The 243,793-nt window shown below is 39.6% G+C and overlaps 2 protein-coding genes across 2 annotated transcripts; one reads left to right on the top strand and one right to left on the bottom strand.

Annotated features, from left to right (window-relative positions):
• Positions 1 to 267: 267 nt before the first annotated feature.
• On the bottom strand, positions 268 to 191,529 carry ACYP2 (acylphosphatase 2). Its single transcript, XM_053588960.1, has 4 exons — positions 191,271 to 191,529; positions 165,691 to 165,707; positions 163,810 to 163,919; positions 268 to 847 (listed from the first exon to the last, which is right to left on the bottom strand). The coding sequence occupies exons 1-4, from the start codon at positions 191,410 to 191,412 to the stop codon at positions 733 to 735; spliced, it is 384 nt and encodes a 127-aa protein (XP_053444935.1). The 5' UTR covers positions 191,413 to 191,529; the 3' UTR covers positions 268 to 732.
• Positions 191,530 to 203,399: 11,870 nt separating this feature from the next.
• Positions 203,400 to 204,677, top strand: LOC128584090 (glyceraldehyde-3-phosphate dehydrogenase-like). The gene has a single exon (XM_053588959.1). It carries the CDS (start codon positions 203,446 to 203,448, stop codon positions 204,466 to 204,468), a length of 1,023 nt encoding a protein of 340 aa, XP_053444934.1. The 5' UTR covers positions 203,400 to 203,445; the 3' UTR covers positions 204,469 to 204,677.
• The last annotated feature ends 39,116 nt before the right edge of the window (positions 204,678 to 243,793 follow it).

Genomic DNA, 243,793 nt, shown 5'->3' with positions numbered 1-243,793 from the left:
CCAACCTTCCCGTTTAAATACTCTATGGCTTATTTATCGTTTACAAGTGAAGATCTCCAAATGATAGGCCAAGTTTAGGGGGTAGTATTGTATGAGTTAGACTCTCCATTCAGGTTAACAAGACATTTATTGTGGGTGGTGGTTGATAAAAATCTTGCTGCACTGAAATTATGAGTTCTTGTTAGCCGCTATCACTCGGCCTGCATGTTCACTATACAAAATCATATGGTTTATAGAAGGCATTAAGCTCCAACCAAAAGTACCGTATCATGTTAACTCTTTATTGATATTATTATTACTGATCATCGCATACATTTGCTTCTAACCACTGGTTCTTTTTAAAGGCAAATTACTCAACTTTAACAAAAATTATTCAGAAGATTTTATAATTCAATACAGACAATAATATCTAAAAATAATTTTTATATAGTTAACTTTATTTATGTCCCAAATAACATATATGCTACATTGTTCAGTGAAATTAAAGACTCCATGAGACAAGTTTAAATGGAATATTCATATTAAACATTTTGTAATGACATTTTTTATCTGATAATACTGTTTTTGTTAAAAACATGGTTGAATGAAATAATTTGTCAGATATTTTTAGTAACATAGTTTTGTAGCTTTAGAACTGGAAGTTCCCCTTTTTCACTCTATTATTCTCATCTATAGACCTAAAAACATATGGTATCTGCTATGCAGTGTAAGCATTACAGTGTTTCTCTTCTATTAGTATCGAATACTAAAATTAGAGTATTCAAGTTTAGAGATGATTTTTTCATTAGAAAAGTTTGTGCGGTCAATGCGAGAACTAGGACTCCCAATCTTGCACAGCCAGGACTTCCTACAAAAGAATAAATAAATAAAATTAGCATATAAAGTATATGCAGATCAGCTAAAATGACCCTACAATAGGTAATAATGAGAATTTATTAACTTTTGCTTCTAATGTGAAATATAAATTTGTTTACATTATATATCATTCTAAGACTGCCACAGAATATATATAATTTATGTATAATTAAATATAGGCAAAGAAAAGCTAATAACAAATTAAACACAGTTAATTCCTGATGATTAAATATTAAAGTTATTCCCTCCTCTTAAGACTCTCCCAAGGTCACTATTACCTAGTTTTTTTTTCCTACTTTTTTTTTTCTTTTTTTGAAACAGAGTCTCACTGTTGCCCAGGCAAACAGTGCCATAGAGTGCCATAACATCAGCCTAGCTCACAGCAATCTCAAATGCCTGGGTTCAAGTGATCCTCCTGCCCCAGCCTCCTTTTTTTTTTTTTTTTTTTTTTTTTTTTTTTTTGTAGAGACAGAGTCTCACTGTACCGCCCTCGGGTAGAGTGCCGTGGCGTCACACGGCTCACAGCAACCTCTAACTCTTGGGCTTACGTGATTCTCTTGCCTCAGCCTCCCGAGCAGCTGGGACTACAGGCGCCTGCCACAACGCCCGGCTATTTTTTGGTTGCAGTTTGGCCGGAGCTGGGTTTGAACCCGCCACCCTCGGCATATGGGGCCGGCGCCCTACTCACTGAGCCACAGGCGCCGCCCCTGCCCCAGCCTCCTAAGGAGGACTTATAGGTGCCCACCACAATGCCCAGCTAATTTTCTATTTTTAGTATTGATGGGGTCTCTGTGTTGCTCAGGCTGGTCTGGAACTACCAAGCTCAACGAATCCTCCCACTGTGGCCTCCCAGAGTGCTAGGATTATGGGCGTAAACCACCCCATCCGGTCATTATTACCTAGCTCTCATACTCAATTTTTTTTTTCTTTTTTTTTTTGCCGGGGCCAGGTTTGAACCTGCCACCTCTGGTATATGGGGCCAGCGCCCCACTCCTTTGAGCCACAGGCACCGCCCTCAAACAAAAATATTTTTACAGAGAGGCTAGTAATAAAAACAATTAACCATTGCTTTCTCATTACCCAGTATGTGGTAGATGTTTTATTTGTGTGTATACACACACACACACACACACACACAGAGCAAGGAAAGAGAGAGAATAAATGAAAGAATAAGGCATAAACATGATTTTCCAAAAAACATTAAAATAAAACCATATGAACATTTTATCCAATATATATATATTTTATCCATATATATTAGCAAAATAAGTGCATTGAAAGATGTTAAATGTTTTGAAAATATTTTTCTGCTTATATTTAGTGCAATGGATTCTTAATTTGTTATAACATCCAGGTATCTAATTTTTGCATTTGGGTGCTTACCTGAGACGATTCCTATATAACTAAGGGCTATTGTGTATTACTTAGACCTCAGATAATACTGTTAAAGATTTTCCAGAATCTTTCTATTAATTAGTCAGGATGATAGATTTAGTGTTTCTACAGGTTAATCAAACAAGGCTGTTTTATACAAATTCTGGCTGTTATCCCAGTTGCTGTGAAGAAATATCCTATGAGTTTTCTCATATCCCTGAAGTTATTTCAGGTTGTGAAGCCAGAGCTGTATACAGCTGAGCAATGTGATATGTAACAGTTGTAATAACCTTGGAGTAAAATATTTTCTAGGCTAAAGTTTTCAGATTAGCTGAAAATTATTCTTCATTGGGCTAGAGAAGAATTTCAATGATTCAAATTGTCATTGTCCTTTTTAACCCTTTCTTTGGTTCTTATCTGGGACAGTATTACTGGGTGAGGTTAATTTTGACTTCTTTAAGTCATGTAGTTAAAATCTTAAAAATGGGCTGGGCGCCTGTAGCTCACGGGCTAGGGTGCCAGCCACATACATGGTGGGTGGCAGGTTCGAACCTGGCCTGGACCTGCCTGCCAAACAACAATGACAACTATAACAAATAAAAATAGCTGGGTGTTGTGGTGGGTGCCTGTAGTCTCAGCTACTTGAGAGGTGGAGGGAAGAGAATCATGTAAGCCTAAGAGTTTGAAGTTACTGTGAACTGTGATGCCACAGCACTCTACTGAGGGTGCCATAGTGAGATTGTATCAAAAAAAAAAATCCTAAAAATGGAAATTTTGTGTTGAAGGATAAATCTCGGTTTCTATGAAAAGGAGCCGATGGCTTCAATTTTACTAGCTGAATCCCTTTGACGTCTTCTGGAAAATAAAAGCCACGAATAATAATGAACGCTGACATTTACTGAGCTTTAACTATTTGTTCAGCACTAGGCCAAGTTCCTTACATGTATAATTTCCTTCACTCCATAAATGGACCTTGTAAGTCCTAGTTTACTGTTACTCCAAGGTTACCGATGAGAAGAGAGAAACATAAAAGTAACTTGCCCAGGGTGTTTAGCAGTGGTACTGGTGAGAAGGAGTCCAATTCTGAGTATATTTTGAAGATACAGTAAGATCTGTGGACAGATTGGATGTGGGTGTGAGAAAGGAGTGAAAGATGACACCAGAGTTTTTGGTTTGAGTATCTAATTGCATTTCAGTAAATGACAACTTCATCCAAAGACTGTGAGAGGAGCAGATTTGGGGGAAGAAAACATTACATCTGAGATGTCTATTAGACATCCAAGTGAGATGTGGACGCAGTCGGATCTCTAAGTCTAGCAAGAGGAAATAAAATTAGGAATTTGTCAGCATAGACGATATTGAAAGCCCTAAGCTTGGCTGGGATCATCAAAAAAGATGAATATAGATAGAAAAGAAGTTGAACGTTAAGTGCTAAGGAAGCAGAGGAAGAACCAGCAAAAGAGAAGAACACATCCCGTGAGGTACGAGAAAAACTAGTGTCCAGGGAGCTGAATGAAGCCCTCAGGGAGCAGAGGGGCTCCACCAGGCCACTGATGCTGGCAGGTCAAGTGCGATGAGACCTGAAAATTGACCATTGAGCTTAGCAATGTGGAGGTTACTGGTGATGTTGGCAAGAGCAGTTTTAGTGGTATGAAAGCTGTATTTGTGTGGATTCAAGAGCACAAGAAGAGGGGAATTGAAATCAATAAATCCAAAACTAGGACTAGTCAGCACAGGAACTGTGATGTCTATCCCACCTGAGCTGATCAGTCAGCGTATTGATCTAGCTGAAAGACTGACTACCTCCCTATGTCTGGGCCTCAACACCACCAGGAACTTCTTCACCAGCCAAACACATGTCCAAGGAGGAAACTCTGCCCCTGGTGGGGAGATGGTCATGGTGTTGGGAGATCAAGCTCTGTGTCGCCTGTGGGGAGGATGGTCACTGTGTGTTATGGCTCCACATGTTCCACCATGTCTGGCCTGCCTTCTCACCTAGGAGTGTTCCGTTCGCCTGCCCTGAGATGCCACTTTCATGTGCCATTCTTGCTGTTAGCCCTTGATAGGTGCTGCTCAGATTTAGAGATAGCAAAACTAAGAGTTCTCTGAGTGAAAAAATACCTTCTTGTGAAATTTTGCGACTAGTTATGTCTAATTAAAATGTATATGTGCAACCATATATATATCATCATGTGAGGTATGACAATGAAGTTGGTGAACTTATCCTAGAAACAGGGCTTTGAAGGGTGGACTGGACACTGGTGTCAGGGCACAGCTTCCCAAGGGGAGTATGCTGAAGGGGACCATAGTGATATTCAGCAATGAGGGATGGAGCGCTTTTTCTAGGATGAGTACACAAACTTCATTGTTCAACCTTGTAATAAAACAGTATCAATTCAATAAATATATAAGCACTTTGTGCAAGTCTTATTCTAGATATTGGAGGGCATACACAGATTTAAAATGGAGTTCCTTCCCTTAGTCTCTTAGCATCTTAATAGAGCAGTTTGTAAAATAACAAAACTGACCATAAGGCAGCATGTGATAGGCAATGTGATTTATATAAAGGGAGAGAGGAATTGGGAGGGGATTAACTCTGGTCCAGGTACTCGGAGACAGCTCAGTGGCAATGGCACTTTCGCTAAATTTTAAAGAAAATATTTTTTTTTCAAATATTAGAAAATTAATCATGAGAGAAAACCAAGAAGCATTGGGAAAATGTTGATAATGTTAACTAATTAAAACATTGGCTGGGCACAGTGGCTCACACCTGTAATCCTAGCATTTTGGGAGGCTGATTCAAGAGGATCACTTGAGTTTGAGACCAGCCTGAGCAAAATAGCAAGACCCTATCTCTACAAAAAACAAAACAAAACACACACACCACCAAAATTGGCCAGGAATTTGTCAGCATAGACGATATTGAAAGCCCTAAGCTTGGCTGGGATCACCACCAGGTGTGGTGGTGCATGCCTGTAGTCCCAGCTACTCGGGAGGCTGAGGCAGGAGGATTGCTTGAACTCAGGAGTCTGAGGTTACAGTGAACTATTATCATGCCCTTGCTCTCATGCCTCAGCAACAAAGTTAGACTAAACAGGCAGGGCAGAGCTGCCCATCTGCCGGCAATGCAGTGTGCATCTTAGACCTCTGTCCTGCAAGCAAGGTCCAAACTGGATCAACAGGTATTGATCTCTCACTCCACTGGTTTCTCGATAAGGACAATCCATATTAAAGGGGCAGATTTAATAATTCACTGTTAAGTGATGTTTCCTGAAGTAAGTGATGGAGTGCAAGACTCCCCACCCCTAGTCTGTAACAGACTTTTCTTTTGCCCTGCTACTGAGCTGTGGTCTTAGGTTTCTAGGATAAGCTGAATAAACCACTTCATCAGGAGCCTCTGATGTTGGTATCTTATCTTTTCTCATGGGCTGGTCATGAGAAATTCTCATTTTCTAGGCGGCACCTGTGGCTCAGTGAGTTGGGTGCTGGCCCCATATACTGAGGATGGTGGGTTCAAACCTGGCCCCAGCCAAACTGCAACAAAAAAAAATAGCTGGGCATTGTGATGAGTGCCTATAGTCCCAGCTACTCAGGAGGCTGAAGCAAGAGAATCACCTAAGCCCAAACACTGGTGGTTGCTGTAAGCTGTGATGCCATAGCACTCTACCGAGGGCAACAAAGTGAAACTCTATCTCTTTAAAAAAAAAAAAAAAGAAAGAAAAAAAGAAATACCCCTTTTCCTGGCTACAGGGCATGAGTCTGGCTATTCATGTTCTGAGAATCTGGGAAGAAGCTTAAGGACTCCACATTTCAGTGCCTTGCACTGAATCCCTGTTTTCATCCCTATATCTTTTTCTCAGCTGTGCCTATAAGACTCTCTCCAGAGGGTCTGAAACTCTGGCTTCTGCCTGGGATGAGCAGGGTATCGCTGTACAGGCTGGCACGAAGGAATAACTGCTTACTTTAAACAGGTCTGGAACCAGTCTCTCACTCGTAGCCTCACCTTCTATGCTCGCTTCCAGGGACCTAAGCCTTAGGGGGTCGCCACTGTGTTAACTGGGCCAGTTCTTGGCTCTCCCACTGCAGGCTCACAAGTCAGGTCTGTGTCACCACCTGCTCAGCTGCTTTCTAGTTCCCAAAGCTGCATCACTGTAGCTTCTCTCCCCGTGGATGTTTAAACCTTAAAAAAAAAACTTTCGTTGTATTCAAGTGGTGTTTAGGAGAGAGCAGAGGTAAATGTGTTCAAAATGTAGCATCTTTAACTGAAAGTATGGCTTTATCTTCTATATTTAAGTCTTTAATACAGCTGAAATTATGTGATTGCATTATATGAAAAAGATGTCTTAATTTTGAATGGTTAGACATTTTTTCCATTTACTGAATAACATCCTTTTCTACAGATTTCAACATTATTATATACTAATTTAGGTACATGTCTGGGCCTACTTTTGGACATTCTGTGTGGTTTCCTTGATACCTTTGATCAACCCCTAAATTAGTAACAGACAATTTTAATTACTATAGCTTTAGAATATATTTTAATGTCCAATTGTCCTTATATTCCCATCTTTTTTAATTTTTAAGTGCCCTTGTTTTTCATATATTCTGTAGAGTTTAATAATTCTCTTCAAATCTTTCACATTCTTTTTTAGTCTAAAAATAATCTTGTCATCAATAGCAAACATGTTTTCTATTTTTGTTCAAGTTTTTAAGTTCCTCACTAAAATTTTATAGAGAACATAACCATAAATTTATCTTTTATTTCAGGTTAACATATGATTAGATTACATTGTTTGCATTTGTTCAGTAAAGTCCAAGTTGTAGTTGAGCCCTTTACCCAGGTGGTGTGCCATATACCACTACATTGTACATATCAGGCGAGAGCTTACAATCTCCACCCCCCCACCTTTTTTTTTTTTTTTTTTTGAGGCAGTGTCTTACTTTGTTGCCTCAGAGTGCCATGGCGTCATAGCTCATGGCAACCTCCAACTTTTGGGCTTAAGCAATCCTCTTGCCTCAGCCTCCCAAGTAACTGGGACTACAGGTACCTGCTTCAATGCCCAGCTATAATTTTTCTATTTTTAGTAGAGAAGGGTCTTGCTCTTGCTCAGGCTGGTCTTGAACTCAAGCAGTCCACCTTTTCTATTTTTAGTAGAGAAGGGTCTTGCTCTTGCTCAGGCTGGTCTTGAACTCAAGCAGTCTCCCAGAGTGCTAGGATTACAGGCATCAGCCACCGTGCCTGGCCCCATCCCCCCTTCTTGAATTTAAATGTTTTTCTCTCGTGTGGGTAATTGTTCATCTACTAGTTATCTGTTGAGTACATTGGATACTTGCTTTTCCATTCTTGTGATACTTTAGGAGGATGTTTTCCAAATCCTTCCAGGTTAATACAAAAGACATAAAGTCTCCATCTTTTTTTATGGCTGAACAGTATTCTATGGTATACATATGCCACAGTTTATTTATCCATTCATGGGTTAATGGGCACTTGGGTTGTTTCTACATCTTTGTGATTGTGAATTGAGCTGTGATAAACATTCGAGTGCAAATGTCCTTATGGTAAAATTTCTTTTCTTCTAGGTTGATACCTAGTAATGGGATTGCAGGATCAAATGGAAGGTCTACTTTTAGCTCTTTGAGAATTCTCCATACTTCTTTCCAAAGCAGCTGCATTAGTGTGCAATCCCACCAGCAGTGTAAAAGGTGTTCCCTTCTCTCCATATCCACACCAGCATCTGTAGCTTTGGGACTTTGTGATGTGGGCTGCTCTCATTGGAGTTAGGTGATATCTCAAAGAAGTTTTGATTTGCATTTCTCTGATTAGGGATGATAAATACTTTTTCAAGTGTTTCTTGGCCATTTGTCATCTTCAGAGAAGGTTCTGTTTATGTCTCTTGCCCACTGATAAATGGGTTGGTTTGTTCTTTGATTAGTTGGAGTTCTCAGTAGATTCTGGTTATTAGCCCTTTGTCAGATTTATAACATGCATCTTTTCCCATTGTTTGCTTATTGTGTCCTTAACTATGCAGAAGTTTTTTTTAGTTTGATCAGGTCCCATTTATTTACTTTTGGCCTCATCTTCATCAAATCTTTCCCCAGCCTGGTATCATCAAGAGCTTTTCCCACATTTTCTTATAGAGGTTTTAATCATGTGTCTTAGATGTAAATCTCTTGTACAGTGAGAGTCAATTTTTGTAAATAGTGAGAACTGGGGGTCCAGTTTCAGTCTTTTACACATGGCTATCCAGTTCTCCCAACACCATTTATTAAATAGGGATTATTTTCCCCAGTGTATGCTTTTGTTTGGTTGACAATCAGATGACGATATTAGGCTGGTTTCATCTCTAAGTTCTCTATTCTGTTCCACAGATCTGTCTCTATATTTGTAATCTGGAAGCATCACATTACTAGACTTCAGATTTGTTTTTATTTCTTAGAATTACATGGGCTATTTGGAGTTTTTTCTAAATGCTATTTGAAAAGAACCACTTTTTTCCAATGTTGGTGATTTAATGGGTATTGCATTAAATTTGTAGATTGCCTTGGGTAATATGAACATTTTAATGTTCTTCCATTTGTTAACATCTGCTGCTGTTTGTTTTCTCAGGGTTTCCTAGCCCTTTCTGTAGGGATCCTTCCCACCTTTGTTAGGTATATTCCAAGGTTTTTATTTCATTTTCTTTAAAGCTATTCTGAAGGGAATTATCTTTGATTTGATTCTCAGCTTGACTATCGTTTGTATATATGAAGAGTACTGATTTGTGGACATTGATTTTCATATCCTGAGACTTTACTGTATTTCTTGATCACTTCCAGGAGTCTAATGGTTGAGTCCCTGTTGTTTTCTAAGTATAAGATCATATCATCAGCAAAGAACAAAAGTTTGATCTCCTCTGTCCCCATTTTGGTGACCTTCATAGTCTTTTCTTGCCTGACTGCATTTGCTAGGACTTCCAACACTATGTTGAATTGTTGAATAGTAGTGGTGGTAATAGTGGACATCCTTGTCTGGTTCTAGTTGTAAATGGAGATGCTTTCAGTTTTGTTCCATTCAATATGATACTGGCTGGTTTGTTGTGGATGGCACCTATCAGGTAAAGAAATGTGCCATCTATCTTCAATTTCTTTTGTTGCTATTTTGAACAAAATGCCCTTTTTTTTTTTTTTTTTTTGTAGAGACAGAGTCTCACTTTATCACCCTCGGTAGAGTGCCATGGCGTCACAGCTCACAGCAACCTCCAACTCCTGGGTTTAGGAGATTCTCTTGCCTCAGCCTCCTGAGTAGCTGAGACTACAGGCACCTGTCATGATGCCCGGCTATTTTTTGTTGCAGTTTGAACCCGCCACCCTCAGTATATGGGGCCACAGCCTACCCACTGAGCCACAGGTGCCGCCTTGAACAAAATGCTTTTTAATCATTAATATTTTTAAACTGGTATATAGGAAAAGTAGTGATCTCTTATATTGTAATCAGATGACTTACTGAATTTCCTTAGCAGAATACTACTAGATTCTTTTCTTTGGGTTTTCTAGTTAAACTACCAAGTATTTTTTTCTGAATTCATTTTGTTAGTTGATTTTTATCACATAGAGTTATTTCCAACTGCTTTTTAATTTAGGCAACCAGCTGGAGTTTGGCTACTTACTTGCCTTTTGGGGAATTGCCCCAGTAACTGTGCAGAGAAAGAAAATTCTATAAACAATGTTCACCCAGCTGAGAGGTCACCACAACCATAATGCACCACTCTGGTTCCATCATATTTTACCTATTCTTTTAGTAGACTAAATATGGTTGGATAGATGGATGAATTATATTTTCTTGGAACAGACCGAAGTCTAACATTTCTGCTGTAAATCTGAATCTGTTTTGTGTGCATATATCTTTCAAGTATTTTTTTTTTTTTTTTTTTGAGACAAAGTCTCACTTTGTCACCCTCAGTAGAGTACTGTAGTGTCATAGCTCACAGCAACCTCAAATTCTTAGGCTCAAGCAATGCTCTTGGCTCAGCCTCCTGAGTAGCTTGGATCACAGGTGCCCACCACAACTCCTGGCTATTTTTAGAGACCAGGTCTTATACTTGTGGGCTCAGGCAATCCACCTGCCTCAGCCTCTCAGAATGCTAAGATTACAGGGGTCAGCCACTGCGCCTGGCCTCGTTCAAGTATTTCTATTTAAGAAAGATGACCCACTAATAAACTTCAAAAAACAAAAAAATAAGAAGGCTCGACTAGTAAAAACAAAAGAATAAATACATGAATTCAAAAATTCTATTTACATGTTACTTGACAATCATGCATTTTCCCCTTCATCCTAATAGATTTTCCATGCCTTATGTACAGGTTTGGAAAATATTTTTGTAATGGTCTGTTGTATTTGTTTACCAAACCTTTGACAATTATAAATATGTAAGCAGTGATTTCATTATGGTCGTGCTTTTTACATAGGATTATACATAGTTGTGAAAACAACTTTTTAGTGAAATGACAATGCTCTTACATGTATTTCTCAAGTTTCCTTCAGGCCACTTTTGCATTAAAAATAAAACACAGTGCTGATAAATTGTTCCTTGGTCATTTAACATTTATTTGTTTAATAAATTAACTGTGCCATATTTTGCTTTTTGTCCCTAGTCAGGCTGTCACTAATATTGGTCCCCTCAGGGTTTCTACAGCGTTCTAAATCTTTGGTGCAGATGGCACATATTTAGCCATCAAATACAGTAAGTGCCTCCCATTTATGGCCAGCTGTGGCTTTCTAAAATGCACTTAGGTTTTTGCCCTCCCAGGGCCCTTCTCTGACTGTTCCCCCCTGCCGCACCCCCAGTCTGTGTTGTGCAGCAGGACAATGATCACTTCTGTAATGGGTATATTTGCATAATTGCATATTCATTGTGTGCTTCTTCCACATTAGAATGCAAATTCTAAGAAGGCAGGGTCAGTCTTACTATTAGATTCCCAACATCTGGCATGATGCCTTGGTAATCATAAAAAATAAATATCAACGATCAAGACCACCCCCAAAGAAATATTTATTGAATGAATGTATCTTTGTCCCCTGTATGTCCTCTTTAGGTCTACTGCTTTCACAGATGGGAGAAGGGTCTCAGGCAGAGGTCCTCAAACTTTTTAAACAGGGGGCCAATTCACTGTCCCTCAGACGGTTGGAGGGCTGGACTATAGTTTAAAAAAAAAAACTATGAGCAAATTCCTATGCACACTGCACATATCTTAAAAACGGGAACAAATACAATCACACCGCCTCATGTGGCCCACGGGCCATAGTTTGAGGACCCCTGGAAAAGAACACGGAGTGTGACCTTTTAAGTCTTTGATTTTATCTCATATAAAACAAACCCTCACTTGTCTTTAATACTCTTTGCAAGTTAAAGAAATACAGTAGAATCTTTGTATGTTGACCAGTTTGTTATAGTCCCTTGTATAGTCAACTTACAGAGATGATCAGCATAAGGGACTAGGCCTCAGTACATGGGGTGTATATCTGGGGTGATGTAATTTGTCAATGCAAATTACATCAATTAAAGAGGTGGTCAATGAAGGGAGGTAGTCACTATGGAGGTTCTAGTTGCTTTTATTACAGAAAATGGTAAAATCTCTTACTCCTGGTAATCCCACTATGAAATGACATAAGCATGACTATATTCATCTTCTTAAAGGACATTAGAGTAAATGGGTCCGACCTAACAACCTGATTATAGGTGGGTATGCCAAGTTCACTTGTGGAATGGGTTCACTGAATTTTGCCAGCCCCCAAGTTTTACTGTATTTTGTGTGACTGTGAGTTTATTCATTATGTAAATAAGGTAACTGGCTTCACCCAGAGTTCAGGGTGATTCTTAGACACCACAGGAAGGCCAAGTCCGCCCTATGACAAGTCACGTGCCATGTATTCCATCTAGTCAAGTACACAGTTGCATATGCTCAGTTATATTGTATAAAAATCCTTAGACACTTAGTATGTTAAAGATGTACACCTACTATTATATTTATTGTATGTATTCAGGATTTTCAAGCTTTTCTATGAAGAATCTCTTCTTCTAGCATAAGAAGCTTTTCTCGGAAGCAAGGTAATGGCCGGGTGTGTGCGTGCAGCTGCAGACACGACTCCACCCAGACCACTGGCTCCCCTAGCTGCTCCTCGAGCACCTCTGGGGAATTCCAAGGGCTCTAATGATGTCCCTTTGAAAACTGCCTTCTTCACCTATCCCTAAGCAAGAATATGGGTGAGTGGAATGTAGGAAGACTCCATTATGAGTAGAAATGAAAATCAACGCAGGACGGTCTTTTCTACACCTACAATCCAAGTGAGTCAGTGCTTCTTACACAGTATCCTCAGGTCATATAAAAAATTCCATTTAACTAATATCCCTGCCTGAAACAGAAATGAAATTAAAGCGCTAGAAAGCCAACACTATCAATAATTCATAGTAGTTCTATTTCCTGGAACTAAAGTGGGCCAGCATTACCCTTCCAGAGATCTGTGCAGCACCACTATAAAACATAGACCACAGCAAGAAAGCAGACAAAGACAGCTAGTGAATTAAAAGCTAATGTGCATGTTGGAAAGTATTGAATTGTCTGCCCATTTCAAGCTTTTAAACCAGCATTAATAATGGAAAGATGGTATATAACATTTTTGCTATTATCCTTTCTTTAACAAGTTTCCTTATTTGGTTACATATAGGCAAATAATATCATAGACTCCTTTTATTATCAAAAACATTTTTAATAGTATTTTAATATAGTGCCTAAAATGTCAGATATGTAGCCTATGTTTAGGGAAGAGCTCAGTGATTATTCAAGGAATATGGGGTGCATCCATAATTCACCCGAGACCAGATTCTTCCTCTTTAAGATGGAGAGAACGTATGTAAATCATTTAATGCAACGACCGGCCATTAATAACTTATTATAGCATAATGGTTCTCTGCCTTTGCCGAAGATAGCAGCAGCCTGTTTAGCAAACTCTGTGACCCTCAGAGTCACACCCTTCTAGTGCAACTCCACCAGTGAGACTTCTTGCTCTTGGCAGAGGAGCTTCTCTGATGCAGTGGGAAATTCACTCGGCCTCCTTAGCTGCATGAGAGTCTATGTCCAGGACTCTAAGAACCAGACAATTGAATCAAAGGGCCTGGGAGCAGAGAAGACAAAACAAATGAAGGCGTGGCTATAACCTCCAGCTTCTTACATATGTGTGTAATCAGAAATGCTGAAATCAACTTGCTAACAGATGCAAAACTGGGTAAAATTCTATAGGGCAGCACTGTCCAATAGGAATGTAATACAAGCCTCATAGCTAATTTAAAATTTTCTAGGAGTCACATTTAAAAAAAGTAAAAAGGACTTGGCACTTGTAGCTCAAGCAGCCAGGGCACCAGCCACAAATGCCAGGGTTGGTGGGTTCGAGCCCAGCCTGGGCCTGCAAACAACAATGACAACTACAACCAAAAAACAACCTGGCATTGTGGCAGGTGCTTGTAGTCACAGCTATTTGGGAGGCTGAGGCAAGACAATTGCTTAAACCCAAGTGTTTGAGGTTGCTAGGAGCTATGACGCCACAGCACTCTACCAAGGGCAACCTAGTGAGTCTCTGTCTCAAAAAAAAAAAAAAGGTAAAAAGAATAGATAAAATTGATAGTATATTTTATTTAATCCAAGTATAACCACAATATAATTTCAAGATATAATCAATGTAAGCAATACATTAAATGATATGTTTATGTACTTTATCTTAGTATTTTCAATCTGGTGTGTATTTTATACTTACAAGACAATTCAAATGTGCCATGTTGGAAATGCTCACATAACCACATACTTATTAGTTCTTAGACAGTCTGGCTTTTGGGCAATTAAAAATAATGTTTGGGTTATCTATCCTTCAGGGCCAAAATTGTATATCTACCAGAAAAGAAAATTTGCTTTGCTATGGACAAGAATTTCATACCTTGGTGCAAGTAAATTTCTACCTTACGGAAAAATAGCTTAGACAGTAGGAAATCAAAGTTTCCACTAGCTAATACCCAGAAATTCTTTGAAAGACACTCCCTGATCTCTATTACCCAATTCCATGCCTTATACAACTTTTTCTGATAGGCCTGTTAGGGGAACTCCTGGCAATTAGGAGTCTGCCACTGAAATCACTGCATTTACGAACCCATTACCACCTTCGTCCAGGTGTCAGAAGTCACCACCAGAACCACTGACTCCAGGGTCCTGTTCACTAGATCCTTACAACAGCTAAATGTATGCCTCAGGCATTGCTGTCTCTCTTGACCACACTCAGTTCCAAATTCAAATTTCTCGCAAGTACCTATGATTAACAATGACAAAATCACATTGGAAACCTTACTGTAAGGCAGTGGAAACAGCTCTGCCGTGTACGGGAGAACCAGAAGTTCAGAACAGAGGCTGACAGAGGCTGACGGAGCCAATACCTCGTGTCTACCATTGCTATTATGCAGCCAGCGAAAACTTCATCAAATTCCACCCTATGGGATTCAGGAATGTAAGAAAGATTTTAAGAAGAAGAGAGCAGTTAGTAAAATAAGAACTGAAAAGTGCTTTGGGGACCTCAGTAAGATCATCTTCAGGGAAGTGGTGGAGGTGGAAGTGAATTAATGGAGACAGCAAGAACAGATTAATCTTCTGAGCTGTCTGTGAAGGAGAGACGCCAGAGGAACTTCCTACCTCTTTAAGGTTCTGTTCTTGGCAATTCAAGCCTGCCTAGATTCTGAAGTCAATGCCTTCCAGTATTTACGAGCGCCTTGTCTCAGAAGAGCAATATCTGAGGAAAATCATCTTAAGGAGACACAGTCCAGGATGTTCTCTGTTCCAGATAAGTTAGAATCTCTTCCTCTGTGGAGCCAAATGAAAAATAAGTTGGCCAGACACCCCTGTACTTTCACCCCTTACCCTGACCTCTCCACCTCCCCTCCAAAATGCTCAGAAATAAACTGAATTTGAGAATGGGAGACGACTGACCTTAGCTGGTAGATAGAGGGCTATTAGATCATTTAGAGCCAAACACGACCCACCCATAGCAGAGGTCATTATTTTTAGACATTGTTTAAGCCTTGCTCCTGGCTCTATTTTAAATCCCACTCTTGTTTGTAATCCCTTTTCACTTTTAAGCAATGTTCTCTCATTTTACATATCCTTACAAATGATTTTAAATTCTGCTGGGAACAAAGTGAGGTATAGACATAGAAGGCTGGGGTTCTTCTCCCCCCTTGCTGCTACTGTTTTCTTTGATTTTATAATGGAAATTGTGGGTGGAGGTGCATATTTTGCTATTAATAGATACCTTTTCCATGAAAGTGAGGCATGTAACATTCTGTGGTCATAAGAACATGTCTCCCAGGCAGCTGTTTCTGGGCTGTCATCTTGGCCATGGCCATGGACTTGGCAACTGAGAGCGCTCAGCCCAGGGCAGCAAGGGCTGGGTTACTGCTGAGTAGCAGCCACCCACAAGCCACAACCTCCTTGCAGACAGATGTGTGCACAGCTTTTGAGAGAAATTCATGAAACATTTCCCTATAGTCCCTTTGAAAATGATATGTGCACAATAGAATTAAAAGAAGAGTTCAAAGGTAGAATAGAAAGGTAGCTAATGACACAAGAACTGCTGGAAAAACAGATTTGCTGGATGGAAAAACATTAAATTTTAATGGAAAGAAGACTGACAGTTCTTTAAAGATATTGTCTGTGACAGAACATACTTCACTTAGTCTTATTTTCTCCTAGGAAAGTATTTTGTCTTTAAATCCAAGTATCTGACTCAGTTTACAGGAAGACTCATGATAGGTTAAGAATTATGTAGTAGTTTCAGTTCATAAGTGGTCACTTGTAAATGGTACTTTCATATTAATTAAAATACTCTCAGTATTTTTTCAGCACTAAATGCTCACAAGCTTTAGTTTGTCATGGGGATAGAGATAGTCTTAAGAAATATTTTCCATTTTGTACTCATCAAAAATTGCTAGCTTTTTAATATTTTACAAAAATATAGAACAAAATAGAAAGTGGGGGAAAATACGTATCTTCCTCATATTAATTTTTTGCAGATTGTGAAACAAAGTCATTGCCAAATCCCAATAAACATGTTTCTTTCTAAATTTTAAAAACTGAGTGTAGTGTTGTCACCCTAGTAACAAAAAATTTAAATAGTCTGGGCCAGTTGGATGACTTAAATCTGCTGTACTTTTCATTAAAAATATAATTTATTAACAGCTCGATGAGTCTTAGACAAATAAAAAGACATCAGCAGTGTATCCAAGCTGCCATCTAGTCAGTGGGAGGTGACAAAGAGGAAGGAAGGAAGGAATAGAGATCAGAAGGGAGGAGAGAAAATAAAGATTTAATGGAAGAGGTAGAGAGATGTGTAATGACCCTTCTCTAAGGTAAAATGCTACACAAGTTTAATATTGCACTCTAAAGTATTGCTTGATTTACCTGACATTAACAAAGTGATCAAAGAATATCTAGTAACCAGAATCAAACCGCAACTTAAATATTACATCTCCTTTTGAATTTTAAGCCATTCATATAGTAGATAGCTGTTATTCTTATTTTTTTTTTTTAGACAGTCTCACACTGTCACCCTGGGTAGAGTGCCATGGCATCACAGCTCACAGCAACTTCAAACTCCTGGGCTCAAGTAATTCTCTTGCCTTAGCCTCCCGAGTAGCTAGGACTATAGGCGCCCACCACAATGCCCAGGTAGTTTTTTAGAGACAGGATCTCGCTCTGGCTCATGTTGGTCCTGAGCTCTAGCAATTTACCTGCGTTGGCCTCCCAGGGTGCTAAGATTATAGGAGTGAGCCATTGTACTGGGCTTCTAAATGGCTTTTAGACAAGGTGGTTCTAATTAAGTATATAAATCTAAACTCATCAGAGTGACATTTGCATTTCTATACAATTGAAAGTCTGGGGTCTTGGAAGTTACAACTCTGAAACTAAAGCCAGAAAATGGGTCCTGCTATGGTAGGAACTGGATTCCCCGTTGTTGGGTCTACAGAGTGTGGTTTGGACCTGGCTGTCATCCAGACAAGTCATCCTTAATGTTTGGGAGCGTCTACTAATTACGCACTGTTTCCTCCTGCAGCTAAACCTACATCAAAGAAAGAAATTATCTAGCAGCTTCCTGTAGAATCCTTTTAGGCATCATTGCAGTGGTAGAATTGCCAAAGGTTTTCAGTGGGTTTTGAAATAGATCTTAAAAGTGTTCTCTGAAATGATCAGGTTTAAAAGAACAAAAGCTTGCTAACTAAATTCATAGGAGATCAATTTATAAGCTAGAATACCATGCATCATTTATATTAGGTGCTGTGTTTGGCAATAAATCAGCCATTTATACAAGAATTTTCCTGTTGAAGAAGTGTACTCACAAAACAGAAGTACATTGGATTGTTCTTTCTCTAGATGAAATTTGGCTTAGAAACTATTTAATGATAGTACCCTCTTCCTTAGGAAGCAAAGGAAAAATGGTAATATGGATCACCTTTTAAAAAACATACCATCTACTGACTTTCATTTAACACAACATTGCTTCACACATGTTAATGAGGCTGTAGTTTTTTTACAGTTACATTGTTCTTGTCCTACTGATGCTCTTGGTCACCTTCATTATACAGAAACACATTCCAGTGTGTTCCTATTTCTAGGGTAGAGTGAAGGGATAACCTATCATTTATTGTACTATATTTACAAATCACATCTCAAGGCAGTTTCTTTTGAAAGAAGTGGTTTTGTTTGCTTCAATTTTGGAAGGCAATATTTGATATTTTTACTAGATTCAGGAAGGGAAAGGGGAAAGAGAGCCCTTTCTAACCAGCCCTTACAAGAGTAGCAGGCGACTGCAAGAATGCCACCTTTCTGCAGAGAATCAGTCCCACAGGGAATAAACAGAAGTGTCATAATGTTCTCCAAGACAAGGGAGCAGTATATAAAGTCAATATGCTTATTAGGGCAGGCGCAGTAGTGTGGCCTGTAATCCCAGCTACTCAGGAGGTTGAGGCAGGGGAATTGCTTGGGGCTAGGAGTTTAATGACTACTTGGGCTACATAGTGAGACCCTGTCTCTAAAACTTTAAAAAAATATACTAGGGAATGTTTCCATTACCATAGTTGCTGTTCAAACTCCCGTCAAACCTAGAGGCTTCCAACTTTCTGCAATTTGGGAAGAGCTCAATAGGGAAAGCTCATCTTTGCCACACAATGTCAAGAGCACCTCTAAGTCTGAGGACTGGAATAACTGGACTTATTCCCGTGTCTGGCAAGTGTTGCAGGGAAACTTGTAATCAACTGTGTTCTGGAAAAGCTGGGGCCTCTCCAGCATGGTAGCTTCAGAGTAGTCAGGCTTTTATGTCTGTGTTGCCTTAGGGATCCAAAGGCACATGTCCAATAGAGAGTAAGAGCCAGGCAGAAGCTATATTGCTTGCATAACTTAGTCTTGGGGTACTCGGTGTCAACTCTACCCACATTCTATTAGCTAGAAGCCATACATCACTAAGACTGGCCCATGTTCAAGGGGAGGGGAATTAGACTCCACCTGCTGTGATCTGAATGTGTTCCTCAACATTCACATGTTGAAATTTAATTGCCAGTGTGATCATATTAAGAGGTGTAGGGCCTTGGGGAGCTAATTAAGTCATGAGTGGATAGCCCTCATAGATGTATGATTAGCACCTTAGGATAGAAGGGGTAGTCTGTTCCTTCTGCCATTTGAAGAAGAACATTGCCTCCTCCATAGGAAAGAGTGTTACAAGTGCCATCCTGGAAGCAGAGACCCTGCTTTCACCAGACACTGAACGTGCCAGTGCATTGATCTTGGATAGCCAAGCCTCCAAAACTGTGGGTAATTTAAAAATAAATAAATTTCTTAGTCTATGGTATTTTGGTAGTATTTTAGTCCATTTGTGCTTCTCTATCTTTAGTGAGGGGAAGGTCAAAAATTTGGGGGACATGTTTTAAAATCAGGATAATTTTATACAGTTAAAGAATACTGTGGCAGTATATCATTTACTCATCCATCCATTCAAAAATACTTATGGAGGGCGGCGCCTGTGGCTCAAACGGGTAGGGCGCCAGCCCCATATGCCGGAGGTGGCGGGTTCAAACCCAGCCCCGGCCAAAAAAAAAAAAAAAAATTACTTACGGAGATTTTACCATATATTAAATAAACATCACTTTTAAACACTTAAAAAAGATTCTAGATATTGCAGTTTGAGACAACTCACATTTGGGCACCATTTTATACGAGAAGGTTGTATTTTATTTTAGCCCTGTCTTTGAAAGTGTTCAAAGCAGCACAAGATAACAAATCATGACAAGTCATCCATTTGGAAGAATATAATCTAAATACCATAAAATGATTTTTGTTAGAACTCATTAAAAAACCCAAGAAAATGGAAGTATAAATCCTTATACAATACATATCCTAGAAAAATTACTTGAACATATTAGTACATGTATAAAAGTAAATCATCTTTTCTACTAATTTTATACTCTTAGTGAATGATGTATGTATGAGAAAGGAGGATCAATCCTCTGATAAACAAAAGGTAAAACATGAAAGACACAGATGAGTGTGAGGCACAGTAATAGTAGCTTGCATAAGGTAGTTTAGACAGTCCCTGACTCATGATGGTTCAACTTAATTTTTCAACTCTAATGATGTAAAAGTGATGGACATTTAGTATAAATCTTACTTCAAATTTTGATCTTTTCCTGGGCTAGCAATCTGCAGAATGATACCCATGATGCTGGGCAGTAGCAGTGAGTCACAGTTCCCAGTCAGCCACGCCATCAGAGGGGTGAACAACTGACACTCTACAGTGACTGTGTTGCTAGGTGATTTTGCTCAACTGGAGGGTAACATAAGTGTTTAACATAGGCTGTGCTCTGGTGTAAGGCAGGTTAGGTGTATTATTATAAATGCATTTTTTTTTTTTTTTGAGACAGTGTTATTAAGTCGCCCTCGGTAGAGTGCTGTGGCATCACAGCTCACAGCAACCTCAAACTCTTGGGCTTAAGCTATTCTCCTTGCCTCCTGAGTAGCTGGGACTACAGATGCCTGCCACCACACCTGGCTATTTTTTTTGTTGTGGTTGTCATTGTTGTTTAGCAGGCCCGGGCTGGGCTCAACGAACCCACCAGCCTCGGTGTATGTGGCCAGTGCCCTATTCACTCAGCTATGGGCACTGAGCCTACATGCATTTTTGACTTATATTTTCAACTTATAATGAGCTTATTGGGACATAACCCCATTGTAAGTTGAGTATCTGCATTTCTCTATTACATAAAGGAAGCCTGGAAGTGGGTCATCCAGGACTGATGTGACAACTCCATGACCCAGGAGACCTGTCCAGCTCACCACTCAGCTATTTCTAGGATGTTGTCCTCTATCCTCATCACCCAATATAGACACTGATGCTCCAACCAATCATCACATCTGTAGTCCAGGCAGCAGACCAGAGGAAGGGCAAAGAAGAGGAAAAAGATGTGTGCCACAGTATTTTAAAAAGGTTTTCTAGCAGCTGCCACACTATACTTCTGATTGCATCTCATTGGCCAGAACTCAACTACAAAAGAGGTTGGAAAGTGGACTCAATGGAGGCTTTATTCTGAGTGGCTATGTGCCCAGTAAAATCACTTGTATTACAATAAAAGGGGAGGATGGTTATTGGAGGGTAGCGAGCACTCTTAGCCATATGGGGAAAACTGAGTATTCTGGTTTGAATACATTAAGAATGAGATTCCTGGGTGGCGCCTGTGGCTCAAAGGAGTTGGCACTGGCCCCATATGCCAGAGATGGCAGGTTCAAACCCAGCCCTGGCCAGAAATTGCAAAAAAAGAAAAAAAAAAAATGAGATTTCTCGTAGACACCCATGTAAACAAGAGTATATATAAGCCTGAAATTTAGGGGAGAGATTAAAACTGAGTTTATAAATTAGGAACTCATTGGCTCATAGATGATATTTATAATGCCATAGGGCTAGACAGCCATACATGGCAAATAAATGGAGATAGAAGAGAACTGGTCAGCAAGAGATGCATCCAGCAAAAGGCTGAGAAGACACAGCAAGTGAGGCAGGAGGAAGGCCAGATCATGGTGTCCTAGGAGCCCAGTGCTATGGTCTGAATGTTTGTACCTCCTGAAATTCATATGTTGAAACCTAATCCCTAGTGTGGTAGTATTATAGTGGCAGGACTTTTGAGGTAATTAGGTCATGAGGGTGGAACCTCAGGAATGAAATTAGTGCCCTTATAAAAGAGAGCCCAAGGGTCCTCTTTTCTGCTGCATGAAGGTGCAGCTAGAAGGTGCAATCTTTGCAGCAGAGAGTGAACCATCACATATCTGCTAGCACCTTCATCTTGAACTTCCCAGCCTCCAGACCTATGAGCCGTACATTTATGCTGTTTATAAATTATCTACTCTAAGGCATTTTGTTATAGCAGCCCAAACAAACTATGATGCCCAGCAAAGAAAGTGTTTCAAGGAGGCGGTTTCAACAGTCTCATGGGCTGCTGAGTAATACGAAGCCTAAGAACATATAAAAAGCAGGCTGGGTGGGCCTGCTGGGAGGAAGTGAGGAGAAAATAGGAGGGTACGCAAGTAGAAACAGTCCCTATAAACAGGTGAGCTATAAGGGGCAGTGGCTGGAGAAGAATGTGGGATCTGGATTTAGAAAACAATTGTAGGTAGTAGAGCGCACCTCTATGTTTACAGAAGCAAACCAGGACCCAGTGCTCAACTGGAGTGATGAGAGAGGGGACGAAAAGAGAGATACGGAGACACCCAGAGTTCAGAGAAGAGAATGAGGTAACTAACAGTTAAGAATTAGACCCTGAGAAAGTACTAGGTGGTACCAGCAGTATCAAACACTGGGTTTGACTGGTCGTGGCTGTCTTGGGCTTTGTGTTGAGGACACAGGTGAAAACTTATCCAGGCTCAGTGGAGAGAAAGTGTGGTGATCAGTGATATGCTCAATCCATGGGATGATATGAAAGTTTTGAGACAGTCTGTGTTAGAGTCCATTATTTCACTTCCAGAAACACAATCGGCAGAGTCTTTTCTTACTCCTGCAGTTTCAACTTGCTTAGCTTATTGGTGTTGGTGGCAGGGCTTTGTCTCCATCCTCACGGATATGTTTCTTGATTTTTATGTATCTCAAAACTTTCATAATGACCCATGTATTCTGACCTGAGTCACTTATGTAGCCTGCTTTGACTTATAAGCATGTGGATGCTTTTTATTTATCCAGTTTTACTTTTAAATCATGTAGTTTTTTTTTTTTTTTTAAGGCAGAGTCTCACTTTGTCACTCTCGGTAGAGTGCTAGGGCGTCACAGCTCACAGCAACCTCAAACTCTTGGGCTTAAGTGATTCTCTTGCCTCAGCCTCCCAAGTAGCTGGGACTACAGGTGCCTGCCACAATGCCCAGCTATTTTTTTGTTGCAATTGTCATTGTTGTTTAGCTGGACTGAGTTGGAACCCACCTGCCTGGGTGTATGTGGCTGATGCCCTAACCACTGAGCAACCGGCACCGAGCCAATCATGTAGTTTAATGAAGTTTAAATCACATTTTAAGTACTGTTGTAATCTTTTCCACTTAATGATATGAAGATAGTTTTTATGTCAATAGATCAATATTTATAATATCATTTTAATAATAAATGCCTCTCGAGCCTTTCATTGTAAAGGTGGAGAGACCCATTGTACTTACTCAGCTTTCTATTGTTGGAAATTCAGATTGTTCCAATTGTTAAAATATACTTAAATGTTTACTTGTTAACTTCCTCTTACGAGATTACACCTACCATATGACTTGGAAGGCCCCATGAAGTCATGATTTAAAAGCAAGGGCTGTTGAGTCAGAGTCAGACCTGGGGATTCCAATGACTGCTACTCTAGTTCCTAGGGGTGCAGCCCATGGGCAAGTTAATCTTTGTGTCTCAGTGTCATCTTCTGTAAAGCACAGCTCTAATATTTCTACCTTACAGGAGTATGGTGACGACGCAAGAAATTAATGTAAGTAGTGCACACTCTACCTGCAGCCTAGAAAGCAAACAATAAATGTCAGCTCATGCAACGGAGGGAGGCTCATGTTTACCCACCTCTGGCCTTAGTGCCTAGCCCGGGGGCTGATCTGGAGAAGGTGCTCAATGAATTGCTTGTTGAATGAGTGATTTATTGCATAAGATCTTTGAAAACATTATTAAAAGATTATAATCCTAGTCAAAAAGACAGAACTAAATTGTACGTCATTAATCAGAATCTTGAATCAAAATATTCAAACCTAACCTAGAAATTGTACATAATAATTGGGATAAATTTCATCTTTTTCAGTCATTTGTTTAAAAGGATAAAACCCACAAGGTATCACACATCAACACATTGAAAATACCACTGTGCAAATTATAAAACATTTCAAATTAACCATACTGTCATCTTAAATCTGTGAATGTTAGAAACAGTCACATGTTTATTAATTAAAACAGCAATACTTGCTCATGGCAGAAATCCCAACAGGATAGAAGCACAGGAAGCAGAAAGTGAAACCTCCCAGCCCCGCTCTCAGAGGTTGCCATTTGTTGAAGGTGCGCCTTTCACATCTTTCCTGGGTGTGTGCAAACACCCAGGCATAGGCATAGCTCCGTGTGAGCTCACCCCGACAGAGGATCATCATCATTCAATCCTAAGTCACACTGCTCTCCTTTCACATTAAAGAAAAAAAACAAAACTACGCAATTTCCATCGGAAAAGATGGTCACGGATCTGCTGTTCTTATTCACCTTCATTTCCAGTGATTGGGCGTGGGTGGCTCAGTGTAATTGGTTAATCACTTTAATGTTTTTGTTCTATTAATAAAGAGCAAGTATTCAGCTCTTTTTTTTGGTAAGCATTTATAGCAATATATGGAGAAAAATGTGATCTGAACTAAGATCATGGCAGGCAGAACTGTGTTCCAGGTCGGAATTAATTTCCAAGATCATGATATTTGACCTTCACAGTGATGTGCCTACGGCAGAGCACAGTGAAGTGTGGGGCGAGGGGAGGACGCTGAGGAGGAGTGAGAGGTAGGTTGGAAATTGTCTGAAAATGGGAAAGCAGATTTTTAGTTTCCCATCATCCCTGATGGCAGGATTTATTGGTCACTTATTGTTTTATTTATTTTGTTTAAAGTCTCCAATCCCTAACCCCAACAGACATGAAAGTATAAGTCTTCAGATTTAAAACTGTATTTGTTGAAGGATTTGGAGAACTCATATATTCTTTGGAGTTGTTTTTTTTTTTTTTACTGGAGGTAGCAGGTTTAATATATATATTATTTAGTCAAATACACATAGATCTTTGGAGGTTTTAATGTACTAGTTAAATGTCTGAGGCAAAAATACTTAAATTAACATATGTTTTGTTACCAAGAGAACTAGGGTCTCCTGAGTAATAAAGGGACTTGAAACAAATAGCGGCAATCACTTCAGCTCTTTTGTGATAGGACATAGGATATAAATAAGTAAATGTGAAATGAAAAAATTGAAACAGTAATGAAGCTTGCTAATTGTGTTTCTCACTTCTAATTCATTCATACTAAAGAAGAAAAGTATTAGCTGGTTGGGCATAATTACTATTTTTATAACTTATTCAAATAGATTCAATCGAATTTGTGTAGTGGGGAAAAAGTAGAACTTGGTAAAGCCTTTTCCCTAATCAGCTAGGTTCTATGCTGCTGCAATCCAAAATGATCTCCTTCCTGGCTTTCTCACCTGAACTTATGATAATAATCTCCTTTACGAGAATAAGGTTTTGATTTGGGCTTTTAAATTTTACTTTGTAATACCAGAGTCTAGAATTTCCACATTACAAAAAAATGGAGCACAAGGGTTTACCAGACTCTAGCTCTGGTGATTTCTGTCACATGATATTTTTGCTACTCTGGTTCCGAGGAGATAGATAGTCTTACTCAACTGATGTTTTGCTTAGTCACCAACACCAGGCCATCCTTACCTGTCCTGGGCATCTTAGCTTGCACCTCTCACCTATGGACTAAGACATCTGTATCCATAACATTCGCTGCCTGTGCCTTTGTCTTGCTATGGCAGCACCAATTTGCTTTCTACACAGTACTTAATTAGATAATGTATCAAGTAGATACATTATCTGGCATTCAAGGCATCAGAATATATACCAGTGTCAGAAAAAGTAAATTGAAACTTGACTTCTGAGCTGTAATGATAAGGCTAATTATAACCAGATTCTAAGTCACCTCTAAGATTGAGACGAATCAGGTGTTGAGTCAAGATAATAAACTGAAGCTGATAATACAGAGAGTAATCTACTTTTGAATAGGGCTTTGCTATTTTCAAAATGTTTTTATGTTATTTCAATCTCCAACATCTAAGGTATTATTTACATGTGCAAAGGAAGAGGCTGGGGTCATGGAGGTGAAGTCCTCTCCCTCTTGGCGATGTCTCCCTTTCCACTGGACTTTAGGGCACATTCCCTCTCTGATCTTGACACTTGGTAGTTCTTTTCACAGAATTCATAAATCAATGATGCTAACCACTCTGTAGAATATAAAGCCCACTTTCCAGTTGCCATCTCATTTCTCTCTCAATTAAGTTTCTTAAAGAGTAATATTTATTCAATGTCTCTTCCTTTTCACTAAAGACATACATATACATTTCTGCCACCTTGACATTTCTCCTCCTCTCTGCCCTAGGACATCTCAGTGGGAGTTCCTCTTATTTTGTTCAATCTTTTTGTGATTTCTACCTTAATCCCTGGATCTCTTAATTTCTATCTACTCTCTGAATGATTTTATCTAAATGGCTTGGCCTTGTTTATGAGCGCCTTAAAATGTGTATATTAGTTGGGCACTTGGAAGTTTATTGTTCTACTTTGAGTTGTATTTGAGTATTTTTTTAGAGTGTTCAATAGATAAAAACATCACAGTAGATGATAAATGATGTATTATTACATAAGGGAAAATCTTAATAAAACAACATGAAATAATGTTGCCTAATCATAGAAAGCTTTGTGCCTATGACTATCTAGCATATGAATTATAAAACAAATTTCATTATTGAAATCATTTTACTAATTTAATATGCATGTTAAAGGATTTATATGCACATACTTATAAATGGGTTAAATATCTCTGGAAAAAATAAGTGGAAACTACTAAAAGCACCTGTCTTCCATGAGGGAGAATGGATATTTGGAGGAAAAGGAAGAAGGGACAGTTACTTGTCTCTGAATATGCTATTGTTTCTTTTCAATTTTCATGTATCTTACATGTGTTGCCTTAGTATTCTAAATACATGAATAGAGCATGCACTTTGACTCAAATTCTGCCCCTAAAATTCTATCCTACAGTAATAACTGATGTAGGTGAAGATTTTGCCTCAATAACATTCTTTACAGCATGGTATGTAACAGACGAATATTTCAAGCAAGTTAAATATCCAACGATTAGGAATTGCTGAAATAAGTTATGTTACTTCTGTATAAAGGAATAATAGCCACTACAATTAGGAAGATAAACTTTTACTAAAATATAAAGATGTTGGGTGTTTTCTAAAAGCAAGTTGCAAGTAGTATGACTCCCATGGACAGGAAGGAAAATATTAGATGTACATCAAAGTGATAATAGTGGTTATCTCCTGAAACATGGATGGCTTCCCCCCTCTTTATTTGCTTATTTTCAAATTTCTCCAGTAAATATGTATCAATTTAAAATTAGCAAAAGATTAAGAAAATGTTTGAAGAAATGCCTCAGGGAATGAAAACAATTTTCAATCTGAACACAAAGAAATGAGCAAAGTCAGTATAATAAATGCTGGAACTTTATTGACAAATAATGTCTCTAGCTGAGAGGTAATGACATCCAGATTTAAAAGCCATTGGCTATTTTACCTATGGTATCAAGTCTATTTAAGGGGTTTAGGGACTCCATCATGGTGATGCAGAGGGTGATTATTTCTCCAGTGTGTAAATAAGTTTTATAACATTGAAAACTGTTAGACTAACATATGCAGGGTGTGTAATTAACAAAGAAGAATGGTGTCTGGATTACCTGAACTAACAACATGGAGACATCAGACATTGTGAACGGGAGATTCTTATGAAATAAAATTGGTTATTGGGGCCACAGCTGGACAGAAAAAGATCTTGCACAGCTTGCTAAGGATTTGGACCTTTTCTGGAAAGACCTGGATAGAGTTGTATTTTGGGATTAAAAACTCAGAGCTTCCCATGAATAATGATTAGAAGGGTGAAAATTAAAGACAGGGAGTATACCTGGGACATTTATAATTGTAATATCTTCAAAGGAATTTCTCCCAACAAGGATAGAAAGGATGGCGGCATAGCTATTTAAGTTTCAGCTTCAATTTTTTCCCAGAAAAGGATGTATGATATATAAATGTAAATATAGAATCCTTAACCATTACTTTGTAAGTTAGTATAATATATATATTTATTCAGGGATAAGTTTAATGGTGTATTTTATTAAATATTAAATAAGTATAAATTATATTAGAACTTATCAACTATCAGGCAAATCTAGCAAGGCTTGGATACTCATCATAAAACAATACATGCTGACATTCTAAATTCACCTAAATGTAATTCAATTAATACATTAGCATCTATAATCCTTACTCATTTCTCTGTGCCCGATATTCTTTAGAAAGGGAATTCTTTCTAGTATATAGATATAAATAAGCAATATATACACACACACACACAAAACAAGTGAGAGACTTAGGAAGCATATACCTGGGGGTGCAGAAACAAAGCATTAGAATATTTCCCCATTCCTAAATTATTTCATGTTTTAAAAATATTTTAACTCATGATCTAATACCAGAAGCTATAAATAGTCAAGCAGAATTATTCTCCTTTCAAAATTAATAACTATTGAAAATGTACATAGAGATTTTCACCTCTGCCCACTAGTCCAATGACCGATCCTCAGTTTCCTGTGGTTGGGAGTAAGACAGTGAGACTCAGGACAGAGAGAGATCCAAACAGTCAACCGTACTTGAAAGGTGTCCCTGGATTTAGGTTCACATAGTTTGGTTCTTTTAGAAATTATAGTTGAATTCATGCAATTTAAGGATTCATATGAAATCTAACAAATTAAAAAAGAGCAGCCTAATAACAGTCATCCTGTAAAGCTGTATCATTTTAACTACAGATCCAAATGAATTTTATTGGAGTTTTTTTTTTTTTTTGGAGACAGGGTCTTGCTCTGTTGTCTACACTGGAGTGCAGTGGTGCAAACACAGCTCACTGCAACCTCCAACACCTGGGCTCAAAGGAACCTCCTGCTTTGGCCTTGGAAGTAGCTGGGACTCCAGATGTGCACCATTACACCTAATTTTTTATAAAGACAGTCTTGCTATATTGCCTAGGCTACTCTCAAACTGCTGGCTTCCCAAAGTGCTGGGCTTACCCGACCCTCCACACATGGCCTATCGAAGCATTTTTAAGACCAAAGTTAGCTGGGTTCAGTGGCTCACACCTATAATCCCAGCACTTTGGGAGGCCAAGGTAGGAAGATCCCCTGAGTATGATGTTTGAGAGCAGCCTGGGCAACATAGTGAGACCTCAGCTCTATAAAAAAGAGATCTCTTTTGGAAAGATCATCTCTTAGAGATCTCTTTTTAGAGAGATCATTCCTCTAAAAAAAAATAATAATAATAATTTAGCCAGGCACGGTGGCTTGTAGATCTGGCTATTTGGGAAGCTAAAGCAGGAGTGCTGTGTGAGCCCAGGAGTTCAGGGCTGCAGTGAGCTGTGACCATGCCAGTGTATTCTAGCTTGAGGAACAGAGGGAGAACATGTCTAAAAAAAAAAAAAAAGGCAAAGAAACTCAAGGTTATTTAGGTGAGAAGTTTCTTTTTTTTTTGTTTTTTTTTTTTTTTTTAACTTTCAAATAATACTAGGAAGCCTGAAAGAATCAGGGTGTAGAGAATACAGGACCAGCTCAGTTCAGGTTACCATGGCATTTTCCATAAGTGAGCTCTGTACCTTCTTTGGCAACCAAAAATAACACTGAAAAATATAAAATGATCCACACTATGAATATGTTATCACTCAAATTTAATTAGGGTGATGTTCTCCTTTTCCTGTATTGGGACAAGAAAGTTAACCCTTATTATAAAGCAGTAAACAAATTTTTGAAAGAAAAGACATTTCTTTGTGACTTTATTGCCTGTTTGCCATGAACTAACTGGATATATTTTTCAATTTCGTTAAATGGTATCAAAATCACCATCCTCTCATGTGTGGTAGCAAAAACCTGCAGCTGCCATTACCTCATTCTCTCTTGTATCCATGTTAGAGAAACTTTTCTCAGCTTATGTAATGTTTTCCCTTTTCCTGCAAATACCATGGCGCCTAAGAAACGGTTTGATTCTTTATAGCTCTCCCCCTATGATTCCTTTTCTATAAAAACTTGGTAAAACTTTTTGATATTCTAAGGGTAAGCAATTTTCAACAAAAAATGTTTTAATTTCCCCAGATTTTCCTTTTAGATTCAGAGAACAATTTTATTTCAATGTAATGCTGGTTTTCGTGAAGCTCAAGAAGCAAAACCAGACATTTGTGAATGCTGCAGATTCCTGTTTTTAATTCCAAAAATTAATGTTGTAATTATTGGTAGTGCGGGTCTTCCCCCTTTGGCTGAAGATGAGATAGAGGCCAGGAAATGGGGTATCGTCTCTGAATTTTAACTGATGACTTTAATGAGATCTTACGTTAAAAACCAGCAATTACAAAATCCATAGATTCTATGCCTCCTGGGGACTGTGTGCCTTTGTTTGGTTTTTAGTTTGGGTTTTTTTTTTTTTTTTTTCATTAAAAAGAACACTATTAGATAATGCACTGTACCATATCTTCCAAGGGTGCAGTAAACATTGTATGTTTAAGTTAAAGACAGGAAGGTAAGACTTAATATCTTTCTTACTGCATGCCAAACAGATGCTATGTCATGCATACCATAGTCTAGTCATTTATTCAAAGTTGGGTTTGGATGAGCTCTAGTTTATTAAATTTGAATAGTCACTTTTGTCATATCACTGCTCTAACAGTAAGACAAAGATAAAAAAAAAAAATCCAAACAGATTGGTTAGAGAAGTGTACCTACCATAGTTCCTGCTTTGGTCCTTCCTAAGTTCCTGCTTTCCTAACCCCGACTCTTTGAAAAGAGTTTGAAAAGAAGCTGACCCTGTACTAAGTGTCTCCTTGTGAATGGCTCAGAACAAATGCAGTATTTATAAAAGATTCCACAATTGAAATGTGAAAAGATGAGATTTTTTAGAACCCACAGGAACTTGTGTTCAAGCATTAAAACATGAAGATAATTTAGTTTCATTCATTCACTCTGTGTCAACAAATACTGAACACCTGTTGTGTGCAAAGCAGTGTAAGCACCTGAAAAGTGTAGCTTCTGTCTTTGAGGAATTTGCAATCCTGAAGAAAAGACAAGAGGTGTATAATACACATTCAAGAGCAGAGTTGGCCTGTCAAAGGAGGATCACCTTATCTAACTCTTCCATATTCAGATGAGAAAATTACAGCTCAGAGAGGTGAAGTGACCTAAACCAGGTTGATGGCATAGACATCAGTGGTAGAATGAACAGATAACCAATTATGGCTCAAGCCACTTACTCCATTATTCACGATTTATGAGCCCTTACACAAACTCCTTAACCTGCTGAGCTAGGCTAGACTTTGGAGGATTGACTGGGTAGAAATGCAGCTGGAAACATAAACATGGACCACCTCTAGGACTGCTTTCACTTAGATTTACTGTCACCCAAACAAGAATGCCAAGCATATGCATAAGATAAGCATGCCAGTCAGCTACTTCAGCCTTTGGAGATCCTTTCTGGTTCTTCCTTGACCCCTGGACCAAAGTTTAAGGTCAATGCAGCCCTAAGGAGTAATAAACCTCCCAGGCCACAGAAGCCCACGGCCACATACCTACAGCTTTCCAAATGCAAACCGCCATAGTTAGTACCTCAGGGTTCCATTTATTGCTTCTTTGTGCCTAGAACGTGCAGCCCATCCCTGCTAAAACTTCAGTTTCCTCAGCCTAATTTATATATATATTTTTAAATCATAGCTGTGTACATTAATGTGATCATGGGCTACCATACCCTGGTTTCATAGACCGTTTGACACATTTTCATCACACTGGTTAACATAGCCTTCCTGGCATTTTCTTAGTTATTAAGACATTTACATTCTACATTTACAATAAGTTTCATATATACCCTTGTAAGATGCACCGCAGGTGTAATCCCACCAATCACCCTCTCTCCCCTCCCTTTGCCCCTTCCCCCTATTCTTAGGTTGTAACTGGGTTATAGCTTTCATGTGAAAGCCATAAATTAGTTTGATAGTAGGGCTGAGTACATTGGATACTTTTTCTTCCATTCTTGAGACACCTTACTAAGAAGAATATGTTCCAGCTCCATCCATGTAAACATGAAAGAGGTAAAGTCTCCATCTTTAAGGCTGCATAATATTCCATGGTGTACATATACCACAATTTATTAATCCATTCATGGATTGATGTGAGCCCTAATATTTAATAAATGTATACTTTGTAGGTATACAGTTGGGTATACATTGGGTAAGATGGCCAATGTGAAGGACCTGGCCTGGTGCCCCAGCCATGGAGCAAGAAAAAGTGCTTCATCAATGGCTCCCTCAGCTGAGGAGCTTAAAGAAGGATGCAACTTTCCTCACTTTCCAGTCTAGTGCTATAATACTAATAATTAAAGCAATGTGAAACATATAGAAAGAAATCTAAAGTTAGGAGAAATTACTGAGTAATTGCCTAATTATATTTTAATAATTGCCAGTATAACATTAAACACAAAACAAAAAGTGATTTAGATCAGCTCTTATACCACACTTATCAGAGTAAGAATCTTAGTGGATTAAAGAGTTAAATATTTCCTTTAATTTTCACAAAGCTAAAAGAAAAAAATATTTATGAAATATTTAGGGAGCTAGTATTTTTTTTTTTTTTTTTTTTTTTTGTAGAGACAGAGTCTCACTTTATTGCCCTCGGTAGAGTGCCGTGGCCTCACACAGCTCACAGCAACCTCCAACTCATGGGCTTAAGCGATTCTCTTGCCTCAGCCTCCTGAGTAGCTGGGACTACAAGTGCCTGCCACAACGCCCGGCTATTTTTTGTTTTTTTTGCAGTTTGGCCGGGGCTGGGCTTGAACCCGCCACCCTCGGTATGTGGGGCCGGCGCCCTACCGACTGAGCCACAGGTGCCGCCCATGGGAGCTAGTATTTTTAAAAAGCTAATGGCAACAATGGAAATTACAAAGGAAAAATAGCAAAATCATCAAGAAAAATGACTAACATAGAAAACAATGATTGCAACATACAAGAGAAACATGATTGGGAAACAATGAGATAAAAAGGAAGTTAATGCACATATATAACAGAATTGATTCAAAGCTTCGAAAATATTAAAACTTCCAGCAATAAATCATCAGAGGTTATAAACATAATCACATATGAAGAATGTCAAATTAGATGTTTAAAGTTCTTAGAAAGATATTTATAACAAAAAAAATAACAAAATACTACAAACAAAATGCCCAATATAAATTAGTTTATCAACTAAACAGACTGTTACATAGTCCTTAGAATTATAATTGTGAGGGACACAATTATAATGGCTTTTATCTAACAAATGCAATCAGTGTAACATAATTCTTTGTACCCTCAATGAATCCCAAACAATAAAAAAAATTATAATTGTGGGTTGGCACAGTGGCTCACACCTGTAATCCTAGAACTCTGGGAGTCTGAGGCAGGTGGATTTCTTGAGCTTAGGAGTTTGAGACCAGCCTGAGCAAGAGCAAAACTCTCATCACTACTAAAGATAGAAAAACTACCTAGGTGTCATGGCACATGCCTATAGTCCCAGCTACATGGGAGGCTGAGGCAAAAGGATTATTCAAGCTCATGAGTTTGAGGTTGCTATGAGCTATGTCACTCCAACCCAGTGTGACAGAGTAAGACTATGTCTCAGAAACCAAAGAGAAAGGAAAAAAAAGAATTAGAATGTGACAACGAACCCAATAATAATTTCACTTATTGTGCATATGATAGGCTGAGAAAAATGACAAAAATGAAAATTGCTATGACATAGAACAGTGAAGCAACAGCTTTTGTTCAATAAATAAAATTTGTGTGAAACAGCTATACTTCGTTGTTGAATGTTACAGATTTTAACATCTTTGTATTTTTCAATATATTGATGACAGCAAAAAGTGAAACAGAAGAAATCAGGAACATGTGGTATTGGTGTCATGTGGTAAATGACTCTGTTTCCTGGAGTTAATATCTTTCACTATTCCAGAGCCTTGCAGAGAACACTCACATTTCCCAAAGGCCCTGGAGAAGGGCAGAACACACTAGAAAGTTATCCTAAGTGTGCGGTTATTGCCACACCTTTGTCCACGATGCCTCATTCTAGGATGTCAGGGTCATCTATCTTCTCCTTCCTATAGGTTTATTTTTACCATAAGGGTTAAGTGTTTGCCTGGATTTAGACAAACGTCTTCATCTAGATCAAGTGAATTTATTTCTTTTATATAATTCCTAATATATTTCAATTTCTTCTTCACCAGCCTTTGCCTTCTCCTTTACTGCTTCCTACTTAAAAGGTACAGTTTAGGAGGTTTCAAATCTGGCTCAGTGTGTGATCTTGGGCAAATTATTAATACTCACTTGTAAGCTTAAGATACCTTTATAAGATGGAGATAATAACACTTCATGGGGGATCGGAGCAAGATGGCGGCCGAGTAACAACTTCCTTGCATCTGGGCACCGTGAGTCTGGGGAGATAGGACTCCAGGCACCTCTGGCTGGTGGGATCTGCCTATCATCACCCCTGTGAGGATACAGGGAGTCAGCGAGAGACTTCTGGACCCCAAGGAGAGGACTAAAACAGGGGAAAAACGGCCCGAGAACTTAAAGAGCAAGAGGAAGTGAAAGGAAAATTAGGGCAAGGAAACAGATAAAAGAAATCACTCATGAGGAAGAATCAGCAGAAAACTCCAGGCAACATGAAGAACCGGTCCAGAACAACCCTGCCAAGGGACCATGAGGTAGCTTTTGCAGAGGATTCCACCTATAAAGAAATGTTAGGAATGACAGAAAGGGAATTTAGAATACACATGTTGAAAACAATGAAAAAAATGATGGAAACAATGAAGGAAACTGCTAATAAAGTGGAAAATAACCAAAAGGAAATCCAAAAACAAAATCAAATAAGAGATGAACGATATGAAGAATATAAAAAGGATATAGCAGAGCTGAAGGAACTGAAGCAGTCAATTAGGGAACTTAAAGATGCAATGGAAAGTATCAGCAACAGGTTAGACCATGCAGAAGAAAGAATTTCAGAGGTAGAAGACAAAGTTCTTGAGATAACTCAGATAGTAAAAGAGGCAGAAAAGAAGAGAGAGAAAGCAGAACGTTCACTGTCAGAACTATGGGACTTTATGAAGCGTTCCAACATACGACTTATAGGAATTCCAGAAGGGGAAGAAGAATGCCCCAGAGGAATGGAAGCCATACTAGAGAATATTATAAAAGAAAATTTCCCAAATATCACCAAAGATTCTGACACACTGCTTTCAGAGGGATATCGGACCCCAGGTCGCCTCAACTCTAACCGAGCTTCTCCAAGACACATTGTGATGAACCTGTCCAAAGTCAAGACAAAAGAAAACATTCTGCAAGCTGCCAGGAGTAAGCGCCAGTTGACCTACAGGGGCAAATCCATCAGAGTTACCGCAGACTTCTCTAATGAAACTTTCCAAGCAAGAAGACAATGGTCATCTACCTTCAATCTACTTAAACAGAACAATTTCCAGCCCAGAATTCTGTACCCTGCTAAGCTAAGCTTAAAAATTGACGGAGAAATAAAATCATTTACGGATATACAAATATTGAAGAAATTCGCCACAACAAGACCAGCTCTACAGGAAATACTTCAACCTGTTCTGCACACTGACCACCACAATGGATCAGCAGCAAAGTAAGAACTCAGAAATTAAAGGACAGAACCTAACATCCACACTGATGCAAAAGATAAAACTCAGCAATGGACTCTCACAAAATAAGATGAATAGAATACTACCACACTTATCAATTATCTCAATAAATGTTAATGGCTTGAATTCCCCACTGAAGAGACATAGATTGGCTGACTGGATTAAAAAACACAAGCCATCCATTTGTTGTCTGCAAGAAACACACCTGGCTTCAAAAGACAAATTAAAGCTCTGAGTCAAGGGTTGGAAGACAATTTTTCAGGCAAACACTTCATGGGGTTATTATAAGATTAAAATGGAAAGAGATAATCCATGTAATGTGCTCAGTGTGGTACCCACTTAAAACATTGTAAACTCTCAAATAAGGACATGAATATGTCACTTGAAATGCTTTTCAAAAATTTTGACTATTAAGAAAAACTCATCACTTTAAAATGGTTCTTCCACTTCTTTCAACCCACTTGGTTGAACATTATAAGAGAGTTATGCTTTTTTTATTTTTTATTGCTGGGAATTCATTGAGGGTACAATAAGCCAGGTTACACTGATTGCTTTTGTTAGGTAAAGTCTCTCTTCCAATCATGTCTTGCCCCCAGAAGGTGTGGCACACACCAAGGCCCCACCCCTCTCCCTCCTTCCCTCTCTCTGCTTTTCCACCCCCGCTTGACCTTAATTGTCATTAATTGTCCTCATATCAAAATTGAGTACACAGGATTCATGCTTCTCCATTCTTGTGATGCTTTACTAAGAATATTTTGCTGTTCTGAATTTACCTATTTAAAGATACCTCAAATCTTTTATAGGATGGAATCATGTAAAAATAAGTCACACAAATTTCCTTAATCACAGCACCTAAGTGAAAAATTTCATTTGCTCAAATTAGAGAGAAGACAAAGAAGAAAATGCATGTATTCAATCCCAGCTTTATGACTTTAATAGTCCAACAACCTCATTTCTAGTACTGAAGACTGTGAATGATCCAAACCACACTGTAGAACTATTTGATATAGTTCATACTTAAATTTTTTGAAAATGAAAATGAATCTCAGTTGAAAAGTTCAGGTAGGGAGGAAGGGGCATTTTTAAAGGAATTAAATATTTTGGGTTCATGTTCAAAGCAACTGTAGGTAGTAGAAACTCAAGGCTTTTCATATTGTGTCTAAGGCAGTGACACCAACCAGGTTATAGGTTTTGTGTATATGCATTTTTTTAAACTTGAAATGGGGAAGTGTAATATGAGCATTACTTGGATTTTATTTGAATTTATTTGAATTTCAACAGCTACCAACAGATGTGCTTAGCATGAATAGGCCCCAATTCCCAAATAGCACAGTATTTCAAATCTATTTTAGATTCTGAAATGAGAGCTGATTCCAGGAAGACAGCTCTGAACCTTTCTCCCAGCTGCAGAAATAACTCCCCTTGTTGCCCCTCTGACCTACACCAAGGGAAGCAGCTTGAAAAGATGTTCTTTTGCCAACAATCATTTTACCATTGCAACCCACAAATGGAAAAATAAACTGTTGGCTCCTCTTCAGAAAACCTATTCTTATATCCCCCAGAACCAGGTAGATAAATAAAGGAAGTCATAGAGTTCTTTTAATTCCTGTCTCATTTTCCAAAATGATCTTGATGTTTTTGTTTCCTCAGGGAGAACTATTCATGGTGCTTATAAAATGGAGTTATCTACCAACAGTTAGTCACTATTAATCTTCCCTCAAATCATTTCATTCATCCAGGGAAACTTTAGGTCAACCCTTCCCCCAGACCCCTAATTCCTTAGGACTTTGCTCAACTGGCTGTAATTCCCACTCACCTGAACCAATCCCCTCTCCTTCTGCAGGCTCCCACCCCTTACTTTAGAATGTACAAGCCAAAGGGTTTTGAAAGTACAAATCTCTCACTTGAATTTTTACCTAGGTATTGCCATGTCTTTTTTCTTCTCTTCACACCCAAGACTGCCAAGCTGATGAATCTAGCAAATCAAATGAAAACTCTGCTGTCAGATATGATATCTTCACTGGGGACCTCTTTGTAACAGGCAGTGTAGTAGGCCTTCAAAAAACATTTTCTTGATTAAAAAAATGCATGAGTGATGTGTATTCATCATAAGAAGGCAAAAAATACAGAAATAGATAAAGACAGCATCAGTTCTCCCTTCACCCACCAGCTCCACATCTTGTCACATTTACCTCCAGTGGTAGAATTATTCACTCTATTTTGCAAAGGAAAAACTGAACTTAAGAAAGGCTTAGAAAGTCCCAGTAAAGTTTCAAAGGAAGAGCTTTGGGGTTGGATTGCCTGGGTGAATTTCTTGGCTTTGCCATTTGCTATGTATTCACCGGCAAATTAGTATTTCTGCACCCGAGTTTTCTTATCTGTTAACCAGGGCTGATGATAAGACCTAGTTCACAGGGTTGTGGTGAGGATCCAACGTGCCCAAATGTGAATTTGTTGGAATAATCCCAATTGTGGTAAACATTTTTTTAAATGTGTTGGTAGATCTTGCTTGCTTATATTTTATTCAGTATTTTTCTATCAAATTCACAAGACTAAAAAGTCATTTAGTTATAGCCTCTGAGTTCTAGTATGTAAAATTTCCATTATTATTATTATTTAGTAGATGTTCTAGAAATCACTTCTCTTCTTGACCCAAGAGTTGGTTATTTATATCAGCTATTACAGAACCACACTATTTCTACTTTTTTGCAGTAAGCTGAGATTTTTGATATAAGTTCCAATGGGCACATGAAAAGAAAGACTATTCTGTTTTCAGACGTGGAATCACACACAGCAAACGCAATGACAGCTAATAACATGTATTCATGTAATACTTTGTCAGCTTTGCTGCTACCATCCTTGGCCGATGAGGGTTAGGGGTCTCTGTTAGTACCACACGCTAACCAATTGTGCCACTGGAGCACTAGGGGGTTAGGGGTCTTTCCCCACTGATTCTGCCCCAGTCTGGGAAGCTCCTGAGTTCTGATTGTGGCTCTCATTCATTCCCAGCCTAGAGATGGCTTTATAACTTTTGCTTCTTCCCAGCCAGTCTCTGAGTTATAGTTGGGACTGCTATGTCTTTTCCTCACTGCAAGAGTCGAGGGCAGCTCAGAGTACCAACTCAGGCTCTCTAGTCCATCAGACTGGGCTGCAGCTTGATCCCTGCTCTGGCCACGTCTGGTGTGCAGGGACACAGTTCATGGTGGACCTTTCCTGTGGGAAATGGGGCAAAGCTCTGTGCTCTCAGCTTTGTCTCAGTCCATCCTTAGGTGCCCTCTCTGATTTAATCCAAAGAAGAAAAGTCAGGTGATGTGTGTCTCCTGACTCCATCATCTTCCCATTGTCCTTTAGGGCTAGAAGAGAGGAGGCATCCCATTTTATTCTATCTTGAGGGACTTGATTTTCTCTTATTCTTCAACTTTAACATAGTGAATCACTTGGGGGATCTTGTTAAAATGCCCATCCACAGAAAAACTGATCTTTAACAAAGTTGACAAAAACATATGCTGGGAAAGGGACACCCTTTTCAATAAATAGTGCTGAGAAAATTGGATTTTCGTATGCAGAAGAATAAAACTGGACCCCTACCTCTCACCATATGTAAAAATCAACTCAAGATGGAGTAAAATCCTAAGGCTATTAAAATACTAGAAGAAAATCACAGTGGCCCTTGGTCTCAGTGGGGTCTCAGTGGTTCTCAACCTTCCTAACGCTGCTACCCTTTAATATACAGTTCCTCATGTTGTGGTGACCCCCAACCATTATATTATTTTTAAAGTAGCAAAGAAAATAGTTTTATGGTTGGGGGTCACCACAACATAAGGAACTGGATTAAAGGGTCATGGCATTAGGAAGGTTGAGAACCACTGGAAGAAAGAATTCAGGATTAAGACCTCAAAAGCATAAGCAATAAAAACAAAAATGGACAATTGGGACTTAATTACACTGAAAATCTTCTATACAGCAAAAGAAATAATCAACAGAGTGGCCAGACAACCTGCAGAATGGGAGAAAATATTTTCACACTATGCATCCAACAGGGGACTAATATCTAGAATTTATAAGGAACTCAAGTCAACAACAAAAAACAAGTGATATCATTAAAAAGTGGACAAAGGACACAAACATTTTTCAAGAGAAGAAATACAAATGGCTAACAAGCATAGAAGAACTGCTCAACATCACTAATCATGAAAGAAATGCAAATTAAAATGAGATATCTTACACCAGTTACAATTATTATTAAAAAATAGATGTTGGTGATGCTATAAGAGAAAAAGGAATGTTTATTTATATGCTGTTGGTGGGAATGTAAATTAGTAAAAACTCTATGGAGAACAATATGGAGATTTCTCAAAGAACTGAAAATAGGACCAGTATTCCATCCAGCAATCCCCACTACTGGGTATCTACCCAAAAGAAAAGAAGTCATTTTGTAAAAAAAGATGCCTGCACTACGTTTATCATAGCACTATTCACAATAGCAAAGATACGGAATCAACCTGTGTCCATCTACAGATAACTGGATAAAGAAAATGTGGAATGTGTATATATACCCTATTCAGCCCCCCAAAAAGAATGAAATCATGTCTTTTGCAGCCATACAGATGGAACCAAAGGCCATTATCTTAAGTGAAAAGTGGGTAGAAATCTGTAAGGCTGGGGCAAAGGAAGCATACGTTGATAAGAATGAATTTTTAAGCTTTTGTTTGATTTAATTTTATGAAGTAATTTACAAGATAATTAAAAGTGGATAGCAAGGCCAGGAAGGAATAAGTGGCTAAGGGAGAAAGGAACATTTGGGGAAAGTATGTCCGCAGGGAGACCATGATGTGTATTGGGAGCCCCCAAAAGTCTGTTGAAAATCACAGCCAAGACTTCAGAGTAAAAGGCAAAAACATCTTAGTGAGGCCTGACTTTGTCCCTACAGAGACTTTGTATAAAGGTCTCTGCAGGCTAATGAACAGCTGCAACGTGCATTGGGGACAGTGCTAGCAGCTGGTTCTCTAAGGGGAAAATGCCCTTTCTCCCCCCATGCCATGGGTGTGGCATCAGCCTGTCTGCCCCTCAAGGACCTGGAGGTCTAAGCCCCTCCTGTGGAATCCGTGGGCGTGTGGTCAAAACTGCCACTGCTTTCACATCCTACTTCAAAGCCTGGTTCCTTATTCAACCTCATTCCATTTCTTTAGTTGACAATTAAAGCAGAATGAAATAGCAAGGATCCTAAAAGTCGGTAGCTTAGCTGAAATTGCAAATGCCAGAAGAATGACAGCCTAGGGAAGAAGGTTTTGCCCTTTTTATGATTATTCATGTGATTGAGCTGAATGACAATATATACAATAAATATGAAGTGAACCTACAGTTCAGGGCCTTCACTGTCTCTTGCTAAGTGATGATGATCTCCTGGGCCGTTCTTTTTAAATCTTTCTCTGTCTCTATTATCTTTATTTCTTAATTCTCTCGTCGCCACCAAGCATTGGGGATACCCAGGAGTTGTGTAGAGGCTGGACACCTACAGTGAAACAACTCAGAAACAAAGTCAAATACTGCATGTTCTCACTGATAAATGGGAGCTAAAGAATGTGTGCACACATGTAGAGTGTGGAATGACAGACACTGGAGACTAAAAAGGGTGGGAGCGTGGGGCAGGGGTTAAAGGATGAGAAATTACTTGATGGGTATATTGCACATTATTCAAGTGACAGTTGTACTAAAAGCCCGGACTTTACCTAATCTATCCATGGAACAAAATGGCACTTGTACTCTTTAAATTTATGCAAGTAAAAATATAGCCTCTTATTCAGGAGGAAAAGGCCTGAGATTCTGCTTTTCTAACAACCTTCCAGGTGAGGCTGATGCTGGTCTGTGGACCACACTCTGAGTAGGAAGCTCTATGGTGTGGAGTCCACATCAGGCTCTTCTTCTGAGAGGCGTCCTCCCAACTCTGAGGAGGGCCAGAGTGATCCACCTGGGTCTAATCTTGGAGAGACACCACCCCAACTTTGAGGACGGCCAGAGGCACCAGTGAAAAACAATCATGAGACGAAATCAAAGGAAATACTCTGGCAATATGAATAATCAGAGTAGATCAACTCCCCCAAGGATCAATGGGGCAGACACAGCACAAGATCCCAGGCACAAACAAATAGCTGAGATGTCAGAAATCGAATTCAGAATCTGGATGGCAAATAAGATCAAATTATAATTCCAAGTAGTAACCCAAAAGATGGCTCAAGAATTCAACCAATTCAAAGACCAAATGACCAAAGATTTTTGACACATTGACACAAGAAGTTGCAGCCCTCAAAGATCTGAGAAACACAGTAGAATACCTCAGTAACAAAATGGAGCAAGCAGAAGAAAGGATTTCTGACATTGAAGACAAAGCTTTTGAACGCTCCCAAACTCTCAGAGAGAAGGAGAAATGGAGGGCAAAAACTGATCACTCTCTCAGAGAGCTCTAGGACAATTCGAAGAAAACCAATATTCCCCTTATAGGGATCCCGGAAAGTGATGAAGTGGCTTCACAAGGCACAGAGTCTCTTCTCCATGAGATTATGAATGAGAACTTTACAGGCATGCCAAAAGATTCTGAAATTCAGATAGCAGACAGTTTTAGAACTCCAGCATGACTCAACCCGAATAAGACATCTCCCAGACACATCATAATCAATTTTACCAAAGTTCATATGAAGGAGAAAATTTTGAAAGCAGCTAGACAAAAGAAAACCATGACCTACAAGGGGAAAAATATTAGAATAACTGCAGAACTCTCTGCTGAAACCTTTCAAGCTAGAAGAGGATGCTCGTCGACTTTTAATCTCCTAAAATAAAATAACTTTAAATCCAGGATCCTGTACCCAGCTAAACTGAGTTTCATTTATGATGGAGAAATTAAATATTTTAACGACATTCACATGTTGAAGAAATTTGCCAAAAGTAAACCCACCCAGAAAACTTTGATCAAATTCCAACTTCCAGAGTCACAAAAGGATTATGTCCACTGGACTCTCGAAGGGCTTATCAATATTCTCAATTAATGTGAATGGTTTAAATTGTCCTCTAAAGAGGCACAGGTTGGCTGACTGGATACAAAAACTCAAGCCAGATATCTGCTGCATACAAGAATCACAACTTACATTAAAAGACAAATTTAGTCATCAATACTAAATGGAAATGGAAGGCAAATGGAAAGCAGAAAAAAGCAGGCGTTGCAATCCTATTCGCAGATGCAATAGTCTTTAAACCAACCAAAATAAGGAAGGATAAGGATAGACACTTCATATTTGTTAAAGGTAATACTCAATATGATGAGATCTCAATTATTAATATTTATGCACCCAACCAGAACACACCTCAATTTATAAGAGAAACTCTAACAGACATGAACAACTTGATTTCCTCCAGTTCCATAGTAGTTGGAGATTTTAACACCCCTTTAGCAGTGCTGGATAGATCCTCCAAAAAGAAGCTAAGCAAAGAAATCTTAGATTTAAACTTAACCATTCAACATATGGACTTAACAGACATCTACAGAACATTTCATCCCAACAAAACTGAATACAAATTCTTCTCATCAGCCCACAACACATATTCCAAAACTGACCACATCCTGAGCCACAAATCTAACCTCAGCAAATTTACAGAAATAGAAATTATCCCTTGCATCTTCTCAGACCATCATGGAATAAAAGTTGAACTCAATAACAGCAGGAATCTGCATACCCATACAAGAACATGGAAGCTAAATAACCTTATTTTGAAGGATAGATGTGTTATAAACGAGATTAAGAAGGAAATCACCAAATTTTTGGAGCAAAACAACAATGAAGACATGAACTATCAGAACCTCTGGGATACTGCAAAGTCAGTCTTAAGAGGGAAATTTATAGCACTGCAAGCCTTCCTCAAGAAAACGGAAAGACAGGAAGTTAATAACTTAATGGGACATCTCAAGCAACTGGAGAAGGAAGAACATTCCAACCCCAAACCCAGCAGAAGAAAAGAAATAACCAAAATCAGAGCAGAATTAAATGAAATTGAAAACTAAAGAATTATACAACAGATCAATCAATCCAAAAGTTGGTTTTTTGAAAAGGTTAATAAAATAGATAAACCTTTGGCCAACTTAACCAGGAAAAAAAGAGTAAAATCCCTAATTTCATCAATCAGAAATGGTAAAGATAAAATAACAACAGACCCCTCAGAAATTAAAAAAAATCCTTAACGAATATTACAAGAAACTTTACTCTCAGAAATATGAAAATCTGAAAGAAATCGACCAATACCTGGAAGTACGCCACCTACCAAGACTTAGCCAGAATGAAGTGGAAATGTTGAACAGGCCTATATCAAGATCTGAAATAGCATCAACTATACAAAATCTCGCTAAAAAGAAAAGCCCAGGACCAGATGGCTTTATGTCAGAATTCTACCAAAACTTTAAAGAAGAACTAGTATCTATATTACTAAACCTCTTCCAAAATATAGAAAAAGAAGGAATACGACCCAACACATTCTACAAAGCAAAAATCACCTTGATCCCTAAACCAGGGAAAGACCCATCAAGAAAAGAAAATTATAGACCAATATCACTAATGAATATTGATGCAAAAATACTCAATAAGATCCTAACAAACAGAATCCAGCAACAGATCACAAAAATTATATACCATGACCAAGTGGGATGTATCCCAGGCTCTCAAGGCTGGTTCAATATATGTAAATCTAAATGTAATTCAGTACATAAACAAACTAAAAAATAAAGACCTTATGATTCTCTTAATTGATGCAGAAAAAGCTTTTGATAATATCCAGTATCCCTTCATGATCAGAACACTTAAGATAATTGGTATAGAAGGGACATTTCTTAAACTAATAGAGGCCATCTACAGCAAACCCACAGCCAATATCGTATTGAATGGAGTTAAATCGAACTCATTTCCACTTAGATCAGGAACCAGGCAAGGTTGCCCATTGTCTCCATTGCTCTTTAACATTGTAATGAAGTTTTAGCCATTGCAATCAGGGAAGAAAAGGCAATCAAGGGTATCCACATAGGGTCAGAAGAGATCAAACTTTCACTCTTAACAGATGACATGATCGTATATTTGGAAAACACTAGGGATTCTACTATAAAACTTTTAGACGTGATCAAGGAATACAGCAATGTCTCAGGCTACAAAATCAACACCCATAAATCTGTAGCCTGTATATATACCAACAACAGCCAAGCCGAAAAAACAGTCAAGGACTCTACTCCTTTCACAGTAGTGCCAAAGAAGATGAAATATTTGGGAGTTTATCTAACAAAGGACGTGAAAGATCTCTATAAAGAGAACTATGAAAATTTAAGAAAAGAAATAGCCAAAGATGTTAACAAATGGAAAAGCATACCATGCTCATGGCTGGAAAGAATCAACATTGTTAAAATGTCTATACTACCCAAAGCAATGTATAATTTTAATGCAATTGCTATCAAAGCTCCATTGTCATATTTTAAAGATCTAGAAAAAATACTTTGTTTTATATGGAATCAGAAAAAACCTCGAATAGCCAAAACATTACTCAGAAATAAAAACAAAGCAGGAGGAATAACGCTAACAGACCTGACACTGTACTATAAATCGATAGTGATCAAAACAGCATGGTACTGGCACAAAAACAGAGAAGTAGATGTCTGGAACAGAATAGAGAACCAAGAGATGAATCCAGCTACTATTTGATCTTTGACAAGCCAATTAAAAACATTCAGTGGGGAAAAGATTCCCTATTTAGCAAATGGTGCTGGGTGAACTGGCTGGCGATCTGTAAAAGACTGAAACTGGGCCCACACTTTCACCCTGAACAAAGATTGACTCTCACTGGATAAAAGATTTAAACTTAAGACATGAAACTATAAAAATACTTGAAGAAAGTTCAGGGAAAACTCTTGAAGGAATCGGCCTGGGTGAATATTTTATGAGGAGTACTCCCCAGGCAAATGAAGCAGTATCAAAAATACGTTACTTGGACCTGATCAAACTAAAAAGCTTCTGCACAGCCAAGAACATAGTAAGCAAAGCAAGCAGACAGCCCTCAGAATGGGAGAAAATGTTTGTGGGTTATACCTCTGATAAAGTTTTAATAACCAGAATCCACAGAGAACTCAAATGTATTAGCAAGAAAAGAACAAGTGATCCCATTTCAGGGTGGGCAAAGGACTTGAAGGGAAACTTCTCTAAAGAAGACCGATGCACCATCTACAGACACATGAAATCAAGCTCATCATCCTTAATCATCAGAGAAATGCAAATCAAAACTACTTTGAGATATCACCTAACCCCAGTAAGAATAGCCCACATAACAAAATCCCAAAACCAGAGATGTTGGCATGGATGCTGAGAAAAGGGCACACTTCTACACTGCTGGTGGGAATGCATACTAATATGTTCCTTTTGGAAGGATGTTTGGAGAATACTTAGACATCTAAAAATAGACCTGCCATTTGATCCTATAATTCCTTTACTAGGTTTATACCCAGAAGACCAAAAATCACAATCTAACAAAGACATCTGTACCAGAATGTTGGAGCCCAATTCATAATTGCTAAGTCATGGAAGAAGCCCAAGTGCCCATTGCCCCACAAATGGACTAGCAAATTGTGGTACATGTATACCATGGAATATTATGCAGCCTTAAAGAAAGATGGAGACTTTACCTCTTTCATGTTTACATGGATGGAGCTGGAACATATTCTTCTTAGCAAAGTTTCTCAAGAATGGAAGAAAAAGTATCCAATGTACTCAGTTCTAATATAAAGCTAATTTATAGCTTTCATATGAAGGCTATAACCCAACTATAGCACAGGAATATGGGGAAAGGGCCAAGGGTGGGGAAGGGAGTGGGGAGTTAGGATGGAGGGAGGGTAATAGATGGGGGTCACACCTACAGTGCATCTTAGAATGGGTACAGGGGAAACTCACTAAATGCAGAATACAAATGTCTACATACAATAACTAAGAAAATGCCATGAAGGCTACGTTGAACAGTTTGATGAGAATATTTCAGATTGTATATGAAACCAGCACATTTTACCCCTTGATTGCACAAATGTACACAGCCGTGATTTAACAATAAAAAAAAAAAAAAGCTTAAGCATTTGCCCAAAGTCACAACAGGTCACACTCTGGGTTATTCCCCTCCTCCTTACTATTTCTTTTCATCTAGCCCATCCATTGTCAAAAGGAGAGCATGATGCTTATCTTTTTTTCCTGCATATTCAATGAATAGTAGAGATATTACATTCTAACCCTTTTTACTATACAAATTTTCATACATATATTGAAATATGTCCTGTTTAGAGGTAGATTAGGTTGCAAATTAAACTTTATCAACCTAATTACTGTCCCATGCATATTCTAGATTATTGAAAAATCTTTGGAGTAAGATTTATTTATGTGATACAGAAAGTATTGGATTAAACACCTACATTATTCTACCTAGCTAACATTTTCTATATTTTCTTTCCTTTCCCTACTCCCTCCTAGTCTCTCTCTCTCCATAATTTAATTGTTGTTTTGGGTGTTGTAGTTGAACTTTGTGATGGTTAGGTTGCATTTGCTTGAATTAACACCTAACCCCTAAATACTGCATGTTTCTCCTGAGAATAAGGATGTCGTTTTGTATAACCATAATGCTATTATCATACCAAGAAAATTCATATTATTAAAAAAAAAAAAACACCTAATATCAAGTCCATATTCAAATTTCTTCCACTGTCCCAAGAATATCTTTTATAGCTTCCACAGACCAGGATCATATATGTTTTTAAAACATTTCCCCATCTTAATTTATACTTAGATTTTTGAAAGGGCATTGAGATTTCTACTTTATCCTAAATAATTAGCAGTTTTTTCAAAGACTGAAAAATTGTTTCTCATAATTTTTAAAGGTCATGATATAATATGCCTCGACCCATCTCCAGACCAACAGACCCTCTCCCACGTCCTTCATCCCTTACTTAGTGGCACTGTCTGCCTGGCTCCTGCCCTTTCTGGTTTATCTCCTCTACAGCAGGATCCATGCCTGTTTCCTTCATCATCAAACATCCGTCACCTCTCTACCACATAGAAATTGTTCAATAAACATGCATTTGCTGCTTTTCCTGTGCTCACTATTTGAATTTCATGCTAGAACCTGGCTTTCTGCTTTTGACTAGTGATAATACCTTTTCTTAGTATTCTGGCATTTCCATGTTTAGTGTGTGTTTAACAAAATTCTGGCATTTTTATTTGTACTATCATTACTCAATACTCTAAAATTAAACTCCTGAATTGTCATCTTGAACTATATGCAAAGAATTATATGCTATATTAAAATTTGAAAATAACAAAGGAGCACCACACTTATATGGAAACATTTTCTCTGCCTCCACACTCCTCAAAAGCAAAAAGAAAACGATTGACAGCCCGAACCTAACACATAAATAAATCTTATTCCTACTTCAAAGATCTTTCAATATTGTAGAATATGAGCGGGACAGTAATTAGGCTGATAAAGCTGAATCCGTAACCTAATCTACCTCCAAACTGGATAAATTTTAAAAAAAGATGAAGATAAACTAGAAATTATTTATTTGAAAGGAAAACTACAGTTTGCCACTCATAAAAATGTTGCTGTTTCTAAAATGGAAATGATCAAAAAGAGGGATTATTTAAAAATGACAAGTCAGAAGAAAATACTAGTAATTAGAGCAAAACTGTTCATCATTCTGCCACTAGCACAGAGTCTGAAAGAGCTTTTGTAGCAGATGGAAAAAACTGCTGGAAAAAATGATCTTATGGTTAATATCAATGTACTTTATTTTTTAAGATCCTACTTTTTTTAAAAAAAGATCCAATATTTCACTTTCAATTTTCCATGAAAAGTATTCCACTTTCATTTTACATGTTTTAGTCCATAGTTTTAAATTTTTGCATTTCAAAAGTATTATTTAGTTTTATTCTTTTACTTTGGGAATTTGGGACACTTTTGAAATAGCAGTCTTATGTAAAGACTGGTGTTTTGGCACTAACACAAACACTGCAATGGTGGTTGGATCACTTTGCTCCTGCATTGAATTCACTATGGGACCCTTGTAGCCAGGACACACATCCAGTCACATACCTGAGGCTCTGCCTAGCCCTGGTTGATCTGGGTTACCTCTGTGGTAACACGCACCTAAAAGGGATCCTGAGTGGCTAAGTGGGCTTAAATTGAAAATAGAGCCAAGCAGCTATTTGCTGACTAGAGGTTACTCACATATTCTGAGTTCCCTGAAAACCCCACACATCTGTTCAACTCTGGGACTTCCAGAGCTCAACCAATCAGAACTCAGCTACCTCAACCAATCAGGTCTCAGTTATAACAACCAATCAGAACCAAGCAAGTTTGAATCCTTTATTCGCATAAATGGACCTGATTGGGAATCTGGGCAAGAACTTTTACTATAAAAGCCTAGTCCTCCCTTTGTTCTCTGGGATACCTTTCTTTTACGGTACAGGCTTCTTCTCGATTTGCAAACTGTTCTTTGGACAGAAGCCTTTTTTCTCCAAATTCTTTTTGTTCATACCTTCTATCTGGCCCTAAAACTCTGGAGCCAGTCTGCCAGGTCAGGACTCTACACAGACCTTTTAGCGTCTTAAGAGTTTCACGAGGCACGATAATGTATATTTGCTTTCCATGAGCACTGTATTAGTAGAAGATGAATAATTCATAATTATTAACTCTCCCAGGATAAATCATTAGCCATGTCCTGGTAACTAAAAACATTTTTTCCTTACTTGAGTATATTTATGTGCTATTTCTTTTTTTTTTTTCTTTTTTTTCTCCCCACCCCATTATGTGCTATTTCTAAGAAGCAATAGAGACGACTGCAACCTCTTTTTGATCCTTCCCTTTGCAAACACAGTTTGACAGACTTTCTACGGGAAAAGAGGAAATTGACAAAAGTGTGCCATCTCCCTTGTTTATCAACATTCTTTTGAGTCATAAATAACATATGTTTTGAGACCCTCAGCTTTCTAAGCTGCGTGGCCTAATGCTAAAAACAATAGTTCTTCATGTTCTGTTCAATCACTATACAAACAAGGTTGTTTAAAGAATTTAAGAGTGAGGGATCACTTTCAAAACAAGAACTGCAAAATAATATCTGAGGAGTCAAAGGAAAATAGACTATACAATACACAGGCTGTCTTCATTCATCTTATAGTATTAAGTTTACCTTTTAAAACATACTTTTTCTGTTTCCCAGAGAATGTGAGCAATTTACAATTCTATGATTTGCAGATTTGTGGCTAAACTGTACTCTTGTCAAGGAAGCCATCTTTCTGTTTTTTTGAGACAGAATCTGGCTATGTCGCCGTGGGTAGAGTACCATGGTGTCACAGCAACCTCAAACTCTTGGGCTTAAGTGATTCTCTTGCCTCAGCCTCCCAAGTAGCTGGGACTACAGGTGCCCACCACAATGCCCGACTATTTTTTTGTTGCAGTTGGCGTTGTTTAGCAGGCCCTGGGCCGGGCTGTAACTCTCCAGCCTTGGTGTATGTGGCTGGTGCCCTACTCACTGAGCTACAGGCACTGAGCCAAGAAGCCATCTTTCTTTCCTCCCTTAATCGTTCTTTGTTTTTTTTTTCCCCTTTCCGTTTTCTCCTTCTATTTTTCTTTCCCTTTCTCTCCACATCTCCGTTTCTGCCTCTAGTTGACTAGACATCATTCTTCTCTCTTTAAAAAAATATTTACAGCCAAAATATTTCAGGCCTCAAAGTTGTATTTTATTCTTTTCGGTAGTTTCTAGTCCATAACCTAGGACACAAGCAGCACGGAACCCCAAAAGAAAATATTTCACACAGAACTCAAGGAGTATCATTGCTCATCTTCCAATTTAAAAAAATATCCACTCCCTATTTTTAATCAACTAATATATATTCACCCTTCTTCTAGGCACTCTGAAGGAGAGAAAATAGTATATTACAGCTGTGACATTAAGATAAATGAAATTCTGGGCGGCGCCAATGGCTCAGTCGGTAAGGCGCCAGCCCCATATACCGAGGGTGGCAGGTTCAAACCCGGCCCCGGCTGAACTGTAACCAAAAAATAGCCGGGCGTTGTGGCGGGCGCCTGTAGTCCCAGCTACTCGGGAGGCTGAGGCAAGAGAATCGCTTAAGCCCAGGAGTTGGAGGTTGCTGTGAGCTGTGTGAGGCCACGGCACTCTACCAAGGGCCATAAAGTGAGACTCTGTCTCTACAAAAAAAATTCAGGTACTTAACCCCATTACTGTTCAATACTCTGGGTTTTCCAGTTCATTGATCAGACCACCTTTCACTGACCTCATTTCTGTATGTCCTTTGTTCCTCTAGCTTAAATTCTAAGGTCAATTACTTCAATCATTCTTTTGCCCTTCTTGCTTCATCTCTAAATCCAACTCTGTTTATTCCTGCTGCACTTGTAAGCTGAACATGGCTGGAGAAAAATTCGCAACCATGCTCATGAGCCTCACTTAAAATTCATGACCTTACTGTTGTCTGACAATTACACCCGAGGTCACAGTCCAGTCACTCTTATACTCTCCAGACTATTTCATACCTTCTTCTCAGTCCTCAGACTCTCACTTGCCCCATCCTCATGTTCATTTGCCAATCTTACTTTCCATTTCACTGAGAACATTAAAGCAACTAGAAGAGAACTTCATAGTTCTCACCCTCACTTCCACCCACCCACCAGCTACTACTGGTGAGCTTCTCATGCTCTTAGATAAAGCCAACTCCTTCTCTTCCACTTGGGCACCAGATGTCATCTCTTCTCATCTACTCAAGGACACCCCTCCAATAATTCTCCTACATCATTTGTTTTTGTTTCCTATTGGATTATTCACATCAACACGTGCACACACTTCTCTCATTTTAAAAATGTTTCCTTTGACTCACTTCCCCACCATCCTTTATCCCATTTCTTTGAAGCAAAATTTCTTAAAAGATTTATGTATGCATGCTGTTTTTACTTTCTCCTTTCCCATTTTCTCTTAAACTTATTCCAACCAAGCTGTTGCCCCACCACTTCACCAAAACTGTTTTTGTCAAGCTGTTACTCCATTTCTTTGTTTCCCTTTGAAGCAAAATTCCTTAAAAGAATTGTCGGTTTTTACTGTCTCCAATTTCCTTCCTCTCATTCTCTTTGAAACTTACCACTCCACTGAAAGCACTTTTTAAAGTCACCAGTGACTCTTTTGTTGTAAAATCCAATGATTAATCCACAGATCTCATTTTACTTGACCTACCAGCACCATCTGAAAGGGTGAACACCTTCCAGAACATGTCCGGCTTCCAGCATATTGCATTCTCTTGGCTTCCCTCCTACCTCACTGGTCTTTCCTCAGTCTCTTTTGCTAATTCTTCTTCTTCTTGACCTTGTAGTTTTGGAGGCCATAGAGCTCAGTTCATTACTCTCTTGGTGATCTCATCTAGCCTTTTGGATGAAAATACCATGAAGCTAATTATCCCAAAGTGTATATCCCTGCCTCAGACCTCTCATGAGCTCTAAACTTATAATGCCCAGTTGACGTCTTGGTCTGTTTTCCTTTGCTATAAAGGAATACCTAACACTAGATAATTTATAAAGAAAGGGGGTTTATTTAGCTCCTGGCTCCTGCATTGATCCAGCATCTACTTTTGGTGAGGGCTCAAGGGAGTTTCCAATCAAGCTGGAAGGTAAAGGGTGAGGCGGCATATCACATGGTAAGAGAAGGAGCAAGAGTGAGAGGAAAAGGTGCCAGATTCTCTTAAACAACCACCTCTGTCATGAACTAACAGAGTGAGAACTCAACTCATTATCATGGGGAGAGCACCAAGTCATTCATAAGGATCCACCTCCACAAGGTAAACACCTCCACGAGGCTCCACCCCCAACACTGGGGATCAAATTTCTGCATGAGATTTGGAAGGGACAGATATCCAAACTATACCACTTGGCATCTCAACCCTGTTGTTCAACAATCATCTCAAACTTAATATGTTCAAAAGCAAACCTCTGATTTTCCTTCAACGATCTGCCCTATTACAATCTTCTTCATTCCTGCATCTCTTAACTCCATCCTTCCATTTGCTCAGGTCAAAATCCTTGGAGCCAATCCCTGACTTCTTTCTTTTTTACCCCATGTTATGGTTTGGATATGGCTTGAACCTACAAAATACATGTTAAAATTTAATTGCCAATGTAGCAGTATTGGGAGGTGGGACTTTTAAGAGGTGATTAAATCATTAAGATAGATTAATATCTTTCTTGCAAGATTAGGTTAGTTCTTGACAGAATGGATTAGTTCTTGAGAGAGTAGGTTGTTATAAAGCAGATCAGTCTCCTCTGTCTCTTCTCTTTCACACATGCTCAGTTGGCCTACAGCTTTTGTACCAATCTGCTTCATAGCATAGGATCTTGGACTTCCCACCTTCCAGAACTGTGAGCTATACTTCATTTCTTTACAAATAACCCAGATTCAGGTACTCCATTGTAGCAACAGAAAACAAACTAAGATACTATGATACCCTAAGGTTACCCAAACTAAGATACTTTAAGATTCATCATGAAATCATGCTGGCTTTACCATCACACTCTATCCACCTCCATTGCTATCACTTGGTACAAGATTGCAATCACCTAGATTGCTGTAACAGGTCTCCCTAACTCTACCATTGCTCCTACACAGTCTATTTTTCACCCAAGAGCCAGAGTAATCCATCTAAAATTTAAGTCAGATTTTGTCTTTGCTCAAAGTCCTATAGGGTTTCGCATTTCACCAAGAACAAAAGGCAAATTTCTTAACAGTGTCATGTAAGTTCGCACTTAATCTAGCCTCCTCATTCCCTCTGCTCCAGCCACATTGGCCTCTTTGTTGTTTCTTAAACACCCCAGGAATGTCCCTTTCTCAGGGCCTCTGCTTAACTTGTCTCTCTTCCCAGACTGTTAGTCTCCAAGATTTCCACTTAGCTAACTCCCTCAACTTCTTTAAATCTTTGCCAAAATCTCATCTTTTCATTGAGATATCCTCTGACCATCCTATTTAATACTATAATCTGATCCCCCCCCCCAACTTTCAATCCCTTTACTCTATTGGCTTTTTCCCACAGCACTTACAGCTTTCTGATATACTACATTGTTTACTTGTTATTGTTATCATTTATTGTCTTCCTCATCCACTAAAATGCAAACTGCAAGAGGGAAGAAATCTTTGTTCTGTTCACTGATATACTACTCTAAAGGTATATGAGATTGTGCCAGGCACACACCAGGAACACAATAAATATGTGTTGAATATTTAATAAATATAAAAGATGTATTATGTGTTCCTTGAAGGTTTGGTAGTATTTGTCTCAAAATCATTTGAACCTCATGCTATTTTTGTGGAATGATTTTGTTTTCAATTCCCTCATCCAATTTATTTATTATTTCTAGGTTTGTTTAGGTTTTTCTATTCCACTTCAGTCAGTGTTGATGAATTCATTTCTATGAATTCAAATATTTCATCTAAGTTTGAAAATGTATTGACATAAAGCTTTTTAACATGCTTTCTTATATTTCTTTAAATCACTACTGTAACTAGATTTTTCATTCCCGACATTGTTTATTCATTCTCTCTCCTTTAATTATCAGTCTTTGGTTGATAATCTACATTGTCTTTCATAAATTTCTATTTATCATTACCTTTACTTTCTTTGGCCTAATCTTTTGGTCTTTTATATAGTATTCAAGTTATGTTTTGTGATGAGTGATACAGCACTTGCCAATATTTCCAGTTTCTTTTTCCTTCCAGGCTCACTAGAGAATCATATCTCCCTGTCTCTGTAAAGTTAGGCAAGGTCCACTGACTAGCTCTGGCAATGACATACGTCACTTTTGATGGAAGCATTTAAAAACCTTTGAATAGGGAAAGAATAAACAGAGCTGCATCAATTAGATATTTCCACGGATAAAGTCAATTTCAGATGGCTAGCAGATATAAACTTGAAAGAGCCTGGAGAAACAAGATTTCTTAAACAAGGTACACAAAGCACTAAGCTAAAGGAGAAAATGATAAATTGGAATATATTCAGATTAAAAACTTTTGTTCCTCAAAAGACACCGTTAAGATAGTGAAGAAGTGACTGACAGAGTGGTACAAGATATTTGTGATATATACATCTGAAAAAAGACTAGTTACCTAGTGTGTATACAGGATCCCTACAAGTCATTATGGAAAAGATAGAACACCCGATAGAAAACTAGGGAGAAGACTTGGATGCTGCACACAAAAGAGGATATCCAAATGACACACACACGATAAAAGGTTCTCAATTCATCAGACATTGGCTAAATTTCAGTCACATGTGATACAATCACACACGCACCAATACGTCTAAAATAAGATGAACCAGCCCAGCGACAAACCTCATGAGATTGAAGGGGAGACAACATGAGACTAAGGGGAGAGAGAATGTGAGGATGTTGTGAGACCAATGGGCAACGGAGGAGCTTCGTGGGACTGGGGGGGGGGGGATGTCGCGAGACTGAGCAGGGTGCGCAAACAGTGCGTGTGAGACGGCAACTGTGAGGAAAGCAAACACGTTACCGCTGTTCGTCTGCCCACTACCAACAGGGGTGTCCTAGGTGGGGTCGACAGGACCCCTCTCCCCCAAACCTGCGGCCACACTACTCCTGACTGACCAGGAAGATCCACGCTCACACTAGTGCCCAAAGCCCTGAGAAGAGGGCCAGGCCACTCAGGTAATGGCAGAGACGGGTGAAGGCCCCTTGGAGCCTGTCGCGCTCTCACCACCCCAGTTTCCAGAAGAGGAGGTGGGTACACCCCGGGACCCCGCAGACTGTTGCCATACTCTCCGGATCCTAGTCAATGGGGATCACTGTCACCAAGCCACCAAAGTGGGACAGGAAGTGGCTTCTGCCTTCGTGACGACTGACGGCAGCCTCAAAAATGGCTTCCAGGATGGGGAGAGGCGAGACCGAGGTGGGGAGAAGACTCCAGAAACTTGTGACTCAGGGAGGTCAAGGCCTGAGGTGATGGCCAAGGCCAATGCCTCGGAGACGGGGAAATGTGCCATGCCCTCAGTGGCAGTGGATGTGAAGCCAGTAGGTGGAGAAATTAAAGTGGTGGGAGAAATTAAAGCGGTGGAAGAAAACAGAGGGGTAGATGAGGTGAAAGAGGTGGCAGAACCCCAGCCCCGGAATGTGGACCTAGTTATGAACCCGCTGGAGGCCATCCAGCTGGAACTGGACCAAGTGAATGCTCAGGCCAACAGGGCCTTCCTCCAGCTGGAGCGCAAGTTTGGGCGGATGCGTCAGTACTACCTGGAGCAGAGAAACTACATCATTCAGAATATCCCGGGTTTCTGGTTCAATGCTATCCGCAACCACCCACAGCTCTCTCCCATGATTAGAGGCCAAGATGCCGAGATGCTAAGGTACATAACCAATTTGGAGGTGAAGGAGCTCAGACGCCCTAAGATGGGCTGCAAGTTCAAGTTCTTCTTTCGAAGAAACCCCTACTTCAGAAACAAGGTGCTCGTCAAGGAGTATGAAGCGAGAGTCTCTGGCCAAGTGATGTCTCTTTCAACTCCCATCCTATGGCGCGACGGCTATGAACCCCATTCCTTCATCAGGAGGAACCAAGATGTCGTCTGTAGCTTTTTCATGTGGTTTTCAGACCACAGCCTGCCAGAGTACGACAGGATTGCCGAGATCATCAAAGAGGACCTGTGGCCAAATCCACTGCAGTACTACTTGTCTCGGGAAGGGGCGCATAGAATTGGACATCTCCAGATAAGGGAGCCAGTGGAGATCCCCAGGCCCTTCGGGTTTCAGTCTGGTTAACCCTTGCGCTTGGAACTACCCCCACACGAGGTTCCCGACCCTCTGGGGACAGCAACAATGAGTATGCCTTTTACTTTGTGCTGACTTTTCTGTACCTCCTTTCCTCTAAACTTTCTATCTCTCACCTCAATGTTAAGACCTTCGTGGCCACGCTACTCCACTCCCAGACGGTCTTTATGCTATGCTGCATTAATATCACATGCTGCCTGCTATTAGTCACACCTTTCTAAGCCAAGCAAATGATGGTGTGCTGTAGAGGGCACTGTTTCTATGTGCAGTATTTGGACCCTGTTTGTTCCCAGGGCCTCTGATATGGCTCCTACCACCTGGATTTCTAGCTGTGTCTAAGAGCTTATTCTTCTAACCCTGCTCTGCATCCAGCAGTACAGGCACAGAGCAATTTCCGGGCCTTTTCAGAGTCAAGGGCCGGAAGCAGCAGGCCACTTGGTCTATGTGATTTATGTGACTCCATTGCTTTTCCCACTGGTCTGGTCCTCTATTGCTGCTTGTTAGGGGCCATGCCCACCCATTAGGCGGCTGCCTGCTGGATGAACCTATTCCAGACTATTGTCGGCACCACTTTCTGGTTTCTGGCAAACAAGGATCTCCAGAAGTGGTAGTGGACCCAGGTTTTCTGCCAGCTTTACATAAAAGACCTCTTGATTCCTTACCACCACCACACTTACCATTATCACCCACAAACCCTCCTGTCAGGCAGGTAGCCTATTGTCAGGACAAGGGCATTGATGGTGTTTATGCCAAGTAGCAGGCTTTCTCAGCTGCAACCAGGGAATTCACACAAAATCTCTGTACCTTTAATTTGCCTTCTTTCCTGATCCTGAATGTAATTAAATGCCAGGGCGGATGTCTGCTTTCTCTTCTCTCATTTCTTCTCTCCCTCTTAAAAAAAAATCCTAGAAACATTGCAACTGCGGGCTTTTTAGATTAACTTGCTCTCATCATTTGCAAAAGCAAAGTTCTTCTGTAAAATAGACTGCCAGAGCTTTTACTGCCCACTTTGCTCTCTTCCCAGCACCTCACCCCACTTTAGCAGTGCCTAGGGGCTTTAGGAGCTAGAAGGAATGAAAGGTGACTTCTAGTTCAGAGGGGGTGCAGAACTGAAGATTGTGATGGGTGCCCTAAGCAAGGAAATGCGAACAAAAGGGCAGAGGTGAGGCAGAAATGAGCCAGGGGAAAACTGGGCCTAGAAGTAAGACTAGGTTGGCTGAGAGCTTGTGAGGAAGGGGTACTTATTGTTAGTGATGATGGGAGGAAAAGTATCTTTCTCAAGATTGGGATGGAAGAATTAAAGGTGGTCGGAGTGTTAAATATGTTTCCCAGAGAAGCATCCTTTGAAGCAGAACAAACAATAGGCCTTTAGTTTAGTTTAGTTTTTTTTTTTATGTAGCCTTATTTAGGTGGAAGATAAATACTGTGCCCTTACCTTCGATAGTATTTAGTAAAATATTTCTCTGTTTCTGCTTCCTAAGAAGATAGAGCTGTACAAGTTTTCTTTTGCTTTTAATTAGGAACATTTGGAAGGTTAGGAATCTTTTCTTACATTATAGAAACTTATGTGAAATTCATATTCAGCCTGTTCTTGTTTCTGTTAAAACCATATCATTTAAAATTTTTTATTTGAATAATTTGGTCTCGTCAGACCCTGAAGACTTTGGAAATTGTTGTGTTTGTGGACTAAAAAAGAAAACTACGAAAAATTTGTGGCTCTGATTGTCTTACTTGATAATTTGCCCTAGTAACAACTTAGTAATTGATGTGTCTCTTTTCCTAAACATCAAAAATACTTGTGTGTTGTTCTGTGAAGTTGGAAGTATACCTTTGGTGTATTTTTCTTTCATTATGTGAATGAGTGAGGATAAAGTAAAAGCAGGTCACTCTGAGAAAATGAAACAAAAAGGATGGAAAATAACAAGGGTTCAAAAGTACACAAACCAGAAGGCTCATAGGCTGCTGGTGAGAGTAGCTTGGTACCAATACTTTAGAACATTGTTTGATGGTATCTATCTGAACACTCTGATCCAATTTTGGGAATATACCCAATAGAAGTTTATACATACATTTACCCAAAGACATCCCTAAAAGTGTTTATAACAGCACAAGTGTAATAGCTGACATTGAGAGTTGCCTCAATGTCCATCTATGGTAGAAAAAATAAGTTTTAAAATATTTACAAATGGAATGAGAAATAAAGAACCGAATGAATCTCACAAATAATGTTGAATGTAAGAAGCCAGACACAAAAAGGTACATTCTATAAAAGTGTGAAGGTACCTTCACACTTTTACACGTATGAAGTGTAAAAGCAAGTAAAACTGTAGTAGTAGAAGTCAGAGTAGTGGTTACTACCAAGAGCAGTGAAGGGTCTGCGATTCAGCTTCTTTGTAAGCTAACAAGTTGGCCTTCTTTGAATTCTAGGTCAGAGGCAAAGGACCTTACAACTCAATAGAGTGTCAGTATTTGCACTAGTTCTGAGGTTTTTTTCTAAGTTCCCCAAGTTCTGATTCTCATAAGCCAACATAAAGAAAGCCAAGTGACACCTGTGCACACAGTGGATTGTAGGATAGGAAAGGAACTCTGAGTTTAGGGAATCTGAATCTCTTACAATGGGCAGTTAGCATGCTGGCCACCTTTGCTTTGGAGGGAAACATTATACTGAATAGTAAGTAAAACCATCTTCTATTGTGTAAGAGCCGAAATCTAATTTTTAAGACTAAGCAAATCTGCCCTTTATTCTGATGGGGGACGCCGTCTTTTAAGACTGTTCTGAACACTGCTAGTCAGTACCTCTGCTCTCAAGATGTGCAGATACATGAGAGGCACATGGAGAACTATTTACAGGTACTTAACTCTGGGGTGGTACCTAATTACAAGAAGGAATATGAGGATGGTAGATCTTGAAGGGCTAGTGATGTTTTGTCTAAATCTGGGTGCTGGACAAGTGGGTGTATTAATTTGTGAAACTTTATTGAGTGGTATACTCAGGAAACACTTTTCTATGTGTTTATTATACTTTAATAAAATAAGCTTAAGAAAAAGCTTAAGAAAAAACTAAGCAAAGAAAAATCAAAACTAAAAAACCCTTTATTTTTCTGGAACCTCTTTGCTAGAGTGTGGCAATTTAAAATTACGTTTCAGATCTTTTGGGGTAGGCTGTAAATCCCCATATGAGAATTCTAATATCATTTATTGTGCTATATTCAAATGGCTAAAATACATTTTCTATGTATTCAGAAACGTTCGATTATCTAGACATGGGCCATCAACTTTTAGTATTTACAGTGCTCTGCTAGTTTTATTGGCTGATCTTTATCAGAGTTTTTCAGTTATAAACAGTTCACTAATAATGGCTTGGTTCTTCCAGCCAAATAAATCATAAAATCCATACATTATTTACTTCTGTAATTAAGCAAGGATGATACTGTTCTGAAGAAAGGCTCCATCGTACACTTGGTTTTTAAGATGGTCTATATTTCAAAGCTTCATTTCTTTTCAGGCCTCCCTCTTTATGGATAAGTATTTTATTTGATAATTTAAGAGGTAACAATTTCCAACAATACTTTTGGCACGGCCATAGAAGACTAATGTATTAATAGCAACAACATCTATAGAACTATAATGAAATCATTTGGTTTGGCTTATTTGCACAAAATCTTTTTACTTCTTTATACAACAAGGTATTTTGGGAATAAGGCTAATTCAGCCTTTAAAATGAGGTAATTTTTTTACATGAAGGATATAACATTTCATAATGTATAATACTAGCTTACTACCTCTGAAACAAAGTAGATTTAACTATGCTTCTTACAACTTTTACAATCAATCCATATCACACAACATAATTTTAAATGGCATCCATATGGAAGGCTTGCTCTGTATTTCCCAAAGGCAAAATTTCTTTGCTATTGGTAATTATAAGCACATGAGATAGAAGATATTTGATTTATGTAAAGGGGTCAGAGTTCAAATTTAGTTTTACCAAAGTAGATAAGAATGAGAAAGGTGGTAGATATTATTTTTCACATTTAGCATTCAACTGAAATGTATAGTATAAAATAGAAAATGCATTGAGCTATAAGTTGGGGTATATAGGTTCTAGGGGGTTAATGTTATAACTTAGATATTAACTTGAACAAACCACTTAATCCTAAGGACATAGTGTGCCTCAGCTTTTTAATAACAGGTTTGAAACATTTCTTTTAAATCTGAGTAATCACATACCCCTCAGAGCTCCCCTCTGGTTTTCTTTCTTTGTACTCTTCCTGAGTGACCTCACCACTGGTAGAGCTTACGCCATCACCTTTGAGATAGGGACTTTTAAACTGGAATATCCAGATTGGAGTCTGACATATCCATTTGTACAATGTTTCCAAAGTTGCTCCCTTTATTTTCATATCTGTTTTTACATCAATATCTCTTATCTATATTACTGGAAATCTTGAGACTGCCCTTCCGGAAGCTTACCTCTCGTTTCCCATCAGTCACACTATTGACAAAGTAATCAGGTCCCTTTTGCTCAAATATCCTTGTCAATGCACCACTGCCCACACAAAAAAATCCAACCACCCTAGAATTATAACAAGCCCCTGCCTACCATTCTTGCCAGGGTCTACTCAGAGGGAACTCCTTACCATTCTTCAAGTAGCCCATGTATCATTCTATCTCTATGCCTTACCTCATGATGTTCTCTCTCCTGGGGTTCTCCTGCCCACTTTATTACCTATGGAAATCTGACTTTTTTTTTTTTTTTTGAGAGTCTCATTGTGTCACCCTCGGTAGACTGCCATAGCGTCACAGCTCACAACAAGCTCAAACTCTTAGGCTTAAGAGATTCTCTTGCCTCAGCCTCCCAAGTAGCTGGGACTACAGATGCCTGCCACAATTTTACCTGGCTATTTTTGTTGTTGTTGTTGTCCTTGTTGTTTAGCTGACCCTGGCTGGGTTCCAACCTGCCAGCCCCAGTGTATGTGGTCTGCACCCTAACCACTGAGCACAGGCACTGAGCCAACATTCCTTCTAAATTCAACTCAAATGCCATCTTCTCTAAGTCTCTAAAACCTCCTTCTTATAGTATATCCTTTGTAGCATTTATTTCATACAATTTTTATTGAAATTAGTTCTTTATATATGTTAGTAGTTTGTAGCTTTGTCACTCAATTTTAAGTTAAGGGCCAAGCTCATGTTTTATTAGTTTCTTTCCTTCTGCAATGAGTAAGACATAGTCCCTGTTCTCAAACAGCCTAAAGTCTAGCATAGGAGACAATGTACAGTGTGTGAAATGGTAAAATAAGTGCAAGTGTAGGGTACTTAGGACCACAGAAGAGTGACATTTCCCCTGAGAGTTAGGTGTATCAGAGAATGTTCTATAAGAAGTGGCTTCTAAGTTCCTTTATAGACACCATACTAGAGTATAAGTTCCAAACTAGACTATAAGCTTCTTCCAAGTAGGGAGCCATCTTTTCATCTATGTTTCTCTAAGACATGATATTGTATCTAGCACAAAATAGACACTCCAAAATTAATGAGTATATAAATAAAAGATGACTAAGTCTTTTTTTTTTTTTTTATTGTTGGGGATTCATTGAGGGTACAATAAACCAGATTACATTGATTGCATTTGTTAGGCAAAGTCCCTCTTGCAATCTCGTAAGTCTTTTTTTTTTTTTTTTTTAGCTCTAACGGTATAGAGTAGGAATCATATTAGTCTTTTGTGATAACTTTTCTGTTATACTTGTCATATGATCAAATAATTGGATAATGAAAACCTAATCAAAAAGTTAGTACTTTTAGCTTTGAGGTTAATTGACATGCCTGCCCAAATAATTTCTAAGAAAGAGAGGCTTCAGTCAAATCCTATGTTAGCTCTAACAGAAAGAAGGCAGTATGGATAACTGAGCTGTTTTGTAATCATAGGCCCAAATCAAATCAAACTGTGGCATTTACTCTTTATTCTCTAAATTAATATAGTAGTTAAATAGAAACAACTATTGTTAAGGCCTATTGTTAAGGGCTGTAATAATATAAGATACAACTTATATTACTAAGATAAGTACTTATAACATTCTACTGCTGGTTAAAATCACCTTGCTAAAAGCACCATCAAAGCTGAAGGATGTTTTGAGGTGTCCAGTGGTTCCAAGGAGCTCTTCTCTTTAATTTGAGATATAACCAACAGCATTTGGAAGACAATGCATTTTGTCCAGGAAGAACAAATAGCAAAGAGGTCTTTTTGGGTGGGGAAGGGATTATGTCACTGTCTAGAAATCTCTTTTGATAAACTTGGCTCCTTTGCAGTGGCCTGCTGGAGGAAGAATACACAGTTAAGCAACATATGTGAGGTCATGGAAATGGAAAGAGAAGGATAAAATGGGAAAATCTCAAGGAGAGAGCACAATGGAAGAGAAAAACAGTCACAAGGAAATTTTCGATGTTAGTCTAGCATGCCCCAAAGAACATTGGTATGAGACCTAAAACACAGTGTTCCACTTTGTCTTATAATCTAATTTTGAGAATTGGGCAGGGGGATTGCAACTTCCCTGTGCTTGGAATTTTTACTCATGATAGGAGGGAGGTAAGGTCCTAAGTTTCTTTCCTTTTAGAGCTTTGATCCTATCACAGCAGGGAGGCTGCAGGTACACAGCTCAGGGCTTTATTATAATTTAGAAACAAGGTTAAACTCAACAAAGTAGAAATAGATGAATACATTCTTAACTTGATAAAAGACCTTGATCCCGAAGGCCACCATGTATACTGGGATAATGCTAGAAGTATTTCTACTTAAGTCAGGAATAAAGAAGGATGCTTAACTGTTTCCTAAACACGACTGGATATTAAACAATACAATTAATAGGAGAAAGAAGGTAGAGGCATAAAAATTTAGAGAAGGCAATAAAACTATTATAACTTGTGATCAATATGGAAAACCTATGATGTTCAACTGAAAATTACAAGAAAATTTGATAGAGTAGCAGGATACGGAATATGCAAGTATTAATAGATTTCATATGTACAAACACAATAGTTAGAATATGAAAGAGAAGAATACTTATACAACAGTAAAAGAAGAGATATCTATGAAAAAACCTTTAGAAATGTGCTAGATGTATGAACAAAATTTTAAAGCATTTCTGAAAGACACAAAGAAAGACTTATACAAAGGGAAAGGCATAGCCAAGTTCTTAGATAGGAAGACGCAATCTCATAAGGTTGTCAGTTGTTCCTAAGCCAGTTTAGAAATTTATTATAATTACAAGGCCAAAAATCAGGGAAGGGTAGGAGTAGAGAGAGAATTAGACAAGCAAATTCTAAAGTATATATTAAACAATAAACAACAAATAGACCAAGGGAACAGAATAGAAAACCCAGGAATTAATCCACATATCTACGACCAACTTATTATTTGGGGGGGGGGGCATCTTAAAGGAGTGCATTAATAACCAACTGATTTTTGACAAAGGTGACAAGAATATTAATTGAGAAAAGGATAGCCTCTCACATAAATGGTGCCAGGAAAACTAGATGTCTGCAGAAGAATGAAACTAGACCCTCACTTCTCACCCTGTACAAAAATAAACTTAAAATGAATTTTAAAAGACCTGAATGTAAGACCAGAAACCATGAAACTACTAGAGAAAATACAGGGGAAACCCTTTGGGACAATGGTCTGGGAAAATACTTTATGAATAAGACCTTAAACTCCTAGGCAACAGAAGCAAAAAATAAACAAATGGGACTATATCATATTGAACAGCTTTTACACAGCAAAGGAAACAACAGAGTGAAAAGACAAACTACATGATGGGAGAAAATTTTACAAACTATTCATTTGATGGGATTAACATGTGGAATATACAAGGAACTCAAACATATCAGAAAAATCTGATTAAAAAATGAGCAAATGATCTGAACAGGCGTTTCTCAAAAGAAGAGATACAAATGACCAACAGATATACGAAAAAATAATCAACATCACTAATCGTCAGAGAAATACGAATCAAAACTATAATGAGATATCGTCTCACTCCAGTGATGATGGCTATTAGGATGGCTATTATCAAAAACACAAAAAACAGCAAATGCTGGCAAGGTTGCAGAGAAAAGGGAACTCTAATACACGGTCGGTAGAAATATAAACTAGTACAGTCACGATGGAGAACAGTATGGAGATTTCTCAAAAAACCTACAAATATAATTACTATATAATCCAGCCATCCTACTACTGGGCATTTATCCAAAGAAAGAAAATCAGTGTATCAAAGAGATAAATGCAGCCCCTATATGTATTATAGCAGCATTTCACAACAGCCAAGTTATGGAATCAACCCAAGTGTGTAATAGCAGATGAACAGATGAAGAAAATGTGACACACACACACAGGAATATTACTCAGCTGTAAAAAAAGAATGAAATCCTGTGGTTCAATTGCAACATGTATGGAACTAGAGGACTTTATGTTAATTGAAATAAGCCAGAAACAGAAAATTAAACATTTCATGATCCCACTCATATGCAAAAGGTTAAAAAGATGGTGTCATAGAAGTAAAAAGTAGAATGGGATAGTAGAGGATGCAAATGGTAGGAGGAAGGGCAGTTAGGGAGAGATTTGTTAAGGGGTACACAATTCCAGCTAGGTAGGAAGAATAAGTTCTAGTGTTTTATAGCACTATAAGATGACTATAGGAAACAAGAATGTTTATTTTCAAATAACAAGAGAGGCTATTGAATGTTCCTAACATAAAAAAATAATATCTGAGATGTCAGATAATGCTAATTTCTCTGATCTGATCACCATACGTCGTAAACATCCTATGAACCCTATAAATAATTATGTCAAAATATAAAATAAAAATTACACAAAAAACTACTAAATAAACAAAACAAAAATTTCAAGGAAACCTCCAAAAAAGAGCAAAAATGAGGGGAATTATTCCTAGAACTTTTTATAAAATAAAAAGTTCCAAAAAATTAAAAGTGTGCTCCTCACACACACAAAAATAGACAAATGAGTCAATGGAACAGAACAGGAGGTCTAGAAATAGACCCTAATGCATAGAGATTTTGATAATGAGGGCACTGGAAATCAGCGGGGAAAAGAGGGACAGCTCAAAATGTCTTAAAAAAAAAAACAAAACATTTTTAATAAAATTAAGTGCTATCCATGCCTTATGCTCTACACCAGGTAAATTCCAAAAGAGTAAATATTTAAATTGAAAAATGAAATAAAAACACTAGAAGAAGGCCAGGTACAATGGCTCATGACTGTAATCCTAGTACTCTGGGAGGCTAAGGACAGAGGATAGCTTGATCTCAGGACTTCAAGTCCAGCCAGAGCAACAGCAAGACTTTGCCTCTACTACAAATAGAAAAATTAGGAAGGCATTGTGGTGAGTGCTGTAGTCCTAACTACTCCAGGAACTAAGGCAGGAGGGTCACTTGAACTCACAAGTTTGAGGTTGCTATGAGCAAGGCTGATGCCACAGCGCTCTAGCCTGGGCAACAGAGTGAGACTCTGTCTCAAAAAAATAAAACAAAAAACTCTAGAAGAAAATAGGAGAGGCGTCTTTATTAACTTGGAGTGAGAAAACCTTTCCATTTTAAAATCTGAAGTCATGAAGGATATTCTATTAATCAAGCCTGGTTGTTTGTTGCCACCCTGGTAACAAAATTGTGACCGCTGAGACTGCAGTGACTATGCTGGGAAAGTCATGTCTGTAGTGCTGCACATGGGTCTGAACAGATTAACTCGAATATTATGAATATGGCAAACCCACCATTACTTTCACCAAGTATGCAATACAGTCATGGCGTCTGCACTTTTATTAGGCATTTTATAAATACATGGCTAATTTCTCCCATATGCTATTATTTCATCTGAAAAGTTTTCATACTCTTAACAGCAACACATCTGATGAATAAATCTGGTACTCTTGAAATATGACTTATCCCTTGCAGAACTTTATTAGATCATTCAAGAGAAGGATATGGTTACCTCTGCTTCTCTTGCCAGAGACAAATCTCTGCCTCACAGAGGAAAATAAAAATTAAACTACAGAACATTTTTTGCAGTCTCTTCCACTATTTGACTTCAGATAAAAACAACACGACAACATCAGGTCTCAATCAAGGAAGTTTGGGGGAAAGCTCAGGGTAGTGTGTCTTGAATCTTTTCAGTAAATTTTCTAAGGTAAGCGTACCTATTGAGCACCTGAGTACGTACTTCAATACGTTTTGTTAGTAGAAGGTTTCCTTTTTGGATTTAATATCACACTTAAGCAAACTGGAAATTTTAGAATAATCCAAGAACACAGTGTGTTCAAAGGTTGCTATTTCCATGGAATTTGGATAAGGGTCTGCAGGCATATATTATAGTTTACGATGATATACCTAAAAGATTAATTGAACAAAGTGTAACCTACTTTGTACCTGCAATGAATCCCAAATAATAAAGACTAATTGAACTTATAATAATTGAATTGACTTACTTAGAAAATGTTTTTCATGATTTGTTATTCATAAGCATTTGGGGAGGGGGCAGGGGTGTTCCGTTTTGGTACTCTTGGCTCTAAGGCTGAAAAGAAGACATTCTTTGGATCATGTCAATGGTACTTGCTCTCCAGCTAGCCAAAGGAAGAGACAGGAGTACGAATAAAGGCTGCCAAATTACACGCTAAGACTTCACGAGAAAAATAAAATGGTACAAAACTTCTTAGCTCAATGAGAACAGAGGTTCATCTCCCACCCCCCACCAGCTTAAATGTGTTCTTTCTAAAATTACTAAAGTAAATATGGGTCATATGTCAAAAGTGAAAGAGACTTTATTTCGCAGCTTAGACAAGAAAAACAGTCACAGTCAGACTGTTAGGTAATAGAAGCCCAAGGTCTAGGCCTCAGGTTTCCAGACTCCTATATCGCTATGCTGCTCACCCAGTCTGCTGGAGAGCTACTCACCTCACCAGGGAGGCACTCGTCTAAAATGTACCCTTTGTAATAGAAGTCTCAGTCTTAGAAATTTTAATTCAGTGCAGGTATGATGGTAATTCTACAAGGCAAAGTTCTGAGGAGCAATAAAAACAAGAAATCTAAAGTTGAATAAGAATGTATTGATTTCTTAGGTGTGGTACAAGAGCTCCGATTAGAGAGGACCTTTCCAAGTTACTAGAAAAAGAATACCTCGGCAGCGCCTGTGGCTCAGTCGGTGAGGCTCCGGCCCCATATACCGAGGGTGGCGGGTTCAAACCCGGCCCCAGCTGAACTGCAACCAAAAAATAGCTGGGCGCTGTGGCGGGTGCCTCTAGTCCCAGCTGCTCGGGAGGCTGAGGCAAGAGAATCGCTTGGGCCCAGGAGTTGGAGGTTGCTGTGAGCTGTGTGATGCCATGGCACTCTACCGAGGGCCATAAAGTGAGACTCTGTCTCTACAAAAAAAAAAAGAAAAAAGAAAAAGAATACCTCTAGGGTCAGAGGAGTGCTATTTGCTATGCTATTTGATGATGTGCTGATGTGCTATTTTGGGGGGAAAGTCCACTTTCTTTTTTGATTCCATGTTTATGAAGAAGGCTTCACCACACATGCAGACTCATTCTTGCAAGAGGTCTGTTTTCTGCCCTAAATTAATAAACTGATAATCTAGTTTATTCATTATTCTTAGGGGACTGTGACTTCGTTCCTAATTTAAATTTCAAATTTTTAATTTCTAAACCTATAATACTAAGATCATGGCAATACCCACTTCCCAAGCCACTAGGCATTCTCAGTCCTACCCACCTTCCTAACAGCAACTCCAGATCTTTCTCTTTTTTTTTTTTTTGTTTTTTTTTTTTTTTTAGAGACAGGGTTTCACTTTATTGCCCTCGGTAGAGTGCTGTGGCATCACACAGCTCACAGCAACCTCCAACTCCTGGGCTTAAGCGATTCTCCCGCCTCAGCCTCCCGAGTAGCTGGGACTACAGGCGCCCGCCACAACGCCCGGCTATTTTTTTGTTGCAGTTTGGCCGGGGACCGGATTTGAACCCGCCACCCTCCGTATATGGGGCCGGCGCCCTGCTCACTGAGCCACAGGCGCCGCCCTCCAGATCTTTCTCAAACATGTACTTGGTCGCACAGATCGGAGTACACTTTTGTTTTGTTTTGTTTTTTTGTAGAGACAGAGTCTCACTTTATGGCCCTCGGTAGAGTGCTGTGGCCTCACACAGCTCACAGCAACCTCCAACTCCGGGCTTAAGTGATTCTCTTGCCTCAGCCTCCCGAGTAGCTGGGACTACAGGCGCCCGCCACAACGCCCGGCTATTTTTTGGTTGCAGTTCAGCCGGGGCCGGGTTTGAACCCGCCACCCTCGGTATATGGGGCCGGCGCCTTACCGACTGAGCCACAGGCGCCACCCCGGAGTACACTTTTAACTTGACTCTGAGAAGAAATCCCCACCTCTAAACTCTAAACACCTGGACTACTTGAGTCACAATTCCTTCTAGGGAATATCCTAGAAGTGAATATATGAATAATTTTTATTATAAATACTTTAAATTTAGGGATCATTTTTAAAGTACTCTTATAAGGGAATTCTGTAAGTAAAGAAATGAAAAAACGCAAATGTAAACATATGACATTTAGAAATATTTACCAGTTTCTTTTTCTCTGTTGTCGCATGAAAAGAGCATGTTTGGCTTTTTGGTGAGCCAAGACTGAGCCCTTCTACTTAGTGTTTTTCTGCCATACCACCTGCTTAGGTCACCATGGGTGGTAAAGTAAGAATCTTATTAAATTTTAGTTCAGCTGTGATAATGCCATGCCCTTTATAACCTTGGTGGCTTAGACAACCCCCTGGAGTGTCTTAGTCATTATGAGCTCAGTGTTTGTAACAGGGACATATGGCACAGCCTCAAACACTCCTTTAGCTCTCATCAGATGCTAACAATGCTATTTCAGGAGTGGGGAGAGGGAGGAGTAGTGGGGTGGTGGATGCTTTTCCCCTTAACCTTTCTAAGAAGCATTTCTTTACAATATTTGCTCCATTCCAGACTAGAAAAACATAGGCAGTGTGGGGAGGCTCCAGGTTGATGACTTCATCAGCTCTGTTTCTGTTTTTAAGCTGGCTAGGTTTGTTTGACATTGGCTAAAAGAACAAGACAGAGGCCATTCTTGCTCTCTTTATAAGCAGTGAAATGTCATGGTATGGCCTCTTTTCTTTCAGGCAAGATCCCTTTGAGACATTCCTGGAAAAGCAACACGGTCTATGAACATCAGGAAAGCATGCTGACTTCAGGCTATCTGGCAAAATACTGTGGGCACCAGTGAGGTAAAAACAATATTACTGAAGTCAAAACTCTCTCTAGTCAAGTAACTTTGCACTCCACTACAGATTCCTTCTGAGTAGCTATAATAACCATGTATTTCATGTACGTATAGACATTCTAGGTGGATTTAAATTTATTCAGGGAAAGAAATTTAGGAAAGGTTATTTAGAAAATAAGAGTTTGAGTTTTCTGCTCATAAAAAATGACATGTTCATATTGAGTCCCTAAATATCTACACAATAACAACTCCCAGAGAAATGGATCAAATACCCAGGTGCTGGCTAGATTTAGCCTTTGCATTTATGAGCACTTATAATATTTTTCCAAAATAATTTAATAAATTTTTATGTGCAATCACATAAAATTTCACATTATGAAAAACATTGAACAATCTTGAATCTACTTATTCATTAATTCACTGGAAAAAGAATGCATCTTATTTAGTAGGTTTAATTTTAAAAAACCCTAAAATTAAATTTTCTTAAAAATTTGTACATCATAAGCCTAACATAAAGGATGAAATGCAAGTTAATTTAAGCTCATGAAAGCAATACTTTCAAACATATTAACATTTCATTTTGGAGGGATGGAGCAAAATGGCAGCCGAGTAACAGCTTCCCTGCAACTGGGCACGGTAAGTCTGGGGAGATAAGACTCCAGGCATCTCTGGCTGGTGGGATCTGCCTATAATCATCCCTTTGAGGATACAGGGAGTCAGCAAGGGACTTCTGGACCCCAAGAGGAGGACAAAAACAGTGGAAAACTGGCAAGTGGTAGCATGTGTTCAATCGAGCTAATCTTGCCGGCAGCCGTAAGTACAAACAGCAATGAGACTGCAAACCGGAAAGGCCTGACCTGTGAACTGTTTTGGTGTTTGTGGACTTGGCACTGAGTTGAACTACCTTAGGGAGAGCTTGAGCAGAAGTGCGGAGAACTTTGGGTATTGTCTAGGGCCCCAGACTGAGCCACTGAGCCGGATGGAGCTAATAGTGTTCGGCTTCTGCAGGGAGCCATTGTGAGAGAACAGCCCCGGCAAGCTCCACCCTCAGGGTCGCAGAGTAAGGATCAGGCAGGAGCTAGTAACCTAGTGACTGAACAGCCTAAAGGCGGGGACTGAGCTGCCTTACAGCCTTAACCCTCAGGGGCACAGTGAGAACAGCTTTGGCACACTGGAGCTTCAGGCTGTTGCACTGGGTAGAGTGCCGTGGCATCACAGCTCATACCAACCTCAAACTCCTGGGCTTGGCACCGCCCAAACCCCTATAAGAGCTGTGCCATGACCGCCGACCCGCGCCCGCCAGGCCTCCGCACAACCCTGGATCCTCCCTCCTGTACTCTCCCTGCCTCCACACAGGCCCGCTCGTCTGGCCAGGGACTTTGGTAGCCACGTGCCCTCTGGAGCCCTCACTACCTCTGCGCAGAGCCCTTCTCCTAGCCAGAGACTGCTGGAGCCTTGGGCACTCTGTGCCAAAGTCACTGGGTGCCAGGCACTCCCAGAACTGTGTGCACCACCTCCTGCCCTGTTGCTGGATCTGGGTGTGTCACACTCTGGAGCTGCTTCCACAACCAGAAATCCCTGGCTGGGGCATCCCCAGAGGAACTACACAGGGCCACTCCCTACAAAAATCCAGCAACAAGAGAGTGATCCCGCTGGGGTCTAATCTTGGAGAAACACCTCCCCAAATCTGAGGACGGCCAGAGGCAACAGTGAAAAACAATCATGAGGTGAAATCAACAGAAAAACTCTGGCAATATGAATAGTCAGAGTAGATCAACTCCCCCAAGGATCAATGGGGCAGACACAGCACAAGATCCCATGCACAAACAAATAGCTGAGATGTCAGAAATTGAATTCAGAATCTGGATAGCATATTTGCTATTAGAATTCCAAGCAGTAACCCAAAAGATATCTCAAGAATTCAGCAAATTCAAAGACCAAATGACCAAAGATTTTGACACATTGAGACAAGAAGTTGCATCCCTCAAAGATCTGAGAAACACAGTAGAATCCCTCAGTAACAGAATGGGCAAGCAGAAGAAAGGATTTATGACGTTGAAGACAAAGCTTTCGAATGCTCCCAAACTCTCAAAGAGGAAGAGAAATGGAGGGCAAAAACAGATCACTCTCTCAGAGAGCTCTGGGATAATTCAAAGAAAACCAATATTTGTCTTATAGGGATCCTGGAAAGTGACGAAACGGCTTCACAAGGTACAGAGTCTCTTCTCCATGACATTATGAAGGAGAACTTTCCAGACATGCCAAGAAATTCTGAAATTCAGATAGCAGACACTTTCAGAACTCCAGCACGACTCAACCCAAATAAGACATCCCCCAGACACATCATAATCAATTTCACTAAAGTTCATATGAAGGAGAAAATTCTGAAAGCAGCCAGACGAAAGAAAACCATCAACTACAAGGGGAAGAATATTAGAATAACTGCAGAACTCTCTGCTGAAACCTTTCAAGCTAGAAGAGGATGCTCATCGACTTTTAATCTCCTAAAACAAAATAACTTTCAACCCAGGATCCTCTACCCAGCTAAATGAGTATCATTTATGATGGAGAAATTGAATACTTCAATGACATTCACATGTTGAAGAAATTTGCCATAACTAAACCAGCTCTCCAGGATAGTCTCAGACCTATCCTCCATAAAGACCAGCATAATCCTCCACCACAAAACTAAATCCACCCAGAAAATTTTGATCAAATTCCAACTTCCACAGTCGCAAAAGGATTAAAAATGTCCACAGGACTCTTGAAAGGCTTATCAATATTCTCAATTAATATGAATGGTTTAAATTGTTCTCTAATGAGGCACAGGTTGGCTGACTGGATACAAAAACTCAAGCCAGATATCTGTTGCATACAAGAATCACATCGTATGTTAAAAGACAAATATAGACTCAAGGTGAAGGGATGGTCATCTATATTCCAGACAAATGGAAAGCAGAAAAAAGCAGACATTGCAATCCTATTCAAAGATGTAATAGGCTTTAAACCAACCAAAATAAGGAAGGATAAGGATGGACACTTCATATTTGTTAAAGGTAATACTCAATATGATGAGATTTCAATTGTTAATATTTATGTACCAAACCAGAGCACACCTCAATTTATAAGAGAAACTCTTAACAGACATGATCAACTTGATTTCCTCCAGTTCCATAGTAGTTGGAGATTTTAACACCTCTTTAGCAGTGCTGGATAGATTCTCCAAAAAGAAGCTAAGCAAAGAAATTTTAGATTTAAACTTAACTATTCAACTTCTGGACTTAACAGACATCAACAGAACATTTCACATTTCATCCCCAAAAAATTGAATACACATTCTTCTCATCAGCCCATGGAACATACTACAAAATTGACCACATCCTAGGCCACAAATCTAACCTCAGTAAATTTTAAAAAATAGAAATTATCCCTTGCATCTTCTCAGACCATCATGGAATAAAAGTTGAACTCAAAATGACAGGAACCTGCATACCCATACAAAAACATGGAAGGTAAACAAACTTATGCTGAAGGATAGATAGGTTACAGATGAGATTAAGAAAGAAATCACCAAATTTTTGGAGCAAAACAATGATGACACGAATAACCAGAACCTCTGGGATACTGCAAAGGCAGTCCTAAGAGGGACATTTATAGCAGTGCAAGCCTTCCTCAAGAAAATGGAAAGAGAGGAAGTTAATAACTTAATTGGACAGCTCAAGCAAATGAAGAAGGAAGAACATTCCAACCCCAAACCTAGCAGAAGAAAAGAAATAACCAAAATCAGAGCAGAATTAAATGAAATTGAAAACAAAAGAATTATACAACAGATCAATAAATCCAAAAGGTGGTTTTTTGAAAAATCAATAAAATAGATAAACCTTTGGCCAACCTAACCAGGAAAAAAAGAGTAAAATCTCTAATTTCGTCAGTCAGAAATGGTAACGATGAAATAACAACAGACCCCTCAGAAATTCAAAAAATCCTTAATGAATACTACAAGAAACTCTACTTTCAGAAATATGAAAATCTGAAAGAAATTGACCACTACCTGGAACTACGTCACCTACCAAGACTTAGCCAGAACGAAGTGGAAATGTTGAACAGGCCCATATCAAGTTCTGAAATAGCATCAACTATACAAAATCTACCTAAAAAGGAACGCCCAGGGCCAGATGGCTTTACACCAGAATTCTACCAAACCTTTAAAGAAGAACTAGTACCTATATTACTAAACCTCTTCAAAATATAGAAAAAGAAGAAATAGTACCCAACACATTCTACAAAGCAAACATCACCTTGATCCCCAAACCAGGGAAAGACCCAACAAGAAAAGAATATTATAGACCAATATCACTAACGAATATTGATTTAAAAATACTCAATAAGATCCTAACAAACAGAATCCAACAACACATCAAAAAAATTATACAACACGACCACGTGGAATTTATTTCAAGGCTGGTTCAATGTACTTAAATCTATAAATGTAATTCAGCACATAAACAAACTAAAAAATAAGGACCATATGATTCTTTCAATTGATGCAGAAAAAGCTTTTGATAATATCCAGCATCCCGTCATGATCAGAGCACTTAAGAAAATTGGTATAGAAGGGACATTTCTGAAACTAATAGAGGTCATCTACAGCAAACCCACAGCCAATATCATATTCAATGGAGTTAAATTGAAATCATTTCCACTTAGATCAGGAACCAGGCAAGGTTGCCCATTGTCTCCATTGCTCTTTAACATTGTAATGGAAGTTTTAGCCATTGCAATTAGGGAAGAAAAGGCAATCAAGGGTATCCACATAGGGTCAGAAGAGATCAAACTTTCACTCTTCACAGATGATATGATCGTATATCTGGAAAACACTAGGGATTCTACTAAAAAACTTTTAGAAGTGATCAAGGAATACAGTAGCGTCTCAGGCTACAAAATCAACACCCATAAATCCGTAGCCGTTATATATACCAACAATAGCCAAGCCGAAAAAACAGTCAAGGACTCTATTCCTTTCACAGTAGTACCAAAAAAGATGAAATATTTGGGAGTATACCTAACAAAGGACGTCAAAGATCTCTATAAAGAGAACTATGAAACTTTAAGAAAAGAAATAGCTGAAGATGTTAACAAATGGAAAAACATACCATGCTCATGGCTGGGAAGAATCAACATTGTTAAAATGTCTATACTACCCAAAGCAAATAATTTTAATGCAATTGCTATTAAAGCTCCATTGTCATACTTTAAAGATGTTGAAAAAATAATACTTCGTTTTATATGGAATCAGAAAAAAACTCAAATAGCCAAAACATTACTCAGCAATAAAAACACAGCAGGAGGTATCACGCTACCAGAACTGAGACTGTACTATAAATTGATAGTGATCAAAACAGCATGGTATTGGCACCAAAAAAGAGAAGTAGATGTCTGGAACAAAATAGAGAACCAAGAGATGAATCCAGCTACTTACCGTTATTTGATCTTTGACAAGCCAATTAAAAACATTCAGTGGGAAAAGAATCCCTATTTAACAAATGTTGCTGGGTGAACTGGCTGGCGACCTGTAGAAGACTGAAACTGGATCCACACCTTTCACCATAACTAAGATAGACTCTCACTGGATAAAGTAGTTAAACTTAAGACATGAAACTATTAAAACACTTGAAGAAAGTGCAGGGACAACTCTTGAAGGAATCAGCCTGGGTGAATATCCCCAGGCGATTGAAGCAGTATCAAAAATATACTACTGGGACCTGATCAAACTAAAAAGCTTCTGCACAGCCAAGAACATAGTAAGTAAAGCAAGCAGACAGCCCTCAGAATGGGAGAAAATATTTGCAGGTAATCAAAACTACTCTGAGCTATCACCTAATCCCAGTAAGAGTAGCCCACATAACAAAATCCCAAAACCAGAAATGTTGGCATGGATGTGGAGGAAAGGGCACACTTCTACACGGCTGGTGGGAATGCAAACTAATACATTCCTCTGGAAGGATGTTTGGAGAATACTTAGAGACCTAAAAATAGACCTGCCATTCGATCCTATAATTCCTCTACTAGGTTTATACCCAGAAGACCAAAAATCACAATCTAACAAAGACATCTGTACCAGAATGTTTATTGGAGCCCAATTCATAATTGCTAAGTCATGGAAGAAGCCCAAGTGCCCATCGACCCACGAATGGACTAGCAAAGTGTGGTACATGTATACCATGGAATACTATGCAGCCTTAAAGAAAGATGGAGACTTTACCTCTTTCATGTTTATATGGATGGAGCTGGAACATATTCTTCTTAGCAAAGTATCTCAGGAATGGAAGAAAAAGTATCCAATGTACTCAGCCCTACTGTGAAGCTAAATTATAGCTTTCACATGAAGACTATAAACCAACTATAGCACAAGACTATGGGGAAAGGGCCAAGGAAGGGGAAGGGAGGGGGAGGTTTTAGTGGAGTAGAGGGAGGGTAACGGGTGGGGCCACATCTATGGTGCATCTTAGAATGGATACAGGCGGTTGCACTAATGTACACAGCTATGATTTAACAATAAAAAAAAATAAAAAAAGAAAAAAGGCAAAAAAAAAAAAAGAAGACAGACGCACGATCTACAAACACATGAAAAAAATCTCATCATCCTTAATCATCAGAGAAATGCAAATCAAAACTACTTTGAGATATTACCTAACCCCAGTAAGAGTAGCCTACATAACAAAATCCCAAAACCAGAGATGATGGCGTGGTTGTGGAGAAAAGGGCACACTTCTACACTGCTGGTGGGAATGCAAACTAATACGTTCCTTCTGGAAGGATGTTTGGAGAATACTTAGAGACCTAAAAATAGACCTGCCATTCGATCCTATAATTCCTTACTAGGTTTATACCCAGAAGACCAAAAATCACAATATAACCAAGACGTCTGTACCAGAATGTTTATTGAAGCCCAATTCATAATTGCTAAGTCATGGAAGAAGCCCAAGTGCCCATCGACCCACGAATGGACTAGCAAAGTGTGGTACATGTATACCATGGAATATTATCCAGCCTTAAAGAAAGATGGAGACTTTACCTCTTTCATGTTTACATGGATGGAGCTGGAACATATCCTTCTAAGCAAAGTATCTCAGGAATGGAAGAAAAATTATCCAATGTACTCAGCCCTACTATGAAGCTAAATTATAGCTTTCACATGAAGGCTATAACCTAAGTATAGCACAAGACTATGAGGAAAGAGCCAAGGAAGGGCAAGGGAGGGGAAAAGTTAGGGGGGAGGGAGGAGGTTAGGCTGGAGGGAGGGTAACGGGTGGGGCCACACCTACGGTGCATCTTACAATGGGTAGAGGCAAAACTTACTATTGGCAGAATACAAATTTCTACATACAATAACTAAGAAAATGCCATGAAGGCTATGTTGAACAGTTTGATCAGAATATTTCAGATTGTATATGAAACCAGCACATTGTACCCCTTGATTGCACTAATGTACAGAGCTATGATTTAATTAAAAAAAAACACAAAACATTTCATTTTGTTGTTTTAGGTAATACTGATGGATAGAAGTATGATTAATGATATCTTAACATTCAAAAGAATAAAATATCGATAATAAAAATTTAAAACCTTAGTTTGTTATTACTCCTTATCTACTTTCTTTTTTACAGAGAACTCTTTCTCTGTATGCATTATCTATTATTCATTCATTTATTCATTCTCCCCCAAATACTTACTGAACACCTACTCTGCTCCAGGCCCTATCCCAGGATACAGCTGTGAGTGCACAAAAAAAAGTCTCTTCTTTCTTGGAGCTTATATTATAATGGAGAAAGAGACAGAATAAGCAAACAAATGTATTTGTCATATTATAGTAAGTGCTATGAGGAAGCATAAAACAAGGTGAGGAGGGGTCTGGCTGATATTTTGAACGGTGATCAGGGAAAGCCTCTCTGACATAGCTACACTTGGGTCGGGACCTGAATCACGTAAGGGAATATAGTAAGTCTTGGACATATCTTGCAAACAGTGTTCTCGGCTATGAAAGTTACAGTTTTAAAAAGTTGGAGGCAGAAGCATGCTTGGGTTGTTACGAAGACAGCCAGGTAGTCAGAAAGAAGCAAGTAGTAACAAGACAAAGTGTGGCAGAGGATGGGGTCAGATAAGTTGCCAAGGGTCTGTGCATGCATGTGCAGAAAGTTAGGTGATAGAAGGCCTCCAGAAGAGACGGAACAGAGAATGTGAAAGAGGCAATATTAGAGAAGGTAATAGGCTAAGGTTTTTGAAAAATTGGCAAAAAGCAGATTCAAGTACATCTCTGAACCTAAAGCAAGATAAAGAAAAGCAGAGTGTAGTGAAAGTGCTGAAAATCAAAGTTAAAGAGAAAATACTAAAAGAAATCTGAGGGAAAGGACGTTAACTTCAAAGAAACAAATATTAGACTGATCAACTAACTTCTCTAAGAATTAAGAGAAGCCAGGAGAAAACAGAACGCTATCTTCAAAGTACTAAAAGAATATAGATGTAAGTCTAAAATTCCCTACCAGTGCGATTACTCCCAATAATAAAGTGAAAATAAGATGTGTTTCACTTCATGTAAAGAATTTTTCAATAGGCTAATTTAAAGAGTATGCTAAAGGGTGTATTCAACTCCCAGATGGAAGTTCAAAGATTCAGGAAGGAATAAAGAATAATGTAAAGGGGAAATGTGGATAGATCTAAGTGAATGTTAACTGAATATAGCAATAGCTATAATAGGAGATTTTAAGTATCTATAAAATGAAAATTTGTGACAATAGCACATAAGCTATATTTGTATCAGACAAGACTTTAAAGCAAAAAAAATTACTAGAAATAGGTTTACAGTTATCCCTCAGTACTTATGGGGAATTAGTTCCAGCACCTCCCACAGATCCCCAAATCTGTAGATGCTGGCATAGTATTTGCATATAACCCAAGCACAGCCTCCTATATACTTTAAGTCATCTCTACGTTACCTATAATACATAATACAATAAGTAGTTATTATAATGTATTGGTTAGGGAATAATGACTAGAAAAGTCTGTATGTGTTCAGTACAGATGTAATTATTTTTCAAATAATTTTGATCCACAGTTGGTTGAATCCACAGATGTGGAACCCATGAATATGAAGGGCTAACTGTACTTCAAAGTATAAAAGTTTAAGTTCCTGAGTAAGAGATAATATACTTCTGTATTTTTATGTACCTAATAACATAGCCCAAAATTATATATTGAAAAAACAAAATACAGAAATTTAAAAATCATAGTGAGAAACTTGAATGTACCTCTCTCAGGCACAACAGACAAAATAATTCACAAGGACAGATAAGACTTGAACAATAGATCGCCTTTTAAGCTTCTGGCATGAAAGGAGCGGAGTCTTTATCAAGTAGATTTAGCTGCCATTCTTTCCAGGACAGGACCTAGTCATTATGGGAGGGGTCGCAGAGGTGTCTGAAAGGTGAGTTGCAAGCTATGGTTGTCCGATTGACTGGGGGGGATGACACAGCTCTATAGGTCCTGGCAGGGAAGTGAAGGCAACATGAGAAGGATTTTATAGGAAAATAAGGCAAGATGTCCCAGTTTTAAAAGATCTGGCTCTGTAATCTGTTTTGAAATTCTATTTATGAATCACTGTTGACCCATAGCTTCCCTAGAAGAAGTGTTTTTTGTGTTTTTTGGTTGGGTTGAACTAAAATCTACTGCTGCTGTCCAAAGAACATTTAGAACCCATTACAAGAAAGAAGCACCACACAGGAATTCCATATCCAAATTGATGAAAAAAATTTAAAGAAACAGGTTCTGTCGATGATAAGCCATGGTTTGGTAGGCCATGTGTTAGTGAAAAAACTGTAGCATCTGTAGAAGGAATCATTGAGGCAAGTCCAAGAAAGTCATTAAGACAGTCAGCTGTAGGGCTGGGCTTGGTGGCGCATGCCTATAATCCCAGCACTTGGGAGGCCGAGGTGGATGGATTGCCTGAGCTGGCAGATTCAAGACCACCCTAAGCCAGAGCAAGACCTCATCTCTTAAAAAAAAAAAAAAAAACAAATCCAGGCATTGTGGAAGGCACCTGTAGTCCTAGCTACTTGGGAGGGTGAGGCAAGAGAATTGCTTAAGCCCAAGAGTTTGAGGTTTCTGTGAGCTATGACGCCATAGCACTCTAACGAGGGTGAAAAAGTGAGTGTCTGTCTCAAAAAAAAAAAAAAAAAGAAAAGAAAGGCAGGCATCTCTAGAACTGAGGCTTTTAAAGTCTACTGTGCATCAGAAACTGCGGACAAGACTTCCTGTGACGGGGCACAAAACTCAATTGCATCAAATGTTGTTAGAAGAGGGTTATCATGCACGATTGCCACCAGTTCAACAAAAAACTCAGCAACAATGAGATGATGTGTTTGAGTAACTTAATGTTCCCCAATGAAGCAACATTGCACATTAGTGGCAAGGTCAACAGGCATAATTGCCTTATTGGGGAACTGAAACTTCACATGAGTCTGTTGAACATGAAAGAGATTCTCCCAAAGTTAATGTGTGGTGTGCTTTGGGAAAAAATTGAGTCATAGGGCATGTTGTTAATGGTGATAGTTGTTAAGAAATGCTGCAAAATTACTTAATTCCTCAGCTTGAACAATTAGGACTGATAGAGAATACAGGGTTTCAACAGGATGGTGCTCCTTGTGACTTTGCTTTGCATGTTACAGTTTCTACATCAGAAAACCAAACAGATGGTTTGGAAGAGATGGACCATTTTCTTGGCCCCCATGTTTACCAGATTGGATTCCATTGGATTTCTTTTTATGGGGACATGTGAAAACTAATGTTTATTCAACCAAACCTCAATCTTTAGAAGACTTGCAAGCTAGAATAACTGATTTGATTGCCAGTATTACTAAAAATCATCTTGAAAATGTTTTCCAGGAACTACAGAATTGTATTACCCTTCGTACTAGTAATAATGATGGTAGACATGTTGAAAATTAACAAGAGCATTACAAAATGTGTTTCTTCTTTCTAATCCTTTTTACAGGTTCTTTTTATCACATATACATAGAAAGTTACAACTATTTTAAATTGCACACAAACTTTGACACCATGTATAGTTTTAGGAGAGCTTGTTATACATTTTTTTGCACCAAAATAAACTTGTAATAACTTATTATAACATGTCTAAACAGGATCTAGTTAGAGGCACTAAGAAGGATAAAAAAACTGTCAGAACAATATGAACTCTGCTAAAATTTAATTAAGAACAAACAAAAATTTATGGTGAAGCTTGGGTGGAAAAATGGTAAAGTCACAGATGCTTTACAAGATTATGGGAACCATGCTCCAAAAGAATAAGTGGTAGTTTACAAATGAATAACTAGTTTTAAGGAGGCATGAGACCATGTTGAAGATGAAGCCTACAGCAGCAGGCCATCCACATCAATTTGCAAGGATAAAATGGGTGTGTTGTTGGTGCGGCAGGCTACAGCCCCATGGGGCAAGGGCTAAGGCCTGAGGCCTAGTTGCTTGGAGGGGACTGGGAACCCTGTGCAGGCCCTTAGGGGCCTGCCTATCTGCCTGCAGGCTGAGTGACCTCAGAAGCTCCTGCCCTATTGACCACATGCATGGCCACCTCAGCCTTGGTCCCCCTATGTGACCAGAAGAAAAGACCTCCCAGGAGACAGGGAAGAGGAGTTTTCACAGAGCAGGCATCTTCAGTAGGGTAATGTGATGTACATGTTTACCAGGGAAGCATTAGCCCTCCCCAGATGTGTGTCTCCCAGCCAAGAGCCGGCCACTTTCTTGAGAGGTGCCTTCCTGAAAGTTTGGGCCAAAAACATGGGTGAGCGTTTTACATGGCAAAACACTGTAATCTCGTTCATGCCCTAATTGAAGAGGACTGATGATTAACAACACAGACAATAGCTACCACCATAGACCTCTCAATTGACTCAACTTATACAATTCTGACGGAAAGATTAAAGTTGAGCAAACTTTCTGCTTGATTGGGCACCAAAACCATTGTTCCCAGATCAAGTGCAGACAAGAGCAGAACTTGAAATGAACATTTAAAACAAGTAGGATCAAGAAACCGAAGCATTTCTTCCCAAAAATGTAACAGGAGATGAAGTGTGGCCTTACCAGTACAACTCTGAAGACAAGGCATGACCAAGCAATGACTACCAACAGCACAGAAGTGGTCCGGCCAAAGCAAAAGCAGAGCAGGCAACAGCCAAGGTCACAGCAATAGTTTTTTGGGATGCTCAAGCATTTTGCTTGTTGACATTCAGGAAAGCCAGAGAACAATAATATCTGCTTATTATGAGAGCGTCTTGAGAAAATTATCCAAAGCCTTAGCAAAGAAAACTCCCAGGAAAGTTTTTGGTTTCTTAATCTTAAAAAAATCTTTGAAGGGCACACGTTTTCTTCAATTAATAATATACAAAATACTGCACTGACATGGTCAAATTCCTCGGACCCTCAGTTCTTTAGGGATGAACTAAATGGCTGGCTCATCACTGACAAAAGTGTCTTGAACTTGATGGAGGTTACATTAAGAAATAAAGTTTATATTTTTTATTTTTAACTCTTAATTCCATTGCTCCCTGTACTTTTTAAATCCCCCCTCATATGTAATAAAAAAAGCTAAATACATAATGATTAAATTGGGTTTATTTCAGAAATGGAAGGTTAGTGACATTCAAAACTTCAATCCATAAAGCAACTGATCTACAGTGACAGAAAGTAAATCAGTGTTTGCCTGCTGGCTGGTGTGGAGGGGTGTGGGAGGGAAGGGGCTGGAGAGAGGGATTACAGAAGGGATGAGGAAACGCTGGGAGGGCAGTGATAAATATGTTCATTATTTTGATCATGATGATGGTTCCCCAGGTGTACATGTATGTCAAAAGCTGTCAAACTATGTTTCAAATATGTGGTGTATTACATGCCATTATAACTGATTAAAATTGGTTAAAAAAAAAAATCAGTGTAATTCGTTACCTTACTGTTAACAGAATAAGGAAAAGAATCCCCATGATCATCTCAACAGATTTAGAAAAAACAATTGATAAAAGTCAACTTACATTCATGATTTGTTAAAAATAACTACTTGTGAAGATGACGTCTTTAAACTGATAATGAATGTCTTTTAAAAGAACCCCTCTAGCAAAATGTAATTAAAAGTACAATGCTGAAAGCTTCTCCTTTGAGATTGGGAATGAGACGAGCCTTCCCAGCACCCATTTCACCCCCTGCGCCCTGATGTTTCATTCCAGGATTGAGTGACATTAACCCAATTTGAGGTGTAGGTCTGAGCTAAGCGGCATAATATCATTCTTCTGTCCAGTGATTGATTCAGAAAAGCTGACAGAGGAAGCTGAGAGCTTAAGTCTAGGCAAATAGAAACACTCCATTCTTACATGGACTGTAGTATAAAGAGGTCATGTCAGGACTGCCCCAGCCATTTCTGATACAATGAGGGGAGCCATGGAGGAAGATGGAGTGAAAAGAATCACACAGAAATCGAGCCACATGAAGAATTATTTGTGTGTGTGAAAAAATTCTCTTTATTTTTTGGTTCTCCATTTTTTGCATCCCAAAGCCCCCTAACTAATATGGTTTGGTTGCATAAAATACCACAATTAGTGCAAAGCAATGGGACAGAATACAATAGACAAAAGCCAAAAGAATGCATAGTATAAAAGAAACACACACAGGTCAAAGTCATACAGAAAGTCAAAAACCAATAATCTCCTGAAAGGGCTGCTGTTATTAAATTACATCACATATGTAAGTCACTGAGTTCAGCTGCAGGTGCACCCAAAGTTATCATCATTAACTGCAGATAGTGGCAGGCAATGGAACAGCAGGCTGTGCCCACAGAGGAAGCAAAAGAGTCCTACACCAAAGGCATTTTCTCATCACTTAAAAATATACAGCTCTCAAGTAGAACAGTCTTAAAGTTTAGGTGCCGATGAGTGATAACAGATTTTACTAAAAACCTGTATTTGTAACATTATAAACCTATGCTTTTTCGTAAGGATGATGCAAAATAGTATCATTCCTAGTTGCTATGGCAGGAAACAAACGGGTGAAACAACTTAGCTGAAGTCTTAGCTCCTTAAATAAGGATGGCGGCTTTTATCAACGGCCCGACTTGAGCCAGGGCTCAGTCTCTACCTCAGGCTGCCTCTCTCTAACGTCAGATGAGACTCCTAGATGCACATTAACAGGTCAATTTAGATAATTCATGTAACAGAAAGATTGCATTTCTCAGATGCATTCTATATTTTAGTATTTTTCTTTTACATGTCTCAGACCTATTTCATAATAACAAAGCTATTTACCAGATAGAACATGACAAATGCCAGATTAAGCAACAGAAAAATTCTTGGATAGAAACAGGGTGACGTGATGTCAATCATCTGGAAAACAGCTTCCTAGCACAAATGAAACTAAACTGGATTCTTAAAAAAGAGGTTTGGGAGATTTTTAGCAGTATCTACAACTAGATCTAGGAAACCCTGAGCTATAAAAAGAGGATAAGTGCCCAGTCTTTGGAGCTGTTGTGAGATTAAACACAGAGGCAAGTGGATAAAGACTACGTGAAAGAAAAAATAAAATTGTTTTTGTTTTTTCTTTTACAGAAAAAAAAAAGAGGATGGAACTAGCAAATGAAAACTACTTAAACATCTCTCCTAAAGTACTGCTACCTTGAATATTTACTCTTATTCCTCTAAAAATGTACAAGGGCTCCCACAAATCATATTCATTCTACAAGATTTCTTATAAGACAGAATAAACAGGTGATATGAATAAACAATTTCATATCTAGTTATTCTTTCTAGTGACCTCCCAAATGGTTTAGTAAACTCTGTAACCCATATATTGCATAGTATTTTTTAAAATAAAAGACTGACAATTTAGATTGGACCATGAAACATGTATGAAAGGATACTATTAAATTTTGTAATTACTGTATGAAAGTTCATCTCCCTGTTCCACAGTCTTTGGATATCTAATGTCACTGCTTCGTGTCCCATAGAATCAGGGTCTGCCACAGTAGAGAAACAATGTTAGTAAAGTTAGTAAAATATAGCCTTTTGCCTAGAACCTTAACCCAGTTGGGTCAGTCCATAATGGCCCACCTGGCTTGGTGCCCTTGCTTCTCTAATAACTGAATCTACTAAATTAACCCTGACTTATAGATACGCATCTGACTCTGGAGCCAACTCCAGCCCTTAGCTGGGGAGATGACATAAGAAATCCTTTGTCAAGATCTTCCTTCCTCTGCCTTGAAGTATTGTTCTTCTGATTTTGCTCTTATTTTATTCTAGTCCACTGTGACTGGTTTTCTTCCCTGCCTTGCACCCCAGTTTCCACTGGCTGAGTTCTTACTATGAAGTCTCAGTCTCCTCTGAGATTTATATGTCCCTAATACCTCACGGGAGACTCCCATCATATCCAATATCCAGCGCTTGTTGGAATGGACCATTCCCTTTCTTGCTGGCTTGCTTTCTGGGTCACTTCCTAAACAATGTATAACTTGGCCTTGGGGATATATTCCATCACCCCCATTAAGACCAGCTGGTGGATTATGAATCTACTTTTCAAATTCATGGGAGGAAGTATGCCTACTAGTTAACACTGTTTTCTGCGATCAGGTTCTCTGACTCTGAAAGCTAGCACAGTTATGTATGACCTTGAATAAGTTTCTTAACTTCTGTATACTTGTATATACCTCCAAAGTGGTGATATAGTATCTGTCTCACATATGAATAACCTATAGATAATACATAATATTGTGTCCCAATAAACAAACATTCAATAAACGTTAGTGCTATTATCCCATCTATGGAATTACAGGCTGCATTACTATCTTTAGACCTTTATTCAGTGTTAAAAAGCTGCTTGGTCCTATGTCTACTCATTTCTGATCTACTCCCACACTTAAACGTAGATTCCTCCTTCCTAATGCAGTTTATGTGACAATACCATGGATTGATAAAGCCTTAAAATATCACTTATTTCTGATATTTTAAGACTTTCTCATAAAATATTACACGTGTGACAGCTTCAAGAAGCAAGGGGACCAGAATTAGTGTGCATATTTGATACGTGGAGTAAAATTATGAGAAACAGAGGAAATAAGTGGTTTGCTCCAAACTCTTATGAAGAAGAGTTGAACAGGAATCTGGGCCCTAAACACCTAATACTTTAACTGCCTTTGCAAACAGAGGAACTGATCACTCTTTCTTTGAAAAATGGTACTCTAAAAACACATACAGGTATTGAGGCCAGATTTAAAACTATATACATCCTAACACTAATGGTCCAATTTGGCAAACTGAAACAGTCAACTTCCAAATTCAACTCACATTCAGTACTTGTACCTAAAAGCTTACAGACTGATTTTCAGAATAGATGCACCTTCACCAGAATAATAAGCTCTCACCCAATTCCACAGACTTGAGCAGTTTCTCATTACACCAGACAATGTATTGATAAAAATGTGTTAGTAAAATTTGGAATCCATTTAGGAAAAAATGTATGACACTTCTTTAAGAATCAAGATTGGTGTACTACTACTAAAAGTTGGCCTGGGTGCTAGGTATGCTGTATAAATTTCAATCTCATTTCTCAAACTCTTAATTTTCATACTGTGCCTGCACAGTTACTGAGGAGGGCTGATTCACTGTAAGGGAGTGGCAGTGAGGACCTGGAGGGGGAAGGAGACACCGCCAAATCTAAACCTAGTCCAAGAACATCCCATGGTAGGGGTTAGATGAAAGCAAAGTGTTCCACTCCCAGGACTGACCTCTGCCTCCCCTGCCAGTATTTACTTCTCCTCTCTTTGCTTTCACTTAGGGATTGATTACTCAAACTCATCTTGTGACCCGCAGCCTATGAATTGCCCTGCTGTTACTTCACAGGAGATCACAGACAGTCCATTCACAGCTGTTTAAAATTAACGCTTATCAGAAATGGCTCAGCTCTTTTCCTGACATCAACACATTATTGAAAGTTCTGTTCTGTAAATTCTGTCTTCCCACAGCCAGTAATAACAATGGATTGTCTGTCAGAGGAAACTGCGGCACGAATGCACATCGAGACTCCAGATGCTCGACATCTTTGAAAGATGGGTCCAGATTTACTCTGAAGAATTAGTTTTTACTCACTTGAATATTTAATTTTGTTTTGAGTTTTGAATATGGGGCTGACAATCACCTCCCAGACATACAGTGCATCCTGGACGTTTATAGTAACACAGCGAGGGCTTGGGCCGCACTGTGGCCACTCCCAAATCTCTGCAGGGAAGACAATTCCTGCTTAGAGAAGCCTCCATTTTCTCACAAACTTTCTCATATTTTCTCTAAAGATTTAAGTTAAAAGTAGGCACTAATTCTGATTAGCCCACCACCCCCTGGATTTTATGCATTGAATTATTAACCCTAAGTTAGTACCTTCTATTTCGTGGCATCTCCTGGGATGTCTCCCCTCTTTCCCTCCCTGTTTTATACTCAGAAAGTGAAAGTTCATTTTATATTTGTCTAAGAAAGAAATAAATAGAAAAGAAATAGTTAAGGTACTTCAGAGCCAAAAATGATTTCCACTGATGGGGAGTAACCTTTGTCAATGGGCCCTCTCATTCGTATGCATAAGATGGTATCCACTTATTTCCTTTACAAACTATCTATGACAGATATTGCTAGCAGTTTAACTTTTGAATGCAAAAGATGAAATTCAAGAATGACATCCAAATGTTCCAGGGACATTATTGTCACAAGGAAGTTCTACTCTATTGCTTGTGTCCTGTTTGTGCAACAAGACACAATAGAGAACTTCCTTGTGACAATAATGTTCCCAGAACCTAAAAAGAGCAGATAAAAACCCTGAAACTGACAAAACTCTAAAGAAGCAGATGCTGGTTCTGTCACCCCTCATGTAGTAAAAGAAAAAAAAAGCATCAGCTTACAATGTGATTTGACCTCTTAAGACACCCCTGTTATTTTTCTTCTCTGTGCAGCTTAAACCGTTAAAAATAGGAGGATTACTCTCAAAACACTCTAACAACAGAAGAAACATGCAAGGCCTAGTCACAATAACCAGATGCTATTCTGTGCCAGCCATGCTCTACACTCGCCTGTAACATCCAGCTCGTCCCCTGCTGAAGACACACAGCCCTGCTGTCCATGGCCAGACTGAGACTGTCCTGAGAGCAAGGGTTCTATTGTCATTATGTATATACCCCTAGTAACTAAGGTGGTGCCCAGCTCACTGTAGACACTCAAATATTACCTGAAATGATTGGAATCAGCATTCACTGCTGTGCCCCAGGCTGAGGGTGCCTTCCCTGACCATCTTCTAATTATTTAGGATTCGAGACTGTCCATTTCCAACCACACTGCAGGAATGAATACAAAAGCACCCTTCCTCCCTTCTGATGGGCTTCCGCGTGGTAACGCACAAAGGTACTTTTGCATGTATTGCTTTCATCTCGCTCTTACAACAACCTTTGAAGGTAGGGAAGGCAGACATAGTCCTTATTTAACAGACAGGGAATGAGAAGTTTAGGAAGGTTAAGGAATTTGGTCAAGGTCACACAAAGATTAAATGCCTTTTGTACAACCTTCGTGTCAAGACTGGACTAGCAGTACAGAACCCTAACCCCAAGGTTCCGGCATGAAGTCTTGAGACAGCCCACTTCCAGATGCATCTCACATCCAGAGTCTGCCTCATCTTTACTCATTCGCTTTTATTACTGCTTATATGCTTGAATATACCCCAATGCAATGCTGCCTTTAATAAATAATGCTTGCCAGATTAAAAAAAACAATGCTGCTGTAATCACAGAATTTAAGAAAACGTGAATTTCTCAAAAAGCCATTAAGGCAGTATCTTTGGTAAGAAAGTAAAGCCTGCCAAGTTACTAGGAAAATCACTTCCTAAATGAAAGATGAACCAATAAAAATTTTATTAGAAATAAGTGAGAACTAAAGTTCTTTCGGTCAATTGGCATTCAGCTTCCTCCCATTAAAAACAAGACTGACAAGAATTAAAGTTTTAGTAGCAAATCATGCAAGTGGTCTGGGCTTATCTAGAAGCAGAAAGCAGTTCTTTAACCATTTCAAATACAGTACTGTAGAGTCAAGGGCTTCAGACCTTTTGCATTTATACCAGTATCTAAATTCAGGGCACATAAACAAATCAAGTTCTCGAACTTCTGAAATTCACTCTGAATAGCAAATAGGAAAAGTGGTCTGGGAAAAACTACAGAAAAAGCTTACACTCAGATTTAATTTGTAATTTTTGTAAATCACATTTTTGGAAAGAGGTAGGAAGTAAAATTCTAAAGATAGGCTTTTTCTTAGTTATGTAAAGTCAAGTATCTTATATTCTAATCTAGGAAGGAAAGAGTAACTCTGATGCTTTCACTTCTCACCATTTAAGGATAGTTGAACAAAATTGCCAATGTTGAAAATTCAATGAAATTCAATTTAAAAAATTAAAATCGAGCTAAATGGGGACTGTCTGTGTGACTGATGGGAGTAATTGCAACTTATGCAGTTTCCCAAAAGAATCTCACTATTTTGGCTTGGTAATGAGAAAGAGATAGGAAAGGCACATGTTGGGACTCCAGCTTGGGGAAGACGTGACTCCCCAAGTCGTCTGGGCTATCAGGGCTTCAAAGAAGGGGAAACTATTCTACAAAAGAGAAGGTGAAGAATTGGAGGAGGGGTGGAAGATGTTGTGTTTTGCAGGGAAAACCTTATGAAAACTTGTAAGATGCTGGGTGGAGGTGTATCTGGTTTAAAATGGAAAGGGTGAAGGTTTACACTCACATTAGATGGCAAATGAGATAGCTCCCGGGACACATGAAGGGGACCACAGGAGTGTGAGGCCTGTGAATCAGTAGAAATTGTGAGGAGAGCTTCAGACTTTCACAGATGATAAAATGGGTTGGGATTTCAGCTAATTATATGCAGATTTCTGAATGCTGAGGCCATTCTAGGTGATAGCTGAGTTGCACTGAGTAATGATTAGGAAGAGCACATCAACAAATGTTAGGTAAATCCATTTGTAAATTATTTTTCCCCCTAGTTCCACCTTTAGAAACATAAATAGTATGATGATGAAAATAGCCTGGTTTTTGAAGACAGTCAAATCCTAACTGTGCCCTTTCCTGGCTGTGAGTCTTAAACTAGTCACTTAACTTTTTTGAGCCCCTGTTTTTTCATTCCGAAAAAATTAAAAAAAAAAGAACAATACACACCTTATAATACCTGGCATATAGTAAGTGCTCAATAAATATATGTTGGCTGCCCATCAGGTTTGCCATGAGGAGAAGCTGAGATATGAATGCTAAACACAAGTGTGGCCAGGCCCTCCATAAATATTCGCCATGGCTCCTCTGTCATTTCATTTTCTGGTTACTTGGAGTATCAGCCAGTGCTATTTTTTTTTTTTTTAAAGCAGCACCTCAACAATTTATTCCTCAAGTTCCATTCCGGGCACTTTACTCAATAAAATCTGCAATGGCCACCAGCCAAGAGAAACTCTCAATGAATGAGTGTCACCTGACATTATTTTTCAATTAATAAAGTATAGGGCTGAGAGCTCAGCCATATATAATTATGCTTTTTCTTATTGAATATATACAGACAGGTATTATTTTTAGCAGTAATGATCGTATTAGTTAGCTATGGCCACAATAGTCCTACATAACAAAGCATCCCAATTTCAATGACTTACATTCACAAACATTCATTCATTGATTCATTTATTTTTTTAGACAGAGTCTCTGTTGCCTAGGCTAGAGTGCAGTGGCATCATTATGGCTCAATGCAACCTCAAACTCCTGGACTCAAACAATATGTCTATCTCAGCCTCCCAAGTAGCTAGACTATAGGCACTTACCACCATGACTGGCTAATTCTTCTATTTTTTTGTAGAGATGAGGTCTTACTATGTTGCCCAGGCTGTTGTGAACTCCTAAGTAACGTTCCCCTGCCTCAGCCACCCAAAGTGCTAGGACTACAAGTGTGAGACATTGTGCCCAACGAGCAAACATTTATTCTCATGCTCACAGGACTGTATGTTGTCTGCAGTTTGGCTGATCTAGACCTGGTCAGGTGGCTGTGTGTGAGAATTCAGGCTGGCCTCAGGTGTGCTTCACCTGTGTTCATTCTGGGACCCAAGCTAACGGAGCAGCAGCTACGTAGGGAAAGCTCTTCTCACGGCAAATTAGCAGTGAAAAAATCCAAGCCAAACCATGCAAGCATATTCAAGGCTTTGTGTCACAGCATCCTAACATTTCATAACCAAAGCAAGCCCTATGGCTAAACCCAACCTTAATAGGATGGGGCTGAATGATAATCAAAAAGTACCCAACAATGAATACTAAAATTTTAACTAGTTGAGAGTTATCAAAATAAACTATTTACATATCTGTATTTTTACATGGCATTAAATTCACATTAATGAGACTCTGAAAGGAAAGATGATTAAGAAGGAGATTCTGGAGCGATCAGGCACTAATTCTGATATTCTGAAATGAAAATTTCTGATATTCGGATACTAAATAAATGAGGTGACTCAGGCTTCAGATATTCACTTATAATTATATAGGAAGTGATTTGAGCACATTCTATGTGTTTCAGTTGAATCATACTCTTCACTCAAAATGCCATGTCAAACCATCAAAAGTAATTAATACTATCATTAAAATAGAAGATAAATTTTTACTATTTTATAAGATTTCCAGTTGAATAAATATCTGTCATTTAAAAAATTCATAAGTGTATCTGGAGAAAGGTCTAACTTCACATATTTAAAAGAAACTACAAAATGTATTAAGATTGATTTTAAAAGGAAAATAAAACATTCAGTCTATATAAGTGCTCTGAAGTTTAAGGATTTTCAATAAACTTAAAATTCTAGTTTGAGAAAATATCAATAAAAGCACTTTTAATCAAAACATGCCAATCTGTTTTTAGTTATTTTATAAATTTTCAATGCAAGCTTAAAAAAATGAATTTAATTATGAAAGATTACATATGGGCATTAATATAAAACATGCTGATTGAAATAATAACAAAGAATTCCTTGGCAATACAAAATATAAGTTTAACAGAAAATTTTGTTTCTAGAGTTTCACTGTTCTATAACTCAGGGTTCCAAATGCAACAATGTCAAATATCTATTTCAAATATTGGAGACCCCTTAGGACCAACCGCTTTGGTCAACACTGTTATAAACTTAACTACCTGGTAGGAGGTAAAGCATTAAAGATTAATTCTAATGAATGAGTCTGCGAATTATTCTTTTAAATTCTAACATATGCATCATTTCTATTCTACTTCCTCTTATTATTCCTTTTGTCAGAAACCCCCAATAGGTCTGGTGATCTGAACAATCTCAAACCCAAACTCTTTGTGATGGTATTCAAAACCCTCTGTTATGTTGTCCCAACTTATTTTTCCAGCCTTATTTTCTAATAAAGAAATAATGATAATGCATGTGCATTTCTCATGCTAAGCCAATCTAGTGATTCAAAAACATATCTTAAGCATGTTATTTCTCACTGGAAGAATGAGCATCGATTGCTTCTGTATAATATTTGGCCCATCTTTAAGGGTCTGGTCCTGCTCCACCTCTTACACTAAAGTTCTAGTTGACTCCATTTTTCCAGGGAGCTCATCTACCCCTAATCTTCGATAGCACTTACTGTCTGGCTGTGTAGATGGAATTTATCATATAATTGTCTTGAACTGTTGAACTTTTCACCTATATCTTATCATCTCCTTGTTGATCCTAAAAGCTTTAAGTGAAAATTCCATATCTAAGATACATACTCTAGGTTTCCCATCCAAATTTCATTTTCTCTTTGTTCCCCATGAAAAGAATCCCAATAATCCCAATTTTGCTCAGATGGAAAGCACTCAGTTAAAAATATTCACCTTCTGAAATTCCCTGGCAGATAATGATGCCCATGTGACCCCAGTTCTAACTAAAGAGATAAGAAAAGTCTATTTGTAGAACGCTCCAGAAAAGCTACTGTTTTCCTAATAGAAAAGGACAGAAACATAAATGTGATGCCTGGAGGTGAAACAGCCTCATGTGATCTCAAGGACAAAAGCTACATGTTAAGGACAGAAAACTCCTGGGATACTGATGTCATCATGGTATCACTGTACCAGCCCTAGACTGTCCACCTCTAGACTCGTTATTTGAGAAAAAAAACAAAACTCTTATTTGGTTAAGCTACTGTAATTGGATTTTCATTAAATGCAGTAAAATGTTATTGTAAATGATACATCTTCACACTATTTTTATGAATAAAAATTTTTAAATAAATTACTGAACAGTTGTTCAACTCTTAGCATTGTACTAACACAGAAGATACAAACATAAATACATGTGATCCATGCTCTCCAAAGCTATCAATTAAGAGACATGAAAAGCATATGTGATTAGTACAAGTTGGACTGGAGTCACTTAATAAACATTTACTGAGCTCAGATACACAGCACATATGCATGCAGCACACCAGCAGGGGCAGAAAGGCAGTAGGTTAAGGATTATTTTCTCAGAGTTGAAAATCTGACAGATCATTCATAAATAGCTATGAGACAATGTACAGGACTAAGTGGTATTAAAAAAAAAAGGCACAGATTAAGTATTAGTTTAAGTAGAAAAAAAACTAATTTTAATTGAGGAGATCAAGCAAAAACAAGTCCTTTCATGAAGAAGGTACACTTGGACCTTGAAGAACAGGTAAGATACAGGTGTGAAAAGGACGTCAAGAGAAGGAGTGTTTAAGTATTAGGGGACAAGGGAGAGAGAGACTTTAAAAAGTGATAATGAGGGAGGGGGTGGAGACAAGATGGTTAACTGAAGCCAGCTTTCCACAGAGGCTCCCGTCCAGAAGGAGAGTTAAATGACAGAAATTTAGCAAGTAACCTGGTGGATTAGAGCTGCACCAACAGAGAAGGTTGAAGAATGCACAACAACCTCCCTGAGGCGAGCTGCAACCCCAAGGATACAAACAAAAGTTACAAAATCCATCACCAAGCGGACGGGAGTCCCCTCCCCCATGAGAACGGCCCAGAGTGCCCCACAAACAAACGAGCAGAGTTCAAAGGTCCTCCTACTACACTCCACAGGAGAGACCCTCTAAAAACTGGACCTACCTCCCCTACTAGGGTGCCACAGGAATAAAAGTTGAACTCAGTAACAACAGGAATCTGCATACTCATACAAAAGCATGGAAGTTAAATAACCTTATGCTGAATAATAGATGGGTCAGAGATATAAGAAATCTATTACCTACAAAGGGAAGAATATTAAATGACTGCAGATTTCTCTGCTGAAACTTTTCAAGCCAGAAGAGGGTGGTCATCGACTTTCAATCTCCTAAAGCAAAATAACTTTCAACCCCAGATCCTGTATCCACCTAAACTGAGTTTCATTTATGATGGAGAAATTAAATACTTTAATAACATTCATATGTTGAAGAAATTTGCCATAACCAAACCAGCTCTTCAGGATAGTCTCAGACCTATCCTGCATAATGACCAACGATATCCTCTACCACACAAGTAAACTCACTCAGAAACCTTTGATCAAACTCCAACTTCCACAGTGGCGAAAGGATTAAAAATGTCCACCAGACTTTCGAAAAACTCGATACCCAAAATTTTACCAGACTTATCAATATTCTCCATTAACGTGAATGGCTTAAACTGTCCTCTAAAGAGGCACAGGTTAGCTGACTGGATACAAAAACTCAGGCCAGATATTTGCTGCATACAAGAGTCACATCTTACCTTAAAAGACAAATATAGACTCAGGGTGAAAGGATGGTCATCCATATTTCAGGCAAATGGTAATCATAAAAAAGCAGGTGTTGCAATTCTATTTGCAAATACAATAGGCTTTAAACCAACAAAAGTAAGGAAGGATAAGAATGGTAACTTCATATTTGTTAAGAGTAATACTCAATATGATGAGATTTCAATTATTAATATCTATGCACCCAACCACAATGCACCTCAATTTATGAGAGAAACTCTAACAGACATGAGCAACTTGATTTCCTCCAATTCCATAATAGTTGGAGATTTCAACACTCCTTTGGTAGTGTTGGATGGATCCTCCAATAAGAAGCTGAGCAAAGAAATTTTAGATTTAAACCTAACCATCCAACATTTGGATTTAGCAGACATGTACAGAACATTTCATCCCAACAAAACTGAATACACATACTTCTCAACAGCCCACAGAACGTATTCCAAAATTGATCACATGTTAGCTCACAAGTCTAACCTCAGTAAATTTAAAGGAATAGAAATTATTCCTTGCACCTTCTTGGACCACCATGGAATAAAAGTTGAACTCAGTAACAACAGGAATCTGCATACTCATACAAAAGCATGGAAGTTAAATAACCTTATGCTGAATAATAGATGGGTCAGAGATGAGATTCAGAAGGAAACTGCCAAATTTTTGGAACAAAACGACAATGAAGACACGAATTATCAGAACCTCTGGTATACCGCAAAGGCAGTCCTAAGAGGGAAATTTATAGCACTGCAAGCCTTCCTCAAGAAAATGGAAAGACAGGAAGTTAATAACTTAATGGGACATCTCAAGCAACTGGAGAAGGAAGAATATTCCAACCCCAAACCGAGCAGAAGAAAAGAAATAACCAAAATTAGAGTAGAATTAAATGAAATTGAAAACAAAAGAATTATACAACAGATCAATAAATCAAAAATTTGGTTTTTTGAAAAGGTCAATAAAATAGATAAACCTTTGGCTAACCTAACCAGGAAAAAAAAGAGTAAAATCTCTAATCTTATCAATCAGAAACGACAAAGACGAAATAACAACAGATTCCTCAGAAACTGAAAAAATCCTTAATGATATTACAAGAAACTTTATTCTCAGAAATATGAAAATTTGAAAAAAATTGACCAATATGTGGAAGCACGTCACCTTCCAAGAATTAGCCAGAATCAAGTGGAAATTTGAACAGGCTAATATCAAGTTCTGAAACAACATCAACCATACAAAACCTCCCTAAAAAGAAAAGCCCGGGACCAGATGGCTTCACATCAGAATTCTACCAAACCTTTAGAGAGGAACTAGTACCTATATTACTCAACCTGTTCCAAAACGTAGAAAAAGAAGGAAGACTACCCAACACGTTCTATGAAGCAAACATCACCCTGATCTCCAAACCAGGAAAAGACTCAACAAGAAAAGAAAATTATAGACCAATATCACTAATGAATATAGATGCAAAAATATTCAACAAGATCCTAACAAACAGAATCCAGCAACACATCAAACAAATTATACATCATGACCAAGTCGGTTTTATCCCAGGGTCTCAAGGCTGGTTCAATATACATAAATCTATAAGTATAATTCAGCACATAAACAAATTAAAAAACAAAGACCACATGATTCTCTCAATTGATGCAGAAAAAGCTTTTGATAATATACAGCATCCCTTCATGATCAGAACACTTAAGAAAATTGGTATAGAAGGGACATTTCTTAAACTGATAGAGACCATCTATAGCAAACCCACAGCCAATATCATATTGAATGGAGTTAAATTGAAATCATTTCCACTCAGATCAGGAACCAGACAAGGCTGCCCATTGTCTCCACTGCTCTTTAACATTGTAATGGAAGTTTTAGCTATCACAATTAGGGAAGAAAAGGTGATCAAGGGTATCCATATAGGGTCAGAAGAGATCAAACTTTCGCTCTTCTCAGATGATATGATTGCATATCTGGAAATCACTAGAGATTCTACTACAAAACTTTCAGAAGTGATCAAGGAATACAGTAGTGTCTCAGGTTACAAAATCAACATTCATAAATCTGTAGCCTTTATATATACCAACAATAGTCAAGCCTAAAAAACAGTCAAGGACTCTATTCCTTTCACAGTAGTGCCAAAGAAGATGAAATATTTGGGAGTTTATCTAACAAAGGACGTGAAAGATCTCTATAAAGGGAACTATGGAACTCTACCAAAAGAAATAGCTGAAAATGTTAATAAATGGAAAATATACCATGCTCATGGCTAGAAAGAATCAACATTGTTAAAATGTCCATACTACCCAAAGCAATATACAATTTTAATGCAATCTCTATTAAAGCTTCACTGTCATACTTTAAAGATCTTGAAAAAATAATACTTTGTTTTATATGGAATCAGAAAAAACCTTGAGTGGCCAAGATATTACTCAGAAATAAAAACAAGGCAGGAGGAATCATGCTACCAGACCTCAGACTATACTACAAATCAATAGTGATCAAAACAGCATGGTACTGGCACAAAAACAGAGAAGTAGATGTCTGGAACACAATAGAGAACCAAGAGATGAATCCAGCTACTTACCATTATCTGATCTTTGACAAGCCAATTAAAAACATTCAATGGGGAAAAGATTCCCTATGTAACAAATGGTGCTGGGTGAACTGGCTGGCAACCTGTAGAAGACTGAAACTGAACCCACACCTTTCACCATTAACTAAGATAGACTCTCACTGGATTAAAGATTTAAACTTAAGACATGAAACTATAAAAATACTAGAAGAGAGTGCAGGGAAAACCCTTGAAGAAATCAGGCTGGGCGAGTATTTTATGAGGAGGACCCCCTGTGCAATTGAAGCAGCTTCAAAATACATTACTGGGACCTGATCAAACTAAAAAGCTTCTGCACAGCCAAGAACACAGTAAGTAAAGCAAGCAAACAGCCCTCAGAAGGGGAGAAGATATTTGCAGTTTATGTCTCTGACAAAGGTTTAATAACCAGAATCCACAGAGAACTCAAACATATAAGCAAGAACAGAAGAAGTGATCCCATTGCAGAATGGGCAAGGGACTTGAAGAGAAACTTCTCTGAAGAAGACAGGCACATGGCCTACAGACATGTTAAAAAATGCTCATCATCTTTAATCATCAGAGAAATGCAAATCAAAACTACTTTGAGATATCATTTAACTCCAGTAAGATTAGCCCATATCACAAAATCCCAAGGCCAGAGATGTTGGTGTGGATGTGGAGAAAAGGGAACACTTCTACACTGCTGGTGGGAATGCAAATTAATATGGTCCTTTTGGAAAGATGTTTGGAGAACACTTAGAGATCTAAAAATAGACCTGCCATTCAATCCTATAATTCCTCTACTAGGCATATACCCAGAAGACCAAAAATCACATCATAACAAAGATTTGTACCAGAATGTTTATTGCAGCCCAATTCATAACTGTTAAGTCATGGAAAAAGCCCAAGTGCCCATCGATCCATGAATGGATTAATAAATTGTGGTATATGTACACCATGGAATATTATGCAGCCTTAAAAAAGATGGAGACTGTACCTCTTTCATGTTTACATGGATGGAGCTGGAACATATTCTTCTTAGTAAAGTGTCTCAAGAATGGAAGAAAAAGTACCCAATGTACTCACCCTTATTATGAAACTAATGTAGCACCTTCACATGAAAGCTATAACCCAGTTACAACGTAAGAATAGCGAGAAGGGGGAAAGGGAGGGGAGGGAGGGGGAAGGTAGGTGAAGGGAGGGGGATTAATGGGATTACACCTGTGGTGCATCTTACAAGGGTATATGTGAATCCTAGTAAATGTGGAATGTAAAGGTCTTAGCAAAATAACTAAGAAAATGCCACGAAAGCTATGTTAACTAGTGTGATGAAAATGTGTCAAATGGTTTATGAACCAAGTGTATGGTGCCCCATGATCATACTAATGCACACAGCTATGATTTAATAAAAAATAAAATAAATTAAAAAAGAAAAAAAAGAATGAAAGAAAAAGTATCCAATGTACTCAGCCCTACTATAAAACTAATTTATGGCTTTCACATGAAAGTTATAACCCAGTTATAACCTAAGAATAGGGGAAAGGGAGGGGAGCGAGGGGGGAGGGGGATGGAGGGAGGGTGATTGGTGGGATTACACCTGTGGTGCATCTTACAAGCATATATGTGAAACTTAGTAAATGTAGAATGTAAATGTCTTAACACAATAACTAAGACAATGCCAGGAAGGCTATGTTAACCAGTGTGATGAGAAAATGTGTCAAATGGTCTATACAACCAGTGTATGGTGCCCCATGATCGCATTAACGTACACAACTATGATTTAATAATTAAAAAAAAATAAGAAAAGAAAAAGTGATAACAAGGTTGGGCGGCACCTGGGGCTCAAAGGAGTAGGGAGCCAGCCCCATATGCCAGAGGTGGCGGGTTCAAACCCAGCCCCATCCAGAAACTGCAAAAAAAATTAAAAAAAAAAGTGATAACAAGGTTTAGGACTAGAATAATGTTCATATTTGGCAGTATAAATAAAGAGTTGGATTTGGGTCCATACTTAATCTTAAAAACAAAGCAAAGAGACCAAGTTTTCTTTAAGCTCTCTTCTCAATCCAGTTATCATTCTATTCTACTTCCTTTCGCATTCTGTTAAAGTGTTTGACAGTTATCTACAGAATACTCTTGCTTTTATCCCATTATCTCTTCTCCAAGCAGGCTTTAACATGTTAAAGATCCACCTGAAATACTCAACATAATTAATAATTAAAATCTAGTTTCCAACAAAAATTAACTAAAATTAAAACTCAGTTTTTCAATATCATTAGCCACATTTCAAGTGCTCAATGGCCACATGTATCAGACAATGGGAGAACACTCCCATGATCACAGATTCTAATGGACAATGATTTAGGGTCTCTCTCTTTGAAGTCAGGGTTAAGGCAAGGAAGCCCTGTTACTACCACAGTTTTTCAACCCTTTTGTAGACTAGGTTTGAATCTATACAATGAGTCAAAAAAGGGAAATGAGATCTAAATAATGAAATGCTTGCCCCTATGGAAAACACAGGAAAATAAAAATCTATGAGAACAAATGATTAAAAAATAAGATGTAAAACAAGTATAATCAAATTCTCACCTATATGCTGAAAACATGAGAAAAGTCTTCCCACTCTTCCACTCACAATAGAAACAAAGAATAAAATGTTTTAAATAAACTTAACAAGAAGGTGCAATAGCTAAATATGACCACAACTTAAAAAGTCATGAGAAGCTAAAAAATAAAAAGGGTTTGAATAGATATATTTTATATTGTTTGATAAAAAATTACAAGTATGTCATTCTCCCCAAATTAATCTTCGCATTTAACTTAATTCAAATTTAAAAAAGTGGCAAAAAATTTTTGCAATTTAACGAACTGTTCTAAACCTAACTGGAAGATGATCAGCTGTTAGACCAGCCAAAAAACTGAGAAAAGAAGGAGTGCAATCAGACATCAATTGTAGTATAATACAAACCCACAATAATGAAAACAGTATAAATCTGGCACAAGAACAGATTAAATAGAACTAAATTTAAAAGGCCAGGAACAGACTCAATTGTTCATATGAGTTATTGTTTATGACAAAACTAGCATCTTAAATTGGTGGAAGGATGAATTATTTAACAAAGTGTTTTGGGAAGTTATGTTCCTGCCTCATAATAATTAAGATAAAGTCTACATTGGTTAAAGTTTTCATTGTTAAAATAGAAACCATCAAGTATTAGAAGAAAACAGAGCTGAATAATTTTAAAATATTTGTATTAAGGAGGAATTCCTAAGCACGTTCCCAAATGCAGAAACCATAACAAGACTGACAGATCGGACTCATAGAAAGGTAAAATTTATTTTTGGCACTAACTCTACAATAAACAAGTATAGGAGACAATTTAAAGATGACCTAATATTCATGAGCAAGAGCTTTATTAAATAAATTTTATATATCAATATAATGGAATGTCTTACAGCCTTAGTAATGATCATGAGGATATGTATTGACATAGAAAGATACTCACACACACACAAAAAGATTATAGTTAAGTATGCATAGTAGTTTTCCGTTTTATAAAGAAGTATATACCTAGTTATAAATTTACGTAATTTACTGCACAATTACAAATCTGCAAGAATATATGCCAAAATCTTGCTAGCATTACGTAACTATCTAGAGACAGCATTAAAATGGGTATTTTTCTTCATATTTAATCTAGATCTTCTAATTTTTCTAAAAGTAAATATGTATTATCTAGATAATAAATAAAAAGTATTTTTAAGTTCTTGTGGTACAAATAGCCAAGATTTTTTTTAGGGAAAAAAGTGAATGGTACGTTCTATTTAAATTTTATTTCTATGTGGTGACATTACAGGTGATTTAAATTATCTTCTTGACATAAACCTTTTGAATATTTTTGTACAAGCATATATTTACTTTCTTGCCAAAATGAAATAAATTAATTCATCAAATGCATTTGGCTACTGCACAGTTACAGATTACAAACCTACTTTATAAAAGTGAATTCACTGACCCACCAGGTGACATAACTAAAGAAAAATGCATATTAGCTCCTCTGTTTCACATCCTGGCCACATGGGTCAAACTCAAGAAGCTATGTGCACAAAGGCAGAAATAAACCCATTTTCGTTTTATTCTTTTAGTCTTAATACTTTTCTTTTGATGCTGAAAGCTGGGAAGCAGATAATAAAGCATGCAAGATAGACCACTACTAAAATGATCATAATTGGGTCACTCCAGCCCCAGTAAAACATAAAGAAATGCATTTTCAGTCAGCTGTGTAGGGAAAAGATTACCTCTGAGGTCCCAGAATGGCAGATGAACTCAAACTAAAATTGAAAATCAATACAAAGTATAAATTCTCTCTAATTTGGTATGTAATCCATGACAATTATTTCCTGTAATGTGATAGGCAATGGATATCCAGTGGGTTATCCAAAGATCATGCCCACCTTACCTGCATTAGTCAAAGGAATTAACAAATTTTTCATAAGATTCCTCTATCTCCAAAAATAAATAAAAGCTCAGGCAGCACGAACACGTGTAAACAGTTTCAGCTTCAGATGAAAAACAATTGAAAATTGCCTTTGCTAAAAAAACAAAAAAAAAACAACACTACCACACCGTCACCACTAGTGGTACATCAAATTCACTCACTTTTCTTTGTTTATTCCTTAATTCACCTACCACGGACACCCATACATACCCAGCACTATGGCAGGTAGTAGGTGGAGTTCACAATCAGCAGCTTATCAAATGCAAACATGTTATGCCCAAGATTGAAATCCTGCGGGAAATAAATTAGCTAGAAATAAATTAGAAAAGAAAAAGAAAGCAGAGCTCCTATCACCACAAGCATACAGGTTGCATTTCCAAGCACTGATTGTATCCTACCGTGCTGGCCAATTAGAGACGGAAATAGGCCTTAAACTAAAAGAGAGGGCAATGTAATGCAATACAGGGCAAAGAAATGGCAGACATCATTCAGATATTTCAAACACAGGGTAGGAAAACAACCTGCTGAGTCTAGACCTCTATTTATTCTTGGTAATTGAATCACTTCTAATATTAAATATTGAAATGAAAGTAATTCATGAAAGTTTGAACATCGCGGTTCCTGAAATAAAATAGAATAAAAATCATGTACTCAAACACAGAACCGACAACACTGACCAAGGACCCAACAGAGAAGAGACAAAGCCACGCTATCCAGATCAAGATGCCCAGTAGATTAGGTCAATAGAGCAAGAACTGACAGTGGTCGGTTTTCTCCTTTAAAACCAAGGACATGGCAAAATTATATGTAGTACATACTTTGTTTGTCATGCTCTGACCAGAGTAAAATATCATTGTCATGCTATACTTTATTAACAGTTTTACAACTGAAAAACTATTTACAATTTTTAATATATAGAAATTTAGTTTGGAGCCTGAGTTTCAGTTTTGTTTATTTGTTTGTTTGTTTTAACCATTAGGAAACCATTAGGCACTCTATAGCAGTAGTTCTCAAATTTATGAGATTATAAAAGGTCTTCAACTTCTTGGTATTTCAAAAATACTTGTTTCATTTTTATGGTAATCTATAAAAATGAATTTAAAGATAGTCTGCATCTTTTGGATAACCCCATGCAACGGAGTACTGCTGTGAGATTTTTTATTTAATGCCACATTTTTGTGCATTTGTTCATGTATAAAACTGGGTTTATGTCATTGACATTAGGTCAGTGACATATGCTCAGAAGGTCCTATGGTCCAAATAAGCAGAGAAGTGCGAGAGACCAGTTGTCATCTCGGTGTGCTCCAACTTACATCAATTTATTGGAAATAAGTATGGTCATAAAGATGCAAAAACAAGTTTTTATTTTTTTTTTTTTTTTTTTTTTTTTTTTTGTAGAGACAGAGTCTCACTGTACCGCCCTCGGGTAGAGAGCCGTGGCGTCACACGGCTCACAGCAACCTCTAACTCTTGGGCTTACGCGATTCTCTTGCCTCAGCCTCCCGAGCAGCTGGGACTACAGGCGCCCGCCACAACGCCCGGCTATTTTTTTGTTGCAGTTTGGCCGGGGCTGGGTTTGAACCCGCCACCCTCGGCATATGGGGCCGGCGCCCTACTCACTGAGCCACAGGCGCCGCCCCAAAAACAAGTTTTTAAATTCACGATCCTAGCAGCAATTACATCAGATACTATTTAATGAAGAATGTCAATTAAACTAACTTTACCTTCAAGTAATGAAGGTTTACAGAACTACCAACTGATACATCTTTAATGTGCTATTCTAAGGCTACTCACTGACAGAGTTTTATTAAAGGCATGGCCTGATCAGTGTACCTTCCAATTAGAGATTGAAAGGTATTAATATTATTTTGAATGGCATAATTATGCAAACACATTTGTTAGAGAAGTATTTTCAAAGTACGAATATAGAAAGAGATAAACCACAGAATCAGACTTGGGGCTACATCTTTCTACTATAATCCTCCAAATCAATAACTGTTTCAGCAAAGCAATAATACCCATGCCATTAAATCAATAGATTGGAATTGAATTGTAACGGTCATTTGAGTTGCAATGGTTTTATAATCTTATTTATGTTTAAATAGTAACTTTATTTGGATTTTATATGGAATTAAAAACATGTAGTTTTGTGTTTGTGTATAATAAGTAACATGAGAAATATGAGTAAGATTATAATAAAAACAATTTCAGTCAACACGAAGTTCACAAGAATTTAGTTTTTCTTTAAGAGGGTGGCATAGATTTCTCAACTTGGGGAGCCCTGATGTATGGCATACATTAGTTTTATCAAGGATTTGAGAGAACAGAAGAGTATGACCGTGGTTCTGTGTTAATTTTACTTTAATTTTACTCTCTGATTCCAGTGTTTCTCTGCATCCTTGCTTTTGCATTATTCCTCAACTTCTAAGCTGAAAGTAGCAGGTAGAGAGTGGAGATGGCCAGAAGTGGTAGGACAGAACAGGAAAAGGAACCTCTTTGGTTAACAGTCACTCTACTGAATTGTAAAGGCTTTTGTTTCTGTCTTGAACTCTGAAGAGACAGGATGCCTGTCACAATGGGGAGGCTTAATAAAGATTTGCCAAAATCTTGAAGGAATGAAGGTCATTTTCTTAACTCATCCTACTCTAGTCTGGCCCAAAGAAAATACATTAGAACAGTATCTTAATATTGTTATTTTAATTACATAAAAATAAGAAGTGTACTTGTTGACTGATCAGAATCACAAATGATTATTAAGTATCAATATCCTCGAAGACTAAGCTCTACAGGAGACTCTGTGGATCCCAAGAAGCAATTCTAACATGGTATGAATGGTATCTTCAAGTTTTCTTTCATGAGTGACTTTTATGCCCTTTCCACTCCATAAAAATCATTAACTATAAAATAATGAGTAAATAAACCCAAAGCAAGAGTCCAAAAACCAATATGGAATTAAGATAAGTAATACATTAAAAAGCAGTATTAAAAATGCATTGCTTAAAATATTTTTTAAAAATGGAAGGATTCCCTATGTCTCCCTAAATGTCAAATTTTAAGAAAACAGATTTTTGTCAGTTTCTGGGTGGTACTGACCCAGGAGCCAGCAAACATTCCTAGCTTCATTCTTAAAAACTGATGAAACACATCTGTAAAAATAAACAGTTCCAAAAGCCAAGCATGCCAAAAAAAAGTAAAAGCAAAAAATTGTTTTTGTTATTTCCTCAATACTTTTCTTCAATAAAGTAGAAATCAAAGTAAAAGCCAGCAAATGTTAGCAGTTGCCTCAGTGAGCACACACGTACACAAACACCATCACACAATAGGGTGTGAGGACACGATCTGACCAACAACCAATCTCACTGAACTTGACAATGACACAGAATATTGCTCACACCATATGCAAAAACAGTATTTCTTCTTACTTTTCTCTATGAGTGGGACCTCTTTGGAGTCCTGAAAAAAAAAAAAATCTCCCCTTTTTTCAAAGTCTAAACATAAATTCCTATCACTAGGCTGTCTAATGAGTTAAGTCAATAACTGAGCCACTATTTCAATTTGTGCTTCTACAGCAAAGAGGCCTTTGGAGCTAAGAAAATAATTCCTGTTGTATCCTGCTATTCTGGACAAAAACTAATTTCCTGCCCAACCCTGGGAATCACATGATGCCAAGCTAGTGGAAAGTCACGTAGAGATCAAGCTCTGACAATTAGAAAGAAACACACATACACAACCTCCATTCACCATTCTAAGGATTTAAAAAGTAAACTATAAAACCATAGAAAAGAAAATATAGGTAAAGTCTGCCACATAAAGTGGAAATAAGAAATGCAAGGTTAAGGGTAGTATATTATTAACAGTATTAGAACTGAGAAAATCAGAGAGAGAGAGGGCAGAAGTGGGGAGCAAATGTAAAGAACCACTTTAGGACTGCAGAGGGAAGAAGAACTAAAAAGTTTTTTTTTTTTTTTTCCCAGTGTGAAGTGAACAAAAGACAAAAACATGGGGATAGAAAAAAATTTGAAGAATGAGTACAACTAGAAGCCTTCAACTGGATGGAGTAGGCCAGAGGAAAAGCCGTGTCCCTGAGGGGAGGCAGGCACCAACCACACAGGGACATAACTCAGAAGACACATCTCACGGATCTGTGTGAGGTCCTGGAACCTTCTCTATTGTAACAATTTTAGGATTGCTGAAATTACACAGCATAACAAGTTGATCATCCTTCTCCCGCTAACCCACATTTTGGCTACTATTCCAACTATGTATTCAAAGCTGCCCAATTTTGAATGCACACAAAGAATTCGAAAGCCAAGTTTCAAGAACAGACTAGAACAATATCACTGCAGAAGACTGATCAAAAAACTGTTCTGGAAAAAATCCAAACTGATAAGAAGTTGGTTCATGGTTTCTGTTTCATGTACCATTCACTCAACTTTAGAGTACTAAGGTATAAATTAGTATCTTTATTACTACAGAGGTCTAAATATTGAATACAAGTTATTAAAAAACTTAGCTTCCATAATCTTTAATTTGGTTCATATTGAAAATATGACATATGAAAGATGCCAGTGATAGCAAATTTTATATGTCAACTAGACCATGGTACCCGTTTGGTCAAATTGTAATCTAGATGTTGCTATCAAGTTTTTTTTTTTAGATGTGATTAACATTTAAAATCAATTGACCTTAAGTAAAGCAAATTATCCTCCACAGTGTGGGTCGGTCTCATCCAATCAAGAGAAGAACCTACAAGCAAAGACTGAAACTTTTAAGAGAAGATAAAATTCAGCCCCTAGACTGCATTATAGAAATTCTACCTGAGTTTCCAGCCTTGGACGTCAACTTATTTGCCCTCATGATTGCATGAGCCATATCTTTAAACTCTCTTTCCATTTACATATATAAATACATATACATATCATGTGATGTATGTGTAAATATATATAAACTCCTCTCTATTTATACATACATACACATATAATTCTCTCTCTACACACACACACACACACAAACACACTCTCTCTCTCCATTGGTTCTGGCGCTCTGGAGAACTCCAATTAATACATATCAAAAATCATAACACAAGTAAATTTATTTATTCTAAATTTATGTAAATTTTATAACTTGAGAAAAACAGTGGTTACCAGCAAATTTACAAAGATTTCAAATCACTCAAAAAAAACCTGCCTCAAACAATATGGATAGAGCCTATGAATGTTCCTTCTATGGTTTATAGCTTTTATTGCACACAAATAAGAGTTTAAAACAGCTGGAAGAACTGCACCGGGACCCGCGATCGGCACCTTCCCGGACCTCTGGAAGAGCTGCACCAGGCCCCATGATCGGCACCCTCCTGGACCTCTGGAAGAGCTGCCCCATGACCCGTGATCGGCATCCACCAGGACCTCCAGAAGAGCTGCGCCCACCCAGACCTGGTAAGAACTGCACCAGGACTCGCTACCCTGCCCGCCAGGCCTCCCCATGCCCTGACCAGGAACTCCGGGAGCCGCAACCCTGTGTCCTCCATCCTGTAATCCTCTCTGCCTCCACACCACCCCACTCGTCTGGCCAGGGACTCTGGTAGCTGCGTGCCCTCCAGAGCCCTCCCTGCTTCTGCAAGGAGCCCTTCTCCTGGCCAGAGACTGCGGGAGCCTTGGGCTCTCTGTGCCAAAGTCACTGGGTGCCAGGCACTCCCAGAACCATGTGCTCCACCCTCCACCCTGTTGCTGGACCTGGGGCTGCACTCCCTGGCTAGGGAAGCCTCAGAAGAGCTACACAGGGACCCTCCCTACAAAGATCCAGCAACAATACAGTGATCCCCCCGGGGTCTAATCTCAGAGAGACACCCAACTCTGAGGAGGGCCAGAGGCAACAGTGAAAAACAATCATGAGGTGAAATCAAAGGAAAAACTCAGGCAATATGAATAACCAGAGTAGATCAACTCCCCCAAGAAACAATGGGGCAGACACAGCACAAGATCCCATGCATAAACAAATAGCTGAGATGTCAGAAATCGAATTCAGAATCTGGATAGCAAATAAGACCGAATTAGAATTCCAAGCAGTAACCCAAAAGTTGTCTCAAGAATTCAACCAATTCAAAGACCAAATGACCAAAGATTTCGACACATTGAGACAAGAAGTTGCAGCCCTCAAAGATCTAAGTAACACAGTAGAATCCCTCAGTAACAGAATGGAGCAAGCAGAAGAAAAGATTTCTGACATTGAAGACAAAGCTTTCGAACGCTCCCAAACTCTCAAAGAGGAAGAGAAATGGAGGGCAAAAACAGATCACTCTCTCAGAGAGCTCTGGGATAATTGGAAGAAAATCAATATTCGTCTTATAAGGATCCCCGAAAGCAATGAAGTGGCTTCACAAGGCACAGAGTCTCTTCTCCATGAGATTAGGAAAGAGAACTTTCCAGACATGCCAAGAGATTCTGAAATTCAGATAGCTGACAGTTTCAGAACTCCAGCATGACTCAACCCGAATAAGACATCCCCAGACACATCATAATCAATTTCACTAAAGTTAATATGAAGAAAAAAATTCTGAAAGCAGCCAGACAAAAGAAAACCATTACCTACAAGGGGAAGAATATTAGAATAACTGCCGATCTCTCTGCTAAAACCTTTCAAGCTAGAAGAGGATGGTCATCGACTTCTAATCCCCTAAAACAAAATAACTTTCCACCCAGGATCCTGTAACCAAGCTAAACTGAGTTTCATTTATGATGGAGAAATTAAATACTTTAATGACATTCACATGTTGAAGAAATACGCCACAACTAAACCAGCTCTCCAGGATATTCTCAGACCTAACCTCCATAAAGACCAGCATAATCCTCCACCACAAAAGTAAACCCACCCAGAAAATTTTGATCAAATTCCAACTTCCACAGTCGCAAAAGGATTAAAAATGTCCACCGGACTCTCAAAAGGCTTATCAATATTCTCAATTAATGTGAATGGTATAAATTATCCTCTAAAGAGGCACAGCTTGGCTGACTGGATACAAAAACTCAAGCCAGATATCTGCTGCATATAAGAATCACATCTTACATTAAAAGACAAATATAGACTCAAGGTGAAGGGATGGTCATCTATACTCCAAGCAAATGGAAAGCAGAAAAAAGCAGGCATTGCAATCCTTTTCACAGATGCAATAGGCTTTAAACCAACCAAAATAAAGAAGGATAAGGATGGACACTTCATATTTGTTAAAGGTATTACTCAATATGATGAGATTTCAATCATTAATATTTATGCACCCAACCAGAACACACCTCAATTTATAAGTGAAACTCTAATAGACATGAGCAACTTGATTTCCTCCAGTTACGTAGTAGTTGGAGATATTAACATCCCTTTAGCAATGCCGGATAGATCCTCCAAAAAGAAGCTAAGCAAAAAAATCTTAGATTTAAACTTAACAATTCAACATCTAGACTTAACAGACATCTACAGAACATTTCATCCCAGCAAAACTGAATACACATTTTTCTCATCAGCCCACGGAACATACTCCAAAATTGACCACATCCTAGGCCACAAATCTAACCTCAGCAAATTAAAAAAAATAGAAATTATTCCTTGCATCTTCTCAGACCACCATGGAATAAAAGTTGAATTCAATAACAGGAATTTGGATTCCCATACAAAAACATGGAAGCTAAATATCCTTATGCTGAAGGATAGATGGGTTATAGACAAGATTAAGATGGAAATCACCAAATTTTTGGAACAAAACAACAATGAAGACATGAATTATCAGATCCTCTGGGATACTGCAAAGGCAGTCCTAAGAGGGAAATTTATAGCGCTGTAAGCCTTCTCAAGAAAACGGAAAGACAGGAAGTTAATAACTTAATGGGACATCTCAAGCAACTGGAGAAGGAAGAACATTCCAACCCCAAACCCGGCAGAAGAAAAGCAATAACCAAATTCAGAGCAGAATTAAATGAAATTGAAAACTAAAGAATTATACAACAGATCAATAAATCCAAAAGTTGGTCTTTTGAAAAGATCAATAAAATAGATAAACCTTTGGCCAACCTAACCAGGAAAAAAAAGAGTAAAATCCCTAATTTCATCAATCAGAAATGGTAACAATGAAATAACAACAGACCCCTCAGAAATTCAAAAAATCCTTAATGAATATTACAAGAAATTCTACTCTCAGAAATATGAAAATCTGAAAGAAAACGACCAATACCTAGAAGTATGCCACCTACCAAGACTTAGCCAGAACGAAGTGGAAATGTTGAACAGGTCTATATCAAGTTCTGAAATAGCATCAATTATACAGAATCTCCCTAAAAAGAAAAGCCCAGGACCAGATGGCTTTACGTCAGAATTCTACCAACCTTTAAAGAAGAACTAGTACATATATTACTAAACCTCTTCCAATATATAGAAAAAGAAGGAATAGTACCCAACACATTCTATGAAGCAAACATCACCTTGATCCCCAAACCAGGGAAAGACCCAACAAGAAAAGAAAATTATAGACCAATATCACTAATGAATATTGATGCTAAAATACTCAATAAGATTCTAACAAACAGAATCTAACAACACATCAAAAAAATTATACACCATGACCAAGTGGGATTTATCCTAGGCTCTCAAGGCTGGTTCAATATTACGTAAATCTATAAATGTAATTCAACACATAAACTAAAAAATAAAGACCATATGATTCTCTCACTTGATGCAGAAAAAGCTTTTGATAATATCCAGCATCCCTTCATGATCAGAACACTTAAGAAAATTGGTATAGAAGGGACATTTCTGAAACTAATAGAGGCCATCTACAGCAAACCCACAGCCAATATCGTATTGAATGAAGTTAAATTGAACTCATTTCCACTTAGATCAGGAACCAGGCAAGGTTGCCCATTGCCTCCATTGCTCTTTAACATTGTAATGGAAGTTTTAGCCATTGCAATTAGGGAAGAAAAGGTGATCAAGGGTCACCAGAGATCAAACTTTCACTCTTCACAGATGACATGATCATATATCTGGAAAACACTAGGGATTCTATTACAAAACTTTTAGACGTGATCAAGGAATACAGCAATGTCTCAAGCTACAAAATCGACGTGCATAAATCTGTAGCCTTTATTATTACCAACAATAGCCAAGCTCCAAAAACAGTCAAGGACTCTATTCCTTTCACAGTAGTGCCAAAGAAGATGAAATATTTTGGAGTTTATCTAACGAAGGACGTGAAAGATCTCTATAAAGAGAACTATGAAACTTTAAGAAATAGCTGAACATGTTAACAAATGGAAAAACATACCATGCTCATGGCTGGGAAGAATCAACATTGTTAAAATGTCCATACTACCCAAAGCAATATATATCAAAGCTCCATTGTCATATTTTAAAGAACCTGAAAAAATACTTAATTTTATATGGAATCAGAAAAAACCTTGAATAGCCAAGACATTATTCACAAATAATAAAGCTGGAGGAATCACGCTACCAGACCTGAGACTGTACTATAAATCGATAGTGATCAAAACAGCATGGTACTGGCACAAAAACAGAGAAGTAGATGTCTGGAACACAATAGAGAACCAAGAGATGAATCCAGCTACTTACCGTTATTTGTTGTTTGACAAGCCAATTAAAAATGTTCAGGGGGGAAAAGATTCCCTATTTAACAAATGGTGCTGGGTGAACTGACTGGCAATCTGTAAAAGACTGAAACTGGACCCACACCTTTCACCATTAACTAAGATAGACTCTCACTGGATGAAAGATTTAAACTTAAGACACGAAACTATAAAAATACTTGAAGAAAGTGCAGGGAAAACTCTTGAAGGAATCAGCCTGGGTGAATATTTTATGAGGAGGACTCTCCAGGCAATTGAAGCAGTATCAAAAATACATTATTGGGAGCTGATCAAACTAAAAAGCTTCTGCACAGCCAAGAACATAGTAAGTAAAGCAAGCAGACAGCCCTCAGAATGGGAGAAAATATTTGCAGTTTATACCTCCCATAAAGGTTTAATAACCAGAATCCACAGAGAACTCAAACATACTAGCAAGAAAAGAACAAGTGATCCCATCTCAGGGTGGGCAAAGAACTTGAAGAGAAACTTCTCTAAAGAAGACAGACGCACGATCTACAGTCACATGAAAAAAAGCTCATCATCCTTAATCATCAGAGAAGTGCAAATCAAAACTACTCTGAGATATCACCTAACCCCAGTAACAGTAGCCCATATAAATCCCAAAACCAGAGATGTTGGCATGGATGTGGAGGAAAGGGCACACTTCTACACTGCTGGTGGGAATGCCCACTAATACATTCCTTCTGGAAGGATGTTTGGAGAATACTTAGAGACCTAAAAATAGACCTGCCATTCGATCCTATAATTCCTTTACTAGGTTTATACACAGAAGACCAAAAGTCACAATATAACAAAGACATCTGTACCAGAATGTTTATTGCAGCCCAATTCATAATTGCTAAGTCATGGAAGAAGCCCAAGTGCCCATCAACCCACGAATGGACTAGCAAAGTGTGGTACATGTATACCATGGAATATTATGCAGCCTTAAAGAAAGATGGAGACTTTACCTCTTTCATGTTTATATGGATGGAGCTGGAACATATTCTTCTTAGCAAAGTATCTCAGGAATGGAAGAAAAAGTATCCAATGTACTCAGTCCTACTATGAAGCTAAATTATAGCTTTCACATGAAGACTATAACCCAACTATAGCACAAGACTATGGGGAAAGGGCCAAGGAAGGGGAAGGGAGGCCAGAGGTTTTGGTGGAGGGAGGGTAATGGGTGGGGACACATCTATGGTGCATCTTAGAATGGGTACAGGCGATTGCACTAATGTACACAGCTATGATTTAACAATTAAAAAAAAGAAAAAGAAAAAAAATAAAGAAAAAATAAAAATAAAAATAGACCTGCCATTCGATCCTATAATTCCTTTACTAGGTTTATACACAGAAGACCAAAAGTCACAATATAACAAAGACATCTGTACCAAAATGTTTATTTGCAGCCCAATTCATAATTGCTAAGTCATGGAAGAAGCCCAAGTGCCCATCGACCCATGAATGGACTAGCAAAGTGTGGTACATGTATACCATGGAATATTATGCAGCCTTAAAGAAAGATGGAGACTTTACCTCTTTCATGCTTACATGGATGGAGCTGGAACATATTCTTCTTAGCGAAGTATCTCAAGAATGGAAGAAAAAGTATCCAATGTATTCAGCCCTATTATGAAGCTAATTTATAGCTTTCATATGAAGGCTATAACCCAACTATAGCACAAGAATATGGGGAAAGGGCCAAGGGAGGGGAAGGGAGAGGGGAGGTTATGATGGAGAGAGGATAATGGGTGGGGCCACACCTACGGTGCATCTTAGAATGGGTACAGGCAAAACCTACTAAATGCAGAATGCAAATGTCTACATACAATAACTAAGAAAATGCCATGAAGGCTACACTGAACAGTTTCATGAGAATATTTCATATTGTATATGAAACCAGCACATTGTACCTCTTGATTGCACAAATGTACACAGCTATGATTTAACAAAAAATAAATAAATAAATAAGAATTAAAAAGAAAGAAACTGATACACCTTCCAGGAGAGTGGACAGGTAAAGTTTTCAATGTATCTAGTTTTGCGTCCAGCCACAACCCTTCCAGGGGGAGAGACGGACTCTAGAGACAAACGACGATCATAACCACATGAGAAGCTCTGCAGCCACAGTCCCAGAAAACGGAAGCCCGACCTCTGCAGCGGAAGTCCAGAAAATCAAATCTCCTCAGAGGCAACTGGTCTAGAATGGTCAAGATGAGCTCCAAATCAATGGCAGGTGATGTCCTGCTTCTGCCTGGCCCACGCCAATCCCTTCCTCATCAACAGGGGCATTTTCTGGCTTCAGAATGTCAGATACTACCCCAAACCCTGCCTACTTTTCAGTAGTAAGCTTCCCACCCAACCCTTGATTCTGCGACCAACACAAGTCACGCTTGCCGACTCCCTTGAAGTTCTCAATAAATGGCCTATTTCTTCTCCAATTAAAAAAAAAAAAAAAAAAGAAGAGTTTAAAACAGATTGCACCCCCTAGAGGGGAACGTTTAGCCTGCATTTCTAAATTACAGTCTGGAGCAAATAGGTGAATTTCATTTGCTCCACAAATGGAAAAGATCACAAAGAGGATTAGCTTGAACTAAAGTGAAAATGGGTTTGTTCACGGAAACAGAAACAAGACATCAATAACCATGGAGTGTTTAGAAAATGCTAATAGGCCTCTCATATAAATGAAAGGTTTGTGAAAACCACAAGTCTTAGGTTTGTTAAATCATAGAGGATAAATTATATTATTTTCAAACTGCCTTTTAGCACATTTGTTTTGAATCAAGAACAATAGAGATATAATTTACTAATTAGACCTAAGCAAAGTAACAGGCAACTTAAGTAAGCAACTTAAGTAACTTAAGATTATATGTCAACATGATTTGGATAGAAACATTTTAGAAACATCATAGGACATGAAAAACAGTTTTTTGATTACACTGGAAAATAATTCAAAAGTAGCTTTCCAAGCACCACCAAAAATGACAGTAAATATTTAAAAACAGATCTGAATTAAAATTCATGGTATCTGCCTTTAATTCACAATGTCATCTATTTTGAATATTTAAGAAACTATTTGAGGCTCGGTGCCCATAGCTCAGTGGTTAAGGTGCCAGCCATATACACTGGGGCTGGCGGATTCAAACCCGACCCAGGCTCGCCAAGTAACAATGACAACTACAACCAAAAAATAGCCTGGCATTGTGGTGGGGACCTATAGTCCCAGCTATTTGGGAGGCTGAGGCAAGAGAATCACTGAAGCCCAAGAGTTTGATGTTGCTGTGAGCTGTTACGTTACAGCACTCTACTGAGAGCGACACAGTGAGACTCTGTCTCAAAAAAAAAAGAAAAGAAAAAGAAACTATTTGAAAGCAAATAGAATTACAACGTTATCTTGAGCCCAAGTTCCCAAACTTAAAACCCAAACGCCTTTGATGACAAGGTAGTTAATGGAAATGTGGGAAGTTTTGGGTATAAAAGGAGAGTGAGGAGGCAGGGTGTTTGTGCCCCAATCGGAAGACACGCTTACGTTAAAACAATGCCATAACAACTTTATTCCCTTGCAACAGGGAATAGTCAGCAACCTTTTACTGGGGCTGATAAGGTTTCTGATCCTTTGACTAGAAGTAAATTAGAACAGTAAATATATGGATTACTAAATAGAATATAGCTATAAATTTCTAAGAAATACATACACTCAAAAACGGAATTTCTGTCTGATAATTACTATTATTTACCAAACATAATTATAAAAGTAATTCTGTTTGATAAATTTGTATCATCATTACTGATACATATTTAACCCTAAACCAAAGCCTGTATTGCATGAAAAGTGCAAATTTAGCTGCAGATGAGTATCCCTGACCAAATCACACAAGACACTTTGGTATATCTGTGTAGACTAAAGGCTCTAAGAAGAAAGTAAAACTTCAGAGGGGAGAGAGAGAGAATTTCAAGAAAAGGGATGAGGGATTTATAAAGGAATGAAATTATTTAGAAGAGATTAGTAAAAAGGAGATACCTGGAAGGGTAAACCTAAGTTCCTACAGACAGAATGCTGGGTCTGTATCATCTGAGCCCTGTGTGGAGGAGCTGAAAGCATCCCACAGCAACAGTGGCGTGACTGCTGCCGGATTTGGGAAGAGAAATCAACTCAAGCCACCTCAAGGAGATGAAAGATGGGTGTATAGTAGGAGTAAGTGAGGAGAGGAGATATATAAAAGGATATGGAAAGGTTTTATGAAAAACCAAGCACAAAAATTGAAAACAGTAGGTCATCCAGCTGGGAATTAAGCCTTATTTCCCCTCACATAGGTCCCATCTGCAGCTTCCGAGGACTTAAGGTTAGGTAGATCCTAACTTGACAACAACCCCAGAGTTGCCCAACCAACTGTTTCTCCTCTAGTCTTCTCCATCTTCCACAAATGACTTCCTATGAGCCTAGAAACAAGTCATCCTGACTTCTCTCCTGTTCCCATTCCCCAGGGAAATCATCAACTTCAAAACTTAAACATCACTTTCATCATTTTATTTCCCTGTGCCAGTCAAGTCTCCATCCTCTGTCATCACTCCCCAGGACCCAGGCCTGGCTTCATGGGTGTGTCCTAATGCAGTAGCACTCAGAAGGGCCCAGAGCTTCCTTTGATACTCTGCTGTCACCATCCTGAAGTTATTCCCATCTCTGAGTGTGCAGTCTGATGGGACAATGAAGCACACACATGAGCAGAGAAGACACGCACCACATGTGTCTGATGTTCCTCACTGTCCTGAAAGCAAGTGGAGTTCACAATGTCTCAAGGGCATAGACTCCAGTCAGCGACAATGCCTGGGAGCTCAGGGAGCCTGGGGGCAAGTACAAGGTGAGCAGGTGACATCTACAACGGAGAGAGCCAGAGAGCTGACTGCGGCCGGGCCACACTTGTCTTTCAAACCAGAACTGACTTTGAACACAAAAAGAAGGCAAGTATGCTCTGAGAAACATAAATGACTGAGGAACCCTAGGATATCCTATTTTATATGTGTTACTTTCCTGTATTATACCAACTACTTGTACTGAAAATGACGAGAGAAGGGAAAGGAACCATAGGGCAACCAGAGCTCCCTTTCCTTGCAGACCTCTCTTATCAGGAAGCTGAAGGGACAGAGTGTTGGTAGAATGTGCAGAGATTAAGAAATGAAATCAAACAGTCGAGTTCATTTTGTGCAGCATTTCCACTGTTCTGGTAAAAACAAAATATATATGCATGTGCAAACTGAAATATAAGCTGCACAATTTCGGTGATTCTGGATATGCATTAAATGTTCATATCTCCTATTTGCATTTAAAATTGGCATTGCACAATATATAGATGAATGATAAAATTCATGTTAATAATTCAAAGCTTACCTAGGGATATACCTAACAAAAGTGGTGAAGGACCTCTACAAAGAAAATTATGAAACCCTTACAAAAGAAATAGCAGAAGACATTAACAAATGGAAGAACATACTATGCTCTTGGCTGGGAAGAATCAACATTGGGTTAAAATGTCTATACTACCCAAAGAAATCTAAAGATTTAAGGCATTCCCTGTTAAAATACCAACATCATACTTTGAAGAATTGGAAAAAATAGTTCTTTGTTTCAAATGGAACCAAAAAAACCCCACCATATAGCCAAGGCAATTTTTAGTAATAAAAACAAAGCCGCAGGCATCACACTACCAGATTTTAGGCTGTAAGTCCACAGTAATCAAAACAGCATGGTTTTGGCACAAAAGTAGACATACACATATGGAACAGAATATAAAACCAAGAGATGAAACCAGTCTGTACTTGCCATTTGATCTTTGATAAACCAAACACTGGGGAAAATAATCCCTATTCAATAAATGGTGCTGGGAGAACTGGATAACCACATGTAAAAGACTGAAACTAGACCTGCACCTTTCACCACTTCTAAAAATTGACTCACGATGAATCAAAGATTTAAATCTAAGATATGCAATGATAAAAATCCTAGAAGAAAGTGTAAGAAAAACTCTTGAGAGTGTTAGACTAGGGAAAGATTTTATGAAGACGACTTCAGTGGCTATTGCAACAACAACAAAATAAGCAAACGGAACCTAATTAAACTGAAAAGCTTCTGCACAGCTAATAAAACAACAATTAAAGCAAATGGACAGCCTCCAAAATGGGAAAATATATTTGCATGTTACAAATCTGACAAAGGCTTGATAATTAGGATCTATAGAGAACTCAAATTGATCAACAACAACAACAAAAACAGTAAACAATCCCATCTTTACTGGGCAAGAGACATGAACAGAACCTTCTCTGAGGAAGCAGATGAATCACTAACAAACATATGAAAAAATGTCTGCGAACTGCAAATCAAAACCACCCCGAGATATCACCTAACCCAGGTAAGATTAGCCCACATCACAAAGTCCCAAAGTTGCAAATATTGGCATGGACATGGAGAGAGGGGAACACTTTTACACTGTTGGTGGGACCGAAAACTAATACAGCCTCTTTGGAAAGAATTATGGAGAACCCTCAAAGAAATCAAATTAGACCTCCCATTTGACCCTGCAATCCCATTACTAGGTACCTATCTACCCAGAAGACAAAAAATCATTTTATCATAAAGACATTTGCACTAGATTGTGTATCACAGCTCAATTCACAATTGCCAAGATGTATAAACAACCTAAATGCCCATCAACTCAGGGATGGATTAACAAACTGTGGTATATGTATACCATGGAATACTATTCAGCCATAAAAAAGATGGAGACTTTACATCTTGTGTATTAACTTGGATGGAGTTGAAACACATTCTTCTTGGTAAAGCATCACAAGAATAAAAAAGCAAGTATCCAATGTATTCAATGCTAATATGAAGCCCGTAGATGAACTAATACATGCCCACGTAGGAGAAAAACTGAATTCAGTACAAGTTGGGGGGTGGGGGACTGAAGGCGGGGGGAGAGGAGAGGACAGGAGGGGAGGGGATTGGTGTGCTTCCACTTAATGGACACAAGGTGGGGGGCATATGGCACCCCTTCAGGGAATGGGACATAACTGTGAGAGGGACTCTACCTTACTGATAGAAATATTGTGCCCTGATTGTTTGTACCCTAGATTGCCCTGAAATTAAAAAATAATAATATTCAAAGCTTTAATTTTCTTCACTTAGAATGACATTGCTATAGTTTGAATGTTTGCCCTCTCCAAACCTCATGCTGAAATTTGACCCCCAGTGTAGGAGGTAGGGCCTAGTGGGAGGTGTTGGGGTCATAGGAGTAGATCCCTCATGAACTTAGTTTAATCCCCTCCCTGAGGGGAGGCAGTGAGGGATTCTTCCAGGAGCTTATTGTTAAAAGAAAAAGAGCCTGGCAGCTCCCCAGGCCTGGCTCCTTCACTACCATGTGATCTCTGCACATGCTGGCTTGCTCTCTCCTTTCTTTCTTCTTCTTTTTTTTTTCTTTTGCTCATACTGGCTTTCTTTCTCTTCTACCACAAGTAGAAGCAGCCCAAGGTTTCACCAGATGCCCAATCTTCCAACCATCATTATTGTGAAATAAATAAACCTTTTTTCTTTATAAATTACCCAGCTTCTGTATTCTTTCATAGCAACACAAATGGACTACAGCTAACATGAAACAGCAAATTAAAACAAAAAACACTACAAGTTGACAGACTGTGGAAGAAAGGAAAATGTTGTATATATTGATATCTTTAATGGTATTTTTTTCTTACCTTTTGAACAAGAGACCCACAGTTTCATTTTGCTTGTGGCCCCACAAACCATGTAGCTGGCCCTGCCAGAATGAATGTGAAAATTTCTCCCCTAACTGGTCTCCTGGTTTCCTCTGTTTCTCTGCCCTTCTCCTTTCTCCACAGCAGCCAGAGTGCTTTGTTTAAGTCTTAAATAGATCATTTAAATCCTGCTAAAAAACCTCCAGTAGAGGAAGCAGAACCCTGAATAAAACCTAAAGTTCTTACCCAAAGCCTGACCCTCAACCTTCTGATCCAAACCTCCAGCACAGCTCCCCTTCCTCGCAGTCCTCCATTCCACTAGCCTTCCAACTGTTCCTCAAAGAAAATGCTTTCCTGCCTCAGGGCCTTTGCACCACCAGTCTCTCTGCCTAGAAAGATTTACCTTACCTTTTAACATGGCTGGCCTCTCTTAACATTGAGGTCTCAGCTTTTAGCATCACCTCTCAGAAAGGCCTTTCCTGCCTGCCTCATTTAAGCAGTCCCCACACACCCCTGTCACACAACTTTTGCTTTGTTTTTTCAGAACACTATCTGCTACTATGTTGCTTATTAATTTATTGTTTCTCCCTCAAGATTATAAATTCTTCAAAAGCTGGATTTCTGTGTATATTGTCTACCACTGTTATCAGTAAAGGGAAAGAGGATTTCCTTGTCCCTGAGGGTAAGCCAGGGTGGGTGTGAGGCAGAGAGAAGTTACCCAGATTCTTCCTGACCTAATGAGTGGAGGAAGGAAATCACCATGAGATGCAATTCTTACAAATTCTTCTCCTTAGAATAGCGGCCCCCAATTTGTAAACACCAGGGACCATTTTGAAGGAAGGCGATTCTTCCACGGACTGGGGTAGGGGGATGGTTTTGACATGAGTCTGCAAGCAACTGATTTATTATGGCTTTTGTGCAATCAAACCTCTCTAATGATGACGTGTGTTTGCAGCCTCTCCTAGAGCTAGCATCACCCCCACGGCTCCATCTTAGATCGTCAGGCATTAAATTCTCATAAGGAGCATGCAACCTAGATCCCTCGCATGCACTGTGTACAGTAGGGTTCATGCTCCTATAAGAATCTAGAGATGATACTGAATTGACAGGAGGCAGAGCTCAGGTGATGGTGCGAGTGATGGGAGCAGCTGTAAACATAGATGAAGCTTCCCTCTCATGCCTGCTGCTCGCCTCTGCCAGGCAGCCCAATTCCTAACAGGCCACAAACTGCTACTGGGCCATGGCCCAGGGATTGGGGACCACTGCCTTGGGGGGTCCTCAGAGACAGAGCATTCTGGTGGCTCCTTTGGTGACCAGCTCTTGGTTCAACATCAACTCCTTTAGTGTCTTTTCTTCCTTCCCTGTTTCACTCTCCCTTCTCCATCTTTCTGCTTCCTGGGATCACATCCCAAACAAACCACCCACAGTAAGACTGTGTCTAAGGCTCTTCTCACATGGGGATCTGAGCTAAAATGACCTCAAAGCCTCATTTCTCTGACCTATAAAATGGGGATAATAACAAGGGTAGCACCTGTGGCTCAAAGGAGTAAGGCACCAGCCCCATATACCAGAGGTGGTGGGTTCAAACCCTGCCCCGGCCAAAAAAACTGCAATAATAATAATAATAAACACTACCTAATATAACTAGGACCTGCTGCTAACACAATGCTGTTGTAACACAGTGTTATACTATGAAGATTAAATTAAGCAAGAGCTGTAAAGCTCTCATCATGGGGCCTGGCACATGGCACAAATACAACCAATACTATTTTGCTCATGTGAACAACACTCGTAAAGCAACACTTAATCTACAGTGATTCACTTTTACAGGAAACCAAGCCAGCAATTGGAATTAATGTAGGATTATCTTCTAGCACAGTCGTTCTCAAGCAGGAACCATTTTGCTTCCCACCCCACCTGGGACGTGTGGCAATGCATGGAGACAATGTTGGTGGCCACAACTAGGGGGTTGCTCCTGGCATCTGGTGGGTGGAGGTCAGGGATGCTGCTACACCCTAACACTCAGGGCAGCCCTCCACCACAAAGGACGGTCCAGCCCGAAATGTCAACAATACCAATGCTCAGAATCCCTGTCTAGTACAATATCCTCATTATGACAGAAGCTTAATAAGTATTTAATGTAATTCTTTTTTTTTGAAATCATCATATCAGAAGAAGAAAATTAAGTCTTGGCTAAATGTCTATGTTGACCACAGAAACAGAACCACATAAATCACATACTCATGGCTCACTTGGGAAAAAAGGACAAATCTAAAAAATTAAATAGGTGACATAACAAACTACAACAGAAGTTTCTAGATGCCCATGTAATACACATTTAGCTCTTCTTTGTTAGGAATAAAATCCAATTGACATGACAATGTACCCAACTAAAAACTTTTTTAGCATTCTCTCTTGCAACTAAGGAGACACAAGTCACTGAACGGGGCTCATAGGAAAATGCTTTCAAGGCAGCTGACTCAGTAGCAGCTGCTTTTGCCTCTGCTGCTCTGCCTTCCTGTGGCCTGGACTGTGGATGCTATGGCAGGAGCTGTGGGGGCGACCTAGCGGATGGAGCTGGAGATCCTTGTGAACAGAAGTCTCTCCAGACTTCTCTTACATAAGAGAAGACCACGCTCTAGTTTCAGCCAGTACTGAACACGCCTCTCTTGTCTCAGCCAGTATTACACAGGCTTTTTGGTGACTTGCAGCTACACCTAATCCTAACACTCAGGAAATTAAGTCTATAAACCAGTCATAAAAGGTGAATGAATGTCAAAAGAGCGATATCAGAAATGCCATCTCTCAGATATCATGGCAGGAAAGACCTCTAAGACTCAGAGAATGTTTGCTGAGGTACACGAAGCTGGATAAATGGGTCTGTGGCTGGCACTGCCTTCCAAATATCGGAATCTAACCCTTGCTCTCAGAGCAGCACCAATCCCAAAGGAGCTAATAAGGCTAACAGAAGAGAAACACCAAACTGTGCGCAGGGAACACGAGGTTCTGTGGAAGTGAAAACTACCACTGAAAATCTAACAAGAGAAGAGTGAAGCCATTCAGCCACTGACTTTTGAAGTCTCTATTCTGCCCTCGATTGGGGAGATCTCAAAAATAAGCCAAATGCATGTGGTTCTGTCCAGTCCTCCTTCCACTTCAACATCCATTATAGAAAATACGAACACCTAAAACAGCTTCTAGAGTTTTCACTAGTGATGCCAACTCTAAATATATGCACTTTTAGTAATATCATAGTCGAGTGAACACATACTCTGCGAACAGTATTTTAATAGGGTTTATAAAAGAAGAGAATAGTTCATTTCTGAACAGTGTTCATATCTAGTTAGGGATAGCAAACTTCATACTTACAAAGAAATTGTTTATAACATTACAAATCAACAGAAACAGAAAAACGTTAGCATAATTCATAAATATATTACACAGAAAAAATAAAATTAAATGTTAACAACAGTCATTTGATGTAAGTACTCCAAATTGTATAAAAAAAATCAACACAGGGCGGCGCCTGTGGCTCAGTGAGTAGGGCGCCGGCCCCATATGCCGAGGGTGGCGGGTTCGGACCCAGCCCCGGCCAAACTGTAACAGAAAAATAGCCGGGCGTTGTGGCGGGCGCCTGTAGTCCCAGCTGCTCGGGAGGCTGAGGCAAGAGAATCGCGTAAGCCCAAGAGTTAGAGGTTGCTGTGAGCCGTGTGACGCCACGGCACTCTACTCAAGGGCGGTACAGTGAGACTCTGTCTCTACAAAAAAAAAAAAAACAACACATTGTACCCCACAAATGCATAAATGTATTCATGATCTATGTGTACATGACTTAATAAAAGGAAAAAAAAGAAAAAAAGTAAAAGACTATCATTCAAAGGGTTATCTTAATAAACCTTGGAAAATCAAAAAAATAAAATTAAATAAATAAATAAATAGACTCAACTGTAAATTTGGCTTGTTTAGCAGTGTGGTCTTGGTGGTACTCCTGGGCACAACAAAATGAACACTTTTACACTGCTGGTGGGACTGCAAACTAATACAACCTTTTTGGAAGGAAGTATGGAGAATCCTCAAAGAACTCAAGCTAGACTTCCCATTTGATCCTGCAATCCCATTACTGGGCATCTACCCAGAAGGAAAAAAAATCCTTTTACCATAAGGACACTTGCACTAGACTATTTATCGCAGCTCAATTTACAATTGCCAAAATGTGGAAACAGCCGAAATGACCTCCAACCCAGGAATGGATTAACAAGCTGTGGCATATGTACACCATGGAATACCATTCAGCCACTAAAAAAGATGGAGACTTTACATCCTTTGTGTTAACCTGGATGGAAGTGGGACACATTATTCTTAGTAAAGCATCACAAAAATGGAAGAAAAAAAAAAATCGTCAGCTTGGCACCCATAGCTCAGTGGTTAGGGCGCTGGCCACATACACTGAGGCAGGCAGGTTCGAACCCAGCCCAGGCCAGCTAAACAACAATGACAACTGCAACAAAAAATAGCCGGGCATTGTGGCGGTCACCTATAGTCCCAGCTACTTGGGAGGCTGAAGCAAGAGAATTGCTTAAGCCCAAGAGTTGGAGGTTGCTGTGAGCTGTGACACAATGGCACTTCACCGAGGGTAACATAGTGAGATTCTGTCTCAAAAAAAAAAAAAAATGTTTTTAAAAATTTAAAAATTAAAAAGAAATAACATAGTCTTTGATGTTGATGGTACTTACTACTCAATAGATATAGTTTGTACTATATGCTCAAACAATATATTATAATTACCTAGACTTCCTGATTTTAAAAAAATGAATAAGTGTATTTAAGATTTGAATAGCATGCCTCGTGGATGAAGCCTGGGTTGCACAAAAGCTTTAACTTGATAAAAGTGGCAGTTAATTCTTTTCATTTCCAATTATTAATGTCTTGGTTCCTGTAGATTTGAGTAAAACACATTACACAGCATTCCCAAAAGAAAATGCTGCTGGAGTGAAAGACGACCAGTTTTGAGGTTTCACATATCATGCCTTTTTTTTTTTTTGAGACAGTCTCAAGCTATGTTGAGACTGCTGAAAGAGTGCTGTTGCATCACAGCTCACAGCAACCTCTAACTCGGGCTTCAGCAATTCTCTTGCCTCAGCCTCCCAAGTACTTGGGACTACAGACGCCCGCCACAACACCTGGCTATTTTGTTGTTGTTGTTGCAGTTGTCATTGTGGTTTTAGCTGCCCCTGGCTGGGTTCGAGCCCACCAGCCCCAGTGTATGTGGCTGGCACCCTACCCACTGAGTTACAGGCACTGCCCATATCATGCCTATTTTAAACTTGGATTTGCAATCTTTTTGAACATAATGCAAATAAAATGAATGGAATCTTTTACCATATAATATAATTTTAATGCAAATTTTAAAAGAATTATAAATGGGAATGTTTCAGACCATTATTACGAAAAGAAAATTTGGCCTTTTGGCCAAAACAAGAACAAAACTGAGAGAAAAAAACAAACAGTAAGCTAAGTTTTATTTACTCACTACATTTTATCTTTGAGTACTCATTATGACCAAGATTGTGCCAGTTTGAGGAATGTGTATATGATTCAGACCCATGATGGAGTCAGCTCTGGGATCACGCTTAGCTCTATCATCTAACAATTAGTACCTGTTTCAGTAAATTCAAAACCCTCCCTAAGCTTCCATCTCCTCAACATTTAACAAAGTTTGATAAGAATTACCATTTTATTGACCTGTTTTAGGAATTAAAAGAGGTGATAAACATATTGCCATAACACATAAGCTTACAGTAAGTGGTACCCATCATAATTTTTCTATAGTGCTATTATCTTTTGTTGTTACAATAAAACAAAGCGTAAAAGTGCATTACTTAGCAGAATACAGACCTTTTTCCTCTTTAAAAGGACATTTAAGATGTCAATAGGCCTTAAAATAATGTAAACCAAGACTTCAGCTAGAAACCAGGTGTAGCATTACGGGAAAAGCTTTGCTTGGTTCTCTTTTCATATTTAAGTCACATTTGTAATATTTTTTGTAAGGATTACTAATTGAAACCCACATTTCTTCTTCAATAAAACTATTCCAATTTTCTGTTGCTTTTAAATAAGAAGAGGCAAGATGCAGTGAATAAAGTGAAAAATTTTTTGACTGATAACACAACTTTCCAGGCTAATCAGAACCTTACAGCAGCTGGATATATTACCTACATTTATATTTTAAGCAATGATCAGACTTTGGATTTCACAGACCAGTAATTTTTTTTTTTAATTTTGAAAAGCACCATAAGGTTGACAATTCTCCATATTTCAAATTTGTAAAAAATTAAAAGTGCTGTATAATATGAATATGTTTAAACAGAGTAATATAAATAGGAGTACTAGGGAATCTTTTAAAACTGTAAAGAAAGAATATTCTGACAGTATAAATGGAAGGACACACTTTAAAATCTTTTCCAAGAAAGAATAGCTGGCCTTCCTACCCTGAGATTAGATGTATAAGTATTCATTCCCTGACTTTTTATCATAACTTTTCTTGTTTCTCCATAGATTAGTTCTTGGATTTAAATTTGGGAATTATTGAGCACAAACAAAGCTTAACAGATTTAAGCTTGGTGCCACTTAATTCACTGCATCTTGCCTCTTCTTATTTAAAAACAACAGAAAATATAATTATATCATTAATTACCTTTATCAGTCACTGAGAAAGGAAACTTTACAACTCAGAAATTCACTAAGTATACATTGGGGGGCTGCCATACATACTCCAGGCCCTGGGAACAAGAACAGGACCCTGCTCTCCGTGGAGCCCATGTTCTTGTGTATAGGGGCAGATAATAGACAAATCAATAAACATATGCTCAGGTATTGATCAGAGCTAAGAAGAGAAATAAAGCAGGTTAAGAAGACAGAGAATGACAAAAGGGGATAGAAAAGTCTTAACCAGGGGACATTTGAGCAGAGCTTTGAATGAATGATGGACTCATGAAGATACTTGTGGTAAGAATAATGGTTAACAGTTACATAGCCTTTGCTCCTGTGCCAATCACTATTCCAACTGCCTCACATAAAGAAGTTAATACTCTGAACAATGTATGTAAGTACATTTGTTATCCCCATTTTACAGATGAAGAAGCTGAGGTTCAAAAAAGCTAAGTAACTTGTGAGGTCACACAGTTAATGTAGAGCAGAGCAGAAACATGAACCCCAGAAGGTCTGGCTCCAAAGAATCTTGATCTTGACCACTCCTGCCCTCCCCTACTGCCTGTAAGAAGGAGCAGCAAGTGCAGTGACTTTGAAGTGTGCTTGTCACACTCAAGAAACAGGAAGGAGGGGCCAGCATGGCTGGAGTAGAGGGAGCAAGGGGGCTGGGCACAGCAGATCATCTTGGCGAGATGGCAGTACAGTAGAAAGCAGGGGCAGTTTACATGGGGCCTTGAACTACTGCATGATTAGAGCTTTAGGTTTCATTCAGAGTGAGGGGAAGCCATTGAACCCCTCTAAGTAGACAGTCAAGATCTAGCTTATGTCTTCAAAGGATCACTCTGGTGCTACGCAGAGAACAGACTCCTGGGGGCAAAGGGGAAAGCAGGGAGCTGAGTCTGCTGGCTGTTCTAACAGTCTCAGGAGAGAGAGGATGGTGGTTCAAACTAAGGAGGGGAACATCAGACTGGGAGGAGGAGAAATGCATTGTCATATCCCGGATATATTTTTTTTATTGTTAAATCATAGCTTTCTACATTAGTGCAATCAAGGGGTACAATGTGCTGGTTTCATATACAATCTGAAATATTCTCATCAAACTGTTCAACGTAGCCTTCATGGCATTTTCTTAGTTATTGTATGTAGACATTTGTATTCTGCATTTAGTAAGTTTCGCCTGTACGCATTCTAAGATGCACTGTAGGTGCATCTATTACCCTCCCTCCACCCTAACCTCCCCCATCCCTTTTGAAAGTAAAACAGATTTTAGTGATGGCTGGGAGAAGGGAAGAGAAATAGAGGATTCTTGGATTACTCCAAGGTAATAAAGGAGTTGGCATTTGCCCATACAGGGAATACTGGGTAAGAACTAATTGAGAGAGAAAATTAACAGTTCAGTTTTGAACGCACCAACTTTAATGTGACTATTAGACATTCAAGAGAGCTGGTGGACATGTGATTTGGAGTTCAGGTCTAGATATGTAGACTTGGGATATATCAGTGTATAGATGAGACTTGATAAAGCCATGGAGCTGTGAACACTCTGGGGCTCCAACCTGCAGAGAAACAGGATGGGAGGAACCAAGGAAGGAGATTGGGAGGGGCCATCAGTAAGACAAGAGGAAAATCATAAGAGTAGGATGCCCTGAAAGCCAAGGAGGAGAGAGTTTCAAGGAGCAGCAAGAAATCAACTGTGCATATTGTATGTTGCTGAGATGAGGCTGAGAGATGAGAACTGCCCACTGGACTTAAGACTTAGCACTTGGAGGTCATGGGTGACTTTAGCAAGAGCAGCACCAATGGATTAGAGAAGGGAGGAGAGCACGTGGAGACGGTGAGCATAGGCAAGTTGTTCAAGTTTTCCTGGAAATGGAAAGCAGGACAACTGGGGCAATACCTGTAAGAGGCCCAGGTCTGGAAAGAGTGTTGGGGTTTTGCTTGTTTTAAGAGATGAGTTTATGTGTGACACAAAAAGTTATGCTACAAAAGCAAAAATAAATAAATGGGACCACATCAAACTAAAAATCTTCTGTACAGCAAAGGAAACAACAAAATGAAAATGATACCTATGGATTGGGAAAAGATATTTGCAAATCATATAAGAGGTTAGACAATTAAATTTGCAAAAAATGCTATTAGAAAAAACACTATCTGACTTGATTGCTAAACATCACTATGGTCACCAGATGACCAAGAGAAGTACTTCAAATGTGATTGTAGTGATATTCAGCAATGTAGCTCTTTTTCTAGGATAAGTTTAAGCAAACTTAATTGTCCGATCTTGTTTTTAATGAGTTAACATCCAAAATTTATAATGAACTCATGTAACTCAATAGTAAGAAAACATGTAACCCAATTTAAAAATGGGCAAAGAGGTTGAGCATGATGGCTCATACAAGTAATTCCAGCATTTTGGGAGGCTACGGCAGGAGAATCACTTGAGGCCAGGAGTTCAAGACTAGCATGAGCACATAACAAGACCTTATCTCTACAAATAATAATAATTATCATTATTTTTCTTTTTTTTAGGGTTTTATAATGGGGTCCATCAGATTTTAAGATTTATGGCTTATATTTTATGCACTTTTTTGCATGCTTATTTCACCACACCAAAAAAAAAAAAAAGTTTAACATAAAATATGCGTATCAGTGGGGTGAAAAGTCATTACTGTTAGGAGAACCAGTGACAAGAAGTTGTTTTGTGAGTCACTGCCAAATAAGATCAACAAACCAGGGATACTGGTACATTTTATTCACCATTCTATCTCCAGAGACTGACATATAGTAAGTGCTCAATTAAGATTTGATGAGTCAAATATATTCAAGATGTATAGAACAGTTTCCTAAAATTAAGTCATTGGAAAATAGGTATTACAGAATTCAGATTAGGTGTAATTTTAAGAAAAGTTAACAGGAAATTAATATTTATTGGGTGTTTGGCAGACAGTAATGCTTAGAATGCCAGGAATTCTGATTTAATTCCACAACTGCTAAACATAATAGGGATCATTACTGTGATGTTCTTATTGTTGCTGTTATTATATTTTCAGTCTATCACAGTATTCAGGGAGGTAAAGAAATTTATAACAGGTCAGAAAGCTGAACTTCAAATCTTGCTCTCACTCCATTTAAGCACACTACCTTGTACAACACATAAAATGAGGTTAGGATATATCCATGCCCCAGTTAACCTCTTTCAACACCCTGTTTAATTTCCTTCTGGGATGTGTCACAATTCATAATTATTTATTTGTTAATTATCTGGCTGACTCCCTTAAGTGAGATGCTGGTGCTTTGAGAGTAGGTGTTTTGTTTGTTTGTTTTCCAACTTGTTCATAGCGTTATCCAAGTACTTTGAACAAGTGGGTTCTTAATATTTATTGAATGTAATGAATGAATAGACTTGTGTGCTTTTTATAATGCTAGAGGAAGGTTAACCTAAGAGATCTGGCTGTGGTGGGAATATTTACGTCCCTCCCAAATTCAAATGTTGAAACCTAACTCCTAGTGTGAGAGTATTCGGAGGTGGGACCTTTGGAAGGTGATTCTGATGAGATTAGTGTCCTAATAATAGGACCCAGAAACCTCCCTCACGCCTTCCACCATGTGAGGACACAAGAAGAGGGCTATCTATGAATCAAGAGTCCCTTACTTCACACCGAATCTGCTGGCACCTTGATCTTGGACATCCCAGGCTCCATAACTGTGAGAAATAAACTTCTGTTTTTTTCAAACTACCCAGTCTATACTACTTTGTTACAATAGCTTAACTGTGCTAAGCCAAGATCTTACAGAGAGTCTCTACGTAAAAAGGAAAGAAGGAAAGCTTTTTGCGAAAGCTCTAAGCGACCTCTTGGGCTCCAGCCTAGAGGGGCTTTAAGCCACGGCGGCTGCTGTTGGGCTGACCTTAACATCTGCTGTCTGGAGGCTCCTCCTACCAGTCCGGAAAGGAGGGTGGGCTCCCTGCAGCAGGCACTGGGAGTGTCACCACTGAACACCTTTCCTTTGATCGCTTCTGGCCATATAAAAATCACTTTCACAGATCGTAGGGATTGGTTTCATTTTTACAACACCATTGGAGGTACAAGAACGCGGCAAGTGTGCTAAGCATGGTGGTCTCCCATTTCTGAAAATATAATACGGACAGAAGTCTCTACGTACAAGTCTACTTTGACCTGCACGAGTTAAAGAATCTTCCAGAGATCCTGATTTGCGATGGAACTGCCAACAATCCCTAAGAGGCTGCTGAATCCCAGCGCAGAATTTACGTCCTCCCTGGATTGTATTTTGTATGCTGGGCCATCTCTCAGACCTTTTCTCTGCAGAGAGGGAGCTCTCATCACTGGAGAACGTGTACGTGACTTGAGGATGGCATCATGGAACAAATCTGAAACTTGTGGTCTTACAACAAGGAATCTACAAGTGGAGATTTTGTTCATCATGACAAGCTGGTGGTTGAAATATATTATACTACATGCTGCTAAAAAAAAACAAAAAAAAAACACTAGAGCCCAGAATTTATAAGTTTATGGTTACTTTGTATCAGTCACATTCTTTTTCCATAAAACCCTCCCCTAGTTTATTTATGGGGCTATTCTTATGCAAGCTACATGGTGATCAAACTATTTTCTCTTTCCAATCCTTCTCACTAAATTATTTGTATTTTTTTCTAGAATTACAAGCACCTGAGGAATATAAAAGAGTTGCCAACTCCATTATTCAGTATCTAAGCAAGCTTGACCCAGAAAACATAAAAGATCTTAGATTCAAGTAGAAGTGTTGTTTACGCCATTAGTTCATCTGTATTAAGGGCCTAGACCTGCAGACCTTAAATTGGTGGGTTTGGGGCACAACCTTGATTTCTTCTGTGGTAGCTATAGAGTACAGCCATCCAACCGTCTTACAAATACACTTCCTTAGTCATTATAAACACAACACAAAATAAATGGGTTAGAACAAATCTCTTTTCATTATTGAATAAACAACTCAAGGTTTATAGTCTACCCATAATAGAACAGTCACTTCAAAAATATTTATTGGAAGTTTTCAATGGTATAATAAATGCTCTGATATGCTGTGATAAAAATCAACATAAAGACTAGATGAATATTATAATAATAGGGAATTAGTTAAGGAAACCCTTCAAGTCTGAATGATGGAATTGTAAACAGCCAAAAAAAATCTTGTTTTAGAAGAATGTTTAAGTAGAAATGCTTAAGTTTAAGGGAAATGCTTTCGATTCATCTTTGTATCAGACATGGTTCTGCCAGGAAATAGATGGCTCAAATGAGGCAATTGAAAAGACTGACTATTGCCTCATTTGAGCCATCTATTTCCTGGCAGACGCCACGGCACTCTACCCGAGGGCGGTACAGTGAGACTCTGTCTCTACAAAAAAAAAAAAAAAAAAAAAAAGAAAAGACTGACTATTTGAAAAGGTACGGGCAGGAACAGGAACTCAGGGAGAGATGGTGAAGCCCTCAGGGCTAGCAACATAGGAGTCTTCTCCACCCTTGGACTTGAAAGGACAAGGGATGAAGCAACTACCGAGCAAAACACAGTAACACCTGCAGCTATAGGAGAAGACGGCGTAGCAGGAGCTATGGACTTGGTAGAAGGACGCATCCTCCACACGCGGCCTTATAAGGAGGCATCTGGGAAGCAAACGCCTCAGTCTGCCTGTGCTCCCCACATGTGATCACCCCAAATGCCTTCCACTGGCAGCATCCATCTGGTGGGCAGAGGGAAAGGGAGCTCATTAATGAACCCTTACAGATCAGCCTCCCAGAACACAGCTGGGTGGAAGAAGTTGGACCGTGGATCTGGTGGGGTAAATGGAGAATACTCCACATAATACTGAGTGGGAAACACAGCATTATAACGTGTTTCTGAGTTTGGAAATATACAGGTGGCATAGGGTCGCTGACAAACAGACTCTGAGAGTTATGTGCAGGTGTGTCGGGAAGTGCTCTTGGAAACAGTACTATGATTGGGGAGGCAAGTAGGCCTGGCAGATGGGGAGGCGAACTGTAACACGATTGCAGAGGCCTGGGCCATGCCCCCATGGAGCTCTGGAGAGGGGGTGACCCTTCAGAGCAAAAAGGGCTGGGCTTTGGCAGCCCTCAACAACAGATTATTAGATACAGGCTTCCCCTGTGAGGCCAAGGGCGACTCCTGAATAGCACCATTAGCGGATAACACTCCTGCTCTGGCCAGTGGGTGTGCCAGAGGAGGCAGGGCACACATCCACTAAGCTGTCAGTCAGCCATCCACAAAATCATGAATACTTTTTTCCCTGCTTTTAAAAAAAATACTGTTATGCTGCTCCAAGTGTTCTAAAATAAATACTGTATGTTATGACACAGAGCAATTCAGATGTTGTAACAACAGAGAGACTTAAATAGTGGCTTAAATGACTTGGAATTTATTACAAGCAGTCCACAGCTGGCCTGACCGCTGACCAGACACACTCCGTCTGTCTGTCTGGCGGCTCTGCCACCTCAGTGTGTGGTTTCCATCTCACGGTCAAGATGGCTGCACCAGTTTCCATCTTCACATCCACATCCTACCCCTCCATGGGAACAACCCAGACACTTCACACATTACCTTCATCCCATTGGCCAGACTTTTTCATACAGCCATGCAAACTTCAAAGAGTCTGACAAATATGGTCTTTATGCTAAGGGGATGTCTTAAGTCAGTCTGGGCTGCTATGGGAAGACTAGGTACTTTATAAACACAAACTTACTGCTCACAGTTCTAGGGGTTAGGAATTCTAAGATCAAGGCACCAGCAGGTTGGGAGTCTGGTGGGAGCCTGTTCCCGTGGACAGTACCTTTGCACGTCCTCACACGGTAGAGGCAAGGAGAGAACTCTCTGGGGCCTGTTTTACTAAGGCCACTAGTCCCATGCATGAGGGCTTTGCCCTTATGACCTGATCATCTCCCAAAAGGCCCTAAGTCTTAATACCATCACATGGGAAACCAGATTGTAACACATGAATTTTGGAGGAACATAAACATTCAGATCATACCAGAGCCATGTGCACAGCTTAAATTCAGGGCTTCTGTTATTAAAGAAAGAAGGGAACTGTTGGATACTAGGAAACAACTGGCAGTTTCTACCACAATATGGATTAGTTTAATAATCAGTAAAAATAACAGTTGTTTGCTAATCTGCACACTCCCAGCAGACCTAGAACAAATCATTGTCTTCCCTTGTAATTCCCACTGGGATGCAGATGTACAAGAAAGAATGTGCCCTTGGGTACACGTCCCGTAGAATGGTGTAAAAACTGAAATCAAGGCAGTGGCTATGTTACAATGTCTAGGAATACTTCAGTTTAATCAGTGTGATATTAAGTAAGACTCGGTTGGTTTAACTTGTAAAGCTGGGGATGGTCAGGTAACTTGCTATCAAGAATCACAGTCCAGAGGGGTCAGCTCACATTATATTTAAAAGCCACATTCCAAAGGCAGCTTCTACAAATACTTCCGCCATTCAGATCAACAAATGACTCTTTGCTAAGCATCATGCTTTATAATCAAAAATAGATTTTGATTAGCTGACTTGTTCATTTGCAAAATAAATGTTCAAAATAGATTACCATTAGTGAAATTAAAGGTGTTCAAACATGTGAATAAACTCAAATGATTTAGAAACACTCCCCAATCCTTCCTTCCAACACAGTCTAAGAATCCAGCAATGCTTATAACACGGACTACTCTGGATACTATCAGAAGCTTCATTCTGTACTTGATCTTATATCTAGCTACTGGTTTTGAAGGAGTCCTGTGCGATCTTCCTTCCTTCTAGAATGTCATGTCTATCTTCAGTGAGGTTTGCGTGCAAGAAGAATGCTACAGTGTGAATGTGTCCCTCCAAAATTCAGGTGTTAAAACTTAATGGCTAATGTGATGATATTAAGAAGTGGGGCCTTTAAGAGGTACTTAGGCCATAGGGCTCCTCCGTCCTGAATGGGATTCAGGCCCTCATGAAAGAGGCTTCCTGCGGCACTGTCCCTCCACCTTGCACCTCCATGTGAGGACGCAGCATTCTGCACCTCTGGAGGATGTAGCAATAAGATGTCGTCTGGGAAGCCGAGAGCAGGCCTCACCAGACAACTCGACCTACAATGCCTTGATCTTATCTTGGACTTCTGAGCCTCCAGAACTGTGAGAAAATAAATTTCCATTCTTTATAAACTACTTTGTTTCAGAGATTTAATGAACTGGAACAATGAATCAATGTATTTAAAAGAACAGAGCTCTTGGGATCCCACTGGGTTTAGAAAGTATGAATGAACTATTTTGGGCCACTTGGTAATAATCAATACTTGATTAATAAATGCCTGTATGTATACCTGGATTTTGCCTGAATGCTGTTCTTATTACTACCTGGTAGCTAGTTTGTGAGAAAGTGGCTAAGTGTACCACCTTAAACCTCACTGATAGCTGTTATTATTCACCAGACAGAACCTACAAGTTATGGACATCTGAATTGGCTTAGACTCAATCTGCCACACACACACTCTGCCAGCCAAATCCAGAGGATTTCAAAAGACAGGATATAATTCTTATTTTTCCAAAATAATCTATTTTTCAGAATTAATTTAGAGAAATATTTTTCCATTACACTTTTAGGAATAAAGACATTAATTTCTACATGTGAACATTCCTCCCTTTCATTCCACTTAATCATTTATTATAATAAACTTACAGTAAGTGCCAGCCAATCAATGTTCTTCATCAAGAATTAGCAACCCACAGGCCAAATCCATCTGCCACCTTTTGCATAGCCCACACGCTAAAGATGGCTTTTATATAGCTAAACGGTTAGAAAAAAAAAGAGCAAAAGATGGTCAGTATTCATGACATTGGAAAATTCTGTGGAATTTGGGTTTTGACGTCCATAGTTTTATTGGACACAGCTTCATTCGTTTCCACATCATCTTTGGCTGTGTTGATGGTACAACAGCAGATTTGAGTAGTTTCAACAGACCTTTTAGTCCATGAATCCCAAACCACTTGCTATGTGGTCCTTTACCAGGAAATGTCTGCTGCTCCCCCCACCTTTATTTTTTTGAGCTATGACACCACTGCATTCTACCAAGGGCGACAGAGCAAGATGCTGCCCCTTTTCTTACCACTGAACATGCCAGGAGACAGGCCCAATTCTTATGGAGATTATACTCTAGAGGAAGACAGACAGTTAGCAAATAAATAAAAAATATCCAACGGCTGTAAGCGCTGTGGTGAAAATCAGAGTGCAGTGAAAGGAAGTGGCATGAGCAAAGGGCAGTGATATTTGAGCTAAGATCTGAATGAAGGAGACAGCCACGTGCGAATGGGCAGGAAGATGCCGGGGGAAGTCCCTCCAGCGGCTCCCCAAGCTGGGAGTGTCAGGAAGCAAGGACGTGGCAAGGCGGCAACCAGCAGAAGAGTCTGCACGCCCCCTGGGCCTCTACAGATCGTGGGGGACAGTAAGACTGTCTCTGGGATAGCATGGAAGAGTCTAACCACTTGGTCAAGGTGAAAGACGCAGCGTCAGAAGGGATAACCGGCTGAGATTGCACCTTTCCCCTCCATTCACACACCCAGAAGAGGAAGCGACTAATCTGCAAAATCCTCTCCCTTCTCCCACTTCTCATCTCTAATTGAGAAAAGCTGTAGCTGAGTGGAAATCAGTTCAGGGAACATGTAAACCTTGCACTGTGCAAGGTCCATGAGCCACAACTGTAGGCACAGGAGCCGAGAGAGTCCTGAAACTCAGTTTCCCCCACTTGGCAGCAGACTGCGCCTACTCAGGTGTGGAAGCCAAGTTGGTCTCCAGGCTCATGCACTGTCCCGAGTTACATACATCCTGCAAGACGTCAGCCGGCGGCCTGATGACTTGGGGAGAAAAAAGAACTGCAATCCAGGCCATCCCTTGGGTTGCTACAAACATGTTCACAAGTACAGCAAGTGATCACACCAAACAACTTCAAGGTTAAAAGCTTTCCTTCCAGCACCCAACTTCTGTGTTATCTCTTTGAGGCATTTATATATTTTTTTCAATGACCATAGTTAGAGGGAATATGAATTTTTAAAATCAATATCCCAATTACTGCAAAGAAAATTAGAGCTTTTCAAAAGAAAAACAGACCTCTCAAAAGAGGAGAAAGAAATGTAATTAGAAGTGTATTAAGAACTAAAAAGCTGTTTTTAACTCGCTTCCTAAGAAGCCAAAAATAGAACTGACAAGTACAACTTCTAAAGAAGCTTAGATCTCCTTACATTACATTTTCCAGTACAAAATTCGTAGAATTATTAATGTAAAAGGTGAAAAAAGCTCTTACATGAAATAACATTAAGTTCTACCAATTAATTTTGGTTGTAAAGCTTCTACTAGTGAAAACTGACCTTCATGAACAAAGAAAATTCCAGGGTTTCTCTCAAATAGGTTGATAATATATTCAGCAACCAATACCACATTGTAATTCTTATATAACCACAAAGGACACCAAGATAGTCTGCTGAATTTGTGGGTATACTGGCTTTTTGGCAGCTAAACTTACTTAATAAAAAGACAGTCCTCAGGTATTAAAACTCTCAGCAGATTGTTAACAGCCCCTTAACATGTCCTTATTCCACTTGTTAGCAGGAGGAAACGTGTGACTGCAAACTGAGCTCCTGATTTCTTCTTGTTTAAAGCCCTTCTGACTAGTTTCATGAGATGGAAAGGAACTGTCCCCATTTGGAGCTGGACAGCAGACATAAACAACACGCTGGGCCTTGTGCACTTGGCCATCCCCCTATTGAGAAGCTCTGGGATCAGAGGCTGCACGAGGTTACCCACGAGGGAGACTCCCACTCAGAGGACAGGCGAGACATCAGTCACACACACACAGAGGACACACTCCCAGAGGCAGCTCAAACAGTGTGCAATTGTATGGCCCTTCAAACGGTCTTGCCGGCCTCTCAGTATAACCAGCTGCTCCAGTAATGATTGAAATGACCTTGCCATTTTTGCCTGTGACTGTCCGGCAAGGGACTGCACCTCACAAGGGCAGTAAGGAGGTGGCTGTGTCAGGCGTAGAGAATTACTAAGACCTGCAGTGGGTCTGCAGAGCAGCTAAATAGGACACTTGGAAACCCACCCCTATTTTTGTTTGTATAGTTGCCTTCCATTCCAGAGTTCCAGGAATTCAGATGATCAAAAGATCAAGGTCAAGAGACCAAGACTGTAAAGCCTATCCTCCCCTCCTTTTCCCTGTCCAGATCCTAACCTTCTCTCCCCACATTCCCTGTTCATTGTGAAACCCTGTCACAGTCCCTGCCCTCAAGACTGTTCTATCTAGCTGGAGATATGAACACACTTTCAACCACCTAATACATTGCATCTCTCTGTGATTAAAACCGTTTTAATAAACACTTTTGTAACAGGATTTAGAGGGTAAAACTTTTCTCATTACTTAGACTTGGCAACCAAGTATTATCAGGCATCACCAAATTCCTGGGTATGAATACACAGTTAGGTAGAAAAAAAGAATACCTAGTGTTCTGTAGAGCAGTAGGGTGACTACAGTTGACCTGACTCTATTGTAAATTTCAAAATAGTTAAAAAGAGGTCAATTAGAATGTTCCTGGCATAAAGAAAAAATATTTCAGGTGATAGATATCCCAATTACCTTGAGTTGACCTTCATACAAATGTATCAAATTATCACATATACCCTAAAAATATGTATATCTTATATCAATAAAAAAAGAAAGAAAATTATCACTAAATTCTAACAGGAAACACGAACAACTGGACCCAGATTCTCCTGGGGGGCTTATCAGGAGAACGGTGAGCAGCTGCACATGTCCTAGGCTTTAAAGGAGGGGGCATCAAGTCATGGGCACCCACAAGGGCAGCCTTGTAAGTTTCATGTTCTTGGGAATATGACTTTACCTAGCAATGAGCACAACTTACATAGTTCTAAAACATAAAAGCTGATTGCTGATGCATTTATCCAAAAGTCATATATAGCCATACTGGGGAAATGAGGGAAGAAAAGACTAGCATAAGAGACCTACATCTTCATCTAAGGCAGTGGTTCTCAGCCTTCCTAATGCCGCGGCCCTTTAATACAGTTCCTGTGGGTCGCGACCCATAGGCTTATCTAAGGTAATAGGAAGTCAATAGATTAACCTAGCCTAATAGAAAGTTAATAGATAATATCTAAAATTAACGATTCAGGATACCAATAATTTTAAAATTGGGAGGAAAACCCAAAGAAATCACTAAACAGTTGTTGAGGATGGGGATACATCAGATTGGAGAGGGTATGGCTGCTGTTTTTTGACATGTGACTTTTTTTTTTTTAAATATGAGGGTACAAATTTTTAGGTTACAACACTCTCATTTCCAAGGTAAAGTTCAAGTTGTAGAAGAGGGATGTGCTGAATACCCTCAAATTGGGCAGATCCCACCAATTGCCCTCCCTCTTCCTGGCAATCACCCTCTCCCTTCTCCTCCCCTCTTTCTTCTTCCCCCCTGCCCCTTGTTAGACTATTTTTGTGTTTTATGCTTGGTATGAGTATGTAAGTGTTTATACACCGGTGACTTTTTTAAAGAGACAGAGTCTTGTTCTGTTACTCAGGGTGAACTCTAATTCCCAGGCTTAAGCAATCCTCCCACCTCAGCCTCCCAAGTAGCTAGAATTACAGTCACATACCACTGTGCCCCATGATTGTTTGCCTTTTTAAACATGCAGGTGTTACTTAAACACAAAATTAACTTAGAGAAATAGAAGACCATTTTTTTTGTACAGAGTCTCACATTATCACCCTTGATAGAGTGCTGTGCTGTCACAGCTCACAGCGACCTCCAACTCCTGGGCTTAGGTGATTCTCTTGCCTCAGCCTCCCGAGTAGCTGGGACTACAGGCACCTGCCACAATGCCTGGCTAGTTTTTTTGTTGCCGTTTGGCTGGAGCCGGGTTCAAACCCGCCACCCTTGGTATATGGGGCCGGCGTCCTGCCCACTGAGCCACAAGTGCTGCCCCTAACCTGGTTTTTGGTAGAAAAATTCTTCTCTAATTAGCTCTTCAGGCAGCACAACAAAACCTTACAAATCCCAACACATTTAAAGAAATGAAAACTGATGCCAAAAATAAAACTCTGGCTCATCTGACGAGTGTTTCACCTTGGTTGTCCATTTTATGTGCCATTGAAGTGGAAGCTTGCACTAAAGATTTTCCCTTTGTTATTCTCAGCTACCCAGAAAATGGCAATACTTAAAATTTTATTTCTAATGGTTATAGACACAGTCAAATGATAATTAATGTGTTATCTACAATAATATACCCTCTACAGTACTAATGTTTTATCATCCATTTTACATTTTCCAAGAGATACTTTATATTTTCACAGCTCTTCTTCATTAAATTTGTTTCTTAGATTAATTCAATGATTACTACCATTTTTTTTTTTTTTTTTTTGAGACAAAGTCTCAACCTGTCACCCTTGGTAGGGTACCATGGCATCACAGCTCACAGCAACCTCAAACTCCTGGGCTCAAGCAATTCTCTTGCCTCAGCCTCCCGAGTAGCTGGGACTATAGGCAACCACCACAGCGCCCAGCAATTTTCTTGTTGTGGTTGTCATTGTTGGTTAGCTGGCCCGGGCCGGGTTCGAACCCACCAGCCTCAGTGCATGTGGCTGGCACCACCATAACCACTGTGCTATGGGAGCTGAGCCCATATCCATTTTTAAATAACAGCAGATATGTAACAATTGACTCCTCTATACCTGTGTAAATATTATCCTAGCAATGTATCTAAATTTATATTAATAACATTTTCCTTGGTAATATCCAATTACTTTTTATGGTTTCTAATTCACCATTTATGTTGCTTTTTTCCTCTTTTGGACATCCTGCTGTAGCAGTTTGACCCAGTGGTTTTGTCTGGGGGGTAGTTGATGGAGCCAGTAGGGGAAGTGGACATTTTGACAAAACAATTTTGAGAAATATACATTACAATAAGAACTAATTTTTACTATAAATTACGGTAATAATTGGGGAGGGGAAATGGGCTGGAGAACAGAAATAGGATGAAGATTTCTGTCTTGCATTTATGTGATAATTTTTAAAAGCTGATGTTGTTTAAATCTTTTCAAAATATTCCAGATACCTATGAATCAGCACAGACTGGCAAAAGATTATTTAGCAATTCTCTCTGAATTTCTTTGGATGTCTCCTACATAGCTCTCTTCCCACTGGATGATTATTCTTTATGGCAATCTGAAGTATTTTAAATAAAATTAAGGACAACATAACATTTCAAATACTTCAGTATACAGGTGTAAAAAGTAAGGACATTTTCCTGCATAAGCATCACGTAGGTGTCTAGACAATGTCCTTATTTACTTATGACACCTAATAAATTTAATACTAATTCCTTAATGTTCTTTAATACCTAGGCCATATTCAAATGTCCCCAGTAGTTCCTCCTCCAAACGTATTTTACAGCTGGGCTATTTAAAATGGGGGGGAGGGAACAATGTCTATACAGTATTTACGACACAAATAGAGAAAAATATAAGAACCGTGAAATCTGCTGTGGGTGTTATTACATTATCCCCTCATTTTTCTGTGTGTTTAAAATATTTCCAAAAGATTTACATCATTACATCTTTATAAACATCTATAAACATATGAGAGGATAGAAGTTTCCAGAGTATGTTACTGGGCCCTGTTTTGTTCAATGTACTAGGAAACTGCTCATGAAAATAATTTCTTTAATAAAAATAAATAAAATTTAAAATAAGATCCCTTAGCAAGAGGGCCTGTTGCCCTCTCAGCCTGGGAGCTGCATCTGTCAGCTTTGTCTGATGAGCATTACCAGGGGATTAGCGCAGCAAACGCGAAACTAGGGAGTGGGAGAGAGGCTGGCACGGATGGTGGGCATACAAAAGCCAGATTGTTGTGGAATCTTGATATACATTTTCAGGTGATAAACCTGAAAGGTGAGTAGCAAGGTAGCAAGGTAGTCTAACTCTCTTGCTAGTAGGGGGGTCAGACACCTGTGCAGGAGTCCAATTCAGGCACTAGGTCCAACCCACAGTAAGAGATTACCTAGTCCTGTGTTTGGCAGATTTCCCAAGGTCAGAAATGTCAGCCAAACTGTGGATGCAGATGTAATTTGAGAAATAGAACAAAGTCACAGTATCAGAATGGAGGACACCGTGGCAACTGACAAAAGAAATGGGAGGGTCCTATGTCCAAGAAGGCTACAGTCCTCCACCCAGCTCCCAAGACTTCTGAATCAAACCCTCCACGCCTTGCCTCATCCCATGCACAGATTCTTCTGTGTTTACCCTCGTCTGCTTCCCCTCAAGTCCCTGAGGGCAGAGACTTCACTACTTGTCTTTGTATCCACAGTTCCCAATGCTGCCGGACACTTAGTACTTTCTTTATATATATGAATGTTTGCCCGGGGCAGACAGGTGATAATCCAACGCATCAGCTCCCCCTGTATCAGAGATTCGACAGAGCCTTCCAGATGGTCTCACGGCAACACCATGGCCAAAGGGAGTACATCCACCTCGGTCTCTCTGACAGGCCATCCAGGCAGCACAGCATCAAAAGCTGAGGCTGCACCCAGAGAAGCACAAGAAAACGAAGCTCTACTGGACCCTTGGATCAGACCCTTACATTGCTGGGTGATTGTCTAAGCTGGAAGGTAAACCTTCAAACTTCTCAGAATAGAGGGTCTCGTGAGTATGCTTGGTGCACTAAGGCATTCTGTTTTCTGCAACAAGTCAGGCTGGGTGGGTGACTCAATGCACTCACTGGGCCCCCAGGACTTTTAGAGAGAAAATCCTCTGTAAAATGGCCAGGAACTATTGATGAAGAGACCCTGGATATATTGCCAGAAAATTCCTGCATACCGAGTCCAGCATGCGTTGGCTTTCCCTTGCAGTAGAGGTAAGAGGCAGCCCATAGAAGGCAGGCTCAGAAGCTCTCCTGCCCCCAAGTCTTCTGTCTGGTCTGGGGCACCATGGTTCAATCAGATCAGCCCTGTGAACCACCTTGTCACAGATGGGACACCGTGCCACCTGGAATTGCCTTCAAGTGTCATTTCTCTGCTTCGAGTCTTAGAAAACTTTGGTCGTCTCTAAAGCAGTGGTTCGCAACCTTCCTAATGCCGTGAACCTTTAATATAGTCCAAAGGGGTCGCAACCCACAGGTTGAGAACTGCTGCTCTAAAGTATGTGCACGAGACAAAGAATGTGGGGGTGCAGGAGAGAAAGAAAGATGCTAGGTGACTTCTCAGGTCCCTTCTAGATCTAAAATGTTAAGATGAAAGCACTAACAATGAACTTCTAGCTTTACAATTTGTGACTAGCAGTATTCAAAATATTCATGATTGCAGGAAATAAGGTAGGGGATCCTAAATGGAACTACAAAACTAAAAAGGAAAATGTAATCAAAATAATATATAAACTTCAAATTATTAGAAAGGCAATACCACTTAAGATATCTGTCTCCAAGATAGTTGCAAAGTAAGGAAGAAGTAAGTCAAAGGATAAATATAAAGTCTAGGCCCAAACACCACTGGTTTCCATTGTATGGATTGATTTCACTTCTCAATCCGTTTATATTTTCAGTTCATATCTCCGTCTGGACAGTCATCTTCCTTATTATATTTCCTCCAGGCTTCCTCTCACCCCTAGGTACAATGCAGGGCCCTATCAACAAGGGATTCTGCCTCCAGTCTGTGATTTCAGTTCATCCTGCACATTCCATTAATGACTCCTCTGAAATCATCACTATGATTGGATCACCCTGCCCCCAGCTCAAAGCATTCTTCAACGGCACCATGGTGCATAAGGAATTAAGTCAAAACTCATAAGCCTGGCAGTGAAATCCTCACTAATCTGGCTCTGGCTCCCTTTTATAATCTCTCCTAGACAAGAAGTCAAGCCCGTGTAGGCTGAACCACGGTCCAGCTCCTGTGGGCACCCCTGGCTCACTCCTGCAAGCTGCCCCATGGTCCCCCCTCTTCCCTCTCTGAATGTCCAAATTCTACACACTGCACAAAAGCATAGGTTTTATTTGCTCAGATAGACTGTAATCTCCTCAAGATAAAGGATGTCACACTTTTTAAAAAATTTCCTAAAGTGCCTAGCACAATGCTTCCCATGGTAAGTACTTAACAATTAGTCATCAATGAACAATTTCAAACATTTATGAGCCACTTCTATTGACTGAAATTTTTTCTAAAAACATTCTCAAAATTCAAGATTTTCTCTCTAGTTTCATTATGCTATGAATGAATTAGTTTCTCGATTAAAAAAATACTGCAGTCCCAAGTGTACCCACTGCTGATTAGAGAGTGTCAGAGACAGATCCTGGCAAACAATACCCTGTTGTAGCTTTTAATAAGAATGAGTCACTTTAAACTAGACAAGAAAGCACTGTATTCCAGAAACTGTCTCTTCCCAATGTGATTGAAGAGGAAATACACTTCGACTTTAGGCAAAAGCGCGTACTCATAAATTATAGACAGTCGTCAATGTGGGCCTGGGTATAGTCTGACCATGTGCCAAATTTGGCTGGTCAGTGTCTTCACTACTCAAAATGTGATCTGTGGACAAGCAAACTCCACATTACTTGGGAGCTTGTTAGAAATGTGGAGCATCAAGGTCAACTTCAAACCTACTGCATGAAAATTTTGCTTTTTAACAAAATCCCCAGGTGGTTTGAAAAGCCAAGAACACACGCAAACCAAGCATGCTGATTACACAGAAGGAATTTTTCAATGTAGGTTGTTGTCCTTTCAAAATAGCCTATATCAATGTGATTCAGCACAGATTAGGAGGCTCCACTCCCAGGATTTCTGATTCAGTGGCCTGGGCGGGACCCAGGAAACTGCATTTGTAACAAACTTCCATCCAGGTGAGGCTGATGGCGCTCCTGCTGGCCTCTGACAGCACCCCTGGCTTCCACCATTCAAAAATATCAAGTTTCACTTGTGGGAAATTTTGCTGCAAGTGCACTCCTAATAGGAGAATACTGACCCAGTAAAAAAAGGAAGAGAAAAGGAAGTGGCAGCAAATGCTTCATTTATGTTACAAGAAGGTAGCTGTTAACACTCCTTTGTACACAATGGGGTAGAAATAGCTCAAGGAATTTCTATAGCAACAGCTGGATTGTGCCCCAGAGACTTTCTCTACTGGTATTATTCATAAAAACAGACTCATCTTATAGAAACTCTATTTCAGCACTGAGACGTTCCAGAAACAATGAACATCAGAAACTTATCCCGTTTGTTAAATACTATGAGATAAAATACAAATTTAAAATGGATTTGAAAATTACACTCTGAGGCCGGAATTTGGATTTAGCCCAGCAATGAAACAAAAATGTAAGTCTTTATATGGCTCTGAAACGAGAAGGGAGAGCTGAGAAATGTTGAAAATATCTATTATAAATTTTTAAATGGATTCTTTAAAAAAAAAAAACTCCAGCTTCCTTTTTAAAACAAAGAATCTCAAAACTATAAATAAAACAATATATAAAAAAGAGCTCCACCTAGAGTTTGAAAAAAAAGATTCTTATTATGCACAAAAATTAAAAAGCACTATTTACTCTTATCCTCTCTACATTCTTTTCATTAATTTTGACAATATATTTTTACAAAATCTTTACAAAAGGGATTGACTTATTGACTTTCTAAAGTGTGAAACACTATTAACGTAAAGGAGAACTGAGTTTTTTATAGCACTGTAATCTATTTTTCTTCTTAAAATTTGGCAGTTATATTTGTCACTGTGAATGATTATCTTAAGGTAAATTATTAAAAAGGATAGGATAGTGGTTAAAGCAGGGTGTCCAACCTTTTTTCTTTTCTGCTGTACTTTGGAAAAATTGGTGTCTTGGGCCACACACTAAATACACAGACACCAACAAAAACTGTTAGCAAAAGAAAAGGTCCCTACATACTTTTTGTGACGTCCGACACCACAGGTAAGCAAAAGTCCTCAGAAAATCAGCATGCAGCCCTCTGGCCGCAGGTTGGACATCCTTGGTTTAAAGTAGTGGAGAAGACAGCTTATAAAATTGACTCGAGAGATGCAGTTCTTACCTGAACCTGCCATAGCCTCTTGAGCAGCTCCTCTGCCAGTCCTGAGTTTTCTCATCAACGGGAGTTAGGTAAGAGCAGTGGTTCTCAGACTTGGCTGCACACTGGAAACACCTGGGACACCTGGGCATGCTAGCAATCACTGGATGCCTGGGGCTGGCCCAGATATTCTGATTTAGGGCGGGCGTCTGCAACCTAGATGCTCTAGGTCAGGCGTCCTCAAACTGTGGCCCGCAGGCCACATGAAGCGGTGTAAATTGTATTTGTTTCCATTTTGTTTTTTACTTCAAAATAAGATATGTGCAATGTGCATAGGAATTTGTTCATAGTTTTTTGTTCTAAACTATAGTCCGGCCCTCCAACGGTCTGAGGGACAGTGAATTGGCCCCCTGTTTAAAAAGTTTGAGGACGCCTGCTCTAGGTGGTTGTAATGTGCAGACTGGCTGCACCAGACTGCTCCCCTCCAAACGCTCTTCTACCCCTCAGTGTCTCTTGCTCTAGTTCAGTGTTCCTCAGCGTTCCTGCGATCAGCCACCTGCAGGGCTTGTGAAGCCAGAGATTCTGGCACCTTCCTCCCAGGGCTTTGGATTTGGTAGCTCCAAGGTGGAGACCAAGAAACTGCATTTCTAAGAAGTTACCAGGTAATGCTGACAAAACTGATTCAGGCCACGGCTTTGAGAATCATTGTTCTAGTGACTTTAAAATTATATATTCCAATTTCCCAAATTATTCTTACTCTCCTTTAGAGTAAACCACAGTACAGTAAGGTGAATTAATTTCCCTGACTCCAATCCCTGCTCTCCAAATCTTAGCCCACACTACCAACACAGCTAATAACCCAGGAGTCCATCACTCCCTGGCTTGAAACTCTTCAATGACTTCCTACTGTTGACAGAAGAAATGACAAACATGACGTGCAAGGCTTTTCAGTTTCACCCCATCCACCCCAGCTCAATTCCCTGCACCTGTGCTGCAGCCAGTCGTCCCCAAACACACAGCACAGGCACCTGTGTTCTCTCCTCCTGGGCTGTCCACATTCCTCCTTATCTTTCTGACATGCATGGGGCCATTTGTTCTCCGTGCCACGTGCTGTGCAAGGCACTGGGAATGCAAGGAAGAGCAGGACAGACAACCCCTGCCTGCAAGGAGCTTACAGTCTGGGGAAAGAAGGTAGATGTTACAGGCAAACCAGACGCCAGTCTTAAAACCGCCCTCCTTCTCCTCCCTTCCTTACCAGTGGCTGGAAAAGCTCATCACTGCCAGGGATGGCCAAGGGCGCACACAAGCGCTGCAAGTCCCGGACAGAGTTTGCTTTCCAGATAAAAAGGAACGACCCTTCCTCCAGCCTTGAGTGTGGGTGGGACACTTAAAGCTGTGGCAGCATCTTCCCACCACAAGGGAAAGGACAAGAGACTACTATAGACACAGGCCTAATGCTGATGATCAGCTGAACAAGCTTCAGTGGCCACTGAGCTTCAGTCTTCCTTACATTTGAGAAGAAATCACCATTTGTTTTAACCACTAGTTTACAGGTTTTCTATTACTTACAGCTGAAAGCCATTCATTTACTGATTTTCTGTTAGGGTGGAGGGGGCAGGTTAAGCAAGTAACAGCAGCTGCGCTAAGTGACAGGCTATGACAGGGCAACAGTCAGCATGGCTTGAAGAATGAGGCATCCTCCAGGCACAGAAGAAGAGTTTCTGCAAAAGTCCTAGGGGAAAAGAGCACAAAGCAGCCGCAGGACTGGAAAGCTGGTGGGAGAACAGCAGCAGCAGAAGCTGGAAGGAGAGGCGAGGTCCATCTCCTCCCCAAGGCAGGACCCCTCCTTCCATCACGCTCGCCCCATGCTGCCCTTCCAAATGCTCCCCTCATACTTTCCATGCCCCGCTGAACTTACCTGTTACGCTTTCACCCCAGTGAGAACTGTGTGAGCTCATCACACCTTTAATCATGTTTGTACTCCTCCACCCCCAGCACCTAACAGAGGGACATGGAATAACATATTTGCTGGATGAAAAAATGATCAGAATAAAATATTTTAACTATTAGGGAGCACCCTAAAAAGTCATAATCCAACAAGGGGGCTGACCTATGACTGACTATTTCTGAAGCCCAGTTCTGCAGCTGAGTCCCACTATCACCCAGTACATCATCTTCACGTGACTGAACGGGATGCTTGTTCCAACAGAAACTTACAGGCGATCTCAGGTGATAAGCGTTTCCTGATTTTGAGTATTTTTTTTAAATCATAGGGAGCTTGACTTTGGCAGCCCACAGTACCTGCCACAGATGAAGGTCCAACCAGGAGTGGTTTTATTATAAACTGTAACATAACTCTGAGAAAACATCAAACCAAAGGTTTACTTAACTGACTCTTGCTAACTTAAAAGTAGAAAGTGGCATTATGCATCAAAATATTATCTATGGGTACACTTGTATTCAAACAGATTAATAGGTAATTTAATTTCCATTTCTTATTTTTTTATAATTGGTTCGAGTCACTTCAATACCTAATCTATACAATTTTTTTACTCACAAAAGCACAGAAATCAGGCCAGGTGCGGTGGCTCACACCTGTAATCCCAGCATTCTAGGAGGTTGAGGTGAGTAGACTGCTTGAGCTTAGGTGATCAAGACCACCTTGAGCAAGAGTGAGCCCTTGTCCCTACTAAAAATAGAAAATGTAGCCAAGCATTGTGGTGGGCACATGTAGTCCCAGCTACTCAGGACCTTGAAGCAGGAGGATTGCTTGAGCCCAGGAGTTTGAGGTTGCTGTGATCTAAGCTAACCCCACGGCACCCTAGCCTGGGCAACAGAATAATACTCTGTTACCAAAAAAAAAAAAAGTACAGAAATCAAAACTTTCTCAGCTTTATAATTTTTATAATTAAAAGTGAATTCAAAGCTCAAGTTTAATCAACACTTCAAAAATACTGGAAAAGCACACACTTCATGTCAGTGGCATGGAAGGAGATGGGAATAGGGAGCAGTATTTCATTGGTTAGAATTGCTGGCACATGTGGGTGGCGCCTGTGGCTCAGTCGGTAAGCGCTGGCCCCATATACCGAGGGTAGCGGGTTCAAGCCCGGCCCCGGCCAAACTGCAACCAAAAAATAGCCGGGCGTTGTGGCGGGCGCCTGTAGTCCCAGCTACTCGGGAGGCTGAGGCAAGAGAATCGCTTAAGCCCAGGAGTTGGAGGTTGCTGTGAGCTGTGTGAGGCCACGGCACTCTACTGAGGGCCATAAAGTGAGACTCTGTCTCTTAAAAAAAAAAAAAAAAAAAGAATTGCTGGCATATGGTGGTAATAAAAAGCAGACCAACTTTTCATCAGTTTTCCTGTTGTTTTCAGGTCACCTACATACAACACACCCACAATGCCTGCACCAGGTAGCTGTGTGCTGTTTCCCCTGCCCAGAATGCGCCCCCTGCACTCTGCATGGACAGCCTCCTCTTCACCAGGCAGCACTCAGCTCAGAGGTCACCTCTACGGAAAGGCCTTCCCTGATCAGCCCATCTACAATAGGAAAACAACACTCTTCCACAAGACCTAATTTATTTTCTTCATGGCACTTACCACTATCTGAAAAGATCTAGTTTATTCATTGTTTGTTTATTGGGGGTCTCCCCACACCACAAAAAATTACACCTTTTCTCTTGGTTGCTGCTGAATCCCAGCACCTGAAATAGTAACTGGCAGATGTAACAGGTACCAAATAAGTAATTGCTAATAAATGAACAAGATATATGTGTGTATGTGTACAAGGATGCTCACTGCAACAAGATTCATAATAGCAAAAAACTATAAAAAGCTGAATGTCCATCCAATAATGGATTATTAAATTGTGATTTATCAGTAAATCAGAATACAGTGATTTAAAATAACATTTAAAGCCATGAATATATACCCACAATATATAATTCCATGAAATTTTTAGTGTTGCAGAATAGTATGGTGGTTGAGCCCATCTTTATAAACAATAAAGATACCTGTAACTCTATGGGTATGTATAGTTGTGGGTTTGTTTTTACAGTAAGAGAATTACATTGTATGTTTTAAAATACATATATATGTTTTTATATGCATATGAAAATGTGTAGGACTATGGTATTAGGAGAACAGAAAGAACTTGCATCTTTTATTCTATATAATTCCATTATCATTAACATTTTTAGAACAACTATGTAAACCTTTTGTAAATTAAAAATATTATATTATCAGGTAGTGCCCACAGCTCAGTGGGTAGGGTGCTGGCCACATACACCCAGACAGGCAGATTCGAACCTGGCCCGGGGCCAGCTACACAAAAATGACAACTGCAAAAAAAAAAAAAAAATAGCCGTGCATTGTGGTGGGCGCCTGTAGTCCCAGCTACTCCAGAGGCTGAGGCAAGAGAATCTCTTAAGTCCAAGAGTTAGAAGTTGCTGTGAGCTGTGATGCTACAGCACTCTACCAAGGGTGACATAGTGAGACTGTGTCTCAACAACAACAACAACACTTCATTTTGTAGTGGAAAGACTAAATTAGGTTTCAAACTTTTGGAAAAGTTGAGATATCTTTTTTAAAAAAATGTAAATAGCTCAGTGGTTAGGACACCAGCCACATACACCAGGGATGGTGGGTTCCAACCTGGCCCAGGCCTGCTAAACAATGACAACCACAACAAAAAAATAGCCAGGTGTTGTGGTAGGTTCCTATAGTCTCAGCTACCTGGGAGGCTGAGGCAAGAGAATTGCTTAAGCTCAAGAGTTTGAGGTTGCTGTGAGCTGTGATGCCACAACACTCAACCAAGGGTGACAACTCTGTCTCAAAAAAATAAAATAAAAATAGGTTGGGCAGCACCTGTGGCTCAAAGGATTAGGGCGCTGGCCCCATATGCTGGAGGTGGTGGGTTCAAACCCAGCTCCGGCCATGAACTGCAAAAAAAAAATAAAAATAAATAAAAAAATAACAAGGGAGACTGAAGGTGGGATTAGGGGCAGGTGTGAGGGACTATATGAAAACTTTGTCCTTTCCACTCAATTTTTCTATAAACCCAAAACTGCTCTAAAAAACAAAGTCCATTAATTTTTTTTTTAAAAATTGGTGCTGTATTATTTATTGTATTAAATATGATTACTTTACTAATATATATGCACATATATAAAGTGTTAACTTTAAAGTAAAAACCATGCATTTAAGTCATCATAATATATATGTTATATTCCAGAGGAAAAATAAATCACAATATTTGATTATTGATTCTAAACCTGGTTTTAGAACTGTACAACTCTACCATTGCTATTTTTCACGTTTCTAGTTTCCTATTAGAGAAACTAGAGAAATTTCTACTTGCCTATTAATGAAATTAATATCGGTTACACTAAACTAAATATTTTTTCCAAAATTACAGCTCCTTAATTAATTTTGTTCCCCTGAAAAATGTCTAAGTCTTCTCTGTTTCAACAGACTACACAATGGAACCTTTGTCAATAACTCCATCTATTTGTATAAGAAGGACCTCAATGAATAAGGTAAATTTTAGCAAAGTACTTTGAGATTCTCAGATAAAAAAGGGAGGAAAAACTAGCAACTCTGGTTACATAGAAATTCATACCACTAGTGGTCTGCCAGAGAAAAGTTATTTTTAAACATATTAAACAACTTTGAATCTGACACCACCTAACTGTTTACAAAATCCATTGCTTCATTCCAATGTACTACTTTAACATTTGGAAATTCAAAACCATGTCATTTCAAAGTTAAAGCACAATGAGGTTCAAATTTCATATTTCACACAAATATCACATATTTGGGAAAGAGGTGAATATGGCTACTGTAATTCTAACTCTAGAACTGTGAACACATTTTAAGTACACAAACATCGTCAACTCTGGATGGAACCACAGAATCTTGGCTGGACAGGACCACAGAATTCACCTAGTCTCACATACCATCCAGTGAGTTAGACCTTCTACAATACCCTGACTTGTCTGATACCTACACGGGAGGCGGTGAACTTTTCTCTAACGGGCCAGATAGTAGATAATTTAGGCTGTGCGGTCATGCAGCCTCTGCTGCAACAACTCAACTCTGCCCTGGTACCAAAACATAAATAAATGGGTGTGGCTGTGCTCTAATAAAATTTCTTTACAAAACTGGCAGTAGGCCACATTTGCCCTACAGACCATAGATTGCCAACCCTGATCTAGACTATTCCTAGGTATTGATAAAATTCCACCACTAGATACATTAGATGACTTTACAGGAAAATTCATTTTCAGGGTGAACTGAAATAGCAAATTCAGCCATTGCTACAACCAAAATTATTGCCTCTAGAACAACAGAGAACATCTACCCTTCCTGTGTATCAGCCTTTCAAATACTTGTGCACATGGTAAACTGCGATGCTTCCCTCAACTATTCTTCTCTCCAGCTAAATAACCCCAGTGCTTTCAAGCATTCCTTATGTTATGACATAGTTTTCTAGACGAGTGACCATTTGATCATCATCTTGTATGTATACTCTAGTCCATTAACAATCCTTTGAAGTGGAGATGACAGATCCATGACATACGGTTTTAAAAATGTGTAGCAAAATATAATTTTAATTTTAGAATTTGGCTAACTTTCTTCAAGTACAAATGTGTTTTGTTTTACAATATTACCACTAAGAAGCATGTATTTTGTAAGGATTTATTCAAAGGCTTATGCCCAGTGTCACAGCTCAATATGTTAATTTAAAATTACTAAGAAATAAAATAAAGTATCTCAAGAATGGAAGAAAAAGTATCCAATGTACTCAGCCCTACTGTGAAACTAATTTATGGCTTTCACATGAAAGCTATAACCCAGTTATAACCTAAGAATAGGGGGAAGGGAGAAAGGGAGGGGAGGGCGGGGGGAGGTGGGTGGAGGGAGGGTGATTGGTGGGATTACACCTGCAGTGCATCTTACAAGGGTACTTGTGAAACTTAGTAAATGTAGAATGTAAATGTCTTAACACAATAACTAAGAAAATGCCAGGAAGGCTATGTCAACCAGTGTGATGAAAGTGTGTCAAACGGTCTATAAAACCAGTGTATGGTGCCCCATGATCACATTAATGTACACAGCTATGATTTAATAAAATAAATAAATAAATAAAAAATAGAATCGCAAAAACAATAAAAATAAAATTATTAAGAAATAGAAAATATTCTTACTTCTGAAAAAACAGTAGGTTTAATAAAACAATAGATTTAAAACAGTTCCTATGCATGAAAATTGTTGGCAGAATTCATTTCTACAATTGAAATCATAAAGTACAATTTGCCAAAAAAAAAAAAAAAAAGGCAATCCATCATTCTTTCTGAGAAAATAAAACACAGAAAAGGAAGAAAACACACACATCCACAATGTGTCCTTGGATGCTGATGGCTTGTTCGCAAGAATGGAGCAGGGCAGCTACAATTGCATCCAGGCCATCTCTGAATGACGGTCCCTCTTGTATTCCACATTTTCACAACTTGAGAATAAACCAAACTTGTGTTTTCAAATACAGTTTAACGCCTATTTTTGTACCTTATTATCATAGCATTTTCAAAAAAAGTTTTCTTTTTAATAAGTATAAGAAATTAAGGCATTATTTTTATAGGTACTCATGTGCCATATTTATTTATTTATTTATTTATTTATTTTAATTTTTTGAGACAGTCTCACTATGTCATCCTGGGTAGAGTGTGTGGCATCACAGCTCACAGCAACCTCCAACTCTTGGGCTTAAGAGATTCTCTTGCCTCAGCCTCCCAAGTAGCTGGGACTACAGGCGCCCGCCACAACGCTCAGCTATTTTGTTGTTGTAGTTGTTATTGTTGTTTGGCAGGCCGGGGCTGGATTCGAACCTGCCAGCTCTGGTGTATGTGGCTGGCGCCCTTAGCCGCTGAGCTACGGGTGCCGCCCCATGTGCCACATTTATTCTGACCTTACAACCTATTTCTGTTACATTTCTTACTATGTTTAAGTTTTGGATAATTCAATACCTTGAACAGTATATTGCACTAAAGGAATAAATTCACTCTTTAAAACTTAAATATGTTTATGTATAATGACATCATAATTCACAACATTAGTTAAGCTTAATTTACACCTCAGTGTCTTCCTCCTGCCTGCCTGTCATCATACAAGCTGTCCCTGGAGAATCCCAGCCACACAGAGCATGGCCTCAAACACTGTCCACACACTGATGACAACCAAATTTATTTCTCTAGCCCAGTTTCTCTGCAGGGATGACCCACATATCTAGGAACCCAGGGGCATTTCCATCTGACCTGTCCAACTGCCACAAGACAACATGCCCAAGACAAAGTGGGGCACATGAGTCACTTAACGATAGCAAAGGCTTATTGCTTAGTACTATGCGCCTGGCACGGCACTAAGTGCTTTATGTGGGTTTTCTCACTTAATTTTCACAGTACAGCTGCACATGGGATGTTTATGTCCTTTTACCTGAAACCTCGTGAAAGTAATCACATCAAAATATAAAAGATGTAACAGACCTCGTTCATTGACTAACTAGTACCTATCTCCTTCCTCTTCTTCCTGGCCAAGAGAACCCCAATTTTACTCAGGGCATCAATATGCTAAACCACGGTGATGCCTGTGGTTCAGTGAGTAGGGCGCTGGCCCCATGTACCGAGGGTGGCAGGTTTGAACACAGCCCTGACCAAACTGCAACAAAAAATAGCTGGGTGTTATGGCAGACACCTGTAGTCCCAGATACTTGGGAAGCTGAGGCAAGAGAATCACCTAAGCCCAAGAGCTGGAGGTTTCTATGAGCTATGGCGCCATGGCATTCTACTGAGGGCAATAAAGTGAGACTCTGTCTCGAAAGAAAAAAAATATATGCTAAACCAATTTTCCAGTCTCCTTTCTAGCAAGGAGTAACCATATGACCCTTAGGAGCCAATGAAACACAAACAGATGCCTGTCTGGGGTGGGTCAGGGAAAGCAACACAACCCTGAACTTCTTGCCTTAATTGTGGGCATTACCTGCAGCTGCACTTTTACTTTTTTGACCATTAAGGAAAGGCTAAGACAATCACGGAGACATTGGTGTCAACACCACTGAGCTATTGAACCAACGCCAATAATCATCTACTTCTACACTTCTTGTTACTGAACAGGAACCCTGAAAATGAACTCCTTTTGTTTTATCCATTTTAAGTCCACTCTTCCATTAACTTTCAGCTGAAAATATTCCTCACTGATACAAAACTATAACTTGAACAAGAGACTGCAACAAATAATTAGAAAGAAAGCAGATGGAGGAGTAGTAACTACACCATGAAACAGAAGATGTTACACCCTAAGTGCCTACAAAAACACTGAGAAGTAAGCCAGCTCACCCCTAAGGAACCCACGGAAGGCTTGGAGGCACCAGATACTACATATTGGAAGCTCACCAACAAAAAGACAAACTCTCCCTATCCCAGTCACCACCATAAGTCGAGCCCATAAATCTATAATTACATGCTGGAAAATTTCCTTAAAGGTCTATTTATTCTTGGACGTCTTTTTTTATTTATGACTAAGTTACTAAAAATATGATTGTATGGAAAACCTGAAATAAAAACGAGAGAAGCAGAAAAAAAGGGAAAGGAGAGGAGATGGAAAAGAAAAGAAACTTAGAGGAAAAAGAAACACTATAAAAAGAAAAAGAAAACTTTGAAAAGAAACACATGCATGATACTCTCAGAGAGATTTTAAAAAGAGAGAGAGATGACCTGGCTTATTGTACCCTCAATGAATCCCCAACAATAAGAAAAAAAAAGAGAGAGAGAGAGAGAGATGCTACAGAAAAGAACAATTAACACATAATACCAGAAACTAACAAAAATAATAGAAAGGTTGTAAGACAAAGTTGAGGCAATTTCCCAGGTAATAACATTTGGAAACTAAGTGAGAAAAATTGAAAAATCAGGTCCATGAAGAAGTTCCAAAAGAGGAGAATCCAGAGGAGAGAAGGAAGGAAATCATCAAAGAAAAAACATTCTCCTCCTCCAAAAGCCAGCATTTAAAGTGAAATTAAACACAAAGGCAGGTGACTGGGAAAATGCAGAAGAGGGACAAATGGAGTATCTAATAAGCGTCCTCAGGTGTTCACAAAGCGTCCACAAACAGGTGTTCCCTATCCTTTGTATTTGAATGATCTCAAACCCCTCAACAGTAGCACTAGAAGTTATGTAACTATGTCTTCAACATTCTGAGCGGGCCAGGCGCAGTGGCTCATGCCTGTAATGCCAGCACTCTGATAGGCTGAGGCAGGAGAATTGATTTAGGCTCACGAGTTCAAGACCAGCCTGAGCAAGAGCAAGACCCTATCTCTACAAGTAGAAAAATTAGCCAGGTGTGGTGGCCTGACCTGTAGTGCCTACTACTTGGGAGGCACAGGCAGGAGAATCACTTCAGCCAGGGAGTGCGGTAAGTTGTGATGATGCCACCGCACTCTAGCCAGGGTCAAGCAAGACTCTGTCTCAAAAAAAAACCATATATATATACACACACACACACACACATATTTTTATATATTGAGCAGGAGATTTTTCTTGGCATAAAATTTCAAAACTCAAACAGTCAAACACAGGGCACATATGTAGGGGTGCAAACTTTTCGTCTATCATGTAACTTCTATTGAGAAGCCTATGGAGAATTATAGTTCTGCAAAATAACAGGATAAATTAAGAAAGATAAAAAAACATGACTAAAGTCACAGGAGCATGTTCCACAGGAAAGTGGCAAATGAAGCACCAGAACAACAGTCATGCAGCAGACCCAGACCCAGACCCTGGGAAAGACAGGCCTCCAGGGAAAGCACGATTGACATGGTATGTGATGAACTTTGACATTTTCAGGTAGACCCGTCGCAGGTTTGGAATACATATTGACAGGAATATAGAGTTTTTGTTGGAGTAACATAGTCAGATATTAATCGAACATATGAATTTCTTGATTTACAGGTTAAAATTTTGTCAAATGTGATCGTTTCATATCATTCAAATTTACAAATGAATAATACAATGCTTGGAATTTGCTTTAAATACTCTAACAATAACAAAAACAAAAGAAATGGAGGAATATATAAAACAAGAACGTCAGAAAGTGAATTGTTACTCACACTGGGTAACAGGGACAGGGGCTTCACTGTCCTGTTCGCTCTGCTTGTGTATGTGTTTGAAAATTCCATAATAAATGCCAAAATTGTGAATTTAGATGTAAACAGTGTGTACCATCATAAAAAGAATTGTGAAAAGAAGAAAGCATGGCAACACAAAAATGTACAACAGTTCAAAAATCTTTTGGACAAGAAGAGGAATTTCCACTTAGCAACGCTCAGATGAAGTCCAGTTGCAGAACCACTGGACACAAAGAAATGTAAGTCACTGAAGGGGCTCATTTATGTTGGATCTTCACTCATAGCAGGGAAGAAAAAAACAGGACTATTTCATATCCCCCATTTCATCCTTTCCTTTTTGTGTTGACGCCACTATTCTAGGGCAATAGTGTGCAACAAAACAATACTTTACAAAGCTGCTACAATTCCTTAGATCAAAAATCCACCTCTCAGGCTCAGCGCCAGTAGCACAGTGGTTATGGTGCCAGCCACTTGCACCAAGGCAGGCAGGCCGGAACCCAAACTGGGCCAGATAAACAGCAATGACAAATGCAACAAAAAAACAGCCAGGCGTTGTGGGGGGCACCTGTAGTTCCAGCTACTTGGGAGGCTGAGGCGAGAGAATCACTTAACCCCAAGAGTTTGAGGTTGCTGTGAGCTGTGACACCACAGCACTCCACCGAGGGTGATATAGTGAGACTCTGCCCTGCTCTTTCACCTTCTGCTCTTTAAAAATAATTGCATATAGTAAACTAGATGTCATTTAATAGTAGAATTTAATAATTTATTTCTTTACATCAATGTTACATGTTTGAGATCAAGAACAAGACACACGCCCATATCGCTACTACTTTTATTCAGTATTATACTTGAAGCCCTAACCATAATAGTATGGCAAGAAAAAGAAACAAAACATAAAAGGATTAGAAAATCAAGAACTAAAACTCTCACTATTCTCAGGTGATATATAAGACCATGTTCAGGCTCAGCACCTGTAGCTCAGTGGTTAGGATACCGGCCACATATACCAGGGCTGCTGGGTTCCAACTCTGTCCTTTTTCTATCTCAAAAAAAAAAAAAAAAAAAAAAACCATGTTCAAAAGGACCTATATACAAGTATTAGAATCAATGAGTGAGTTTAACAAATTTGCAAGACATAAGACAATACACAGAATTCAATTGTATTGCCATATATTTGCAAAAAACAAAATATAAAATGCTTAAGTAACATTTATAGTAGCATCAAAACAATCAAACACCTAGGCAAAATATGCAAAGCTTTATGTGGAAAACTAATATACTATTGAGAAAATTGAAGAACAAAATAAATAAAGACAAAAATTCTACCCAAATTTATCTATACATTCAATGGAATCCCAATCAAAATTACAGCAGGTTGTTTTCAGGAATTTGACAACTTAATCTAATACTTACCTAATAACAAAAAGGTACTAGAATAGCTAAGGCAGTCTTGAAGGATAATAAGTTGGGAGCCTGGGACCAGATGGCTTCACATCAGAATTCTACTAAACCTTTAAAGAAGAACTACTACCCATATTACTTAACCTTTTCCAAAACATACAAAAAGAAGGAATACTTCCCAATACATTCTATGAAGCAACCATCACCCTGATCCCCAAACCAGGAAAAGACCCAGCAAGAAAAGAAAATTATAGACCAATATCTCTAATGAATATTGATGCAAAAATATTCAATAAGATCCTAGCAAACAGAATCCAGCAACACATCAAACAAATTATATACTATAACCATGTGGGTTTTATCCCAGACTCTCAAGTCTTGTTCAATATATATAAATTTATAAATATAATAGATCACATAAACAAATTAAAAAACAAAGACCAGGCGGTGCCTGTGGCTCAGTCGGTGAGGCACCAGCCCCATATACCGAGGGTGGTGGGTTCAAACCCGGCCCCGGCCAAACTGCAGCCAAAAAATAGCCGGACTTTGTGGTGGGCGCCTGTAGTCCCGGCTACTTGGGAGGCTGAGGCAAGAGAATTGCTTGAGCCCAGGAGTTGGAGGTTGCTGTGGGCTGTGTGAGGCCACGGCACTCTACCGAGGGCCATGAAGTGAGACTCTGTCTCTACAAAAAAAAAAAAACAAAGACCATATGATTCTCTCAATTGATGCAGAAAAAGCTTTGGATAATATCCAGCATCCCTTTATGATCAGAACACTTAAGAAAATAGGTATAGAAGGGACATTTCTTAAACTGATAGAGGCTATCTACAGAAAACCTACAGCCAATATCATATTGAATGGAGTAAAATTGAAAACATTTCCATTCAGATCAGGAACCAGGCAAGGTTGCCCTCTATCTCCACTGCTTTTTAACATTGTAATGGAAGTCTTTGCCATTACAGTTAGGCAAGAGAAGGCAATCAAGGGTATCTATATAGGGTCAGAGAAGATCAAATTTTCACTTTTCACAGATGATATGGTCGTATACCTGGAAAAACCCAGAGACTCAACCACAAAACTCTTAGAAGTGATCAAGGAATACAGCAGCGTCTCAGGCTACAAAATCAGTACTCACAAATCAGTAGCATTTCAGCAATAGCAGTGCCAAAGAAAATGAAATATTTGGGAGTGTACCTAACAAAGAACATGAAAGATCTCTATAAAGAGAACTATGAAACTCTGAGAAAAGAAATAGCTGAGGATGTCAACAAATGGAAAAACATACCATGCTCATGGCTGGGAAGAATCAACATTGTTAAAATGTCCATGCTACCCAAAGCAATCTACAGATTTAAGGCAATCCCCATTAAAGCACCTCTGTCATACTTTAAAGATCTGGAAAAAACCTCGAATAGCCAAGACATTACTCAGAAATAAAAACAAATCAGGTGGAATCACGCTACCAGACTTCAGACTATACTATAAATCTATAGTGATCAAAACAGCATGGTATTGACACAAAAAATAGAGAGGTAGATGTATAGGACAGAATTGAGAACCAAGAGATGAACCCAGACACTTATCGTTATTTGATCTTTGACAAGCCTATCAAAAACTTAAATTGGGAGAAAGACTCCCTATTTAACAAATGGTGCTGGGTGAATTGGCTGGCAACTTGTAGAAAATTGAAACTGGACCCACACTTTTCACCTCTAACAAAAATTGATTCTCACTGGATAAAAGACTGGATGAAACCATAAAGATTCTTGGAGAGAGTGCAGGAGAGACACTTGAAGAAATTAGCCTGGGAGAAAACTTTATGAGGAGGACCCCCAGGGCAATTGAAGCAATACCAAAAATACATTACTGGGATCTAATCAAACTAAAAAGCTTCTGCACTGCCAAGAACACAGTATGTAAAGCAAGTAGACTGCCCTCAGAATGGGAGAGGATATTTGCAGGTTACATTTCTAACAAAAGTCTGATAACCAGAATCCACAGAGAACTCAAACTTATTAATAAGAAAAGAACAAGTGATCCCATGTCCCTATGGGCAAGAGACCTGAACAGAAGCTTCTTTGAAGAAGACAGCTGCATGGTCAACAGACACATGAAAAAATGCTCGTCATCTTTAATCATCAGAGAAATGCAAATCAAAACCACTTTGAGATACCATCTAACTCCAGTAAGAGTAGCCCACATAACAAAATCCCAAAACTACAGATGTTGGCATGGATGTGGAAAAAAAGGAACACTTCTCCACTGCTGGTGGGAATGCAAACTAATATGTTCCTTTTGGAAAGAAGTTTGGAGAACACTCAGGGATCTAAAAATCAACCTGCCATTGGATCCTGCAATTCCTCTACTAGGAGTATATCCAAAAGACCAAAAATCACTTTGCAAAAAAGATATTTGCACCAGATTATTCATTGCAGCTCAATTCATAATAGCCAAGTCATGGAAAAAGCCTAAGTGCCCATCGACCCATGAATGGATTAATAAATTGTGGTGTAAGTATACCATGGAATCCTATGCAGCCTTAAAAATAGATGGAGACTTTACCTCTTTTATGTTTACATGGAGGGACCTGGAACATAATCTCCTGAGTAAAGTATCTTGAGAATGGAGAAAAAAGGATCCAGAGTACTCAGTACTTCTATGAAACCAACTTATATTTACTCACACTTTCTTATGAAAGATAGAACACAGCTATAGCGCAGGATGAAGGAGAGAAATGAAGTGGGAAGGGAGGGGAGGTGGGATATTTGACAGAGGGAGGGTAAAAGGTGGGACCACACCTATGGAGCATATTGCAAAGGTACAAGTCAAATCTGTCAAGTGTAGAACATAAATGTCTTAGCACTATAATCAAGTACATGAGGCGAAAGCTGTGTTGATTGGTTTGATGTAAGCACGTCAGATTGTATAAAAAAATCAACACATTGTACCCTGCGTATGCAAAAATGTGTTCATGATCTATGTGTATATGACTTTTTTTTTTTTTTTGTAAAGACAGAGTTTCACTTTATGGCCCTCGGTAGAGTGCCGTGGCATCACACAGCTCACAGCAACCTCCAACTCCTGGGCTTAAGTGATTCTCTTGCCTCAGCCTCCCAAGTAGCTGGGACTACAGGCGCCCACCACAGCGCCCAGCTATTTTTTTGTTGCAGTTCAGCCGGGGCCGGGTTTGAACCTGCCACCCTCGGTATATGGGGCTGGCACCTTACCGACTGAGCTACAGGTGCTGCCCTATGTGTATATGACTTAATAAAAAAAAATAAGTTGGAATAACTTGTCTACCAGATGTTGAGTTATAATAAAGCTACAATAATTAATATAGCATGCCTTTGGTATAAGAGTAGACACAGAGACCAATGAAACAGAAGAGAGAATCCAGAAACAGGTTTGTGCATACCACCCACAAATATTTGATCCAATGTGGTACTGCAGAAGAATGACCTTCACTTTATGCAAATTAATTAACCTGGATTTATATCTCCTGTATTTGTCTATATTTGTGTTATGCTTCACAAACCCTTTTAAACACAATTTTAGTTGTATTGATGATTACAACTAAAATTAACAAAAAAGTAAATCAGAAGAATGAGATCAATTGTTATAAACCACTGTTATACTAAATGTGAAGAGACCAATTTAGCATACAAACCAATTATTACACTAAATGTGAAAAGACTGAATTTTGCCATTAAGACACAGGAACTTTCAAATTGTGTTAAACAAAACATAGCTGTATGTTGTTTACAAAAAGCACCCTTAAAAAAATCAAGAAAGGATGAAAATACAGAGATAAGCATAGAAATAGCAGGAAGTATAAAAAAAAGAACGGATGCCAACTTAGAAATTAAATTTAAAATTAAATTTAAATTAAACTGTATAAAGGCCAATACCAAATGATGAAAAAGACACTGTTTATGAAGATGACACCAGTCATAAAACTGCATGCATCAAATAACACAGCAACAAAAAAAGTAAGTAAAAACTACACTACAACAATAAGTTGATAGAAGTACAATTATACAAAAAGGCTTCTTTCAAAACTAATGGATTTAGTTGTCAAAAAGTAGTGAAATTGAATAATATAATAGAAACACACACTCAAAACATATGTATATATGTAAACTTACATGCCTTAGAAAGGGAATATTTCAATATTTTTTTCAATTCTTCTTTACAGCAAGCACTGTTGGGTGCCTCCCTACCCCCTCTTCCTTTTTTTTTTTTTTGAGACAAAGTCTTACTATGTCACCCTGGGTAGAGTGCTTTGGCATCATAGCTCACAGCAACCTTAAACTCTCTTGGGCTTGAGCAATCCTCTTGCCTCAGCCTCCCGAGTAGCTGGGACTACAGGGGTCTGCCACTACTCCCAGCTAATTTTTTCTATTTTTAGTAGAAATGAGGTCTCACTATTGCTCAGGCTGGTTTCCAACTCCTGAGCTCAAGTAATCCACCTGCCTCAGCCTCCCAGAGCCTCTTCCCTCTTGATGGCAAATTCACCTGCTAGGAGGAAAGCTGAAAATGCCAGATACTCCATCCCCACCACCAGGTGAAGCAAGGGAATAGGCCTGAGACCAGTTCTGTCTAGGAGGACATATAGGGAAATCCAATAAGGTCTTTTAAGAAAAAATTTCCCTTCAGGTTACAAAACTGGAGCTTAAAAAAAAACGTAATTTCCTCCCTTATAAGAGAGAGTCATGATGAGAAGTCTCCATTTTCCTTGTGCCTTTTGAGTGTAATTCTGTGAAGGTGTGTAGGACTCATAGACAAGCAAAGAAAAAGCCAAGAAGGTCTCAAAGAAACTGACCCCAGAGGCAGAACACAGTGGAGGCACTGAACAAGCTCTGAGACTGACTGCCCGAGCCTTTCTGAAAAGTGGGAAAAATCAGTCTCTTCATTAAACTATTTTAATCAGGTGTTCTGTGAGCTGCAGCCTAACGCATCCTAATTGAATCATTCACCCTAACTGATCAATCCAAAATAAATCCTGTCATCTATCACAGAAGGATTAAACAAAATTTTTTAAGTAGCGATCTTCTAGGCCTCATTCTAAGATCATAATAAAATAAAAATAGAAATAAATAATAAAAGGTGACTTTAAAAATTATAATAACTGTAGGCAGGGTGTGGTAGCTCAAACCTGTAATCCCTGCACTTTGAGAGGCCAAGGCAGGGGGATTGCTTAAGTCCATAAGTTTGAGACCAACCCGAGCAACATAGCATGACTCTGTCTCTACAAAAAAATTTTAAAAATTAGAGGGCTGTCGGCCAGATGCAGTGGCTCACACCTGTAATCCTAGCACTCTGGGAGGCCAAGGCAGTGGATCACCTGAGCTCATGAGTTCGAAACCAACCTGAGCCAGAGTGAGACCTCATCTCTAATTAACAGCCAGCGTTGTGGCAAAGAAGATCACTTGAGCCCAAGAGCTTGAGGTTGCTATAAGCTAGGACACCACAGCACTCTACCCAGGGAGACAGAGTGACAGAGTGAGATTCTGTCTCAAAAAAATAAGTAAATACACACACACACACACACACACACACACACACACATATATTTTTGTTAGGAAGGTCCATAAAATGAAAATACAAAGTGCAGAAAATATGCATAAAGTATTCTACTTCAGTAAAAAAGCAAACAGAACCTTAATTATAAATATGTACTTAAATATTAGTAAGTGAAAGAGAAAACTGTGGAAAGTATTCACGAAGTCATTGCACAGTTGACCCGAAGGGGAGGGAATAAAGAAGAAGGTGTAGTTTATTAGCTTTGCCTTTACACCTCTCTGTATTACATTTCTTCACTTATCACAAAAACTACTGCTTTGGAAATCTGACAACACTAAGTAATAAAACAAAGATAAATTGCAAGCAATGAAATAAATTAGGTATTACTTAGTAACTACCTCAGAGAATGCTGTGAAGATAAAATGAGATAATTCATGCAAAGTGTTAGTATATTGTCCAACATGTTGTAAAGCCTCCAAAAATGTTAGCTGTTTTTTTATTTTATTTTATTTTTTAAAAGACTACAAAGAGCAGCGGAAATCACAATGTAAAGGACAAGGCCTTTGAAAATGAATTGTGTACACAAGGCACTTTTCCCCATATGACTGCCCTCCTTTGGACTGTGAGGACTCATATTATGACAGCCAGACACTCTTTCATCTACAGTGAAAATAAAATTACAATTAGGTAAATAAGGTCCTTAAACAATAAAAAGGAGATGAAAATTTTTTTGCCTCGAAGGCTACTTTGAGAACTTCATGAACCATCCTAACCACTGTGCTTCTGTCACAACACCAGACAAGAACTACTCGGGCCCTGGCTGTTTGGCCCATGCTGCAGGAGAGGTAACAGGACAAATTCACAAAGGCAGTGACGCAACAGCTCTTCTTGGGGCCTGCCCACGCTGGGAATCCATTAGTAAACATAGAAATGCCACTTCCAACTCAGAGAATTTCTTCGCTGGCTTGCCTAAAAACATGGTAGTTTGGTTATAACCTACAAATGATATCTGGTCCATCAGTACTATTCTTATTGTCTAACAAAACATTAAAAGAGCCGCACAAATGTCAAATGTCAGATGTAATGTGTAAGTCTTACTACTCACATGGAATTAACTTTCTCTTCCGGGCCCTGCAGTTGGCCTGTCACAGTGCCTTTGCTGGTGTTCTTCACCCAGCCAACCACGCCTATTTTCTTAGCTTCATCTTCTGTGTACTGGTTTCAGGAAAAAACAAAAGAGATGAAGTGCATCATCAAAAGTCTGGATTCATAACATACTTTACTCTAACATTCAAAAATGCTAACCTGATAATGACCTTTCCCCCTAAAACCTAGCCCATGTCAATACTACACTCTAACTGTGTGAGACTCTTCACTCCAATGACATCCTTTGTTATATTCCACTTTTAGTGAAGACAAGCACACTCTGGAAAGAGAAACGATTGTGGGAATTGTTTCAGAACCAGTTTCTATAATATGCGTGGGGACCCATAAAATTGAGTCACGTTGCCCTCATGCCTGCTAACAACAAAATACATTGTTAATCAGGGTTTCAAATGACCAACCCAGGATGCTCAGTCACTGAGGGAAAATATCCACTTATGATCAACAAACATAAAGTATTCATAGGCAGAAATAGGGACTAAAATATTTTTAAATCACCAGCAAAAAATGGGGGAAACTATTTTAATGAGAAAATTAAACTAGCAAGAACATTAGCCTAGACATGCTGGTTTGGAATTACTGTAAGATTAAAAGATCCTGATGTTTTCTGTTAGCTCTGGACTTAGCATAGAAATGTCATAATTATCTATGGGTAAATTAATCTACCCTATTACACATACTCTTAATGGTTATTTTTTTAATTCTTTTGCCCAGTTCCAAATTCAATTATGCCACATTACTAGCGACATTGTGATTTTGAATTATTTTAGCCACGTCATGCTAAAATTCCGTGGATCCAGTGTACCAGAACTTTTTAAAAACATACTCTTCTCCTACTTGGAGGCCAGAGTGTTCAAGAGCTGCACACTCTACATTCCCAACCAGATGAAGCAACACAAATCAAAATGCTCACAGCTAAGACGGATGGAGTTAGTTCTGAAAATAAGTCAAGCTCTTGCATGGGCTAGATAATAAGGAAAAGGGAGGTAATCTGAATTGTGGGGGATGGGGCTATCTCAAAATACAGAGACTTTACTATTAGGAACATATTGGAGCCCTTTGGGATTGGGAACCTCATCTAGTGACTACCAGCTCAGACAGTAGGTGAAAATACATGCCACAATTAACTTTTAGGAAAGGAGTATTTTAAAAAATAAAAATTTAAAAAGCATCAGGGGGCCAGGCAACATGGCTCATGCTTGTAATCCTAGCATTCTGGGCCTGTCATGGGCCTGTCTCTGGGCCTGTCATGGTGGATTGCTTGAGCTCACATGTTCCAGACCAGCCTAAGCAAGAGCGAGACCCCCGTCTCTACTAAAAATAGAAAATCTGAGGCAAGAGGAACACTTGAGCCCAAGAGTTGGAGCAAAAATAAATAAAAAGCAACAAGGACCTTTAACTTCTAAAATCCTGGGAACCACTTCTTTATGCAACGCTGGCATTTTTCATTTTGCAGTGGGAGACATGCACCCTCATCTTCAGAACGTGGGAAAAGATCCCATGCATTGTAATCAATACACCTAATCAAAATGTTCAATTCAAATCACCCCAAGAGAGGTACTTCTGAAATTCATAGAAAACTTTAAAAACTAGAAAAGCAGCAATGTTTTTAGCTTTAATAAATCTCAGAGAGAGCACCCTTTCAGTTATACTGAAGTAACTGCAATCAGTAATTTCAAAGAAATACACGTATTTTTTCACTTGCTGTCAAGAACAGGAAATAAGCAGCAGTCTACCACAAAGGAGAAAACTGCACTCTCTGTGATTAGAAATAACAGTAGGAAAAAGTGGCAAAAAAAAACCCCAGATCACGTTAACTTACCATTCGGAAGCAGACACCTGTACAAAAGAAGACAAAAAGAAACATCAGCTTGTCTACTTTTTAAAAATCCACATTTTTTTAATTTAACTTTCATCTTTAGTATTCCCCCTTATCTTCAGTTTCACCCTCCAAAGTTTCAGTTATCTCCAATCAACTACAGCCCAAAAATATTAAATGGAAAATTCTAGAAATAAGTAATTCATAAGTTTTAAATTGCCCAAGTTCTGAGTAGTGTGAGGAATCTTATGATGTCTCCCCTGGGATGTGAATCATCCCTTTGTCCAGCCTATCCAGGCTGTGCAGCTCACTGCCCATCAGTCACTTAGTAGCTGGCTGAGTGATCAGATGGTCCTCACAGTACCACAGTGCTGAATTCAAATAACTCTTATTTTACTTAGTATTGGCTTCAGGCTGGGTGCCGTCGCTCACGCCTGTAATCCCAGTGCTTTGGGAGGCTGAGGTGAGAGCATCACTTGAGACTAGGAGTTTAAGACCAGCCTGGGCAACAATTTCTCTACAAAAAGAAGGTGAATACAAACTTTTTAACTCTACCAAGAGCCATATAGTGGGACTCTGTCTCAAAAAAAAATAAAAATAAAAAAAGAGTGGGCCAGAAACTTGCAACACCTGAGAGTTTTTTAGAAACTCAAATTCTCAGGCCATTCCCCAGGACCTACAGAAACAGAAACTCTGAAAGTGGAGTCCAGGAATCTGGCTTTCACACACTTTCTAGGTGATTCTTACACCCATTTAGGTTTAGAACCCTTGGCTGACTCCACCTTAAAACAAGGTCTAGCAGTTTGAAAAGGGCTTATGTTCCAGGTTGAGAATGGCCTCACGAAGGGGAAAACTCAAATCTCTTTTTTTTTTCTTTTAACTCAAATCTTATTGGGCACTGCAGATCTGATGCACTTCTCGCTGATGCTGTTCAAGATGGTGTTGGTAACAAGCCATGAACTTGCGTATCATTGTTGTCTCACCTACTTTACAGCACTACAGGAAAGAAACCATGGATCCAATGTACTCAGCCCTACTATGAAACTAATTTATGGTTTTCATATGAAAGCTACAACCCAGTTATAACCTAAGAATATGGGGAAGGGGGAAAAGGAGGGGAGGGAGTGGGGAGGATGGGCGGAGGGAGGGTGACTGGTGGGATTACACCTGCGGTGCATCTTACAAGGGTACATGTGAAACTTAGTAGACGTAGAATGTAAATGTCTTAACACAATAACTAAGAAAATGCCAGGAAGGCTATGTTGACCAATGTGATTAAAGTATGTCAAATGGTCTATAAAACCAATGTATGGTGCCCCATGATTGCATTAATGTACACAGCTATGATTTAATAAAAAATTAAAAAAAAAGAAAAAGAAAGAAAGAAAAGGAAACCCCCTCTCCTGAGCCCCTACTGGAGCTGGTGTTGACGAAGCCTACAGGGCCATCTCTTAGATTGCTCCTTCCTCACCTCCTACTTTACTGCCACAAGTTCCCCAAGAGGGAAAGGACAACAAGCCCCCAGGGAAGAGCCACACCCTGTCAACACTTAGGAATTCCAAGCAGCCCTTCCACCATCTATTCTCTGATGATGAAAAAACCATTAGTATAAGCCAATAGGGATTGTGAAATTTTTTAAAAAGTTATCAAACACAGATATTTTGTTTGTTATGTGTTGTAGGGGTAAGGAAATTACCTACTCTAACCTATTGACAGAATTTTTTTCACATATATTTACTCTAAGAATCAGGTAACTCAGATGTATTTAACAAACACAGTTAAACATTGACTATTCACAAACATTTTTTAATTATCTAATTCTAAGTGCAAAGAAAGAATTGAGAAAAATATTGCCTCTAAGATTTTAAATGCAGGGGTGTCCAACCTGTGGCCCCCAGGCAGCATGCTGATTTTGTGAGGACCTTTTTTGTTTGTCTGCAGCAGGTGTCCTCAAACTTTTTAAACAGGGGGCCAATTCACTGTCCCTCAGACCGTTGGAGGGCGGGACTATAGTTAAAAAAAAAAAAACTATGAACAAATTCCTATGCACACTGCACATATCTTATTTTGAAGTAAAAAACAAAACAGGAACAAATACAATTCACACGGCTTCATGTGGCCTGCGGGCCGCAGTTTGAGGACGCCTGGTCTACGTGGTCAGATATCACCAAAAGTAGGCACAGAACTTTTGATTTTTGCTCATCAGCTTTAATTAATGCTTATGTATTTAATGTGCGGGGCCAAGACAACTCTTATTCTTCTAATTTGCAGCTGAAAAGAAAAAAGATTGGGGCTGAGCACCTGTGGCTCAAGCGGCTAAGGCGCCAGCCACATATACCTGAGCTGGCAGGTTTGAATTCAGCCCGGGCCCGCCAAACAACAATGATGGCTGCAACCAAAAAATAGCCAAGCGTTGTGGCAGGCGCCTGTGGTCCCAGCTACTTGGGAGGCGGAGACAGGAGACTCGCTTGAGCCCAGGAGTTGGAGGTTGCTGTGAGCTGTGATGCTACAGCACTCTACCCAGGGTGACAGCTTGAGGCTCTGTCTCAAAAAAAAAAAAAAAAGAAAAGAAAAAAGATTGGACACCCCTGCATGGGAAAGATAGGAAAGTAAATGGCAGTTAAAATATAGAACAATTATGAGATGTAAGATACCTACACCTAGGAGCAAATGAGAGCTTACGGGAGAGACACATGACCCAGTCTTTGTTGAAAAATGGGTCTGAGAGTTGAGATTTCAGTAATAAGCAAAAATGAATATGATGAGAGGAGAACATTACAGCTGGAAGAGCACGTGCAAAGGCCCAGAGTCGAGGTCCGGGCACATTGTGTACCGCGCGATAGGTAAATACCCAAACCCACGCATTGCACACATTCTCTAAATTATTTGTAGTCCCCAAATTTTACTGAAGACTTACTGTAAAAGAGCTTAATTCTGTCCCAACTATTTCTAGAAAAAATGGGGGGTAAAAATAGCTGGGCGTTGTGGCGGGTGCCTGTAGTCCCAGCTACTCGGGAGGCTGAGGCAAGAGAATCACTTGGGCCCAGGAGTTGGAAGTTGCTGTGAGCTGGGTGAGGCCACGGCACTCTACTGAGGGCCATAAGATGAGACTCTGTCTCTACAAAAAAAAAAAAAATGGGGGGTAAAGTTTTTATACCTAAAATTGCCATAATCGTTCAACTCATCTACTCTAAAAGCCTCCAGCGTGAGTCAAGGACTGTCCCCACTCATGTTTTCTCTTTTTGTACATTTGGTTGTCCCATAGAAACAAACATGTAGAGAGACCCACTGGTGGGGTCAGTCCCTGCCCCCCCAGTATATGACTATGCTCCCAATCTGCCCTCCTATAGTGTTCTCTATAAAGCAGCCAAGGTAGTTTCTTCTCTCAGGTAAAATCCCATTACTCCTTCCCCAGCTTAAAGCCCTCTATGGCTGCCCATAACACTTGAAATATAATATTATTTTTCTGGTTATCACAGCCTCCATGCTGCTTCCTGATGCTTCTCCACATCCCCTCCATTTCCTCTGAACTTATCCACAGCAGCCAACTTCCCCCCTGTGCCTCCTTAAACAAGTCAGGCATATGTTCACCTCACTGACCATTCCTTCTGTCCCAAATCCTCTGGCTTCTTCTCATTATTCATATCTCACCTCCAAGGAGGTTACATTTATGCAGAGATATGAATGAGACCAATTTATCTAAAACAGCAATGCACCCCCATATGTTTTCTGCATATGCATGGTCCTGATTACCACATGAAATTATTACATATGTTTGTTTACTTTTTTTATTCCCAACCTTTAATAGTAAACTAACTTCCACAAGGACAGGACAATTTTTCTGTCTTGTTCATCACTATGTCCCCAGCACCTAAACCAGAGCTTGGGACACGGTTGTTGAATAAATGAATAAAAGAAAACCTAGCTGATAAATATTTAAGTGAAATATTTAACCACCCCTGTAATAATTTACTATTAACATTGCAAATAAACGTATAACCATAATGATTAGAATTTTATTTTCAAAATGATGATGCTAAATTTACTGTTTTAAAGCGCTAAAATGTTCCATAGTCAGTGGCTCCTGCCTATAATTCTAGCACTCTGGGAGGCCAAGGTGGGTGAATTGCTTGAGCTCAGGAGTTCAAGACTAGCCTGAGCAAGAGTGAGACCCTTCTCTACTAAAAACAGAAAAATTAGCAGGATGTTGTGGTGGGCACCTGTAGTTCCTTACCCAGGGAGGCTAGGGCAAGAGTATTGCTTGAGCCCAAGAGTTTGAGGTTGCTGTGAGCTATGACACTATGGCACTCTACCCAGGGCAAGGAGTGAGATTCTGTCTCAAAAAAAAAAAAAAAAACAACTCTAAAATGAATCTCAAGAATCTTGTGTTGATTCTAGCAGAATTTGATATGGTGTTAACATACAGTCTACATAAAATATATACAGAAGGTACCAAAAAATGTATACACATTTTAAGAAAGAAAATTGTATTAAAATTGTAATACTCAAAATATAACAATTAACAAAAGATGAATATAAGTCACGTTTGATTTCTGCAATCAAAAGCGGTGATCAAAGTGGTTACCATCAGCATCCAGACACTTCTGATTATGGTGAACAAAAAGTAATACACAGATAACATCTCTTGTGTTTACATGTCAGTTAAATTGTGTATACTTTTTTGGTAACTCCTGACATATTATATAGAGTATATATATAATAAGTATAGTATATATATATAATAGCATATGTACTATAAAGCATAATATATATAATAGTATTTATACTTTAAAGGATGGTGTATATACTATGCCTTAAACGTCTACCTAGTATCGGTGCTGATCATAATCCTGAAAGACACGTTCTCAAATGCCATAATTCCAAATGTTGAAATCCTGAACTATCAAAATTCCTAATACCTAAAATCCTGAAAATCACAACCCTGGAAAATTAAAATCCTAAAAGCTTAACTCTGGGGAAAGGATAGTGTTTTCAGGATAGGATGGTTGCATCATGTGAGCTGCGTCTCGTTAAGCAGACCTAACCTTGTTGTTGTCTTTGTCTAGAAATTAAGTACGGTTTAAGCTGGAGACATCTATGGGTGCCCAGTTGACAAGGGCTGAATTTGGGGGTTTAATTTTAGTTGTCAGCTTGACTAGATTCAGGAAACCCGGTGAAGCATTATTTCAGGTGTGTCTGTGAGGCATATCTAGAGATCACTGTGTAAGTCTGAGTGGACTGGGGAGGGAAGATCTACCCTCAACATTTCCAATGTTTCACAGACCATAGAAGTCAAAATGCAGGCAAAAATACAAGAAATCTCCGCTGCCAAATTATTCAATCATGTGTGACTTCTGCTCCTTCACACACAGCGCCACGCCTGCCTTCAAGGAAATGAACAAAGAATAAAGAGAATAAAGAATAAAGAGACTTTGACAAGCTCAGCGATGTTCTGAACCAAAGATAAGCACTGACATAAAGGTTCTTCCAATGAGACAAAACACATTAAATGGTGAGCTATTCTTGACTAGGTTGACTGTCAAGGAATACATTTACCACGAAATCTAACATAGGAAATCTAGTGCATGCTCCATTTTGGTTAATGAATGGAGACTTTTAAGGGGGATCCCTACTCCTTTGAGCCACAGGTGCTGCCCTCCTCATTGTTTTTTAATCAACTATATACAATGCATGACCCTGTTGGATCCAAAAATTCTAGAACATATCTATTTGTCTAGCATAAATGACCATAAAAAAAGTGAAGCACTTTATAAATGCTTATCTGAAGACTTGGTAGACATTGCAAAAGAAAATGGATTTTAATTGAATCCCCAACCATAATTGTAACTGGCTCCCTGAACAGAAATGCCTTTCTGCAGTTCTCCTAAGTTTCAGGTTCCCAGGCCAGGAAGATTTGTTGACTAGAACTTTGTCATTTTCTGTTTCACTGATCCCCTCCTCTCTGAGCGGAGTTGTTTTTCAGAAAGGCAGACCCTCCCTGAAGTAATGAGATAATCACAAGGCTTAATGTCACCCAGATCTTCAGAGAAGTCTAGATAAGCGCATCCCATCACCAATGTTGCCCAAGGACTCACTGAACAACCGACTCCCCACAACCCATGGGCAGGAGACTGAAAAGATGACCTCTATTACCTTCTAGCTTATGACACACTGAGTAGTCTCGACCCTGGGAGGGGTCTATCCACCATTTTTTGATAATGCAGTGTATGTGCTGGTACAATTTCTCACTGTGCTTGCACGCCTTGCCGTCCACCCCAAACATGCAATGATGCTCATTCACTTCGTGCGTTACTCATTTCACCTCTAGAAAACCCCAACCACATACAGCAGGGTGGTGGGTTTTAGGGATTCCTCCCACCTCTTGGTTGATGTCCCTGGCAATAACTCCCTCTTCTTCCTTGACAATCCTCATCTCAGTAATTGGCTTTCTGTGCCACAGAGGCGACTCTTCCTTGCAGGTTCTTTAACATAAGGACAGAATTAGGTGCAATCAAGTCTTCGAAGAGTGAATTTCAAGTTGTTACCAATAAAATTTGTTTTTTTCTTTCAGCCTACTGCATTTGGTAAAAAATTCAGATGACTAGATTGGCCACAAGATGCCAAAATGATGAAAACTTTGATTTAAAAATTTGTTATTTGCCTGCATTGGCATTTCTTCCAGCTGATGAAATTCCAGGAGCTTTTAGTGAATTAAAGCTGCGTTTGCCTGAAGAAGCCAGCCCAGGTACGGACTGGACTGAAAATAATTATGTGTGACCAGGTGTGGTGGTTCACCTCCATAATCCTAGCACTCTGGGGGGCTGTAGGAGGAGGATTGCCTGAGCTCAGAATTTCAAGACCAGCCTGAGCAAAGTGAGACCCTATCTGTACTAAAAATAGAAAAATTAGCCAGGTTTGGTGGCATATGCCTATAGTTGCAACTACTTGGAAGGCCAAAGGCAAGAGGATTGCTTGCCCCAGGAGTTTGAGGTTGCTATGTGCTAGGCTAAGCACATGGCATTCCAGTCCAGGCAACAGAGCAAGACTCTGTCCCCACCACAAAAAAAATAAAAGAAAAGAATTGTGTACTATGTGCACAGTAAGATAAGACCCAGAACAGTTTTGTTGTTTGATCACCAGAATTGTTTCCACCAAATCTGTGGTCTATATATGAATGCCCGCAGAATGGATTTCTATATAACCAAAACAACACAAAAGAACGGCACAGAAGATGGGGAAACTTAATAGGTAATATTCATGTCAAATCATAGAAGAATTTCAATGCCATGTACAAAATGAAAGTGAATGTATTCTCCAAAAAGAGCCATATCCTAAAAGAAAAAATTCTATTCATCATGATGTAAGACATCAAAACATCATTAATGATCATGAAGTTGGTCAGTTCTTATAGACTATCTCTTGCAATTGCCTATAAGCTAACCCTATATTTTTCATGTCAAGTTTTCTTTTCAGTTTTTCCCTTTTCTTTTTTCAGTTTTCCTCACTATTTTAAATTGTCAGCATGACTTTTTACAATTTGTAATGCTATGTATTTCATCCTCACATCATTTTCAATGATAGAGGTATAAATTATATAAAGACTTTTAGAGAATTCTAATTCGTTTTATACATTGTTTTTGCAAATTTGACACCAGGAAAGTATGTTATCACAACATTGCCTTTATGTGTAAGCAATATGCATGTATGTAAGAATGCTGAACTTCCATGATAAATGTAGAGATGTCCATTTCACACATCTGCATTTGTGAAAGATAAAATTTCTCAAAATCTCAGCTCTTGGGAGAGGGGAGACAAGATGGCGGACTGAAGCCAGCTTTCAACAAAGGCTCCCGTCCAGAAGGAGAGTTAAGGGACAGGAATTTAGTAAGTATCCTGGTGGACTTGAGCCTCACCAAGAGAGAAGGCTGAAGAACGCACATCAACACCGCTGAGGCAAGTTGTGATCACAAGGACGCAAACAAAAGGTACAAAATCCACCACCAAGCGGACGGGAGTCCCCCTCCCCCATGAGACCGGCTCTGTAGCCCCACAATTGAACAAGTGGGCAGAAATTAAAGCCCCTCCCACTACACTCCACGGGAGAGACCTTCTAAAAACTGGACCTACCTCCCCTACTGGGGTGCCGTGGCGTTCTCCTGCCGGACATAGGGCTGAATAAAACTTTGGGAATCCTTTGCCGGCAACCCTGAATCCCCGGCGCTCCCCTCCCGCCCACTGAGGTCCGGAGGCCTGTCCCCCAGGACTTCGGATCCTTGGGTGATTTCTCAAGGGGAGTGGACAGTCCCCGAGTTGCGACTGGTCAGCATTGACTCTGAGGCGCGCCGAGTGAGGAGAGGGCACCGGGCTGAGGGGGAGTCACGCCTCGCGGCACTTCCCTGCGGTGCAGTGCACCAACCCTCCCCGGGCATACGGGGCCCAAGACTGAATAAGACTCTGGCCTCCCCGCTGAGAGCTGAGAACCCCTACTCTCACTCGGGGTCTGAGGGCCTATCCCCCAGGAGTTCGGCTCCTTGGGTGATTTCTCGAGGGGAGTGCACAGTGCCTGAGCTGCGTCAGGTCAGCGCTGACTCTGGGACACGTGAGCGAGGAGAGGGCACTCTGCTGAGGGGAAATCAAGCCTTGGCGGCACTTCCCTGCGGTGCAGTGCAGGAGCCCTCCCCGGACCGTAGTATTGCGTGAAACTGAATGAAACTCTAGCTTCCCCCCGCCCCACTCCCAATCCGGGTCTGGGGGCCCATCCCCCAAGAGTTCTGATTCTTGGGGGATCTCTTAAGGGGTGTGGACCCAGCACAAACTGCGGCCGCTCAGTGCTGACTCTGGGGCGCGGGACAGAGGAGAAAAGGGTCGCCTGAGTGCCCACACCAGAGCAGCAGTTCCCTGGAGGTAGATCAACAGCCGTTTTTTCTTTAACGGCAGAACGCTCACTTCTGGATATTCTGAGGCCACACCCCCTGTCTCCCTGGGCAACCAGAGGAGGCCACCGGTGTCACGGCTCACAAACCCAGAAGCCTCCAGGGCGGGGCCGACCCAGAGAGGTGTTCAGACGCAATTCTCCAGCAGCAAAGACGTTTGAACTCAAAACAGCCCGTCTCCTGTAGGCGATGACAGGAACAGAGACAGAACCTCACAAAGTTGTCTGTTCTGTTCTGTTCTGTTAGCAGCATCCATCAGGGACGGGGCTAAGCCTGAGTGAACACCTCCTTCCCATCACCTGCATCAAACACTCAAAGATGTCAGGCCCCATCTCCTCCTGCTAGATAGCGGCAGTCTGCGGGGGCCTGGCAGACTTCCTCGCGATTCAGGCAGGTGCAAACCCCTGGAGTGTCTGTTCACTGCAGGCAACTGGGTTAGCCATCTGCAGAGATACCAGTGACTGGGTCCGACGGAGGGGCAAAGTGGGGAAGGAGACGTCAACCTTCCCAGACTGCTCTGTTTGCGGGGTGGCTCCTCCTGACTCCACGCTGCACTGGGGTGAGCTGTCTCAGAGGAGTCACCAGGCCCCTGTGATCCAGTTCCCAGAGACCTCTTAAACCCTTCCACCTGAGACAAGTGCCGATTGAGACAGTTGATTCGGACCTTTTGAACTGGGCTAATAGACTGAGGACTTTTCAGGTGGTGCCCTGGGTGTGCGATTGTAGGAAGGTTTGATTCTCCTTTTCCAACTGGGGCCAGAGGTGGGCAGGCGGGGTGACTTAATTGCTGATTTTTCCACACAGCTGAGACTTCAAGCCAGAGTAGAAGTTGCAATAGGATCGAACAGAAACCAGCTGAAAACAAGACAGAACCACTTTGCTCCACCACACCAGACAGGGCCCCAGTTTCTCAGGCCACAACACTGTACGGGCCCTCGATAAAACCCCAGGGGAAAAACCAAAGGGAGTAAACCATGGGGCGGAATCAGCGGAAAAACTCTGGTAACATGAATAACCAGAATAGATCAACCCCCCCAAGAAAAGATACGGCAGATGTGATTGAAGATCCCATTCATAAACAACTGGCTGAGATGTCAGAAGTCGAATTCAGAATTTGGTTTGCAGACAAGATTAATAAAATGGAATTAGGAATTCGAGGAGAAATTCAAAAACTGTCTCAAGAATTTAACGAATTTAAAGACAAAACCACCAAAGACTTAGACACACTGAAACAAGAACTTACAGCCCTCAAAGATATGAAAAATACAGTAGAATCCCTCAGTAACAGAATGGAGCAAGCAGAAGAAAGGATTTCTGACATTGAAGATAAAGTCTTCGAACGCTCCCAATCTCTCAAAGAGGAAGAGAAATGGAGAGCAAAAACGGATCACTCACTCAGAGAGCTCTCAGATAATTCGAAAAAAAATAACATAAGGGTTATAGGAATTTCGGAGGCTGATGACGTGGCAGCCAAGGGCACAGAGGCCCTTCTACATGAAATTATGAAAGAAAATTTTCCAGACATGCCTAGAGAATCTGAAATTCAGATAGCAGACAGCTTCAGAACCCCAGCACGATTCAACCCCAAAAAGCCATCTCCCAGACATATCATAATTAGCTTCACTAAAGTTAACATGAAAGAGAAGATTCTCAAAGCAGCCCGGCGAAAGAAAACTATAACGTACAAAGGTAAGAATATTAGAATAACTGCAGATCTCTCTGCTGAAACTTTTCAAGCAAGAAGAGGCTGGTCATCAACTTTTAATCTCCTAAAGCAAAAAAACTTTCAACCCAGGATCTTGTATCCAGCTAAACTGAGTTTCATCTATGATGGAGAAATTAAATACTTCAATGACATTCATATGTTGAAAAAATTTGCCATAAGTAAACCAGCTCTTCAGGATGTTCTCAGACCTATCCTCCACAATGACCAACCCAATCCTATACCACAAAAGTAAACTCACTCAGAAACTTCGGATCAAACTCCAAATTCCACACTGGCGAAAGGATTAAAAATGTCCACTGGACCTTTGAAAAACTCGATACCCAAAATTCCACCAGACTTATCCTTACTCTCCATCAATGTGAATGGCTTAAACTGTCCTCTAAAGAGGCATAGGTTAGCTGACTGGATACAAAAACTTAAGCCAGATATTTGTTGCATACAAGAGTCACATCTCAACTTAAAAGACAAATACAGACTCAGGGTGAAAGGATGGTCATCCATATTTCAGGCAAATGGTAAGCAGAAAAAAGCAGGTGTTGCAATTTTATTTGCAGATACGGTAGGCTTTAAACCATCAAAAGTAAGGAAGGACAAGAATGGTCACTTCATATTTGTTAAGGGTAATACTCAATATGACGAGATCTCAATTATTAATATCTATGCACCCAACCAGAATGCACCTCAATTTATAAGAGAAACTCTAACAGACATGAGTAACTTGATTTCCTCCAGCTCCATAATCGTTGGAGATTTCAACACTCCCTTGGCAGTGTTGGATCGATCCTCCAGAAAGAAGCTGAGCAAAGAAATCTTAGATTTAAACCTAACCATCCAGTATTTAGATTTAGCAGACATCTACAGAACATTTCATCCCAACAAAACTGAATACACATACTTCTCATCAGCCCACGGAACTTACTCCAAAATTGATCACATTTTAGGTCACAAGTCTAACCTCAGTCAATTTAAAGGAATAGAAATTATTCCATGCATCTTCTCGGACCATCATGGAATAAAACTTGAATTGAGTAACAACAGGAATCTGCATACCCATACAAAAACATGGAAGTTAAATAACCTTATGCTGAATGATAGCTGGGTCAGAGATGAGATTAAGAAAGAAATCACCAATTTTTTGGAACAAAATGACAATGAAGACACAAGCTATCAGAACCTCTGGGACACTGCAAAGGCAGTTCTAAGAGGGAAATTTATAGCACTGCAAGCCTTCCTCAAGAGAACGGAAAGAGAGGAAGTTAACAACTTAATGGGACATCTCACGCAACTGGAAAAGGAAGAACATTCCAACCCCAAACCCAGTAGAAGAAAAGAAATAACCAAAATTAGAGCAGAATTAAATGAAATTGAAAACAAAAGAATAATACAACAGATCAATAAATCAAAAAGCTGGTTTTTTGAAAAGGTCAATAAAATAGATAAACCTCTGGCCAACCTAATCAGGAAAAAAAGAGTAAAATCTCTAATATCATCAATCAGAAACAACAAAGACAAAATAACCACAGACTCATCAGAAATCCAAAAAATCCTTAATGAATATTACAAGAAACTTTATTCTCAGAAATATGAAAATCTGAAGGAAATAGACCGATACTTGGAAGCACGCCACCTTCCAAGACTTAACCAGAATCAAGTGGAAATGTTGAACAGACCCATATCAAGTTCAGAAATAGCATCGACTATACAAAACCTCCCTAAAAAGAAAAGCCCGGGACCAGATGGTTTTATGTCAGAATTCTACCAAACCTTTAAAGAGGAATTAGTACCTATATTACTCAACCTGTTCCAAAATGTAGAAAAAGAAGGAAGACTACCCAACACGTTCTATGAAGCAAATATCACCCTGATCCCCAAACCAGGAAAAGACCCAACAAGAAAAGAAAATTATAGACCAATATCACTAATGAATATAGATGCAAAAATATTCAACAAGATCCTAACAAACAGAATCCAGCAACACATCAAACAAATTATACATCATGACCAAGTTGGTTTTATCCCAGGGTCTCAAGGCTGGTTCAATATACGTAAATCTATAAATGTAATTCAGCACATAAACAAATTAAAAAACAAAGACCATATGATTCTCTCAATTGATGCAGAAAAAGCTTTTGATAATATCCAGCATCCCTTCATGATCAGAACACTCAAAAAAATTGGTCTAGAAGGGACTTTTCTTAAACTGATAGAGGCTATCTACAGCAAACCCACAGCCAATATCATATTGAATGGAGTTAAATTGGAATCATTTCCACTCAGATCAGGAACCAGACAAGGCTGCCCATTGTCTCCATTGCTTTTCAACATTGTAATGGAAGTTTTAGCCACCGCAATTAGGGAAGAAAAGGCGATCAAGGGTATCCATATAGGGTCAGAAGAGATCAAACTCTCGCTCTTCGCAGATGATATGATTGTGTATCTGGAAAACACTAGGGACTCTACTACAAAACTCCTAGAAGTGATCAAGGAATACAGCAGCGTCTCAGGTTACAAAATCAACATTCATAAATCGGTAGCCTTTATATACACCAACAACAGTCAAATTGAAAAAGCAGTTAAGGACTCTATCCCATTCACAATAGTGCCAAAGAAGATGAAATATTTGGGAATTTACCTAACAAAAGACGTGAAAGATCTCTATAAAGAGAACTATGAAACTCTAAGAAAAGAAATAGCTGAAAATGTTAACAAATGGAAAAACATACCATGCTCATGGCTAGGAAGAATCAACATTATCAAAATGTCCATACTACCCAAAGCAATATATACTTTCAACGCACTCCCTATTAAAGCTCCACTGTCATATTTTAAAGATCTTGAAAAAACATTACTTCGTTTTATATGGAATCAGAAAAAACCTCGAATAACCAAGACATTACTCAGAAATAAAAACAAAACAGGAGGAATCACACTACCAGACCTCAGACTTTACTACAAATCGATAGTGATCAAAACAGCATGGTATTGGCACAAAAACAGAGAAGTAGATATCTGGAATAGAATAGAGAACCAAGAGATGAATCCAGCTACTTACCGCTATTTGATTTTTGACAAGCCAATTAAAAACATTCAGTGGGGAAAAGATTCCCTATTTAACAAATGGTGCTGGGTGAACTGGCTGGCAACCTGCAGAAGACTGAAATTAGACCCACACCTTTCACCATTAACTAAGATAGACTCTCATTGGATTAAAGATTTAAACTTAAGACATGAAACTATAAAAATACTAGAGGAGAATGCAGGGAAAACCCTTGAAGAAATTGGTCTGGGTGAGTATTTCATGAGGAGAACCCCCCGGGCAATTGAAGCAGCTTCAAAAATACACTACTGGGACTTGATCAAACTAAAAAGCTTCTGCACAGCTAAGAACACAGTAAGCAGAGCAAGCAGACAGCCCTCAGAATGGGAGAAGATATTTGCAGGGTATAACTCTGACAAAGGTTTAATAACCAGAATCCACAGAGAACTCAAACGCATCAGCAAGAAAAAAACAAGGGATCCCATCGCAGGCTGGGCAAGGGATTTGAAGAGAAACTTCTCTGAAGAAGACAGGCGCACGGCCTTCAGACATATGAAAAAATGCTCATCATCTTTAATCATCAGAGAAATGCAAATCAAAACTACTTTGAGATATCATCTAACTCCAATGAGACTAGCCTATATCACAAAATCTCAAGACCAGAGATGTTGGCGTGGATGCGGAGAAAAGGGAACACTTCTGCACTGCTGGTGGGAATGCAAATTAATACATTCCTTTTGGAGGGATATATGGAGAACACTCAGAGATCTAAAAATAGATCTGCCATTCAATCCTGTAATTCCTCTGCTGGGCATATACCCAGAAGACCAAAAATCACAACATAACAAAGATATTTGTACCAGAATGTTTATTGCAGCCCAATTCATAATTGCTAAGTCATGGAAAAAGCCGAAGTGCCCATCGATCCACGAATGGATTAATAAATTGTGGTATATGTATACCATGGAATACTATGCAGCCTTAAAGAAAGATGGAGACTTTACCTCTTTCATGTTTACATGGATGGAGCTGGAACATATTCTTCTTAGTAAAGTATCCCAAGAATGGAAGAAAAAATATCCAATGTACACAGCCCTACTATGAAACTAATTTGGGACTCTCACATGAAAGCTATAACCCAGCTACAACTTAACAATAGGGGGAAGTGGGAAAGGGGGGGGTGGGTAGAGGGAGGGGAATCGGTGGGATCACACCTGTGGTGCATATTACAGGGGTATTTGCGAAACTTGGTAAATGTAGAATATAAATGTTTTGGCACAGTAACTGAGATAACGCCGGAAAGGCTATGTTAACCACTGGGATAAAAATGTGTCAAAAAAAAAAAAAAAAAAAAATAACAATATGCATCATAAAAAAAAAAAAAAAAAAAAAAATCTCAGCTCTTCAGGTGACTACATATGCAGTGATGACCTATCATAGATTTTGATTGGTCTCGTCTAAAGACAGGTTGTCCGTCATGATATTTCAGATGACCCCAGTTATGACGATGAGTGCACAAATTACCAGCCATACTGATATGTGTTTATGCATTTTATTTTTTGATTCATTTCCTTATGAATTCATTTGGTGTGCTCATAACTGTTAAACTACACAACTGCCATTAGTATACTTGAGGACTTATTCTTACAAAAATGTGTGTGTGTAATTACTGCCTATCTTACTGTGTAAAGTGGTCTACACAGTGTTCTGTCATGTTTTTATGTTTCTCAAATAAATTCTCTTGAAAAATGTTTTCAAAAAGTCTTTTAAATAACTTTTTAAAATCATTTTTTCCACAATTACATTTTGGGATTTTGATCTTTCAGAATTGTGATTTTAGGGATTTTAGACTTCATGAATTTTGATGATTTGGTATTTCAACATTTGAGATTGTGTTTGAGACTGCATCTTTTGTGATTATGGCCCAAACCCACATAATATATACATAATAAAGGCATAACAACTATAAGAACTTAAGGAAAAATGGTTAAATTGTCGTAGAACTTAGAGGATTCGGATTAGGAAACTGGAGCAGGATATGGTAACTGTTGCTTTTCATCACCAGCCTTTCTGTACTGTTTAAGTCTTTTAAATCTATGTGTATATATTAATTTGATTTAAATTTTTGAAGTTTTCAAATCAAAAAACATTTGTAACTATGAATGGCAAAGACACACATGAATATACACGTATTTATTAAACAAATCTTAAAATAAGAGTTAGAGAATGTCATTTAACTTGAAGACATAATTGTAGGCTAAATTCATACTGCTTGACAAACTGAGTGAATAACACAAGTATCCCCTATTACTTAGTGCTGGAAAAAAATGAGGCTGAGATAAATCACATATGAAAGATTCAACATGGGGCGGCGCCTGTGGCTCAGTGGGTAGGGCGCTGGCCCCATATACTGAGGGTGGCAGGTTCAAACCCAGCCCCGGCCAAACTGCAACAAAAAAATAGCCAGGCGTTGTAGTAGGCGCCTGTGGTCCCACCTACTCGGAAGGCTGAGGCAAAAGAATCACTGAGCCCAGGAGTTGGAGGTTGCTGTGAGCTGTGATGCCATAGCACTCTACCAAGGGAGACAAAGTGAGATTCTGTCTCTAAAAAAAACAAAAAAAAAAAAAAGAAAAAGAAAGAAGGAAAGATTCAATATGGACTTAATAGAAATTTAGGTTGTCATGATTACAGATCTAATGTATGTGGTTAAGACCATGGAGATGGTCCTTCTATGTCACCACTTGGGAAAGAATAACAAATGTAACAATTATGTTTTTAAAATTTACTTAACATATAAACATCTGCGGCAGATACTTCTAGCTGCATTTACAAAATTCCTCCTCCTTTTATTCTTTTCTGGGAGAATTCTGACTACATTCCCCAGTCCTCCTTCTAACTGGGTGGCCAGGGAGATGTAAGCCACATCAGTGGTTGAGGTTTCAGGATAGCTCTTCCACAGGGGCTGACTCAGGCTCATCCTGGCTACATTGTGAGTATCATGATCGAAGTACAGCAGCCATCTTGAACCCAGGAGGGCATGGGAGGCTAGGGCCTTGACTTCTCTGAGGTACTTTAATGTGCCAGGGGAGTGGGGCAGAAGAGGGGCATGGGATGGAGAATGACCACCAAAGCGAATAGGGAATGACAGAAATGTTCTAAAATTAGTGGTAAGGCTGTAAAACATTGTGAATATTCTAAAGACCACTTTATATTTATTGTTAACTAAATTATATCTCAAAATTTTCTAAAAGCCAACAAAAAAAAAGAAAAAAAGAAAAAGCTGAAAACACAACTGTGATGCAGTCCTTTCTACCTCTGTAGAACAGGGGCAGCCATTCTCCAATTTTGCTCACCATACAACCTCCCTGACTTTTTCTATTACTCTATACCCAAAAAACTCTATAGTGCAGACCATCTTAAAGGACTGCAAGCAGAACTAAATAATTGCGCTCTCCCTACATGTTACAACTTAGTTTTGGAGGACAAAGCATCTTTCCCTAGTAATACCTTCTTCCTGAGGAGGCATATCCATTGGTTTACCATTCCTGGTACCTTTTACCCTGCCCTGAATCCTCCCCAGGGACATGCAGTGACTCATCAAATGGGTAAGTTGGGGTAAGTTTAGAAAAAGAAACATGCATAACCCAGGAACTTCCTCTTCTTCCTTCTGCTGGAAGGAAGCGAGTTACCCATAGGGATCATTCCTTTTGCTCTGCCCTTGAGCAGCCCTGCCTGTGCCTGGGTGGGTGTGTTTTGCTCTACAATATAGATAACTATAAAGTAAGCTTGTAATCAGCGCCATTTTTTCAGAACTCCATTTTGAAAATTTCCTGCCCATTTCTTACTGTACTCTTAATGAGGAAATACTGACCTTTACTCTCCCTTCCACCAAGTGCTCACTCCCTAGAACAAGATTCCCCTCTCTTATCCTATGTTTGATTAAAAAGTTCCAGAAACTGAGTCTTGAAACAATTCGGACCCCCACCGGGAGATGACCTCAAGTCCACATTTAATCTACAGCTCAATAGCCTTTGAGATGGCACCAGCCCATTCACCAGGTGGAGCAATAATTCAAGACTGGGACAAGTCACGCTGACCAGCGCCTCCTTGTCACTCCTGCACACCCTCCAGAACAAGTTCCCCATTTAAACCCTTACCCTCCGCACAAGACTTCAACGTGGTGCCTTTGAGACACAATCCCCGGCCATTTCCCCACCACTAGCTCTAAAATAAAGTCCCTCTCCTCTCACTACACCTTGTTACTGGCTCTTGTCCGTGGCGAGTGGCCAAGCCCATGCTTGTGAAGACACAGAGGACAGATACACGCCATGTTCCCAAGCGCTGCTGGCCTCTTTTGTCTTCCACCACTTTTCAGCCTTTTGGCTAAGATAAGTGAACTCTTTGTCTTCCTTGCCAGTAACTCACATAATGAAGAGGGGTGTTATTTATTTGGCTTCTCAAACCACAAACCTTATTTTAAAGCCTTAGAAGGAATGTGTGTCAAGGAGTCTCAAGATTTCTAGCCCATAACTCTGTAAGGCAGTTAACCATGAGGGAATCAAATGTTCAAAGCTTCATAACCCACTTGGAATTTTCCCAGAATCTTTCTCATAGTCCTGATCCCTAGTTTAAAGCTTATAAAACAGAGGGAAAAAAAGGGTGAGCTTAGAGACAGATTTTCTGTAATTTATTGGCCGTAGCTGGAATGGAGCCCTCTTGGGACGGGGCCTCTGGAGGAGAAGATGCATCTATGGGCTTTCGAGGCCTCCCTGCACTGTTTCCACTTCACTTGCTGAAGAGAAGGGAAGCTGATATGACACATCCAGGTTTTTTACAGACACACTGCTCTGGAAACTGGGACAGACATCAGCTCCTTCAGGGATGAAAGACCCAAGCACAATATGCTGCCCGGTCAAGGTCCAGCCAGCTGCAACTGCACTTCCCTGCGTGGAAAGAGGTGTCAGCAAGAAGCCCGGAGGTGAATATTTGCAAAGTAAATCATACTTTAAATCTACAAAGAAACATTGGTATTTAAAGAAACCATATGACGAGTTTTAAACATCAGCATCCTTTCATGTAAAATCCGATTTTTCATATTGTACCGTTCCCCTGCACCCTAAGATCTGACTGTGTTTGTCAATGTTGAATACAGGAAGGGATCCAATCACTAGCTTACAATGCAGCCCTTAATGATTTCAAACTTCTCTAATTGTTAGAAAGCTTTCTGTATATGGAATAAAATTCTGCCTCATTTAATCTTTCACTATCAGTCTGAAGTCTGTTCCCTGGAACCATGTACTATGGCAAACAGCCACCACACTACTGTTCTTCTCCACGCCACTATGCCTAGGCACCTGACTTAATTCTAGACACTTTCAAAGTCCCTACTAGAGGCATAGCCCTGTAGGGGATAGTGGCTCAGTCGGTAAGGCGCCGGCCCCATATACCGAGGGTGGTGGGTTCAAGCCCAGCCCCGGCCAAACTGCAACCAAAAATAGCCGGGCGTTGTGGCGGGCGCCTGTAGTCCCAGCTACTCGGGAGGCTGAGGCAAGAGAATCGCTTAAGCCCAGGAGTTGGAGGTTGCTGTGAGCTGTGTGAGGCCACGGCACTCTACTGAGGGCCATAAAGTGAGACTCTGTCTCTACAAAAAAAAAAAAAAATTAACCACCAACCTGACCTTCAGAATATTATTGTTACTGTCGAGGGCAGTGGTTCTCAACCTGTGGGTCGTGACCCACAGGAACTGTGTTAAAGGGTTGTGGCATTAGGAATCTTGAGAACCACTGGTCTAGAGAGAGACCTAGATATATGAACACAAATAACTGTAACAAATAATGGTTAAAAGAAAAGGAAAAATAAGAAGTTTAACAGAACCACAAAGGAAATGCCATAGGAACAAAGACAAGAGTGGGAATTAGAGTTAACCACATTTTTGTTTCTTGACTTAATGTGGTGCTTAAATTTTCAACCTCTGAAACAAAGCTTTTCTATTTACCTGTCCACCTAAGGAAAAATGTGTACATCTAAATCACACGCTCTCGGACAAAGCCATTTAATAATTCATCCCAGTTTTTAATTTAAGCTATACTTAAGAAAATTGCTATTTATCTCTATATTCCAATAAGCTACTCCTATTCTAAAACTGAGTTAATACTGTCAGAAACAGACTGTTAAATTTCTAAAGCACATGTAAACCGACAGATGGCCACAATGTATTTCTTTTTTTTTTTTTGTAGAGACAGAGTCTCACTGTGAGACAGTCTCACTGTACCACCCTCGGGTAGAGTGCTGTGGCGTCACACGGCTCACAGCAACCTCTAACTCTTGGGCTTACACGATTCTCTTGCCTCAGCCTCCCGAGCAGCTGGGACTACAGGCGCCCGCCACAACGCCCGGCTATTTTTTGTTGTTGTTGTTGCAGTTTGGCCGGGGGTGGGTTTGAACCCGCCACCCTCGGCATATGGGGCCGGCGCCCTACTCACCGAGCCACAGGTGCCACCCGGCCACAATGTATTTCTGGAAGCATCTTTCATATTCACCTGAGGGCTAGAAAAGCATTAGAGCATCTATACTCAGCTTAATCAATTTCCCTCGCAAAATTTCAGATTATGTTATTCTAGACATAAATACAATGAAACACCTATAGAAACATTATAAACCAAGCCATAGTTACGAGTGCTCTAAAAACACAAAGGTTCAGTCCCCTGCTCCTCTAACCCTCCCTCATCCCGAAGCCCCCAATACAATAGAAGTAGGAGGTGGGGGAAAGCAGTGGAGCTCCTTGAGAATCTGAAGATTTAAACAAGTAAAGGAGGAGGCCTGGTGCAGTGGCACACACCTAGCACTTTAAGAGGCTAAAGGTTGGAAAATCACTTGAGCCCCAGAGTGGGAGGTTGCAGTGAGCTGTGATGACACCACTGCACTGTAGCCTGGGTGACAGATTGAGATTCTGTCTCAGTCAATCCATAATCAATAAGTCAATCAATCACTAAATAAAAGTTGAGGATGGAAAGGGAGAAGAAAAAGAGGAACTTTACAGTAGAGAAAGCTGAGACACAATGTGAAGCCAGGAAATGATGGTTAACATCAACAGGGGTAAGTCATATTGGTAACATGCACCCTTATAAGGGGTAATGAGAATGGCACTTGACCTCTGTGGTCTTCCTCCCAATAACCCATAACCCCAGTCTTATCTTGACAAAAATATCAGACAAATCCCAATTACGGAGCATTCTACAAAACACTTGACCTCAAAGTACTCCTCAAAGCTGCCAAGATCATCAAAAACAAGGCAAATCTGATAAACAGTCACAGCCTCAAGGTGCCTGAAAAGGCAAGAAGCCTAAATGTATCAGAATGTTTATTGCAGCCCAATTCATAATTGCTAAGTCATGGAAGAAGCCCAAGTGCCTGTCGACCCACAAATGGATTAATAAATTGTGGTATATGTACACCATGGAATATTACGCAGCCTTAAAGAAAGATGGAGACTTTACCTCTTTCATGTTTACATGGATGGAGCTGGAACATATTCTTCTTAGCAAAGTATCTCAGGAATGGAAGAAAAAGTATCCAATGTACTCAGCTCTACTACAAAACTAATTTATAGCTTTCATATGAAAGCTATAACTCAATTGTAGCACAAGAATATGGGGAAACGGGTGAGGGAGGGGAGGGGGGAGGATGGGTGGAGGGAGGGTAATTGGTGGGACCACACCTATGGTGCATCTTAGAAGGGTTCAGGTGAAACTTACTAAACACAGAATATAAATGTCTGAACATAATAACTAAGAAAATGCCATGAAGGCTATGTTAACTAGTTTGATGAAAATATTTCAAATTGTATATAAAACCAGCACATTGTACCCCATGATTGCATTAATGTACACAGCTATGATTTAATTAAAAAAAAAAAGAAGAAGAAGAAGAAGCCTAAATGTAATATGATGTCATGAGTTGGATCCTGGAACAGAAACAGGACATTAGGTAAAAACTAAAGAAATCTGGGCCTGGCACTCGTAGCTTAGTGGTTAGGGTGCCTGCCACATGCATTGGGGCTGGCAGGTTCAAACCCGGCCCAGGCCTGCTAAACGATTACAACAACAACAACAAAAAATAACTGGGCATTGTAGTGGGTACCTGTAGTCTCAGCTACTTGGGAGGCTGAGGCAAAAGAATTGCTTAAGCCCAAGAGTTTGAGGTTGCTGTGAGCTATGACGCTACAGCACTCCACCAAGGGTGACATAAAAAAAAAAAACTAAAGAAATTTGAATAAAATGTGGATGTTAGTTAATAATAATGTATCAATATTGCCAAAATCATCCCAATTTTTCTCTAAATCTAAAACCATTCTAAAACAACAAAAAAATTATGTAAGAGGAAAAAAAGTAGAGGAAGAAAGAAAGCAATGGAAAACACCAACAGCTGCCTAAGGCTCTACGTGTAGACTTTGCTAACTCAGTCTTTGTAAAAATGTTTCTATAAATGCACTTTCCTGAATTTCAAACATCTAACTTATAAACTAATTCTTGGAATTCAATAAACTTATAAATTAGGGTATGTACTTGGGAACAAGACAGGGTACAGTGTTTTGACCCCTACATCCTTTTGAGTGCCATTTCATCACCATAAATCTTGTAAATTCAAACATTGTAAATAGAAAGATAACAACGTATCTCATTTTTGGTTGGATCAAAAGTAAGCTAATTTAATTCACTGATCAGTTTTCTACATAGGAAATTCACTGATCAATTTTCTACATTTTTCCATGTTCATTTTTTTATATCAATGAAACTACCTTATTTAATCAACTCATATTTTGTCTATATTAAACGTGCCCAATCATAAGTTCTTCCATTCTGAATTTACTTTCAGAGCCATTATTTCTAACAAGCCAGTTTTCGCTAAGATTTTGCCATTGCACACATTTTTTTGCACATCTCTCTGCTATAATTATCCAACTTTTAAATTAAAAGTTAACTTTTTAGTGTTCTCTCTAATTACTGTCCATTTTATATTAGTTAAGTAAAAATTTTTATTTTTGATGATTCATTGTCAATTATTTCTACATACTCATTATGACTCAGATAAAAGGCTAATGGTTTGTGTTTATTTCTTAGAAAATCGCAAGAAAATTGTAAGCAGTTTTGTGAGACAGAGAAAGACACAGACTGATCTACAGCAAGTGACAGCCAGAGCCAGCAAGACAGAGTTGGAAGCTGCAAGCTTTTCTGAGTGCGCTAACCACTTACTGACCAACTCAAACCTCCCTGTGGTCAAAGGACAGTCAAAACATCCTCGGGGACATCTGGAATGGCCCAACTGGGCATACTGAAATGTCTTCCTTCAGTCTCCGTGTTCAGTGCACAGGTTAAGAAGAGGGGTGGAAAAGGTACAGAGAAGAGAACCAATAGGAGACTGTGACTAGGAGCATGGGTGATGGTCAGTAAAGACTAGCAAGGTTCAAATTCCAGCCCCACCAATTAACTCGCTGCATAAGTGGCAAATTAATAATAATTTTCCTCCCTGGGAAAGTTACTTCTCCATGCCTCAATTCCTCCATCTGCTAAATGACGATTAAATCAGACATTATCTATAAAATATTGAGTATAAAGCTTGGCATATCCTAAATTGTCAGGTGATGTCAGCATATATATGTGCAAATATGTGACTGTAAATTTATACCACACATTATGCCTTGATAAATAGTGGGTATATACTCTCTTTCACTTAAGTTACTGTGAACTGAAGAAGTTACTGTTCTAAAGCTGATTTTTTAAACCCCACTATTTATGTATATAGTATGTTTGTCCTTTCCATATTTTTACTGCTGCCCAAAAGTGATCTTCATACACTATATAACTACCATATGCACAAAATTGCATATAGTTAAAAATCAATAGACATACACACTGAATTAACAGAAAATGTCATATAATGGAAAAATGCAAGTTTTAAAATCAGAGAGATGTGAGATCAAATCCCATTTGTCATCTAAGGGCAGGGCTTGTCTAAGCAACTGAACTTCCCTGTACCGGTTTTCTCCTTGTTAAAACAGGAATAAAACATATCTCACAAAACTGTGATGAGGATTAAGTAAAAAAGCGAGATGCTCAGCATATGGGATACCAGTAAATTTTACAAATGTGCATTCACACGCAAACACATACTCCTTAAATAGTGCTATCTCTGTTCTGTGGATCATATATTTTGTCAAGTAATCTCTGCCCCCATTTCCCTATTTTATGCAATGTGTTTCAGTGACTTATTGTGGCAGTTTTCAAACCAGGGACCTTACCACTGGGTATATGCAAGACTTTGCAAAGGGCACATCCCCATGGATAATTTTGATGGGAATCAAGTTCCAGATCTTCAACTTCCAGATATATTCTTTCCCCAAACTGACCCAACAGCTAAGACTTGTCTGCTATGGTTCTCCTTTCCTATCTCCCTTTTTGCAATCACCCTTTACTAATGGCAATCACCCATGCAGTCACCCATTCTCAATCTTATATTGCCCCAAAGTGTAAAAACCTTTAAAGTACCAAATAAAAGGATAATTCAACCCTTCCTCTAATCAAGTTTCCATAAAACCAGCTTTCTTTTTTTTTTTTTTTTTTTTTGTAGAGACAGAGTTTCACTTTATCGCCCTCGGTAGAGTGCCATGACGTCACACAGCTCACAGCAACCTCCAACTCCTGGGCCTAGGCGATTTTCCTGCCTCAGCCTCCCAAGTAGCTGGGAATACAGGCGCCCGCCACAACGCCCGGCTATTTTTGTTGTTGTTGTTGCACTTTGGCCAGGGCCGGGTTTGAACCAGCCACCCTGGGAATACGGGGCTGGCGCCCTGCTCACTGAGCCACAGGCACCGCCCAAAACCAGCTTTCTAAGTAAGAAATAAATTTCTAATACAAATTTACCTTAATTTAATAATATCATACTTTTGAATATATTTATGACATTTTCATCAATTGTGTCCTAAAAATCATCTCAATAGTAACTCAACCCAGAAGGAAGAAAACAATACTCAAGAGTCTTATTATCATAAATCAAACTGATTAACATAAAAAAGTCTTATTATCAAAGGAAATTAAGAAAAGACATGACATTTATATGCACGTAAATATACACACCCACAAATTGCAAGGATAAGGTGAGCAATATGAAACTCTCAAGCACAACAATGGGATAAAAGTCTGTGGGAGAAGTGGAATAAATATTAAATTCTAAGAGGAAAAGAAGGACGATGTAAAATTTCCCAATGCTAAAATGCTTTATTTTAAATCAACGATGGTGGATACTAAACTACTGCAATTTTGTGTTCCATTGGATAAAATTCAGTGATTTAACATTTTCAAGTATCGATATTTACAATAAGCCAGCCATTACATCCAACGCAACCATTTAAACTTCTGATAAAACAAAAATTAGCTAACAACTTAATTATTTTAAGAGCTAAACAGGGGCTTTTTTAAAAAAAGTTTGACCTCTCTGACCTCTGACAGAGCTTCAAACGTCATCTAGATGTCAAACTCCAGTCAAGCCCAGGAAGTTTCAGCGGCAAGAAAGGAACCCCCTCTTTACACACCCAACTCAAACCTTTCCCTATACACCGGGTACTGCCGCACCCCCACAACCGCCCTCTTTAATCCTAATCCCCCCATTTACCCTCCGCCCCCCTCCCTTCTCCCCTTTTTCCCCCGCCCACCCCTGTCCTCTGACGCATGCGCACTTCGCCTCCTCGCAGCAGCCGCTGCTGTGTCATGGCGGAGCGGAAGTCCCCGCCCTGCGGGAAAGGGCGTCCTTCAGATGGGAGGCGCTGCTGGCGCCTCTCTATCCCCTTCCAACCGTAACCTTTCTGATCTCCCACTCTAGAGGGGTCCCCTACCCTGGACTCGCCCGAACACTTCATAGTCCACGGTTATGAGCCGCCCGGCGGTCGACATGGCGGCGGCGAGCCCTCTGCGGAGGAGCCGGAGCGGGGTTCGGGGCACGGCGACTGCGGCGGCCGCCAGAGGGAGGGGGCACATGGGCGCGCCTGGCGCAGCTTGCACCGGTCACCGGGCCGGGACCGGAGCGCGCCAGGGTCACGCGTCGGTAGCGGCAAATGAGACAGCGGGTCGGGGAGGGACGTCTGCTGCGGCCTCCGAGGCCTCCGTCCCAGAGTGGGGAGGATGCGCCCTCTGCGCGCGCTCCCTGAGATTTAATTCTCGGTGTTTAAATAAAAGTTGGATGCTCAGCCCCAAAGATTATTGCTTACTCCACACACATCGCAGGTGTATATTTGACAAATAAAAATTGTATATATTTTTGGTGTACAAGGTGATGCTTTGATACAGGTATACATTATGAAATAATTAAGTCATGTAAATGAACGTATCTCTCATCTCATATACTTAACACTTTATTTAATGGAGGAAACATTTAAGAGCTCAGAATTTCTAAGTATCCATTGTTAATTATAGTCACCATGCTGTGCAATAAATCTCCAGAACTGCCTAACTGAAACTTGCATCCTTTGACCAACATTCCCCGTTTCCAACCCATCTTCACTATCCCTACTGCCCCTTTCCATCCTGGCAAGGTTTGATTTTGAAATAAATGGTCTACTAGCGTGGTGGCTGAGGGTTAACGAGTTAACTGTGAAATGTTTAGGCGTCTGCCAAATCTATCTAATGATTTTGAGCCAACTTTTAAAATGAGGTCTGCATCCTCTTCAGCTCTTCTGTAGAGTCAGAAAGGCTTTGGGCTTGAATCCGTATTCTAAATGGATTGTGATATTTTCTGGGACAAGAAACTTTAAAAAAAATACACACTTTTTATGCTAGTGGACACTGGGACCAAAAGATTGTAGTCAATCTTGTCAGCTGTTCAGTCATACCGGGTTTTTAATGGTCTTGATCATTGATAAACATCCCAATTATCTAGAGGGTTAAGGAAGAATTTTATTTCCTGGTGAGCTATTATAAGGTTTTGTATTTAAAAAATGCCACCACTCCAAAGCACCTGGATATGGCTATTGATAATCTGCTGGCTTCTAAAATTCCCAGTCCTTTGACTTGAAATTCCCAGTCCTTTGACTTGAAAATTTGCATTTCTCAATTTGTTTGTTGGCCTGGATACCTTTACATATTTCTCTACATCTGGCCATGTAGTTAAAATAATCCACTGCAGTCTGATTTAATATTATGTGCCAATTCTATTAGGGAAACACCAAAAATCATCTAAAACTTTGTTAGAATGTCGTTAAATGACCTTTAAAGTAAAATATATTCTGGAGGTACCATCTGGATAGTTTCATGTAGTGAAGGTCTTGGTTTATTTCAGGTTTCATGCAGACTCTAGAAACAATACAAAATATAAAGAACCTTTGCTCTTGGGTCTACTTTATCTGCAATACCTCTTCCCTCTCCAAAATCTTCCTGTAACCTTCTCAGTTGTCTTTGCAAGTGCTTACCAGATTTCATCTTACTTATGTAGTATGTCTTCCCCACTAGTACAATCAATCTCTATATCTATGGGTTCTGCATCCATGGATTCAACCAACCACAGATGGAAAATATTTTTTTACTAAACTATATTCTTTACTGAACATGTATAGATTTTTTTCTTATTATTCTCTGAACAATATAGTATAACAGCTATTGTAATGGCATTTACATTGAAATAGGTGTTATAAGTAGAGATTTAAAGTTTATGGGAGAACGTGCATGGGTTTATTGGAGGTCTTGGGGAGTCTTGGAACAAATTCCCCTGTGGATATGAACGTACAACTGTTCTTTGTCTTCTAAGGGGTGAGAATAAGATGGAGTCAGTCAGACTAGGGCCACCACTACATGGCTGGTGGTCTGGTCAATTCAGGTCCTATTTGACCTTTAACTTACGTTTTCCATCCTTGTTGTTTTGTAAATTCAGCTTTAACCTAAAGTGTATATCTTGAGTAGCCTGAGGTGATTGATTTAGAAGAGTAACTTTTGAATTAGAAATATTGTTTTGGGTCATGGGTTATACCAATTATTATTTATTGTGGGTCATGGGTTATGCTAATTATTTTTATTTAAGATAAGCCTCAATTGTTGTTGTTTAAGATAAGGGTTAACATGGCTTTTGCTTCAACTTTAATGTATAAAAGGAAATAAAAGGGCAGAACAGTCTTGGAGAGGCTATTCTCACTGTTCTCCAGAATTGGTGGCCTTCTGATAATAAAGCTCGTTGGACCTGATCCCCATCTCTGCATTTGGCTGACAGTGACAGGCAGCCAGACCCACTTTGTCTGACAACAGTAGTAGGATCTCAAAGGATCTCAACCTACATCCTGTCACTGATTGGGAAGGTAGACATTTTCATTTTCTTAATCAACCTTTGACTTTTCTCGACATTTACCTAAGAGTACCCCTGCCAATTATTATGTGGCTTTATTTTAATTTTAGAAGTGCTATAGCAACAATTGACATTTGCTTAGCTGAAAGATGTACTGTCTGCCAACAGTAGAACATAAGCAAATGGAAATTTTTATGTACCATTTCAGCATGGATTGCCAATAAAATTTCTAAGACTTCAGAAATTTTAAGCAAATGTTTCTAATATTTAAGCTCACATTAAATAACAGAAACGTTTAGAGAAATTTTGAAAACATAATTTTAAAATTATTCAGAATCTTAACACAAATATTATCATTTTTGTTTATTCTTTTTATATGTACAGTATGTTTTAAGTTGTTACAGTATGAAATCAACTTTTCTTTTCCATGTCGTAGTCTTTCCAATGAATCTTTTAATAATTTCATGATATTGGTAGATATAACCATACATTTACCTACTAAGTCCTTGTTGTTATACATTTAGGCTGTTTCTCAGTTTTTTGTTACAATAAAAAAAATATTGTGAGCTGGGTGCAATAGTTCACACCTGTAATCCAAGCACTCTGGGAGACCAAGGTGATCTCAGAAGTTCAAGATCAACCAGAGCAATAGTGAGACCCCGTCTCTACTAAAAATCGAAAAACAAGGGCAGTGTCTGTGGCTCAAAGGAGTAGGGCGCGGGCCCCATATGCCAGAGGTGGTGGGTTCAAACCCAGCCCCGGCCAAAAACTGAAAAAGAAAAAAGAAAAACAAATCAGGCATTGTGGTGGGCACCTACAGGTGCTACTCAGGAGACTGAGGCAAGAGGATTGCTTAACCCCAAGAGTTTGAGGTTGCTGTGAGCTATGAAGACACCATGGCCCTCTATCCAGGGCAACAGAATAAGACTCCACCTCAAAAAATAAAATAAAATTATATAGGTATGTGTGTGTATGTGTGTGTAGTAAAGGAAATACACATGTAGGTAGCTTTCTTCCCATATATATATTTATATATATATATATTTTTTTTTTTTTTTTGAGACAGAGTCTCATTATGTCACCCTTAGTAGAGTGCCATAGCGTCACAGCTCACAGCAACCTTAAACTCTTGGGCTTAAGCGATTCTCTTGCCTCAGCCTCTCAAGTAGCTGGGACTATAGGTGCCCATCATAATGCCCGGCTATTTTTTGTTGCAGTTGACATTGTTTAGCTGGCCCGGGCCAGGTTCAAACCCTCCACCCTCGGTGTATGTGCCTGGCGCCATAACCACTGTGCTACAGACGCCAAGCCTGCATGATACATATTGCCAAATTGTTTTTCAAAGGATCGTACCAGTTTAAATATACAACTACCCACACTGTATGAGTGTATCATTATTTATCTTTTTATGCAAACAAATGTATGCAGACTTCTCACAGATAATGCATGGTTGAGTTATATGAAAAGTTTTGGTTTTTGACCTAAGCAAGAGCTTTGGAATAACTAGCTTCTGTGTTGCTGCTAGCTGAATTCAAAACCTACTAATTCCCTTTCTTAAACCATTGAAAACAATTTGTGATATAGGGTCATGTTTCAGTAATACATAGAAAAAGAAAATCCTTCCTACGTGATATAGGTGTAAAAGATGACCAGGCACTAGAACCTGTGAAATGGGGATGGACCATACAGTCTCTGGGTCCAACTGGCCTTTGAACTGAGGAGATACCACCTTAAATCTCTAATTCATCACCATAAAGGGTAAGTTGAAAGTGATTACTAAAGTGATTTCTTAGCAATTTGGTATTAAGGTATAAATGTTTCCAAGAGAAGCAGCTACTTGCTGTCATTTGATCTTCTTAGATAAGCAAATCAAGAACATTCAGTGGGTGAAAGAGTCTCTGTTTAACAAATGGTGCTGGGTGAACTGGCTGGCCACGTGTAGAAGACTGAAACTGGACCCACACCTTTCACCATGAACAAAGATTGACTCTCACCGGATAAAAGATTTAAACTTAAGACATGAAACTATACAGATTCTTGGAGAGAGTGCAGGAGAAACACTTGAAGAAATTGGCCTGGGAGAATACTTTATGAGGAGGACCCTCTGGGCAATTGAAGCAGCATCAAAAATACATTACTGGGATTTGATCAAAGTAAAAAGCTTCTGCACAACCAAGAACACAGTATGTAAACAAGCAGACAGTCCTCAGAATGGGAGAAGATACTTGCAGGTTATGCTTCTGACAAAGGTTTAATAACCAGAATCCACAGAGAACTCAAACATATTAGCAAGAAAAGAACAAGTGATCCCATCGCAGGCTGGGCAAAGGACTTGAAGAGAAACTTCTCTGAAGAAGACAAGTGCACAGCCTACAGACACATGAAATAATGCTCATCATCCTTAGTCATCAGAGAAATGCAAATCAAAACTACTTTGAGATATCATCTAACTCCAGTAAGATTAGCCCATATCACAAAATCCCAAGACCAGAGATGTTGGCATGGACTTGGAGAAAAGGGAACACTTCTGCAGTGCTGGTGGGAATGCAAACTAATACGTTTCTTCTGGAAAGGCGTTTGGAGATCATTTTGGAATCTAAAAATAGACCTGCCATTCGATCCTTTAATTTCTCTACTAGGTAAATATCCAGAAGACCAAAAATCACTTTATAATAAAGATATGTGCACCAGAATGTTTATTGCAGTCCAATTCATAATTGCTTAAGTCATGGAAGAAACCCAAGTGCCCATCGACTCATGAATAGATTAATAAATTGCAGTATATGTACACCATGGAATATTACGCAGTCTTAAAAAATGATGGAAACTTTACCTCTTTTATGTTTACATGGATGGAGCTGGAACATATTCTTCTTAGTAAAGTATCTCAAGAATGGAAGAAAAAGTATCCAATGTACTTAGCCCTACTGTGAAACCAATTTATAAACACCCACACTTGCATATGAATGCTATAACCCAACTACAGCCCAAGATGAAGGGGAAAGAGGAGGGGGAGGGGAGAGGATGGGTGGAGGGAGGGTAATTGGTGGTACCACACCTATGGTGCATTTTACAAGGGTACATGTTAAATCTACTAAGTGTAGAATATAAATGTCTTTTTTTTTTTTTTTTTAGAGAGAGACAGAGTCTCACTTCATTGCCCTCAGTAGAGTGTAGTGGCGTCACAGCTCACAACAACCTCCAACTCCTGGGCTTAGGCGATTCTCTGGCCTCAGCCTCCTGAGTAGCAGGGACTACAGGTGCCCACCACAACACCTGGCTATTTTTTGTTGCAATTTGGCCAGGGCTGGGCTTGAACCCGCCACCCTCGGTATATGAGGCTGGCGCCCTACAGACTGAGCCACAGGCTCCTCCCAGAATATAAATGTCTTAACACAGTAACTAAGAAAATGCGGTAAAGGCTATGTTAACCAGTTTGATGAAAGTATTTCAAAATGTATATAAAACCAGCACATTGCACTCCATGATTGCATTAATGTACACAGCTATGATTTAATTTTAAAAAAAAGATATAATTGCTTCAAGAACCAAATTTACATAAACCATCAACATATTTCTATCCCTGAAATATTTTTATAATCATTTTGTTGAAAGAGCAGGCCTCAAAGGATACAAATCGTTAACTTGCAGAAGGGAAGAGGCCTAAACAAGCCAAGTTAATAATTCTTGGAATGAATGCTTCATAAATTTTATTTTAAAAGGTCAGATAATTATTACTAAACTGTATTCAAAATTATTAGACACCAAACTGTTAGCTGAGTCAGTAGCTGGTTTCTCAGAAAAGGCTTTAATCTCATTACAATTTATCAGAAAATGGGTTAAGGCTTTTAATCAGGAAAGCATTTTTTTTCCAAAATTGAGATTCTGCCTCCAGTTTGAACCAATTTTTTTTTTTATCACAATCCAATTTCATACTAAAAATGGAGGGCAGGTAATTTAAAGCTTCTTCTCTCTCCCAGCTTGATGCTGCGTGCACTAAGGTGGGGAGAGGGCATGGCTGATCCCTCTTCTTGCATTAGTTTCCCCCTACCTAGCTGAAAATTGGCAGTGTGAGTTCTTTTGTGGGGGGTGTGTGTGTGTGTGTTTCCTTTGAGATAGATCTTGCTTTGTCACTCCTGGTAGAGTGCTATGGGGTGGTGTGGCGTCATAGCTCACAGCAATCTCAAACTCTTGGGCTCCATTGATCTTGTCTCAGCTTCCTGAATAGCTGGAACTTCAGGCTTCCACCACAACACCCCACTATTCTTTTAAAGACCAGGGTCTCACTCTTGCTTAGGCTGGTCTTGAACTCCTGAGCTCAAGCAATCCACTCACCTCGGCCTCCCAGAGTGCTAGGATTACAGACATAAGCCACCACACCCAGACAGGAATAGGTACTTGTTCAATTCAGTTTGGACTCTCTGAGATTGGTGAGTATTTAAACCTAATTAGTTCTTTTGCAGGATCCCTGATTGAGGAGATTCACAGCTTTACTCCACCAAGAATTCCTGACTGGTGCTTCCTTGATATGCAATGCCTGTACTCAACACAGCCCCACCCCAGCTTCTATATTAAATTGGAGGTTGTATACTTCTAACCTCTTGTGTGCTGAGAGAGACCAGCCTCCAGCAAAAGGCCATCTTGGTGAGATCCACTGTAAATCAACCATGGGACCAGCTCCCTCCCTGCCACACATCTAGCTGTGGGGACTCAGATCTCTGCAGTACCATTGACAAAGGTCACTGAATTCTGATTCCTCTCATTGCGGTGCTTGGCAGGCATCATTCAGGCATCTGCAGACACAGCCTTTCCTCTTCACTTTCTCAGGTGTGGGTCAACTATCTCTGGCCACAAGGAGTAAACATCAAGTTCTCTGTTTTCTTTTCTTTATTTTATTAAATCATAAACACATAGATAATGTATACATTAATGCATTTATGGGGTACAATGTGCTGATTTCATATAGAATTAGGAATGCTTACGTCATACTGGTTAATATAAATATCATCTCGTTTACTTAATTATTGTGTTAAGACTTTTATACTCTATACTAATAGATCCTACATGTACCCTTGCATTATGCACCATAGGTGTGATCCCACCATTCACCCTCCCTCAATCTGACCTCCTTCCTCCCCTCCCAGTTCCCCCTCCTCCTTCCTTCATCCATAGTTGGATGATCTATTCTTTTTTTTTTTTTTTTTTGTAGAGACAGAGTCTCACTGTACCGCCCTTGGGTAGAGTGCCGTGGCGTCACACGGGTCACAGCAACCTCTAACTCTTGGGCTTACGTGATTCTCTTGCCTCAGCCTCCCGAGCAGCTGGGACTACAGGCGCCCGCCACAACGCCCGGCTATTTTTTTGTTGCAGTTTGGCCGGGGCTGGGTCTGAACCCGCCACCCTCGGCATATGGGGCCGGCGCCCTACTCACTGAGCCACAGGCGCCGCCCGGATGATCTATTCTTAACATGAAAGTGTGAGTGATTGTAAATTGGTTTCATAATACCCTGTTTTCCCGAAAATAAGAAGTGTCTTATTTTAAGGTGTGCTCCCAAAGATGCGCTAGGTCTTATTTTCAGGGAACGTCTTATCTTTCCTGGAAGTAAGTCTTATTTTCGGAGGATGTCTTATTTTCGGGAAACAGGGTAGTAGTGAGTACATTGGATATTTTTCTTCCATTCTAGAGATACTTTACTAAGTAGGATATGTTCCAGCTCCATCCATGTAAACGTAAAAGAGGTAAAGTCTCTGTCTTTTTTAAGGCTGCATAATATTCCATGGTATACATATACCACAATTTATTAATCCATTCATGGGTCGATGGGCACTTGGGTTTCTTCCATGACTTGGAAGAAATTGAGCTGCAATGAACAATCTGGTGAAAATATCTTTGTTTGAAGTGATTTTTGATCTTTTGTATATACACCTAAGTAGAGGAATTGCAGGACCAAACAGCAGGTCACTTTTAGATCCCTAAGTATTCTCCATACTTCTTTCCAAAAAGGACGTATTAGCTTGTACTCCCATCAACAGTACAGAAGTGTTCCTTTTTCTCTATATCCATGCCAACATCTGTAGTTTAGGGATTTTGTTATGTGAACTACTCTTACAGGAGTTAGATGATACCTCAAAGTGGTTTTGATTTGCATTTCTCTGATGATTAAGGATGATGAGCATTTTTTCATGTGTCTGTAGGCCATGCACCTATCATCTTCAGAGAAGCTGTTCAAGTCCCTTGCCCACAATGAAATGGGATTACTTGCTCTTTTTGTATTAATAACTTTGAGTTCTCTGTGGATTCTGGTTATCAAACGTTTGTCAGAAGCATAACCTGCAAATATCCTCTCCCATTCTGAGTGCTGTCTGCTTGCTTTACTTACTGTGTTCTTGGCAGTACAGAAGCTTTTTAATTTGATCAGATCCCAGTAATGTATTTTTGGTGTTGCTTCAATTGCCCAGGGGGTCCTCCTCATAAAGTATTCTCCCAGGCCAATTTCTTCAAATGTTTCTCCTGCACTCTCTCCAAGAATCTTTATAGGTTCATGTCTTAAGTTTAAATCTTTTATCCAGGGAGAGTCAATTTTTGTTCATGGTGAAAGGTGTGGGTCCAGTTTCAGTCTTCTATAAGTCGCCAGCCAATTCTCCCAGCACCATTTGTCAAATAGGGAATCTTTCCCTCAATTTATATTTTTGATAGGCTTATCAAAGATCAAATGATGATAAGTGTCTGGATTCTCAAAGAGGTTCTCTTAATGCCCCTCTTGCTGAGCTTGGGATGAGGGCAAACACCTTGCTCGTCTCCCATGGTGGGAAGGAAAAGCCACAGATACTTTCGTGATTCTCCCCAGAGAAATACTGTAAAGCCTGAGGAGGGTGTTGGACTAAGACTCTTAAACCCATTTTAAGTCCCCCTTTTGCTCAACACAGGGAGCCTAACCTCATCTTCAAACATAGGTATAACTATGGTTTTGTTTTTGGTCTCAGATCTCAGCGAAAGGTGAGACAAAAATCTACTTTTTTCAAATCAATGGAACTTGATATATAAACCTGTCTGGATCCTAATATGAACGTGTAAACTGAATGTGACATGTTTGAGACCACTGGGGAAATTCGAGCACGAGCTGACTATTAAATATTATAAAATCACCATTAACTGGGTTACCTGTGATAATGGCATTGTGGGTGTATTTTCTAAAGGCTTTTCCTATTAAAGGTATATACTGAAATATGTAAGGGTGCTATGATACAATCTTTGGGACTTGCTTTAAAATCCTCAGGGGTGGAGGGTAGGACAGTTTAGATAGAATAAACCTAGCAAATTGGTGATAGTTTTCCAAGCTTGGTCATGGGTACATGGAGATTCATCATACTAGTCTGTCATTCGATGTATGTTTGAAAGGTTTATGTAAAGTTTTAAAAGAAAATTAAAAAGAATTCATTTTCATTCTGTAAAATACCTGACTAGTAATCCTCAAAATTATCAAGGTCATCAAAAATGAACTTTGAAAAGCACCTAAGAGAAACCTAAGGAGACCTGATGACTAAATGCAATGTGGAATCTTTGATGGGACCCTGGAACAGAAAGAGAACTTTAGGTAAAAACAGAGGAAATTTGAATAAAGTATGGACTTTGGTTCATAATAAGGTATCACTATTGGTTCATTAATTGTCACAAATGTACCCTTTATCATTAATAATGGTACAAGTATACCATTTATGAATATTAAGATATTAATAATAGAATGTATAAAAATAAAATTTAGAAAAGATATTACTAATACATGTATAGGGGAAACTGGACATCGATATGGGAACTCCACGGTTTTCACAATAATTTTGTAATTCTAAAATTGTTCTAAAATTAAAAGTTTACTTTTGAAAAGTTCACTTTAATACCCTGTTATATATTTTCATAATAACATTTCAAAATAATTTCTCATTGTAATGCATGAGCAGAATCACTACATCAGTACATGGACACATAATTTAAATTTTTAGTCAATTCCTAAGTCACGCTCAGGCAAAGATAGTCCCAAACAGCTGCCTAGCAAAACACTAAAACAGAACTTCACTGGCATAAAGAAGCACAAATAGATATTTAAAGACACTAAAACCTTTGTTAATGAAGAGAATGTATTATAGGAACATGGTTCATTTCCGGAGGAAGAAGTAATATAAAATGCAAAGAATATATCTAAAAACAAGAAAACAGTGTGGAAAGTAGAATTGTGATTAGCACTGAGTGCTTTAGAAAGCATGAAATATGCATCTGTAAGTACTGAGTAAGGGAAGGGTAAAGTTAAGATTAGGTAAGGAGGCTACTGATCAGAGAGACTGCTGCTTGGACATATCAAGGAGGCAACACATGGCAAAGCCAGGTTTTGAACAAAGCCAGACTCTGATCTATAGCACCAAGATAGGGAAAGGGAGAAATGGCCAGACACCAAGTAGGTAACATAGGCTCTTCCCTTCCTAATACCCCCAAGTATGAACTTCAGCCAGTATGGGGTTTGCTTTTCCTATGGAAGCAAGAAGCCTAGTCTGGAGAAAAGATCCTTTCTGATTCCACCTTAATTCATACACACACACACACACACACACACACACACACACACACACACACACACACACACACACACGTATGTACTCCCTAAGTCTCAGGAAGAAGATTTACCCTCAGGTCTGGGCTAGCGTGACACCAAGGGTCCTCTAATGTTTAAAATATGTCACCTATTTCCCGACGTCCTTGATGGAACAGTGCATTGGTACACACGGGCATCCCCATCTCTTTCCAGCTTGCCTTCCTGTTCTGTAGGTTAGGAAGTTTAAAGCTACAACCCTTACACATTTTTGCAATGAAGATTCCTCATGTGATAGTTTCCACCAGCAGAATGATCCAGGCAGACGTGGAGGAAGAGCGTGAGTGAGGCAGAGACCATCTGCCGCGGGTTCTCCTCCGTGTTACGGAGGAGTTTAGCTCTTTTGTGGCATTGGTACCTGAAGCCACCGTGACTGCCATTGGCTTCTGAGGCACCAAGACACAGGGTGCTTGGAGTGGCAGCTTTCTGGTTGCATAAGTTCACAGACAATGGAAGTTTCTGAAGGAGGCAGGGAGGCATGAATCCGGCAGCTTCCCAATGCAGCAAAAGGTTTCCTGATTGCAGAATCAGTAGCTCTCTTGATGGCCCAATTCCACAGTGAGAGTGGATCTGAAACCTCAGCCTCAAAGTGGTTCTCAACACTGGCTGCACCAGGGGAGCTTATTAATTAGATGCACACACATGTTCAAAGGTTTCGATTCATATGTCTGTAGTGGATTCCAGAATCAATATTCTTAAAAAGCAATCCAGATGCTTGAGATATGGAGCAAAGGTTGAAAGCCAGTGATCCAGAGCCCCTTCTCTAGCCTTCCCAACAACTTCATAAGCTATTTAATACAATACTACATCCATTTCTGCTTAAACTGTGTAGAATAGGTTATTTTTTCTGTAACTGAACTTGACCAATGCAAAGCCTGGGGCATTGTCATAATAGGAGAACAAAGGTTAAGCAGAATGAAAGTTCAAATATGCCACCTCTTCCTGTCAATAAAGGAGCATTATAATTTTCAGTATCTACAAAAAGAATAAATAAAGATTATAAGAAAAAATACAAGCTAAGAATGGTAACAAGGCCCTCTGGTCCTCCCGCTCGTCAGACAGCCACTTCTTCTAGTGCAGCACCAGCCGCATCCCCGAGGCACCATGGTGAAAGTGAAGGTTGGAATAAATGGTTTTGGTCGTATTGGGCGCCTGGTCACCAGGGCTGCTTTTAACTCTGGCAAAGTGGATATTGTCGCCATCAATGACCCCTTCATTGACCTCAACTACATGGTCTACATGTTCCAGTATGATTTTACCCATGGCAAATTCCATGGCACAGTCAAGGCTGAGAACGGGAAGGTTGTCATCAATGGAAATCCCATAACCATCTTCCAGGAGCGAGATCCCACCAAAATCAAATGGGGTGAGGCAGGCGCAGAGTATGTTGTGGAGTCCACTGGTGTCTTCACCACCATGGAGAAGGCTGGGGCTCACCTACAGGGGGGTGCCAAAAGGGTCGTCATCTCTGCCCCTTCTGCTGATGCCCCCATGTTTGTGATGGGTGTGAACCATGAGAAGTACGAAAACAGCCTCTGCATTGTCAACCATGAGAAGTACGAAAATGCCTCCTGCACCACCAACTGCTTAGCTCCCTTGGCCAAGGTCATCCATGACAACTTCGGCATTGTGGAGGGACTCATGACCACAGTCCATGCCATCACTGCCACCCAGAAGACTGTGGATGGCCCCTCTGGGAAGTTGTGGCGTGATGGTCGCGGGGCTCTCCAGAACATCCTCCCTGCCTCAACTGGTGCAGCCAAGGCTGTGGGCAAGGTCATCCCTGAGCTGAATGGGAAGCTTACTGGCATGGCCTTCCGGGAACCCATAGCCAACGTGTCGGTCGTGGATCTCACCTGCCGTCTAGAGAAGGCTGCCAAATACGATGATATCAAGAAGGTGGTGAAGCAGGCATCAGAGGGCCCCCTTGAGGGCATCCTGGGTTACACCGAACACCAGGTCGTCTCCTCTGACTTCAACGGTGACACCCATTCTTCCACCTTTGATGCTGCGGCTGGCATTGCTCTCAACGACCACTTTGTCAAACTCATTGCCTGGTATGATAATGAATTTGGCTACAGCAACAGGGTGGTGGATCTTATGGCCCACATGGCCTCCAAGGAGTAAGAACCCCCAGACCACAAGCCCCAGCCAGAGCATGAGAGGAAGAGAAAGGCCCTTAGCTGCTGGGGTGCCCCTGCCTACTCAGTCCCCCACCTCACTGAGAATCTCCCCTCGACAGTTTCCACACCAGACCCCCTCAAGAACAAGAGGGGCCTAAGGAGCCCCACCTTGTCATGTAACATCAATAAAGTTCCCTGAATTCAGCCAAAAAAAAAAAAAAAAAGAATGGTAACAAAACTAAGCCTAGAGTTTTTGAAGGCTAAATGTTGTTGGGATTAGGGGACAAAGACTTAGGTAATCTATATTCTGTGTATTAGTTATATCCTGTTTATTTATTTTTATTATTGACTTTATTTTCAGATGTACTGTTTTATTTTTTAAAAAAATTAATGAAATTATAACATTAAAAGGAGCCCTTCCAGTGTTCTGATTGTTAAACAAGCTGTAATTTCTGGTCTATTGCTGCCACCTACCAACAATCCAAGGCAAGGCAGCTTGGACAGGATGGTGTCACTTAAATTGTCTCTCATTCCAATGTTAAACTTCTGAAACATTTTTAGGTACATGTTAAACCCGTAAATGACATGCAGTCTAAGTGCTATTGGTCTCTTTACTCAACAGATGACTTAAAGTATCTAGACTATGAATTGCTATCAGATATAGATGTTATAAAAAAAAAACAAAATTTACAAGGTACGTTCAATAAATGTCAGTTGAACTCCTGCTATCTTAGGCTTTATGATTCACAGTATGTTCATATGCTACACACTTTAAAATGAGCCATTTTTAAAGACCGTATGTCTTAGACACATTTTGTTATGTAAATAAGATGGTTTTCACCGGGACATAGAAAACTTTTTACAAGATGGAAAGATGTCATCTAGAATTCTTTTTTTTTTTTTTTTTTTAATTTGGCCGGGGCTGGGTTTGAACCCGCCACCTCCGGCATATGGGACCGGCGCCCATACCCGCTGAGCCACAGGCGCCGCCCAATCATCTAGAATTCTTTAATTTTTGTCTATAAAATCTTAACAATAATGAGGATAAATGTGGTCTAGTGTCAACAATTCAGCACTTAACACATACTTTGCTAATTGGATATATGCGATTTTCTTTTGAGTCTGTGCATAGTATATTAACTTATATTTGCAATGGTACTTTATGATTATTAAGACACTTTTGTATACTAGTTCCCATTTGATATTGATAGTAACCCCACAAACTAAAAAGGGCAGATACTATCTATATTTTTGAGACAGGATTTCTCTCTGTCACTTAGGCTAGAGGAGAGGGGTGTAATAATCATAGCCCACTGCAACTGTAACCTCCCAGCTGGCTGGTTGGTGGGAGCCTCCTGTCTTGACCTCTCAAGTAGCTAGGACTACAGGTGTGTTCCTACATGTGTTCCAGCATGCCCAGCTACTTTATTTATGGAAATGAGGGTCTTTCCATGTTGCCCAGGATGGTCTCCAACATCTGGACTCAAGCTATCCTCCCATCTCAGCCTACCAAAGTGCTGGGATTATATGCATGAGCTACCAGGCCAGCCCACTGTCTCTACTTCAGACAAAGAAATCATCTTAGGACATTTAAGGGGGTTCCCAAGATCACCCAGAAATAGAGCCTCATCTAGAACCTGTCGTTTTGTGGTAAAATTCGGATTTCTTTCCACTGCATCCCACTACCTACAGGTGCTCCTTAATTCATGCCTTCAGCAAATGCTTATTGAGTGCCTAGTGAGTACCAGGTGTAGATATTTAGAGACAGAGTGGGTCAGGGCACAGAGAGAGTATCAGGGAAGCCCTCTGAGGATGTGCTGTCTGAAATATGGGTAAGAATGAGCTGAGAGGAAAGGTGGGAGGACTTAATCCAGGCAGAGGGAATAGCATGGAGAAAGCCCAAGTTTCCCAAAGAAGACAAATTGAAAGAAGCCCAGTGTGGCTGAAACATTACAGAACTGTGCGAAGGTGGCATTCAACAAGGCACCATCCCGGCAGGGAGAACCCACATTATGCCAGGCCTGGTAAAGGGTCTAGTTTCTGAGTATAGTGGGAAGCTGATGAAGGGTGCCCAAAATCTACACCCCAAGCTGCAAATCAGAAATTTCCTCAATACTTTACAACAAAATAGTAGTCAAATAATATCCAAATATTTCCCCAAGAATTCCTTCCAGAAACAACTAGATGATATGCCAAAAATTGTGTACGTTTCAAAGGGATCACTTGACTTATGCACCATGCCTCGGCGTGGCATGTTATACTATGTATGCAAATATCCTCTAAGACCTAACAGACCTCACTTTTCATGCAATGCCCTCTCAGCCCCTTTTGTCTAGTTGTACAATATATTCATTTAAAGAGCATTCCTCCCACCTCCAGACATTTTAATTTCATTAATATGAGGCTGGGCCAGACATCAACGTTTTTTTTAAAGCCTCTCTGGTAGGTCTAATGTTTAGTCAGGTTGAGAGTTATTCATCTGAGGGATTGTAATAAACAACTTTCATGGAATACTTTATATTTTTCAAAGTGAGTTTTATAAAGTGTAGCATATCCAGATGAAAATAAGACTAAAACTATCGTCTGCAAGATGACTGTTTATCTTGATTTACCTTTCCGGAATCTTGTATCTAATAGTTTTGGATAATCTAACCACTTTGAAAATTACCTGTATAATAATGCTTATGAACATTCTTTATGGAGAGAATTGGAAGGACTTGTAGAGTTTGACTAAGCTCACTCTTTTACTTATACATTAATTAAAAAAATACATATATGTGTGTATATATATATATATATGATACACTACCAAAGGCACATAATGGGGGGGTTCTGATAACAATTTCCAGTTCTTCCTCATGAAGGAATTTATGAATTCCTTGCTCACGGTAACCAAAGGAATAATTTCTTTTCTCATTCCATCTCAATTCTGTTCTCCAAGACTGCTGGTCTTCATCCACGTGTCCAGGCACTTTTGACCCACACCAGACTTCATGAGGCTACATCTTGTGTCACAATCCTAATTCTACATGCAGAAAAGTTTTAATCTGTATGTCTAGAACTGCTCAAAGTTCATTTTAAGATCAAACTCTTCATTGCCAACAGCAGCTGAACCCACAGTTATAGTTAGGGAAATGCTGGCTGCTGGTGTTCTTGCTCAACCTGGAGTTGGCTTTGATTCGTTTAGCTTGTCCCTGTATCCTCTCTAACCTGCAGGTTCTGACCAGCATCTGTGTTCTCTGTAGCGGTAGGCATTTCCCCTGCCTGCTGCATGCCCTGGCTGGCTAGGGGCAAGGAGTGGGGAAGGGATTTATTCTGCTCTATTTGGCAAGAAGAGCAAGGTCAAGCTGCAAATGAATCATTCATGGTCCTCCCTAGTCCCTATAGGATATCATTGAAAAGCCTCTGAAATTTAATGCTCAGAGCATTAGTCTTGATATTTCCTATCCATTAGCTTGAGGTCTGCACTTTGAAATAAATCAGTCTTAATTCATAGTCATAAACACATTATAACAATAGAGGGGAAAGAGATGGTCCATTTTACAGATGAGGAAACTGGACCACAGAAGTTAAATCAGAGTAACTATGCCATAAAACTGTTTAGTGCTAAATTGAGGATGAATAAAAGCATAAAATCTATTGTATGGATCTAGGTATAATTTAAAATTGTATGGCTCAGTGCCCGTAGCACAGTGATTATAGCACCAGCCACATATACCAAAGGTGGCAGGTTTGAACCCAGCCTGGGCCAGCTAAACAACAAAGACAACTGCAATAGAAAATAGCCAGGCATTGGGCGGCGCCTGTGGTTCAGTGAGCAGGGCGCCAGCCCCATATACCAAGGGTGGCGGGTTCAAACCCAGCCCCGGCCAAACTACAACAAAAAAATAGCCGGGCGTTGTGGCAGGCGCCTGTAGTCCCAGCTACTCGGGAGGCTGAGGCAAGAGAATCGCCTAAGCCCAGGAGTTGGAAGTTACTGTGAGCTGTGTGACGCCATGGCACACTACCAAGGGCGATAAAGTGAAACTCTGTCTCTACCAAAAAAAAAAAAAAAGAAAGAAAGAAAGAAAATAGCCAGGCATTGTGGTGGGCACCTGTAGTCTCAGCCACTTGGGAGGCTGAGGCAAGAGGATCACCTGAGTTGGAGGTTGCTATGAGCTGTGATGCCACAGCACTCTACCAAGGGCGATATAGTGAGACTCTGTCTCAGAAATAAAATAATAAATAAATAAATAAATAAAATTGTATTCTCGTGTAGAAAAGTACATAACAAAGTTAAGAAACAAATGACTGACTGGAACCTGTGGCTCATACCTATAACCCCAGCACTTTGGGAGGCCGAAGCAGGAGGATCACTTGAGGCCAGCAGTTCCAGATCAGTCTGAGCAACACAACCCTGTCTCTACAAAAAATTTAAAAATTTGTTTAGCATGGTGGTGTGCACCTGTAGTCCCAGCTACTCTGGAGACTGAGGCAGGAGGATCACCTGAGCTCAGGAGTTTGAGACCAGCGTAAGCAAGAGCAAGACCCAGTCTCTCCTAAAAATAGAAAAATTATCAAGGTGCAGTGGTAAGTATCCATAGCCGGGGGTGGGGGCGGGGGAGGGGGCGCTGGAGCTCACAGGTTGATATGGCAGTGAGCTGTGATGATGCCACGGCCCTCTAGCTCAGTGGCCCAGGCAGCAGACAAAAAAAGGGAAGGAAGGAAGGATGGGGGAAGGGAAGGAGGCAGCACAGGAGGGAGGGACAGGGGGGAGGGAGTGAGTGAGGAAGGAACAAAGGGAGATAGAAAAAGATTAAGATCAGAGTTGAGTTGTTAGAAACTGTTAGGAGTCAAAGAACAAATACCAATGACCATGAAATACATGAAGGAATGTTAATTAATGAATTGCAAACTGAAATATGATGTAGTGGACATGTGTTGCTTTTACCTATGCATTTCCTTCTCCTCTTCTCTTTACAGAAAATTATTTTCTTCCACACTTTGGAGCTGTGAGAAAGCTGATGACACTTGCAGATTTCTATTCTTTTTTTTTTTTTAATTAAATCATAGCTGTGTACATTAATGTGATCATGGGGCACCATACACTGGTTTTATAGACCATTTGACATATTTTCATCACACTGGTTAACATAGCCTTCCTGGCATTTTCTTAGTTATTATGTTGAGACAATTACATTCTACATTTACTAAGTTTCACATATACCCTTGTAAGATGCACTGCAGGTGTAATCCCACCAATCACCCACCCTCCACCCATCCTCCCCTCTCCCTCCCCTCCTTCTCTCCCTTCCCCATATTCTTAGATTATAACTGGGTTATAGCTTTCATATGAAAGCCATAAATTAGTTTCATAGTAGGGCTGAGTACATTAGATACTTCTTCTTCCTTTCTTGAGATACTTTATTAAGAAGAATATGTTCCAGCTCCATCCACGTAAACATGAAAGAGGTAAAGTCTCCATCTTTCTTTAAGGCTGAATAATATTCCATGGTGTACATATATCACAATTTATCTATTCGTGGGTCGATGGGCACTTGGGCTTCTTCCATGACTTAGCAATTATGAATTGGGCTGCAATAAACATTCTAGTACAAATATCTTTGTTATAATGTGATTTTTGGTCTTCTGGGTATATACCTACCCTGTTTCCCCAAAAATAAGACAGTGTCTTATTTTAAGGTGTGTGCTCCCAAAGATGCGCTAGGTCTTATTTTCAGGGGACGTCTTATCTTTCCTGTAAGTAGGTCTTATTTTTGGAGGATGTCTTATTTTCAGGGAAACAGGGTAGTAGAGGAATTATAGGATTGAATGGCAGGTCTATTTTTAGATCTCTAAGTTTTCTCCAAACATCTTTCCAAAAGGAATGTATTAATTTGCATTCCCACCAGCAGTGTAGAAGTGTTCCCTTTCTCCACATCCATGCCAACATCTCTAGCCTTGGGATTTTGTGATATGGGCTAATCTTATTGGAGTTACATGATATCTCAAAGTAGTTTTGATTTGCATTTCTCTGATGATTAAGGATGATAAGCATTTTTTTCATATGTCTGTAGGCCGTGCACCTGTCTTCTTCAGAGAAGTTTCTCTTCAAGTCCCTTGAGCAGCCTGCAATGGAATCACTTGTTCTTTTCTTGCTTATACATTTGAGTTCTCTGTGGATTCTGGTTGTTAAACCTTTGTCGGAGACATAACCTGCAAATATCTTCTCCCACTCTGAGGGCTGTTTGCTTGCTTTACTTACTGTGTTCTTGGCTGTGCAGAAGCTTTTTAGTTTGATCAGGTCCCAGTAGTGTATTTTTGAAGCTGCTTCAATTGCCTGGGGGGTCCTCCTCATAAAATATTCGCCCAGATGATTTCTATTCTTTTTGCTGGTGCAGTGTCTTCGCTCTTTTTTTGTCTTTTACAAACCCTCGCCCTCCTCTATCAGCCCTTTTGATTTGGGTGGAGCTAATTACTCCCCCCACCCTCATGCAGGGTGGTGCATGACCCCATCCTAACTAGTCAGATTATGTCATCCTCTGCCACAATGACCGTCAGGGATGAACACAGTATGGAAGCCAGGCCAACCACAGTCATCCTCAGAACTTTTGCTGCAGACATCCAAAATGATGTACCCCTTTTGAGACACCTGAGACTGCTAGCTCACTCACGCCTGGAGCTGCTGGGAACCATTCTGCCAACAGGCAGGGAAAGCCTGCCCAAGAATTAAGCTAATGAGGAAGGGAGATAAAAAACAAGTTCTGATGACACTGTGGGAGCCCCTGGATCTAGTGGTCCCTGAAGGAAGGACTCTCCCCCAGACTGTTCATTTACATGACCCAATGTGTTCACAGTCTTTGCTTAAACCAGCTTAAATTAGGTTTCTATCATAGCATTCAAATGAGCTCAATTAATGTAGGATTAAATCACAAAGAGAAAAGTTGTTTTTCCTCTAGATCTCCTTGTCTGAGAGGATATCAGCCTAGAGCTGTCAACCATAACCCCCTCCTTCTAAGAAAGCCTGTCAGCAGTAGAAGAGGAATGAGAGACAGCACATTCCCTAACATCATTTGAGTTCTTGAATCAAACACACCTGAGGCCAGCGTGAGATGCATTTCTTTTCTTTCTTTCTTTTTTTTTTGTTTTTTTGGCTAGCCTATAAGCTAGTTTCCAATAAGCTAGCTTCTAATAAGTCTCTGTCCTTGTAACAATGTCATCTGCTCATTGTGTGGCGTCTTAACACAATGTTATTTTATTTGTGTTTGTCCTAAAATAAATGAGATATCAATTTTAAAATTAAAATAATTTGAAAAAATTATAATACTGCCCAGCCAGACATGGTGGCATGCCTATAGTCCTAGAACCCTGGGAGGCCCAGGCAGGAGGTTAGCTTGAGCTCAGGAGTTTGAGATAAACCTGAACAAGAGAGACCCCTGTCTCTACTAAAAATAGAAAAAATTAGCCAGGCATTGTGGTGAGCACCTGTCATCCCAGTCCCCTCCTCGAAAGGCTGAGGCAAGAGGATCACTTGATCCCAGGAGTTTGAAGTTGCTATGAGCAACTCTAACTTGGGGCAACAGAGTGAGGCTCTGTCTCAAAACAATAATAATAATAATAATCCCCAGTGTTATTGATGACATGCTAAAACAGAGATTCTTACACACTGTTGGTATTCTCACACACTGTTGGTGTTCTGATACGAACATTTTATAAAGTAGTTTGGCTATAGGTCTCAAAGTCTTAAAATATTTGAAGGTTTGGGGGAGGAAAGGATGAATAGGGGGAGCACAGAGAATTTTGGGAACTATTCTGTATGGTACTATAATGGTGAATACAAGACATTATGTTAGTCAAAAGCCATAGAACTGCCAGGCGCAATGGCTCACGCCTATAATCCTAGCACTTTGGGAGGCCAAGGTGGGTGGATTGCCTGAGCTCAGGAGTTAGAGACCACTCTGAGCAGGAGAGAGACCCTGTCTCTAAAAATAGCAGGGTGTTGTCATGGGTGCCTATAGTCCCAGCTACTTGGGAGGCTGAGGCAAGAGGATCACTTGAGTCCAAGAGTTTGAGGTTGCTGTGAACTATGACTCCCAGGCACTCTACCAAGGGCGGCAAAGTGAGACTCTGTCTCAAAAAAAAAAAAAAATAAGCCATAGAACTGTATAATACAAAGAATGAACCCCAATGTAAACTATGGACTTTAGTTTATAATAATTTATCAATATTCATTCATCTATTATAACCACAAATGTATCACACTAATCCAAAATGTTAATAATAGGGAAAACTATGGTTGAGGAGGTGTATATGAGAGCTGTCTATACTTTCTGCTCAGTTTTTCTATTACCCTAAAACTACTCTAAGAACTAAAGTCCACTAATTAGAAGGAAGAAAGGAAGGAAGGAGGGAGGGAGAGAAAGAGATTATACATGCTTTACCTAGCAGCTTCTAAGTTATAAATTTCTCCCAAGTAGGGGAGGGGATTTCTTAAGTTATAAGAAAGGAGAAATAACTTATTTCTTAAGTTATAAGAAATAATTTTTTCTTATAACTCATTGTAAGAAATTTTTTCTTATAAGGATGCAAAGATATAAATAAATAAAAATAAATAAAACATTTATCATTGAAAAGTTGTCTATTATAGTAAAAAAATGGAATTGGAACTACTCAAATATCCATCAGTTTAAATAAAACGAAATAAAGGATGATTCAAATGCAGTCTTAGAGAATGACAATGTTGATCAGGGTTCTTACCTAGGGCCCAGGATTGAGCTTCAGGTTTCCAGTGTGGCACTTTCTATCAAGCAGAGGCTGATGGATTAAAATAAACAAAAGTGGCACACTCATGGAGCCACTAATCGGTTCTTTGGAAGTCCTGTGGGGCCTCCACATAACTCCCTGACATAGTGAACACTATGGGGGCAACTAATGGTACTCTCCACAGCTGCTAACTGCTGTAGTTCTCCTGTCGTGGCAGACCAGCCCCGCCTTGGTGGAATACTTCCAAGAAGGCTCAAGTACCTGGAATTCCTTAAAAACCCTCAAGAACTTCATAGGACCTACAAAGTTCAAATTTCTTGGTATGGTATTCAAGGTATTTTATTATGTGGCTTGAGTTGACCAGTCCCTCCTCATTTCCCATTCAAAGGGATTATTTTTAGTTTTTTTTCTTTTTTAAATACCAGGTACTTTCTCTCTTCTATTATTGTTCAAAAAATAGAAAATGGTTCCCTATGAATGGACTGAGGCTGGAATGGTCAACTCAAACTACAATTTCAAATTCCATTCTTAACATGAACCTAATATAAAACAAATTAAAACGTGGCATGATTTTGTAAAATTAGTGGAGAATAAAAAAGAAGGATCTATTTTAATATAAAACTAAAAACATTGTTTAACTGGCAAGAGGATTCTAACATAGACCTCATAAAGTAGAAGCTAAAGGGTATTTTTTGACTCTACAGTGAACTAAATCTGAAAACCCATAATAATATAGATGTTTGATTACTATATTTTACAACTTTATTTTATTTTATTTGAGACAGACTCTCAAGCTGTCACCCTGGGTAGACTGCTGTGGTGTCACAGCTCACAGCAACCTCAAACTCTTGGACTTGAGTGATTCTTTTGCCTCAGCCTCCCACGTAGCTGGGACTATGGGCGCCCCCCACAATGCCCGGCTATTTGTTGTTGTTGTTACAGTTGTCGTTGTTTTATCTGGCCCAGGCTGGGTTCAAACCCACCAGCCCCAGTGTATGTGGCCAGCACCTTACCCACTAAGCTACGGATGTCACCGAAATATTTTACAACTTTAGAATAAATTCATTGACAAAACAAAGAAGAATAAATTGTGATTACAGAAAAGAATATGTTATCTACCTGGAAAACTTAAAACTAAAGTTTTAGCTGATAGTTTGAGAAGTAAAAGGGAAGAAGAACTGGGAAATGCAAAGTAAAACCAACAGTGAGATATCCCCTGAGACCTGTTAGAATGGATATTATCAAAAAGATAAAAGATAACAAATGTTAGCAAGAATGTGGAGAAAGAACTCTGAACACTGTCAGAAATGTAAGTTAGAATAGCCATTATGCAAAATAGTATGGAGGTTTCTCAAAAAATTAAAAATAGAATTACCACACGATCCAGCAATTCCACCTTTGGGCATATATCCTAAGGATATGAAATCAGTATGTTAAAGAGATATCTGCACTCCCATGTTCACTGTGGTATTATCACAATAATCAAGATATGGAATCAACCTAAGTGTCCATCTCAATGGATGAATGGATAAAGAATGCCTGGTATGTATACACAATGGAATACTATTTAGCCTTAAAAAAGGGGGGGGATTCTATCATTTGTGACAACATGGATGAATCTGGAAAACATTATGTTGAGATGAGCCAGGCACAGAAAGATGATAATCACATGATCTCGTTTATATGTGAAATTGAAAAAAACCAACCTTATAGAAGCAGAGAGTAGAATGATGCTTACAAGGGGATGGAGGTAGGAGCAGGATTGGGGAAATACTGGTCCATGGACACAAAATTTTAGTTAGAAGAAATAAGTTCAAGAGATTGATTGTGTAACAGGATGACTTATTTAATAACCATGTATCATATACTTGAAAATTGCTAAGAAAGTAGATCCTATGTGTTCTTACTACACAAAAAAGTAGTGAGGTAATACATACGTTAATTAATTTTATTTAGCCCTTCTACAATGTACACATACTTTAAAACATATTGTGCATTATAAACATATATAATTGCTATTTTTCAAATTAACAAAATAAATAAACAAGTAAAAGGGAGGGAAGGAAGAAAAAAAGAACAGGTAGAGGTGTTATCCAACCACAAATATCTTCAGCAAGAAATGTGCTCTTGGTTGATAGAACAGCAAATGGAGGTTCAAGAGTGTTGTCCAAAATCAGAGAGGTGACTGGTAGAGAAGCAGAGATTAGGAACCAAATTACATTAGAAGGAGGGAAAGAAGTTAAGTTTGTATTGCTTGTTGTATCTAAATTAAGAAACAAGGCATTTGGAGATACCAAGGTAATCACAAGAAGAACTAAAAGTAGAAACTGTAAAAGGAAGTTGCCTCTGGAGAACAGGTTAAAGGACACCACAAGAAAGCAATCAGTCAGATCTAGAATACAGGACATTCCAGAGGACGACTGACCTCTTTTCTCTAACACATCAACGGCAGGGGTTGGGTAGAATGAGTTTCAGAATAATTAGGGAGCTTTTTTTTTTTTTGAGACAGAGTCTTGCTTTGTCACCCAGGCTAGAGTGCATCATAGCTCACGATAACCTCAAACTCCTGGACTCAAGTGATCCTCCTGCCTCATCCTCCCAAGTAGCTGGAACTACAGGCGCCCGCCACAACACCAAACTAATTTTTCTATTTATTGTACAAAATCTCACTCTAGCTTAGGTTCGTCTCAAACTCCAGAGCTCAAGCAATCCTCCCTCCTTGATCTCTCAGAGTGCTAGGATTACAGGGATGAGCTACCAGGCCCAGCCAGGATCCTTTACTGAAACAATTTTGAGACAATCAGAAAGATTTTAGGATGAACTGGATATAAGATAATATTTAAAAATTGTTAATTTTCTCAGGTAAAATAACAAATTATTATCATGGTGGGTAGATTTTAAAATATCGTTTATAGTTGATGGTAAAATAAGAGGATGTCTGGAGTTTGCTTTAAAATACTCTAGTACCACTCCCTCCCCCTCCCAAAATAAAGGATAGAGAAACACAACTGACCAGTGCCAACAGTTGTGGAAGCTGGACACCAGGTTCACGGGGTTCACTGTACAATTCTCTCTGCTTCTATGGATATTTAAAAAATTTCCAAAATAATACACTGCTGTTTTGTTGTGTGTTTGTGTGTGTGTGTATTTAAAGCAAGTGCCTCTAGACAGGTATGGTGTTGCACACCTGTAGTCCCAGCTACTTGGGAGGCTGAAGCTCACTTGAATCCAAGAGATGGAGACCAACCTAGGTAATACAGCAAGACCTTTTAAAAAAATATGTACATATAGGGCAGCACCTATGGCTCAAAGAGTAGGGCACTGGCTCCACATACTGGAGGTGGTGGGTTCAAACCCGGCCCTGGCCAAAAACTGCAAAAAAAAAAAAAGTACATATATATATATATACACACACACACAGAGTGTCCCTAAAGTTTGGGTGCAATTTAAAATAGCTATTTTAAATTGTATATATTTGCATCTGATTTGGGGATCTGAATGCCAACAAGATTATTTTACAGCTTTCATTTACCTAATTACTATTTATTGAGTCCTGCGGATGTGTGAGGCATTGGGCAGACATTTTTAGGATATGAACAGTTCAAAATGCCTGTCCCCATGGAGCTGGCAGTCCAGTCAAGGGAAACAGAGCACAAATCACAGACATAATAAATAAGTTATCGTATGTTAAAAGTGGATAAGTGCTGTAAGTAAAGAACAAAGCCAGGTAAGAGGGGCTGGGAGCAGGGCCAGACTGCCATTTTAAATATCGAGGTCAGGGAAGGGCTCTTTGGCAAAGATGACCCTGGATCAAAGGTGTGAAGGAGGTGAGGGAGATTACAAAGCTTCTGAATTGTTGCTTTTTAATTAAGTGTGTGTGAAATACTTTGATTAAAAGGATTGAGAAAGATTACCTTAAAAATAAGATAAAGTCTCTTTCCTCTCCACCGCTCTTTTCCTACCTGTCAAAATCTTCCATTCATCTTCAGGCCAACTTCAAGTGAACCCGCTTCTGTGAGGTCTTTTTTGTGCTAGAATTAACCACACTTTTGTGTTCTCCTGCACACTGCTCGACACCATTCTCCTGTATGGTATAGCTCTTTGTAACTTCACTAAGCATTTTCACTTTCATTATTTCTTTTACACCTCACCATGCCCTTGAATGATTTTTATCTAATACTACCATTATTCCCACTTGACAGATGAGAAAACCAAGGCTCTGAAAGAGGAAGTGACCTACACAGAGAGAGAGAGCGCTAGTGTGTGAATTCTAGGCCACATCCTGTGAATAAAGAGCTGTTACTTCTCTCCCTCCACAACTACTCATAGCTAGCTGTTTCGAAGAGTCTTTTAACATTAAAATTAGATTTGAGTCAAAGTACTATTTGCATATCACGTTAATTTAGGTAGTTCAGAAAATCTTAAACGGAAAAACAGGTCTCCCACCTCATCAATCCACAGCCACATTTTACAGACACTGTGTTTTTCATCAATGTTATTTTTAGTTCTTCCTCTGCTGGCTGTCTGTGTAACTCCAGATAATATGCATACACCTTTACATATTGATCTTATTACTTTTAGATATTATCTGCTGACTTCCTCCTGTGAATGAAAGAGGTTTTAGTTCATTTGCATTGCTCTGTTTTCTGAGGTTAGGTTCCCTGGGGCACAGACTCCCAGACAGAGGCTTGTGTGCAGGAGGCACACTGCGGAGGTACCCTGTTTCCCCGAAAATAAGACAGTGTCTTATTTTAAGGTGTGCTCCCAAAGATGCGCTAGGTCTTATTTTCAGGGGACGTCTTATCTTTCCTGTAAGTAGGTCTTATTTTCGGAGGATGTCTTATTTTCAGGGAAACAGGGTAGTAGACTGAGCTGTGGAAGCAGGTGGCCTGCTGGGCAGTTTGAACAGCCCCTCCCATAGGAGCTCCCAAGCTGGGAGAGCCCTTCAGAGTTGTCCAGAATGCTGGGTATTTGCGTCCCAGCGTTGATGATTCGCTGGATGCAGGCTGGAGGACACAAACTTAATCCAGGCACCTCTCTTTGGCTGATCACAATTCTAGAGTAAGGATTCAGTGGTCAGTTGTCAGTAGCCAGTCTTTTTGGCATCTGGAGAATGGATGTCTTGGTCCTAACGTGGGTAGAGCACCATGGCATCCACCGCAACCCACTCCCTAGATAGCCAGGACCCATTTGCTTCTGATGTGGGATTTACTCCCCCAGGCTTAGCTCCAAAATGATTTCTTCATTTGGAGAATCTTACAACAATGTTTGTGGTAGGGTGGGGGGATGTGGGAAATGACAAGTTATCCTCATTGCCTCTGCGGCTGGTCTCAAAACCACACCTGAGACTCTCCATCTCCCTCCTCTATGAACAATTGTAGATTCTCCTTACCCTCAGCTGGCATCTCTGCTGGTCTCAGGGGCTTAGCTAGTGGGGTAAACCTAATCCTCACTCCTGAGGAATCTTGGCCTTTGGCCATCAAATCCTACTTAAGCTAGGTCAGCTGCATTGCCCAATGCCATTAAAACTGGGCAAGCAAGAAAGAGATGCCTTTACAGATCAGCACGGTGCCAAATACATTCTCCTCTGCCCCTCTGTGAAGCAGAAACCCCATCCTCTCCTGTTGACCAAGCTCCACTATTCCCACCAGGATGCAGCTATTTTCCCTCTTTCATATCCCACTTCTAAGTCCAAGTGCACAATTCTTCCCACATCCTTCAACATAAGTTGTTATACCTGGGTATAAGACAGTTGTGTTCCACAGGTCTGTGGACAGGTCTCCCAGGGCTGCCTGCTCAACATCTTTAAAAATGAGCTTGATTTTTCCTGCACTGTCAACCTGCTCTTTCTCCTCCATCCATCCACCCAGCCAGCAACTGGGCTGGAAAGCTGGTTCATCTTTGGTTCCTCTAACGCCCTCCCTCTATGTAGCTACCAACTTCTGTAAAGCTACCTCCCAAATAGCTTTTAAACTCAGCCTCGTTTTCCCTCTCCACAGTTGCCGCCCTGTCTGGGACTCATCCTTTCTCACTTGGACGGGTGGCAGTGGAAACACTTCCTTTCTTCAGTCTTGCCCGCACTCCTCCTATCAAATTAAGAGGTGTAGAACTGGAAATGTCTTTAGTTAGAGGACCATTTACAATCAAAAGAGTAAAGCATGAGAATGAGTTCTTTTCCTGGAAATACTCAAAGAGAAAAGGGCCCACAGAGACCATTTGTTTAAAAAAAAAAAATAGTGTTATTGTTATTTCCTGCATGGATCTAAGTAATATGTTGTTTTGGTTTGGTTTTGAGACAGTCTCACTCTGGTGCCCTTCACTAGAGTGCCATGGCATTTAGCTCACAGCAACCTAAAGCTTTTGAGCTCAAGTTATCCTCTTACCTCAGCTTTTCTATTTTTAATAGAGATAGGGTCTTGTTATTGCTCAGGCTGGTCTTGAATTCCTGAACTCAAGTGATCCACCCACCTTGGCCTCCCCCAATACTAGGATTACAGGTGTCAGCCACCCCACCTGGCCTCTAAGTAATATGTTTATGCTGCAAAAAATTTTTTTATTGTTTCATTATTTTCCATGTTTAAAATTACTTTTCAACTTCCTGCTTCTGTGGAAGATGAAAATTTAGCTCTCTTCCTGTGTCCCCTGACCCCAATACACACAATTCTTCCCACATCCTTCAACATAAGTTGCATTGCAAATGTACTAAATTGATATTCAGAACTTGCTTTTTTCGATAGATACACCTTTGAGTTGCTTTGAAATTTTAAATTAGGACATATAATAACACCTCTTTTCTTTTTAATCATTCTAGGCAGGCTCTTACAGGTGTTGCCTTTAGAAAAATATTAGTAGTGTTTCTCTATTTTCAAACAGAAAAATCTATTTAAAATCAACCAACCATTATGCCAGTTCTCGTTATATCCAAGGCAATGTGAAGGAAATAAAGATATCTACCGTGGAATGCCTACCCTCAAAACACCAACATGTACCTCGTAAAATAATGCAAATACACAGATGACATTCTGTGCCACCTGATAAATCCCACGAGAGTCAGAGAAGGAAGGCCCCTACACAGACGACGTTCTGTGCCACCTGATAAATCCCACGAGAGTCAGAGAAGGCAGGCCCCGAACACTGAGCTGGTCCAGAACAGGGAGAACAGGACAGGGTTGTGAAGGATTCAGTAAAATGCAAAGGAAGGGAGGGCAAGAGACAAAGAGGAAGAGAAATGGTGCTCCAGCCAGGAGCGAATCCTGGAATGTTCCAGGCAGAGCCTTAGCAAAGGCAAGAAGGGAGGAAACATTGTGTGTTTCGGGATGCCAAGTAGCCCAGTTTAACTGCAAAGGGGTTCACAGAGAAAAATGTCAGGAGGTAAAGGGCAGGGTGAGAGCAGAGAGTGAAAAGGCCTGAATACCAAGAAGAAAATACCTGCTCTTGTCTTATCACTTGACTGTGTTCAAGGTTATTAGGCAACGAGGCAGGAATTATTCAACTTTTTATAGTTGCAACTCAGTGAGGGAAAATGCCAAATTGTTACATGATTTGATAGTTGTCCATAAGAAATACTACTCATGGGCAGCACCTATGGCTCAGTGAGTAGGGGGCCGGCCCCATATACTGAGGGTGGCAGGATTGAACCCAGCCCCAGCCAAACTGTAACAAAAAAATAGCCTGGTGTTGTGGTGGGCTCCTGTACTCCCAGCTACTCAGGAGGCTGAGGCAAGAGAATCGCCTAAGCCCAAGAGCTGGAGGTTGCTGTTAGCTGTGACGCCACAGCATTCTACTGAGGTCAACAAAGTAAGACCCTGTCTCTAAAAAAAGAAAAAAAAGAAATACTACTAAGATAAAATTGCTATGTTGTAAAATAGCAAACTCAATAACAAGGACATTTATATTAGGATAAATATATAATAAATCAGCGTACTGATTGAACTAGTAACCATCCTTCAAGGTCCATCAACTATTTACAGTAGTTTATCAGCTCTGGATTCTAGTAATTGATCTAAATACTGGAAAGTGAGGATAAACAAGGAGTAGGCCTGCAAAGAGTTTGTGATCCAATGACAGAACAAATTTTCTCAATTGTATTTGGCATCATTATAGGAAAATCTAAGGCATGTCTGTTTTCTTAAGAAATATCTGATAATTGTTAATGTGGAAGTTCCATTAATTCACTTTATTGGCCACACACAGTGGCTAATATCCGTGGTCCTGGCTACTTGGGAGGCTGAGGTGGGAGGATCCCTTGAGCCTAGGAGTTCAAGACTGCAGTGAGTGCAGTGAGCTCTGATCACGCCCCTGAACTCCAGCCTAGGCAGCAAAGTGAAAGCCTATCTCTTGAAAAAGAAAAATTCATTTACTGTCTTGTCTTTCTTGCTTTCTTACCTATCAGACTTATTTAACAGTCCTTCAGCTGTCTGTTGAACCTGCAGCTGTGGGCTGTAGGGCCTCAAAATAATGCAGCTAGAAAAGAATGTTAAATGGCGACCAGTAGAACCCAGCAACAGGCATGTGTGGGGTCAAAATGCAAATCTGTCCTTGCCCTCCCCGCACTCGTTACAACTAAGAGGGAATAACCTAAGGGGGTTTATACTAGGGGAAGAACCTTCCCCCAGACTTGAAATAAATACTCTGGCAGACTTCATAACTTTTCAGCTCAATCTTAATTAATAGGCCAGTCTGTGGTTTCAATTCAATAATTAGAATGTACAGTCCAAGATGTTGAACATAATTCTGAACTTGGTTTAAAGGTAATTCTTCTCCCCACCCAGCTTGGTCCTGTTGTAAGCTGGAAGCCTGTGAGAAAGGGAGCTGGGGCTGGCTTCTCGCCCCTCTCATCCACCCCAAGCTCAGCTTGCCAGCCAGTCTTTGACACTTTCGGGAAGGGGGCGATGGGGAGGGTGGAGGAAGAGAAGAGGCTTTGTGTTGTCCAAGGCTGACTCTCTAGTGGGTCATTTTCATGGACTCCTCTGAGACTCATCCCTCTTGGTCTCCTGGTTGAAACTTCAGTTTTAATACCCTGCTACCTATCCATCTATATCTATCCATCCATCTGTCCACTTGTTATCTATCCATAGGACTTGGGTGATACTTTTAAGGAAAATTTGGAGAGAAAAGAGCAGAAAGAGATGCATTAAAGAATAAAAGTAGCAGGTGAATGCCAAGAAAGTCAGGAATATTTATCATCAGAAAATAACAGATGTGAGGCTGGGTGCGGTGGTTCGCACCTGTAATCCTAGCACTCTGGGAGGCCGAGGTGGGTGGATTGGCTGAGCTCATGGGTTCAAGACCAGCCTGAGCAAGAGCAAGACCCTGTCTCTAAAGAATAGCAGGTCTGTGTGGTGGGCTCCTGTAGTCCCAGCTACTTGGGAGGCTGAGGCAAGAGAATCGCTTAAGCCCAGGAGTTTGAGGTTGCAGTGAGCTATGATGCTACAGCACTCTACTGAGGGTGACCAAAAAAAAAAAAGAAAGAAAGAAAAGAAAATAACAGATGTGTACTTTGATTTCTATATAGGTGTGTGTCTTGGAATGTGTACCAGAGGGTTTTCTCAAATCAAACTTTCCCATGTATTATTTTTTAAATACCTTGTTCTCACTGATGATTTATACTCAAGTTACGTTGGCTTCCTGAACTCTGATTGGCTATTCCTACCCACATCTTACATATTATAGTGTGAGCAAAGCCTCTTTCTGAGAAAGTTGTTGATTACAGCTTGTCATTTAACAGCAATAGAATTTGGTAGAAAACATTAACACGTGATTGTTTTAAAATAGCTCCTGCTGGTTGCGTTTCGACCTGGGTATCCTGTGGCAAAATGTTTTATAGATAGTCCGGTAAATTTAGAAAATCTTGTGCTAAACAATTTACATGGGCTTCTAGTTTATTGGGCTTCTCAGAATCTTAAATAAACTAATGTGCTTCGACTCTGAAGATGATATAATATGCAGTGTCTCCAAACCTATTTGACCATAAAATTCCTTTAAAAAGGAATTTACCTTACATGCTTCCGATAATAATTTATGCTTAACTAACCACATCCCACATTTGCTTGTGAGGCCAGTGACAAGGAAGTAGGATTGCCCAGTGCTCACCCTCCCCTGCCACCTAACTTTCTAGTTTTTAGAGGAATAAGGCCTAAACTAACCAATGTCTGAGGACCATGGACCTGATGTAAAGGTCTTTATGAGTGTTAGCTTTCCAGTTTTGCAGTCACAAAAGTGACTCAAAGAAATTTCTAGAATCACCAGAGATCAGGAACAATATAGTCCTTTTAGATATGTTTTCCCAACATTTTATTTCCAAAAATGTCAAACCTTCAGAAAGTAGAAAGAATGGTACAATTTACAACTATATGCCGTGTATTCCTCACTGACATCGAATGTAATAGTTGTTAACTTTTACCACATTTGTCTGTCTCCCCCACCTCTCTCTCTCTCTTTCCATAAATGGCTAGCCGTCACTTAACATCATTGATAGGTTCTCGAAAACTATGACTTTAGGCAAAAACAATAATAAACAAAACCAATTTTATCACAGCTAATTTTTTTTTCAAGACGAAGTCTCACTCTGTTGTCCAGGCTAGAGTGCTGTGCTATCAGCCCATCTCACAGAACCTCAAACTCCTGGGTTCAAGTGATGCTCCTACCTCAGCCTCCTGAGTAGCTGGGACTATAGGCATGAGCCACTGTGCCCAACTAATTTTTCTATTTTTAGTAGAGATAGGGTCTCTGTTTTGCTCAGGCTGGTCTTGAACTTCCTGAGCTCAGGCAATCCTCCGGCCTCAGCCTCCCAGAGTGCTAGGATTATAGGCATGAACCACTGTGCCCAGCCACCGCAGGCTAATCAATATAAATAAGAGTTAAATTCCTACAGTGTCTTTCTTTTCCTTCCCTCCCTCCCTCCTGTCTTTCTTCCTTTCTTTCCTTCCCTTCCTTTCCTTCCTTCCCTTCTTTCCAGACAGGGTCTCACTTTGTCGACCTGGGTACCAAGGTAGAGCATTCCCAGCAACCTCAGTCTCTTGGGCTCAAGAGTTCCTCTTGCCTCAGCCTCCCCAATAGCTGGGACTACAGGCACTGGCCCCTCTGCCTGGCTAGTTTTTCTATTTTTTTGCTTAGTAAAGACGGGTTCTCATTCTAGCTCAGGCTGGTCTCCAACTCCTGAGCTCAAGCAATCCACCCCACTTGGCACCTCAGAGAGCTAGAATTACAAGCGTGAGCCAGCCACCTGTAATCAGGTTGCTGGCCTAATACAGTTTATTTCCTGTTATAAAAACGTCACTAAACTTCTAAATGAAGAAATGAAGACCAAAACACTTCTCATACTGGGCGGCGCCTGTGGCTCAGTCGGTAAGGCGCCAGCCCCATATACTGAGGGTGGCGGGTTCAAACCTGACCCTGGCTAAACTGCAACCAAAAAATAGCTGGGCGTTGTAGCGGGCGCCTGTAGTCCCAGCTACTCGGGAGGCTGAGGCAAGAGAATCGCTTAAGCCCAGGAGTTGGAGGTTGCTGTGAGCTGTGTGATGCCACGGCACTCTACCGAGGGCGATAAAGTGAGACTCTGTCTCTACAAAAAAAAAAAAAAAAAAACACTTCTCATATTAAACATAGAAATAAATGTGAATTATACATATATCTAAGAAATATTAATAAAAACAGTATTATTCCAGTCCAGGGTTACAGTGTCCAGTTTTATTCCAGTCCAGGGTTACTGGAAGCTGAGAGCACAGGGTGGGAACCAGCTGTGGGCGACCACAGGGTGCACTCATACATGCACCCACACTCACTCACACTGGGGCCACGTAAATACACCAGTGTGTCACTGCCCAGTCAGGTCCTTTGCCCACTGCACAGGAGAAGCCAATATACTGAGATGGCAGGGGTTGCAGCAAAGAATTAGGGTGCCAAGTGAGGAGATGGGAAGAATTTCTGAATCCATTGCCATGAGATTTGGGGGGCCAGGATTTTTAAAGATAGTTTGGCAGAGGGATAGGGAATTGGATCTACTAGTTGACTGGTGATGAACTCCTGAAGTTGGGAAGCAGAAATTGTCTTCTTGAACTGAGTTAGTTCCTAAGTAGAGGGTCACAGGACCTGTTGAGCCAGTTCCCATGGCTACTGATCTGGTGGACATCAGTTGGTCTCCCTGAATCCAGAGTCTGGAAATATCTCAAAGACCCGTCTTTGGTTTTACAATAGAGATGTTATCTATAGAAATGGTTAAGGAAGTTACTGGTCTTATGCCAATCAGAGATACATGACTCCTAAGCAGTTAGCAATTACAGGAAGACAAGGGATGAAAAAGCGCCTGGATAACTTGTGGCTATACCTCTACTTCTACAGAAATCAGACTTGGGGGGCAGAGCAAGATGGCAGCCGAGTAACAGCTTCCTTGCATCCGGGCACCGTGAGTCTGGGGATATAGGACTCCAGGCATCTCTGGCTGGTGGGATCTGCCTATCATCACCCCTGAGAGGATACAGGGAGTCAGCGAGAGACTTCTGGACCCCAAGAGGAGGACTAAAACAGTGGAAAACCGGCAAGTGGTCGCGTGTGTTCAATCTGTCTAAACCCGCCGCAACTGTAAGTTCAGTAGCAGCGAGACTGCAAACCAGAAAGGCCTTACCTGTGAACTGTTTTGGTGTCTTTGGACTTGGCACTCAGCTGAACTGCCTTGGGGAGAGCCTGAGCGGGAGTGCGGAGAACTTTGACCTTTGTCTAGGGCCCCAGTCTGAGCCGCTGAGCCAGACGGAGCTAATAGTGTTTGGCTCTGGGTCACAGGCAGACATTGTGAGCGATCTGCCCCGGCAAGCTCCGCCCTCAGGGTCGCAGAGCTGGAATTGGGTGGGAGCTGGTAACCCAGCGACCAAGTAGCCTAAGGGCGGGGTCTGAGTCACCTTGCAGCCCTAACGCTCGGGGGCAGAGGGAGACCAGTTTTGACACACAGGGTTAAGTGGATAGCCACTTCAGCAGTGATTCCAGTGACAAGCACTTCCCTGAGAAAGCTTCTGCTCAGTAAGTGAACAAGTTCAAAGTGCCTTTTAAGTGGGCTGAAGAGAGATTTAGGGTGTCTACCTGCTGGGGTTTGAGAAACTAGCAGCCTCCAGTCGTATCAGAACTGTGATTAACATCTCATACCCCAGAAGACCACGTGTTGCGCAGACAATATTCAACAACATATACATACTGCTTTGTTTTTGGTTGTGTTTTTTTTTGTTTGTTTGTTTGTTTTGGTTTTTTTTTTGTTTATTTTGATGTTGTGGATTGTTATTTTGTTTTTTAAGTTCAACCTTTTCCATACAGATCCTTTTTCTTTCTCAATTTTTCTAGTTTAATTATAATTTCCCATTGCTGCCTATTTCAATAATTAGAACTTCATTTTTGTTAGTGTTTCCACCGCTATTATTTGGTTTTTCCAGCCAATTTTATCCTGTAAAGTTTTCTGTTTGCTTGTTTTGGTTTGATTTATAGCATATTTGTCTTTCCTCTCTACTTGGTGGAGGTGGGGTACTGTGTCTGACCAGGTTAGCAAAGAGCTGCTGACCTCAAGGGAACCACCCAACTAGGCACCCCCAGAAGGTGTTTTTTTTTTTTAAGGTTGTATCAAAGTACCCTACTGTACACCTATATTGCTCTGACTCCCTCTTTCTGTGCCTATCTTCTTTTTGTCAATATTCCTTTTACCCACCCGCTCTCCTTTCTCTATTTTTCTTTTTTTTTCCTTATCACTCAGTCCTCCTTTCTTTCATCCCTTTATTGCTCTTCAACCTTCTCACCCTTCTGGTCCTGTAACCCTTAGTCCACAGGCACGAGAACTTAAAGAGCAAGAGGAAGTGAAAGGAAAATTAGGGCAAGGAAACAGATAAAAGAAATCACCCATGAGGAAGAATCAGCAGAAAACTCCAGGCAACATGAAGAACCAGTCCAGAACAACCCTGCCAAGGGACCATGAGGTAGCTACTGCAGAGGATTCCACCTATACAGAAATGTTAGGAATGACAGAAAGGGAATTTAGAATACACATGTTGAAAACAATGAAAGAAATGATGGAAACAATGAAGGAAACTGCTAATAAAGTGGAAAATAACCAAAAGGAAATCCAAAAACAGAATCAAATCAGAGATGAACGATATGAAGGATATAAAAAGGATATAGCAGAGCTGAAGGAAATGAAACAGTCAATCAGGGAACTTAAAGATGCAATGGAAAGTATCAGCAACAGGTTAGACCATGCAGAAGAAAGAATTTCAGAGGTAGAAGACAAAGTTTTTGAGATAACTCAGATAGTAAAAGAGGCAGAAAAGAAGAGAGAGAAAGCAGAACGTTCACTGTCAGAATTATGGGACTTTATGAAGCGTTCCAACATACGAGTTATAGGAATCCCAGAAGGGGAAGAAGAATGCCCCAGAGGAATGGAAGCCATACTAGAGAATATTATAAAAGAAAATTTCCCAACTATCACCAAAGATTCTGACGCACTGCTTTCAGAGGGCTATCGGACCCCAGGTCGCCTCAACTCTAACCGAGCTTCTCCAAGACACATTGTGATGAACCTGTCCAAAGTCAAGACAAAAGAAAAGATTCTGCAAGCTGCCAGGAGTAAGCACCAGTTGACCTACAGGGGCAAATCCATCAGAGTGACCGCAGACTTCTCTAACGAAACTTTCCAAGCAAGAAGACAATGGTCATCTACCTTTAATCTACTTAAACAGAACAATTTCCAGCCCAGAATTCTGTACCCTCCTAAGCTAAGCTTCAAAATTGATGGAGAAATCAAATCATTTACTGATATACAAACATGGAGGAAATTCGCCACAACAAGACCAGCTCTACAGGAAATACTTCAACCTGTTCTGCACACTGACCACCACAATGGATCAGCAGCAAAGTAAGAACTCAGAAATTAAAGGACAGAACCAAACCTCCACACTGATGCAAAAGATAAAACTAAGCAATGGACTCTCACAAAATAAGACGAATAGAATACTACCACACTTATCAATTATCTCAATAAATGTTAATGGCTTCAATTCTCCACTGAAGAGACATAGATTGGTTGACTGGATTAAAAAACACAAGCCATCCGTTTGCTGTCTGCAAGAAACACGCCTGGCTTCAAAAGACAAATTAAAGCTCCGAGTCAAGGGTTGGAAGACAATTTTTCAGGCAAATGGAATTCAGAAGAAAAGAGGAGTTGCAATCTTATTTTCAGATACATGTGGATTTAAAGCAACTAAAGTCAAAAAAGACAAAGATGGTCATTTTATATTGGTCAAGGGAAAAATACAACAAGAAGACATTTCAATTCTAAGTATCCACGCACCCAGTTTAAATGCTCCCAGATTCTTGAAACAGACCTTACTCAGTCTGAGCAATATGATATCTGATAATACCATAATAACAGGGGACCTTAACACTCCTCTTACAGAGGTGGACAGATCCTCTAAACAGAAATTCAACAAGGATATAAGAGACTTAAATGAGACCCTAGAACAACTGTGCTTCATAGACGCATATAGAACACTCCATCCCAAAGATAAAGAATATACATTCTTCTCATCACCCCATGGAACATTCTCCAAAATTGATCATATCCTGGGACACAAAACAAATATCAACAGAATCAAAAGAACTGAAATTTTACCTTGTATCTTCTCAGACCATAAGGCACTAAAGGTGGAACTCAACTCTAACAAAAATGCTCGACCCCACCCAAAGACATGGAAACTAAACAATCTTCTGTTGAATAACAGATGGGTGAAGGATGAAATAAAACAGGAAATCATTAACTTCCTTGAGCATAACAACAATGAAGACACAAGCTACCAAAACCTGTGGGATACTGCAAAAGTAGTTTTGAGAGGAAAATTCATCGCTTTAGATGCCTACATTCGAAAAACAGAAAGAGAGCACATCAACAATCTTATGGAATTGGAAAAAGAAGAATAATCTAAGCCTAAACTCAGTAGAAGAAAAGAAATATCCAAAATCAAATCAGAGATCAATGAAATTGAAAACAAAAGAATCACTCAGAAAATTAATGAAAGAAGGAGTTGGTTTTTTGAAAAAATAAATAAAATAGGTAAACCATTGGCCAGACTAACGAGGAATAGAAAAGTAAAATCTCTAGTAACCTCAATCAGAAATGATAAAGGGGAAATAACAACTGATCCCACAGAGATACAAGAGATCATCTCTGAATACTACCAGAAACTCTATGCCCAGAAATTTGACAATGTGAAAGAAATGGATCAATATTTGGAATCACACCCTCTCCCTAGACTCAGCCAGGAAGAAATAGAGCTCCTGAACAGACCAATTTCAAGCACTGAGATCAAAGAAACAATAAAAAAGCTTATAACCAAAAAATGCCCTGGTCCAGATGGCTTCACTCCAGAATACTATCAAACCTTCAAGGAAGAGCTCATTCCTCTACTGCAGAAATTATTCCAAAAAATTGAGGAAGAAGGAATCTTCCCCAACACATTCTATGAAGCAAACATCACCCTGATACCAAAACCAGGAAAAGACCCAAACAAAAAGGAGAATTTCAGACCAATCTCACTCATGAACATAGACGCAAAAATTCTCAACAAAATCCTAGCCAATAGATTACAACTTATCATGAAAAAAGTCATTCATCATGATCAAGTAGGCTTCATCCCAGGGATGCAAGGCTGGTTTAACATACGCAAGTCTATAAACGTTATCCACCATATTAACAGAGGCAAAAATAAAGGTCACATGATCCTCTCAATAGATGCAGAAAAAGCATTTGATAAAATCCAGCATCCTTTTCTAATTAGAACACTGAAGAGTATAGGCATAGGTGGCACATTTCTAAAACTGATTGAAGCTATCTATGACAAACCCACAGCCAATATTTTACTGAATGGAGTAAAACTCAAAGCTTTTCTCTTAGAACTGGAACCAGACAAGGTTGTCCTCTGTCACCTTTACTATTCAACGTAGTGCTGGAAGTTCTAGCCAATACAATTAGGCAAGACAAGGAAATAAAGGGAATCCAAATGGGAGCAGAGGAGGTCAAACTCTCCCTCTTTGCTGATGACATGATCTTACACTTAGAGAACCCCAAAGACTCAACCACAAGACTCCTAGAAGTCATCAAACAATACAGTAATGTTTCAGGATATAAAATCAATGTCCACAAGTCAGTAGCCTTTGTGTACACCAATAACAGTCAAGATGAGAAGCTAATTAAGGACACAACTCCCTTCACCATAGTCTCAAAGAAAATGAAATACCTAGGAATATACCTAACGAAGGAGGTGAAGGACCTCTATAAAGAAAACTATGAAATCCTCAGAAAGGAAATAGCAGAGGATATTAACAAATGGAAGAACATACCATGCTCATGGCTTGGAAGAATCAACATTGTTAAAATGTCTATACTTCCCAAAGCAATCTACCTATTCAATGCCATTCCTATCAAAATACCAACATCGTACTTTCAAGATTTGGAAAAAATGATTCTGCATTTTGTATGGAACTGGAAAAAACCCCGTATAGCTAAGGCAATTCTCTGTAACAAAAATAAGGCTGGGGGCATCAGCATACCAGATTTTAGTCTGTACTACAAAGCCATAGTGCTCAAGACAGCATAGTACTGGCACAAAAACAGAGAATCAGACACTTGGAATCGAATTGAAAACCAAGAAATGAAACTAACATTTTACAACCACCTAATCTTTGATAAACCAAACAAGAACATACCTTGGGGGAAAGACTCCCTATTCAATAAATGGTGTTGGGAGAACTGGATGTCTACATGTAAAAGACTGAAACTGGACCCACACCTTTCCCCACTCACAAAAATTGATTCAAGATGGATAAAGGACTTAAACTTAAGGCATGAAACAATAAAAATCCTCCAAGAAAGCATAGGAAAAACACTGGAAGATATTGGCCTGGGGAAAGACTTCATGAAGAAGACTGCCATGGCAATTGCAACAACAACAAAAATAAACAAATGGGACTTCATTAAACTGAAAAGCTTCTGTACAGCTAAGGAGACAATAACCAAAGCAAAGAGACAACCTACACAATGGGAAAGGATATTTGCATATTCTCAATCAGACAAAAGCTTGATAACTAGGATCTATAGAGAACTCAAATTAATCCACATGAAAAAAGCCAACAATCCCTTATATCAATGGGCAAAAGACATGAATAGAACTTTCTCTAAAGACGACAGATGAATGGCTAACAAACACATGAAAAAATGTTCATCATCTCTATATATTAGAGAAATGCAAATCAGAACAACCCTGAGATATCATCTAACCCCAGTGAGAATGGCCCACATCACAAAATCTCAAAACTGCAGATGCTGGCATGGATGTGGAGAGAAGGGAACACTTTTACACTGCTGGTGGGACTGCAAACTAGTACAACCTTTCTGGAAGGAAGTATGGAGAAATCTCAAAGCACTCAAGCTAGACCTCCCATTTGATCCTGCAATCCCATTACTGGGCATCTACCCAGAAGGAAAGACATCCTTTTATCATAAGGACACTTGTACTAGACTGTTTATTGCAGCTCAATTTACAATCGCCAAAATGTGGAAACAGCCTAAATGCCCACCAACCCAGGAATGGATTAACAAGCTGTGGTATATGTATACCATGCAATACTATTCAGCCATTAAAAAAAAATGGAGACTTTACATCCTTCGTATTAACCTGGATGGAAGTGGAAGACATTATTCTTAGTAAAGCATCACAAGAATGGAGAAGCATGAATCCTATGTACTCAATTTTGATATGAGGACAATTAATGACAATTATGGTTATGGGGGGGAACAGAAAGAGGGAAGGAGGAAGGTGGGTGGGGCCTTGGTGTGTGTTACACTTTATGGGGGCAAGACATGATTGCAAGAGGGACTTTACCTAACAATTGCAATCAGTGTAACCTGGCTTATTGTACCCTCAATGAATCCCCCACAATAAAAAAAAAAAAAAAAAAGAAATCAGACTTCTACCATAGGTCTTGGCTTACAGCCCTGCATTACTTTAATATGGGAAGTTTCAAATGAATCAATCCAACACATCTTTGTGATACAGAAGAGGTGGAGCACCCAGAGAAAACCCACACAAAAATGAGGAAAATGTGCAGAGTCCACACAGACAGTGGTCTCGGGCGGTATTTTTTTTTCCCCATCCATATTATGATAAAACAATGATGTTAACTGAGAGCATGCTACATGGTTTTCTGAAAGTAATTTGTAGACATCAGAAAATTTCACTCTTAAATACTCCACAGGGTACACCTAAGAATAAGAAAATTCACCTACATAATCATAATATCATTATCACGTCTAAGAGAGCTACCTTAAATTCAATCGTGTCATCCCCTACAGAGTATGTATTTAAATTTCCCAGTAAGGATTCCTGGAGGCCCACGCTCCAAGATCCTTTCTGGCTTGGTCTGCATAAATGGCAGGAAGAGGGCAGTGCAAGGCAAGTTACTGACTGTGTGATGAAGCCCCCATTAGCGGGAGCCTGTGGTGCCCTTAGAAGATTTCTTTGCTAATAAGCAATACTATTAAATCGTTAAATGTAATCAAACTTCTTGCTTAAATGCTTGTGGCTGTCATGTGTACTTTCAGCAAGCCTATAAGAAAAATATCAAATCTGATACACTGAATACTGACATTTACATTTAATCCTTAGTCCTTAAATGGATACATTCTCCTGGCTCTGAAGGAAGCCAACATATAAACCTTCTTGTGTTTATGGATAACCTTAGGAGAACCTTATTCATCAAGTCCACCCTTTACCTGTACTGTGGTATTTGGCTTTTAAAAGTGTTTAGACCCCAGGATCTAAACCCCAGGATGTTCTGTCTGGGGTTGGGGCTGGAGTGGAGATTGCCAGCAGGACCCCATCAGCTTCTTGGCCGCCAGCCAGACTCTCCTCGTGTGTTTGTATAGACCGTCGTTCTCCATCACGTGTGTTTGGTTCTTTTAATCCTCCTGTTATGTTTACTCCTGACTATTCCAACAATGGCTTCTTCTCTATAAACTTAGGGTTTTGATTTCTCTTGAAAGTAACAACCCCTTGGACCTTGTCCCGCTTGGACATTCTGGGTCAGCTCTGGGAATTAAAATCTTTACCACTCACAGATAAAATGTAGTTGAACAAAGAAGACAGGTGTGTGACCTTCAGAGCTTCAACTACAATGGGAAATAAAGATAATGTGTCACCTTCCCTTGTTGCCATTGCTGTGATCTCTGTCTGGAAAGCAAACGTGCTTATTGATTAGCCCTCAGGAGAGACATCACTGGCAAACAGACTCTTGGCTGTGGCAGCAGACGCTGTCTGCGTTAGCTTCAATAACAGATCCTGCTGCTAGGAAGACATGGACAGCTGTTGCCATGACAACACAGCATGTGAGTCTCTGTAATTTCCTTGAGAAAATAGTGATTACTTTCCAGTCCTATCTATGAACTTGAGTTTTGCCTAGAAGACCATGAATGTCAACCCATAACTCAATTACTACCAGTATGTCAGTACCAGAAAATGTGGTGTAGTTTGGGTCAGGAACTATAAAACAAGCTTAAAAGGCCAGGTGCAGTGGCTCACACCTATAATCCTAGCACTCTGGGAGGCCAAGGCGGGTGGATTATTTGAGCTCAGGAGTTTGAGACCAGCCTGAGCAAGAGTGAGACCCTGTCTCTACTAAGAATAGAAAAAAAAAAAATCCAGTCATTGTGGTGGGCCCCTGTAGTCCCAGCTACTTGGAAAGCTGGATTACTTGAACCCAGGAGTTTGAGGTTGCTGTGAGCTATGACACTATGCACTCAACACATGATGACAGAGTGAGACTCTGTCTCAAAAAAAGAAAAGCTTAAAACACATATGACCGTGAGAATACAGGACACCAGGTTTAAAACTTGATTACTGGTGGAAGGTTGAGGAGGGTGGATTGCCTGGGCCCAGGAGTTTGAGACTAGACTGAGCAATAGTGAGACCCCGTCTCTAAAAATAGCCGGGCGTTCTGGCAGCTGCCTTTAATCCCGGCTACTTGGGAGACTGAGGCAAGAGGATCACTTGAGCCTATGAGTTTGAGGTTACTGTGAGCTACAACGCCATGGCACTTCACATGCCTGCTGCTTACTCTTCCTGGAGTGGGATGCGAAATACAATTTTTGACATCATGAGTTTAAAAGCTTATTGAGATGTCTTAAGTAAAGATTTAAAATGATAAAATCTGTAAGTAGCTGAAATAAATAAATAGTTGTTTGAGATGGTGACAGAAGAGGGGATCCAAGATGGTACAATAATAACTTCTAACAAGTTGTACAGAAAATAATAGTTGGCTGGACACCCATAGCTCAATGGTTAGAGTGCCAACTCCAACTCTGGTGGTGGCGGGTTCAAACCTGGCCAAGGCCTGCTAAAAAAAAAAAGAAAGAGAGAAAGAAAGAAAAAAAGAGAGAAAAAAGAAAATAATAGCTATAGAAGTTGTTTTGTGTGTATGTACATATATGCACCTATATATAATATATATATTTTTGGGAAGTTATTGTTTCTTGCTGGGCAGGTGAATGGCTGGCATTGGCCTAAAGTGTGCATTTGAACTTTTACTTTTAACCAGGGTTTGTTATCTGGGTGATAAGCAGACACAAGCCCGCACTTTGACTTGCAGTACTGCTCTCAGTACTCAGGTCTTTTGATGGTCAACATACTTTCCTGTGTTGGGAGGAGACGGAAAGCACAATCATTACTGCTCCAACAGACTGAAAGAGTTTGCATAGAACACAATCATAGTCTAGCACTTCATAACTTTGCTGCTTAGTTGCTAAAGATGATGTGCTACAATAGAAAGAGCATTAGTCCAGGAGGCAGAAGACTTGGTTCCTAAATTACGTAACATCCTGGGAATGTCACAGCCTCTGTGAGCCTTAGTTTGCTGGGAGCACAGGCCAATTCCCTATTGAGATCACTACCCCATTCTATCCTCCTCCACACTCCAAGAAGGGCTGCTTGTCTCAAAGGATCATTTTGCTGGATAGTTTCATGGTTAGGCTATCCTCACAGCTCAGAAGCCTCTTTTCCTGGCACCAGCTGTTTTGCTCTGGTGGATAGTTATCAACCACCTCCAGCAGCCATGCGGCAAAAGTTCACACACTGATGTTTTCACCTCCACCACTAGCTTGGTATTTAGCCTTTGGATTCAATCACTGTGCAGATACTTATGAGCACCTATTGTGCGCCAGGTGCAGTTAGAAATGAAATGTTAAACAAAAAAAGTTTGCTCTCATGAAGCAAACAGTGGATAGATTCACCAAGGAGGTTATTATGGTACAAGGGGGTCATAAATGAAGGTTTTTTTGCTCCAATAATGAGAATTTAGGCAAATACTTTCAATTCTTAGGTGAGTTACATTAGCCTAGGTAAGTTGAGGAAATCCTCCAACTCTAAAAATCTCTAATTCTGCTTTGAATTTGTTTATTTTGTGAAAATGTGCCTTACATTTTGACAAAAATAAAACATAGAGAATATGAATGCATTAAATACTAACTCAAAGTAAGAATAGATGGTATTAGCTTTGTATACAAAGAAAAACACATCACTGAAAGCTCAATTTATATACAGAGTGTGCCAAAAAATGCATATACATTTTAAGAAATGTTATCTATGTATCAATATTACTTTTCAAAGTTAAATTGAAGGTATGGTTCAAGTATACCTACATCCATTTTACCTGCGATTTATACACTTTTAGGGAATGATCAATCTTACTTCCAACAAGATCACTTAGAATATGTGTGCATTTTTGACACACCTGGCAGATGTGTATGTGTATTTAATAAAATTAAATATTATTTTATTTCCAAATAACATTTATCTAGAAGACCCCAAAAGCCCAGATTCAGGATTACAGCTAAACAGAAATAAGTTATAGAAATAGTTCAGTCTTCATGCTCACAGAAGCAAAATTAATAAGGTAACTTTCAGAAATCAGTACAGGCAACTGCAAAGTGTTTTTAATCTGTTTTCACACCCTGTGGGAGCCGTATGTGACCATTCCTAAGGGGTCCTGGGCTGCTCATAGCCTCCATTCCAGGCCTCACCAAGTGGCTGCTTCACTCTTTCTCTCCTTTCCTCCCTGACCCATCTATAGGCCCGCCAGTTTTTCAAAATGCTTATCTTGATCTTTCTAGTACTACTTATATTATTACTACCTGGGTAGTTAACTTAGTTAGGATCGGGGTGACCAGGGACCTGGCTGATAGTTCTGTCCTTACCACTAACTAGCAGTATAAACTTCCATGAGCCTCTCTACCTCTCTAAGCCAACGTTCTGCACTCTACAAAATAAGGAAGTCAGACCAGATACATGTCTATATTCGTCACATAAATTTCAAATGTAATGTGGATAAGTTTGAAGACCCTTTGGACTTGCTCCCTCATTTTCTTAATCCCAGCCCCTTTCCATCTCTGATGGTTATCATTTGGGTATGTATTCTTCCAGAACACTTTCCTTATGCTTACATAAGCTCCCTACCAGATTTAATATTTTACATATAAAAAACTAAGCAGCCTTTGTACAGAGAAATGAGTTTATCTTGTGTTCAAATGCATGATTTTCCAGATGGGAACAATTTGTTTTTGGCCCTAATGCCTGTTTTAAAAGCAATGTTAAGTCTAAAATCAAAATACTTTTTAAAATGCAAAAATCACAGTATCTATAAAGAATTCACAAAACATAAATGTTAATAAAAAGGAGAAATGTCAACATGAGTAATGTATTTTAAAACCTTTAGCTATGTAAAAAGGGAAACTTCTAGAGATAGATATTATTTACTATTTTACTATGAGGAATTATGTGTATCACTCCCATTACTAATTCTATTAATACCTAATTAGCCTGCCAGGCACACACTGTCCATTGAGGTTTTTCTTTTCTTTACTCTTTTTTTTTCTTTTTGAGACAGGGTCTGACTCTATTACCCTCGGGAGAGTGCTATTACATCATAGCTCACAGCAACCTCTAACTCTTGGGCTCAAGCAATCCTCTCGCCTCAGCCTCCCAAGAAGCTGGGACTGCAGGCACCCACCACTACGCCTGGTTAGTTTTTCAATTTTGTTTTTTTTTTGTTTTTTTTTTTAGTAGAGATGGGGTCTCACTCTTGCTCAGGCTGGTCTCTAACGCCTGAGCTCAAACAATCCACCCCCTTTGGCCTTCCAGAGTGCTAGGATTACAGGCATGAGCCACTGCACCCCCCTAACCACTGAGCTGGTTAATTTTGTGTGTTAACTTGGCTGGGCCATAGTACCCAGATATGTAGTCAGACATTACACTGGAAGTGTCTGTAAGGATATATAGGATAAAATCAAGATTTAAATTAACAATATGAATGAAAATAATAAAAAAAAAATAAAATTTAAATGTAAAAGATTGACATTAGTAGATTTGTTTTTTTTCTTAAGCTATTAAATGTTTTATCTTCCAGTGCATGTTAATTTCTAGTCAACAGACTTGAAGATTTATATATTTTGACCATAATTTTAATATTGGTGAATAGAAAGGATGATTTTTCTACTTTTTAAGGGAATGCTTTTGTTTTTGTTTTCTTATAAATACTTGAACCATTTTCTTCTTTTTTGGGGGGGAGGGCATTTTCTTAGTTATTGTGTTAACACATTTGTATTCTGACGGATGAGATTAGGAATTTTACTCTTTTTTTCCTGGTTAGGTTAGCCAAAGGTTTATCTATTTTATTGACCTTTTAAAAAAACAACTTTTTGCTTTATTGATCTGTTATATAATTCTTGTGTTTTCAATTTCATTTAATTCTGCTCTAATTTTGGTTATTTCTTTTCTTCTACTGAGTTTGGGGTTGGAATGTTCTTCCTGTTGCAGATGCTTGAGATGTCCCATTAAGTTGTTAACTTCATCTCTTTCCATTCTCTTGAGGAAGGCTTGCAGTGCTATAAATGTCCCTCTTAGGACTGCCTTTGCGGTATCCCAGAGGTTCTGATAATTCGTGTCTTCATTGTCGTTTTGTTCCAAAAATTTGGCAATTTCCTTCTTAATCTCATCTCTGACCGAGCTATCATTCAGCATAAGGTTATTTAACTTCCATGTTTTTGTATGAGTATGCAGATTCCTGTTGTTACTGAGTTCAACTTTTATTCCATGGTGGTCCAAGAAGGTGCATGGAATAATTTCTATTCCTTTAAATTTACTGAGGTTAGACTTGTGACCTAAGATGTGATCGATTTTGGAGTATGTTCTGTGGGCTGATGAGAAGTATGTGTATTCAGTTTTGTTGGGATGAAATGTTCTGTAGATGTCTGCTAAATCCAAATGTTGGATGGTTAGGTTTAAATCTAAAATTTTTTTGCTCAGCTTCTTATTGGAATATCGATCCAACACTGCCAAAGGAGTGTTGAAAGGTCCAACTATTATGGAGCTGGAGGAAATCAAGTTGCTCATGTCTGTTAGAGTTTCTCTTATAAATTGAGGTGCATTCTGTTTGGGTGCATAGATATTAATAATTGAAATCTCATCATATTGAGTATTACTCTTAACAAATATGAAGTGACCATTCTTACCCTTCCTTACTTTTGTTTGTTCAAAGCCTATTGTGTCTGCAAATAAAATTGCAACACCTGCTTTTTTCTGATTACCATTTGCCTGAAATATGGACAACCATCCTTTCTCCCTGAGTCTATATTTATCTTTTAAGGTAAGATGTGACTCTTTTATGTAGCAAATATCTGGCCTGAGTTTTTGTATCCAGTCAGCTAACCTGTGCCTCTTTAGAGGACAGATAAGCCATTCACATTAATGGAGAATATTGATAAGTCTGGTAAAATTTTGGGTATCGAGTTTTTCAAAAGTCCAGTGGACATTTGTAATCCTTTTGCCACTGTGGAAGTTGGAGTTTGATCAAAAGTTTCTGAGTGAGTTTACTTATGTGGTAGAGGATTGGGCTGGTCATTAAGGAGGATAGGTCTGAGGATATCCTGAAGAGCTGGTTTGGTTATGGCAAATTTCTTCAACATATGAATGCTATTAAAGTATTTAATTTCTCCATCATAAATGAAACTCAGTTTAGCTGGATATAGGATCCAGGGTTGAAAGTTATTTTGCATTAGATTAAAAGTCGATGACCACCATCTTCTGGCTTGAAAAGTTTCAGCAGAACTAGTCATTCTAGTCAACTAGAATCTCCAGTCATTCTAATATTCTTCCCTTTGTAAGTAATGGATTTCTTACATCTGGCTGCTTTCAGAATTTTCTCCTTCATGTTAACTTTAGTGAAGTTAATTATGATATACCTGGGGGATTTCTTATTCGGATTGAGTCGTGCTGGGGTTCTGAAGCTGTCTGCTATCTGAATTTCAGAATCTCTTGGCATATCTGGAAAATTCTCTTTCATAATTTCTTGGAGAAGGGCCCCTGTGCCTTGTGAGGCCACTTCATCACGTTTAGGGATTCCAATGAGGCAGATATTAGCCTTCTTCAAATTATCCCAGAGCTCTCTGAAAGAATGATTCATTTTTGCACTCCATTTCTCTTCCTCTTTGAGAGTTTGGGAGCATTCAAAAGCTTTGTCTTCATTGTCAGAAATCCTTTCTTCTGCTTGCTCCACTCTGTTACTGAGGGATTCTACTGTATTTTTTCAGATCTTTGAGGGCTGCAAATTCTTGCTTCAGTGCGTCAAAATCATTGGTGGTTTTGTCTTTAAATTTGTTAAATTCTTGAGACAACTTTTGAATTTCTCCTCGAATTTCTAATTCCAACTTTTGAATTGCTCCTCAAATTTCTAATTCCAAATTTTCCTCCATTCTATTAATCTTGTTTGCAATCCAAATTCTGAATTCGATTTCTGACATCTCGGCCAGCTGTTTATGAATGGGATCTTCAGTTACATCTGCCATATCTTCCCTTTGGGGGGTGTTGATCTATTCTGGTTATTCATGTTAACAGAGTTTTTCTACTGATTCTGCCCAATTATTTTACACCATTTGATTTTTCCCCTCGAGTTTTGTCGAGGACCTGTACAATGCTATGACCTGAGAAACTGGGGACCTGTTTGGTGTCGTGGGGCTACGTGGTTCTGTCTTGTTTTCAGCTGGTCTCTGTCTGACCCTAGTGAAACAGTTATTCTGGTTTGAAGTCTCAGCTGTGGAGAAATACCCGAAATTAAGTCACCCCTCCCCCCACAGGCAACAATTGGAAAAGGAAAATCAAACCTTTCTACCACCACACACCCAGGGCACCACTTGAATAGTCTTCAGGTGATTGGCTCAGTTCAAAAGGTCCAAATCAATTGTCTCAGTCAGCACATGTCTTAGGTGGGAGAGTTTAAAAGGTCTCTGGCAACTGGATCACAGGGGTCTGGTGACAACTCAGATATGACTTGCTCCGGTGCTCTGTGAAGTCAGGAGGACCCATCTAGCAAATAGATTAGTCTGGAAAGGTTGATGCCTCCTTCCCCACCTTGCACCTCTGTCACACCCATTCACTGATAGCCCCGCAGGACTGTGACCTAGTTGCCTGTAGTGAAACTCCAGGGGCTTGCACCTGCCTGAATCACAAGGAAATCTATTTCTGCTCAGCCAGGCCGCTGCACTCTGCCTCTATCTAGCAGGGGGAGGTGATACCTGATGTCCTCGGGCACTTGATGGAGGCTGGAGGGTGTTCACTCAGTTCTGGCCTGCCCCTGAATGATGTTACTGACAGAACAACTTTGTGGGAATTTGTTTCTGTCCCTGCTAAATTCCCCTGCAGAAGTGAAGCTGTTTTGAGTTCCCAGAGCCTGCGCCTCAGGCCCTGTCTTTGCTCCTGCAAGTTTGTATTTGGTTAACTGTCAGTTCTAGCCTCCTGCCTTCCTTTGTCCTGGCTGACAATCCCCTGAGTGCCGGGTGTGTCTTAGGCTCAGTAAAGTGGTCCTCTGGGTCAGCCCCACCCTGGGAATTTCTCAGCTCTGCGCGTTTGTTTTCTAGTCCTCGCCCTCCACCCAGGCCAGTACCACCTCAGGCAAACCCTTTACTCACAGGGCCTGTGTTTCTGTCCCCGCGGTGGTTGCCACCTGAGAAGATGCCCAGCCTCCTTTGGTTGCCCAGGGAGAGAGGGGTTGTGGCTTCGGAATATCCATGAGTGAGCCCTATTGTTGCCAAAAACAGCTGCTGCTCTGCGCCTCGGGGCACTGCCGCTCTGGTGTGGTTCCCTCTCAGCCGACCGTCCTCTCCTCACTCCTGTGCAGTAGAGTCAGCACTGAACAGCTGCAGTCTAGGCCCTGTCCACACCCCTCGAGAAATCACCCAAGAATCTGGAGTCCTGGGGGACAGGCCTTTAGACCTCAAAGTGAGAGTGGAGGGGAGTGCTGGGATCTCAGAATTGTAGGTAGAGAATATATACAGTTTTATATAGTTTTATGCCTGGCAGGAGAATGCTATGGCACCCTAGTAGGAGAGGTAGGTCCAGTGTTTAGATGGTCTGTCCCGTGGAATGTAGTGGGAGGACCTTTGAACTCTGCTCGTTTGTTTGTGGGGCACTCCAAGCCATTCTCATGGGGGAGGGGACTCCTGTCTGCTTGGTGATGGATTTTGTACCTTTTGTTTGTATCCTTGGGGTCGTAGCTCGCCTCAGCGGGGTTGATGTGCGTTCTTCAACCTTCTCTCTTGGTGCAGCTCTAATCCACCAGGTTACTTGCTAAATTTCTGTCCTTTAACTCTCCTTCTGGACAGGAGCCTCTGTGGAAAGCTGGCTTCAGTCAGCCATCTTGTCTCCCGGGTCACATTAGTAGATTTTGAGTAAAGCAGATTGCTCTCTGGTACATAAGTAGCCCTCATCAAAGCAACTGAAGGTCCAAACAGAACAAAGACTGACCTTTCCCGAGTGAGAGTAACATGTCCAACAGAGTGCTGCCCTCGGGTTTCGGCTGCAACATTGACTCATCCCTGGGTCTCCAACCTACTGGCCTACCTTGCAGATTTTGGATTTGCCAGGCTCCATAATAATGTGAGCTAATTCCTTAAAATAAATCTCTTTCTATATATGCAAACACATCCTCTTGGTTCTATTTCTCTGGAGAACCCTGTATACAGCCATATATACACACATGTATTCACATATATATAAATTGTTTTATTTATGTATAATCCACATGCCATATAATTCACCCATTCACAGTGTACATTCAATGACTTTTAGTACGCATAGTATTTAAAGTTATGCAACCACAATCAGTTTGAAGACATTTACATCACCCCCTAAAGAAAATCCATACTCTTAAACACTCACCTTCCATTTGCTGCCTCTTTCTCCAGACGTAGGCAACCATTAATCTAGCCTCTGTCTCAATAAATTTGTCTATTCCTGACATTTCATATAAATTTGCAATAAATGATCTTTCATTACTGGATTTTTTTTTTGTTCTTCATAGTATTTTCAAAGTTTATCCATGTTGTAGCCCATATTGATACTACATTCCTTTTCATTGCTGAACAATATTCTACTGTATGGTTATACCACAATTTATTTATCCTTTTACTAGATGATAGACATTTGGATTATTTTCACTTTTTGATTTATCATGAATTCACGCTATTATGAGCATGTGCATATGAGTTTTTGTGTAGACACGCATTTTCATTTCTTTTGGGTATATAAGGGTTCTCTGGAAAGTATCCAGCCATATGTGTCTCTGTTTTTCACATTACATAGCTGGATACTTTCTGGGAAGCCCTCATATACCTGGCAGTGGGATTGTTGAGTCATATGGCAGCTCTATGTTTAACCTCTTGATGAACAGCTTCCAAAGAAGTTAGACTATTTCATGTTCCCACCAACAGTATATGCAGATTTCAATTTCTCTACATCCTCATCAATATTTGTTATTGCCCACTATTTTTATTACAGCCATTAAGTGGTGTCCCTTTATAGTTCTGATTGTCATTTTTCTGACGATTAAATGACATCGAGCATCTTTTCATGTATTGTAATGGCCATTTCTAGATCTTCTTTGAAGAAATGTCTGTTCAGACTTTTGCCCATTTTTAAATCAGGTTGTCTTTATTATTGACTTGTAATATTTCTTTACAAATTCTAGATACAAGCTTCTTATCTGATACAAGGTTTGCAATTTTCCACCCATACTGTGAGTTGTCTTCACTTTCTTTTTTATTTTGAGACACTCTAATTTTGTTGCACTCAGAGTGCCATGGCATTACGGCTCACAAGAACCTCACACTCTTGGGCTTAAGTGATTCTCTTGCCTCAGCCTCCCAAATAGCTGGGACTATAGGTCCCCACCACAATGCCAGGCTATTTTTTGATTGTAGTTGTCATTGTTGTTCGGCAGGCCCAGGCTGGGTTCAAACCTGCCAGCTCTGGTGTATTTGGCTGGCGCCTTGGCTGCTGAGCTACAGGCACCAAGCCTATTGCATGCTATTATCATGACAGTGTGTTTGGTTTGTCAAATAAAGAATAGTTTTCAAAAATAACTTGAATTATATTTTATTTTCACTTAGATACCACATAAAATTAGAGTATAACTTACTGGCCTACTTGCAAAGTAACTGGACTCGTTAAGAAGGGTTTCTCTGA

Source organism: Nycticebus coucang, chromosome 4 (genome assembly GCF_027406575.1).
Source record: "Nycticebus coucang isolate mNycCou1 chromosome 4, mNycCou1.pri, whole genome shotgun sequence".
NCBI lineage: Eukaryota > Metazoa > Chordata > Mammalia > Primates > Lorisidae > Nycticebus > Nycticebus coucang.
This window is presented reverse-complemented; position numbering and strand designations above follow the sequence as displayed.

Excerpts from the sequence above, each read along its gene's own strand:
- ACYP2 (XM_053588960.1), bottom strand. The coding sequence starts at position 191,412 with ATGTGCCCCCTCCCTCTGGCGGCCGCCGCAGTCGCCGTGCCCCGAACC. Across the intron at positions 848-163,809 it reads GAAGAGAAAGTTAATTCCAT|GAAGTCCTGGCTGTGCAAGA; the intron begins GTGAGTAGTAAG and ends ATTCTTTTGTAG.
- LOC128584090 (XM_053588959.1), top strand. The coding sequence starts at position 203,446 with ATGGTGAAAGTGAAGGTTGGAATAAATGGTTTTGGTCGTATTGGGCGC.